Raw genomic sequence first — 223,633 nt, 5'->3', positions numbered from 1 at the left:
TTAGGAGTCCCTAATGTTAATTTGCAGTTTAAGTCTGTGGTGAGGAAGGCAAATTAGCATTCATTTCAAGAGGACAAGAATATGAAAGCAAGGATGTAATGTTGAGACTCTATACAGCACTGGTGAGGCCTCACTTGGAGTATTGTGAGCAGTTTTGGATCCCTTATCTTTAAAAGGATAGAAACATAGAAGATCTATAGCACATTACAGGCCCTTCAGCCCACAATGTTGTACCAACCATGTAACCTACTCTAGAAGCTGCCTTAACTTTCCCTACCGCGTAGCCCTCTATTTTTCTAACCTCCATGTACCTATCTAAGAGACTCTTAAAAGACCCTCTTGCTTCTGCCTCTACAACATGTGTGGGCAGTGCATTCTGTGTGGAACTTGCCTCTGACATTCCCTTGTACCTACTTTCAACCACCTTAAAACTATGCCCCCTCTTGTTAGCCATTTCAGCCCTGGGAAAAAGCCTCTGGCTAGTCACACGATCAATGACTCATCATCTTATACGAAGGGTGATTGATAAGTTCGTGGCCTGAAGTAGGAGGAGTCGATTTTAGAAAACCTAGCACATTTATTTTTCAACATAGTGCCCTCCTACGTGTACACACTTAGTCCAGCGGTCGTGGAGCATACGGATCCCTTCTTTGTAGAAGTGGTCCACAGCAGGGGTGATTGATAAGTTTGTGGCCTAAGGTAGAAGGAGATGCGTTATTAACTTCAAACTTTCTGCATTATCACTCAGAGTTGAACTGCACGTGCATGTAACAAGAGCGTCTTGGACCTCCAAGTGGTCCACAGTAGGGGTGATTGATATGTTCATGGCCTAAGGTAGGAGATGAGTTATACAGCTCTCATTACATGCATGTGCAGTTCAACTCGAGTGAAAACGTAGAAAGTTTGAAGTTAATAACTCATCTCCTTCTACCTTAGGACACAAACTTATTAATCACCCCTACTGTGGACCACTTCTGGACGTCCAAGACACCGACTTCTACAAAGAAGGGGCCATATGTTCCACGACCACTGGACTAAGTGTGTAAATGTAGGAAAAATAAATGTGCTAGGTTTTCTAAAATTGACACTTACCCTAGGCCATGAACTTATCAATCACCCCTCATACACCCCTAACAGGTCACCTCTCATCCTCCGTCACTCCATGGAGAAAAGGCCAAGTTCACTCAACCTATTCTCATAAGGCATGCTCTCCAATCCAGGGCAACATCCTTGTAAATCTCCTCTGTACTGTCTCTATAGTATCCACATCCTTCCAGAAATAGGTGACCAGAACTGAATACAGCACTCCAAGTGGGGTCTAACTAAGGTCTTATGTAGCTGTAACATTACCTCATGGTTCTTGAACTCAATCCCACAGTTGATGAAGGCCAACACACCATATGCCTTCTTAACAACACTGTCAACCTGCGCAGCAGCTTTGAGTGGATTATGGACATGGACTCCAAGATCTCGCTGATCTTCCACACTGCCAAGAATCTTACCATTATTATATTCTCTCTTCAAATTTGACCTACCAAAATGAACCTCTTCACACTTATCTGAGTTGAACTCCATCTGCCACATCTCAGCCTAGTTCTGCATCTTACCGATGTCTTGCTGTACCCTCTAACAACCCTCCAACTATCACAACACCCCCAACTTTTGTTGCAAGGATATGCTGAAACTGGAGAGGGTCCAAAGGAGGTTCAAGAAAATGATTCCAGGATTGAATGTTTGTCATATGAAGAGTGTTTGATGGCTCTGGGCCTGAGTTCAATAGAATTCAGATGAATGAGGGTGACCTAATTGAAACCTATGGAATGGTGAAAGGCCGGGATAGAGTGGATGTGAGAGGATGTCAAAGACCAGTGGGCACAGCCTCAGAATAGAGGGGTGTCCTTTCAGAACAGAGACGAGGAATTTCTTTAGCCAGAGTGGTGAATCTGTGGAATTCCTTGCCATAAGCAGCTGTGGAGGCTAAGTCTTTATCAACTTCTACCTTAAATATACATAGATTTTTGATTGGTTAAGGCATGAAGGGATACAGAAAGAGGCCAGGAGATTGGGGCTAACAGGAAAATTGGATCAGCTATGATGGCATGGCAGAGCAGATTCAATGGGCCAAATGGCCTAATTCTGCTCCTATATCTTATGGTCTTAGATGTTAGAAATACTTATCAACATAGTGATTAACTGGCATGTTGTATTTGATCTTTCCAGGTGAAGGAATACTTCACCTGCAAATCTGTTCGGTTGTCTATTGTATACGGTGTTCCCGATGTGGCCTCAGGTACATTGGTGAGACACATTAAAACAGGGGGACCACTTCGTAGACCACTCTGCTCCCTCTGCCAAAAATGGAACTTCAACAGTTTAATTTCGATTCCCATTCCTGATCTGACATGTCAGTTCATGGCATTTTCTTGTGCCATGATAAGGCCACCCTCAGGGTGGAGGAGTAACATCTTATATTCAGCTGGATACCCTCCAACCTGAAAGCATAAATATTGAGTTCTCCTTCCAGTAAAAAAAATTCTCTCACCCTCCCCTCTTCTACTCCCCACTTGGGTCTCTTACCTCCCCCTGCATCCCCTCCTCCTCTTCTTTCTTTCTCTTGTGGTCTACTCTTCTCTCCTAAAGGTTACTTTCTTTCCAGTCCTTCACCTTTCCTACCCACCTGGCTTTATCTACCGCCTATCTAACCATCTTCCCCCTTCACTTCCAGTCTAGAAGGGTCTTGGCTTGAAACACCAACTGTTTATTCATTGCCATAAGATGCTGCCTGCCCTGCTGAGTTCCACGTGTGTGTTGCTTTGGATCTCCGACATCTGCAGACTTTCTCATCTTTATTTTTGTATTTGGTATATGCCATGTTACCTTCTCCATGTTAGGAAAGTAATCCCTTGTGCATCGAGTGTTGGTCTTTTACTTTTATTCTTATTCCTTTTTTTCTTTAAATTGGGTTCTTTCAGGTTTCTTCCCTTGTGACTATCTGTGAGCAAGCAAATCAAGGTTGTATAATTTATACATTCTTTGATGATGTATGTACTTGAAGAGAAAATGTCCTGCCAAGCTGACATTTCCTTTGCGGTTGTGGCTCGGATTTAGTTGTTTTGTTAAATTTACAATGATAGTTTTGAGGACAGCGAAGGGAGTCAAGGACAGGTCGGAGTCTAAGCCCCCAATCTGCATTTGAAGACTAGTGTTCAGGCCTCTGCTCCACACCTTAAGTCCCACAACATGGATGTGTGATAAAAGCCATCCAGATTCTAGGTCTTCAATCTGCACTCAGGTCAATGACGCCGATGGGTGATGAAGAACATCAGTGGATATCAGGCTGTCTCAGATAAATGGGTCCTGGTATCAGATATCCATGGGAGGAGACACAAGGACTGAGGAGTTGGCGAGCTAGTCCAGAGGAATTCAACCTTTTAATTAGTAGATTTTCATAAGTCATAAGAAAAAAAAATGTCCTGTAATTCTGATTTTTGGAGCACCAACTGACAAACCAGTATATTTTTTAAACAACCAAAAACTTTAATGAAATTTTCCCCCTCGGCATACATGCATAACAACAAGTTTAGAAAGGTTTCATCTTAACCCTCTTACTAGTGTTTTTTTTTTATCTTCACACTCAAAACACTGATCCAAACACATACAGTTGCACATTAGATAATATTGCACTTGAAACCTCCAAGCATCTCATCCACAGAACATAATAATTAAAAGCAACTTGCTTATTCTTTCCCACCTTTCTCATCCTAATTCATGCACACATTTTGCACAAAGAAATATTCATATTAAATGTACCCTTTTTTTTCCAGAAAAGGAACTAAAATAACACTAAGGCTTTGTAGGGAAAATATACTAAATTTTCTGTAATACAAATTTCTTAATGCTTTTTTTAAATCTGAACAGTTATTCATCATCTTCATTCTCTTGGCCAGAGCCTTCTGAACGGTCACCTTCCAACCGATCTGTGAAATACAAGACATTAAATATTTGTTTCATTATTTAAAGTCATACTAGTTTAGAATCTATTCAGAAAGATTTCATAAAACACATTTTAGGCTCTGGAATGAAAACCAGATCTTGGCGTTTATCAACCTTTAAACATTTTTGCAGCGTTTTCATGGATGGGTGTCATTACCATCACACCATCAAAATACTGAATTTAATTTAAAATAAAATAACAAAGATTTGAAAGTCAATGTTGAAAATATAATCCATGCCCTTTAATAAATTTATTTTAAGTACATTCAGAATATATGTTTGAACACATTTACATATGCATGTCAATATCTTCACATTGGTTTACTAATTAGACTATTGGAACTTTAATCCTTTTTGACAGAATACTGATATTTGCATCAAAGCACTGAGGCCAGAAAATGAGTTCAGACCAATATTACTAAACAAAACTATTTCCCATCAAAATGTGCACTGTGATGGTAATGATAATATTTTTGACATTGACAAACAATGGCTTTAGTTTAACGTTAACTCTGACAAAACATCTGTCCATCAAGAAGCAACACTTACAATTCAAAACACATCCTTACAGTCCGCACTTTTTATCAAAATTCCATAACAGATTTTTAAGGCAGGCAGTGAGAGAATTTAGGCATTGTCTACTCTTGCTAAAAACAAATAATGCTTACAAAACATGTGCCTAACACTCCTCAACACTGGAATAAGCAGCAATTCAAATTTCAAACAGATTATAGAGATAATTATTTTTCAACTGTCCATAAAATAGAACACTTTTTTAAAAAACACTGACAAAACATTTACTGAGCCCTCCACACACTTTTTTTTAAAATCAGTAAGACTTATGAAACATTCACAGAAATCTCAACAACTCTGGGGAAAAAAAGAAACACTTGAAATTTAAATATAGTCTCCATTAGTGCATGGGTGAAGCCTCAGGAAGATGAAGATTATTCTGTTGCTGTTGCTCGCCTACAGGAGATTCTGGCGTGGTATTCTCTGCTATGAAACTTTGTACTGACTGTCTTATCAGCAGACCTCTAGTTTCTTTGATTAATTCTCCACTGTCATCTTTCACAGTTTGGTAATTGTGTGATCATCTTAAGTTTTCCTGTCTCCCTTCTTTTTTTGTATCTCTCTCTCTTTCAAGGTTCTGCTGATATTTCATTGGGTCTTTAATTGTGTCTTTTTTTTGATCTGTTCGATGATGACTTTGGGCTATCTTGACAACTTCATTGCTAGTTGTGTGATGGTAAAGACATGATGGGAATTACATTTCTCACTTTTTAAAGGATAAGTTGGTTAAGTCTTGCACTTGCTAACTTGACTGGATAGCTACCTTGTAAGTGTAATTTATATATACAAAAGTAAAGTGAAGTTATTTATTTCTAAGTTAAAATACTCAAATAGTAACTCGTAATGATACATAATAAACATACTTTCATATCAGGAGGTACAAATCCTTAAATTACTCACATTTCTGGACATTTAAAAAGTCAGTCTTCGACCATAAGACCTTAAGATATAGGAGCAGAATTAGGCCATTTGGCCCATTGAGTCTGCTCAGCCAGTTTTCCAATTTGATTGATCCAATTTTCCTCTGTCGCAGTCTTCTGCCTTTTCCCCATATCCCTTCATGCCCTGACCATTCACAGCTGCCTGTGGCAAAGAATTCCACAGGTCTACCACTCTCTGGCTAAAGAGATTCCTCCTCATCTCCATTCTAAAAGGACACCTCTCTATTCTGAGACTGTGTCCTCTGGTCTTAGACTTTCCCACCATAAAAAAAAACATCCTTTCCACATCCACTCTATCAAGGCCTTTCACCATTCTATAGGTCTTAATGAGGTCACCCCTCATTCTTCTGAATTGTAGTGAATACAGGCCCAGAGCTATCAAATGCTTTTATAAACCACTCAATCCCGGAATCATTTTTGTGAACCTCCTTTGAACCTTCTCCGATTTCAGCACATCCTTTCTAGGATATGGGACCCAAAACTGTCTACAATACTCCAAGTGAGGCCTCACTAGTGCTTTATAAAGTTTCAACATTACATCCTGGCTTTTATATTCTATTCTTCTGCCATGACAGCCACATGCTCCTCTGTCAATTCTCATGTCCATAGCAACCACATAAATAGTTGTCTGAAAAAACTGGGGACAGTGGTTCTTTGTCATAAAAAAATAACCAACATGAATTTGACATGTGTTTTAAAAACTCACTCTAAGCTTGGTGTAGCGTCTAACGGCCACAAAAACGCACGTGTCTGATGTTAGTTAGAAACTGTTCGGCAACAGTGTCCTGCCCCAGATAAACAAAGGGACTATTTTCTCAATTAGATTTTTGTTCATAAGAGTTGTTCCAAATAAGCCGCTGCCCCAATTATCTAGAATCCACTGTATTTTAAAAATCATTTAAATTATCTTGTCTCCATCATTTGGGCCAGATTGCAAAGTTAAAGCTGTTACACAGACCAAGTGCTGTGCATTTTCAAGTTCAAGGCATGTTGCCTGGAAAACTCCAATCAGCTAATAAGTGTTTTTTTAAGTAACAGGGAAGCCAGCCGAGATAAAAAATCACTTGGAAGACTTGACATAATTACTTTAGAATTTTATTTTGCTTGTTGAAAGAAAGAGAGATTAGCACCTAGGTAAACTAAGCGCCTTTCCTGAGTTTTAAAATTGGTGTGCTTTGTGAATCTCAAAATTTTACAGGAATAAGGGTTTAATAAAAAAAATCAAAACTTTGTGAAACTGTGAAATAAAAAATGTTGGTAATGGTCAACAACTCAGGCATCATTTGTGGAATGGGAACAATATTTTAGATTTAACATCTTTCATCGGAACTGGAAAATAGAACAAATGAAATTGTGTTTGTTGCAGAGAGGATGGAGGAGAGATAGATACTGTAGGACAAAGAAAATCTTTTGGTTCAGTTGTAAACACCGTCATTTGTGTGTGTGTGTGTGTGTGTTACTGTGTCTGAACAAAAGGAACATAAAAGTTGTGAATACAGAGCTATATGACATGCCCACAGAGTGAAAAAACAGCACAAATGGAAAAGTCCAATGCCTTAACCACTTGGCCATGTGCCCACAAGATGGCACAGATAGGGAAAGCTTATTACTCACACTTGTAGAATTCCATATCAAGCCCCACCAGAAGCTGTGCTAATTGGGTCTATTTCAAATAGTGCAGGAGGCCACAGACACCAAGGTTAGAATATGTCAGATAGGGAATTAAAATGCCAGGCAGCAGAAATTGCATGGTTGCCCCTGCAATTCAAATGCAGGTGCTCTGTAAGACGGTCATCTGCTCTGCATTTAATTTCTCCAGTGTATAGGAGACCATTTTGTGAACATAGAGTACAAAACATTAGACTGGGAAAAAAGGTGCAAGTAAATTACTACTTCACTTAGAATGACTGTATGAGTTCCTGGGAAGCAGTAAAAGAACAAATGTTACATCTATACTTGCATGCAAAAGGATGGGGGGGGGGGAACAGTTAGAGATGGAAGAACATATTGGGGATGTGGGAGGGAAACAGTCCCTTCAAAATGTTAGAATGTGAGAGAGAGGGGCGGACATGTCTAGCACTGGGATTTCATCTCAATGATAGAGGTAAAGGATTATTTGTTTAATGTGAAGACTGGTGAGGTGGAAGGTGGGAAATGGGGTACCGCACCTTTGTCTGACCAGGAAACAAGAAAGAACTATTGCCACAACATTGAAAACAAAATTGTGCTATATACTCTCCGAAGTCTTTTTTTGAAATGTTTGTACATTCAAAACTAATGAATAAGCTTCAAGACCTTAGCCTCAACACCCCCTTGTGCAACTGCATCCTTGCTTTCCTCACTTGCAGACACCAGTCAGTCCAGATTGGCAACATCTCCTCCACAGTCTCCATCAGCACAGGTGTAACAGAAGGATGTGCGCCTAGCCCTCTGCTCTACTTGCCTTATACTTATCACTGTGTGGCTAAGTACAGCACCAATACCATATTTAAAATTTGCTGATGGTTGAATCAAAGGTGGTGAATCAGCATGTAGGAGGGAGATTGAAAATCTGGCTGCACAACACCCTCTCATTCAATGTCAGCACGACCAAGGAGCTGATATTGACCAAGAAGATGAACTGGAGGTTCATGAGTCAGTTCTCATCAGGGCATCAGAGGTGGAGATGGTCTCCTAATTTAAAAATACTTAGTGTTATCATTTCAGAGGATCTGTCCTGGTCTAGCATGCAATGCCATTATGAAGAAAGCATGGCAACACTGATACTTTCTTAGAAGTTTGTGAAGATTCAGCCTGTTACCTAAAACTTTGATAAACCTCTATACACGTGTGGTGGAGAGTATATTGACTGGTTGCATCACGGCCTGGTATGAAAACACCGCTGGCCTGGAACAGAAAACCTTACAAAGGGTAATGGATACAGCCCAGTCATTCACAGGTAAAGTCCTCCCCACCATTGAGCACATTTACATGAAGTGCTATCGCAGGAAATCAGCATCCATCATCACGGACCCCCCACTATTCAGGCCATGCTCTGATGGCTGCTGCCATCAGAAAGAAGGTACAGGAGCCTCAGGGCTCACACACCAGGTCCAGGAACAGTTATTACGCCTCAGCTATTAAGCCTTGAAGCAGAGGGGATAACCTCACTCAACTTCATTCTCCCCATACCTGAACTGTTCCCACAACCTATGAACTCACTTTCAAAGACTCGACATCTCATGTTCTCGATATTTATTGCTTATTTATTGTTATACTTTTCCCTTTTTGTATTTGCACAGTATGTTGTCCTTCGCACACTGATTGATTGTCCGTCCTGTTGGTGGGGGGGGGGGGGGATCTTTCATTGATTCTATTTGCATTTCTTGTATTTATTGTGAACACCCACAAGAAAATGAAATGAATCTCAGAGTTCTATATGGTGACATATGTACTTCGATAATAAATTTATTTTGAACTTTGAACTTGATTGGATGACACCACACTGCTTTACTTCTGTAGTACCGTACATAACTGTACAGTTCCTTTAACAATATAAATTCTAGATGTGCTTTTGTTCAAGGAATATTTACATCGCATGTGAACTAAACTGATTCACTATAAACAAGCCGTGCTGCATATAATTCTTACCTGTTCGAATATGATTGAGTGAAGCCAACATTCTTAGCATAAATGATGCTGGAACTGTGATTGTGTTCCTGGTCTCCTCCAACATCAATTCATTGCGACTGATCACCTGCCAGGGAGAACCCAATTATTGTCTTCTGTGTGGGTACTATTCAACAAGCATTGGTGAAGATATTTTTCAGACAAATTTAATATACACTAAACCTTGTTAATATTATAGCAACTCCTGGGAAAAATGCAAAGATTTTAACATTTCCATTTAAATCATGTGGAAGTTTGACAAGATTGGAGAAGGCAATGTAGCAAAAGTGAAAAAATTAAGTGACATTTTTCTTCCTCAAGATTGGTACGTGAAAAGTTGCTGCTATTACAGTAGACTTTATGATGGAAGTTCAAAGGATTAAACCAACTTGGACATGATGCTTTTGCAGAAATCTTCATAGTTGTACTTTGATCCTCCATTGCAGCCCAATGATCAGGCTACCAGAGACAAATGCATTATTCAAAATTGGTCTGATTTGACAAGTGTACATTCTGTGGTGAGCCTACTCTGTAATTACCCTTAAGTATTAATATGAAAGTACCTGTTAGTCAGGATATCATTCTCAATCATACTGTGGGACTCAATTTTTGATACAGCTGGCCTAGGCAACTTTGAAACACCTTGACCAAGAACTGCTGACTGGTTGATCCAGCCATTTTGACCATGTAGCAATGGATAGTTAACACCCTCTGAAAGTACAACTTACAATACAGGGACAAGATCCAGACAATTAGAGCATCCTGACTGACTGCATCACTCCCTGATATGGGAACTCAATGACAGGACTCTGCAGAAAGTACTGTAGACAGCTCAGCGCATCTGTAGATGTGAACTTCCCACTATTCAGGACGTTTACAGAGACAGGTGCATAAAAAGGGCCCAAAGGATCATTGGGGAACTGAGTCACTCCAACCACAAACTGTTCCAGCTACTACCATCTGGGAAACGGTATCGCAGCATAAAAGCCAGGATCAACAGGCTCTGGTACAGTTTCTTCCACCAGGCCATCAGGCTTGAATGATTCAAATACAATTGTATTTCTATGCTATATTGACTGTCCTGTGTACATACTACTTATTACAAAGTACTATAAAATGCACATTTAGACGGAGATATAACGTAAAGATTTTTACTTATGTATGTGAAGGATGTAAGAAATAAAGTCAATTCAATAGAAGAAAGTGGCAATGTAAATTGAAATTTTAGATTGACTACAGCAAACTGGAAATTGATGGAGAAAACCTTATACCTCTAAATTATATATGTCACAACACAGGCCACATCATAAACTGTTACCCTCTACAGCAGCGGTTCCCAAAGTGGGTGACATCACCCCCTAGAGGCAGAGGGAATTTCTAAAAGGGCAGTGGGGGGGGGGGGTCCACTCAGTAGCAGAGGGGGCACCTGAGGGATTACCAGCTTAATTTAAGAAATGACTTACTTATTTTAAGCATTTGGTCCTCAGTACCCCATAATTAATTACAATGATCATGTAATCACCTCATCATTTGCTAACCCACCGTTCTCTTAGACTTTGCTCGAAGCGCATTATAGTTGAAAAGCAATGTGACACTTCGGTACCTGGCATATGAGAAATCTGGAATGAAGAAATGGTGTTATTTCCAGATATGGTCCGTGCATTATTACTATTCACTACTGGAGTACAGTGTTAGTACAATTCCCATACTCTAATCATGTAGTGACACAATTCCTGTGAATTAGGATATGGTGTTTGTAAAGTTCAGAATCTGTTCACTTGAATAGTCTTGACCACATTTCTCTCACCCATTGGCCAAATGAGATATTGCTGCCTCAGTTTATGCACCTTCAGGCACAAAGTCAAGTTCTGCCTCAGTGATTGACCTCCACTGATCGCAGTGCTTGGGGTTGGACTTAAACAATTGGTGATTGACCATGGCCATTAATCCATCATAAAAAAAGACAGAAGCAGACCAAACAAAAGAGTGTAGACAATACAGTGCGGGGTATCTGAAGTATGGATTTATACCAGCACTAGCAACTAACAGCAGCCAATGTGTGAAAAAGTTTTTCAAATAAGGCAATGAAACTGTCCAGGCTCCTTGAACATTTGAAGAAAATACACTTTGATAAAGCAAACAAGAACTTGGCTCATTTTCAGTCACTTTGTGAAAACTTTCAGAAATGGAAAACACTTCAAAATATGTTTGCCAGTACTTAACAACAAAACAGTGATCGTGCTTCATACATTTCAATACTTATTGCGAATTCTGGAAAACGCCATATAATTGGAAGAGAACTGATTCTGCCAGCAGTAAGGCAGGTTCTGAGTATGGTTTTGCATAAATCACCAGACCAAATAATTAAAGCGATTCTGCTCAGTGACAACTCTGTTCGAAGACGAATAGATGAAATGTCTGAGAATGTAGAAGCCACATTGTACAGCATATTTACGACAAAAGAATTTGCTTTGCAGTTGGATGAGTCAACTTTACCAGGCAATAAATTGTTACTTTTTAGTTATGCTTGTCTCATAAAAGATGAAAGCACAGTTCAAGAGTTATTTGCAAGGGGACTAGAAATATATGAAGGGGCTATCAATATTCCTCATTGTTAAGCGATTTTTCCAAGAGAAGGACATTGCACTCATCAATATTCTTGCTTGTGCAACAGATGGAGTACCAACAATGACAGGACACCATCGCAGGGATTATTACTTTCTTCGAAAAACCTAACATATTTATCATTCACCGCGTAATTCAGACAATATCTTGTCGCAAAAAACCGAAGTGGTCAGCTGGACATATCATTAAATACTGTTATCACAGCTGTAAATAAAATCAATTCCCATGCTCTCAATTCCAAACTATTTTGAAAGCTTTGTATTGAGAAAGATGAACAGTTTGAACACTTGTTGTTGCACAGAGAAGCCAAATGGTTCTGAAAAGGAAACTGCCTGAGATGCTTTTATGCACTTTTTGAAACTGTGATAAAATTCTTTGAAGACTTGAATGTTTCATTCATTAATCAACTCAAGAATATTAGGCATCACAAGGCTTATTTGAATTATTCAGAAAGTTTCATAAAATTAGTCTTCAATTGCAAGGAAATTATGTAAATCTTATCAAAGTCACATTAGTCAGCTCCACATTTCTGTCCAAGTTAAACCTATTAAGTGCAATACTAGCTGCTGCAGCCTTATTGAATTTCTCAGGCTCTCCAAGTTGGAAGAGCAAGAAAGAATCCAGTCAATGATGATATTCAAGTATACTGTGCCCACCTGGGTGAGCTACATAAAGACAGAAAGATTATAGGATCTTTTCTCGATCCAAATTCCAGATTAATTAATAAATCCATTCCTCAACACTTGTAATGAGGAATTAACATGAAAAATGGAGGAAGAACTGATCTCACTACAAAATGACGTTGAGCTGAAGCTGAGGTTTAAAATATCATATCAAAACTTTTGGTTACAGAAAAATCTCTGAAGCTATCCTGTACTATGGGAGAAGGTCAAGATGTTCTTTATCGCCTTTCCAACGTCATATTTAGTGGAGTGCAGTTTCAGTGCAATCGCCCAATTTCTTTCAAAGCAACAAAACTGACTGCAAATTACTGAACCTGGGGATCTGAGACACCTTCTCAATGACATTCAGCCTGTTGAGAAGCTGAAATCACCGCATCAAGTCCATCCATCTCAATGAAAGTTGAAAAAGCAGTGAAGTAGTGAATAGTTGGACTACTAATGTACGCCCTAAAATTGTTGATGAAAATTATTTTACTGAAATTAAATAATTTTATTTGTAGCTTTTAACAGATCTGAATTTTTCTTACAATTATTTGTCACTGTTTTGAACTTACAATCCAAATTTTCTTTCACTGTGTATCGTAAATCAAAATTCTTAGTAGTTTTTATGTAATGGCCAGAATGAGAGTGGGGGGTACTGGGAATGGAGTCTGGGGCCAAGGGGGCAGTAACCAGCAAAAGTTTGGGAACCAGTGTTCTAGAGAGATCATCTACAAAGATGGAAGTAGAATTACCTAAACATAGATTTAGGAGAAGCACAAGTGCAACATCTGATTTATATTTAGCTTTGCTCCTGGTTACCACTGTTTCCATTCTGACATCCTCTGCTAAATACAGTCCGAAATCCATGAACCTTTAGCTTCCAGAATTGATTCCAACCCAACTTACTTACTCACAAAATTAATATTGCAGAACTCTTCCAACAATTTTGATTTTATCATAATAAGGCCCAATACCTTCTATACCTAATAAAGTGACCATTGAGTATATGTTCACCGTCTCTGCTGCTGTAGCATATTCACTTCAACTTTCGACTTGTGTGATCAGAGATGCTCTTCTGCACACCACTGTCATAATGTGCTTACTGTTGCTTTTATGTCAGCTTGAACCAGTCTAGCCATTCTCCTCTGACCTCCCTCATTAACAAGTCATTTTTGCCCATAGAACTGCTACTCACTGCTTTTTTCTTTTTCACACCATTCTCTGTAAACACTACAGACTATTCTGCGTGAAAATTCCAGATCAGCAGTTGACAGACTAACCACCCCATCTAGCTCAATCATTCCACAAAGTCCCTTAGATCACATTTCTTCCCCATTCTGATGTTTGGTCTGAACAACAACTGAACCTCTTGACCACGTCTGCACACTTTTGTGCATTGAGTTTGTGACGAGAATACACATAAATTAAGATGTTTGCTGGCCTGGGCTAGCAACAGTGGCATCAGCAGTTGGTCTGCCACCTATCCTCAGGGGAGGGAGAGATAAGGAACAATGAAGCAGCATTTGGAGATGTTAATGAAGGAGCCATCAGTCTGGGTATTGTCTAGAGCGGCTCCCCCTTTGAACCCTGAACTGTTTGAAGTGATGGACAGGCGATCTGGAGATGTGTAATGAAGGGATGGGAGAGAGAGCTGTCTGGAGCGGCTCCCCCTTTGAACCCTGAACCGTTTGAAGTGATGGACAGGCGATACCCCAGCAGGGGGATAAAAAGGGACAGGTTCGCTAAGGAAACACACACACGACACCCGAGGTACCGAGACCCCGGAAGCGGTGCGCCTCTCAAGTCGGTGGGAAGTTCTTGGACGGCTGATCGGGGGATCAGCCTTAAACGCACAGGGTGGAAAGGTACGATCAGCGGGAACCCGGTGTGTGTCCACTCTCGCTTGGGTGCCGGGTTCACTGCAGAGGATCGACCGCATCTGGAGGAGGGGTCACAGTCGGTGACCTCAGGTGACATCACAAAGGACCCGCCCGAAAGCTGCTTGTGAGCAATAACGCCGGTCTGTGAGTGGAAGCCGTTCTGAATGGTCAGTCGTTCTTGTTCTCTCTCTCCCTCCCCCAACATTGTCCATCGCCATGGCAACGATTACTGTGAACTGAACTAAATTGAACTGGACTTTGTGTCACTTTGAAATTGGTCATTTACCCCTAGACAACGATAGAGCTTGATTGATCCTGTTATTTTAATTCTGCGCACATGTGTGTTTATCATTGCTGAACTGTTGCATTTATTATCCTTTCAATTACTGTGTTGCTTGTTTCTTTAATAAAACTTTCTTAGTTCTAGTAATCCAGACTCCAACTGAGTGATCCATTTCTGCTGGTTTGGCAACCCAGTTACGGGGTACGTAACAAGTTGCTGCCACATGATTTGACTAATTAGATATTTGCATTAAGGAGCAGCTGTATAGGTGGACCTAATATAGTGGCTACTGAGTGAATTTTATTTACCAATTGAAAAGATGAAATTTAATGTGTAAATTTTTGATTTTTTAAAAATGCTATAATTTATCTTTGATCAAGCTACTTACACTGTCTTTTTGAGACAACCTTTTTCCAATCAACTTACACAACAAAAATGACAGAACTTAATGCATACCTCATCTGCCAGTTTTCTGTCAAAAGCTGGTATTCCTTCCAGCGGTGTCCAAATCTTGACATCATAATCTATACCAGACGATGCCAGAACTATGTAAAACAAAAATAATACATTGCATTTCAGTACATATTTATTACATGATTAACTTATGCTGCCCTATTTGGTAACCATTACTAACTGTTGACTAAGTGTCTAGCCTCCATTTCGTGTAAAACTCCAATGGGGCTGAGGGTGGTAACAAAGGTAAATCGTGAGACAGTCATTAGCCCTCAGCCATCAGACTATTGAACCAGAGGGGATAATAACGACACTCACCTCAACACTGAACTCATTCCACAAGCTATGGACTCACTTTCAAGAACTCTACAACTCACGTTCTCGATATCCATTGCTTATTTATTTATATTATTTACCTATTTTCTTTCTTGTTTGTACTTCCACAATTTGGTGTCTTTTGTACTTTGATTGTTTGTCCATATTTGCTGTGTTCAGTTTTTCATTGATTCTAATGTGTTCCTTTGTATCTACTGTGAATGTCCGCAAGAAAATGAATCTTGGAGTAGTATACAGTGACATATGTATGTATTTTGTTAATAAATTTACTTTGAACTTCAATAAACTTGTCACAATTCACAGATGTTACTATGCAAGAAAGAAGAGTACTGCAGGGTACTGATGTGAAGCAGATTGTAACCAGCTGGTAATGAACAGCATAAAAGGGCCTTGGCCTAAAACTTTGACTTATCATTCTCCTCCATAGATGCTGCCTGACTTGCTAAATTCCTCCAGGGTTTTGTGTGTGTTGAATAGCTTATCAACGAATTATTAAGGCGGGTAATATTACTAATATTGAAATATTACAGAAAACTGTAGATCTAGATTGGAAAGACCTCCGCCTAATCAGAAAACTGTACTGGGAACAAACTGCCGCTGTAAGAATAGATGGAGAAGTGAGTCAGTTTACGAAAATCAAGAGAGGCGTTAGACAAGGGTGTGTTTTCTCCCCTGATTTATTTAACGTGTACAGTGAAACAATATTACGAAAAGTAAGAGACATCTTGGGAATCAAAGTTGGCCGTGAAAACACCAATAATTTCAGATATGGAGATGACACTGTGTTAATTGCAAGTACGGAGGAAAAACTACAAAACTTAATTGATATAATTGTTGAAGAAAGTGCAAAAATGGGTCTATCTATCAATTGCAAAAAGACAGAACGTGTGGTGATATCCAAAAAGAAGGAGAATCCTATCTGCAGGCGGAGAATAAACGGGGAAGACATAAAACAAGTACAGAACTTTTGCTACTTAGGAAGCTGGGTGACATCAGATGGCAGGTGTGACTTGGACATTAAAAGAAGAATAGGGATGGCAAAAGACACCTTTACAAGAATGAAGAGTATACTGACCAATACTAAACTAGGCATGACAACCCACCTCAGGGAACTGAAATGTTACGTTTATCCAGTTATGCTATATGGCTCAGAATGTTGGACGATATCTAGTAACATTAAGAAAGTGCACTGTTTTGTGCACTTTATGCAGTCCTGGGTAGGTCTGTAGTCTAGTGTAGTTTTGTGTAGTTTTTGTACTGTTCATGTAGCACCATGAAAAACGTTGTCTTGTTTTTACTGTGTACTGTACCAGCAGTTATAGCCAAAATGACAATAAAAAGTGACTTGACTTGACCTGACCTGACTTGAAATGAATTGTAGCAGCAGAGATGTGGTTTTTGGGGAGGATGCAAAGAATATCATGGATGAAACGAATATCTAACGAGGACTTCATGAACAGAGCAAACACAAAAAAGAGAAATAATTTATGAGATCATGAAAAGGTAACATAACTTCATTGGACATGTGATTAGGAAAGAGGAGTTAGAATGCACGGTAATTATGGGAAAGACTGACGGGAAGAAAGCAAGAGGAAGACAGACAAATGATGATGGAGACAGCAGCCAGAGAACTGGAAATGAATACCAATGAATTGATCCAGTTGACCAGAAACAGGAGTATATGGGCCATGGCAGTCAAAGCTCCAACTGGGCATGGCACCTGATGATGATGATGAATATTACTAAAGCAAATCAGTATAGTAAACACATTCCCAGAATGTATAATCAATTTGAAATTGGGTGACAAAAGATTTTTAAATTAGTGATTAGATTTGCAAAGCAACTTTGAAAAATAATCTTGCAGAGAAAATGAGAATTGAGCCATGCAGGATTCAGACTGAAAAAAACGTAAGCAGTTTGATTGATTCACCAACCAAGTGTGAAGGAGAAATTTTAACAGTGTTTTCCACGTAATAGCAATTCTCATTTCCAAACAGTTATAAATACAAAAGATCTATAATGATGAATTACAAAACTACCAACACTAGATTATTAACATTTTGGATGTTAAACCATTCTATAAGTATGTGTTCCATGTAACATGGTAACATGCTTTTATCAGCTAATAAAATCAAAGGGGACATCCATCCAGTGAAACAGGTAAGAAAATTCCAACTCCAAGAAAGAGCAGCTCAGCACTTCAAAATTGGATTAAAACTGTCATAACTTTACTTGCATGGAAAGACTGAAGTGGATGACCCAATTTACTTAGAAGTTACAGAAATTACTAGATATAGTTATGGGTATGCTAAACAAAACTTCTGTGGTGTTGTATCTACAAGGATCATGGCAATTTTAATAATGACCTGAATTCCAGAGCAGCTTTCACAGAATTTAGGTCCTTCAGGACCAAATGCTTCCCTACTTGTTAATGCAGTAGATCCTTGTGTTATTTATGCAAAGGTGGGCTTACCTTTGTACTGAAGATGGAAGTGCTGTGTTTCAATAAGACTGCCCCCAGTTCCAGCCTGTTGATATGCCAGGTGGACTGAAATGATATTCCGGTTCCCTGTCCCCAGCTGAAAATCCTATCCAGAGGAGGGAAGCATCAGTGATCAGGATGGCAGGCAGGCTGGGTATGCAACTGTACACCCAGCCCAAATATTGCTTTCGATTACTAGCATTGTGCTTCTGTTGGTGCAAAGGAGGAGGAATGATAGTCCCCTGATAAACTGTTCCCAAATGTAATGACAGGGATATTTATGGATGTATTTATTTTGACTTGCTGCTTATGTTATACAGTACATGAAGCAAAACTGCAACTGAGTTACCACTTTGATAAAATTCATTCAAAATTTTATAATTATTATTGAACATAACTTGAATATTGCATGGATTCATTGATTATTTCTTCATAATCCAGGCTCTAACAAACATCTCGTGCACAATTTTTAATCTGCATTTCGGGAACAAATAAAGATGCCAGAAAGCCAATCATTTTAGACAATTCTGCCAAATGATTTTTCCATGACATTCACTTGAAAAAAAGGGGTTTCAAAATGCAGTTGGTACCATTCTGCACCTGCTGATATTGCTAGATTTTAAGTTAAAAAAAACCCTGCAGATACTGCAAATCTGAAATAAAACTGAAGTGCTGGAAATACACTGCTGATCATGTAGCATTTGCGGAAAGAGCAATTGAGTTAATATTTCAGGTCAAATACCCTTATTATAATTTAAAAAAACCTTAGATGCAGGAAATCTAAAATAAAAACAGAAGATGGTACGAACTCGCACCCAGGCAGACAGTATTTATGGAAAAAGTTTATTAAACAACTGCAAATCTAACTTTAATTTTCTATCACACTCGACCTGCCTACATGTGTGGCCTCCTGCACTACTGCAACAAAAGTATGAAGACAGCACTTTTCACAGCACAATGCAGCTTGCAGACTCAATATCAAATTCAACAGTTTTATTTCATTTGGTTCTTATGTTTTTTTTAAAAATCAGAACTGGTTAGTTCTGGTGCAAGATCACCCATCTGTAATATTAACAATTTTTTTCCCACTACTCTCAAGACACAGCCTAATTTGCTAGATATTTTCAGCATTCTCCTTTTGGTTTTAAATCTCACAATACCCCTGACCTAGATTTCACAAGCTTTACTTCTATTTCTGTTTTCTTTCTAACTGTTCTTTCCAGGCAGCTTGATAACCAATGGAATCGCCTTGGGAACCCTGACCCCATCCTATCAGGAAACTTTCCCTTTGCCTGTCCATTTCTTTCCCACTCACTTTGCAATTGAAATTTCATATTTACCAAGTCTGATGAAAAATCTTAAGTCTGAAATTCTACCCATGTTCCTGCTCCACTCTGCTCCGCCCACTTTTATTTGCTGGACTTCAAAATACTTTGTACCCAATTGTTCTCCCAAAAATAATTTTGCCATTCTGGTTTAAACTCCTTTTCATGAGAAAATGTAGTTTTCTGAAATAAATTAACTATAATGGATAATATTTGAGCATTATACCAATGAAATTGTACTCTATTTTACATTTCTTGCCATTGAACTGACTCTCCATAACATTCTGCTTTCCCTTCTAGAAAGATTTTAAAGATTTCTTGAAAAGCCAGGTGGATATCAAGGAAATTAAAGATAAAATTTATAGTTACACAACCACTTCCACAACACTTTATAGCCAGGAAAGTACCTTTGAAGCGAGGTCACAGCTGTAACGTACAAACAGCAACTGCCAACTTGCACTCAGCAAAGTCATACATAACACGATATTGACCACATAATTTATTTTACTGATAATGGTTAAAGGATAAATATTGGTATGTACAATAGAGAAAAATAACTTTCCATTTCTACACCAAAGTGGTATTGTGGGGTCCTGTACATTGAATTTGTTGGGTAAACAATATTGTAGCATCTCACGCAAAAGACAAAACACCCAGCAGCACAACTTCCTCAGTAGTGTTGTGTCAGATGTGTTATATGCCCAACTTTTGAGTGTGAGACAAATCCTCACAGTGCTACCAACTGAGCTACAAATGACAATAGGAATCTGAGGAGTGTGATGGAGAAAAGGAAGAATAACAACAAACCACTTGGTTGTGTTTCATGTGACGACTAAACAAGGCTGTTCAGAAATTGGTAACTTCTGGAAGGGATATGTCAGGATGTGACAAAATTTAGACCCAATACACACCTGAGAAAGATTTTTCAGTTAGAAGGAGTGGAGAAGTTTAGGGAAGCACTTGCAGCTTGTAGAACCTGGTACCTGAAGATTCGTCTCATCAACATTAAGTGATGGTGAAGACAAATAGACAATGTTATAGTTTTGTTCAAAGGTAATGATTTAAGATGAAAAGCAAGCAAGGACATAAGCAGAAAGTTAGAGGGACATATAGGCCAGCAGGGGGTCATTAAGCAACATACATAAAAGTTGCTGGTGAACGCAACGGGCCAGGGAGTTTCTCTAGGAAGAGGTACATTCGACGTTTCAGGCCGAGACCCTTCGTCAGGACTAACTGAAAGAAGAACTAGTAAGAGATTTGAAAGTGGGAAGGGGAGGGGGAGATCCAAAATGATAGGAGAAGACAGGAGGGGGAGGGATGGAGCCATGAGCTGGACAGTTGATTGGCAAAAGGGATACGAGAGGATCACGGGATGGGAGGCCCAGGGAGAAAGAAAAGGGGGAGGGTTAAAGCCCAGGGGATGGGCAAGGGGTATAGTGAGAGGGACAGAGGGAGAAAAAGAATATATATATATATAAATTATAATAATAAATAAATAACGGATGGGGTACGGGGGGAGGAGGGGCATTAACGGAAGTTAGAGAAGTCAATGTTCATGCCATCAGGTTGGAGGCTACCCAGGCGGAATATAAGGTGTTGTTCCTCCAACCTGAGTGTGGCTTCATCTTGACAGTAGAGGAGACCCCGTGGATAAACATAAAAGAATGGGAATGGAATGTGAAATTAAAATGTGTGGCCACTGGGAGATCCTGCTTTCTCTGATGGACAGAGGGTAGGTGTTCAGCGAAAGTCTCCCAGTCTGAGCGGGTCTCGCCAATATATAGAAGGCCGCATCGGGAGCACCGGACACAGTATATCACCCCAGCCGACTCACAGGTGAAGTGTCACCTCACCTGGAAGTACTGTCTGAGGCCCTGAATGGTAGTGAGGGAGGAAGTGTAAGGGCATGTGTAGCACTTGTTCCGCTTACAGGGATAAGTGTCAGGAGGGAGATCGGTGGGGAGGGATGGGGGGGACGAATGGACAAGGGAGTCGCATAGGGAGCGATCCCTGCGGAAAGCAGAGAGGCGGGGAGGGAAAGAAATGCTTGGTGGTGGGATCCCACTGGAGGTTGCAGAAGTTACGGAGAATTATATGTTGGACCCAGAGGCTGGTGGGGTGGTAGGTGAGGACCAGGGGAACCCTATTCCTAGTGGGGTGGCGGGAGGATGGGGTGAGAGCAGATGTGTGTGAAATGGGAGAGATGCGTTTGAGAGCAGAGTTGATGGTGGAGGAAGGGAAGCTCCTTTCTTTAAAAAAAAGGACATCTCCTTCGTCCTGGAATGAAAAGCCTCATCCTGAGAGCAGATGCGGCGGAGACGGAGGAATTGTGAGAAGAGGATGGCATTTTTGCAAGAGACAGGGTGGGAAGAGGAATAGTCCAGATAGCTATGAGAGTCCGTAGGCTTATAGTAGACATCAGTAGATAAGCTGCCTCCAGAGATAGAGACAGAAAGATCTAGAAAGGGGAGGGAGGTGTCGGAAATGGAGCAGGTAAAGTTGAGGGCAGGGTGAAAGTTGGAGGCAAAGTTAATGAAGTCAATGAGCTCAGCATGCGTGCAGGAAGCAGCGCCAATGCAGTCGTCGATGTAGCGAAGGAAAAGTGGGGGACAGATACCAGAATAGGAACGGAACATAGATTGTTCCACAAAGCCAACAAAAAGGCAGGCATAGCTGGGACCCATACAGGTGCCCATGGCTACACCTTTAGTTTGGAGAATGACGCCACACTCAGGTTGGAGGAACAACACCTTATATTCGACCTGGGTAGCCTCCAACCTGATGGCATGAACACTGACTTCTCTAACTTCCGTTAATGCCCCTCCTCCCCCTCGTTCCCCATCCGTTATTTATTATTATAATATATATATATATATATATATATATATATATATTTAAAAACACACACACACACACACATATATATATATATACTTTTTCTCTCTCTCCTTTTTCTCCCTCTGTCCCTCTCACTATACTCCTCTGGGCTTCATCCCTCCCCCTTTCTTTCACCCTAGGCCTCCTGTCCCATGATCCTCTCATATCCTTTTGCCAATCACCTGTCCAGCTCTTGGCTCCATCCCTCCTCCTCCTGTCTTCTATCATTTCGGATCTCCCCCTCCCCCTCCCACTTTCAAATCTCTTACTAGCTCTTCTTTCAGTTAGTCCTGACGAAGGGTCTCGGCCCAAAACGTCGACTGTACCTCTTCCTAGAGATGCTGCCTGGCCCGCTGTGTTCACCAGCAACTTCTATGTGTGTTGCTTGAAATTCCAGCATCTGCAGATTTCCTCGTGTTTGGATTATTAAGCATACAAAGATTACACATTTCTGCATATGTATTATAACTATCTGTTTTCAGTGCACCTCCCAAACTAGTCTCAAGGCTGTCAACTAAACACTTAACACACATGATTAATACAAAACATGCTAATGGAAACAATGTGCCCAAAGAATGCTCTAAACAGTGGTCCCCAACCACCGGGCTGCTAGGAAACAGTATGATTTGGCGATATGAAATGCTATGAGTCAGCTGCACCTTTCCTCATTCCCTGTCACGCACTGTTGAACTTGAACACCCACCCCACCCCCCCCATTGGCCAGTCTGCAAGAATATCGTCAATATTAAACAGTCCGCGGTGCAAAAAAGGTTGGGGACCCCTGCTCTAAAACAAAATGATAGACTACAAACTCCATAGGCCAAATTCAACCCAGCATCCTGCCTTCACTATCAGCTCTCTATATTTAACATTTGCAGATATTCTATCCGTTCTTGAGATTCCCGCTACAAGTCAGATCAAATGCCTGAGGTTCATATTAGACATGCTCAATAACCAGTATTCAGAACAAATCTGAATTTGTGTTCTTCCTCTTTTCGGAATCTCACCCAAAAACACATATGGTTAAGGTAAATTGAAACAGCTTATTCCGATTTACATTAATGACCCAATTATTTTCTAGACTTAGCACAGAGACATAAAGCTAGTTAACTATGGTATACATATAGACACATCAAAACATGAAGTCTAGCACTCATTTCTGCCTTTTGCAGATAGTAGTATACAAACACAGGCTGCTTTTGAAGGTGATTGGAGCCAAGTTAGCAAATTGCCTAGGCACAGGGTTCACTACAGAGCTAATAGTAAGAGCACTGGTGATCACAGATGACTGTATGCTCGCATATAATCCTGATACTTACATACAACAATCTGCTACTTTAAGGACTCAAACAAGTTTGAATGTATCCCTATCTTCTGGTCCCTTAACTTGAACATATCTCTGGGCTTTTCACATTTCAGAACACCAGAGGAAAAAAAAGTTGAACTAGCACATTCAGAAGTCAACGACACCATAACACTACAAGTGATCGTTGTAATTATTAGCTCAAATTCTGGCACTTCTTCAACAGTAAAAAGTGGTTGAGGGGCAAAGAATAGAGCCGTAACAGAGAGACAGTGGGAGGAGTCAACTGAGTTTTCTAAAGGAGTGACATTATCTAAGAAAAGGTGCTTATATTGGAGAAGGTCCAGAAGAGGTTGACAAGAATAATTCTGGGAATGAAAGGGTTAATGTGTGAGGAGCATTTGATGGTTCTGGGCCTGTAGTTGCTGGAGTTTAGAAAAAAATGAGGGCAGATCTCATTGAAACCTCTCAAATATTTAAAGGTCTAGATAGAGTAGATGTGGAGAGGATGTTTCCTATAGCGGGGGAGTCTGGGACTTGAGGGCACATCTTCAGAAAATAGAAAGGTGTTCATTTAAAACAGATAAAGAGGAATTTCGTCAGCCAGAAGGTGGTCATTGCCACGGAGGGCAGTAGAGGCCAAGTCATTGAGCATATTTAAAGCAGAGGTTGATTTACAAAGACGGGTGTGATAAAAAGGGCCTGAAGGATCAATGGGGACCCACCACAATCTATTGCAGCTGCAACCATCTGGGAAACGGTACCGCAACATAAAAGCCAGGACCAACAGGCTCTGGGACAGCTTCTTCCACCAGGCCATCAGACTGATTAACTCATGCTGATTTGAGTGTATTTCTATGTTACATTGTCTGTTCTATTTATAATAAGTTATTATAAATTATTATAAATTACTATCATTGCACATTTAGATGGAAATGTAATGTAAAGATTTTTATTCCTCATATGTGAAGGATGTAAGAAATAAAGTCAATTCAATTCAATTCGATAGGCTCTTGATTAGTCAGGGTGTTAAAGGTTATGGGGAGAAAGCAGCAGAATAGGGTTGAGAGGGAGAATATATCAGCCAAGATGGAATGGTGGAACAGACTTGATGGGTCAAATGGCCTAATTCTGCTCCTATGTCTTATGGTCTTATGAATATGGATATCACCACTTGTTGCTCTTTACATATTTAAGGTATCAATTGATAATACATTATATATCAATCCTGAGGCATAAAAATACTTGTAACCATAACCAAATTTCTGGGTCAACAAATCTTAAGTTCTATGCAAAATTGAACAGAATACAACAGCCAGGGAGGGTGGAAGAGTGCCGTGACAAAAAAGTAGAAGGCATGTATTTTAATACTGACATAATTAAAGTTGTAAATCATTCAGAAATGAAGTCAGACAAACTAGTTGAGAACACAGTAATTGGGTCTGAAAAGAGATGGAGGTGAGTCAGGGCTGCCTTTCATAAGGATGCATGTGGAAACACATCCAATGAACAGCAGCAAGTTTAGCATCCATCACCTGTGCTACCAATTAACTGAAATGGGGAAAGAATCTCTCAAAGAAGCAAAATGAGAAATTACTGCATTAGGTTCTCATCTCACTGGATGCAGATCAAGAGCCCTATTGGCTATATTTTCAAATAGGGAGTGTTGTTTTCAATTTCCATTCTTGTTACAGAAACAATATAATATACTGTATGCATCTCTATATAAAATCAAAGTGTAAAACAGTTTTAAAGTAATAAACCACAAGACAGTAAGATAATTATGCAAGTATACCTTAAGAAACTGTGCTTATTTCACCTTGCCTTTTGTTCTTTAATTTGTCTCTCATCCCATATTCCATTTGTACCATTCAAAGCCCTTGCCTACTGTCACTGGCTGAATCAAAGGTGGTGACGAACCAGCATATAGGAGGGAGATTGAAAATATGACTGAGTGGTGCCACAATAACCTCTCACTAAATGTCAGCAAGACCAAGAAGCTGATTATTGACTTCAGGAGGAGGAAACTGGAGGTCCATCAGCCAGTCCTCATCAGGGGATCCGTGGTGAAGGTCAGAAACTTTAAACCCCTTGTGCTACATTTTTGAGAATCTATATGCGTCCAACTTGTAAGTGCCATAAGAAGAAAACATTGCAGCGCTTCTAATTCCTTTGAAGCTTGCGAAGATCCAGCATGACATCTAACACTTTGATGATGGAGAGTATATTGACTGGTTGGATCATGGCCTGCTATGGAAACATCAATGCCCTTGAATGGAAAATCCTACAAGTAGTGGATATGAACCAGTCCATCACAGACAAAACCCTCCCCACCATAGTGCACATCTACATGGAGCGCTGTCTCAAGAAAGCAGCATCCATTGAGGACCCACACCATCCAGGTCATGCTCTCTTCTCACTGTTGCATCATAAAGGCAGTACAGGTGCCTCTGAATGCATACCATCAGGGTCAGGAACAGTTATTACCCCTGAACCAGAGGAGTTAGCTTCATTCAGATTCATTCTCCATCACTGAACTGTTCCCACAACCTATGGACGCGCTTTCAGGGACTCTTCATCTCATGTTCTCAGTATTTATTGCTTACTTATTTATCTGTTTGTTTATTTCCTATAGTATTTGCACAGTTTGTTGTCTTTTGCACATTAGTTATTTGTCCATCCTGTTGGGTGCAGTTTTTCATTGATTCTATAGTGTTTCTTGGATTTAGTGTGTATACTTGCAAGAAAATGAATCTCAGGGTTGTATATGGTGACATATATGTACTTTGGTAATAAATTTACTTTGACTTTTGAGCAAGAACAAGAGGTTCCAAAGAACTTCTCTACTGTTTTGCTGAGTTGGACAGTTAAGTATTTTATAGGTGCTTAGCCACTGACACCACAGTCAATGTCTTTATCCCATGCCCATGCATGCATTTTAAATTCACTGAACAGTCAATCAAAATGGAATCTTCAAGGTGAATTCAAAGGAGACTGCAGACTCCGCTATTTAAGAAGGGGGCAAGGAAGCAAAAAGGAAATTATAGACCTGTTAGCTTGACATCGGTGGTTGGGAAATTGTTGGAGTCGGTTGTCAAGGATGAGGTTACAGAGTACCTGGAGGCATATGACAAGATAGGCAGAACTCAGCATGGATTCCTTAAAGGAAAATCCTGCCTGACAAACCTATTACAATTTTTTGAGGAAATTACCAGTAGGCTAGACAAGGGAGATGCAGTGGATGTTGTATATTTGGATTTTCAGAAGGCCTTTGACAAGGTGCCACACATGAGGCTGCTTAACAAGATAAGAGCCCACGGAATTACAGGAAAGTTACTTACGTGGATAGAGCGTTGGCTGATTGGCAGGAAACAGAGAGTGGGAATAAAGGGATCCTATTCTGGTTGGCTGCCGGTTACCAGTGGTGTTCCACAGGGATCAGTGTTGAGGCCGCTTCTTTTTACATTGTACATCAACGATTTGGATTATGGAATAGAGGGCTTTGAGGCTAAGTTTGCTGACGATACGAAGATAGGTGGAGGGGCCGGTAGTGCTGAGGAAACGGAGAGTCTGCAGAGAGACTTGGATAGATTGGAAGAATGGGCAGAGAAGTGGCAAATGAAGTACAATGTTGGAAAGTGTATGGTTATGCACTTCGGCAGAAAAAATAAACGGGCAGACTATTATTTAAATGGGGAAAGAATTCAAAGTTCTGAGATGCAACAGGACTTGGGAGTCCTCGTACAGGATTCCCTTAAAGTTAACCTCCAGGTTGAGTCGGTAGTGAAGGCGGCGAATGCAATGTTGGCATTCATTTCTAGAGGAATAGAGTATAGGAGCAGGGATGTGATGTTGTGGCTCTATAAGGCGCTGGTGAGACCTCACTTGGAGTACTGTGGGCAGTTTTGGTCTCCTTATTTAAGAAAGGATGTGCTGACGTTGGAGAGGGTACAGAGAAGATTCACTAGAATGATTCCGGGAATGAGAGGGTTAAGATATGAGGAACGTTTGTCCGCTCTTGGACTGTATTCCTTGGAGTTTAGAAGAATGAGGGGAGACCTCATAGAAACATTTCGAATGTTAAAAGGCATGGACAGAGTGGATGTGGCAAAGTTGTTTCCCATGATGGGGGAGTCTAGTACGAGAGGGCATGACTTAAGGATTGAAGGGCGCCCTTTCAGAACAGAAATGCGAAAAAATTTTTTTAGTCAGAGGGTGGTGAATCTATGGAATTTGTTGCCACGGGCAGCAGTGGAGGCCAAGTCATTGGGTGTCTTTAAGGCAGAGATTGATAGGTATCTGAGTAGCCAGGGCATCAAAGGTTATGGTGAGAAGGCGGGGCAGTGGGACTAAATAGGATAAAATGGATCAGCTCATGATAAAATGGCGGAGCAGACTCAATGGGCCGAATGGCCTACTTCTGCTCCTTTGTCTTATGGTCTAAGTTGGAGTCTGAACAACAAACAATCTGTTAGAGGAACTCACACAAAATGCTGGTGGAACACAGCAGACCAGGCCGCATCTATAGGAAGAGGTACAGTCAATGTTTTGGGCTGAGACCCTTCGCCAGGACTAACTGAAAGAAGAGCTAGTAAGAGATTTGAAAGTGAGAGGGGAGGGGGAGGGGGAGATCCAAAATGATAGCAGAAGACAGGAGGGGGAGGGATGGAACCAAGAGCAGGACAGGTGATTGGTAAGAAGATACAAGGCTGGAGAAGGGAGAGGATCATGGAACGGGAGGCCCAGGGAGAAAGAAAAGGGGAGGGGAGCATCAGAGGAAGATATAGTGAGAGGGACAGAGGGAGGAAAAAAAGAGAAAGGGGGGAAGAATTATAAATAAATAAATAAGGGATGGGGTAAGAAGAGGAGGTGGGGCATTAACGGAAGCTAGAGAAGTCAATGTTCATGCCATCAGGTTGGAGGCTACCCAGACGAAATATAAGGTGTTGTTCCTCCAACTTGAGTGTGGCTTCGTCTGGACAGTAGAGGAGTCCATGGACGGACATATCAGAATGGGAATGGGACGTGGAATTGAAATATGTGGCGGACAGAGCACAGGTGTTCAGCGAAACAGTCTCCCAGCCTGCGCCGGGTCTCGCCAATATATAGAAGGCCACACCGGGAGCACCGGATGCAGTATATCACCCCAGCCGACTCACAGGTGAAGTGTCACCTCACCTGGAAGGACTGTCTGGGGCCCTGAATGGTGGTGAGGGAAGTGTAAGGGCATGTGTAGCACTTGTTTTGCTTACAAGGATAAGTGCCAGGAGGGAGATCGGTGGGAAGGGATTGGGGGGGGGGGGGGGAAACAAATGGACAAGGGAGTCGTGTCGGGGGCAATCCCTGTGGAAAGCAGAAGGGGGGGGAGAGAAAGATGTGCTTGGTGGTGGGATCTCGTTGGAGATGGCGGAAGTTACGGAGAGTTATATGTTGGACCTGGAGGCTGGTGGGGTGGTAGGTGAGGACAAGGGGAACCCTATCCCTAGTGGGGTGGCAGGAGGATGGGGTGAGAGCAATGTGCATGAAATGGGAGAGATGCGTTTGAGAGCAGAGTTGATGGTGGAGGGAGAGAAGCCCCTTTCTTTAAAAAAGGAAGACACCTCCTTCGTCCTGGAATGAAAAGCCTCATCCTGAGAGCAGATGAGGCAGAGACGGAGGAATTGCGAGAAGGGGATGGCATTTTTGCAAGAGATAGTGTGGGAAGAGGAATAGCCCAGGTAGCTGTGAGAGTCCGTAGGATTATAGTAGACATCAGTAGATAAGCTGTCTCCAGATATAGAGACAGAAAGATCAAGAAAGGGGAGGGAGGTGTTGGAAATGGACCAGGTAAATTTGAGGGCAGGGTGAAAGTTGAAGGCAAAGTTAATGAAGTCAACGAGCTCAGCATGCGTGCAGGAAGCAGCGCCAATGCAGTCATCGATGTAGCGAAGGAAAAGTGGGGGACAGATATCAGTATAGGCTTGGAATATGGATTGTTCCACAAAGCCAACACAAAAAGGCAGGCATAGCTGGGACTCATAAGGGTGCCCATGGCTACACCTTTGGTTTAGAGGAAGTGGGAGGAGCCAAAGGAGAAATTATTGGTGAGACCCGACGCAGACTGGGAGACCGTTTCACTGAACACCTGCACTCTGTTCACTAGAGAAAGCAGGATCTCGCAGTGGCCACACATTTCAATTCCACATCCCATTTCCATTCTGATATGTCCGCTCATGTCCTCCTCTTGCCCCTCCTCCCCTTCTTACCCCATCCCTTATTTATTTATTTATTATTTTAAATTTTTTTCCCCTTTCTCTCTCTTTTTTCTCCCTCTGTCCCTCTCACTATATCTTCCTCTGATGCTCCCCTCCCCCTCTCTTTCTCCCTAGGCCTCCCGTCCCATGATCCTCTCCCTTCTCCAGCCTTGTATCTTCTTGCCAATCAACTTTCCAGCTCCTCCTGTCTTCTCCTATCATTTTGGATCTTCCCCTCCCACTTTCAAATCTCTTACTATCTCTTCGTTCAGTTAGTCCTGACGAAGGGTCTCAGCCTGAAACATCGACTGTACCTCTTCCTATAGATGCTGCCTGGCCTGCTGCGTTCACCAGCATTTTGTGTGTGTTGCTTGAATTTCCAGCATCAGCAGATTTCCTCGTGTTTATGTTAGAGGTACTCAGTGGGTTGAGCAGTATATGTGAGGAGGAAAGGAACTGCCATCAGTTCAGGTTGAAACCCTGCATCAGTAATGCTCTTTCATTTTCATTTTTCAATTAAGGGTATATGGAGAGCAGCTTTTCTGCTAACCAGTACCACAGTTCCTACATGAAGGTAGTTTTTTAAATCAGAAATCAAGGCCTCATACAATACTCTCTGGAATCTCAGGTAGAGACTAAACTCCAAATTTACAATATACACATTCACTGTCACTGCCAAGTGGAACTGGAGTTCACTGACATTAAATGTTTAACTTAAATTCACTAATCCAAGTGATGTTGATCCAGTTCAGACCATAATTTGAATAATACGAAAATAATTTGAAAATGTAATTTAGTTCTATAATTTGTTGGACACTTTACCATCTGACTTTTGCACACTCAGGTTTACCCTTCTACTACTACAGCAGAGCTGGCACCAGTTCATTATTAGTACTTCTAAAAGATATTCCTTATTTAGCAGAGAAGTGACTACTTACTTGGATCAAAAGGATGAGGCTGCAGGCAGTTCACCACATGGTTGTCAGCTTCTAATAACATCAGCAACTCAGCTGTCTGGCGATCCCAGATGAATATGTGACCACAGTCTGAGCCACTAATTACATAATAACTACCCCAGAAGTTGGCTTCTTTGATCTGAATCCAAAGACAGTCCATAATCAACATGCATTCCAACAGCAAAAATGCCTTTTTAGTATTTTTCACAAAAACAGTTTTACAAGATTTGTTTACCATTGTTCTTGAGTTACGGTGGCCTTTGTATACCATTTTTATTGTAGGTTTTCTTATGTTTTGAGTCTCTAATTCTTCCATTTCCTTCTTTTCCTTTCTCCTTCTGAACAGCTCCTGAATACGGGCAGCTGCAGTGCGTCTTATCATCATGTGTTATAATTCAATACAAAAGTTTAAAACGGGACACAAATTAGTTGTTTACTAAATGAGAACCTTAAAAGATAATTACTGTTCTTGCCATGTTTCTCTGTTATCCAAAGCAATCATGCAATTTCAAAAAGTTCTACAGTTACATCTTGCATTAAAAATAATTCTTTTAAACTGCAAAATCGTTCTAGGGTACTTTACAAATGAGATAATTAGAAAAATGGATGGATGACATATTCTTAATGGTGATGCAGATTCTTGGCTCAAGTTATGTGAGTAAGATAATCCCAAAAGGATATACTTTCTCAATGAGCAATATAATGTTTAATTTGCTACATTTACACAACAACATTGTTCAAGCTTAAAGAATCAACTGGTATAAAGCAGAATTAAACCAGTGAGTTAATGTTGTACTCCAATAGTAAGTCCATAAAATGCAATTGTTGATTATAACCTTTAAAATAACACCTTACTCAGAACTTACAAATAAAGTTACAATAAAGAACAGTATTTAATAGCCTCTGTATCTTTAGATAATATGGCTAAAATACAGCTTGAAATCTGATAATGAAAGTTCACAAATACATCAGAGCTGACTGCAGGAGTACTTTAGTTAGCTATTCTCTGTTCAGTTTCCCTTTGCTCAGCTTCTATCAAAAAAGAACTACTGAAAATTTCCTGTTTTGAAAGAACCCTCTTCAGATTGGTTCTGAAAAAGATGATATAGTATGTATTAATTCAGAGTACTTGAAATGTGACTTATAACTTGCATTGTAAGGGCAGATGGAAATCGGAGGCAACATGACAAATGCTTGTTATACATAATCCAGATTTCCTTCTTGGTAGTCAAAGTAAGTATTTTAATATAAGTAAAAGCAGAAGTAATGGGTGGGGGTGGTGATAGAGAACAAGTTAATTTTAACCGTCATTCAAAACTGGGGTCCCATTTATTTCAATGGGAATTCTGGCCTGGAAATGAGAAGCAATTTAAAACATTTAGTTGTTAATTGTTTCTTAATCTTTCAATGTGTTATTCATTAATTTTATTACAGCGTTAATTGTTACAACTCATTTACATCTGTTATGATTTTAAAATGTCTTTCAACATGATTATAGTTTTGGATTTGATGAGAGACAGTTTCTTGAGGTGCTTCATAAGAGTGACTCAGTATATATATCCTGCTCAAGTTGACTTGTTGCAGGGGCTTCATATTGCCTTGTGAATGCAATGGGTCACCTTTAATGCAAGTCTGTCTCTAATCTAGGTAATGGTAAGTGGGTGGGTCTGTGGATAGCAAGTCTGGCCAGAGAGCCAAATCCAGCTTGATTTGTAGCATGCTACACACTGCCTATCTTGGAGGCAAAGTACAGTGCACTGACACACTATAATGTCCAGGATGAACTTTCAGGTGCATGTGTATTTTGTCCCATCATTTAGTAAGGAGTAGCATGTTAATTGGAGGATTGTGGAAATGGGTAGTCAGTGATCATGAGGTGAGCCTCCAATATACTAACCCAGCATGTGATTTGGATTGATGAAGGCAGAGGAATTAAATGCTGCCACAAGCACAATAGATTTGTTGGGCTTAGAGATAACGAATGCATGGATGTGTACTTGAGCTGCAGATGGACAAAATCTGGCAAAGTTATGGAAGTAGAAATAGGGATCTTATGACAAAGTTACAGTGCCAAACCACCAATCAAGGTCAAATAAGATGGCACAGTTATGATCAGATATAATAGTTTCAAATTGAAGGGACTGTATTCAGAACCAAGGTTAGGGAAATTGAAGTGGACAGTTTTAGTTTTTCCAAAGTTTAACTGTAAGATATCATCCAAGTACTGGAGATGTCTTATGAACCATTGCTGTGGCATGGATGGAAATTTCACCCAAATTACTCAAATGTGAAGTTGTAAACACAGAAGGGACTTGTTAATAGACACAATTAATCATACTGGTACCAAAATGGGAAATAAAATTATACATTGCATTAAATTCAGCAACTTTGAGAGTATACAGTCCTGGGTTCAAGTTCCTCAGAAGCATGTATACAATTTGATACAACATACAAGGGCCAATAGAAAGCCTACCCTCTTTTTCTCTTGTTGCCAGAGAAAAGCTGTTCTTTGTGAAGCCTAGGGTCGTCAACAAATTTCAGTGAAATGCAACACCACGTTCACAGTATGACCAAAACAATAGAAAAATGTCCAGCCTACATTCTAACACTTGCACTTTATTTACTGAATAATCTTTCTATTCCTAGTACTACATCTATTATGTAACCCTTAGGTTCGGTCAGCACATGTTTGTCTAGGGGAAGACGGCCTCTGACCCAGCCAAACTGAGAAATCTCACTTGTGTGGATGCTGCGTGATGTGTTGCCTGGTTACAGATCCGAACCAAAAAATATCAGACAGTACACCATATGCAATTAAACAAGTGAACTTTATAAAACATAATCTGACCATAGGGTTAGTAAAGAAAATAAAAAGAAAAAGGGCCCATTTTAATGAAACAGTCTAGTGTGCACGTTGGAGCTCACGATTTCATCCAGTCGTTTCCCATCAACCTCCTCCGAGCATCGCCGACTCTCGGACCCTCGCTCCCTCGCTCCTAGTCCACTCCACCTGGCGGGCTCACGCACGTCTTCTCTCTTCATCTCTCACTGACAAAAGACCGCGAAATCCCTGCTCCCAGACCCACAAGAAAGAACAACATGTCTCTCATTGGCTAGCATACATTCCAAAGGCCCCATTATCTCTAGTCATAACCCAAACATTGCTGCTCCAGAGAAACCATTACCTCAGCAGTGGAACATTACAGAGAAGCCATTACATTAGCAGTGAAACCTTACAGAGCATTACATTCTCCCCCCACCAAATTTAGTCATATCCTCATGACATTGGGATAATTCGGCAACCCTTCCGGCAAAACACAAAGTCCAATCCAGGTGCAAAAGGCAGTGACATAGCTCCTCCAAATGGTAAGGGTCTCATTCTGTTCCTCCAGCGCTACATAGCCCAGCCTATCCAACGGTCTCCTAATTCCCTGAGACCTCTGTACCCCCTCACCTAACTCTTCAGGTTCAGACACTACTGGGGATACTTCCTGCCTACCTGGCAAGGCCTCCCCCAACCTATCACTCGTGCCCACCTGCAACTTTGACCCCTCTATCCCGTGGCCAAGCCCCGCTTCATTCCCAGCAGGGTCCTGTTGCAACCCAGGCTGCCCACAGATAGCCTCCCCCACCTCCCAACTTCCCCTGACTCAGCGAGAGAATGGCTGTAAGTCTCTTCCTCAATCAATGGGGAGTTAGCAAATGGCAGCATATACCACACATCCAGGTCCTCATCCTCTCAATCAGTATCCCTCTCAGGGGTGGGGGCCGGCCTAACCTCTCCTGCTGTGGGCCCTGCATTTCCGCAGAGTCCTCTTACTAGGTGTAGGCTCTGGGTTGGGCTCTGGGTCTACCTGCACCTCTTGTCCCAGGGGCAGCAGGTGGTTCTGATGGAGAATCTTGACAGGCCCATTCCCATCCTTTGGTTTCACCCAGAAAACTGGTAGGTTTGGCATTTGACCCTCCACCACGTACAACTTAGTCGCCCAGCGGTCCGCCAATTTATGTTTCTCAGGTTGCCTTACGAGAACCTGGTCTCCTGGCAGGAGTTGGGAGAACCTCACCTTTTGATCATACCTCCTCTTATTTCCTTGATTCTGCCTGGCAGCCATGACCCCAGCTAATTCATAAGCCCTTTTCATGTCAGACATATACTTCAGATAAGTCTTTGGTGGTAAGTCACCCTCGTCAATCCCAAAACAAAGGTTAATAGGCAACCTTGCCTCGTGCACAAACATCAGATAATATGGTTAAGTATCCAGTAGCTTCATTTTGAGTACAGTTATAACTGAACCAGATGTCCAATATGTTGACCCCACCTGTTCTTCTTGCTGATCTCCGGGGTCCCGAGCATGTCTAGCAGATCCAATTAAACCTCTCGGGCTGGAGAATCACCCTGCGGATGATAGGGCATGGTCGTCGACTCTAAGCACGCCCAATAACTCATGGATGAGCCTGCTCTCGAAATCCTGTCCTTGATCACTATGTATCTGCCTGGGAAGGCCACAGTAAATGAAATACTTCTTCCATAACACTTTGGCCACCGTAGACTCCCTCTGGTCCTTGGTAGGAAAAGCCTGAGCATATCTGGTGTAGTGGTCCGTGATGACTAAGACATTCGCCTGTTGCTGGCATCGGGTTCTATTGACAGGAAATCCATACACACCAGGTCCAGTGCCCTGCACCCTGCAAGTGGGAAAGGGAGCTGCCCATGTAGGCAGTGTCCTCCACTGGATGCACTGAATGCACAACTTGCAGTATTCTTCGACCTCCGACTTCATCTGCCCCAGTCTCTGAGCAATCCATAGGTCTTTTCTACCCCCAAATGTCCAGAATCATCATGAAGTGACTTCAATGCAATCCTCCGATACTTCTCCGGTAGAACCAGCTGGTAACGCAGAGGTCAGTCCGGGGGTGACGTGACCCAGTGTAAGATCTGGTTCAGCAACTCCAACCGAGGCTATTCTCTCAGTAATGGAGGCACAGACGCATGTTTCGTCTTCTCCGCCAGAGTCCTGGCTTCCTTTTCGACGCTGACCAAATGATACCGATGCCTGGATCATTTCACTGAGCAGCTGCCACTTCCCCAGAACTCAATTCCGGCAGCTGATTTGTCTTCAAAGCACTCAGGTTACAATAAACTTGGGGGAAGGCGTCATCAGAAGCTCCCAATTGATCCACCGCTTGATCCTGCCTCTCCTTTTCTTCTGTCTTCACGGTGGTGACAAGCTGACACATGGCCTTCACCCCAGGGGCAGGAACGCTCTTCCACTCCTCATCCCTGTGCAGTTCTTCATGCACCCGTTGGGACAAAGCATTATCATCATTGTTCTGGCTTCCCGGCTGGTACTTCAAGCTGAAATGATAGGTAGACAATGCTGCCAACCACCGATGGCCTGTGGCATCCAGTTTCGCCGAGGTCAGGATATAAGTTAGGGGGTTGTTGTCCGTCCTTACTTCAAACTTGGCCCTGTAGAGGTAGTCAATCGCCTTATATACCACCACCCATTTTAACGCCTGAAATTCCAACTTGTGCATGGGACAGTTTTTCTCGGACAGTGACAGACTCTGGCTGACAAACACAACGGGGCTCAACCCGGTGCCCTGATCTTGATACAGGACACCCCCCAAGCCCTCTTGGCTGATATCCATGTGCAGTACATACGGCACTCAGGGGTCCGCAAAAGCCAGCACTGGCGTCTGGATCAGCAGCTCCTTCAGCAACTCAAAGGCCTCTTCACATTTTACATGCTACCTTGGTGCAAGGGGCTCTGATGGGATAAGATACTCTCCACCCTCCCATCCTTTTTCCCCCTACCTTTCTTTCCCAAGGGAGGATAACCACACAGAAGCTGATTCAATGGGCAACTCACTTTTGTGTAGCCTTTCACAAACCTCCGATAGTAACCACAGAACCCGAGGAATGAGTGCAGAGTGCTCAGAGTCGGGGGTCTTGGCCAAGTGGTCACCGCCTCTGCCTTAGCCGGATCTGTAGCTACTCCATCGCAGGAAACTATGTGCCCAACATAGCTAACAGACGTTTTGCGGAACTGGCACTTGTCTAGGGAAAGTTTTAACACTTCAGATTTCAGGCAGCCGAGCACCTTCAGTAGCCTCGCTTCATGTTCCTCCAGGGTGGATCCAAACACTATAAGGCCATCCAGATACACTAATGCCTCAAGCAAGTTCATATCTCCCACCGTCTTTTCCATGACACACAGGAAGGTTGCAGGGGCTCCCGATATGCCCAGGAGCATCCTTTCGAACTGGAGGAAACCCAGGGAACATATAAATGCCAGCTTCTCTTTCTCAGCCTCACTCATGGGGATCTGGTAATATCCACTCCTCAAATCCAGCACACTGAACCACTTCGCATCACTCAGACAGGCCAGCGCGTCTTCGATCCTTGGGACCATATACTGGTCAGGGACGGTATGCCTGTTCAGAGTCCTATAGTCCACACACATTCATACCTTCCCATTCTTCTTCCTGGCCACTACTATTGAGGATGCATAGGGGTTTCGGGACTCAGTGATGATCCCAGCTTCCTTCAACTTATACAAATGCTGCCAAATGTCTTCCACATCTGCAGGGGCCAGTCTTCATGACCTTTCTCTAAAAGGGGTGTCCTTGGTCACCCGGATAGTGTGACGAGTGCTCTTCGAACAATGCACATCAAACTCATCAGTGGAAAAGACATCTTCCAGCTTCAACATCTTCTCTGCCAACCTGCTCTTCCATTCTGCAGGCACTGAGGAGTCCCCGAAGTTGAATGGCTCAGCTGTCAACTTCCCCTCTTTTTCCAATAGTTTCTCCCGGCTTGTATCACAGGGACACTAGTCATTACTGTCACCGGGAACAGATGCGCCAGGGGCATCCCCCGCTTGAAAGAGGCCTCCATCTTTGTAGTGTTCCTGATAATCACTGCCATCCTGCTCGCATGTACAACCTAGGGCTTCTGCAGCTCGTGCCTCACCGGATCCCCAGCAGGAAATCCCAACTCTCCCTCATGGTCTTCCAGAACATTCACTGAGACGGTCTTGCCCTCAGGCACTCTAGGAATGACCCCAGATCTCCAGTCAATGGTAAATGCTTCAGATACTGGTTGTAAAGCAAATGATACAACATGACCTGCAACCCGGTGTCAAGTATGGCTTTAGCATAAATACCCTCTATGCTTAGTGACACACCGGAGCATGGTCCCACTAAGCCTTCAGGAATAGGGTCTTTCACTTTTGGGGGGGGTTCCTTGACATGTTGCTGGTGTTCCCCCAGAGACACTAGGCTGTTTCCTCACTGGGTCTCCTCGAAGTTTCCCGACACCTCTCCCTGCCTATGTACCCGGGGGCTCAATCTCTGAGGGGCTTCCCGCTGCTCACACTCCCGCTTGAAGTGTCCCTCTTCACCACAGTTATAGCAGATGATACCGGCCGCCCCACTTCTCGCAGAATCCCGGCATCTGCAGCCCTCTGCGTAGTCCGTTCTCTTAAGGGGTCCCCCTCTCTATAAGTCCTATCATACAGGGTGTCCCCACCTGCTGATAACACCCGGGACATCTCAGTTCTCAGCTCTGCCACAATCTCCTTTACTATCCCCTGGGATCACTTCACCACAAGGGGCTACTACCAAGGACTGTACCTGGCTGACAGAACCCTCCCACGCCTCCGATGCTTCCTCCTCCTTCTGTACCTCTCTAATCAGCTCAGCAAAGGAGGAGTGGGGTACATTTTACAGGACTGTCAGAGACCCCAAGCAACCATGTCCTGGGACTGGGCGCCCTTGGCTATCTGGTCCATCCTTAACTTACCCACCTCAGCCGCATGAATGACCCCTCTGTGCTGCAAACAATTTAGCTGCCTCTCCAGCTGAAAAATGTAAGCAGAAAGCTTCTCCCCCTTCTCGACACGTTCTGAAATCCTGCCATAGCAAAAGTGCTCTCCAATGCACCCAGATAATTGGCAAGATTAGCTGAGGATTGGTGTGTTTTCACAGCTCTTACCATGTCAGCAGCCAACCCCTTCAAACTCTCAACCAATCTTTGTCACTTATGTCATCAGAGCACTGCCACTCATCTAACAACTGAGAGGTCTGCTCCGCCCACGTCTCATACTCCTATTCCCCCTCGGGGCTGGGTGTTAATCCGGAGAATATCCTTATCTTCCAGTGGGGACCCTCTGCCTGTGCACTGGGCCACTTATTCACCAGAGAAGTAAGGGCTGATGCCAACTCAGAACTCTCACTCTTCACTGGGAGATGGGGACTAATTAGACATTCCAAATCCGACCAATCCTTCCACTCACTCCTCAGAAAGACTAGAACCCCGTCTTTGAAGTCTCTGCCCCCAGCTACAGGAAGGTAGACTTGTGACTCGGCCCGCCCTACTACCTCCTCTTCCTCCCTGACAGTATGGACAAGGCTATGGCCCCGCCTCAACTGGGGCACAGATAGAAGCAGGCAGTTCCACCGCCGTTACGTCAGTGCTCGTCTGAACTAAAACGAGGTCTGAGCCCGCCATTTTATCAAATCTTCATGCTACATCCGCAACTTTGCCAACAGCTTTAACGGTATGCAAAAATTAAATTAACAATTCATCCAGGGTATGAATATCCACCCCACTCATCACATATGCATTAATTACAGGTAACCCCACAGAGGTGCACCACTGCTCCATCCCAGCACAGGCTTAAATACACATCCCACTGGTTCAATGCTCAAGGCAATCACACAGCATCCAATGGAATCAATCCCTGAACAATATCCCCACCATTGTAACCCTTAGGTTCGGTCAGCACATGTTTGTCTAGGGGAAGACAGCCTCTGGCCCAACCAAACTGAGAAATCTCATTTGTGTGGATGCTGTGTGATGTGTTGCTTGGTTACAAATCCAAATCACAAAATATCAGACAGCACACCATATGCAATTAAACGAGTGAACTTTATAAAACATAATCTGACTATAGGGTTAGTAAAGAAAGTAAAAAGCAAAAGGGCCCATTTTAATGTAACAGTCTAGTGTGCATGTTGGAGCTCACGATTTCATCCAGTCGTTTCCCATCAACCTCCTCCAAGCATCGCCGACCCTCGGACCCTCGCTCCTAGTCCACTCCGTCTGGCGGTCTCCACTCACGTCTCTTCTTTTAATTTCTCACCAACAAAAGACCGCGAAATCCTTGCTCCCAGACCCACAAGAAAGAACAACATGCCTCTCATTGTCTAGCATACATTCCAAAGGTGCCGTTATCTCTAGTCATAACCCAAACATTGCTGCTCCAGGGAAACCATTACCTAGCAGTGAAACATTACAGAGAGGCCATTACATTAGCAATGAAACCTTACAGCGCATTACAATTAGATAAATAAATCACTATCCAAAGATCTGTTTGAATTTCACTCCAACTGGATGATCACTCTTCAAAATAGCTAAGAGTTGCTCTTTTTCATCGAATGTTCAGTGACTGACATCCACTTGTGGATTTTACCCAGCTTATATTGCTTGTCAAGTTTCACACTGAATATAGAGGGACCAACTAGAGGGGATGCAATATTGGATCTCCTGTTAGGAAACGAGTTAGGACAAGTGACGGAAGTCTGTGTAGGGGAAGACTTTGGTTCCAGTGATCATAACACCATTAGTTTCAACTTGATCATGGACAAGGATAGATCTGGTCCTAGGGCTGAGGCTCTGAACTGGAAGGCGGCCAAATTGAAGAAATGAGAAAGGATCTAAAAAGCGTGGATTGGGACAGGTTGTTCTCTGGCAAAGATGTGATCGATAGGTGGGAAGCCTTCAAAGGAGAAATTTTGAGAGTGCAGAGTTTGTATGTTCCTGTCAGGATTAAAGGCAAGGTGAATAGGAATAAGGAACCTTGGTTCTCAAGGGATATTGCAACTCTGATAAAGAAGAAGACAGAGTTGTATGACATGTATAGGAAACAGAGAGTAAATAAGGTGCTTGAGGAGTATAAGAAGTGCAAGAAAATACTTAAGAAAGAAATCAGGAGGGCTAAAAGAAGACATGAGGTTGCCTTGGCAATCAAAGTGAAGGATAATCCAAAGAGCTTTTACAGGTATATTAAGAGCAAAAGGATTGTAAGGGATAAAATTGGTCTTCTTGAAGATCAGAGTGGTCAGCTATGTGCGGAACCAAAGGAAATGGGGGAGATCTTAAATAGGGTTTTTGCGTCTGTATTTACTAAGGAAACTGGCATGAAGTCTATGGAATTAAGGGAAACAAGTAGTGAGATCATGGAAACTGTACAGATTTAAAAGGAGGAGGTGCTTGCTGTCTTGAGGAAAATTAAAGTGGATAAATCCCTGGGTCCTGACAGGGTGTTCCCTCGGACTTTGAAGGAGACTAGTGTTGAAATTGCAGGGGCCCTGGCAGAAATATTTAAAATGTCGCTGTCTACAAGTGAGGTGCCGGAGGATTGGAGAGTGGCTCATGTTGTTCTGTTGTTTAAAAAAGGATCAAAAAGTAATCCGGGAAATTATAAGCCGGTAAATTTAACGTCGGTAATAGGTAAGTTATTGGAGGGAGTACTAAGAGACAGAATCTACAAGCATTTGGATAGACAGGGACTTATTAGGGAGAGTCAACATGGCTTTGTGTGTGGTAGGTCATGTTTGACAAATCTATTGGAGTTTCTCGAGGAGGTTACCAGGAAAGTGGGTGAAGGGAAGGCAGTGGATGTTGTCTACATGGACTTCAGTAAGGCCTTTGACAAGGTCCCGCATGGGAGGTTAGTTAGGAAAATTCAGTCGCTAGGTATACATGGAGAGGTGGTAAATTGGATTAGACATTGGCTCAATGGAAGAAGCCAAAGAGTGGTAGTAGAGAATTGCTTCTCCAAGTGGAGGCCTGAGACTAGTGGTGTGCCACAGGGATCAGTGCTGGGTCCATTGTTATTTGTCATCTATATCAATGATCTGGATGATAATGTGGTAAATTGGATCAGCAAATTTGCTGATGATACAAAGACTGGAGGTGTAGCAGACAGTGAGGAAGGTTTTCAGAGCCTGCAGAGGGACTTGGACCAGCTGGAAAAATGGGCTAAAAAATGGCAGATAGAGTTTAATACAGACAAATGTGAGGTATTGCATGTTGGAAGGACAAACTAAGGTAGAACATACAGGGTTAATGGTAAGGCACTGAGGAGTGCAGTAGAACAGAGGGATCTGGGAATACAGATACAAAATTCCCTAAAAGTGGCGTCACAGGTAGATAGGGTCGTAAAGAGAGCTTTTGATACATTGGCCTTTATTAATCAAAGTATTGAGTATAAGAGCTGGAATGTTATGATGAAGTTATATAAGGCATTGGTGAGGCTGAATCTGGAGTACTGTGTTCAGTTTTGGTCACCAAATTACAGGAAGGATATAAATAAGGTTGAAAGAATGCAGAGAAGGTTTACAAGGATGTTGCCGAGACTTGAGAAACTCAGTTACAGAGAAAGGTTGAATAGGTTAGGACTTTATTCCCTGGAGCGTAGAAGAATGAGGGGAGACTTGATAGAGGTATATAAAATTATGATGGGTATAGATAGAGTGAATGCAAGCAGGCTTTTTCCACTGAGGCAAGGGGAGAAAAAAACCAGAGGACATGGGTTAAGGGTGGGGGGGGGAAGTTTAAAGGGAACATTAGGGGGGCTTCTTCACACAGAGAGTGGTGGGAGTATGGAATGAGCTGCCAGACGAGGTGGTAAATGCGGGTTCTTGTTTAACATTTAAGAATAAATTGGACAGATACATGGATGGGAGGTGTATGGAGGGATATGGTCCCTGTGCAGGTCAGCGGGACTAGGCAGAAAATGGTTCGGCACAGCCAAGAAGGGCCAAAAGGCCTGTTTCTGTGCTGTAGTTTTTCTACGGTTTCTATGGTTTCTATATGATTATTTTCCAGAGTTCCATAAGGCACAGGAGCAGAAATAGGCTATTCAGCTCTTCAAGTCCACTCTGCTATTTCATCATGGCTGATCCTGGATCCTATTCAACTCCATACACCTGCCCTCTCACCATATCCCTGATGCTCCGACCAATCTGAAATTTATCAGCTTCTACTTTGAATATACCCATGGACTTGGCCTCCACCACAGTCTGTGGCAGAGCATTCTATAGATTTCACCATTCTTTGGCTAAAAAAATTCTTCCTTACTTTTGTTCTAAAAGGTTGCCTCTCAATTTTGAGGTTGTGCCCTCTAGTTCTGGATACCCCCACCAGAGGAAACATCATTCCATATCCACCTTATCTAGTCTTTTCAACATTCAGTAGGTTTCAATGAGATCTCACTGCATTCTTCTAAATTCCAGTGAGTACAGACCCGAAGCTGCCAAATGCTCCTCATATGTTAACCCCTTCATTCCCAGAATCATCCTCCTGAACCTCCTCTGGACTCTCTTCAATGCCAATACATCCTTTCTGAGATAAGGGGCCCAACACTGTTGACAATACTCCATGTAGCTTGACTAATGTCTTCAGCATTATCTCGTTTTTATATTCTATTCCCCTTGAAGCAAATGCCAACATTGCATTTGGTCTCTTTACCACAGACTCAACCTGTGAATTAACCTTCTGGGAAGAGTCTTGCTGGAGGACTTCTTTTACCAAAATGCATTATCATACCTTTCCCAATAGTCCGTGAGCCAGGACCCCAAATTTGGGCCACTGATACCATCTGGGGGGAATAATTCTTATATTGATTTTTGGCAAGATATACACCCCTAGTGCTAGAAAATATGTGATAGCGTTGCAGCGGTGCTAGCTGTCTGTGAGGGGGACTGGCAGTTGCACCTCCATGCTATAAGAACCATGATCCCATGGTGCTTTGCCTATGATAAGATGGATTATGCCAGGTACCTGTCCCCTTACTTTGCTCAGATGATGAACCTCCTAGAGAAGAATCCTTCTGTGTCTGAGACCTTCAGGATAGGCCAATTCTCAGTGCAGTTTGGGTAATGATGAGTTTGAATACAGAGAGGAAATTAAGAACCTGGCGACATGGTGCGAAGACAATAACCTATCCCTCAACGTCAGCAAGACGATGGAATTGGTTGTTGACTTCAGGAGGAGTAGCGGACCGCACGACCCCATTTACATCTGTGGTGCGCAAGTGGAACAGGTCAAAAGCTTTAAGTTCCTTAGGGTCAATATCACAAATGACCTGACTTGGTCCAACCAAGCAGAGTTCACTGCCAAGAAGGCCCACCAGCGCCTTTACTTCCTGAGAAAACTAAAGAAGTTTGGCCTGTACCCTAAAACCCTCACTAATTTTTATAGATGCACGGTAGAAAGCATTCTTCTGGGGTGCATCACAACCTGGTATGAAAGTTGTCCTGTCCAAGACCAAAAGAAGCTGCAGAAGATCGTGAACACGGTGCAGCACATCACACAAACCAATCTTCCGTCCGTGGACTCACTTTACACCGAACGCTGTCGGAGCAGTGCTGCCAGGTTAATCAAGGATACGACCCACCCAGCCAACAGACTTTTCGTCCCTCTTCCCTCCAGGAGAAGGTTCAGGAGCTTGAAGACTCGTACGGCCAGATTTGGGAACAGCTTCTTTCCAACTGTGATAAGACTGCTGAATGGATCCTGAACGGGATCTGGCCCGTTATTTAATATTTGTAATCCAGGGAGTGTGAAGCGCAGAATCAAATATCACTGTGATGATTGTACATTCTAGTACAAATTGTTTGGTGACAATAAAGTATAAAGTATAAGTAACAACCCCTTTGGGCAGATCCCTGTGGACCAGGCTATTGAAGCCACAGTGAACAAAGACACACAGACTCCTGGAGGCACATCACGGTTCAGCCTGAATGCTGGAGCTATCAAGCGTTACTACATAACAGCTGAGCACTGCAGTGCATTCCTGGGACAGTTAAGGGAGATGGTGCAAGGCAACAAATCAGAGCTTTGTCATGTGAGCTACAGCGGCCAAGAAGCCAGAAAGATGAAGAAGCAGTTTCAGCAGTGCCTTATACATGAATGGGTCAACCCAGTGCAAAGAAGCAGGACCTCATTAACATCTCTACGGCAAAGGCAGCCCCCAAGGACAATGCCTCCGACCTGATGAAGGCGTATGAGATTGGTTGTCTCCCTTTCTCTTCACCATTTACACCTCGGACTTCAACTACTGCACAGAGTCTTGTCATCTTCAGAAGTTTTTGGATGACTCTGCCATAGTTGGATGCATCAGCAAGGGAGATGAGGCTGAGAACAGGGCTACGGTAGGAAACTTTGTCACATGGTGTGAGCAGAATTATCTGCAGCTTAATGTGAAAAAGACTAAGAAGCTGGTGGTAGACCTGAGGAGAGCTAAGGTACTGGTGACCCCTGTTTTCATCCAGGGGGTCAGTGTGGACATGGTGGAGGATTACAAATAGCTGGGGATACATATTGACAATAAACTGGACTGGTCAAAGAACACTGAGGCTGTCTACAAGAAGGGTCAGAGCCGTCTCGATTTCCTGAGGAGACTGAGGTCCTTTAACATCTGCCGGACGATGCTGAGGATGTTCTATAAGTCTGTGGTGGCCAGTGCTATCATGTTTGCTGTTGTGTGCTGGGGCAGCAGGCTGAGGGTAGCAGACACCAACAGAATCAACAAACTTATTCGTAAGGCCAGTGATGTTTTGGGGATAGAACTGGACTCTCTCACGGTGGTGTCTGAAAAGAGGATGCTGTCTAAATTGCATACCATCTTGGTCAATGTCTCCCATCCACTACATAACGTACTGGGTGGGCACAGGAGTACATTCAGCCAGAGACTCATTCCACCGAGATGCAACACAGAGCGTCATAGGAAGTCATTCCTGCTTGTGGCCATCAAACTTTACAACTCCTCCCTTGGAGGGTCAGACACCCTGAGCCAATAGGCTGGTCCTGGACTTATTTCATAATTTACTGGCATAAATTTACATATTACTATTTAACTATTTATGGTTCTATTACTATTTATTATTTATGGTGCAACTGTAACGAAAACCAATTTCCCCCTGGGATCAATAAAGTATGACTATGACTATGACGATGACTAAGCAATGCTATGCAACCTTCAAGGATGACAGACAAGAGGAAGACCCACCAGCAAAGAAATTCCATGACCCAGTGAAAACCAACAAGCTGAAAACATTCAGTGATATGTGTAAGAAGAGAGAAGTGAAATCAAATGGGAGGGTGACCATCTTTAAAGCAGACAGGTCTTTGTTTGGACGCATCATAGTGATGGCACAAGGGTGCAGTCTACGTATGGAGGATATCCTTTCTCATCCCCTTGGACCGTTGCCCTAGGCCCTGTCCACACCAGAAGGATTGCTGAGAAAGACAAATAAAGCTACTTTAGCCACAAACTTGCAGAAAAATGTAGCAGTGGAAGAGAAACTCCCAGGAATTTCTGCTACAGTGGTTGATGGAATGAACTTGGTCCAAAGAGTGAAAGGTGATCAAGTTACTTTCAGAGATGTTGCCACAACAATTCTGGGTATGGCTCTGAGGGAAGGCAGTCAGAGTAGCAGAATAGATGTTGTGTTCGACACATACAAAGAGAACTCTATCAAGAATAGTGAAAGGTCTATACAGGGTGAAGAGACTGGTCATGAGTTGCAAGGTATCACAGGCACACAGATGGTGAGGAGCTTCCTGACCAAAGTCAGTAACAAAAATAGTCTCATTAGCTTCACAGTCCATGAATGGAGGAAGGTGGAGTACAGAGCAAAGCTACAGAAGATTCTGTATGCAACTGTGAATGACAAATGTTACAGAATCACATCTCAAGACAGTGAGGAGGTGTCAGCTCTTCAGTGTCAACAAGAAGAAGCAGGTGGCCACCTACTTCTCCATGCTGCCCATGCCACAAGAGAGGGATACCAGTCTGTAGTGATCTGTTCAGAAGACACAGATGTCTTTATCATGTCTTTAGCATTTTGTGACAAGATTAAGGCCCCATTGTTCCAGAAGTGTGGCACTAGAACCCGTGCAAGGCTTGTAGACATCAGGAAGGTTGCTGCCACTGCTGGCATAGAGGTTTGTAGGGCTCTCATCGGGTTGCACGCATATACAGGATGTGACACTGTAAGCACTTTTGCAGGTAAAGGGAAGACAAGTGCCCTAGAACTTCTGACCAGCAACAGGGAAACTCAGGACACATTTTTAGAGTTGGGTCAGGAATGGGTCCTCTTCCCAGAACTGATGGACAAACTGAAGGCATTTACATGTCTCCTGTATGCCCCAAAAGCATCGACCACCAAGGTCAATGAGCTCAGTTATCACCTTTTCTGTGCCAAAAAAGATGAAATCCAAAGTCATCAACTCCCGCCATGCAAAGACTGCTTAACAAAACATGCACAGCAAGCTAACTACCAGGCTAGTTTATGGAGATAACGTTTGGAGAAGGACCCACAAGTGCCAAGCCCTGTTGGCAAGGATGGAAGATGGAGAAAGAAGAGGAAGCTGAACAGTTGGTGGTGCACTGGATGGAAGGCCAGCTCGCACCCGATGCCGTCCTGGATATACTGGCCTGTAACTGTCAAATAAAATGTTCACTCCCAAGAAGTATGTGTGTTGCAAATGGCCTCAGGTGTATTGACATGTGTAGGCTGGCAGACTGTGAGAACCAGGCATCCATCTCAGAGAGTGTGGGAAGTTCAGATGAAGATGTAGAAAGCGTGAAAGACTTGGAAAATTATTATGATTATTAATAGGTTATGACAGTATGGAAAACAAAGTACGGAAAGTAGTCTGATTAAATATATTCATTTTACAACCATATGGGGCCTAGGTTATGGCGTGTGGAACCCCATATTTGAATTATTGTACTGTAATTCTGTATGCTATGACAAAAGCTTAAGATTGTTTTGATTTGATACAACAATATGGAAAATGAAAGAAGAACTGCCTGGATATTGGAAGGTTTCCACATGCTCCATGGGATTCAAAATAAATTATATTTATTTATTACTTTCCCCAAGGGACCAACATCTTTATCATCGGAGCAACTAAATATGCCATCCTATCTTTTGTAAATAAGGGTGCCAAATATTCAAAAATGTATCATATTTATCTCCTAAATTATAAGTAATTTTTTCGAGTGGAATACAACTAGACATTTCATTGTTCCAACGATTCATACTTAAATACGAATCTGATTTCCAAGTAACTGCTATAGCCTTCTTAGCTACTGCCAATGCAATTTTTATAAATTCTTTCTGATATTTATTCAGTTTAAGTTTCGGTTTTATCCCTTCAATATCACCTAATAGAAATAATACAGGGTTATGTGGAAGTTGAGTTCCAATAATTTGTTCCAATAAGACTCTTAAATTCATCCAAAAAGGTTGAATTTTAGAACAAGACCAAGTGGAATGTAAGAAAGTACCAATTTCTTGATTACACCGAAAGCATTGATCAGATAAGTTTGAATTTAATCTATTTAGGGGGGAGGGTAGACATTATCTTTCTATGTAATCACTTCGAAAACTCAATAAAAATATTTAAAAAAATATGGAAAATATCATGACATTGATAAAACTCCAGAAATCTCTCCAAATGAGGTTTTTTACCTTCTGGCGGGGGGTGGGGGGGTCACATTTTCTGCTGCACTGCTGTTAATATGGAATATATACAAAAATTCCTGAATAAATTCTCTACAAATCCATGTGATTATATGTGTCCTAGGGTTTTTATTGACTTTTCCAAAATAAACAACAGACAAATATTTTTCTAAAAATGAAATGATTCACTCGACTGAAATTGGGCCCTATTTTGCGAGTGCCACCAATGACATAGTTTTCAATGTAGAATTTTATAACAAAATTTGGTGAAAAGTGCTTGAACTCAGCTATCATTGTGACAAATTTCAATGTTGGGGGATCACTGATGACAAAATACCACTAGGTTGAATATATATGGTGTACTTTATATTGGCTACTTTTCAGAAATGCTTATTATAAGGGTAGTGTTATAAAATGCATGATAGCACACATAAAACTACCACTGGTGCAATGCTATCACATATTTTCTAACTCTGGAGATGTATACCTTGCCAAAAATCACTATGAGCATTATTCCCCTCAGACGGTATTGACAAACCCTACTGGCTCACAGACTATACTGTTTTCCACCTGCGACTTTTTTGCCATTCTTTCAACTCATCCAAGTCCTGCTGCAATCGCATTGTTTCCATAGCACCACCTACCCCTCCACATATCCTCATATCATCCACAAACTTTGCCACAAAACCATCTATTCCACTGTCTTGGTTGCAACCAAGTTGCGCTCAGTATTTTTAATCTAAATTGTTGATGTAAATTAGTATCAGTAGAAGCCTCACTACCAACTCCTGTAGCTTTTCACATAGTATGAGATCCACATCTTAGCATCACGCTCAATGGGAAGCTGAAGAAAGTGTTCCTTAACTCTATGATAATTTTATTAGCATTTAATTAATGTTATTTAGATAAGACCAAAACAGTGTTGATTCTTAAAGATGAATATGCTTGTAAATTGACCAATTTGAAGCCATATTTACAATAGAAGCATTTACTGAATTATTAAGGTTTCCATAGCTGTATTTCCTTCCATAACACATGTAGTGTATGTAGTGACCAATTCAACACAGATAACATCATGGTGATATGGATTTTTCTCAAATATAAATGCAACTTACACTGAAAGGCCTATAAAACCAAACCTTGACAGAGCAGTATGTCTGTTCCTTCTTCAATTTAACTAATCATGGTCATGAAAGCAGGATATAACGTAGATTATAACTTCACTAAGAGCACTGTCTGGGTTTTATTCATGAAAGACAGCGCTTATGGTCCCAAGATACATGCTCGTATTTCAACTGAAAATCAAAGGTCACCTGTAGAGATGGGCTGTGAATGACTAGTCCAAGAAGGCCTGCAAACTTTTATCTGTTAAACCATTTCATGCAAACCTTGTCCAATGTGGTATTAATGCCTTTCTTTTCTTCTGATATATTTTTATGTTAATAATATGCAGAAAAAGATCGGTACACAACATTGCACATGCTATTAGGGTAATGAAAGTATGCAACAGGCAGTGGGGTTAAAATGAACAAATTGGTATGTAAATTAACCAATTAAGATTGAAGAGACTGTATTCCTTCCCCCACCACACCTTCTCCCACCATCCCAGGGCAAGACCAGGTGATAAATAATCAACCAAAGAGTAGTTTAATCATGGTTATATCACATCTCTAGATGTTGAATACTGTCCTGAATACAATCAATAATTTGACCTTATTTTTCAGGATTTTCATGTTAAGGGAAAATGTTTTCCCTCAATCTCTCTTCTACGTTCCATGTTTTAGAATAAAGTATTGCTCAAGAAGAGGAGGAATGTCTTCTCAGAGATTGTGATTTTTTGGAAATCTCTAACCCTAGACAGAAGCAAAAGCTGAATCACTGAGTTTATCCAAGGTCAAGCCGGACTGATATTTGGTCTAAGGATCAAGGGACATAGATAGGAAAGTGGACCAGAGACTAAGATCATCTTAGCCATAAACTTACTGAATGGCATAGCAGGTTTATGGAGTCAAACATTCAACTTCTGCTCTTGCCTTCTTAAGTCTGTGATATAACCCCACAGTTGATCTAACCAAAATAATATTACAGTTTAGCCCAGCTCTGGGATAGAATAAAGATTTTCTAGATGACTATCTAGTGGGTGATTGCTAACTTTGTGTTTTCCTTATTATCAACTTATTTTGATATGGGTTTTATTAATAAATGAGACCATATAGATGACTTAACAGAAAAACATCTGAAAAGTGAGCAATAGCAGAGGGAAGTGAAATGTGAAATAAGAAACAGGGCACCTATTCACTCTATAGAAACTGAGAACAAAATTCATTCAAGTCAAAAATTTAACCAAATAATGATGGAGTAAAAAAATATTTTTAAAAACTAGATTGAATGCTTCAGAAGGCGTCAGAGGCAGCTGTAGAAAGAGCAATGAAAATAGAAGCTATTAAAAATATTTTCCAGACAGCAACCTTTGCTTTGTATCAATACTGTGATCATACACAGCCCTGGGAAATTGAAAATGTCACACTACTCTTTAAAAAGGAGGGAGGCAAAAACATAGGCCAGCTTATTATTAAAAAAATTATAGGCTAATTTTGTGAGATGTTAGAGTGCATTAGGCAAATGAGCAAAGAAGAATGGGAAAAGAAGTGGCAGATGGAATGTAAAGGCGTAGACTATTTTCTAAATGGGAGAAGGTTCAGAAATTAGAGGAGCAAAGGGAATTGGGAGTCTTCTTGCAGCATTCCCTAATAGTCAACTTGCAGGTTAAGTTGACAGTAAGAAAGACAAATGCAATGTCAGCATTCATTTTGAGAGGACTAGAATATAAAGCAACAGTGTCATGCTGAGGCTTTTAAAGGCATTGGTCAGACCACCTTTGGAGTACTGTGAGCAGTTTAAGGCCCATTTACTAAGGAAGGATTGCTGGCATTGACGAGAGTCCAGAGGAGGTTCACAAGAATAATGCTGGGAATGAAAGAATTAACATATGAGGAGCATTTGATGGCTCTGGGCCGGTACTTGCAGAGGTTTAGAAGCACAGGGAAGGGTGGGTCTCATTGAAACCTATCAAATATCTAAAGGCCTAGATAGAGTAGGCATGGAGAGGATGTTTTATTTAGTGGGGGAGTCTAGAAACACAGGGCACAGCCTCAGAATATAAGAATATCCCTTTAGAACAGAAATGAGGAGGAATTTCTTTAGCCAGAGGGTGATGAAACTGTGGAATTCATTACCACAAATGGCTGTGGAGGCAAAGTCATTGGGTATATTTAAAGCAGAGGTTAATAAGTTCTTGATTATTAGGGCATTAAAAGTTACAGGAAGAAGGAAGGAGGGATAATAAATCAGTCATGGTGGAATGATGGCAGAGCAGACTCGATGGATTGAATGGCCCTAATTTTGCTCCTATGTTTTATGGTCTTAATGCTCTATCAATTTTTTATTTAGATAAGTAGGGATTGTCAAATGCAAATATGGATGTTGATCTAATGCAAAGAACGATAAATGGGTTGAGGAAAGCACACAACACAAATTAGAGATTGGCAGGTCAAGTTTATGTGCAAATTAAATTTTCCAAGGATGAGCAATTCTGTGTAGTGATTGCATAGCTTGCATGTTTACATATACTTTGTTACAAATGCGCATTTTGCACTTTCTTCTTTAGAGAAAGTAAACACATTGTGTAATTATTCGGAAAAAAGTCAATGTTTTGTTTCATGTGTGATCACAAATGCCTTTAGCTCACCAATTATTTCCTCTTTTTTTTAGTTCAAATTATAAACACTAGTCTTCAATGTTTCAGAAATAGAATGCAAATATATTCTGGGATCTAAATCCAAATCTTGGTATTAAAAGTGTTTTTATGTGCAAATGGCCATGTATAGCTTACAGGAAAAGAGTCAGATCAGTCTAATCAAGAAAAGGGTATTTCCATTAAATCCAGAATTAGTTTTACAATAACCTATATGCAGGTCAAAGAAAATATTCTGTTGAATACACTGGCCCTGGCATGCAGAGGTGTATTCATTCCACCATATAGAGAATAGAAAATTTCATTAGCAATTATAGCAAATGTTTAACACTTTTGTATTTATATCCTGTCTGCACTTTTACAATAGACATAGAGACACCAAACTATACAAGGTAAATTGAACTGCCAGAATTGTAGACAAAGAGATCTTATCTGGTCCTTTAATACTCCGTTTCTGACACGACCAACAACAATTTCTTTCCCTGAAACTTCAGGGCCTGGCCTTTAATTACTTGATAAATTATATGTATCAGAAAATTCTACTTCAAACAGGATATTTAGTTTGCACCATCTTTCCTCACCTTAATTAAAATACAGGCAGGTAAAAGGAGCACTGTCTCTTCAAGAGTAATCATGGGTTACATGAGGAAAATATGGTTTTAACTGATAAATTCCAATCTTCAGTATTGTTAAGTAGATAGAATTACCTCATTCTATCACCCACTGCCATTCCTCTGAAAGTAAATCTATCAAGGAGAAAAAGAATAGGGCTCAGGTTATACACAAACAGTCTGGAGTATCATAAATTGGATGCCATATTTCCAGAATGCTGTCAATATCACTGAAATGAAACATTTCAAATACACTCCGTAATGACAGTTTAATCACTGTGGCAACTTCAATGTTCATGTACATGGTCATTATCACTGAACATTTCTATACAAGTATTTCAAACAGATTCATGTCCAAAGCTGCAATACCAGCCCCAATTCTTGGTTTCTTAAAATACAATATATGAATGTAAAAGTGTTCATGTAACGTCAGCTCAAACAGTATAAAATACTACTTATTGTAACAAAATATAATAAATGGTCAATTTATGATCCAAGGCTTTGGTAAACTAATCCAGATTTTATTTGAATCATAAATTTTATATATTCAGCATGAAATTTAAAGCAAATCTTTGTACTTGCAATCATGCCATGCTTTTGCTCATCAGCCAACTCCTAAAACAACTGGTTCATTGGTTTGGTAAATAGAAAGGCACTGACTTTGAAAAATTTGTTGACATTATATTAAAATAAAATGCATTAATATTAAAGCAATTTTAATTGAAACATTAATGGGTTGTTTGACCAGAGGCATTTAGTTCAGAGCAGGAGACAAAATACACTTTATCCTTTGTATCTAAAATGGAAGCATTTTGCATATAATTAAATTTCACTAAAGCTAGATTGATATTAACCACTTATTTTTTGTGGTTTTATTTGTGTACAGGTTTTTTGATTCACAAAATCAAGGTACTTTGAACCATTTGAAAACTTGAATCCTGCATATACATAGAATTCAAAAGCATAGCCAGTGAAGTATTTACATTATTTACTGTTTCTTGGATTAATTCTTCAGTGCAGGGATTCATGGCTTGCAATAAAAAATAAATAAGACACAATATTTGCAACTAAAGTTCTGTTTGAAACAAATTATTCTACATATACTGAAATTATGTATATTTTAACATCCAGTTTTCAATTTCAAATCAAATTAAAATACATTTCTAAAGTACGATTATGTCAACTGTATATGAGAAATATTCAATTATCAAAATTATTGAAAGTTAAATGACTGATTAAAATTTGCCCTTTTGGTTTTGATGTACTATATAATAAACTTAAGAATTTTAATGTTCTTAGCAGCTTCATATTTTGATGCAAATTGGTTTATGTACCCTCTTCTCTTCAGCTTATTGACTTAATATTATTCTAATGATGCAAGGAAAACAGTGACTTGCATTGTATTCTATTATGTAAAAGATAATGTATATAGAACCACTAATGTACGATAAATAAGCAAAGTTTGAGGTTAAGCACAGATGACTGCAAAGAAAACAGGAAAAAGGGCTTAGGAGAAGTAACTGAAAGCTTGATTGAAGAGGTTGTTTTGAGAAATTGGAAATAATGTGGAGAGATGGAGAAGCCAGACAGACTAAGTAATTTGGGCCCGCAGATTTAAGGCACTTCTACTTGTGATGAAGTAAAAGAACTTTGAGTTGTAAATTTGACCAAGATCACATAATTAATACATTTAGAGTAAAGAGAATAGAAATGGAGATTTTGTGGAATAATCTGCAAACTGGTAATTCACCACAGAGTCAATGTCATGGAGCTATACGACAGAGACAGGCTCCTTTAGCAGAACACTGTTAATGCTGACTGTGATGCCTACCCACGCTAATGATTTACCTGTTTTAGGTCCGTATCCCTCTACTTCTCTCTTATCCAAATACCTGTCCAAAAGCCTCTTAAACATTCTAATTGTTTCTGCCTCTACCATCTCCTCTGGCAGCTCACCCCTTAGGGACCACCACCAGGTTTGTGAAAAAACTTGCTCTTAGATCTCCTTTAAATTTCTCCCCTGACACTTTAAATCTGTGCCCTTTAGGTTTAGACTGATTATTTGCTCGTTTATGGCCCTCATCTATACACCACAATTAGTTCACTCTTTTCAGACTCCTATGCTCCAGTAAAAATAAGCTTAGTCTATCAAATCTCTCGTTGTAACTAAAGCCCTCCAATTGCAAACAATTGTGGTGATTGTCCTCTGCACTCTTTCTAACGTTAACACTTCCGTCTTCTAGTGTGGCAATCAGAAATGTGTAATACTCCAAGTGCAGCCTAACCTACGTAAATCTATGATTAAGACACTGTTTGGAAGATCTCATCAATCCTAGCTCTGTTAATGAAGTACAGAAATTCTTCTAGAACAAAATACTCAGGAATACAGTTCTAAGTAACTACAAAATTAAATTGGGAAAAGAAGCTAATGTAAGTGTTAGAAGCAAAACTTTAACACTTATATAGCAGAATGGATGTTGACAATTTGCAAAATAAGAGTGAAATCCATATATTCTTAAATTCAATTTGGCATTATAATTTTTGATACCAGATCAGATTAGATTAAGTCAATCACATGTACATTAAAACATACAGTGAAATGCATAGTTTGCATTAACAACCAACACATTCTGAGGATGGGCTAGGGGCAGCCTGCAAGTGTTGCCACACTCCTGGCACCAACATAGTATGTCCACAATGTTCGGCAGAACAACACACAGCCAGCATACAACAAAACAAACACAGCAACAGCAAAGCAAACCCACATCAGGGATTACTGGCCCTCGTGTTGTCCGTGACCTCGACAATCGCAGGTCTTTATCCTCAGCGCCTCACAGCTAAACGTCCATCCTTGGAGATCACTGGAGTCTGACACCTGAAACTGCCAACCAACCTTCGAGTTCTGGATCTGCTGACTGACCGCGGGCCTCCAGACCTGCCCCTCATGGACCTCCGACCCTGGAACTCACCGACCTCAGGGGTCACCAGCCCTTGCCCTTGCTGCTAACCTCAGTCCTTGACCATGGGAATCGCTGACATTTGTCCTCAGCAAATGTGACCTGACCTGCATCTTCTAGAAAAACAGGGGTTCGACATCAGGACCTGCTGACATATCCTCTGGTATGTTTCCACCAAGAGATTTAAAACTCCTCACCCTCTTCACCTCTGTTCCCCTAATGAGAACTGATGGCTCATTGACCTCTGGCTTCTTCCGCCTATAATTAGTAATCAGCTCTTTAGTTTTTCTGATGTTGGGTGGTAGGTTGTTGTTATGACATGTTCAACCACAATTTCAATCTCACTCCTATATGTTGGGCACGTGGCCAAGTGGTTAGGGCGTTCGTCTAGTGATCTCAAGGTCGCTAGTTCAAGCCTCAGCTGTGGCAGCGTGTTTGTGTCCTTGAGCAAGGCACTTAACCACACATTGCTCTAGTGTCTGTGCGAGGAGTGGCACCCCACACAGACTTCCAGTCTGCACCTTGTAAGTCATGAAAATGCCCAACGCAGGCCTCTCATGGTCTGAGTCAATGTTCCCTCCCCTCTCCCCATATGTCAATCTGTCACCTCCATTGAACATAAATACACCATTGGAGCTGTACTTAGCCACACAATCATAAGTATAAAGAGAGTAGAGGAGGGAGATAAGTACACAGCCCTGTGGTGTACCTGTGCTGATGGAGAGTGTGGGGGAAATGAGTTGCCAATCGATACTAACTGGGGTCTGCCAGTGAGGAAATCAAGAATCTAGCTGCATGAGAGAGTACCAAGGCCCAGGTGTTAGACTCTTGAGGGAATGATAGTGATGAATTCTGAGCTGTAGTCAATGAGGAACATCCTAACAAATGCACCTTTATTGTCCAGGTAAGTGAAGAACCAATGAAATGGTGTCTACTGCTGACCTTTTGCAACAGTAGGCAAATTGGAACAGATCCAGGACAGTCTCAGGCAGGAGCTGATATGCTTCATGACCAACCTCTCGAAACAATCCATTTTGGGGATATAAATGCTACATCCACTGTGAAGTTCTACTGGTCAAGCTATTGCATTCTTCTTGGGCACTGGTATATCTGATGCCTACTTGAAGCAGGTGTGTACCTCAGACTGCCAAAACAAGAAGTTGAAAGTGTCCCTAAAACTCTAGCCAATTGATTAGCACAGATCTTCAGTACTTGACCAGGTACGCTGTCTGGCCAGATGCTTTCCGTGAATTCACCCTCCTGAAGGATGCTTGCAGAGAGTGAGTGGACAGGCACAGTGGACAAAAGGGCCTATTTCCATTCTGCATGAAACTCTAAAACTGCACCTTTGCAAACAACAGATTCAGGAGAAGCCTCTGCAAAGGAGCAATTTTGTTCGGGTTTTATTTTGAAGGAAGCAGGCTGCTTGTTCCACTTGGAATTCACTGTCTTTTACACTAATTATCCAAAAATTCCCAAGAATGGTATAGGATAAGAACAAAAATGAAGGCTGACAACTGAGAAAGGAGAGCAGTTGGTTCTCCAGAGAAGCCAGAAAACAATGTCATTATTAGCAGGTGAAAAACATTCTTAAACACTGATAAACAACAGGAATTCTGCAGATGCTGGAAATTCAAGCAACACACATCAAAGTTGCTGGTGAACGCAGCAGGCCAGGCAGCATCTGTAGGAAGAGGTGCAGTCGACGTTTCAGGCCGAGACCCTTCGTCAGGACTAACTGAAGGAAGAGTGAGTAAGGGATTTGAAAGTTGGAGAGGGAGGGGGAGATCCAAAATGATAGGAGAAGACAGGAAGGGGAGGGATGGAGCCAAGAGCTGGACAGGTGATTGGCAAAAGGGGATATGAGAGGATCATGGGACAGGAGGTCCGGGAAGAAAGACAAGGGGGGGGGGGGGGAGAACCAGAGGATGGGCAAGAGGTATATTCAGAGGGACAGAGGGAGAAAAAAGGAGAGTGAGAGAAAGAATGTGTGCATAAAAATAAGTAACAGATGGGGTACGAGGGGGAGGTGGGGCCTAGCGGAAGTTAGAGAAGTTGATGTTCATGCCATCAGGTTGGAGGCTACCCAGACGGAATATAAGGTGTTGTTCCTCCAACCTGAGTGTGGCTTCATCTTTACAGTAGAGGAGGCCGTGGATAGACATGTCAGAATGGGAATGGGATGTGGAATTAAAATGTGTGGCCACTGGGAGATCCTGCTTTCTCTGGCGGACAGAGCGTAGATGTTCAGCAAAGCGGTCTCCCAGTCTGCATCGGGTCTCGCCAATATATAAAAGGCCACATTGGGAGCAGCAGACGCAGTATATCACCCCAGTCGACTCACAGGTGAAGTGTTGCCTCACCTGGAAGGACTGTTTGGGGCCCTGAATGGTGGTAAGGGAGGAAGTGTAAGGGCATGTGTAGCACTTGTTCCGCTTACATGGATAAGTGCCAGGAGGGAGATCAGTGGGGAGGGATGGGGGGGACGAATGGACAAGGGAGTTGTGTAGGGAGCGATCCCTGCGGAATGCAGAGAGGGGGGGGAGGGAAAGATGCGCTTAGTGGTGGGATCCCGTTGGAGGTGGCGGAAGTTACGGAGAATAATATGTTGGACCCGGAGGCTGGTGGGGTGGTAGGTGAGGACCAAGGGAACCCTATTCCTAGTGGGGTGGTGGGAGGATGGACTGAGAGCAGATGTACGTGAAATAGGGGAGATGCATTTAAGAGCAGAGTTGATAGTGGAGGAAGGGAAGCCCCTTTCTTTAAAAAATGAAGACATCTCCCTCGTACTAGAATGAAAAGCCTCATCCTGAGAGCAGATGCGGCGGAGACGGAGGAATTGCGAGAAGGGGATGGCGTTTTTGCAAGAGACAGGGTGAGAAGAGGAATAGTCCAGATAGCTGTGAGAGTCAGTAGGTTTATAGTAGACATCAGTGGATAAGCTGTCTCCAGAGACAGAGACAGAAAGATCTAGAAAGGGGAGGGAGGTGTCGGAAATGGACCAGGTAAATTTGAGGGCAGGGTGAAAGTTGGAGGCAAAGTTAATAAAGTCAACGAGTTCTGCATGCGTGCAGGAAGCAGCGCCAATGCAGTCGTCACTGATACTCATGTAGCTCACATCCCTGAAACCAATATGCCTACTGACTTCTGCAAAGTAATGCAATGAATAAAAATACAGTCTTACTATTCCAATTCTATCCACCTTGTCTGCAATAACTGGCCTGGATATTTTAAAATTCATTTTTGGGATCGAGACTAGCATTTATAACCCAAAGTTATACAGCTGGAACAGGCCACACAACCCACAAGGTCTACACTGACTAGCAGACATTTATCTGTATTACGTCCCATTTTCCAGCATTTGGCCTGTAGTCTTCTAGCCTAGGCAATTTATGTGTTTATTGAGGTACTTCTTAAATGCTGTCGGCTACTCTGCTTCCACCACTCTCTGTTCCAGATCCTCACTACACTCTGGGCAGAAAAGGTCCCCTTCACATTTCCTCTAAATCTCTTACCTCCACCATAAATTTATGTCCTCTAGTTTTATTTACCTGTGATAAAGGGTAAAGTTTTCTGCATTCTACTCAGAATTTTATATTCTTCTGTCATCTCCCCTTTCAACTTCCTCCTTTCCAGAGAAAACAGACCTAGCTCTTCAGTTTCTCTCTCATCTAAAATGCTCCATTCAAGGCAACAATCTCCAGCAAGGAATCTCCTCTACACCCTCTCCAGCACTATCACATCATCCCTACGATATGTTTACCAAAACTGTATATTGTATTCTGACATTTGACTAATGTTTTATTAAGTTCAACCATAACCTATATTCAATGCCTCACTTAATGGAGGCAGCATCCTATATGCCTTCTTCACAGCGTGTCCTCAGGAAGGGGATGAGATTCTTTTATTGAAGGTACCCAGTATTTGAACATTTAAATTATAGCTTTAGTTTTAAGATAAATCTTAGAACAATGCAAAGCACACAACTATCAAATCATTTTACATTACACACATCTGGATGCATCGTATGAGGGAGTAGTAAAAGCAGATTCATTAAAACTTGCAATAGATAATTGGGGAGTCAGGAAACATTTTTAGAGGCATTGAGAAAGAAAAGGGGACAGGAATAAATTGGATAGCTCATCCTGTTTATTTTTAAATATGTATACACAGAAAATATGTGTTGCTGGGAAGGCCAGCATTTAGGTATGCTTCTAGAAACTGGTTCACACATTGTTGGTAGGTGGGGAGTTCCAGGTGTTTGATTTGGCAGTGAGGATAGAATGGTGTTAATTACCGAGTCGGTAAGGAATCATGATTTGAAAGAAACTTTCAAGTAACTGTACTTCTCAGAGATTTTAAACCATGCCTTGTAGTTCACTTTCACTCTAGAACAAGTACTGACATAAAACAAAAATCACCTTCCAGTGTCCCTCCTCTTTCTCTTTCTCGCATGTTCCACTCTCCTCTACTACATGATTCCTTCTTCAATCCTGCACAGATGCTGCCTGACCTGCTGTGTTCTCCAGCATTTTGTGCTTATTCCTCTGGATTTCCAGCATCTGCAAAATCTCTTAAGTTTATGATCAACCTTGGTTTCATTTTTAAACAACAAGATGTACGAAGACAATCAAGGAAGCAGTTAAGAATCATTTAGTAGAGGAAAAGGGCCTTACTTACTCTGAATTAAGGTGGTGGATCAAATTTCTGAGCTGGTTTGAAGATCTGAATCAGTGACTCACAAACTGGGCTGAGCTGGTGTCAAGTGTCATGGGGTGGGGTCAGTGGAGGTTTAGTAAAATCAAAGTAATTTCAATGGAAAAATATCACAAAACATAAAAATGAGTAAGTTATTGGTTCTTTGATTGTCTTGGCTATATGTCTGCTGATCGTCCCTGGGACAATCCCAAATCTTTTAAGAGAGTACCTTGCTACATTATGCATTTATGGGACAGGATTTGATTGTACTTTACGGAGTATGAACAAGTTGGGTCTTCATTCAAAATGGCTAGGATAAAGAATATTAAATAACTAACTATCAAACTACCTATTAATAACTGGCAAAAATAGAAAAATGAATTTAATTTAGTTCAAATTGTTCAACTGGCATTGAGGCTGCTTATTACAGCGTTAACAGAATTACCCGCTACAGAAAATTAAATTTTGTCAATTCCCAGTTTTGATCTTCATAAGGTCATCTGCCAGGGTGTTCCATAAACTGCAGATGCTGGAATTTGAATCAACACAAAAATGCTGGAGGAACTCAACAGGTCAATCTATTTCTCTCCATAGATGGTGACTGACCCATTGAATGCCCTCAGTGTCTAGTGTGTTGCACAAGGATATTCAGGCATTTTCTAAACAAGACCAACAATATTTAATTGAACTCCCATGTCTTCTACATACATGTGAAGAAATGAAAAGAAGGAAAAATAATGGAAAAGCAGTCTGAAGAGATAATTTGAAATTGTATTAGAATTTAACTATAATTCAGTAACCAAAGCAATCAATCTGCTTACCGAAATGAGATTGTTGGAAATATTCTTAAACAAAGCATATGTTGACTGAGGTTTTAAACAGAAGGAAACCTCTAACCGAAAGTTCTGTAATTCTAGAAACTCAATTACATTTAAGAAAATAAAACATTCAATCCAGTAAACACCAGAATTTGCAATGTATAAACTGAGGACTCAACCTTAATCTTAAGGCAATTTGAAAAAGTCAGTAATAAGGCACAACATTTTTTTTCACATCACCACAATGCAAACTTACGTAGACAGCATTAAATGAGTTCACTACAGAGATGGGTTTTTAAATTGCAGAGCTGGAATATGGGTCTTGAATCTGAAATCTGGAGACGGTTCCTCATACTTATTCTCAGGCACAATGATTAATTATAATTTGCAGAATCTGCTGTTTTAATTTGCTTTCTCCTTACAGACTCCAATTTGAAAGTATCCAGTATGGAAAATGGACAAAATATGAATGTGTACCTTAAAACACTATCTAAATCAACTATCTACTTGATAGTAGATACATACCAAAAACAAAAATGATATCTGTATGGAGAGAATTGGAATTATTTTTATTATAGATATTTCATGGGGTCAATTTCCTTGAGTCCAGTTAAGAATAATTACAGGCATCCGTTAGTCTTGTGAGACCATGGATTTGTGCCTTGGAAGATTTTCCAGGGCGCAGAACTGGGCAAGGTTGTATGGAAGTTGCCAATGCTGCAAGTCTCCCCTCTCCATGCCACCGATGTTGTCCAAGGGAAGGGCACTAAGGCTGATATAGCTTGGCACCGGTGTTGTCGCAGAGCAATGTGTGGTTAAGTGCCTTGCTCAAGGACACAGCATGCTGCCTCAGCTGAAGCTCAAACTAGCGACCTTCAGATCACTAGACCAATGCCCTAACCACCTGGCCACGTGCCAGCACTAAAGGCCGATTTATACTTGTGTGTCAAATGTACACCATAGGTACGACATAGCGACATACCTACATTGTACTCTACACTGAACCCTACACCATAGCCTAACACAACTACACGTAACTACGCATCATGGCAACACAGACCTCAACAAGTGTGATTGGTCTGCTTGGTAGCATCGCATTTCCTCTTACGTGCTGCAATAGCTTCCCATTGGGTGACTGAAGGGCAGGGAAGGAACTCTGGCTGCAATGCTTTCCATAAAGCTTTACAGACTTCTGAAATTATGGAGGACCCTGTGCTTAAGGCCAGTTTGTAGCTAGCTGCTACAGCCTGTTGACTTCCACCTGAAGCTAAAACTCGAATGGTGATTGCCAGTCTCTGAGTATACTGTGCGTACACTGATGTGAAATAAATGGTTGGAGACTATGAACCAAATCGTCAAATCTACCTGCCGATATCCAAAAATATTTGAAATGCATTTCCTCGTCCATGTCTCTTAGTGGCCGGACAAGCACAGAAAATTCACCCTTCTTCAGTTTCAATCACCATTGTTTGAAGCTCGAGTTTCTTCATGTTGAGTTTCAACACGAAGAAACTCAACACAGTGGCACAGAAACCCCACCACCAACTAGCGTTTTGGCGGTGAATTGCAGAGCGACGCAGACACACCAACGCACAAGTACAAATGCTCACAACGGTGTAGCCCACTGGCGTAGGCTACAGCGCAAGCTAGTACACACAAGTATAAATCAGTCTTGAGAATAATTATTATGTCCCTAAAAGCAACCCTTTTTTGTCAGTGTCCAGTTATCCTTTAGTGGGTGATGAAATTTCTGACATTCCAAAAACCTCCCTCCATTTGTAAGGTACAAGTCAAATGTATGATAGAATGCACTCCACAAATAAACAAAGCTTGACATAATCTAGTTCAAAGCAACCTGCTTGATTCATGTGCAGTCCACCAGCTTAAACAATCATTTCCTCCACCACTGCTGTGTAATGGTTACAGTGTGCATCACCTACAAACCGGCTTGCAGTCCACTCATCTAGCTACTTTTACCAAAATCTACCAAACCCATACCATCAAGATGTAGGTGGGCAGCACAGGTGCACAGCGAGCAGAACTGCTCCCTCACAAATCTAGCAACCCAGTTTCAATCCTGACCACTACCCATCCAAATAGCATTGAGTGAGTGCTTTCACTACAATAGCAGTTTCTCATGAAGGTGGCACATTACCACCTCTTTAAGGACAAATAGATACTGGTCAAATAAATACTAGTCACACGTTTTGAAAAATTTACAAATGTATCACTGTTTTCCTATTTTTAACAAATAGACATACACCTAGGACTTTTGAACTTTATTATGTTCTTCAATTAAATAATATCACTTTAAGTTACATTGCTGATCTAAGTACTTGTTTCTACATGTTAAATTTATGGGTGTTATTTCTTATTTTCAAAACTGTTGACTGAGATGTGAAATTTCAGTTGGGCCAGATCAAAAATGTAAACTCTTCAAGGAGTTAATGTGTAGAAGAACTAACTGTGCATGAAAAGCTAAAAATTCACAAACTGAAATTTCAGCAGTTCGAAAGTATTCACAACCCTCCCCCCCCCCCCACCGCACTGTTGCTCAGTACTTGTCTGAATCACCTCTCACAGCTACTACAGTCAGTAGTCTTTTTGGGTAAGTCCATTTTGTACAACATGATGGAGCAAGATTCACACATCCCTCCTGTGCCAGGTTAGTTGGGAAGCATCAGTGGACGGCAATCTTGAGGTCTTCCAGAGATGTTCATTCGAGTTAAGGTCAGGACTCTGACTGGACCACTCAAGGACGTCAATTCTCTTCATTTGAAGCCACTACATATTTGCTCTGGCAGTGTGTTTTGGGTCGCGGTCCTGCTAAAAGACAAACTCCACCCCCCCCCCACCCCCCCAAGTTTAAGCTTTCTAGCAGAGACTAGCTGGTTTTTATCCAAGATCTCTCGGTAGTTAGCAGCATTCATCTTCCCCTTAATCCTGACCAGATTTCCAGTCCCTGTTGATGAAAGGTATCCCCACACTATGATGCTACCTGCACTATAAGTTACAGTAGGGATAGTGTTACCTGGCTGATGCATAGTATTAGATTCACACCATACGTGCCACTTAGTGTTGAGGCCAAAATGTTCCACTCTAGCTTCATTCCACCGCAAGACCTACTCCACATGTTTTACAATATCTTCCAAGTGATAGTTGCAAAGTCTTTATGGGCAAAGGTATGCTTCTTTTTTTTTTTAGCCAGAGCTTATTCCTTGCTCCTCTTCCCTAAATACCCATTTTATGCAAGGCCTTAGAGATTGTGGAGCCATGAACTTTATCTCCAGTTGCAGGCACTGACTTCTGCAGCTCATTCAGAGTAACTATCAGCATCATGGTAGTCTCTCTTACAAATGCCATTCTTCTCTGGTGACTAAGCTTAGAGGGGTGGCCGGACCTAGACAGTGTGGCTGTGGTTTCATATTTTTATCCACTTTTTCACGAGGGACTGCACTGAGCTACGGAGTATGTTCAGAGGAGGTCTTGTACCTTTCCTCAGATTTTACCACTTCCCTCTATTATCATTTCCCTTGACTCCCTGCCTTGACTGTTCTTTTATCTTCATTTTGGTTTGTTCTGTTGAAAATCACTGTTTGAAACTTACATTGAGGAGGGGGTGGAATTTATTCTTATGAATTCATTTAAACAAATGGTCCTCGAATTTTTTTTAATATCAACAAATTGAGTGAGTTGGTAAGATGATATATTGCTACTAAGGAAAGTTAGCATAATAATTACAAGGGGGATGAATACTCTTTCAACCTCACAATTTTGGTTTTCAACTTTTAGAAAATTGTTGACAGGCTGAATGTTAAATTTAGAAAATGAGAGTAATATGTGAAAATAGTTGTGGGGGTTGAATACATTATGAAGGGGCATTTGCAGTCCAGCAGGATGGATAAGGATGAATTTGTCAGCTGCTATAGGGGCTGCAGGCATTTTCTGCTGAGTGGGAATGCAACAAATGGAAATTGTGTTGAACCGAGCAGAGATGGGAATGCAAAGCAGACTGACTGACTCAGTCACTCACTGTATCAGTGAGGCCAGGTGGCACTGCTCTTCCCACACCTGTTCGCTCCCCTATCACAGCTGTTTCTGTGATCTTCCTCCAAACACTGTTTCTGTCCATTTCTGACTTACTACCAGACTGGATTACAAACAGTTCTCAGGAACAGAGAACCCTGTGATGAGCTGAAAACTGCCTGTCCTATGTACCAAATAAGTAATTTGCCCTTCCTGCCTTCCTTCACATCTCACCCGAGTGACCCAAATAGTTGAGTATTTAAGGTTTGTGAACTACTTAATACAATAATCAAGAGATATTGAGGCCCTGGTTAAGGAAAAAAAAGGAACTGCATTGTAGGTATAGGTACAAGGGAACAAATAAGGTACTTGAGGAGAATAAGAAATGCAACAGAACACTTGAACAGGAAATTAGGAGGGCTAAAGGAAGGCATGAGGTTGCTCTACCAATCAAGGTGAAGGAGAATCTACAGGTATATTCAGAGCAAAAGTATAGTAAGGGACAAAATTGATCCTCTGGAAGATCAGAGTGGTAATCTATGTGTGGAGCTGAAAAAGATAGGGGAAATCTTAAATAAGGTGGATGATCTTGTAGTACTATTACAGATTGCCAGGTATGATGTTGTAGCCATCACTGAATCGTGGCTGAATGATGGTTCGAGTTGGGAGCTGAGTGTCCAAGGTTACACACTATATCAGAGGGATAAGAAGATAGGCAGAGTGGTGGTGTGGCTCTACTGGTAGAGAATGGCATCAAATCAGTAGAAAGATGTGACATATGATCCGAAGATGTTGAATCCTTGTGAGTTGAGTTAAGAAACTGCAAGGGTAAAAACACATTGACGGCAGTTACATACAGGCCTCCCAACAGTGGAAATGTCACTCCATTCTTTAAGAAAGGAGGAAGGCAGCAGAAAGGAAATTATAGACCAGTTAGCCTAACCTCAGTGGTTGGGAAGATGTTAGAATCAATTGTTAAGGATGAGGTGATGGAGTACTTGGTGACAAAGGACAAGATAGTACAAAGTCAGCATGGTTTCCTTCAGGGAAAATCCTGCTTGACAAACCTGTTGGAATGCTTTAAGGGGATTACAAGTAGGATAGATAAAGGGAATGAAGTGGATGTTGTATATTTGGACTTTCAGAAGGCCTTTGACAAGGTGCCACACGAGGCTGCTTACCAAGTTACGTGTCCATGATATTACAGGAAAGTTACTAACATAGTTAGAGCATTGGCTGATTGATAGGAGGCAGCAAGTGGGAATAAAAGGATCCTTTTCTGATTGGCTGTCAGTGACTAGTGGTGTTCCGCAGGGGTCGAAGTTGGGACCACTACTTTTTATGCTGTAGATAAATGATTTAGATGATGGAATAGATGGCTTTGTTGCCAAGTTTTCAGATGATACAATGATTGGTGGAGGGGTAGGTAGTGTTGAGGAAACAGGTAGGATGCAGAAGCACTTAGAGAATGGACAAGAAAAGGGTAAATGAAATAGAATGTTGGAAAATGCATTGTCATACATTTTGGTAGTAGAAATAAAAGTGCAGACTATTTTCTTAATGGGAAGAAAGTCCAAAAATCTGAAATGCAAAGGGGCTTGGGAGTCTTTGTGCGGAACACCCTAAAGGTTAAATTACAGGTTGAGTTGGTGGTGAGGAAGGCAAATGCCACGTCAGCATTCATTTCAAGAAGTCTAGAATACAAGAGCAAGGATGTGATGCTGAGTATGATGAACAGTTTTGGGTCACTCATCTTAGAAAAGATGTACTGGCATTGGAGAGGGTCCAGAGGAAGCTCGCAAGGATGATTCCAAGAACGAAAGCGTTATCATATGACGAACATCTGATGGCTCTGGGTCTGTATTCGCTGGAATTCAGAAAGATGAGGGGAAGATCTCATTGAAACCTTTTGAAAGTTGAAAGCCCTAGACAGAGTGGGTGTGGAAAGGATGTTTTCCATGGTGGGAGAGTCTAGGACAAGAGGGCACAGCCTCAGGATAGAGGGGCACCCTTTCAAAACAGAAATGTGGAGAAATTTCTTTAGCCAAAGGGCGGCGAATTTATGGAATTTATTGCCACATGCAGCTTTGGAGGCCAGGTCATTGGGTGTATTTAAGGCAGAGATTGATAGGTTCTTGATTGGTCATGGTATCAAAGGTTACGGGGAGAAGGCCGGGAACTAGGGTTCTAAAGGAGAAAAACAGGATCAGCCATAATTGAATGGTGGACCAGACTGAATGGGCCAAGTGGCCTAATTCTGCTCCTATGTCTTATGGTCTTACATAGATATTTTGCATCTGTATTTACTCAGGAGATGGACACAAAGTCCATAAATATGAGGCAATGCAGCAGCAAGGTCATGGAACCTATGCAGATTACAGAGGAGGAGGAGGTGTTTGCTGCTTTGAGGCAAATTAGGGTGGATAAATCTCCAGGACCTGATAATGTGTTCCCTTGGTCCCTGTGGGAGGTTAGTGCAGAAATTGCAGGGGCCCTAGCAGAGGCATTTAAAACATCCTTATCCACGGGTGAGGTGCAGGAGGACTGGAGGATTGCTAAAGTTCTGTTGTTTAAGAAAAGCTCTAAGAATAAACCAGGTAATTATAGGTCAGTGAGCCTGACATCAATAGTGGGAAAGTTTTTGGAAGGGACCAGATATGTAAGTATTCAGATAGACAAGGACTAATTAGGGATAGTCAACATGGCTTTGTGTGTGGTAGGTCATGTCTAACCAATCTCATACAGCTTTATGAGGAAGTTACTTAGAAAATTGATGAAGGCAAGGCAGTGGATGTTGTCTATATGGACTTCAGCAAAGCCTTTGTTAAAGTCCCGCATGGGAGGTTGGTCAAGAAGGTTTAGTTGCTTGGCATTCAAGGTGAGGTAGTAAACTGGATTAGACATTGACTTCACAAGAGAGGCCAGAGAATGGTAGTAGATGGTTGCCTCTTTGACTGGAGGCCTGTGACTAGTGGTGTGCAGCAGGGACTGGCACTGTGTCCGTTGTTGTTTGTCATCTCTATCAATGATCTGGATGATAATGTGGTAAATTGGATCACCAAAATTGGAAGTGTAGTGGACAGTGAGGAAGACTATCAAAGCTTGCAGCAGGATCTGGACCAGCAGGAAAACTGTCTGAAGAATGGCACATGGAATTTAGTGCAGATAAGTGTGAGGTGTTGTAATTTAGGAGGACCAACCTGGCTAGGTCTTACACGGTGAGAGTTAGGGCACTGAGGACTGCAAAGTACAGAGAAATTTGGAAATACAGATCCATAATTTCTTGAAAGTCTCATCACAGATAGATTGGGTCATAAAGAAAGCTCTTTGCCACATTGGCCTTCATAAATTAATAAGTACAAGAAGTGGGATGGTATCTTGAAATTGTATAAGGTGTTTTTGGAGTATTGTGTCCAGGTTTGGTTACCTACTATGCGAAAGTTGTAAATAAAATTGATAAGAGTGCAGAGAAAATATACAAGAATGTTTCTGGGACTTGAGACCCGAGTTATAGGGAAGGTGGAAGAGGTTAGGACTTTATTCCCTAGGATGTAGGAGCTTGATGGGTGAATTGACAGAGGTATACAACATTATGAGGGGTATAGACTGGGTAATGCAAGCAGGCTTTTTCCACTGAGGTTGGGTAAGATTACAACTAGAGGTCAGGACTTAAAGGTGAAAGGTGAACTGTTAAGGGGAACATCAGGAGATCTTCTTCATTCAGAAGGTAGTGATAGTGGTGGGTGAAGGATCAATTTCAACATTTAAGAGAATTTTGGATAGGTATATGGATGGAAGGATTATGGGGTGCTATGGTGTGGGTACAGGTTGATGGGAGAAGCCAGATTAGTGGTTTGACATGGACTAGATGGGCCAAAGGGCCTGTATCTGTGCTGTGGTGTTCTATGATTCTAATAGGAGGGTATCATTATTAACATTAATAGTTTGTGAATAACCATCAGCTAGTGCAAAATCTCCTTGTACTTTGAAAATGGAGGAAGAATTTGTTAAGAAGATTACATCGGACAAGTGCTCCAGTCCTAAAGCTGTTCATTAACTTGTCATAGTTAGAATAGGATGTTATAAACATGGTGGAATAATTTAAGAGATTTAAGCCATTTGCTTTCTTGAAGAATACTTTAAACATAGAACCTTCTTTGTAGAAGCTGAATACAATGTTGTGAAGATCAGATTGTAGTGAAGGGAAGTGATACAACCATCATGCCTTTAAAATCTGATTCAATAAAACGAGTGGCCAAATGCTAAATGTGCTGGAGCTTTTGGAAAGCATCAAATTGGAAAAATCCCCGGGACCGGACGGGATGTATCCCAGGCTACTGTGGGAAGCAAGGGGGGAGATTGTTGAGCCTCTGGCGATGATCTTTGCATCATCAATGAGGACGGGTGAGGTTCCGGAGGATTGGAGGGTTGCGGATGTTGTTCCCTTATTCAAGAAAGGGAGTAGGGATAGCTCAGGAAATTATAGACCAGTGAGTCTTACTTCAGTGGTTGGTAAGTTGATGGAGAAGATCCTGAGAGGCAGGATTTATGAGCACTTGGAGAGGCATAATATGATTAGGGATAGTCAGCATGGCTTTGTCAAAGGCAGGTCGTGCCTTACGAGACTGATCGAATACCTTGAGAATGTGACTGAACACATCGATGAAGGTAGAGCCGTAGATGAAGTATATATAGATTTCAGCAAGGCATTTGACAAGGTACCCCGTGCAAGGCTTACTGAGAAAGTAAGTTGGCATGGGATCCAAGGGGACATTGCTTTGTGGATCCAGAACTGGCTTGCCCACAGAAGGCAAAGAGTGGTTGTAGACAGGTCATATTCTGCATGGAGGTCGGTGACCAGTGGTGTGCCTCAGAGATCTATTCTGGGACTCCTACTCTTTGTGATTTTTATAAATGACCTGGATGAGGAAGTGGAGGGATGGGTTAGTAAATTTGCCGATGACATAAAGGTTGGAGGCATTGTGGATAGTTTGGAGGGCTGTGTTACAGCGAGACATTAATAGGATGCAAAACTGGGCTGAGAAGTAGCAGATGGAGTTCAACCCAGAGAGGTGGTTCATTTTGGTAGGTCAAATATGATCACAGAATATAGCATTAATGACAAGACTCTTGGCAGTGCGGAGGATCAGAGGGATCTTGGGGTCCGAGTACATAGGACACTCAAAGCTGCTACACAGGTTGACTCTGTGGTTAAGGCAGCATAGGGTGCTCTGGCCTTCATCAATTATAGGATTGAGTTTAAGAGCTAAGAGGTAATGTTGCAGCTTTATAGAACCCTGGTCAGATTCTACTTGAAGTACTGTGCTCAATTCTGGTTGCCTCACTACAGGAAGGGCATGGAAACCATAGAAAGGGTGCAGAGGAGATTGACAAGGATGTTGCCTGGATTGGGGTGCATGCCTTATGAGAATAGGTCGAGTGAACTCGGCCTTTTCTCCTTGGAGCGATGGAGGATGAAAGGTGACCTGATAGAGGTATACAGGATAATGAGAGGCATTGATAGTGTGGATAGTCACAGGCTTTTTCCCCAGGGCTAAAATGGCTAGCACAAGAGGGCATAGTTTTAAGGCGCTTGGAAGTAGGTACAGAGGGGATGTCAGGGGTAAGTTTTTTTTACACAGAGAGTGGTGAGTGCGTGGAATAGGCCGCCGGTGGCAGTGGTGGAAGTGGAAACGATAAGGTCTTTTAAGAAACTCCTGGATGGATACATGGAGCTTAGAAAAACTAAGTAGTTCGGACATGTTTGGCACAGCTTTGTGAGCTGAATGGTCTGTTTTGTGCTGCAGGTTTTCTATGTTTCTAAATATAAAATTCTTTTTCCAACATAATAAGTGAACAAGCCCTGAGGGAAAGAAATATTGGTAATAGTCCTTCGGATTCGAAGAAGACACGCTGTTATGCAGTTCATCTGTGGAGTTTGGACTGAGATGAATCGCACAACAGAAACCTGTGCGTGATGGAGTTTTAAGTGGAACAGCCGTTGCACAGGGGCAATCCCACTCTCTCAGCAGAAAAGACCTTGATCCAGTGGCACGGACAACCATTACAGCTGGAAAGAAATATACTAAATACACCACCATTCTGAACTTGCTAGTTATCTACCTGATGAAAAAAAATTGGTTTACGTCGTCAAAAAAGATTATGCAATGAAAAGAATACATATCAGGCATGGTGATGGAAGGATCATGCAAATTACCTTGAAATATACACAAAGTTTCCTCAGGGGACAATTCCCTCATTTCTCACAGGGGCTGATTAGGATGTTCCTGAATGCTATGGGTGGTGGTGGAGATCAAAACAACATATTCCTATGAATCATAATTCTGCATTCAATTATTAAAGAGGTGAAACAGCTCCTGAAATAACATCAGGTTCTCTCAGAAATGCATAACCTTAGTAAATAGAAACATGTTTCTCCCTTTCCATATCCATCATCTTTACAAATTAAGCATAACTGCAATCTACCACCATGACTCCAACTCCACTAGCAATATTCCTGATTCTCCCAAGCACTGAAACTCATTTTCCATAGAACCTATTGCCTGCAGAGCTGACTATTATCCTAGCTCAATTAGATACAAATGTGAACTTACTTTCAAAGAAGTCAAAGTGCAGGATACTAAGCCACTCAAAGCAAGAATGATTACAGGTATACACAAATACTCTTCTTGCTTAATCAGTCTGCTCAAATTAAGATAAACTATAACTAGATGTTTACTCCTATTCATGAGATTAATTTATACATAACTTAATTCAAGGAGCTTAAAACTAAGCTCAATTATAGGATGAAGAATACTTCATTTAGGATTGATGATAATACTTCAAATGAACAAGTTAACATACTTAGCTAAAATATTAGTACTGTTAAATTATAATGTTATAATAGACTTTGAATCCACATATGAAAGATATGTAGAAATGGTTTCTATCCTTGTTCTTGGTAGCTTAACTCTTAATGGTTTTCACCACAATGCATAGTATTGTTAGAATGTATAAACAAATATACAAGGGTGTTGATGTAAAGCTATGGTTTTCTCAGATTATAGAAGTAATTCTATTTTGCCTACTGGAGTGGATTATTTGCAACAGGTTCTGCAGCACACAACTATCTTTCATATTACTGTTGCTGGCTATCCTCAGAAAATATTTTAAATTGTAGCCTATTAGATAATCAAATATGCATTGCTAACTTTTATACATTTTATAAAGCTGTTCTGTTGTGTAATCTATGTGAATTTTAGGAGTCTCATTTAATCTTTGGCGATGCGCTGAGAATTCATTGTATATAAAACAGATGCAGAAAGCTAGTTTGACTCTCCTCTTTCAAAACCAATTATTGTCATGATCCCAGTTTATTGTAGAGGACTGAGCTGTCTGCTTACTTGATACATTTTCTTTTTCTCTGAAGGTACAAAAAGCAAAATACACAAAGGAACCTCATTCCCTAAAAACTGATTAAGCAGGTGTGCAAAATTGTCACAGACAGATTTCAATGCAGGAAAGTTGGAGCCTTTCGCTTTGCATTCAAAAGACATGAGTGAATTTGTTAAATGAGAGCAAATAGATAGCATGAACAAAGACTAAAATCTCTGGATTACAGCCTTAGCCACATGCACTTTAGCATACTGAAGATTAAAGAAATTATATGCATCAATAGTGTAGGGTAGCAAATGAATAGTGATAACTAGAATGATACAGGACTTGTGCGCAAAAGTAAAACACAATGGAAAAAGGGCCAGAGAAGAGAAAAATACTAAAAAGAAAATGAGATAAAAAAAAACTTAAGCTGATAGCTGAAAGAAATATGGAGCATCACTTTAGCAAGAGATAAAAAAAAAGAATGAAAAATTACTATTGGTAGTTTATCGCTCTTCCTAAAAGTCATCATGTAGGATAGAGGATAAATCATGAAACAATGGAAACTTGTAAGAAATATACTATTTCAATCATATAGTTTGGGCAACCTAAATTGCCAAAGGCCTTATCAAGGAGTTCATGGAGTGTATTACATAAAGTTTCTTAATGATGTGTTGTGACACATATTATTTTACTACTGGTCAGGTAGGACCAGATGAGATTAATAGATGATGACATAATAAGGAATCCTTTGGGTTAAAATGATTGTGACATGGTAGAATAACATACCCAGTTTGAGAATGAAAAAAACACCTGAAATCAGTACCTGCTACTTAAAAGCAGTTTCCATGGCACAAAGACAGAGTTGATTAAAGTGGACTGGAAAATAGATTAACTGGTAAAAAGATGAAATTTCGGAGTACTTAGATGTGTATGATAAAATAGGACAAAGTCAACATGTTATTGTTAAGGGGAGATATATTGACAAATATGTTGGAATTCTTTGAGCTGGCAAACAAGCAAATTAGACAAATGAAAATTGGTGGATGTTAATTACTTAGATTTTTAGAAGGCTTTTGACAATGTGCCCATATGGAGCTTCTAAACAAGAGTCCAGAGTTTTAGAGGCAAGGTACTAGCATGGATAGAAGACTGGCTGATCTACAGATGTCAAAGAGTGGTGATAAAGACAACTTTTTCAGGATGGTTGTCAGTGACTAGGGGAGTTTTGCAGGGATTAGTGTTGGGACTGCAACCTTTCACTGTATACAGTAATGATCTGGATGAAGGAGTTGATAGGCTTGTGGCCAAAATTGCAGTCAATACTAAGGTAGGTTGAGGAAAAGGTAGGGTCACAGAGGCAGGGAGTCTGCAGAAGGACTTACACGGGTTTGGAGAGTGATGGAATTCATTATAGATAAGTATCGGATTACGCACTTTGGTTGAAACAATAAAGGTTGCAGACTGTTTTCTAAACGAGGAGAAAATTCAAAAATCAGAGATGCAAGGGGACTTAGGAGTCCTAGTTCAAGGTTATCTTGAAGGTTGCGGTAGTAAAGAAGCCGAATGCAACATTAGCATTCATTTCTAGATGAATCCTGTACCTAAGAAAGGGTGTGCTGGTCCTAGAGAAGGTCCAGAGGTGGTTCACAAAAATAATCACAGGAATGAAACGCTTAGCATATGAGGATCATTTGCTGTCTCTGGGCCTGTACTCAATAGAGATCAAAGGATTGGGTGGGGGTGGGGTATCTCTCTGAGAGTAACCTGACACCGAACGGCCTAGATAGAGAGGATGAGGGGAAGATATTTTCATTAGCAGAACTGTCTAGGATCAGACATACGACCTCAAAATAAAGGGACATCCCTTTAAAACTTATGAATAGGAATTTCTATAGCCAGACTTTGGCGAAGCTGTGGAATTTATTGCCACAAAATGCTGAGGAAGCAAAGTCATTGGTGTATTTAGGTCCTTGATTGGTAAGAATTTCTGGGGAGAAGGTAGGAAAATGGGTATGAAATCAGCCAGTAGTAGCAAAAATTCTATGGGCTGAATAGCCCAATTATGCTACTACATCTATTCTAGTTTTACAAAAGTAATGGCTGTTGTTTGTGAACTTACATGATTCATTAAATTCTTCAAAGGCCCCAGTAAATTTGAAAAGTGCAAATCTGACACTTATTTTGAAGAAAGGAAGGAAATAAATAGCTGGAAACTTTAGACTAATGAACCTAACACTTGCCATCAGGAAAATGCTGGAATCCATTAAAGGAACAGTAAACAACAGGAATTCTGCAGATGCTGGAAATTCAAGCAACACACATAAAAGTTGCTGGTAAACGCAACAGGCCAGGCAGCATCTCTAGGAAGAGGTGCAGTCGACGTTTCAGGCCGAGACCCTTCGTCAGGACTAACTGAAGGAAGAGTGAGTAAGGGATTTGAAAGTTGGAGTGGGGGGGGGGGGGGGAGATCCAAAATGATAGGAGAAGACAGGAGGGGGAGGGATGGAGCCAAGAGCTGGACAGGTGATAGGCAAAAGGGATACGAGAGGATCATGGGACAGGAGGCCCGGGAAGAAAGACAAGGCAGGGGGGGACCCAGAGGATGGGCAAGGGGTATATTCAGAGGGACAGAGGGAGAAAAAGGAGAGTGAGAGAAAGAATGTGTGCATAAAAATAAGTAACAGATGGGGTACGAGGGGGAGGTGGGGCCTAGCGGAAGTTAGAGAAGTTGATATTCATGCCATCAGGTTGGAGGCTACCCAGACGGAATATAAGGTGTTGTTCCTCCAACCTGAGTGTGGCTTCATCTTTACAATAGAGGAGGCCGTGGATAGACATGTCAGAATGGGAATGGGATGTGGAATTAAAATGTGTGGCCACTGGGAGATCCTGCTTTCTCTGGCGGACAGAGCGTAGATGTTCAGCAAAGCGGTCTCCCAGTCTGCGTCGGGTCTCGCCAATATATAAAAGGCCACATCGGGAGCACCGGACGCAGTATATCACCCCAGCCGACTCACAGGTGAAGTGTTGCCTCACCTGGAAGGACTGTTTGGGGCCCTGAGTGGTGGTAAGGGAGGAAGTGTAAGGGCATGTGTAGCACTTGTTCCACTTACACGGATAAGTGCCAGGAGGGAGATCAGTGGGGAGGGATGGGGGGGACAAATGGACAAGGGAGTTGCGTAGGGAGCGATCCTTGCGGAATGCAGAGAGAGGCGGGGAGGGAAATATGTGCTTAGTGATGGGATCCCGTTGGAGGTGGCGGAAGTTACGGAGAATAATATGTTGGACCCAGGGGCTGGTGGGGTGGTAGGTGAGGACCAAGGGAACCCTATTCCTAGTGGGGTGGCGGGAGGATGGAGTGAGAGCAGAAGTACGTGAAATGGGGGAGATGCGTTTAAGAGCAGAGTTGATAGTGGAGGAAGGGAAGCCCCTTTCTTTAAAAAAAGGAAGACACCTCCCTCGTCCTAGAATGAAAAGCCTCATCCTGAGAGCAGATGCGGCGGAGACGGAGGAATTGTGAGAAGGGGATGGTGTTTTTGCAAGAGACAGGGTGAGAAGAGGAATAGTTCAGATAGCTGTGAGAGTCAGTAGGCTTATAGTAGACATCAGTGGATAAGCTGTCTCCAGAGACAGAAAGATCTAGAAAGGGGAGGGAGGTGTCGGAAATGGACCAGGTAAACTTGAGGGCAGGGTGAAAGTTGGAGGCAAAGTTAATAAAGTCAACGAGTTCTGCATGCGTGCAGGAAGCAGCGCCGATGCAGTCATCGATATAGCGAAGGAAAAGTGGGGGACAGATACCAGAATAGGCACGGAACATAGATTGTTCCACAAACCCAACAAAAAGGCAGGCATAGCTAGGACCCATATGGGTGCCCATAGCTACACCTTTAGTTTGGAGGAAGTGGGAGGAGCCAAAGGAGAAATTATTAAGAGTGACTAATTCCGCTAGACGGAGCAGAGTGGTGGTAGAGGGGAACTGATTAGGTCTGGAATCCAAAAAGAAGCGTAGAGCTTTGAGACCTTCCTGATGGGGGATGGAAGTATATAGGGACTGGACATCCATGGTGAAAATAAAGCGGTGGGGGCCAGGGAATTTAAAATCATCGAAAAGTTTAAGAGCGTGAGAAGTGTCACAAACATAGGTCGGAAGGGTTGAACAAGGGGGGATAAAACCGTGTCGAGGTATGCAGAAACGAGGTCAGTGGGGCAGGAGCAAGCTGAGACAATAGGTCGGCCAGGACAGGCAGGTTTGTGGACCTTGGGTAGGAGGTAGAAACGGGAAGTGCGGGGTGTGGGAACTATAAGGTTGGTAGCAGTGGATGGGAGATCCCCTGAGCAGATAAAGTCGGTGATGGTGTGGGAGATAATGGCCTGGTGCTCCTTAGTGGGGTCACGATCGAGGGGTAAATAAGAGGAGGTAACATGACATTTAGAAGCTCGCTATACAATTTAGAAGGATCAACATGCTTTTCGGAAATGGAAATAGTACTTGATAAATTTATTAGACTTGTTTCAGAAGGTATTGAGGATGTGGATAAAAGGGAACCAATAGGTATAGTATGTTTGGATAGCCAAAGGAATTGTGTCAGGTGTCTTAAAATTACTATACAAGATAAAAGCTCCTAGATTTGGAAGCAAAATATTAGCATGGATAAAGAATTAGCCAACTAACAGAAAAACAAGCCAGAAGTCAGATTACAAGCTACAAGTAGTGAATGCCACAGATATCTGCATTATTTATACAGAACAATACAATATAGGAACATGCCCTTCAGCCTGTTGAAGTGTTGACCCCGGTGCACAACTGCCAATAAATGTTCTATATTTCTCCATTCCCTGCCTGTTCACATTCCTGAATAAATGCCTCTTAAGTGTTGATATTGTATCTGATTCCACCAACTCCCCTGGAAGCGTGCTACAGGGACCTACCACTCTCCATGCAAAAGAAAAGCTTGTATCATATACAGTGGATTCTGGTTAGTTGGGTCATCAGTTTATCAGGGCAGGCACTTATTTGGGACAACTCCTAAAGAACAAAAACTAATTGAGAAAATAGCCAGGATTCCCTTTGTTTATTTGGGACAGTTCAGCAACAGTCTTCTGTCCCAATTCAGCAGCACAGTGCCTAACTGATGTCAGTTGCATGCACTTATGTGGCCATTAAGAATCAAAACTGTGCTTAGAACAGTTTTTAAATAGCATCAGTTGCATGTGCCTGTGTTCAAAAAGAAGTGATTTTCCCACCATTGGTTGGCAAGAAATAAGGTACCAGGTTGATTCCAGAGATGAGGGGGTTAGACTGAGGAGAGATTATATCGCCTGGGACTGTACTCGCTGGAATTCAGAAGAATGAGAGGAGATCTCATAGAAACATACAAAATTATGAAAGGGATAGATAAGATAGAGGCATGAAGGTTGCTTCCAATGATAGGTGAGACTAGAACAAGGGGACATAGCCTCAAGACTTGGGGGAGTAGATTTAGGATGGAGATGAGGAGGAACTGCTTTTCCCAGAGGGTGGTGAACCTGTGTAATCCTCTGCCCAATGAAGCAGTGGAGGCTACCTCAGTAAATATATTTAAGACAAGGTTGGATAGATTCTTGCTTAGTAGAGGAAATAAGGGTTATGGGGAAAAGGCAGGTAGGTGGAGATGAGTCCATGGCCAGATCAGCCATGATCTTATTGAATGGCGGAGCAGGCTCAACAGGCCAGATGGCCGACTCCTGCTCTTGTTTCATATGTTATGTTCTTATAAGTAGTAAGAAAATTCAAAACAGTTTTGCTCACTGCAGTTTCAAGTATTCAGGCTGGAGGTGCCAGAAATGGTCTGGAGAGAAAATAAAAAGATTTCACTTCTAAAACAAATTAGGAACTATGAAGAATTTGAAGGCATCGACAAACATCTTGAATGTTACAATGAAAATGAAAATTTGGAGGATACGATTTTTGATGGCATTGTATGAAGGCAGTTGATTATCTACACTAGATAGCTACGCTGACTTTGTCCATTTACAGTCAATTAATAGAAGAAAGCAGCATATAGGTACATGATGAATTCCTCTGTTAATAACAATCAGGAACTAAAACAGTTTTATAATACTGTTATATCATTGATAGTGTTCCAATCTTTTCTGTATTTCATTTAAATGCATAATTTGTTACTCAGTTAAACTATAATGTCATTTTTATATCCTTTTAACTAATTCCATGAAACTTTATCTAATTGGGGTAGCTACTTAATTGTGCCAAAATGTACTGGTCCTGTTGTGTCCCAATTAACTGGAATCCTCTGTATCTCCATTAAACTTTCCCCTTCTCACCTTACAGCTATGTCCTCTAACATTTAACGTTTCTGTCCTTTGGAAAGGCTTCTGATTATCTTCTCTATTTATGCCCCTTATAACTTTATATACTTTTGTCAGGTTGCCCCACACATTTGACACTCCAGAGAAAACAATTTAAATTTGTCTAGCCACTCTTTATAGCTGATATTCTTTATATATCCCGGTAAATCTCCTTTGTATCCTCTCCTCCACATGCTTCCTAATGCAGCAATTATAACTGTACACAAAACTCTAAATGTGGCTTAACCAAAGTTTTATATAGCTGCTACATGATTTCCCACCTCTTATATTCAACATTCTAATTGATGAAAGTAATGACCTATCTGTTTTGTCACTTTCAGGGAGCTATTGGCTTGCGCCGCAAGATCCCTCCTCCCATCAAGATTCCTCAGGGTCCTGCCAATGTACTCACTGCAGTTTCTTTCTAATACTGCTGTAATTATCCTTTATCCAGTTTAGCATTTTCCCGAGTTCTAATCTTACCTTTCTCCTTAACTGTCTGAAAACTTGACTGTTTCCAAAATGTTCTCCCACTGAAACTCCAATCACCTAGGCTGGTTCAGTGCATAATAGAATATCTAGCCTGGATTAGCTATATACTGTGACAAGAAACCCTTTTAGATGTAGGTAACAAATTCTAAACCTCTGCCATAAATGGAGTCCCAGTCAATATTGCTCCAAATTAATGACATAGATGAGGGAGCCAAACTTTTGTAGGCATGTATGCTGATGATACAACAATATTTGAGAAAGTAATCTTGGAGGAGTAGACAATTTGGCTAATATGTATAACCTGTAAAAATGATGTTTAAATGGAGAGAAACTGTACAATGTTACCTTAGAAGGGTCTAGATATCTTCGCAAATGTAACACAGAATGTCAACATGCAGAAGCAACAAGAAATTAGGAAGGAAAACAGAATGTGTTTTTACTCCAAGGAGGATTGATAAAGCATAAGGAAATCTTGCTACAACCAAACAGGGAACTTGCGAGGCCACAACTGGAGTACTTTGCACTGATGAAATTCCGAGAAAGTTCACAAATTTGATTTCTTCAATAAATGAGTGCATGAAGAAGAACGATTGTGCAAGTTGGATGCAAACTGGAGTTACGAATTTGGTAATCTTATGAAACATTAAATCCATAGAAGGCTTGACAGGTAGATGCTGAGATAATGATTCTCTTTGTGGGAGAATCCAGAACTAAGCAGATTCAAGCAACCATATGGGTTCCTCTTTCTCCTGTTTCTATCGTTCAGATAAGCAGAGAAACTTAGGGGGACATGTCACCAAATCATTAAATACTACTGGACTATTCAAAAACTAAAAGAGAAACATAAAAGGAATGTTAATCTTTGTCTCAAGAGCTCAAAATACAAAAGTTATGGAATTAATGCGATAGTTGGAAAGACCTCCAGTTAGATCTTATCTGGAATACTGCAACTGGTTCGGAGCACTACATCGCAGTAAAATAAACAATTGTCAAAAGCTACATTGTAGTACCTTTGAAGTTTAATCAGAATAAAGAATCTAAATTGAGGTTTGTTTGTAACTATGAAATTTTAATGACCTGATATACTCCGGAAGTAGAACAGCAGAATGGGGAAGACTAGAATAAAAGGACCCTTGAAGCTATCTGTTGAGAGGTCATGTCAGAGGAAAGAGAATTGGAAAATTTTGAACCATATCCCTTCAAAAGATGTTTACATTTCTAATTTGAGATTGATAGATTATAATTGGGTAAACACATGAATGTACGCAGAATCTTGGCAGACAAATGGAGTTCATATATCTGTAGATCACTCACATTCTAATTAAATAGTGGAATTGTTCCACGGTTGAATAGTTTACTCTATACTTGACCTTCAGGGTTTTAAAATTCCACAGTGGGAAATAGTTCCACTCGGGGAATTGGCTGAAATCACGCAACAGATATTCACTTTTAATGGACAGGATTAATCCATTGATAAGCTGAACTTCCCCAGGTTTAGTATTTTTCCTTCTGTAACATTTTTAACCCATTCTGGCAAGTGCTTTTGATTGTGCTCTACCCTAATCAGGAGATGAGAGCAATAATAAATATAGTGGAAGGGAGTGAACATCATTGATTAGGATTGTGAAGCTGAAACTAAATACATCTCCACGCAACCTTACTCTTGCATCTCCCCTCGCTATTATGTAAACCGAAAGAATTGAACTGGTAAACAATTTTATTTCTCCTTTCTTCTCTGCATCTCCTCGCTCCATTGTCCTTTCATTATCATATGCAGTTTTGAACAATTAGTCATCGTTTTTCTTAAAGTGGCTACAGGTTTCATCTCCCTCAGAGGTTAGCAATGCTACTAACTGGATTGGTCTTGGGACTCATGGCATTGCAATGTCAAATTATATCATTCCCAATTGCCTGCTCTCTTCATTTTTTTTTAAAGTGATGGTGATGCAAGATTTCATAATGGTACTCTATTAAAAGTAACCATAATCGTAACAGGTTTGATTATATGACATTAATAATGACAAGAAGCAAAATAATATTAAGCAATCTTTCAAAATGATCTAGATTTGAGCTGGAATAGAAATAGTCTTTTTAAGTTTAGGTATATTCAAGTTTTAAAAAGTACATCGATTCTTAATCTATTTACTAAGGGCTTGTGCAGTGCATTGCACAACATAGGCTTTAGAGCTATTTCCAAGACCATGTATGAACCATAAAATAAATTCAAATTGGATCAATCTTTTTGTAAACCATGAATGCTGATGTGTAATGTTAAGCAATTGGAAAAGAAAATTTGCAAGCCACTAAAATTGCAGTTCTGGTAATCTGATTTGCTCAACCACAACTTAGAACCATAATCCTGGAAAGTAAATATTTTAAATGTTGCATGTTTGTTCTTGAATGAGATCTTGTTTTGAATTAAAATTACCAATTTATATACAATATAAAACAATTCCACTTAAGTTTACAATCAAGTAGCTCTCATCTTACCTGTGTCCTGATCCTGCTCTAAACCGGGAAGATGGAATTAAAACAGGATCATCATCACTGTCATCAGTTTCACGACTGGCAGATGTCCGAGTAGGCTCATCCTGATTACTCAGCCTTGTTGGTTCTGACTGCTGTGTGGATTCAGTCATTCTATTGCAGCTGTCATTAGTTTCTGTACTTTGGCAAGACACTTCTTGTTGCTGTAGGCTTCTCTCATAGAAGTTTGCTGGTGCAGTCTGGCGGATGTAATCGAATACTCTAGCTTTGGTTTCTTTAGCTGTGCTCCCTTTTTTATTGGCTTCATCAACCTCCATGTGCCTGACTTTGCATATTCTTTTACCTGACTGTTCAGCTGATTCAGGTGCAGAAACATCTGCAAAAAAAAGAAGATACTGTAATGGATTAAAATCCACTCTGGGTTCAAATGCAGATCCTGAAGGTCAATTTGTTACATAAACTAACCCTAGAGTTCTATACAGAATCTTCAGTTGCACTTTAAGGGCCTAGGAAACTTCTGCCAGTTAATAAGTGGCTACCACCCAAAAACAGAAACTAGTAGCTCTGCAGATAATTTGTAACTCTGTCTTTTACATATTAGACCAGAACACAAAACATTAAACATAACATGGTTGGCACAGATATCATGGGATGAAGACCTGTTATTATGCTATATTGTTCTATGTTCTATTGTACAAAGGAAGATGGCTGAGGTTAATAATGGTTGAATAGCACAGCTGTAGGACATCACTGCAGGTAACATTCTGGATCCAAGCATCTTCAACTACTTCATCAAAGAATTTTACTCCATCATAAAGCCAAAAATAGCAGTGTTTGCTGATAACTGTTCAGTACTGAACTGCATTTGCCTGCTCAAAACGGCATTGAATATAACCTGAGATGTGGCAATTATCATTTATGCTCACAAATACCACATAAATCAGATACACATACCAACATATAACATTAATCACATTACCACTGCCCTCAACATCCTAGAATCACTAGTAACTCAGGCCCTAACAGAATCAGCTACATAAATATTGTGAGTGCATTAGCAAATCAGAGACCAAATATCTCAACTCTTGACCCCCGCCAGTTAATCTGTCCAAGAAGTGAATTGGAAAAGGATTTTCTTAATATATAAAGACTTCTTTTAGAAGTAATTTTCCTCCTCTTTATTAATTCCAAAAGTCTAAAGAGAGTATCTGTAAGCTTACTTGTGTCTATTATTTCTTCTGAATGCTCCTCAGGGGCTTGTATTTGCTGAGATTCTTCCTGATTGCTTTGTTTGCTTTGAATTCCAGTTCCCCGAGAAGTTGAAGCTGAATCACTCCTACCATTTTAATAAAATGAATTGTCAGATCAAGTCAATATTCTTATATTCAAACTATTTTAAGAACTAACATTTACAAGAAAAATTATTCTTCAGTTTTGTATTTGCCACACAGTGAACACTGTTATCTAGTACACTAGCATTTTTTGGAAGGAGCATCAACAGAGGAACACCGAGGAAGAAGTGGTCATGTTGGCAGAGAGATATCATAAATGGAGTGGCAAAATTGACAGAAAGGCAGGGTAAATCTTGATTAACTAGCACCTCTAAAATCTGGCATGAGTTGGATAGCACAGCTTCTATGATATTTTACTTATTAATTTTACTGTTTGTGTTGTAACACCAACAGAGAATGATGACATTTGATGTATATTTTACAGAAAGGAAAATCAATTAATTTTTGGTACTTTTAGGACTCAAGATAGGGTTTGAGAGAGAGAATAAATCTGTCATGATGGAATGGTAGAGCAGACTTGATGGGCCAATGGGCCAATTCTGCTTCTATGTCTTATGGCCTCAAATGCTAGTCAGCCTAAAAGTATCAGCTATTTCAATGACAGAGTAATCAAATTTTAGGAATAGGTAGACATTCCTCTTTCAGTTGCTTTAACAATTACACAAATTACGTAACTGAATATTGAACAACTTATACAATAAGAAGAAACAAAAATTTTTTACGTAGTCAAAATAAGCAGAAAATGTTGGAAACGCTCAACAGGTTTAGCAGCATCTATGGAAAAAGAAACAGAGTTAAAGTTCAAACAAAATGATCCTGCTGAGTATTTCCAACAGTTTTCTGTTTAATTTCAGATTTCCTGTCAGTAACTAATGCTTTCTTTTTAAAAAATATTTTACTTCTTTGCATTTGAAAAAGCTGTTAAATTTTCAGCTAGCTTTTCTTCAACTAAACATAACTTTATTATTTTTAAGCAATTCCTAATGGCATTCCTAAAAAACAGTTCATGGTATAAAAACAACTTCAAGTAGTCAAACTTCTGTGATTCTCCCAAACAGTTTTGGTTGAAGAACTCCTTTTCCATTCGAAGACCTATAGACAACTCTTAAATGGTAGCAGAAGTACAGTGCTTTGAAAAAGTACTCAGCCCCCACACTATTTTCATGTTAGTTTCTCATTTTCTATATTTAAATATATATTGAAGTAGGATTTTTGACCTAATCTACAAAACATTCTGCATCAAGTCAAATCAAAAGAAAATTTCTAAAAATCTGTCAATTTGCTAAAACTACCCCATCTCTCTGTAAGGTCCAACAGTATGGTGGATTTTCAACAGAACAAACCAAAATGAAGACAAAACGTCATTCAAGACAAGTCAGGAATATAAGGAATAACAAAGAAGTACAAATCTAGGGAAAGGTACAAGACCATCTCAAAGGCACTGAACATACTTTGGAGCTAGAAAGGGGAAAAAATATGAAACCACAACCACACTGTCCAGGTCAGGCCACCCCTCTAAACTTAGTCGCCAGAGAAGAACGGCACTTGTAAGAGAGGCTACCGTGATGCCAACAGTCACTCTAAGTGAGCTGCAGAAGTTAATGACTGCAACTGGAGACGAAGGTCATGGTCCACAATTTCAGAATCAGAATCAGGTTTATTATCTCCGGCATGTGATAATTCGTTAACTTAGCAGCAGCAGTTCAATGCAATACATAACCTAGCAGAGGAAAAAAAATAAAATAAAAAAAACAAACAAGTAAATCAATTGTGTATTGAATAGATTTTTTAAAAACATGCAAAAACAGAAATACTGCATATTAAAAAAAAGTGAGGTAGTGTCCAAAGCTTCAATATCCATTTAGGAATCGGATGGCAGAGGGGAAGAAGCTGTTCTTGAATTGCTATGTGTGTGCCTTTAGGCTTCCGTACCTCTTACCTGATGGTAACAGAGAAAAGGGCATGCTCTGGGTGCTGGAGGTCCTTAATAATGGACGCTGCCTTTCTGAGACACTGCTCCCTAAAGATGTCCTGGGTACTTTGTAGGCTAGTGCCCAAGATGGTGCTGACTAGATTTACAACCTTCTGCAGCTTCTTTCAGTTCTATGCCCTCCATACCAGACGGTGATGCAGTCTGTTAGAATGCTTTCCATGGTACAACTATAGAAGTTTTTGAGTGTATTTGTTGACATGCCAAATCTCTTAAAACTCCTAATAAAGTATAGCCGCTGTCTTGCCTTCTTTATAACTACATTGATGCGTTGGAACCAGGTTAGATCCTCAGGGATTCTGACACCTAGGAACTTGAAGCTGCTCACTCTCTCCACTTCTGATCCCTCTAAGGATTGGTATGTGTTCCTTCGTCTTATCTTTCCTGAAGTCAACAATCAGCTCTTTCGTCTTACTGACGTTGAGTGCCAGGTTGTTGCTGTGGCACCCTTCCACTTGTTGGCATAGCTCACTGCTGTACGCCCTCTTGTCACCACCTGAGATTCTACCAGCGATGCTTGTATCATCAGCAAATTTATAGATGGTATTTGAGCTATGCCTAGCCACACAGTCATGTGTATATAGAGAGTAGAGCAGTGGGCTAAGCACACATCCCTGAGGTGTGCCAGTGTTGACTGTCAGCGAGGAGGATATGTTACTACCAATCTGCACAGACTGTGGTCTTCCAGTTAGGAAGTCTAGGATCTAATTGCAGAGGGAGGTACAGAGGCCCAGGTTCTGTAACTTCTTAATCAGGATTGTCGGAATGATGGTATTAAATGATGAGTTATAGTCGATGAACAGCATCCTGACATAGGTGTTTGTGTTGTCCAGATGGTCTAAAACCATGGGGACAGTCATTGAGATTGCGTCTGCCGTTGACCGATTGTGGTGATAGGCAAATTGCAATGGATCCAGGTCCTTGCTGAGGCAGGAGTTCAGCCTTGTTGTGACCAACCTCTCAAAGCATTTCATCACTGTTGATGTGAGTACTACTGGGCAGTAGTCATTAAGGCAGCCCACATTTTGGCACTGGTATAATTGTTGCCTTTTTGAAGTAAGTGGGAACTTTTGCCCATAGTAGTGAGAAGTTGAAAATGTCCCTGAATACTCCTGCTAGTTGGTTGGCACAAGTTTTCACAGCTTTACCAGGTACTCCATCAGGACCTTCTGCCTTGTGAGGGTTCACTCTCTTTAAAGACAGTCTAACATCAGCCTCTGAGACAGAGGTCACAGGGTCATCAGGTGCAGCAGGGATCTTCACAGCTGTAGTTGTATTCTCCCTTTCAAAGCGTGCATATAAGGCACTGAGTTCATCTGGTAGTGAAGCATGGCTGCCATTCATTATATTGGGTTTCGCTTTGTAGGAAGTCATGTCTTGCAGAAAAGGCTTTCTAAGGCCTTGCGCAAAAAAGGGTACTTATGGAAGAGCATAACGAAAGCAGCCCTGGCTAAAAAAAAAAAGCATATCGTTACCCATAAACACCTCGCAAAGCACCACTCAGAAGATACCATTAATATGTGGAAGAAGGTCTTTTGGTTGGATGAGACCGAAGTGGAACATTTTGGTCTCAACACTAAGTGGTACATGTGGTGCAAATCTAATACTGAGCATCAGCCAGGTAACACCATCCCTACTGTAACGTATAGTGGAGGATGCATCATGCTAGGGGGATGCTTTTCAGCAACAATAGACAACAGGTGCAGGAGTAGGCCATTTGGCCCTTCAAGCCAGCACCGCCATTCACTGTGATCATGGCTGATCATCCACAATTAGTACCCCGTTCCTGCCTTCTCCCCATATCCCTCGACTCCACCATCTTTAAGAGCTCTATCAAACTCTTTCTTAAAAACATCCAGAGAATTGGCCTCCACTGCCTTCTGAGGCAGAGCATTCCACAGATCCATAACTCTCTAGGTGAAAAAGTTTTCCCTCAAATCCATTCTAAATCGCCTATCCCTTATTCTTAAACTGTGGCCTCTGGTTCTGGACTCCCCCAACATCGGGAACATGTTTCCTGCCTCTAGCATGTCTAATCCCTTAATAATCTTCTATGTTTCAATCAGATCCCCTCTTATCCTTCTAAATTCCAGTGTACAGTGTACAGGGACTGGAAATCTGGTCACGGTTAATGGGAAGATGAATGTTGCTAAATACATAGATCCTGGATGAAAACCTGCTAGCCTCTGCCAGAAGGCTTAAACTTAGGAGGAAATTCATCTTTCAGCAGGACAATGATCCAAAACACACTGCCAGAGCAACCATGGAGTGGCTTGAAATGAAGAAAACTGATGTCCTTGAGTGATGCAGTCACTCTGGCAAGACCTCAATATTGCCATTCACTGCTGCTCTCCAACTAACCTGGCACAGCTTGAGCAACTTTGCATGGAGGAATAGGCAAATCTTGCTTTATCTGTTGTGCAAAGCTAATAGAGACTTATCCAAAAAGACTACTGATTGTACTAGCTGCGAAAGGTGGTTCAATCAGTACTGAGCAAAGGGCATGAAATATTTTTGAACTACTGACATCTCAGCTTTTAAATTTTTAAGTTTTTCATGCTTTCAATTTTCCCTGTTTTTGGGGCTCTACTGTGAAAAAATGAGCACGTGGTTCACAAATAAAAATTCTCTGTTAAATTGATCAAAACCTCTGGTTGTAATACTCATTTATATGAATAAAGTGTTGGGGGCTGAACACTTCTACAAGGCACCGTAATACAGAAATGCAGTGGTTTAATGATATGTTTTAATCTGCCATTTCAAATGTTAATTAACTCTGATCAAAAGGGATTCCAAAGTCAAGTATTGTCCACACTTTTAAAAAATCAACATGCATTTTGCCATATTATATTTACCATTCATCAGTAAAATCTAGCTTGATTGTGCTCGCAGTCGTTCCCTCTGTACTATAATGTAAACTTAGAACTGGTTCAGCACCTGGTGTTCTGATGCTGGAACTATCTGTACTGCTGCCTGAAAAAATTAAAAAATCACATAAGAATGCCTTACATAGTGGGGAATTACAACTGACCAAATAGCAGTTATCATAGTGCAATCAACAATTTCTTGATGTTCCAACTGTTACATTTAACAATTTTAAAATTACAAAAATACAGGTTTATTTGTTAATGATATAATTACAAAAAAAATCAACAAATTAGTCTATAATCAAATTAAAAGATTAACAAAAAAAAGCACTGCAAAGCAGCTTTGGAATTAAAGCAGAAAAAAATGATTCTCCCTCAGTTGCATAGTTGAAAACACTGATAAGGACTAAAGAATCTTAAGTACACTAAGATGAAAATATTTAAGTACTGACTCAAAATTGTGAATCCAGGTTTATTTTGTGCATGTTTCTTAATTCTTTTGTTCCTAAGAAGTATAATTGCATTGCTGTTATGCTATATGTTGTGTATTTGCAACCTATCTTAGTACTTAATTTCTAAGTGCATATATGATAACTCGACGCTTCATGTTCTTCTCAATCTCGCTTCTATGCTGCCCTCACATCATGTGTTGTTCTGTCCCAGACTAATGACATCATCACAGTACTTGACAAATGTCAAACTACATTAATGGACCTTACCATTTCAATACATGACATCCCTCCTTTCCTGAGAAATGAACTTCAATGTTTTAGAACACATTCAACTCACAGATTTAACCATTTCAATTCATCACATATTCTCTGATATGCATGACTATAAGCAAAACATTTTCTGTTTCAACTTAATGATAACTCTGAAACTGAAACTTCATTTTCAACTTACAATAGTTTTCATTGTTTCAAAACTCACAACTTTTAAGTCCTACTTCAATACAAAATCGTTAAACTTCAGAGATTGCTTTCTAACCCTTTGAGGTCTCTCTGCCAGTTTTTCTCTGCTTTCAATGTCTAGTAATGGTTTTTGCTCACTGTGAATCTGAGCTTGCCCGCAACAGTCCATCATCTTGTCCTCCTGTCCCTGTATCTCATTGTCAAATCCTTTAATTTCCTCCTGTTTGTCAAAAGTCTCTCGTGTTGAACATGTGTGGTGTTCCTTGCATACTGCATTCCAGTTGGAGATTCAACTACTACTTGATTTCCTATTTCCTCACTACCCTGTGTGGTGTTGTGTTGAAAGGTGTGGTGAATTTGTCCACTTTTTCTTGCTGGATAAGCACAGTGTCCCCAACTTTTACAGTGGACTCCTGTGCTCCTCTGTGGTCATCTGCATACAGCTTGTACTTTCCTTTTTGTTCTGCGTACAGATACACACAACTCACTTGCGATGGGTGCATATGCTTTACAGTTCTCAAAATGTCTATTCACGATGGCTTTATGCACCTCATATAGTCCTGGATCTGTCGCAAAGGCTCTCTCCACCTCTCGTATTGGCAGGGCTTTAGGCGTAGCACTCATAGCTATGAAGCTGACATATTTCTCTGAATCATGCTTGTGTCTCTCTTTTTGAGCAGTCTCTCCCAGTGGCCTCAACAGTGGGTCTGCAATATTCTGTTTTTCTGGCATGTGTACAACTCTGTAGTCATATGGTTGCAATCTCAAGACCCACTGCTCTACGTGTGCACATAGTTTAGATCTTGGGCTGCAAGTTATCTGCAAAGGTTTGTGATCTGTGATCAGGTCAAATTTTCTCCTACACAAATAAGGTTGAAGTCTTTCACAGGCCCATACTAGTGCTAATGCTTCTCACTCTGGGAGTATTTTCATTCACAGTCTGTGAGACTATAGCTGACATAGCAGACAGGTACCATTTCTTCATTTTGTTTTGTGTGAATACTGTCCCCAGTCTGACTGGGCTGGCATTTGCTATTACATGTACTTTAGTTGGCACAACTTTATCAAAATAGGCCAATATATCTGCTCTTGTTAGCTCCTCTTTTAGGGCTCTGAATGCTTCTTTCTGATCTTCTCCAAATGAACTGAATGTCCTCCCTGGTCAATTGTCTCAGTGGTTCTGACAAAGTTGCAAACTGTGGTATGAATCTGCTGCTGTAGCCAACTGACCTGGGAGACCTGTGACAAGAGAATTCCATGAAAGCTAGTCTGTCCACGATGACCAGATATTTCTCCGGGTTCAGTGTCAGTCCACACTATACGAGTCATTTTAAGACAGCATGCAGTCTTCCATCATGCAGTTTTTGGTTAGGCACATCATCTGAGATGTTCTCAACTCCTTCAATTCTAGCTGAAGCATTTGCTGTCTCATGTTGGTACTGCTCACTGGCTGATGACTCACCAATTATCAGTCTGTTGTACCTATACACCCCATTATGCACAGCAAATGTGGTTATCTCTCGAGATTCTGCAGTTAGTTCCAGCTGGTGATAGCCCCATTTTAAGTCTAATTTGTTAAACACTGCAGCACCACTCATACATTATAGCATCTCATTTACAGTTGGAATGGGAAATCTCTCCCTCACAATTGCTTCATTTCCCCTTCTCATGTGTAGGCACATTCTGATGCCTTGTCGAGTTTCAGTAAAATTACTCCAAGGAGTTAACCCAAGAAGTTGGGCCTTCAACTTTCTCAATAATGTCCAGTTTCATTTGCTGTTCAATCTTCTTCTCAGTAGTCTCCCTTAAGTTATAAGGTATGCGTGAGAGTGGCTGGGCCACAGGCTTTACCTTTGGATCAATGTACAGACTGATCTGCTTAGTGTTCAGCTTTCCTACACCTTCAAACACTTTTGGATACTGCAGCTTAAGTGTTTCCTTAGTGTCTGTCACTACTGACATATTTTCTCCAATCTTTAACACACCCAATTTTGTAGCTGTTTCCCTACCTAGGAGTGGTTCATTATTGCCTTTTATCATGATGAACTCTGCCTGGTCTGTTTTGTGTCCAATACTCATTTTCACATTCAAACACCCCTCGACTTCCAATGATGTGCTAGACAAATATGGGTAGTTTTCTCTTCTGTATAGAAATATAGGAATGGCACATTATCTTCTCTGACTTAAGTTTTTTCCCCCCACACATTTTCATCCAGTATATTACTTCTGCTCCTGAATCTACTAAAATGCACAGATTTATGCCCCCCACACAATTTTTTTTTCGGATGACTCTGTCTCATTAACTTTCCTCTTTTTCACATTGTGCCGCTATTTCCAGTGTGCAGGCAAGCGTTAGACCCTGCATATTCTCCAGTCGTTTTCTCCACACATAGACTGAGTTACATTTTCCCACTATGGTATCACTGATTTGGTTGTCTGTGTCAATTAGAAAATTACAGTCTTTTGCTGCCTGCCAAAGGCAAGTAGAGGATTGTTGAAGCGCCTCACCTTGTTTTTGGGCAAGCTGATGAAAATGCTGCTGGACAAACATAGTGCTGACCTGGGGAACAAAGTAAGCATTCAGAGCATCCACCACTGCTGTGTAGTCTGTGACTTGTCACGTGTTTGGTAGTGTTGAGAATACATCCTGCACATCTGGTCCTGCAAGGTGCAAAAGTAGTGCTCTCCTTCTTTATTTTGTATTATTTGTTGTGTTATCGTTCACTATCAGTTCCTTACTGTCAGCATGAAGTTCAAATTAGTTAGCCACCGTGTCCATCTTGGACCTAGCATAGCTGGCTCCATAACACATTGGAAGTTTTGGATCCAGGATTTCTCCAATCTCATCAACTAACATGAAACTTACTTTCAAAGTCTGTATCCCTGTCGCCACTATTGTGTATTTGCAACTTAAACTAGATCATGCATTTATCATGTCTCAACATTTCATTCTCTGAACACATCTTTATTTCTCATTCTCACTTCCATGTTGCCCTCACATCACGTGTTGTTGTGTCCCAGACTGATGACATCATCACCGTACTTAACAAGTGTCAAACTACATTAACTGGCCTTACCATTTCAATACATGAAACTATAGAACTCGTAATCCAGAGTCCTAAACTATCAATCTACGCACAAGTTTAAATTCCACCACAGTGCTGGGGAATTTCAATTCAATTTATCAAATTCATGTTGAATAACAAGCAAATTTCAATAATGGTAACTGTGAAATGACCAAACTGGTTATAAAAGTTTATCTGGTTCACTAACATCGCTTACCTGGTCTGGCCTATATATCTCTCCAGACACACAGCTGTGTGGTTGACTCTTAACTGCCCTCTAAAATGGCTAGTAAGCAACTCATTTCAATCAGGGATGGGCAATAAGTGCCAGTCTTGTTAGTGACATCCATATCTGGTGAATTACTGAAAAAAACTCTCAAATATATTTGCTATATTTCAAACTGGGTTATTGAAGTGAATCTCTCCAAAAGAAAATGCAGATTTTCTCCAAAATTTGTAATGAAACGCATGATTATTCTACACAATCCAATGAATTCCCTGTAGCTGAGATCAGGTGTCCAAATACAAAACTAAATTTCAGAGTTTAATGTATACTATTCAGTAAAATGTAGTAATTTATTTTGTTCCTATGCCTCTTGGGAAGCAGCAAAATAATAAACTGTGCATGTGGTTAGAACGTGGATGAAATATTTTAATCGTTAAAAATTAAAATTTAAAAGAAATATCAAAAATGTGCATGGCCAGGAGCTCTTTTCCATTGATTATAGAGATTGGGACTTCTGTCATGACTGCATTTTCTCTGGAAGCTAAATCATGTTCATACATAATCTAATTTCCAACACCATTTTCACCCTAACCAACAGCATGGAATCACTGAACATTACAACTCAGGAAGCCACATAAATCATTGTACATGTTCCATGAAGATCATAGAACCACACTACATGGAAAAAAATTGTAATTCTTTTCTAAGTTATCTTAAAACTACCTCTTACCACAGAAATTTGAAGCGGGGGAAAAAAGAAAAAAAAGACTGAAAAGGGGAATGAGTCAATTTTTAGATCTTGCTGTGAGAAGGGAGAGGAGATGATGGTGAGATGGAAGGAATTTTTATTAACTTGTTGCTTTTTCGGCATTTTTTAAAATATATTTTTGCAACCTCAAAGCTCTCATGGTTGCCATCTTTCCATGTTTCACACCACCAATTTTCCTGCATTTTGCTGCTATTATTCTCTGACATACAGTAAATTAACTCTCTGTACCATAATATCTCTAATTTAATATCGGTATCACGAATTCAATGTCATTTCCCTACTGCTTCCCTTCTCGAGCTCTACAAATCCTTGAAAATTCTGCAACCTTCTAACTTGAGCCATTCTACATAGTCTCAAACTTCTAAACTCCACTTTAGTGACTGCTAGCTTCAGAGATCAGGTTCTTAAATTCTGTCTCTGCTACTTTTAGGTCCTTTAAAAAGCAGTGCTTAAAAGATTGATTCTCCTAATTTTATTAGGAACATCTTTGTCACATCATCCTTCCATGAGGTGCACTGGAAGTTATTTTTGAATTAAAGATGTTGTAATGTATAAATGCATAATAATTGTTCTCTTTTGCAAATAAACCAATTTAAGTATTGTAAAATATATTAAAAATAAAACAGTGCCTGCCAAAAAGTAATTTTACTTTTTTAATTCTACTCTTGTTCTGGGATGGGAAATGATTGTTTCTATTAAAGAAAGAGAAGTGGAAAACTGCTTTTTCGTGAATTTTGTCCTCTAAATATTGAGTGTGAGTGGCAAAAATACATTAGAGTACACAGTTAAGGCCCATAAGGAAGCTAATATTAGATTAGTTTACTGTACTTGGGTTATCTTACAAGAAACATTACTCAAAATAGATGCAAAATTAATAATACATACTTTGTTAGAATTTTTTTTAACTTTTAAAGAGAATTTTGAAATTTAAATCTAATTTACAAACCTAGTAATATTGAAGGTATTCAGTTATTCTCACAGCAGGTAATAAAGGAATCAAAACAGCAGGAAGGGGAATTTATTAAATGCTCACTCAAATAAAATAGATTAGAGTGACAGCAGCTTGCCACACTGAAACCAAGACATCATGGCAATATAAAAAATGAGACAAAATTCTGCAGACAGATGAAATCACAAAGGAATTAATGAAGAAATATGTGTTAATTCACATATCTCTTGCTGAACGCACCCTTTTGCTCATCAAGTGACATGGATCCAAGTTGTTTGTTTACCACAGAAGAAGGGGAATCTGAAACAAAAATTAAATTTAACTTCAAAATTAAATTGTACTTTTGTTAATCGCAATCTCAAAAAATAGCTACTATGCTGTGAATAGTTCATTTTTAAAATCATTTTTGTAAGAAGGGATAAGTTTGGGTTTATGCTGTGAGATAATGAATGGAAATTGAAATAACAACATAATTTTCTTCTCAGATTTAAAAGACACAATTTATGTTAAAATGAAGGCAATATGAATTTCTGTTTCAACAGATTCATTAATTTGAAGGCTTAACTGCCTGATATATATACAAGGGGTGATTGATAATTTTGTGGCCTACGGTAGAAGGAGTCAATTTTAGAAAACCTCGCACATTTATTTTTCAACATAGTCCCCTCCTACATGTACACACTTAGTCCATCAGTTGTGGACCATACGGATCCCTTCTTTGTAGAAGTAGTCCACAGCAGGGGTGGTTGATAAGTTTGTGGCCTAAGGTAGGAGGAGATGAGTTATTAACTTCAAACTTTCTGCATTATCACTCAAAGAGTTGAATTGCACATGCATGTAACGAGAGCATCTTGGACCTCCAGGTGGTCCACAGCAGGGGTGATTGATAAGTTTGTGGCCTTAGGTAGAAGGAGATGAGTTATACAGCTCTTGTTACACGCACAAGCAGTTCAACTCTTTGAATGAAAATGCAGAAAGTATGAAGTTAATAGCTCATCTCCTTCTACCTTAGGGCATGAACTTATCAATCATCCCTGCCGTGGACCACTTCTGGAGGTTAAAGGCACCGACCTCTACAAAGAAGGGATCCACATGCTCCATGACCACTGGACTAAGTGTGTAAATGTAGGAAAAATAAATGTGCTAGGTTTTCTGAAATTGACTCCTTCTAACTTAGGCCAAGAACTTATAAATCACCCCTCGTACTGCCTTTATGACGAATCTTTAGTATTTAACCACACACTACATTTTAATGAACAATAGTTAGTTTCCGTGTTACTGAGTTCATGAAAGAAAGAAAATGAGGTTTTCTTTTGTTCTATATCTATGCTTACATTAAAAACTGGGCCATTCATTCAGGTAATGGAAGGTATTGTTTAATTTCCAAGAAAATGAAGAAAATTACATTTTAGGGAAAGGTTTGAGAGCTTAGAACCAAAGCATCTGAAAACTCAGTCACCACTACCTTTAATTTGTCTTCCTCTGTAACCTCTCAACGTATAATTGGTTCTACCATGTATTTTTGTTAAACTTTCATTTGTCATCAAGAATCAAGTCAAATTACTCTCAACTTTTGAAATATAGTAAGCAACTTAGCAATACAGAGTGACTGAAAGGGTTCTCCTTTACCTGATTTTTCTAATAATGAAAACCATTTTCACAAATTAAATACTAGGGTAAAATATCCTAGTCATGGATGTCGTCAGTTGAATACCAGACAGAGTTATGTGATGACTAGTTAGGAGATGGGAACTAGTTATCAGAGATTATTTATAAAAAAAATTCACAGCAGCCTTTTGTGACATAATTTCCCAGTATTTAAAATTATAGGAATATTATAAATTTAAAATATATACATTTTAAAAAATTTCATAACCAGTATTGGAGTGAAATTATATTCTACCTATATTATATGGGGAAACATAACAGACAAGAGTGAAGATAAATCCCAAAAAATTGGTAAATATGTCGCCAACCTGCTGCAAATATACTTACCACCAGCTTCACTGTAACTGATTTTAAGATGACCAAATAAATCTCTCTACAGAACAGGGTTGTTAATTATAATACTTAAATAAGACTTACTGACTCAAATTTTTGTCAGCAATTGAATTCAAAGTTCCACAGCTTAGGAAACTCAACTAAATGCTAGAGCTGCCAAATCCAATAGGTCAAGTCCAACCTTTGCAACACTGTGTATGCAGGAAGAGGAGTATTGATATTCCCTCGACTAATTTGCATTTTAAACAGAACTGCCCTGATCACCTTCACTTTTAATTGTTGATAAAATCAGAATATAATCCCCATTCACCACACTAAACTCATGATTGCTTACAGACCTCAACTCTTACAATGATCAGAAAAACTCATGTTGTTGGCAATCGTATTTCACCCTGCACTACTCCCCAATGATTTTGTTGCAATTTGTTTGTTCCTGCCCAGTCTATCTATTCCTATCTGGTGGCTTGCCAGCCTCTTTATTTTAAACCCCCTAGTTACTGATGAGTGCCCTTGTCATTCCCCATTGTCCCATAAAGAGAACTTGCACTACTTACACCCTCCTTACATCAGTGGCACAGCTGTGGAAACAGTAAGCAGTTTCAAACTCCTGGGAGTGCAAATAACATAAGAACAAAATACAAGAAATAGGAGCAGGAGTAGGCCATCCAGCCCATCGAGCCTGCCCCACTATTCAATAAGATCATGGCTGATCTGTCCGTAAACTCAGCTCCATCTACCTGCATTTTCCCCATAACCCTTAATTCCCTTACTATGTAAAAACCTATCTAATTGCTTCTTAAATATATTTAGTCAGGAAGCCTCAACTGCTTCCCTGGGCAGAGAATTCCACAGATTTACCACTCTCTGGGAAAACAGTTCCTCCTCATCTCCATCCTAAATCTTCTCCCCTGAATCTTGAGGCAATGTCCCTTAGTTCTAGTCTCACCTACCAATGGAAACAACTTTCCTACTTCTATCTTATCTATCCTTTTGTATGTTTCTATAAGATCCCCTCTCATTCTTCTGAACTCCAGAGAGTATAGTCCCAGGCAACTCAATCTCTCCTCATAGGATAACCGCTTCATCCCTGGAATCAACATGGTAAACCTCCTCTGCACTGCCTCCAAAGCCAGTATATCCTTCCTCAAGTATGGAGTCCTGAACTGCACACAGTACTCCAGGTGCGGCCTGACCAGTACCCTGTATAGTTGCAGCATGACCTCCCTGCTTTTGAATTCAATCCCTCTCGCAATGAAGGCCAACATTCTGTTTGCCTTCTTAATAATCTGTTGTACCTGCAAGCCAACTTTTTACGATTCATGAACAAGCACTCCCAAGTCCCTCTGCACAACAGCATGCTGCAATCTTTCACCACTTAAATAATAATCTGCTCTTGTATTATTCCTTCCAAAGTGGATGATCTCGCATTTACCAATGTTGCATTCCATCTGCCAGACCTTGGCCCACTCACTTGACCCATCTATATCCCTCTGCAGACTCTCTACATCCTCTGTACAATTTGCTTTTCCACTCAGTTTAGTGTCATCAGCAAATTTTGCTATACTACATTCAGTCCCCTCTTCCAAATCATCAATGTAAATAGCAAACAGCTGTGGGCATAGCACCGACCCCTGTGGCACCCCACTCAACACTGACTGCCAACAAGAGAAACACCCATTTATACCAGCTCTCTGCCTTCTATCGGTTAACCAGTCCAGTATCCATGCCAATACACTTCCTCCGACTCCATGCATCCGTATCTTATTTATAAGTCTCTTGTGCGGCACCTTATTGAATGCCTTCTGGGAAATCCAAGTATACGACATCCACCTGTTCCCCTCTATCCACTGCACTCATTATGTCCTCAAAGAACTCCAGTAAGTTTGTCAAACAGGACATGCCCCTTCTGAATCCATGCTGCGTCTGTCTAACGGAACCACTTCTTTCTAAACTTTTTGCTATTTCTTCCTTAATGACAGCTTCAAGCACTTTCCCGACTACAGACGTTAAGCTAACTGGCCTATAGTTGCCTGTCTTTTGCCTACATCCTTTTTTAAAAAGTGGCATGACATTTGCTGTCTTTCAATCTGCCGGGACCTGTCCAGAGTCCAGAGAGTTTTGATAAATGGTTACCAACGTGTCTACTATAACCTCCGCCAATTCCTTCAGCACCCTGGGATGCATCCCATCAGGACCAGGGGACTTACCTACCTTCAGGCCCTCTAGTTTGCTCATCACTATCTCTTTAGTGACAGTGATTTTATTGAGGTCCTCACCTCCCATTTCGTCCATAACATCCTTCTTTGGCATATTAGACGTGTCCTCCACCGTGAAGACCAACACAAAATAGTCATTCAATGCCTCAGCCATTTCCTTATCACCCAATATCAATTTCCCCTTCTCGTCTTCCAAGGGACCTACGTTGACTTTAGCCACTCTCTTCTGCTTTATATATTTATAAAAACTTTAGCTATATGTTTTTATATTTTGTGCTAATTTACTTTCATACTCTCTTTCCTTTCCTTATTTCTTGCTGAGTTGTTCTCTGTTGCTTTTTAAAGTTTTCCCAATCCTTCAGTCTCCCACTACTCTTTGCGACTTTGTACACATGTGCTTTTAATTTGATACTATCTTTTATTTCCTTAGTTATCCAAGGCTGGCTCTCCCCACACTTACTGTCCTTACTTTTGACTGGAATATACTTTTGTTCAGCACTGTGAAAAATCCCTTTGAAAGTATTCCACTGTTCCTCAACTGTCCTACCAAATAGCCTGTGCTCCCAATTCACATTAGCCAACTCCTCCCTCATCCTGTTGTAGTCTCCCTTGTTCAAGCATAGTACACTAGTTTTAGATCTAACTATTTCATCCTCCATCTGAATGTGAAATTCAATCACACTGTGATCACTCTTTCCACAGGATCCCTGACTACAAGATCGTTAATCTTACCTGTCTCATTGCACAGGACTAGATCTAAGATAGCATTTTCCCTTGTAGCTTCACTAACATGCTGCTCAAGAAAGCCATCAGGGATGCATTCTATGAAGTCCTCCTCAAGACTTCCTTGACCAACCTGATTCACCCAATCTAAGTGGAAATGAAAATCCTCCCATGACAACTGCTGTTCTGTTCTTACAAGCCTCAGTAATTTCTTGGTTAATCGCCTCTGCCACTGCAATATTTTTGTTAGGTGGCCTATAGACAACACCTACCAGTGATTTTTTTTCCTTTACTATTCTTAATCTCTACCCAGATGGACTCAACATTCTGCTCCGTAGATCTTATATCATCTCTCACAATCGTCCTGATCTCATCTCTAATCAAGAGCGCCACCCCACCTCCTCTGCCTTCCTGCCTATCTTTCCGTATTACCTGATACCCTTGGATATCTAATTCCCAGTCATCTCCACCTTGCAACCAGGTTTCTGTAATGGCCACTAAATCATATGCCTTGGTACTGACCTGTGTCACAAGTTCACTAACCTTGTTTCTAACACTACAGGCATTTAGATAAAATGCACTTATTGTCCTTTTAGAATCTAGTGACCTATGCAATTTTTGCTTTTTACTTTTATGCACTCTACTCTTACTTTTTCTCTTCACTAACTCTAGCTTTAGTCTCTGCATCACTTCCCTCTTTTCTGTGTGGGTTCCCATCCCCCTGCCATATTAGCTTAAAGCCTCCCCAACAGCACTAGCAAACAATCTCCCTCGGATATTGATCCCGGCACATCTTGCAAAACCTCTCATGGTCCCTAAATAAATCCTACACAATCATGAAAGCTCACTACCGCCTCTACTTTCTGAGGAGGCTGAAGACAGCTGGACTATGCACATCAATCAATACTCACAACCTTCTACAGATGCGCAGTAGAGAGCATCCTAACATGCTGCATCACTGTTTGATATAGAAACTGCACTGCGACGAACAGGCAGGCTCTACAACGGGTAGTCAAAACTGCCCAATGTATCACTGGCACTAGCCTACCCACCATCAAGGACATAAACAGAAAGATGGCAGAAAAAGGCCAGCAATATCATGAAAAATCCCACCCACCCTGCTCATGGACTGTGTGCCTCACACACATCAGGAACGAGGCTAGAAACACCCACATCAGAATCAGGTTTATTATCACCACTAGTTCAATGCAATACATAATCTAGCAGAGAGAAAAAGATAATAAATAAACAAGTAAATCAATTACATATATTGAATAGATTTTTAAAAATGTGCAAAAACAGAAATAATGTATATTAAAAAAAGGAAGCTAGTGTCCAAAGATTCAATGTCCATTTAGGAATCGGATGGCAGAGGGGAAGAAGCTGAACCACATGACTCAGAAACATTTACTTTCCCAAAGCAGTAAGGCTCATCAACAGCTCCCCCACCACACCCAGCAGCACTATTACTTCCCGTCAGAGTCACCTTATGTACAGAGACTCCTGTGCTTACTGCCACTTTATGGACATACAGTCTATGTATATAAGCTACCTATTTATTTACTTACAGACATAGTATAGAACAGATCCTTCCCTCAAGCCGCACCACCCTGCTACTCGCCTATTAAACCCCAGCCTAATCACAGGACAATTTACAATGACCAATTAACCTACTAACTGGCACGTCTTTGGAATGTGGGAGGAAGCCCATGTGCTCATGGGAAGGACATGCAAACTTCTTAGAGATGAAATTGAACTTCAGTCTCCGACAACCCAAGCTGTAATAGCATCATGCTACCCACTATGCTACCATGGCACCCTTACTTATATTTGAGTATATAATGAGCACACTGGCCATAAACTTGGATTTCCAGAAAGTGTTTGATAAGGAGTAACAATTATTTTGTTCTCCTTTACACTTGTGTACTGAAAATGATATTTAAACTATCCTGAATCCTGAATCTTGAAGTAATTGGGCACAATCAATTTATGGATTAATTATTTGGCAATCAATTGGCAAAGATGCATGAGTAATTAAGATCTTAAAAACAAATTACAATCTTGCTTAGTGACATTCCATTCTGTAGTCTGATTAAATAGCTCAATAGAAGGAAATAATTTGTATTAACAGTAACGGGAAATAACATGGGATTAAATTATGTGTGAAATTCAGGTAGTATGTCAGAAATAGATTTTTATACAGTACTGTGCAAATGTCTTAGGCTCTCTCTCTCTCTCTATACATACATATATATATATATATATATATATATATATATATACACACACACACACACACACACACACACATATATATATATATATATATACACACACACACACACATATATATATATATATATACACCCAAGACTTGTGCACAGTACTATATCATATTAGCAACAAAAAAATCACAAAGATTATATATTTTAATAAAAATAAATGGAGCTTTAGTTTAAAATTGTTTATTAGTTTCTTTTAAACCCATATAATGATTCCATGACTTTTACAAAAACTGCTGGATGAAATACATAAAGCCACTGAAACCATTAACAATGACTTCAAAAGGCAGCTTTAAATAATTGAAACATTTGTAATGCATACTCCTGCTACTACGATAATTTCAATTTTGCTAATTTGTCACAACATTCTATATTAAATTGCTTTTAAACAACCATTAAATATATTAATGGATTTGTGAATTTTACTTTAGATTGAAGTATGTTTTGGAGGCTAAAATTATTTGGTGAATATGATGAGATAGCAACATCAGACAGTTCAGCACAAGAAAATGCTCTTCAGTCCACTATACATGATAATTTACCAAAATTCTCTGAATTCTGAACAGGTCTCAGCAGAGAGAAAGAAAGTGAAGGTCACAAACTGTTTAGAAGGTGGGTAACTATATGCAGTTCGCATCTACAGTCAGCAAAATGCTGAAGCCATCATTAAGGAAGAAATAGTGAGACATCTGCATAGTAGTAGTTCCATCAGGCAGACACAGCACATATTCATGAAGGGCATGTCCTGTTTGACAAACTTACTGGAGTCCTTTGAGGATATAATGAGCACAGTGGATAGAGGGAAACAAGTTGATGCTGTATACTTGGATTTTCAGAAGGCATTTGATAAGGTGCCACATAAAAGACATCAATATAGTAAGGGTGTATGGAGTTGTGGTTTTTTCCTCTTAGTATGGATGTGGTGGCATCTGTTAGTCTCACAAGACCATGGATCTGTGCCTGGAAAGTCTTGCTTCAGTCTGCCTGTTCACGGTTTGGCGGCGCTGGAGTGTCCTCTCCAGGGCGCAGGCCTGGGCAAGGTTGTATGGAAGACCGGCAGTTGCCCATGCAGCAAGTCTCCCCTCTCCACGACACCGATGTTGTCCAAGGGAAGGGCAAGGGCTGATCCAGCTTGGTACCAGTGTCGTCGCAGGAGTTGCCAGAACGAGGTTGAGGGCAACGTCGGACTGCCTTAGGGACTCCAGTTCCAGATTTGTCCTCAGGGTTTACTCCCAAAGCCTTTCCCATGAGTGGGTATGGCTGCAAGGCAGTGGAGGTTTGAAATCAGAGTATGGATAGAGCATTAATTAACCAAAAGAAAGCAGAGATTTGAGATAAATGGGTGTTTCTTTGATTGGCAGTCAGTGGTGAGTGGAGTGCCACAGGGGTTGGTACTGGAACTGATACTGTTCACAATATACATTACAGATTTGGAAGATTGTAGCATATCTAGTTTGATGATGAAACTAAACTAAGTGGAAATGCAAATGATGGAGAGGATGTGAAGAGTCTGCAGCGTGGTATAGATAGTTTAAGTGAATGTGCAAGGGTCTGGCAGATAGAGTACAATGTTGATAAATACGAGGTCATCCACTTTGAAAGAAAAAAAATGGAAAATCAGATTTTTATTTAAATGGCGAAAGATTGCAGTGTGCTGTTAGAAAGAAGAGATTTAAAGATTAGCTTTATTTATCATATGTATCAAAACAGCAAAACATACAGTGCAATGCCTTTGCATCAACAACCAACACAGTCCGTGGATGTGCTAAGGGCAGCCCACAAGTGTTGCCATACTTCTGGTGCCAACGTAACACGGCCACAGCTTTATTAACTCTAACCCGTACATCTTTGGGATGCTTGAGGGATTCAATTTAAGAGAAGGAACGTTATACTGCAACTGTACAGGGTACTAGTGAGGCCACACCTGGAATGCTGTCTGCCTTTTCTATCTCCTTACTTGAGAAGAGTATTGGCATTGGAAGTAGTGCAGAGAGGTTCACCAGATTGATTCCAGAAGTGAGGGGTTAGTCTATGAGGAGATATTGAGTTGCCTGAGCTATATTCGCTAGAATTCAGAAGAATGAGAGGGGCTCTTATAGAAACATATAACATTATGAAAGGGATAGGTAAAATAGAGGCAGGAAAGTTGCTTCCACTGGCAAGTACAACAAGAACTAGGGGGCATAGATAGTTTCAAGATTCAGTGGGAATAGATTTATAATGGAGATGAGGAGAAACTGCTTTTCCCAGTGAGTAGGGAATCTGTGGAATTCTCTGCACAGGGAAGAAGTAGAGGCACAGATAGATTTTTGCATAGCATGGGAATTAAGGGTTATGGAGAAAAGGCAGGTAAGCAGAATTGAGTACACAGCCAGATCAGCCATGATCTTACTGAATGGTGATGCAGGCTAATAAGCCAGATGGCCTACTCCTGCTCCTATTTCCTATGTTCTTATCTCTACACCAACCATGAGGCTAAATTATGTTTCCCATGTTTCTTGCTTGTTCATGTGTCTGACTAAATGCCTCTTAAATGTTGTAATCTTATCTGCTTCTACTGTCTTCCATGTCAGCACATTCTAGGTGTGTTTAAAAAAACTACCTTGCAAATTCTTAAACTTAACTTAAAGCCATACCTTCTGCTATATGATATTTCCACCCTGTGATAAAAACCATCCATCTTAACTATCCTCTCATAATTTCATACACTTCTATCCAGGTTACACCCCAGGCTCTTAACACTCCAGAGAAAAGAATCCAGGTCGTTTAACTCCTCCTTATAACTAGCATAGTTACAGCAACATCTTGGTGGACTTCTTCTGCACCCTCTTCAAAACTTCCATATCTTTCTTGTAATGTGTAACCACAACTGCATGCAATGCTCTAAGTGTGACCTAACCAAAGTTTTATACAATATTATCCCAGCTCTTACAGTCAATCCCCCAACAGACAAAAGCGAGCATGTCATATGCCTTCTTTAGCCCACTGTCCACTTGTTTTGCCACTATAAGGGAATTACGGATTTGCACCCCAACATCCCTCAGTACATCAATGTTCCTCAGGCTCCTGCCATTTACTGTAGACTTTCCTCTTACATTTTATCTTCCAAAGTAAAACATCTTACACTTGTCTAGATTTATCTCTAACTGCTATTTTTGCCAAATTACAGCTGATCTATATCCTGCTGCATCCTTTGACAACCTTCCTCACGATCCACAACTCCACAGGTTACCAGGGGTACTGATCAGACCACCTCCATTTTCTTCCACTTCATTAACAAATTACAGAGAGACCCCAGCACTTTTCCTTGCGTAATGTCACTGATTAAAGGCCCTCAGTCAGTAAAACATTCCTCTACTATTACCATCTGTCTTCTATGACCAAGCTATCTTTCAATCCTACTTACCACCCCACTGTGGAACCCATGTGACTTGTTTGGGATACATGGCAGTGATCTGTAATTAACATTAAGGATACCAAAGACAAGCCTCGGTTGTTGGAGGCCAACTAATTCAGCCCCAGGATTTCACTGCAGGACTTGCTTTCAGTTGTGTTCTGGTGTAACCACTTTCATTTGCATAATGGATGGCATGTGGTCATAAGTGGGGATGCTCTTTTGTGATTGTATAATGTTTAGTTTGATTCACAATCCTTTGGAAAATGAAGCAGACTATGTTTTCTTGGAAGCATGGACTTAGAAGTGCCAGCCAATCACCATCTTGAACAAGTGTGTCTAAACATTTACATTTGAAATTCATAGTATTTCCATTGGTAAACTTACATTATCAAAATGCTGGAATCAACATTGACTAGAAAATTAACAAGTTGCACCTCATTATTAGAAAAGCTTCCTCCAGCTGGTGACTCATCTCCTGTCAAAACAAAAAAATCAGCTGCAAGATGCAAGTGTCTTGCAATACTTTCCACGTGCCTGGATAAATAGAATTTCAATAACACTCAAAAATATACATATAATCCAGAGCAAAGCTGCCCACTTGATTGAGTAGTCATCAAACATCCTAAATATTCATGCTCTCCAGCAGTGCACCGAGTTACATTCTATGCCAGCAACAAAATGCTTTGAGATTCCTTGGTTAGGCTAATGCAGGCATATGAGAACACCACCACCACCAAATCACATCCTGACAGAAATGTATGCTGCTCCTTCATCAACAATGTCTAACTTTTACCCTTTTAATACAAAGACACAGTCTTTGTATACAATATGTTTGCCTGAAGGACTGGAGCAAGTCAAAGTAGCAGCTGCCTCTACCATTGCCCTTTTGCCATTACTCTTCAAGGGAAATAAATGCTAGCGTTGCAGTGAAGCTACACAGTATACAAATGATAAAGAGAATTGCAGCTGCAGATACTGAGAAATAGGACTGTGCAATGCCTACATTTCAGGTGGTATTCATATAATACTGGGTTTCAATAGAGTGGATCCAACTAGCTATCATTGAATTAACAGGACCCAACACTTCCTTATGTAATTTACATTACTGCACGTTATCAATTTCCTGCATCAGGAATACATCTGATAATGCTATTATTCAGGTAACATCCAGTTCTGACTGTTATAAATTGAAGATCAAAGCTCCAAACTACAACTGCTGTGGCACAGTTGTAATGCTCTTTCTCCTTGAAGGTTGCCGTCACCATAGGATCTTTTCAAGCAGTTGCAGCACATAACTGCCATGTGTCCCCATCTTCTGCTCACACAGCACCACAAGCATTGCATTCTTTCATTTCAGTAGCACTTCAGGTGAGATCTTGGGCATTGGGACTTGCCAGCACTTTTCTTTCCCATGAACATTGCAGTCATTGACTACATTCATGTGGAGTGTCATGAAAAACCAAGAGCTCTTCAGTAACAGAAAATATTTTCACCATATCAACAGATCTCAAGAAAGATTTCCTCAAGGTGAATGTCATATTTCCAGGAAAAACCTGAACCCTTTTATCATACTGACATCTGCAATTCTATGAGGGGAAAAGACTCCTGTCTACTTTCCTTTTCCTTCACAACAGGGTACTTTCCAACCACAGCAGCTAAGCATAGATGCAATATATGACAAGGAAATATCAGAAAAGTGGTGAAAGATGCTGCCAAATAAAAACAACAACAAAATGATGGAAGAACTCTAAGTCAAGCAGAATCTAAGGGAATGAAAGGTGTAAGTAAATGTTTCAGGTTGAGATATTGCATCTAGACTTTTGTGGAAAAGCTTATTAGTCTCCTCAAGATGATTATCAGCCATGAGTCATTATGCAATATATATCTGACATATGTGGAGACTTCCACCGTTGTGTACTACATGTTGTACGAAAGTCAGTATCAAAAGAAAGTATGCACAAAAATTCTAAGCCTGAAGTTCATACAGCAAAGCTTGAAGAACTACAAGACCAAGGGGAAGCCAGCTACCTGCTCAGCATCCTCAGCTACATCTGGCACAATGATCTCCCTAGGCTGCACGAGTAGGCAGTAACTGAAGTGCTCCTGCACATAGCCTTTGTTGCCATGCAGCTGCAATTGGATGCAGCTAGAAAAAGTTTACAAAATGTGAAAGGTTTTCTTTTTTGTACTGTATTTTATTATACCCTTCAATTAATAAATAAAATGAAAAGTATGTGACTTTTCCATTTTCATTCTAAATAGTCGTAGCACTCATATTACAAAAACACATTTAAAGTACTGCACAGCTTTCAAGCTGCGTAAAACTTCCTGCTGAGAGCAATGATTGGTCCATGCAGCTATAAAAAAAATTTGAGGGAATGTTGATTTCTTGCAATCGAGTTTAGAAGGGTAGCCTGTCAGCATGGACTTTAACCATGTCAGAGGGACGATTAATAGTGCTCAATGCAAGCCAAGTAACTCTTAAGACATTCCTAATGTTATCACCAAAGTAGCACATCAATAAGCAGATGGGGAGCCCAGAAAATGCAAACAAAAAGAACAGACATCTCACCCACCTGCAATGAATATAACATCTGAATTTCAAATCCTTGTTCCAGTTATTGAAATGGTTTACCACAGGATCTTGCATTTCCTGATAAGATGTTTTCTTTTAAAGAACTGACACTAAAAATATACTTTCCACCTGTGTGTCCCTACACTTCAGGTATCTACAGTGATATACAAAGGAGATAAAAACTCAATCTACTTTGCAAAATTTTGCAAGAATTGTCAATCCTGGAAAAAGTTACTGTGGTAATGGAAAAAGAAAACCTCTCAGCTTCTTACTTCAATGGTCAAAAGTAGTTCATATTCACTGAAGTAAATATAATAGAAATAAATATTAATAATGACAATCATGTTCCTGATTTTCTCTTAAATTTCAAAACTGCCAGACTGTGATAAAATCTCATCGTCCTCAGAGGAAGAATATTTTTGTTCTCTCCTCTAATCTGGTTTATACACCAATCCAGACCTAAAGAAATATAGTTGACTTTGAAATGACCTACCAAGTCATTCAATATTATTAAACTACAACAAACATCAGTGGGTGTGAATTTAAAGGAGAGCCATCCACATTCACAGATACATAAAAGTTGCTGGTGAACACAGCAGGCCAGGCAGCATCTCTAGGAAGAGGTACAGTCGACGTTTCAGGCCAAGACCCTTCGTCAGGACTAACTGAGGAAGAGCTAGTAAGAGATCTGAAAGTGGGAGGGGTAGGGGGAGATCCAAAATGATAGGAGAAGACAGGAGGGGGAGGGATGGAGCCGAGAGCTGGACAGGTGATTGGCAAAAGGGATATGAGGGGATCATGGGACAGCAGGCCCTGGGAGAAGGAAAAGGGGGAGGGGGGGAAACCCAGAGGATGGGCAAGGGTAGAGTCAGAGGGACAGAGGGAGAAAAAGGAGAGTGAGAGAAAGAATGTGTGTATATAAATAATGTATGGGGTATGGGGGGGAGGGGGCATTAGCGGAAGTTAGAGAAGTCAATGTTCATGCCATCAGGTTGGAGGTTACCCAGACGGACTATAAGGTGTTGTTCCTCCAATTCAAATGCTACTAAATCAATTCTAAAATTAAAATCTAACAAATTACAATTACCCAAAAATGCAATTTAAAATATTTCTAATTTAGAGTCATCGAACACATAGCCCTCCCTTTCATTTGAAATCCTATTCCAATTTCTGTTAGATGTTGAAATCGAACCTGCATCCACCATTTGCACTGGCAGTTCATTCCACTCTCACCACCCTCTGAGTGAAGTACCATCCCATTATGTTCCCTTTAAACATTTCACCTTTCATATTTAACTCATAACCTCTAGTTCTAGTCTCACTTAACCTCAATGGAAAAAGCCTGCTTGCATTTACCTTATCTATGCTTTTTATTAATTTAAATATTAATTTATGTTTAAATTAATAAAGAAATAGAATGCAAATTGGCACAGGTATAGCAGGCACATTCTTTGGTATACTATAAATCAACAAACACGTTCAGGACTTGTGCTAGAGACCTCAATAAATAAGCTTATTGAGGTTAATATTCAGCATTGAACTGCTGGAGTTTCACAACAAATTCTAAGAGGGGCTGAATGGATTTTGACAAAAGTGCAATCCTGGAATCAAATACCTCATTACTAGCCTTACAGCCTGGTCTATTAACATAAAAAAAATTCTAACTTTCATCCAATAAGCCAGTTCTGCCACCACCATCTCAAACTTCAGGTAATGGCCCCCCTCTCCTTCACCATTCCCCATCCTCTTTTCCCACTCTCATCTCATCTTGTTGCCTGCCCATCGCCTCCCTCTGGTGCTCCTCCTCCCTTTTCTTTCTTTCATGGCCTTCTGTCCTCTCTTATCGGACTTCCCCTTCTTCAGCCCTGCATCTCTTTCACGAATCAACTTCCTAGCTTTTTACTTCACCCCTCCCCTCCCCTGCTCCCAATTTCACCTATCACCTTGTGTTTCACACTCCACCCACCTTTTGTTCTTCTGACCTGCTGAAGAATCTCGGCCCGTTAACGCCGACTCTACTCTTTTCCATAGATGCTGTCTGACCTGCTGATTTCCTCTAGCATTCTGTGTGTGTTGCTTGGATTCTCAAGTTGTTCCAAGTGACAGACAATGGACAACAGCAAGCAGTCTTGCAAGGCTACGACTTCCTTGAAAACTAAACAGCTTTAACAAAATTTACAAAGGCTAGGGATGATGAGGGCACTTCCTCTGCACGTGGAAGATGCTAGATAACCTAAAATATGCTTGCGATGAGACTCAAACCATGGAACATCACACCAATTGTCCATTAGCATCTGTTGCAACAAGTACTTCAATTCCCTAATTGACATGTCAGACCATTGAATGCATTTACAATGTGATCTCAGTATGAGACATTTTCATATGATATAAAAAAAGATGGCCAGATGGACCTGGTATTGACCCAAGTATTGGGTATGCAGACAAGGAAGCATATAGTTCAGGTAACCTTACAAATCCTGCTCAATTACAACTGTGATCATGTTACAAGTAGAAGAGCTGCCCCAGTATAGGTAAATATTCATGCTTATTAATTCTTTACTTTTGTCAAAGAACCCAGTTCTTTCTTCACCATCCCTAGCTATATCTTGTCCTATTGATAGAACAGTGCTCCATAATCAAGAGGGCTGTCCTGAACGTTGACATAAAGCAATGAAAGTTGTGAAAATGTGCTACCAAGTGCGCTTACTCACCAACATTCGCTCATTTTCAGTTTAAAAGTAAATCATCTCAGCCCCACACATCGATATATTGTTCCTTAAGGCTGTGTCAGGCCCAGCCATCTTCAGCTACTTCATCAATGCACCTTTCTCCATTCATAATGCAAGTAGGAATGTATGCTGGGTTTGAGCAGAGTTCAGTTCCTTTTGCAACTCCTCAAATAATAAAGCAGTCCATGCCCACATGCAGCAAGACCTAGAAAACATGAGGGCTTGGGATGATAGATGGCAGGTACTATTTCTGTCATACAAGCAATGACCATTGCCAAAAAGAAAGAGTTTAACTATTTTCCCTTGATACTCAACAGCATTACTGTCACTAAATCACTTAATATCCTGTCATTGCCATGAAACAAAAGGATCATTCACCTAAGTATTGTGGCTAGAAAAGCAGGTCAGAAGATGAATATCGTGCAATGAGCAGATGACACAAGCATATAAACTAGAAGCAGAATTAGAAAACTTGGCTCCTCAAACATGCTCTGTATTTGATAAGATCAAGATCAAAGGGTGCTACACTGCAGTAGCTGTGTGCATGAGGTATTACAGAAGCTTGTTAAGGGTTCTTCAACAATTGCTCAATGCTTCACTATTACAGTCCAAAACACAAGAGGCTGAAAATGTATGGAATTCATTTGTATCTTCAAATTATATCCTCATATAAACCATTTCTATTCAGAAGTATAGAGCTGATCCTTCACTGTCAATGAAGGAAAGCTAAAGTTCCCTAATGACTAGTAAATACGAATTTCTTCAACAGCAGTTCAAAGGGACAGCTCTTTGCCACCTAAGATGGCCAATGAAACCTAACCTGGTGAATGAGTACTATCCTGAAATAAAAAGGCATGCAGTACTGCACTATGATAGCAAACTTTGTTAATAATTCAGGAAACAAAAATTCAAATCTGGCAAGTTAACAATTTGAATTACTTAAAAACAGTAAAACAATGTTCAAAAAGTCATCAAATATTTATAACACCTTACTTATTTCATGTTTTCTTATGAAGAGGAGGCATCCATTTGGCACATTGAGTCTGCACTGGTTTTCAGAGCAATCTCATCAATCCCATTTTCTCACTTCCTTTCCTGCAACTTGTCTCTGTAATGCCCAGAAGCAACTACCTGATTCTCCTATCATCTAGCTGCACTGTCTTTGGCATATGTGGAGCAACCAGTGCATCCAGGAGAAACCCATGAGGTTTCATGGAGAATGTACAGACCCTGTAGGGTGAGAATGGATGAGAATGAATCTGGATCACTACCTGCTGCAACAAAGCTCACATGGTTCAGGGATGGCTTGTTGTGATCCTTATGGTCTTTAAAGTCATTGCTGTGTTGTGACTCACACGACTAGGTACAATGGAATTCGGATATTAGAATAAAATTGTTGTCCTGCTGTGATGCCTTTGAACCAAGAATTAACTTTTTAAAAAATTAACATTTACAAATTGCAGGGCTCTTTTACCTAAATAATGTTAAATAATTTTACACATGGGGAACAGTGTTACCCTGCACTGTTGGTGCAGTTAGTGAAAATTAAGTTTATACCCTGAAGCAGGCCTCAATTTGGCAATGGAATGAAATGGACCAAGACTTAATGGAAGAGATCATTAACAGTATAATCTCAACACTAAATCTGGAATTTGAAACTGAAACTCATCACCAACAAGAAACTTGCAATATGGTGTTTGCCTGGTTTATGTTCTCAAAGATATAATCTACAGATTTTCCTCAGATAAGCATAAATTTGTAGGCAACATACAAATATACTAAATACACTGAAAATACAGATTTTAATAATTTCCAAATTGGACAGCTGTTATATTGATATGTGACTGAATAGGATGTATATCATTAAAGGCACATATAAAGCATTTGTACTCACTTAACTAAAAATACATTCTATTCTGTGAGTAAGTATAGATCGCATCCCTCAACAGCACCTGACTGGTAAACTGAAAACAAATCAGATGTAACCTACACATTAGAGTCTTAAAGTGTAATTAGGTTACAGAAATCTGGGAACAATATATGACTTGATGACAAGAAAATTCCATATTACATGAACAACGTGAATGCTGGATTAAATGCTGAAAATCACTCGAGGAAAAAAGTCCATAATAACTCAGAGACTTGTGTTTTTTTACATTTTGCTCTGTGTAAAAAGCTGGCCATAATGATTGCACAGTTCTAACACATGATACACTGGGAGACTGACAGCAATATACTGTCAGCAGTCCTGACGAAGGGTCTCAGTCCGAAACGTCGACTGTACCTCTTCCTAGAGATGCTGCCTGGCCTGCTGCGTTCACCAGCAACTTTGATGTGTGTTGCAGCAATATAGGAGTGTTTTTAAAATATAAAACAGACTGAGAAGTTTTCTGAAGGACCTAGATCCACTTGTGGATAGGAGGAAAAGGACTGAATCAGAGAATAAAGTATTAACAGAATCTTTGAAAATTCAGCATGCACTTCAAGCTGAAATCAAACCATTAGATTCACAGAAAGAAGTTCCAAACGTTGAGGTAAACATTTTCCCAACTCCCTTGCTTAGAAAAACAGCCAGAAAATGTAACCTCAAGGAAATAAATGAAAAATTAGTGGATAAATTCACTTGGACTTCAATTTATCAAATACATAGAAAGCTTTAATTGGGAAGGAAGAGTGCACTCTATAACACAAGCTGTTGTGACTGAAAGAAGTCTTTATTCATCACAAGCAGATATCATTCTGGAGATAATCTAGGTAGAAGGTCAAAAACCCATAACCTAAAAGTACATCACTTCTTTATAACCTTAAATCAAAGGTAACAGCAGGCGATTAACTACAATTTCAATAGTTACAATGATATTGTTTACTTCAATACTTTGGATTGGCAAAACTTCCTTTGAATTGCATATTCAAAGGCGAGACATCTCTGTGGGGGACACCTCTGAATGTTCAAACACCTTTGTCACAAAGTAATTCACACAAGTACTCTAAAAGAGAGCCAGACACACAAAATTAATGCTGTCAGGGCTGTCTCTGAGTACACAATAGTAAACTATTGTAAACACGAGGAATTCTGCAGATGCTGGAAATTCAAGCAACACACCTCGAAGTTACTGGTGAACGCAGCAGGCCAGGCAGCACCACTAGGAAGAGGTACAGTCGACGTTTCAGGCAGAGACCCTTCATCAGGACTAACTGAAGGAAGAGCTAGTAAGAGATTTTAAAGTGGGAGGCGGAGGGGGAGATCCAAAATGATAGAAGACAGGAGGGGGAGGGATGGAGCCAAGAGCTGGACAGGTGATTGGCAAAAGGGATATGAGAGGATCATGGGACAGGAGGACCAGGGAGAAGGAAAAGGGGGAGGGGGGAAAACCCAGAAGATGGGCAAGGGGTATAGTCAGAAGGACAGAGAGAGAAAGAATGTGTGTATATAAATAACGGATGGGGTACGAGGGGGAGGTGGGGCATTAGCGGAAGTTAGAGAAGTCAATGTTCATGCCATCAGGTTGGAGGCTACCCAGACGGAACATAAGGTGTTGTTCCTCCAACCTGAGTGTGGCTTCATCTTTACAGTAGAGGAGGCCGTGGATAGACATATCAGAATGGGAATGGGATGTGGAATTAAAATGTGTGGCCACTGGGAGATCCTGCTTTCTCTGGCGGACAGAGTGTAGGTGTCAGCAAAACGATCTCCCAGTCTGTGTCGGGTCTCGCCAATATATAGAAGGCCACATCGGGAGCACCGGACGCAGTATATCACCCCAGTCGACTCACAGGTGAAGTGTTGCCTCACCTGGAAGGACTGTCTGGGGCCCTGAATGGCGGTAAGGGAGGAAGTGTAAGGGCATGTGTAGCACTTGTTCCGCTTACAAGGATAAGTGCCGGGAGGGAGGGATGGGGGGGATGAATGGACAAGGGAGTCGCGTAGGGAGCGATCCCTGCGGAAAGCGGGGGGGGGGGGGGTGGAGATGTGCTTAGTGGTGGGATCCCGTTGGAGGTGGCGGAAGTTACAGAGAATAATATGTTGGACCCGGAGGCTGGTGGGGTGGTAGGTGAGGACCAGGGGAACCTTATTCCTAGTGGGATGACAGGAGGATAGAGAGAGAGCCGATGTGCGTGAAATGGGGGAGATGCGTTTGAGAGCAGAGTTGATGGTGGAGGAAGAGAAGCCCCTTTCTTTAAAAAAAGGAGGACATCTCCCTCGTCCTGGAATGAAAAAACCTTCCTTCCAGGTGAGGCGACACTTCTGTGAGTCGGCTGGGATGAGATACTGCGTCCGGTGCTCCCGATGTGGCCTTCTATATATTGGCAAGATCCGACACAGACTGGGAGATCGTTTTGCTGAACACCTACGCTCCGTCCGCCAGAGAAAGCAGGATATCCCAGTGGCCACACATTTTAGTTCCACATCCCATTCCCATTCTGATATGTCTATCCATGGCCTCCTCTACTGTAAAGATGAAGCCACACTCAGGTTGGAGGAACAACACTTTATATTCCGTCTGGGTAGCCTCCAACCTGATGGCATGAACATTGACTTCTCTAACTTCCGCTAATGCCCCACCTCCCCCTCGTACCCCATTCATTATTTATATATACACACACACATTCTTTCTCTCTCTCTCCTTTTTCTCCCTCTGTCCCTCTGACTATACCCCTTGCCCATCCTCTGGGTTCCCCCCCCCACCTTTCCTTCTCCCTGGGCCTCCTGTCTCATGATCCTCTCATATCCCTTTTGCCAATCACCTGTCCAGCTCTTGGCTCCATCCCTCCCCCTCCTGTCTTCTCCTATCATTTTAGATCTCCCCCTCCCACATTCAAATCTCTTACTAGATCTTCCTTCAGTTAGTCCTGACGAAGGGTCTCCGCCCAAAATGTCGACTGTACCTCTTCCTAGAGATGCTGCCTGGCCTGCTGCATTCACCAGCAACTTTGATGTGTGTTGATAGTAATCTATTGATTGCCTATACCTGTGACCATGTTTGAACTCAAGTCACAATGGTACAAATAACTTAGGCTACATCCACACTACGCTGGATAATTTTGAAAACGCTGGTTTCGAGTAAAAACGACAGGCGTCCACACTGAGCGTTTTTCAAAATATCTCCGTCCACATTAGGCGGATATTTGGGCGGATCTCCTCCTACTGGGCATGCACAGGACACACAGAAAACAAGCGAAGAGGAAATGATATACTTGGTATGCATTTGTCCAGTTACAGAGTAGAAAAACTTTAAAGGAATTGCTCTTGGCTGTCGCTTCACTTCGGATCCACTCCCCGATTACTAACCTATTATGTCCCTGGACTATGACCTTTGGCTTTACCCACCAGACTTCACCGGTTCTGTGTATCAACTTCAGAACTCACCTGATTGTAGCTTTGGCCTTTAGGCCTCGACTTTTGGACTTGGGCAGACCACCCAACACAGACCCCTGTGGAACACCACTAGTCACTGGCAACCAACCAGAAAAGGCTCCCTTCATTCCCACTCTTTGTCTCCCACCAATCAGCCAACGCTCTATCCACACTAGTATCTTTCCATGGGCTCTTATCTGGTAAAACAGCCACATGTGCAGTCTCTCGTCAAAGGCCTTCTATAAATCCAAGATGCAATATCCACTGATTCTCCTTTGTCTATCCTACTTGTACTTCTTCAAAGAATTCCAACAGATTTGTTCGGCAAGATTTTCTCTTAAAGAAACCATGCTGACTTCGGCCTATTTTATCAGGTGCCTCCAAGTACTCCAAAACCACATCCTTAACAATTGACCCCAACATTTTCTCAACTACTGAGGTCAGACTAACTGGCCTATAATTTCCTTTCTTCTGCCTCTTTCCCTTCTTGAAGAGTGGAGTGACATTTGCAATTTTCCAGTTCTCCGGAGCCATGCCAGAATCTACTGATTCTTGAAAGATCATTACTAATGAATCTGCAATCTCTTCAGTAACCTCTTTCAGAACCCTAGGGTGTAGACTTCTGGTCCAGTGATCTAACTACCTTCAGACAATGCTCCCTCTAAGGTGTGTGCATGCATACATCTTTTGTTATTAGTGCATAAAGGAATTTAAACTGCACACAAAAGGTTGTCACCCTCTACCTCATTGGCATGTTAAGTACATTTCATGATTGTACACAATCCTTGTCCCCCATTATTAGCTCTCCAATATAATTTTCCAGTGGTCCAATATCTACTCTCACCTCTCTTTTACTCTTTATATCACAAGATCACAAGACAAAGGAGCAGAAGTAGGCCATTTGGCCCATCGGCTCTGCTCCGCAGCTCCCCCATGAGCTAAACTATTCACCCATCTAGTTCCAATTTCTGGCTTTTTCCCCATATCCCTTGATACCCTGACTAATTAGATACCTGTCAATCTCCTCCTTAAAACACCCTCAATGATCGGGCCTCCACAGCCATATGTGGCAACGAATTCCACAAATCCACGACCCTCCGGCTAAAAAAATTTCTCCTCATCTCTGTTTTAACTGGGTACCCTCTAATTCTAAGACTATGGCCTCTTGTCCTGGACTCACCCACCAAGGGAAACAACCTTTCCACATCTACTCTGTCCAACCCTTTCAACATTCAAAACGTTTCTATGAGATCCCCTCTCATTCTTCTATACTCTAATGAATACAATCCAAGAGCCGACAGACGCTCCTCATATGTTAGCCCCTGCATTCCAGGAATCATCCTCGTAAATCTTCTCTGAACTCTCTCCAACATCAGTATATTCTTTCTAAGATAGGGGACCGAAAACTGCACACAGTATTCCAAATGAGGTCTCACTAATGCCCCATAGAGCCTCATCAACACCTCCTTATTCTTATATATCTGAAGAAACTTTTGGTATCCTCTTTAATACTATTGGCTAGCTTACTTTTGTATTTCATCTTTTCCCTCTATGACTTTTTTAGTTGCCTTCCGTTGGTTTTTAAAAAGCTTCCCAATACTCTAACTTCCTACTAATTTTTGCTGTATTATATGTCCTCTCTTTGGCTTTTATGTTGGCTTTAACTTCTTTTGTCAGCCACGGCTGCGTCATCCTGCCTTTAGCATACTTCTTTTTCTCTGGGACGCTATGTGCGCATGCGCTGGTCGTGTATGCAGTCTGTTACAGCCGTTCCACACCAGTATTCTTACTTTTTAAACTTAGGTTATGTTTTGTATTTTTTTTTTGCACGGTAACATGTCGAAGCTGCACCCTCTCTAACATGCTGGTAGAGAGTGTTTTATTTGGGTTTTTAGCGCTGGAAATAGTTACATTCCGACACGTTTCATTAATGGGACATAAGCATGGTAGCATTGTGTATTACAGGGACCAGCTGATTGAGCTTATGGCGGCCGGTTTAGCGAGCAGAGCGGCAGACACCCCTGCTGAAATCTGGAGGAAAATACACAGAGGATGCAGAGGGGGATCACAAAGTCAAGGAAAGAGGACCGGGTCGAGACAACAGAGACATATGGAGAAGAGGAGTTCGGTGGGTAATAAAGTGGACGAGTTCATGGCTCTAGCCAGGCGTCAGAGAACATTTCGGGAGTGCAGTGTTATGTGTTTCACTGGTACGGGGCTATACAAGGACATACCCGATCAAAACTTCTCCATGGATGGCTTCCAGACCGTTTGGGCTGACCGGAAGTGCACTGAGAGCGGTAAGCGTAAAGGAGTTGGGTGCTTACTGTTCTGGTTAACAACAGCTGGTGCAATCCGGGTCATATTACGATCGAGGAACGTGTTTGTAGACCGGATATTGAACTTTTTGCTGTTGGACTTTGGCCATATTCCACCGAGATATAACACTGGGAGGCACGGGAGGTCGTTCCTGCCTGTGGTCATCGAACTTGCAGCTCCTCCCGCGGAGGGTCAGACACCCTGAGCCAACAGGCTGGTCCTGGACTTATTTTCCATCTGGCATAGTTTGCATTTTGTTGTTTGATTGTTTGTGGTTTTTGTATTGCTATATTTATGCTCCATTCTTGGTTGGAGTGGCTGTAACTAAACCCAATTTCCCTCGGGATCAATAAAGTATATCTATCTATCTATCCTGCGCAGAATTGCTCCCAAATATTCCAGCCATTGCTGCTCTTCTGTCATCCCTGCTATTGTCCCCTTCTATCAGCTCATCTCCTCTCCCATGTCTCTGTAATCCCTTTACTCCACAACTTTAACTTTATCCTCACTCTATCTGAGAAAAAGTAATTTAATTGTCAACAGTTTAAACAGTCAAAGGCAACGAGAGAGTAACACACACACACACACACACACACCAAGGAAGACCCAAGCCTTTCCTGTTTCTCTGGGTAGATTATATATCATCTGCAACACTAAGTGATAGCATGACCATGAACTACTGATTCTGAAGTAATAAGAGAGTTAGTAGTGCAACAATGCAAAACCATGACCCCAGTTCCTGAGAAGGTAAACAGATTATTCACATCTGAAACTCAGCTAAAGTCTATCAATAAAATTGACATCTCAAGGTTATAAATTCTTGAGATCAAGACAGGTCGGCAAATAGATGAACCAGTCCATTTCTAGCCTGCACCAGGAATCATAAAAATGATCATCAGTAGTAACACAAGCAACACCAGCATCATTGACTGTATTTTTTTTAGAACAGGAAGCACACAATGCTTTATCTTGTTGCAGGGAAAGATGATGAAAAGGTCACACATCATGCTAGTCATATGATATCATAAATTATGCATTAAAATGTACAATAGATAATAACTGTTGGTTTAAAATAGTTCATCCAAATTGAATGTTTTAAGAAATCTGACTGAGAAAAATAGAACACAATAATTTTGAATGAATGAATAGGGATCTACAAAACACAAATTGTTTACTTGTGCCTATAGCAATATAGGGGAATAGGAACAACAATATGTAATACAAAGGTCTGAAATGAATGCACCAATACAGAGCAGAAGCAACTGAAACTGAATCAAATCCAAAATACACAGCACTAGATTTTCCACATCTGCAATGTATTCTACAATTAATCCATTTAATCCATGAAGTGGCTCCAAAACCATTCTCACCCTCACTGACAAGACCCAGCATGCAAGTGCAAAAGACAAGGTAGAAACAGTCAGAACCACATTCAGACAAACTTGCTTGCTGACTGGATCTCGGTTTCCTCCTGAAATTCTCCATCATCAGAAGGAACTAATGTTCAACAATTTGATGTACCCCATAAGAAATCAGGAAATGACTGACTGCATTTAATATAGAATAAGATAATGGATCCCAACAAAGTGGCTATACTAGTGAAGAAAAACTGCCCAAAATAGCTTAGATCCTGAAAAGTGTATAAATTAAAATAAAACTGAGTCTCTGTGGCAAGGGACTTTACGTGCACAATAGTTAATATGGATGAAGGGGATTGTTCCCACCTTAACAGCAAACACAGATGAACTTGAACATACACTAGTTGGAGCAGCCCATGTTACAAGAGGATTAGCAGAGTACATTTCCTAACTGTCATTACAGCTTCTTTTTGGATCAGGACAAGATTTACGAGGGAACTGCTCTAATGTGATCCCAATGAGAAGCTCCTTTCGTACAAATTTAATTACCAAGCAGTTGCATCGGGACAAGGTTTGGCACATTCACAAATAGGAAGTTAACTCTGGTGTGCAGTTACATTCATGATATTACACCAATCAGGTTGTTTACTGTGTTCTTGCCAGGCAATCAACAAAGGTTCTTGTATTTAAAGTTGACACAAAAATAGCATAATCAATTCCTGAAGGAAGCTATGAGTTTTTAATTCTGCATATTTCACTTCTCAATTCTCAGTAGCAGGCCAGGATATATCAATAGAGCGTTCAGCTGTAAACTTTAAAATATTCTATCTCTGTACCTCTATTAATGTGGTAATAGAGAAATTAGGCTAAGTTCCTTTCTACATTAAACAGATTGTTAAAATGTAGATTCTCCTCATACCAAAATTCATCCTATTGCAATTCAGATGTACATTAGAGTATATTGGTTACAATTCAATACGTTCCCATCAAAAATACTGCATCTTTCTTAGACCACAACTCCAAAATGCATACATCAGGAACAGTTACTATTGCCTTATGCTTTAAAAAAATCAAATAATATTTATTTTATACTAATTATACACTACGGATCATTTTACCCATCAAGGGGAAAAAAAACAGAAAATTTGAATTTAACTGCATACAAGATAAAATTTTAATTATTTTGAAATGACACAAACACATTTATGCATTTGTCAGTGTCATCTGATTATTTCCACTCTTACTCATTTCTTCATTTATTATAGCTAAAAAGCTTAGCACATTAAATGGCATTTCTACCGAACTAATTTAATTAACATAAATAGGAAGCAAAATAAGGAAATCAATGTCTAGTTTCTAGCATAAATTTTAAAGCAAACAGCAACCTGAAATATTAGGATGCAGTGAGGAGCCTTCATGGGTGAAATGGTCAGTGGCAGATTGTGATGAAGACTTCTTTGCCAGATCCTGCTGTTTCTGTTGTTCAGCCTTCAAAAGTCTCAGTTGCTGTAGTCGCTTACTGACTAAACTTACCCCAGATGATCGAATGGACTGAGCTCTTAGTTCTGACACAGACAGAAACAGTTAATGACAGAAGTAAAAGGAAAATTAGATGCAAGAAAATGTCAAAACAAAAAGGAAAAACAAAACAGTTCATTGGTATTCAAACATTTATAGTAAAAAGGCAAAGATTAGAAAGAATATCAGTGACCCTCCATTGTGAATTACATGTGAAGCTTGAAATAAAGTGATGCCTACTGAATGGTGACGTAAAAAGGTAAGAAACTTTGACAGCTGATGCTTACAAAAGGAGGACAAATAAAGATGTGTCTTGCCAAAATACTAACCATACTAATTTTCCAAATCTAGCAAGAAATTAGTCCGTGTCTTTAAGTAATCTGCTGGCAGTTTCTATTAAGATTTAACTAATCATTGGAAAATGCAATCCACAAGCTGATCTATGCACTATGAATGGACCTCTTGCACAGTAAAAATGGATCCTTGGCCTCACAATCTACTTCGTTATGATCTTGCACTTTATCATTTAACTGTACTGTACTTTTTCAGTAGCTTTTACATTTTATTCTGCATTATTATAGCTTATTTCAGCTCAATGCACTGTATAATGATTTGATCTGTATAAACAGTATGCAAGAACAAGCTTTTCACTGTACCTTGGTACATGTGACAATAATAAACCAATATATCTCATAACAAAATTATATCATTTCTGTATCGTATCTTGATTTGACAAGCTGTTTGGTCACCCAACATCCTGTATTGAATAGCCACAAATATCCTCCCACTAAATGTTATATATTTCAAATCTATTGATTTCAATCCCTGCCACAAAACTGCTTCCCAATCACTGACCATATTCATTATCCTAATTATTGTCTGAGTAAAACCAAATTAACTTCAAGATGAGCTTTCATACCTTCTACATACATACCACCTAACTCCATCTTCATTAACAGCCCATATATATCTTGCCTCAGTTCGTCATTAAAATTCTTAAACTGAGAATTCAAACTCACAGACTTGTTTGACATAACCCTTAGAAACTTTTAGATAATTACTCACCAGTTAAAATTGCTTTTCAAATTGTTGTTCTCATATCAAAAGTGGAATACTTGCAGTTCCTCAAGTTAAGCTCCATTAACCTTTGCTTGTTTTAAACTTCTTGCTCTTATTCAGATAATTCACCATGCTCCCCAATTTAGGTGTAACCTACACACTTCCGCAAGACTTCAGGATAGACCTCTGGACATATCCCTCATTATTTTCTACCACACCATCTCATCCTCACAACCTTTTTCCATGTACGCACAGTACTTTTTTCGGTAATCACTTTCATAGACACTTTTTAAAAAATTATATAGGTACCATCCACAAACACACCATATCTGACACAGTATTGATTTCAGAAAACTGAACTGCAGCAATGAGACATAACATGGCTGTCATAAATCTATAAATCTTTTTGATCAACTTAAACTGTCATGAGCTTCAACACTGTTTTCTGTAATGGAATCCAATAACTCCACCACAAATGATGAAAGATTGTGTATAACTACGAGGTTTCCTCTTTTCCCCCACACTTTAAGTAATGGAATACTATTTGCAACTTTCTAGGCTAAAGGCATAATTTCAAAATTTAAAGACCTATGGTGAATTATGACAATAGCTTCTGCAACAACTTTGATTTCTTTTTTGTAATATGCTTTTCTGAATGTGGATTCTAGGAGTAATTAATCAAATGGGTCCAGGAACTTGGAAATTAACTACAATGTCCCTCTGGATGATCTCTGTATTTTTACTTTAATTATTCTGTGCCTTTTTCAGTTTGGCCAAAGTATATCTAAAGCAAGGTTGACATTATGCAGCTATGACAAGTTATCATACAAATTAGTTAACTTCGCTGCCTGCAAACACTGTTGAATACATTCTTAAATCTGAAAATAAACTGTTGGCTTTCTCTGATTACATAGTATCAATTATACAAGTACTATGGGTACAGCAGGTCTACTGCATCAGTGAGCTGCTTGTTGTTCGGAGGAGTTGGCCTGAGGGCTAGAGAGGGAGGAGCCTGTCAGTGGGCAGGAGCCAGATTGGGTTTGGAAGAGCTGATCTGGATGCAAACTATGTTGCGATCCACTACTCGAAGGCATCGGAGTTGGTGCGCAAAAGTGGCATGCAGTGTAAAAGTGAGTGATTGACTTGGAAGTTTCTCCAGCAATCACAAAATCCCGATGGACATTGATAATATAAGATGCCACAGGTCTATTTCCCTTGTTTGGTGGCACGAGCAGCATAGCCTCAGCTGATGCACCGGATGAGGCCTCAAGCTGCGAGCTTGCCTGCTGCTGTAGTCCAGGTGAGGAGACCTCAGAGGCATGTAGCATGGCGTTCATGCTCAGTTGGAGGCTGGCTTCTCCTGTCAGTGCCGCCCTCCAGTGTTCATTCAGTGGGATGGCAGGCTAGATTGCAGTCAACTGTGTCATCAATTTGCGGGACATGTCACTCAGGGTCTTGGACTGTGTATGTGTTTCCTAGTGTGACTACGGTTTTTTCTTGCTATTTTGAATGTGCTGTGTATGTTTTGCATCTTGGGCTCATAGGAATGCCGTCTTGTTCAGCTGTATCCATGTATAGTTGAATGATAATTAAACTTGATTTGGTTTTGATTTGATTTGGTAACCACCTACTGCCAGCTACCATTTTCTCATCTGTATCTACAGAAGTAGAGCCTCCTACCAATGCAGAACAAGTACCAGAATACACCCCTTCACAAAGCCAGCTGCCGTCAGACCTTTCTTCCTCTGATTACAAGGGGTAAATATGCAAATGTAGGAAGTAGAAGACATACTATGCCAAGGAAGAGGAATGGGTATAAAAGACACACTAAGTATACATACACAGTCCATAATTACAATTAGAACTAGTTAGAGGGCATATTTTTATATAAATCATGTAGACATTACCAAAATTAGCATACAGTGCAGGAAATTAAGATTTAGGTTTATTACCCTATAAGCATTATGCAAAATCTAAAGTAGTAGAAAGAAGTTTTCTCAAAGATGTTTAAAATAATACAACAGTTATCAATCAGTAAGCCAACAGAGAGATGTGCCATATTGCATCTTCAAAAACATCTTTTAGTTTAGAAATACTCAAAATTGTATAGCTACAAGCTCCAAAACAGATTATAGCATATATTCAGTGCATGGAAGGATTTCATTATGAGAAAAAAAACATTTATATTAATTCTATTACGTTCAATTGGCATTTTATCTAGATTCACATGCATTTAACTTTTTAAACTAACCACCAGTTTACAGTTATCAGCAAAATCCTTGTGAATATGACATATCATTAATCCAATAATTCTTTCACATTATTTTACTAAATTGATATGAAACACAGACAGATTGATGCTGCTCTTCTCTCCAAAAATTATTCTTATTATAATGACTATTCTATTGTATTAGTCAACAACCAGGCTTTTTATGGGAATGACTGAGAGGAGAGGGTGACAGAGTTGATGGAGGGGAAGCTCGCTCAGAGGAAACACAGAAGTCTAGAATTCCTTGCATAGTGTGGAGTGCATCTTTATTCCAATCTGGCTTACCGACCAGGTTAGTTTGGTTCATAGCACTGGTTAGTTGAAAGTTCACAAGTTTGTACAAATTTGATTAGGAACTCCACTGAAGGGAAAGTTGAGGTCTGATTCACATACCTAGGATGGGTGGTGATCTCAGGAAGGGGGAGCGGGACTGTGAGTGAAGGCAGGGGCATGGAAAGCACTCCAGCTACTCCCAGCCTATAAGTTTATGAAGGCACAGCTTCTCTCCAAAGCTGTCCAACACACCTGCAAACACAGTTAAATCAGGAGCTCCCACCTCAGTAAACTCCCTAAATTAGAAATCTACTGACAAGGTATGTCCTAATTTTATTAAAACAGGAGGTGAATTGTCAGAGCTGTGTTCCAGAGGCATTGATTTCTCTCAATGTAACCTATGCAGCATCCAGTCTGATATTGCTTAGACCAAATTTCCCCCTAGTTCCAAGAGAAAGGGAATTGTGAAGAGAGACAGTCTGTTACGAGGATGAAGTTTGATGTCAGGAAAACATAGCTTGATTCTGTGATCTGCAACTAATTTATCTGTTCTGCGGGCTACTGATCAAAAGAAAGCAAATAAGCATTTTGATTATTTTTCAGAAAGTGCTTCTTATTTTCTTGATATCCCATATCTGTAACTAAATTGATGTGGAACATGAAACCACAATAAATTCCCTTATGCCCTCTCACTCAGAAGGTTGAAGTAACTCATTATTCACAACAGAGATTGCTAACCATCTAATTGTGAATCACTATAGAGTACCAATGTAGAACTTCATTACTTTTACAAAGTAATTTACAAAAATAGCATATATGATTTAATTTCAAATTACCCCAACCTTAAGCCTTTCGCAATAAGAGGACCCAAATATTTAGTCACAAAGGAATCACCAATCAATTTATTCCAATATTTTGCACTTTGAGGGCTTGATTTGAAATGTAATCTGAATGTTATTCATTGAACCAAATACAAACAGGAATCCAATGCCACGCCACTGAAGGACTAAGGCACCTTTCCTTTCTCAGATATTATTAGTTCATTTTTGGAGAATGTTATGAGGGAAGCCAATGTAAATTAAAGGTAAAATTTTACATATAAAATTGTTGGAAAAATGATTGAATTTCAATTTAAATGTGATCCAAATTATATTGGGCATTTACAGGCACAGTATTTTCTTACCTGATTGTGGAGGGTTGTCTGTTGATGGAGGTGGGCGCTTGTGTTCACTATCAGGTGAAGACAGGAGAGAAGTAGAACAAGAGCCAGCAGTGGAGGATGTTGTTGATGGAGCCTGAGCTGAAGCTGTAGATGATGATGAAGATTGTGGCAGCTGATCAGCTGAAGAATCTACCTCCATAGTACCTTCTCCAGTTCCTTCTTGAGTAGCTGGTATGTTTGAGTCTGATGTTTCTGACCTAACAGTGTTTCCTGCAATAAGAAGGTATACCTCATTTCTTTCAGTTCAAACTATAATTTTAACCAATACCGTATCTATTATGAAGAAAAAATAATTATATTTTTCAAAATAAAATAAAATGTTGGATGTTGATCATACTAATGTGCAATAATTGATCACTTCAGACTGTGCATGAGGTAGATTAAATTTTCATATGTTGAAACTCTAAGATATTACACTTAGAGTCATACAGCAAAGAAACAGGCTCTTTGGCCCAACTGGTCCATGCCGATCAAGATGCCCAACCAAGTTTCTCCTATCTGCTAGCATTTAGCCTATAACTTTGTAAATATTTCATGTACCTGTCCAACCACTTCTTCTAGTAGCCCATTTCACATATATACCAACCTTTGTGTAAAAGGAAGTTGTCCTTCAAGTTCCTGCTAAATCTTACCACTCTCATTTTAAACCTAAGCTCTTTAGTTCTTGATTCTCCAACTCCGGAAAAAAAAGACTGAGTGCATTCACTTTATTTTGGCCCCTCAGGATTTTATACTCTTACACAAGTTCTAACCTGTTTAACCTCTCTCTATAATTCAATAAATTAAGGAGTGGCAATATCCTCATAAATCTTTTCTGAACCATTTCTAACTCAGTCACATCCTTTCTATAGCTGGATGAAAAAATGATCACAGAACTCCAAGTACGGCCTTGCCCACATCTTGCACAACCACACCACGACCTCCCAGTTTTGCACTCAGTGTCTTGACTCATAAAGGCCAACCCACCCAAAGCCATCTTCACCACCCTACAACCAGTTCCCTTTCTGGGAACCACATACTTGAACTCCAAAGTTCAGAAACTTATCCAAACCTCCAAGCTTATCAGAATTAAGCTCCATTGGCCATTCATTGGCCTACTTTCTCAGCTGATCAAGTTCCCCTGTAATTTTTGTAACATTCTTTACTATCCACGACCTCCAGTTCAAAGGAAGATTTTTTGGAAGATTTCCACATATTTGACTGTGACAATAACAAATATATTAGAGTTACAAGAGCCCTGTCATTGCTGAGATCTGGGTTTGGAAAACATGAAAAGTAAATTAGATAAAATATTATTTGTGGCAGCTTTACAGTGGTATGAGTGGTTTCAGTATCTGTTCAATCAGGAATTAAATCTGCTTCTTAATCTCAGAGTTTGCAATCAATTCATTAAGATAGCTCTTTAAGTATTTACCTTTTATTTCTTAGTGTTAAATTCATAGGGTACAAACAAAATGGCTGCACATAGAGAATAAAGAATGACATACTGCCCCAATGTTGTTGGCACCTATCAATCGCAATTTTAAACTTGAGAGCTGGCTCTGATATCAAAATGTAGCTCCAAAGAGCATGCAGATGACTCAAATAATAAACAGATATTGGGTTCAAAGTAGTACTTACAGTCCTGGTGCAATGTAACCATGATATCAGATGTGCACTTAATAACAATGTTTCATGGAACTGATTGCAAAAAATGAGTGTCTTAATGAGCACTATTTAAAAAGGACATACAACTGCAAGAACACAGCTCAGTATATTAAAAAGGCTTTATGGAGTAATTAAAAGAGAGAATAATCTGAAAGGGAGAATATAGCTACAGCTGTGAAGATCCCTGCTGCACCCAGTGACCCTGTGACCTCTGTCTCAGAGGCCAATGTTCGGCTGTCTTTAAAAAGGGTGACCCTTTGCAAGGCAGAAAGCCTTGACGGAATCCTTGGGGTAAGGTTCTGAAAACTTGTGCCAACCAACTGGCGGGAATATTCAAGAACATTTTCAACCTCATTGCTACATGCGGAAGTTCCCACTTGCTTCAAAAAGGCAACAATTATATCAGTGCCTAAGAAGAATAATGTGAGCTGCCTTAATGACTATCACCCAGTAGCACTCACATCTACAGTGATGAAATGCTTTGAGATTGAGAGGTTGGTCATGACTAGACTGAATTCTTACCTCCGTAAGGACCTGGACCCACTGCAATTTGCCTATCGCTACAATAGTCAAAGGCAGACGCAATCTAAATGGCTCTTCACTTGGCCTTAGACCACCTGGACAACACAAACACCTGCGTCAGCACTTAACACCATCAGTCCCACAGTCATGATTGAGAAGTTACAGAACCTTGGCCTCTGTATCTCCCTCTGCAATTGGATCCTCGACTTCCTAACCGTAAGACCACAATCTGTGCAGATTGGTGATAATATCTCATCCTTGCTGATGATCTACACTAGCGCACCTCAGGGGTGTGTGCTTAGCCCACTGCTCTACTCTCTCTATACCCATGACTGTGTGGCTAGGCATAGCTCAAATACCATCTATAAAATTGCTAATAATACAACCATTGTTGGTAGAATCTCAGATGGAGACGAGAGGGCATACAGGAGCGAGATATACCAACTAGTTGGGTGGTGTCGCAGTAACAACTTTGCACTGAGCTGATTGTGGACTTCAGGAAGAGTAAGACGAAGGAATACATACCAATCCTCATAGAGGGATCAGAAGTGGAGAAAATGAGCAGTTTCAAGTTCCTGTCCTGTGTTACGATCTCTGAGGACCTAACCTGTTCCCAACATATTGATGTTGCTACAAAGAAGGCAAGACAGTGACTGTACTTCATTAGGAGTTTGAAGATACTTGGTATGTTAACAAAAACACTCAAAAACTTCTATAGATGTACCGTGGAGAGCATTCTGACAGGCTGCATTGCTGTATGGTATGGGGGGAGGGTGGCGGTGCCTACTGCACAGGGCTGAAAAAAGCTGCAGAGGGTTGTAAATTTAGTCAGCTCCATCTTGGGTACTAGCCTACAAGGTACCCAGGACATCATCAAGGAGCGGTGTCTTAGATAGGCAGCGTACATTATTAAGGACCCTAACACCCAGGGCATGCCCTTTTCTCACTGTTACCATCAGGTAGGAGGTACAGAAGCCTGAAGGTACACGCTCAGTGATTCAGGAACAGCTTCTTCCCCTCTGCCATCCGATTCCTAAATGGACATTGATCCTGTGAACAATACCTCACTTTTTAGATAAATATTATTTCCGTTTTTGCACAATTTTTAAACTACTCATTATAAGTATACTGTAACTTATTTATTATTATTTTAATTTTCTTTTTTTCTTCTTCTATATTACGTATAGTATTGAACCGCTGCTGCTAAGTTAACAAATTTCATGACACATGCTGGTGATATTAAACCCGATTCTGATTCTCTGTATTACTTCTAGTTTTATTTCTGACTTGCTCATTCTGACTAAATATTTGATACTTGCCATTAGCAATTTTTTAACTACTTCGTTTGGGATGTAGGGCACATCTGGAAGAACAGCAGCTGCAGCAGCACCATCAAGTGGAGCCACAGACATGTCTGTTCAAAGTGAAGACATCGGTCAAAACAGCATCGAGGGCATAACACTACAATACAATAGATGGTAGTTGTGTTTTTGGAGGTCAGTCATTCCAGCCATTACATTGGTAAATGGTGGATAATATTGGAACTGCTAAAATACCAGGCAAAGACCATATCCAACAAGAGATGGTCCAACTTTATATCTTTAAAGTTCGCTGTCAATGCTCTTGCCTAATTTCCTGCCATAAGCAACCTAGAAGATATCACTGAACAGAAATTCAACAGGACCAGCGACAGGAACACTGTGGCTAAAACTGCGGGTCAGATACTAGATATCTTATGGGTGACTACTCCTGACTTCCTAAATCACTTCCAACATCTGCAAAGCAATTGCCAAGGGTGTGATGTAATAATCCGCACTCCCCTGGATGAGTGCACCTCTAACGTCTATCCAGCATCTCAATAGCACCCAAGAAAAAAAATCATACTGCTTGATTGGCACCCCATCAATCACCCTCCACCTCTACCACACAGTAGATCATTTTTAATATGTACTCCATTTATTCGATTTGTCCACTTCCACTGCATATCCTAAACCTGAAATTTTTCCTTCCAAGAAGGATAATGCCTTTAGATGCTAGAAATACTGCGAACTGCCTGCCTCTTTCCATCATCCTTCATTAGAAATGTATTGCTGTTTCTTCTTCAATACTGTGTCCAGTTCTTGGAACTTTCTTCCCCGACTGCAGTATGAGAGTCCCTTCACCAAAAGGAAGCAGTTTAAAGGAGCCATTTTTGGCCAACTTCAAGAACAATCAGGAACAGCAAAGAATATTGAATTTTACAGCAACGCCCAGATTGAATAAGTAAGCAAAACAAAAACTGGGAGAGTCAGAAGAGAGTTATCTCTGAGGAGCAATGGGTCAAAATACTGTGCTTCATCAGACAAACTATAGGTGGTCAATGCAACTTGCAGAAATTGGTCCTAATGATTACTAATTTAGGGGGTCATACATTGATGCAGGTCATCAGTTATTACCAACATTCCTAATTATTTTTGCTCATGTTCCCATGCTGCTGTTGGGGATGCCTCTTTCTCCCAGTGCAATTTCATGGCCAGGTCAAATTACTTTTCCTGTGAATGACAACAGCTAGAATTAGAGGACATTGAGATATGAAAGCATGACAAGCTTCCATTAGCTTAGGCATATTATAAACCCTATCCCTGTAACTTCCAAGTCATTTGACAATGAGGACTTTTCTTCCATCAGCTTCCATCTACTGCACAATCACAATGCTGTACAAGTTTTTTTTGGCATCTACCACAACTCAATCATCTTGCAAAACACATCTATCAGAAAAATGTCAAAGAATGACTGTTAATGGACAAGAGAAATACACTGCATACATACCTCATAATGTAATTATCTACAACTTCATTAAGCTTGATTAGCACAGATGAAATCATATTTTCATTTTATGGAAGCTTGATCAATTAGAGAGCTATCTGCAATGTAGCCCAAAGTGCACCAGAACAGTGAATTCTGTGTACAATCTGGTAATACAAAGGTGAGTGCAGCTAGGAGGCTAAGAGTGACAGTAACAGAGATGAGGAGTGACACAATGTAATACCCAGGATCTTATAAAAATTTAAAAGAACACACAAAGCAACTTACTATCCTATAACTCAAAGTCACATAAAGACCATCAACATTTAAAGATCTTGTTACATCCTTTACCTCAGCTTTAATGCTCTATCGAAGAGCATTGAAATCATTCAAACAACATCCACATTGATGATATACTGCCAAACTTGCCCTATATGGTTACTAAGTCACTAGGTATGCAAAAATGAATTTCAATTTTGCTGATTTATTTAATACACAAATAATCAACCATATTATTTTTCTTGAGTAATATTCAAAGAGCTCATTCAATGGCTTCAGAAAACTGGTGGAAGGCTACTGTTACTCACGTTAGTATCCCTATCTTGATGCTCAAGTTTTCAAGGGCCTGATTGAAAATGTTTCAGCAACCGTTGAATAGTAAGTCTTAGCTGAGTTTCTGGCACTACTGTGCTAATGCCTGACAGAATGTTCTACTGATTTCCTGAGATGACAATGTATGGCTCAATTACATACGGCAGTGGTCCCCAACCACCGGGTCACGGACCGGTACCGGGCTGCAAAGCATGTGCTACCAGGCCGCGAGGAAACAATATGAGTCAGCTGCACCTTTCCTCATTCCCTGTCATGCCCACTGTTGAACGCGAATGCACGCAAGATTATTACCCACACGAGGTCATCAGTCGGTCATTAACCTACAACTACTCGATGAGTAAAAAACAAACATCGCTTGAGAGTTTCTTTGCAAGAGATGGTAGGGGACATAAAAGGCCTAATGATGCTGACAACGCAGAGACAGCTGAGGCCGAGACTGCAAAAAAAAAAAGAAAGCTTCCTTCAACAGAAAATATGACGAGTCGTACATAAAATATGGCTTTATTGCAACTGGTGACTCACACGCTCTAAACCCCGTGTATGATATGTGGAGACAAACTATCTAATGAGGCAATGAAGCCCTCAAAACTGCTTCAGAATCTTGAGTCCAAGAACCCTGCACTTAAAGACAAACCCATTGGGTTTTTTGAGCAGAAAAAATATGAACAAGCGGGACAGAAGCAAGTGCTGAGAGCCACCACTTCCACAAATGCTGCTGCTCTGAGAGCGTCGTACTTAGTGGCTAGCTATATTGCTAAAGTTAAGAAGCCTTTCACTGTTAGTGAAGAATTGATTCTGCCTGCTGCCAAGGACATGTGCCATGAACTGCTGGGAGAAGCTGCAGCTAACAAGATGGCACAGGTTTCTCTTTCAGCTACCACAGTTTCAAGGAGAATCGATGACATAGCAGAGGACATCGAAGCACAGCTGTTGGAACGGCTTAACGAGTCTGGTTTCACTACCCGAGTCAAAGAGGTTGCTCCTGAATGCCAGACTACACACTGTGTCACACAGGGAAATGCTAGCTAGCTGAAAAATGTCACCTGATCTTAACAGCGTATTGAGTGATGTTGTTGAAGTTATCAATCACATCAAAGCAAAAGCCCTTAACTCACGTCTGTTTGAGCAGCTTTGCGAGGAAATGCATGCAGAGAACAATCGCCTTCTCTTACACACTGAAGTCAGGTGGCTATCAAGGGGGCGAGCCCTGGCCAAGGTTTTTGAGTTAAGAGAGCAGTTACAGAGATTTCTTTCAAGAAAAAAGTCACCACTGGCAGCATACTTCAGTGACGAAGAGTGGATAGCAAAACTCGCTTATCTTTGTGACATCTTCAACCTGCTCAATGACTCAATTTGTCACTTCAGGGGAGAATGACAACTGTCTTCAAGTTGGCAGATAAAGTGCCTGCTTTCACAGCCAAACTGGAACTGTGGGGACGGCGAGTGGACAGGGGCATATTTGACATTAGCTGGGAATTTGGGAGAGACCAAGGCTGCACCATCCTTCTCACAGCTGATGCACAAACACCTATCTTTGCTGTCAACAGAATTCGAACGTGACCCAAGACGTGCAAAGGAATGGGTCCGTGACCCATTTGTGAATGTCCCCAGTGAATCATCCATGTAAGCATGGGAAGAAGATCAACTCCTCGAGTTTGCAAACAACGGTAGGCTGAAAAGTACAAACGTTGTATGTTTGACATAATATCTCTGCCGGCATTCTGGATCAAAGTCAAGGCTGAATATCCTGAGATAGCCATGAAAGCACTGAAAACGTTGCTTCCATTTCCAACATCATACCTCTGTGAAGCGGGTTTTCTGCAATGAATGCAATGGAAACTAAATTGCAGAACAGACTGGACATAAGGAACCTCCTTATGACTTATAATTGACTTATCAGTGTAATTCATTCAAGGAAAATATGCGCTGTGTGTTTAATATTAAATTAGTTAGATAAACCCTTTTAGAAACAAAATTGAGTGTATTAGCCACTGATAAGTGACTTATAGTTGACTTATCACCTATATTCTGGTCGTGTTTAACACCACCACCCCGGTCGGCCAGTCAGCAAGAATATTGTCAATATTAAACCAGTCTGCGATGCAAAAAAGGTTGGGGACGCCTGATATAGGGAGAACAGTCTGTAGGAATATATGATGCTATAAAATCCCTAAGAACGCCCAAAATTCAGATATTACATACAATCATCAAAACTGAAATTCTTAAGTTAAAATTTTCACTTGCACTAAAAGCTTCATGTACTACATTATTTTAAACAATAACAAACAATTCCTACAGAAAAGATATTCCATCATCTCTTAAGCATTCAACCTAATTTCTCATAACCCTCATCTTTGCCTAGATTGATGTTGCTGTTTCAAATTTAAAATTCATACTCTGTGGCCTTATCCTTCCCTTTCATCTCCTCTGTCTCGTACTCTCCAAATCAGACCATTCCTGCATCCCTCTCCCTCATCTCACTACTGGCATCTATAGTATCTGTGGCTTTACCTAGCCAGGCCCTACATTTAACTTTCTTCCTGATGCCCACTACCTGTCCTTACATCCCTCCCATCCTGAAGCAAATGTTTTGTCAATTATACTGCTATTTCCTCTTTTTATTTTCTAAATAAGCATCTGTAAGTTATGCAAGTCTGTTTTACTATGTTACAGAAACTACAATACATAATCACAAGAGATAATTGTTTTATTATCTTCATTGAAGATGAGATCCAGGTGAAGATGAGAATACTAAAATTGACTCTTAATTGTACCACATCTTGGTACAAATTATAACTTGCAAAAATTTGCTATGTGAAATGAGATTTCTTAAACACCAGAAATTAACCTTCATAATTTCATTTAGATGTGAGGAGTACCCACTTCCACTCTTTTACAAATTCTTCACAACTGCCAGTATAAACTAAGAGTATTTTAAATATTTCACAAATGACAAAAGTAAAATGTTCCACTTTGAGAATGTTTATACCATCATATCTATAATGTTTTAATATCTTCTATCTTTATTACGCAATTACATTGATTGAGGATGATTATCTTCTGCAGTCTTTGAGTGTTTAACTCCATGAGTACCCCTGAAATAGTCAAAGCAATAATCTTTTCAGAGTTCTTTCATTCCAATGCTTAATTATTTTATTTTGACCATTAGAAAACTTCCCTTTTTGATTTTTGTTTAAGCTCTTACAGAATGAAAAAAAAGCTCAAAGAACATCTATAATGACAAAATGAGATAACAGTTCATAATAAAATACTCTGGTAAATGGCTGCTTTTCAATGATATAGTTAGCAGCAATGCACAATAATGTACATACACGTATTTAGTGACTATGGCGATGTACCTCGGGATCTTGATCTTCCCCTTCCTCTTAAGCTGCTTTGGGCATTTTCACTAGCTTCTTCAAACCATCTGGATAACATATCTGACATGCGTTGCATGAGTGACACATTAGAGCTTTGTTCTCCTGAAATATTGAAGAAAAATATTTGTGGGTATTTTCTTCTTAAGGATATGAAATTGGTTTTATCCATTTTTGGTTTGCCAGATACCAGTACATTTGGAACTAGTGCTGAATTGCAATTTCCTCAGAAAAAAATACAAAATTGATCAGAATCAAGTATGTAATCGCACACAGCAACAAAGACGAGCTGAAGACCACCTGCATAGTTCCCAACACTACTGTGCCACCTTGCAGAACAGCAATAGTAAATGGTATCAGTTCTTACAAACACACATCCCAAGGCAGCTTGTGAACAGTAATAAAAGCAAATTTTGCTAGGCTTCTGGGGAGATCCACAATTTAAACTAGGCTGTTTGCTCCTATTCAAGCAAAAGTGTAAGTTGTCACATAAATAGGGCACTTAACTGAATTGAATAATATCATGATATATCAATTGTGTATTGTTTGATTCTGCTTTGTTAAAAACAATTTAAGACTTTAGCATTGATCAAGCACACACCAATTTAGGGAATGCAATATTTTTCAGTATGCTTAATAATGTTATGCTGATATAGCAGTGGCTGGCATCCCTGCATACTTAAAATAAGTCAGTATCTCTCCTCAGAGGGGTCCATAGTTAAAGCACCCATAAGCAAATGGTTTCACTCCAATAATTCAGGATGCTCCAAACCTTAGGCTAGAAATATCTGCAAAGGTGACTTTAATGAGTAATTAATGTCCCTCCTTTGTAATTACTAATCCTTTTAGTAATTACAAACTGGTTTAGGGCTTAATTCTATACCCGAGACCAAAATTCCACCACATGCTTCACACTGAGTAGCAATTACATTCACATAAGACTTTGTGTTTAGCATGAGGATTGACATCCTCCTTGTAAGCCTCTGGGTATATAAGAGAGGTGGGGGGGGGGAGAAACCATTTCTATTTTTATTCTCCTCCCTTGCTCGTTGTTGGAACTCATTGTACAACAAATATAAAAGTATTCCAAGACAGGCAGCACCTATGGATGGGAATAAACAATTGATATTATGGGCTGAGACCTGTCTCTCGGCTCAAAATTTTGACAATTTATTCCCCTCCATAGATGCTGCCTGACTTACTGAGATCCTCCACCATTTTGTGTGTTGCTCAAGATTTGCAAAAGATTTTCCCTAGTTTGTAAAGTTCGTATGATCAGATGTCTCAAAGCCATGATCAAGTCTTCAGCAATGCTTCCAACCAATGTTGAGAACCATGGTTTCCACTCCACTTTCCAAAAAAAAAATAAGTCCCCTTAATTCAATTGCAGCAGAAATTATGGGGAAAACTAACTACTCTAACCGAGCAATAATAAGCAGCAAGCAACAGGAAACTCTGTCTTTTTTCAATGAAGCTTTATAGTTTTTATTTGAGGGCCATATTGCTACAAAGAGGATATAATACCTGCAGTGCAAGAAGAGGAAAATGACTTCTGAGGGCCTAAACTGAGTATAGTGACCCGCAGTCCGTTTTGATACATTTGCCCAATAAGGTAATTCTTGCACAGTTCAAACATATATTAAGCTCATCGTTTGGATTAATTTCTCCTTGAGCATATTATAAATCCTTACATGTGTGTTTACAAGCTTGTTATTAGGCCAAGTCTTACTGGCAGTTCTAAAGAAAGGGTTGGCATCTTGCCATTTGAACTGAAGTAATTCCAGGACTAACATACTGTATACACGCAGTGAGTGTAAGACTTAATGAAAGATTTGATGGGGCCAAACCCATCGCAACGTTCCATCAATAGGCTCTACAGGAGTTTCAGGGTGGATCTCACACTTGCTGCACTTCCCCAATTTCAAGCTTTGGGGGGTGGGGGGTGGGGGGTGGTGAAAGAAGGATAAATATTATCTCTCAGAGTGAGTGCCTTTCAGACCTGCCACTGGACTCTGATATCACTGATTCCAAAAGGGAATCTAGGCCTGCAGATTAAGAGGTGTTTTAGTCCAGTCTATTGCATTGAATTATTTCTAAAGATTAGCTTTATTTGTCAGATATACATTGAAGCATAGTGTGTGTCAATGACCAACATAGCAAATATTGGCTATGCTTCTGGCATCAACATAGCATGCCTTCAATGTACTAATCCTTGTGTTTTTGGATTGTGGGAGGAAACAGGAGCACTTGGAGAACGGGGAGAACATATAAACTTGCAGTCAGTGGCAGGAATTGAAACCTGATTACTCGCACTGGAAACCATTACGCTAGCTGCTACGCTATCATCCCACTTTAATGTATTTTTAATTAACAATTTTTAATACTTAGTAATTATTATCCATTCTTACTTCAATTTCAATAGTCATTAAAACATTCCGGTATACTAGAACCATAAAAAAAACTCTAAAATCCAAATTAGCTCTGGCAGAATACAAAACTCTTGCTTATACTCCATCTTTTGTAATCGACTGTCAAGAGAAGTTCAAAAGCAGAACCTTTTCACTGCACTTCAGGGCCTAGACATGGAGTGGAACTTGCCACCTGAAAACAGTTGGTGAATCAGCAAAATCAGCTGACCTCATTTGACCCCTTTAAGTAGAGGCATAGGAGTCCTGCAGACAGTAGTTCCAGACAAGGTGCCTGATCTTTTAACATTTGGACCAATGTGTTTCAATATTGGAAGTTAAAGTTAGAGAACAAACTTGGCGTGTCCTGAACTTATATCTGTTATAGATGTTCGTTCCTCTTGTATTCTACATTAAAAATGATGGGTGACCTCAACAGAGGAAATGGAATCTCATTTGTAGGCAGTACTATCACCACAATATTAAATCATCTAATTTCATGACTACCAGTTTTAAATATTCTAATTAACATGGACCTACAGATAGAATTGTGCCACGTATTTCTTGCAGAACAATTTATAATTTGCTATACAATACAAAAGAACAAATATAGCTTTTCCGACTCTCAGAAGTCTTGCTTTCAGTTTACTCTACTTCAGAGATTTTCTCCAGTTTGTTTATTGTCATTCAACCATACTTGTGTATAGAGCTAAACAAAACATCACACCAAGGTGCAAAACACACTACATATAGTTACAATCCAATACATTCAGTCACCAAATGTTAATGCAAGTTAACAGGTTGAAATATAGTGTGAGATACATAGTTATGTAAGACAGTATAATGTTACCAGCTCTACTATAATAAATAAAGTGATTGAATAAACATGTGAAGCAGCAGCAATAAAAGATGAAAAGTGATCAGTGCAGGATGACTGTGTGTTTCTGAGTTGGGAAGTTGTTGAAGACAACTTTATGCCATTACTGCTGGGACATTTTAGTTCAGTGCTGCTATGGCTTCTGCCTTATCAGCTCCTGCTCGCCCCTCATTTGTCCCTTGATGTTGAGACCATTCCTTCTTGTCCTTGACCCCTCCCTGATAATCCTATGGTAGCCAAAAATAAAAACATATTTGTTCTCTAAGCCCTCTTCACAGCCAAAGAGTCCTTCAATGACCCCTGTCTAAATTTCCCTTGAGCCTCTCAGCACTGAAATATTACAGAAATATTTAGGCTGTTGAATGACAAGACCTGTCTTTGACACACTAAGTTGAGGAAAAGCCAATCAAAATTAGGCTGAGTGCTTCCAACATGATCCTGTCAGTGAGGTGGTCATACTCAAGTATATAATAGGTATCACACACAAAAAGTGCTGGTGGTACAGTCAATGTTTCGGGCCGAGACACCCTGATGAAGGGTCTCGGCCCGAAACGTCGACTGTACCTCTTCCTATAGATGCTGCCGGGCCTGCTGCATTCCACCAGCAACTTTGATGTGTGTTGCTTGAAATTCCAGCATCTGCAGGTTTCCTCGTATATAATAGGTATACCTCTTTGGATATTGCTGGAGGGGATGTTCTTTCAGGGGCTAACAAATGTAGTCAGGTCTCTGGAACTAAGACTCAAGGGAAAGGGTGCAGTCAGACAAGGTGATAGTGATAGGAAACTTGATAGTGCAGAGGACAGACGGGATATTCTATGGCATTGCAAGAGATGCCACAGTGTTGCTGCCTCATGAATGCCAGGGACAAGGATGCCTCAGAGTGGCTGCAGAAAATTCTTGAGGGGGACAGCAAGCAGCCAGATGTCGTTGTACATGCTGGTACAAATGACATAGATAGAACAAGGGATGAAGTCCTTCAGAATTAAGTCCTAGTAATTAGGTAAGAAATTAAAACAGAGGACCATGAGGATAGTGATCACTGCATTATTTCCAGTGCTGCATGCTGAATACAAAGGTAAGCCTGAAGAGCTGGTACAGGAGAAGGGATTCAAGTTTTTGGACAATTGGGATGGAGGTGACCTTTGCAGGCAGGAGAGATTGCACTTGAACTAGATGTGGGGGGGGAGGGGCAATAACCTAACAGGAAAATTTGCTTTTACCACAAGCGAGGGCTTAACTAGATTGGAAGAGGAGTGCGACTCAAGAGAGCAGTTACTGAAAAGACAGGGATATGTGCAACAATCAAAAAATATAAAGCATAGAAATCAGTATTGCTATGCTCACACTAAAAGCGCAGATAGCACTTTTGTTTTAAATTGCATCTATATCAATGCACGTAGCTTCTAACAGGCAAGGTGGATGAACTGAGGGCATGGATTGCCTCCAGAACTGGGATATTGTGGTCACAACAGAAACATAACTGAGAGAAGGACAGGATTGGCAGCTCAATGTTCCAGAATACTGATGCTTTAGGTGTGACGTATGAACAGATAAGAGTGGAAGTGGTGTTTTCTTTTTCATAAGGAAACACAACAATAATGCTTAGGTAAGATATTCTTGATGGATCATCTAATGAAGCTACGTGGATAGAATTTAGAAATAAGGAGACAGTCATCTTCAAGTTCACATTTATTGTCATCTGACTGTACATATATATAAGTAAATGAAACAATGTTCCTTCAGACCATGGTGCACCTACACGACACATTACACACAGCACATAAACCAAAATATACTATAAGTTAATAAAATATAATTCAAATTCATGCAGCAAAGAATAGCACAGGTGAACAGTACAGTAAACAGCTTGCTATCCTGGTGATGAGACCTCAGTGGTGGCAGGGTATTCACTGGTCTCACAGCCTGAGGGAAGAAGCTGTTACCCAGTCTGGTGATCATAGTCTTGATGCTTCTGTACATCCTTCCCAATGGCAGTGGGTCAAAAAGATTGTAGGATGGGTGGTAGGGATCCTCAATGATGTTTTGGGCCTTTCACCTGCAATACTTCCCATAAATATCACAAATAAGTGAGGGAGACACCAATGATCTTCTCGCCAGTACTTATTGTCTTCTGTAGGGTCTTGTGGTCCAATGCCTTGAAGCTTCTGTACGTAAACATGATGTAGCTAAACAGGACACTCTCGATGGTGCTCCTGTAGAAAGTTATCAGAATGAGGGGTGGAGAGCACTGCATGGCTCAGTCTCCACAGGAAGTGTTGACTCTGCTGTGTCTTCTTAACTAGCGAGGTGGTGTTGTAGGTCCAGGTTAGATCATCCATTATGTGCGCACTTTGTGCTTTTCCCTCTCTCCACTGCTGAGCCATTGATACACAATGGAGAGCGGTTGATCTTTGCTTTGCTGAAGAACACAATCATCTCTTGTCTTGTCCACTCTGAGACTCGGGTTGCTGCTGTCACAATTTGACAGGCCTTTATACCTCTTCTTCGTTATGTTCACCACTAAAATCGAGGTGAGAACACTGCAACTAGCAGGGCACTGTCTACGCCACTCCAAGCTACTTGCCAGCCTAGTCATCATATGGGAGCCCAAGCAAGGGAGGATGAACCCTGGGCGCCCTCCCAAGACTATGGTCAACACGCTCCTAGAAGACAGCGATGTGGCGAATGTAGATGAACTGAACACGCTGTTGAGGGAGAGGGAGAAGTGGAGAGTCTGTCATTGTGCCTGATGCCGGCCCCCTAGGCCTGAGTCGACGTAGTAGTAGTTCGTTTGCCGACTCATCATTGTTGAAGATGAGGCCAACCAACGAACTTGATGATGTTGTTTGAGCTGAATCTGGCAGCGTAGTCGTGATTCAGCAACGTGAACAGCAGCGGACTGAGCACACAACCCTGCAGGGCTCAGCGTAACGGAGCTTGAGATGTCACTGCCAACTTGGACTGATTGGAACCTTCCCATCAAGAAGTCCAACAGCCAGTTGATGTTGTTGAGTCCCTCTGAGGATAGTTTACCCACCAGTCTCTGAGGGATGGTCATGTTAAATGCTGAGCAGAAGTCAATGAACAACATCCTGGCGTACAAGGCATCATTTTCTTGGTGGGACAGGACGGAGTGGAGGGCTGAGACTACAGCACAGTCAGTGGACAAGTTTGAGCGGTAGGTGAACTGGAAAGGATCCAATGTAACTGGAAGGTGGGATTTTATATGATTTATTACCAACTGCTCAAGGCACTTCATGATTGTTGAAGTCAGTGCCACTGGGAGATAATCATTTAGACCAGCTACCATTGCTCTCGTGCACCAGAATGGTGGTGGCTGCCTTGAAGCCTGCAGGGACAGTGGGCTGTTTCAGAGAGATATTAAACATATCCGTTATGCCCTCAGTTAGCTGAACTGCACAGTCTCTCAGCACCTGACCAAGTACGTTGACAGGCCTTGAAGCTTGCGTGAGCTTACCCTGGCTTGGGTCCTCCTCACCTCGACTGCGGCCAGACAGGGTGCCCGTTCTTCAGGAAAAGAGGGGGCTTCCCTCGATGTCACAATCATGCATAGAAAGCATTCAGCCTATCAGGAAGGGAGGTATTGCTGTCATTGAAACGCAGAATGGTTTTATAATCAGTTATAGCTTGTACACCTTACCACATGCATCACGTATCCCTGGTGTCACAAAAGTGTTTGTGGATTTTCAGTACTACCCACACTTCTGCTTCCTAATGGAACAGGAGAGCCAGCTCTTGCTGACCTTAGAGTCATCCTGACCCTGATCTGAAAGCAGTGCATGAACCTCAGCAGTCAGCAATGGTTTCTGGTTTGCCCTAGCAGTGTAGTTTAATCACAGTAATGTCCTCAATGCACTTCCCTATGTAGCCAGTCACATATGGGTGGCATGGTAGCATAATGGTTAGCACAATGGTTTACAGTACCAGCGACTCTGGTTCAATTCCCACCACTGCCTGCAAGGAGTTTGTATGTTCTCCCCATGACCATATGGGTTTCCTCCGGGTACTCCAGCTTCTTCCCATAGTCCAAAGACATACCAGTTGGTTGGTTAATTGCTCATCGCAAATTGTCCCATGATTAGACTAGGATTAAATTGGGGGATTGTTGGGCAGCACGGCTTGAAGGGCCAGAAGGCCTACTCTGTGCTGTATATTAATAAATAAATAGATAAATATTCATCAATGTTGACATGTTGACACAATAATTATAGATTTCCGAGTATTCTCCAGACCACGTTTTCTCTGCAATCTTACAACACTGAAGCAGCACCTTCTGGCCAAGTCCTGATCTCCCTGTGAAGTGGTTTGACTCATGACCTTGGTAAAGCTTTATACAACTCCAATAGTCAGCAGGAACTTGAGCAGATGTGTTGAGAAATTGCCTGAAGGGAATACCAGGGTTGTACTAGTCCGAGATTTCAATTTTTCTCGTATTGACTAAGCAACAAAGAGCAAAGGGGCAGATAGTGCAGAAATTGTGTAGTACATCCAAGACAGTTTCCTCACACAATATACAGAGAAACCCACTTCCGAAAGTGCAGTACTGGACCTCCTCTTAGGGAGCAGAGTAGACCAAGTAATTGAAGAAGTGGTAGCTGAAGAGCATTTTGGCTCCAGTGACCTCAATTCTATTAGCATTAATAATTATGAAAAGAGAACAGGTACACAGGTTAAAGTCCTGAACTGGAGCAGGGCCAACTTTCAGAGCATAGGCAGGATCTAGTTGGGGTCCATTTTGAGATGCTATTTAAAGGCAAACAAACAGTTGGCAAATCAGAGACTTTAAGGGACATATCAAGAGTGGGGCGACATGTTCCTGTACAGATGGAAGGGTAAACATACCAAGTTCAGAGAATCCTGGCTGAAGAGAGAAAGCAAGGCTCTAGTCAAGGAAAAGAACAAAGTATACATCACATTTAGGCTGCTGGGTACAAATGAATCCATTGTCAAATAAAAAGTTTTATACCATGCTTAAGAGGAAAATTAGGAGTGCAGATAGGGTATGAAATGGATTTGGCAGGCAAGGTTAAAGATAATCTCAAGAGGTTTTTCAGTTATATTAACAATTAAAGAGTGACTAGGGAGTGACAAAGTCCTCCTACAAACCATCAGGGCCACTTATGTGTGGAGTCACAGGAGATGTCTGAGATTTTTAATGTTTATTCTCCTGTGTGTTTGCTAAGGAGAATATCATGGGTATAAAGAAGTGAGGGTGATAAATGGTGAGGTCTTGGTTTATACGTGTATCATGGGGAAGGAGGTATTCGCAGTCCTGAATCACACTTAAGGTGGGCAAATCCTCAAGGCCTGACCGGGAGCACTCTCCAGTCCTTATGGTAGGCCAGGGAAGAAATCAACGAAGGCCATTGTAGAGATATTTTCTTCATTGTTCGCCACTGGTGATTCGAGAGTGGCTAATGTTGTACTATTGTTCCATATGGTCGCAAGGACAGGCCAGGGAATTACAGTGAGCCTGTCTTTAGATAAGTTACTGGAGGGAATTCTGAGGGATAAGATCTACCATCACTTGCACAGTTAAGGCCTGATCAGATTCAGATTTATTTATTACATGTACATCAAAACATAGAAATAAATGCATGTTTGTATTAACAACCAACACGACCCAAGGATATGCTGGAGACAGCCCGCAAGTGTCAAACATTCTGGCGGCAACATAACACATCCATAATGTTTGCATGGTTTCAAGCATGGGAAGTCATGTCTGACAGTTCCTTGGAGTTTTTCCAAAGAGGTAACTAAGCATATAGATGAAGGTAGGACAGTGAATACTGTCCATATAGACTTCATTGACACCTTTGACAAAGTCCCTTATGACAGGGTGGCATGGGATTCAGGGGGCGCTGGTGACGTGGATTCAGAATTGACCCAATGATAAGAAGCCGAGGGTGATGGTTGAAGGTTGATTCTCTGACCAGAAACCTGTATCTAGTGGAGTATCCAAAGGTCAATGTTGTGACCTTTGTTATTCATGATTTATGTAAAAAATATGGATATGAATGTACATGGCATGATTAGCAAGTTTACTAATAATACTGTATTAGGGGGTCTTGTTGATATATTACAATGAATTACAAAGAGATCATGATCAGTTAGGGAGATGGGCTGAGAAATGGAAAATGGATTTGAACACAAATGTAAGGTGATTCATTTTGGGCAGTTAAAATTGGGTAGAATTTATATCATGAATGACAGTGCATTGATGAATTTTGTGGAACAGAGAGACCTGGGAGTACAAGTGCAGAGTTTGCTGAAAGCATCTGTGCAAGTAGACAAGGTGGTAAAGCTTATGAGTAGGCACATTATGTTATAGTCATTGGTGAGACCACTCCTAGATCATGTACAGTTTTGCTCACCATGTTATAGAAAATAGATTGTCAAACTGGAGAGGGTGCAGAAGAGATTTATGATGATGCTGCCTGGACTAGAGGGGTGAGTTATAGGGAGAGATTGGTCACACAGGATTTTTATTCCCTGGAGCACAGGAGAATGAGGGGTAACCTCACAGAAGTTTATGAACTCATGAGGGTCTGGATAGGATGGACAGTCACAGTCTTTTCTCTAGGGTTAAGGAATCCAAAGCTGGATGGCACTTATACAAGATAACAGGAGAGAGATTTAAAAGAAATTTGAGAAGTAACTTCTTTCCACAGGGGGTAGTAAGTACCTGGAATGAGCTGCCAGAGGAAGTGGTTGAGGCAGGTATAATTGCAACCTCTAAGAAGCATATAGATAGGTACTTGGAAAGATGGGGATTAAAGAGCTAAGGGCCTATCATGGGCAAGTGTGACTAAGCAAACATAATGCTGTAGATAGCATGGATCAGCTGGGTCAAACAGCCTCTCTCCATGCTGTATTATTGTATGACTCTAAAACGAAGCAAATGGTCATCACTAGCACTCTGTATTTAACAAAAAGTAGGTTCTTTTATTTATTAAAATTCCATTTTGTATAGTTAGTTATGGATAAAAAGCTGTGTTAACCTCTCTACCTCTCATACGAGGATAAGCTCTGACTTTTATCACTTCTGGAGAGAACTATACATTACTATGTAACTCTTTGGACACAAAGTTGAAAAGATATATCAAGGAATTGCAACCATTTAGTCCTACAAAATATCTGCAAACCAGTCAATGACTGAAAATGTAGTTAGAAAGCAAAATAAAAATACAGTGGATTCCAGTTAATTGAGACACATCGGGACCAGTACATTTTGGCCCAATTAAGTGCCTGTCCCAATTAGCAGAAGTTTCATGGAAATAGTTAATAAAAAGATATAAAAAAGACAATCTACCTTTTAACAGTATAACAAATTATATATATGAAATACAGAACAAATTAGAATATAGTCCTATATTACCACAAAACTGTGGATTAGTTCCTAATAATAAACAATAGAAATTCTGCAGATGCTGGAAATCCAAAGCAACACACGCAAAATGCTGGAGGAACTCAGCAGGTCGAGTAGTATCAGTGGAAAAGAGTAAACAGTCAACATTTTGGGCTGAGACCCTTTTTCAGGACTGAAAAGGAAAGGGGAAAGATACCAGAATAGAAAGGTGGGGGGGGGGGAGGAGGATAGCTAGAAGGTGATAAGGTGATTGGTGAAGTCAGGACAGGTAGTAAAGGGACATAGTGGAAGAAATCTGATAAGAGAGGAGAGTGGACCATAGCAGAAAGGGAAGGAGGAGGGGGACCCAGGGGAAGAGGACAGGCAGATGAGAAGAGGTAAGAGGACAGAGAAGGGGGGCGGGGGGGGAAGGATTTTATTTTTTTTTTTAAATGGAAGGAGAAATCGATATTCATGCCATCAGGTTGAAGGCTATCCAGACTCAATACAAGGTGTTGCTCCTCCACCCTGAGGATGGCTCATCATGGCACAAGAACAGGCCATGGATGACTTGTGGTGGACACAGTGGAGGTGCTCAATGAAGCAGTTCCCTAATTTATGACAAATCTCACCATTGTAGAGGAGGCCATATCAGAAGCACTGGACACAACAAATTCACAGGTAAAGTGCTGCCTCTCCAGGAAGGACTATTTGGGGTCCTGAATGGAAGTTAGTTCCTGATAGTTATCATTGGAGGAATTCATCCAATGTATGCATTCTTTTGATTTACTGTAAATGAACAAAATCAGTGCAGATACCTTGTGTAGATAATGGACTGCATTCAATAATGCTATTGCATCCTCTAAATCTTCATTGTCATTATAACATTCAAGATGATTGCCAATACCTTCAAATTCTATGTAATTCCTAACTTATAGTGAAATTGTTTCATTTTTACTCCCAGTCGTTTCTGCTATCTCCAACCCCAAATGCTTGAAACCGCAGTGAACTACACAGTTCTGAATTGTCTTACTGTTTATTTCTTGCCAACTATCAGTGACAAAAAAAACTACTTTTTGCATGCAACTGATGCAATTTAAAAACTGTTCACTCTATGCACGATGTAGTGTCTAACGTCGACACAAGTGCACTCATCTGATCCTAGTTAGAAACTGTTTGGCAACAGTCTCCTGTCCCAATTAAGTGCTTATAGTGTCCCACATAAATGAAGGGAATCCCAGCTGTTTTCTCCATTGGTTTTTCTCTTTAAGAGCTGTCCCAAATAAGTGACTGCCCAATTAACCAGAATCCACTGTATTTAATGCAATTTCATGCTTGTAATTCACTCCTAAAAGTTGCTAATCTGTAAATCTATACACTTTACTGTACCACAGCATCAAATTAAGTTAAATCTCTTTTGCTTTCTATTAATTTAATACAACTTTTGGAAGTTTGAAGAAGCCAGTGTTTCAGCCATTTAATCTAACATTTGGTTCAAAGGGAGTAATTTTTTGTAAATAAACACAAAATACTGCTACAATTAAAATGGATAGCTTGTGAATAAAATCTAAGACTTATTCACCCTGATTTATTTTCATTAAATATATCTAAATTTAATGAAAGAAGCGTGCTCACCTTCACGTTCTCGCTCACTCTCTGGTCTTGCCCTTGGCCCAGTATCAGACCAATCCCCTCGAAGCCTGAGTCGTTTAACAGGTGGCTGCCGGATCTAGATATAAATGTAAGAAATCAGAATGAAAATGAAAGGACGATTCTATTATTTCAAAACAAGATTATTAACCTCAAACATCTTTTTCTACATTAATAGCATGCTGTTAGTACCCAAGCCATAATAACATTCAAAAGTGCATAAATTGTTCTTTCATGTAATTTTATGTAAAGCCTCATGCTCTACACTAAACACTGATTGGGATTCATTACACCTTTCTACGTTTGATAGATGACTGAAAAGCAGTTTATTCAGCTTTGCTTTCCCAATATTCACAAGATTTGTAACTTAATCACTAAAAATCCCTCACATTGCCCTAGACATCCTACTTTAAAAGAAAATGTGTTCAGACATTCCACCATGAAAGACTAATGCTTCCTTAAAGCATCAATAAAATTAAAAATAACTTGATCCCCAATATGAAGCAGAATAATGACCATTACCAATTGTTTCACATCTCTGCAGAAATCTCTTCAGGTATTTCATGATATCATTCCCTGTGTAACACTCCTCTGGACTTTGCTGGGGAATATAGACATTAGCTGGGAAGAGTGGGTGGAGGGGGAGAGGGGAAGTGCAATCATTGGGCAATCTAAGGGTACCGTTAGCACAGCAGCAGACGACATCACCTGCTAAATTACTTAGTTTTAGCCTTGAGGAACATTTCTTCCATTCAAGATCCTCTATCTCCCTCAACATGACCAGCCACTAATGAGTTCTGATCTCTCGATCAAGTGGCCAAATCTGCTTCAATTAAACAACCAGCCACTAACTATAGCTCCTCCAGTAACACCCACAACAAACACCCAATCCACAATATGTACCTTCAAAACACTACACTGGAACTTGCACTCAATCTTATATCCTTTCCACAACAGGCCAACTTACATTTAGAAAGTGCAGAAAAATGGACCTTCCTAAGTTTATACAAGGCAGGTCCTGATTATCATTTTATCTTTTCAATTCCCGGTCCTGAGTCAGCCACAAAAAACTAAAAAGGCACATTCAAAGATCAGAAAGAACTACGGATGCTGGAGGAGAGAAAAGGATCTAGGGTGTGGGTTAGGGTCTATACTGGAAGACTAAATGTATGTCAATGGCAGATTGGAACTTGTAAGGGTGTTTGATTGTGGGAGAGATGGATGATCCTCAGTCATGTACAGCAGGTCAGTAAAAGAGCAACTGAGGGGTACTTCTGATTGAACTGATAACTCTGTCTTCTCCATAACAGCCCAGAGGCCTAAGAGACCTGGTCAACCATTTGTGCCGTTTTTTTTGCGGGGGGGGGGGGGAGGGTAGGTGGAGAAGTTATTAAAAAGTCAATTCCTGAAATTTCTTGGTGAGCAAGAGAGAATATATGTATTCTCACTGGATAACAATAAGTAAGTAGTTGAAAGATAACTTGTAGCTTAAAAACAATGAAAAATGTACAAATCAGTAAGAATTAAAAAAAACATAAACGCAAGAGATTTTGCAGATGCTGGATATTCAGAGCAAGACACACAAAATGCTGCAGGAATTCAGCAGGTCACGCAGCATCTATGGAAGTGAATAAACAGTCAACATTTCGGGCTGCGACTCTTTATCAGGACTGGAAAGGAAGGCGAAAGAAGCCAGAATAAGAAGGTGGATGGAGGGAAGGGGTTCAAGCTATAAGGTGATAAGTGAAAATAAAAATAAAAAACCTGGACTTAGACCCTTATTCACAGTTTACTGCATAATTATACATGTTAAACATTTTTAAAAAGGCTTATAGAATAACTGTTGGAAATATTATAAGAAATGCTTTCTTAGAAACCCTACATGATTATTCTGTCATTAACAGATGGAAGAATTTCACTTACAGTGCTTCTTTGCATCCTTATAAACTGGAAGGCATAATTTCAGTCACATACACAGATGTGCCATGAAGCTTTGATTATTTGCTTCTACTGTCAGTGAATGTAAAAACAATTGATGACTGTTAATAGAACAGCCAATTTCACTAAATTATAAATTAAATAGTTGATAGTCTGCTCTACCACTTTAAAATAGATATAGAAATTTAAATGGCAAAGTTTAAAACATGGACACAACTAGTGAGGTGAAGCAGTCCATTTCTTAATATCATCTCTAAGTTTCTACAAAATAGGTATTATAAATCAAAGGATCATATCAAATACACAATATAACCAACATATGAATTTCATTAAAATACAGTTTAATCACAATGGGGCTTTTCAGAAGTTGATTTCTTCTATTACCTCCAACAGCTGTTCTATAAACAGAATGTGAACCAATAATCATGTGCTGTTGGTGTTCCTGGAAATGAATTCACTTTGGTAAACAAATATTAGGCATGTTACAAACACAGATGCCTGAGCGGGTGACCTTGCAAAGACTATCAAGGGAAACTCTAATAGAGGACAGTAATGCATTCAGTTTTAGTCTGTTGAAAAATACTACTATGGCTCCTAATAAACATTCTTGTACCTTTCTGTTAAAAAGTACCACACTGAAATATACATATTTTTCTTGCAATTTTCCCAGATCTTGGCACTAATGGCAAGGCCAGCATTTACCATCCATTTCTAATTGCCCTTAAGAAGTTGGCATGAATGATACATACTACTTATCAGCCCATGCCTGAACAAAACCACAGTGCATGCAAACATAGACAGCTCCATTTGCTGAGGAGTATGAATGGAATTAAACATCGTGTTATTATCAGCGAACATCCTCGCTTCTTAAACACAAGAGATTCTGCAGGTTCTGGAAATCCACAGCAACACAAACAAAATGCTGGAGGACCTCAAGAGGTCAATGGAAATGAATTAACAGTTGACATTTTGAGTCAATCCTACTTCAGGACCTCACTTCTTACTTGGCAAAACACCTGAAGATGGTTAGACTTAGCACTCTGCCCTGAGGACTACTGTAGGGATGTCATGTGCTGCGAAGACTGACTACATATCCATAACATTTTGTAAAGTATGATACTAATCAATAGAATGTTTTCCTACTGATGTTCACTATCTTAAATTTTACCAGGGTACCTGTCACTGGTTGTGTAGGTTATCAGTAATTAAGTAGGTATTGTTTAGAAAGTTGATTACAACTTTGATAACTTTGTTGATACTGTGAGTAAACTGACTGGGCGATTATTAGCTGTGTGTATGTGTTCTACTTTTTTTCTTGTACAACAAGACCTACCCAGGGCTGTTTTATACACTGTTAGGCAGATGTCAATATTGTAACTAAGAGCATTGCCAGATGTATTACTAGTTCTGGAGTGCAGTTCTTCAGTACTACAGCCAGGATGTTGCCTGGTCAAATAGTCTTGACAGTTGCGTAAGCCATTTCTTGAGGTCACAAAGACTGAACAGAATTAGGTGAATATTGGCATCTTTGGTGGCAGGGATTACAGTAGGAAGTGAGATGGACCTCATCACTTTTGGTTGAAAATGGTACAGCATGCAAGCTGATGTCAGTGGAAACAAATGGTATTTTGGAGGGCTGAATGTGATATCAAATCTTCATCCTGACAAAGTCTGGTTTGTGGTCTAATTCAATAAATCACTTTCGTTTGTGGATACAGGGACTCCTAAACAGGGAGACCAGCATTTTGTCTAGAACCATCAGGCGTGGTACAATAATAGAAATCAATTCAGCAATGCCAGCGAACAAGACTTTGGCTTTGCTTTCGCTGGCCTATGATGAGTTCCATTCGGAGACATCTGGTTTAAGAACTCAATCCTCACATTTCAAACAAAAAAATTATGCTAATGCACAAGATAAAGTTAAATTAGATCCATGCAGAAATGCTTTTCCTGTAAAATTATGCCAAGTAGTATCCCAGTTGCTGCCCGAGCATTAATTCAACCAATGAAATAGATGAAATATTGAAAAAAATAGCTTTTTGTGTTTTGATTGCACTTAATGGAAAATTGAATTGAAAATGTGTGATGAACCTACACAATTAGACAATGTTTTAAAAGATTATTTTCTTGTTAAGAGTTTGTTTTAAAAACATTCATGTGTAATAAATAGGAACAATTAAAATAAAACCAAAAATGGATTATTTGAAATATTACCATTTTAAAATCAATGTTGGTCCATCAACAGAGTTACAAGATCTTAAAAAATTGAAATTATTAAAAATAGATACAAAATAATGTCCTATTATACTCAATTTCTTAATAAAAGGTGGAGGGGTGATGTTATTCGTTAAGGAAAAGGTCACAGCAGTTCTCAGTCAGGACAGACTGGAGAACCTGTCTAGTGAAGCGTTATGGCTGGAAATGAGCAATAAGAAGGGTATGGCCATGTTAATGGGGCTATATTACAGACCACCCAATAGTCCAAGGGACCTAAGAGGAACAAATTTGCAGAGAGATTGCAGACTGCATAGTAGATGTTTTTAACTTTCCAAATATTGACTGGGACTCCCATACTATAAAAGAACTACATGGGATAGATTTGCATCAAATGTATCAGGAACATTTCCTTAATTAGTACATAGAAGTCCCAACGAGAGAGTATGCAATATTTGATCTGCTGTTGGGGAATGAGACAGGGCAGGTGACAGAAGTTTGTGCAGGGGATCACTTTGCATTCGTGATCACAATGCCATTAGTTCCAAAGTAAATATGTAAAAAGATGGGTCTGGTCCACAGGTTGAGATTCTAAATTGGAGAAAGGCCAATGTGATGGCATCAGAAAAAGTATACTTGAAAAGAGGGAGGCCTTCAAAAGTGAAATTCTGAGAGTACAAAACTTAAATGTGCCTGTCATAATAAAAGGTAAAGATAACAGGTGTAGGGAAACTTGGTTTTCAAGAGATATTGAGACCCTAGTTAAGAAAAAAAAAGGAAGTGCATAGCAGGTATACGCAGGTAGGAACAAATGGGATGCTTATGGAGTATAAGAAATGCAAGAGAACAAAAGAAATCAGGAGGGCTAAAAGAAGGCATGAGGTTACCCTAGCAGACAAGGTGAAGGACAATCCTAAGGGACTCTACAGATATGTTAAGAGCAAAAAGATTGTAAGGGACAAAAATTAGTCCTCTGGAAGATCAGGATGGTAATCCATCTGTGGTGTCAAAAGAGATGGAAGAGATCTTACATATTTTTACATTTGTATTTATTCAGGAGATGGATACACACTCTACAGAAGTGAGGCAAAGTGGCATCAGCCTCATGGACCTGATATAGATTACAGAGGAGGAAGCCTTTGCTGTACTGGGGTAAATTAGGCGGATAAATCCCCAGGGCCTGACACAGTGTTCCCTTGGACTCTGCGGGAGGCAAGTGCAGAAATTGCCAGATTTAAATCATCCTTAGTGACAGGTGAGGTACCACAGGATTGGAGGGTAGCCAATGTTGTTCCGCTGTTCAAGGAAGACTCTTAAAAAAAAAAAACAAACCAGAAATTATAGGTCAGTGAGCCTGATGCCAGTGGTGGGGAGGTATTCTGAGAGACCAGATCTACAAGTATTTGGATAGACACAGACTGCTTAAGGATAGTCAGCATGGCTTCATGCGTGGTAGACAATCTTCTAGAGCTTTTCAAGGAAGTTACCAGGTAATTGATGAAGACAAGGCAGTTGATGTCTACGTGGACTTTAGTAAGGCATTTGATAAGCTCCCACATGGGAGATTGATCAAGAAGGTTCAGCCACTTGGCATTCAAGGTGAGGTAGTAAGTTGGCTTTATGGGAGAAGACAGAGTGGTAGTAGATGCTTCCCTCCCTGACTGAAGGTCTGTGACTAGTGGAGTGCTGCAGGAATCAATGCTGGGTATGCTGTTGTTTGTCATCTATATCAATGATCTGGATGATAATGTGGTTAATTGGATCATCAAATTTGCAGATGACACCAAGATTGAGGGTGGAGGTGACAGAGAAAAAGGCCATCACGGCTTGCAGACAAGTGCCAGGTATTACACTTCGGTAGAACCAACCAGGGTAGATCTTACACAGTGAACATTAGGGCACTGAAGAAAGTGGTAGAACAAAGGGATCTGGAAATACAAGTCTATAGTTCTTTGAAAGTGACATCACAGATATATAGGATCACAAAGAAAGCTTTTGGCACATTGGCCTTCATAAATCAAATATTGAGTACAAGAGGTGGGAAGTTATGTTGAAGTTGTACAAGACATCGGCGAGGCCTGATTCGGAGTACTGTTGGCAGTTTTGGTCACTTATCTACAGGAAAGACGTAAATCAGGTTGAAAGAGTACAGAGAAAATTTTCAAGAATATTGCCGGTTCTGGAGGATGTGAGTTATAAGGAAAGATTTAATAGGTTAGGACTTTATTCCTTGGAATGTGGAAGATTGAGAGGAGATTTGATAGAGGTATACAAAATTATAAAGGGTTTAGACATGGTAAATGCAAGCAAGCTTTTTCCACTAAGGTTAGGTGGGACTATGGCCACAGGGCATAGGTTAAGGGTGAAAAGTGAAAAATTGAAGGGAAACACGAGGGGAAACGTCTTCACTCAGAGGGTCCTGAAACTGTGGCAAAAGTGATGCATACAAGCTTGATTTCAACATTTAAAAGTTTGAATAGGTACATGGATAGTAGTGATATGGAGGCTAATGTACCAGTACAGGTGAACAGGAGTAAGCAGTTTAAATAGTTTAGCACGAACTAGTTGTGCCAAAGAGTTTGATTTTGTGCTGTACTTTTCTATGACTTTTAATATTAAACCACTGCCATTGGTGCCACTGTGTCCAAAAGATAAAGCCTAGTTGTTGTTTTTTAGAAAGAACTTTCTCAAAAGTCTGTTACAAGGAAAATCAGCAGAAACTCTCAATGGGGATTAATCATCCTGAGAGCTGACACTGACCAGAAATATAATTGAGACCATGTATTTTATGCACTGGTTCAAGAGAAAGACTTCCCCCTCCCACACCAAAACATACAAAATTACCTACCTCTGGTTCTCTTCTCTCATCTGTAGAAGGGAGCTTAAGCTCACGTCCTTGATCATCATAGGGATCAAAAAGGTAAATATAATCTGAGGAATAACTAACAAGAATGTCCTGTCCATCATTACTGTAACAGAGGGACGTAACTCGACAAGATTTATTGGTAAGATGTGGAGGTACAAATCTTGCACACATTCCAGTAGTTGCACGTGCATTGTAACTGCCTGCAATGAAACAGATAAATGTTATTCAACAGAATTTTATAGGAGAAAGTTTTCTTTGCTTCTTCCTGTCCATTAAGTGCACTGTCTTTCTTCAAATCTTCAAAATATCGTCCATTTCACTGTTTCACTTTAAAAACATTTATGATTTCTAGTTCATCTACTAATCCTGATGTAGCATTCTCTGTTCTTTGCTTCCAATCAAGCTGTCCAGATATAGTCTGATTATCAATCATAATGGCTTTTATTCCTCCTGCAGTATTGCTACTGAAGTCTATCCACATTTCCTTAACCATCCTTTTCTCTCCAGAATATTTCACCTCCTGTGCAAAAATAGTTCTGAGAGGGATGATGCATAGATTTTACATGTACTATAGTTTACAGTTTATCAGAAATTTTGTTGCTACCAAGTCAGAAATCTTGTTTGAGGTTAAAAGCCATAACAACATAATGCCACCACTCCAGTATGTGTTCTTGTTCACATTTCAGGTGCACTATGCTTTTATATGTCCTTCATTTATTAACATTTATATTATGAATTTGCTCCAATTACATTTTCCTAATGGAAGTTACCACATGCATTTAATTAAATCAAACACATTGATTACATTTTAGTTGAGTGTACTGTTAAAAAGGCTTTTATTTTGCATGACAAAATGAGGAATTAAAAACCTGTAGCCCTTGTGCCAAGCATCCTTCGATCATATATTCTCACAGAACTATCCGAGCAACCAACAGATAAGTAGTACGGCATCAAAGGGCAGATAGCGATTGAAGTAGCAGCACGGCGGCAGTTTATCAAAATATCCTGTTTTGAAAGATAATTTGAAATCTTACAGACCATGTCATAAGCTATGCACTCCTGCTTACAAAACTGGTAACTAAAATATTTTAGAATAAACTAACACTCCAAGACAAAATTTCCATTTTGAACACAGTCTCAATTATACATTTAGCAGTAAAATAATTGCTTCAAAATTCCAGTACAGAGGTAGTACGACTGACAGTAAACAAAGTTAACAAATGACATTACTGAGTCCAGTTTGGAGACCAGCTTTACTTTAAGACTAAGAGATTTGGCTACAAAACAGTTTTGCATTGCTGGATTGGATTCTTCACTTCGAAACAAGGACTGTGAATACAAAAGAGCTCTGCTTTACAGATTTACTCATTTATACTCAGTTACTTAACAGTAAATGAGAGAAATTCAGTACTTTGCAGTAACACAAAGTTAACCTACGTGGGGTGATTGATAAGTTCGTGGCCTACGGTAAACTGATATGAGTTATACAGCTCTTGTTACATGCGCAAGCAGTTCAACTCTGAGTGATTATGCAGAAAGTTTGAAGTTAATAACTCATTTCCTTCTACCTTAGGTCACAAACTTATCAATCACTCCTGCTGTGGACCACTCCTGGAGGTCCAAGACTCCGACTTCTACAAAGAAGGGATCCGTATGCTCCACGACCACTGGACTAAGTGTGTAAATGTAGGAAATATAAATGTGCTAGGTTTTCTAAAATTGACTCTTTCTACCTTAGGCCACGAATTTATGAATCACCCCTCACACATCTCAAATTTCTAATTCAAAACAAAGCATTCCAGGTTAGAATTACCATTATGAGCAATTGATCAAACAACTCATGATATATTTAGTTCAAGCAATATTTTGAGAGGTGTGATCAGATTGCATCCTTCAATCAAAAATTAACCTTTATGAACATTGGCCTATTTAGTGACTTTTCACCAATATTTATAAGCAATCTGCCACTAATGAAGTGAAAATACAGACATACAACGATCACAAAATCTATTACCAACACCTGGTGGAGAACACTTTTAACACATGATAAAATTAAACATGAAAGAGTACAGGTTTTCCCCGCCATCCGAAGGTAAAGCATTCCTATGAAACGGTTCGTAAGCCAAAATGTCATAAAGCGAAGAAGCAATTACCATTTATTTATATGGGAAAATTTTGTGAGCGTTCGCAGACCAAAAAATTACCTACCAAATCATGCCAAATAACACATAAAACCTAAAATAACAGTAACGTATAATAAAAGCAGGAATAATATGATAAATACACAGCCTATATAAAGCAGAAATACTTTTCCACAATCATTGGCAGGACTGTTCGCCGAAGCGAAAATTTCACGCAAGCGCTCTCGGCAGAAAATGTCATGCAAGCATTGTTGACAAAAACACTCTCTCCAGTAACCTTTAAGCTATGAAGCTGCCAAATCATACCAAGTAATACGTAAAAATATACAGCCTATATAAAATAGAAATAATGTACAAATGTTTGTATGTACAGTGTAGTATCACTTACTGGAATTGGGAAGACAGCGCAGAGCACACTGATGATGGTGTGTTAGACTGAGTCGTCACGGGCTGGGGTGGTGCAGTGGCCCCCATCCTCCAGGCCGCTGACAGATACATTACCACGAAGCACGCAGGGGTCCAGCGGTAGCCAGGAGGCACACAGCACATCTCTAAGAAAGAAGCCGAAATAAACATACTAATTAATTAGGTGCCGCCCGACATGTAACTGTCGGCCCAGATCAGAGGCGATTGTGTCGTCTCTGATCTGGGCCGACAATTACGTGTCGGGCGGCACCTAATTAATTAGCATGTTTATTTCGGCTTCTTTCTTAAAGATGTGCTGTGTGCCTCCCGACTAATGCTGCATTCTCCGCGAATCGGTATCTGTCCGTGGCCCAGGGGTTGGGGTGGTGGGACACTGAGGTGTCATCTCATCGTCTGCTTCCATTAGAGCAGGCAACTCATCTTCTTCTATCTCAGCCTGCCTCGATGTCGAAGGTCGAGGTTCGTCATCTGCTGTGGCTGATGTGGAAGGCTTGCTTGACTGCTGAGCCTCGTGCATTTTTCTATCACACAGTTCTTTGTAAGCACTCAAACCATCCTGCAAATATCTCCTAAACCTACGTACCCTTTCAAAATTAAAGTCGTACTTTATCATTGCAGCAAAAATCTCACGCAGTTGCTTCACGTTCATTTTGCTACTGCCTTTGGTTTCGATTGTTATCCTTTCCTCTTCCAATTGCATCAGCTCTTCATCTATCAGTTCTTGGTCATGGGATGCCAAAACCTCTTCAACATCATCTTCGTCAGCTTCCACAAGCCAAACTCACTTTGTCTTTACTTTGTTCACCATGATCAACGCTTAATTACGTCTAGTTTTACACTAAGTGTAATACCCTTACGAGCTCTTTCAGGCTTTTCCAATACCTCAGAACTCATCTTGCAAACGGCTGCTCACAGGCACCTGTTAAAGCAATGCAGTTCCGAATCCGGGGGAGAGCAGCTGCTCGGGGCGCGCTGCCTTTTATCGCACGCTGATTTTTTTCGTAACAGTGAAAACACCTTCTGTTAGCGAAAACAGGGTATTAATGTAGGTCTTTTGTAACAGTGAGGTTTTGTAAAGCAAACGTTCGAAAAGCGGAGGACATCTGTACCCACAATTTTATTATAGCAAAATACTATGCACTATTTCATATTTTCTTGCCATTGTTTATAATGATTGCTTCACTGATCAACCACAGCAGGAAATCAAAAATAATCTCTGACTACTATTTTTAAAAATCAAAGCAGCTCTGCGAAAAGCAAAGAGGATTCGCAGGAATGAATCAAACTACAGATAATCAACAATCATAAGCATCCCATACTCCCACCCCATCATTCCTCATTACCCCTTACCCACACTACCACCCCAAATCTAACACAACATTACTCAGTTTTAGTTTGGCCATTTTAAGACACTTTATCATGTTTGCAAATTCATAGTAATATGTGACAGATTTGGAAATAAAATACAGATTTGTTCCCTGATGAATAAAGCATACAAAGGAACTGTAGTACATTTTGTCTGTTAAAATGAATGCTAATTTCCACAATGTGTATTTTCAAACTCACATCTTTGCAATCTTCTTTTGTACAGTTTGTCTTCGCTCTAACATCAAACCACCTTACAGTACCATCTTCACCACATGATAGAAAAGTATAAGGATCATTTGGTACAGTCATGATCTGAGCAATAAAACAAAAAATGTAAGATAATCTTATATCCTTACTGATCGGAATAACAGAGTAGTGGAGTGGAGTAATGATGGCGCTAAACGGCGACTCCTTTACTTGCATATTTGGAAACAGCTCTATTTCCATCTTTAATATCTTTATTTTTCCCTTTCAACGTTCTTCTGAGGACCCTGACCTGGAGTTATACACTGACTTCGGTTCTTTGTAGGGATGCGACCTGCTCTCGGGGTTTCATAACTGGCCATTGTTAGTGGGCTCAGCCTAAGAGTCTGGCTCGGATTTGGAAGCCTACGATCTCGGGGTTCTGGAGTTGGGCGGATCGAGGGTTGGTGTCACAACAGGAGACCCATGTATTATCGGGACCCATGTGTTATCGGGAGAGTTGAAATATCTACAGCCGTATGCCTGGAGACCCGAGGTCTTTGAGATCTTCAGGCACAGAGCTCAGAAAAAGCGACGTTACGGACTTTTAACATCGTAAACCAAAGAGTTGTTTGTTATGTCTACCAGCTTGCTGGGAAAACGGAGACACCTCCTTCTCCCTTATTAGGTTGGGGGAGAGGGGGAGAGGGGGAGAGGTGGAGGTGGAGAGGGAGGTGGAGAGGGAGGTGGAGAGGGAGGTGGAGAGGGAGAGAGTGTGTGTGTGTGTGTGTGTGTGTGTGTGTGTGTGTGTGTGTGTGTGTGTGTGTGTGTGTGTGAGAGAGAGAGAGAGAGAGTCAGTGGTATGTTGTATACTGGATGAAATGCGAAGTCTTCGCAGTAACTGCAAGTCTGTGTCTTTGCTGTTGCTTTGCTCATGCTTGAGTGCTCAGTGGCGGGTGCCGATGCTTTTTTTTGCCAGTGGGGGAATGGGGTATTGTTGTTTGCTGCCGCTTAGGTGCGGGAGGGAGGGGAGCTGGGGTGGGGGGGGGAGCGGAGACTTCGAACATTTAACTGTCGTTCATTCTTTGGGGCACTCCTCTGCTTTTGTGGATGGTTGTGAAGGAAAAGCATTTCAGGATGTATATTGTCTACACTTCTCTGACATTAAATTGGACCTTTGATCTGAATTAAATAAGCAGCAATATTAGGCTGTTTTTCAGTTATATTGAATAACATTGAGTTCAGGTACATCCAATTATTTTAAAACAATTTCTTTCAAAGTGATAAAAACTTTTTTTATTGGCTAGAATGTTACTTAAATTGTTCAGTTTTCAACAAAGAATAGGCATTTAATCATCCAAGTAAATTTCAGATGATTAAAGATTAACTATTAGATAATAATTCATACATGATTGCCTGGTATGTTGAGTGTTTTAAAATTTTTTGTTTTTATTAAAACTTTTTAAAAAATAAACTGAAAGTTGTTGTTTGATAGGTGTCATTAGGGATTCTGGAATATGATTTATTATTTATAAATTAAAATAGTAATTTTAGTTCATAGAAACATTTGTATTGACATGATAATGAAGTCGTAATTTATATTTACTCTTTTCCTGCAAGACGTAACCAAATGGCAAATTACATCCATGAACTGTACTAGATTTTCAGATTTTATCCAGTGCCATCATGTCTTCATTATTATAGACTACTGATATAGGAAATACAGAATGGACATTTCTACATTCCAGCACAAATGCTATTCATAATTATGTATAATTGTCAACATACTCTAGGTATTTTTACTACCATGATAAAAGCAGAAAATTCCCACATCCTTAAATATTATTAACTGATCAACAATACTTAATGGATTTTGAGGCATGGGTGGAAAAAGAATGAACAAGAAAGATTTTGCATTTCCTGAAGCTTTCAGACTAAGCTGATAGCCAAGTTATTATTTTAGAAGGGCAAGAAAGCAATAAGTAACTTTATACCTGATTGGTGACATTTAGTACCTATTAGAATTTTCACTTTTGATTAAGAGCCTTTCAGTGCCAATTCATCAATTTTGTAATGAAGGTGCACTCTGGAGAATTAATTTAGAGAGTATCTACCGAACTGAACAATATTAGTCTCTAAATTTTTTGAATGAAAGGGCTCTCCAGCTTTATAGTACTTTATCCATGATATCAACAAAATGATCAATATTACATACTGTATATTACCTCATAAGCTGTTCCATAGTGGCAGTTAAACTGGCACTGACGATTTGCTTCTGCATCTCTCTCTGTGTTTGTATAAAATATGACACCATCTCCTGAGCAGGAAATAATCTGTTTGTCACTGGTGTGTGGAAGAAATTTTGCACTAAAAATGTTTGCTCGATGACCCGAACGAATAGTTGAAAGAATCTGAAACCAAAATTTTTCTTGAAAATAAAGACAGACACAGTTTCCATTAAATAACTCAAGCAAAATTATCTTTAGATGAATACAAACAGACAGGACCAAGGACTCCTTGGAACCACAAAGCAAATGACAAATAGATTTTAGTTGAACATGTCTCCTCACATCTATTCACATCTTCAATGCAATGAAATTTAGCATTACCTGAAGTGGCAACTTTGACCCCTCACAATTTTAAATGAAGTTAACTTCTATTTTCCAACTTTTGACAGCAAAATACAATGGTAACGAGAAAGAAATGTTGAAAGTTTTACTAAAAATATGCCCACTTGTCAAAATACACAATTACCTTAGCATGAAATTCAGTGAATTCAGCTTTAAAAAAATACATTTCCAGATTTAGTCTGGCAACATGAAATATCAAGTTTCTTAATAGATCATGCGACATAGGAGCAGAACTAGGCCCCTCGGCCCATCGAGTCTACTCTACCATTCAAACACAGCCAATCCTTTTTTTTTTCCCCCTCCTCAGCTCCACCCCCTAGTCTTCTCCCTGTAACCTTTGATTTTGCATCCAATCAAGACTCAGTCAAGCTCTGCCTTAAATACAGCCAACAACCTGGCCACCACAGCTGCCTGTGGTAATAAATTCACCACACTCTGGCTAAAGGAATTTTTCTGCATCTGTTTGAAATGGACATCCTTCTATCCTGAGACTGTGCCTTCTTGTCCTAGACTCCCCATCACGGAAAACATCCTTTCCACGTCTACTCTGTCTAGGTCTTTCAACATTCAAAAGGTTTCAATGAGATCCCCCCCATCATCCTTCTAAATTTCAGTGAGTACAGACCCAGAGCTATCAAACGTTCTTTGTAAGATAACCCTTTCTTTCCCTAAATCATCCCTGTATTCATCCTTAATGTTCACAACTGGGATTCTAGGGTGTGCTAGGAACTTCAGAAGACCAAGGAGCACCAAATACTATAAAACAGGGTGCATCTAAACAGAGTTAAAGAGAGTCTGAGAGGAAATATGTTTGAACAGATACAAGTTTCATATGTCTAATGACAGGCTGTAAACAGCAGAATAGCCTATTTCTGCTCCTATATACCTACATTTCCAGAGAGCTGCCACCACCATCACTGTCAATCTCACAAAATCAGCTGTTTTTGTTAATTATCTTTTCAAACCATAGCAGACTATTTCATTCACATATTACAAATTAAATTTACCTTTCTACTATATGGATTTGTTATCACTAGGTTGGTGTCATCAGATCCTGATAGAATATATTCTCCTGTATCATTCCAGCAAATTGTATTTACCTGTTGCAAATATAGAGGCAGAATATTGAAAAGGAATCCCTCTATTTCAGAAAGGCAGATAACCAGTGACATAAACAACTTATCAACAGCTCATCCAAAGAGGAAACTGTTTATAATCACAAACTGTAAACAATCTAAAGGTTGGATGTGAACAGATATATTAAGCAGGAAAAATACGTAAATAAATAAAAATGATAATAAAGTCAGAAAGCAATAAAGACTAAAAGTAGTTAAAATGTTATTTAAAATTGTGTTTTCATATTACCAATTGCTTATGATAAATATTTTCCCCAATATGGAAGTAGCTTTGTTATTGATATATGGATGCCATGTGGCAATCATATGGCAAGTTCAAAAATGTAGTCGCTCTTATATTGACCTTTGTTATTATTCATTCTGATATCTCTCTTCATCTCTTCTCTAGCTTGTCTCCCCCCCCCCACCCCACCCCGCCCCCCGGCCCCTTTTCAGCATCACTTCCTAACTTATTTCACTATTCTTTGTTTCCTTCTGTTGATCTCTGATTTTTTCTTCTCTGGGTGGAAAGTAATAATCAAATGTCATGGAGTAACAAGGCTTCATCTTTAAACAAATATTATGCAGCTTGCAGTCCTTGGATTTCCTTCTCATGTTCTCCACTGATCACACACACTTCTCTCTTCCCAATTCACTCCTAAATGCGACTTAATATTTTTCCTTCCCAAATCCCCTTCTTCCTACCATCCCCTCAATCCCATCACTAACACTTCCCTGTTGACTTCAGCTGTGACTGCCTTCCCTTTCAAATAACAGCTCATCACTGTATCCTGCAGGCTCCATTAACACAACCCTTACCATTAGACTTACAAACATTTCCACAGGTGGCTGATGAGAGATCACTATTCTGTTCACCAATACTGAATAAGTAATGATCAAAGTTTATAAAGAAAAATATATTTTGGAGTATGAGATTTATGGTTATGAATTGCAACTAAACGAATGAGACTGAAAAGATTATTAATAGTTATCTATTGTATCTGGTGTTCCCGATGTGGTCTCCTCGGTATTGGTGAGACACATAAATCAGGGAGCCGCTTTGTCATGCACCTCCGCACCATCTACCAAAAGCGGATTTTCCCAGTGGCCAACCATTTAATTCCTATTCCCATTCCCACACTGACATGGCAATCCGTGGACGACTCCTGTGTCATGGTGAGGCCACTCTCAAGATGGAGGAGCAACAACTTGTATTCTGTTTTGGATATGATTTCTCCTTCTGATAAAAGAAAAAATTCCCCTCGCCTTTCCCTCTTCTAATCCCCATGTTGGCCTCTTACCTCTTCTCAACTGCCTATTACCTCCTCCTGGTGCCCTTCCTCCTTCCCCTTCTTCTAGGATCCACCCTCCTCGCCTATCATATTCCTTTATCTTTCCTGCCAACCTGGCTTCACCTATCACCTTCTAGCTATCTTCCTTCTCCTCCTCCCACCTTTTTATTCTGGCATCTTCCCCCTTCCCTTCCAGTCCTGAAGAAGGGTCGCAACTTGAAACATCGACTGTTTATTCATTTCCACAGATGCTGCCTAACCTGCTGAGTTCCTCTAGCATTTTGTGTGTGTTGCTTTGGATTTCCAAAATCTCCAGAATTTCTTGTGTTCATTAATAGTTAATATAATAGGCATGAAATTAGAGATCATGATACAGTCAGGAAAAGTTATCAGTGCATCCTGGCCAGTCAAAAATTAGGTGCCTGGCCAAGACAGATGGGAAAAGTGATGTTGTGTTTTACGTTGTCTGTAATCAACAGACCAGGTCAAGCAAAGCTAGAATAAACTTGCCATTGAACAAACAATTCCTGAATACGTTTTTAATAATTAACTATATAACACTTAAAAAAAGGAATATAATTTTTAAGATCATGGGGCAAACTACTTGGCTTCTGGAGTTATCAGGAATACTGATGATGAAACTGTAAAATACTCTGGAAAGAAAATATACTTCGAATACTGTGCTTTCAGTCACTGGCACACAAGATAGTGGAGACAAGAAAACTGCTAGCCTTATCCTTGACAGAGATCTGAGGGAGTAGGAAAGAATTATGATTTGGACAGGAGGCATTCAAAAGGAGAAAATATAAAATTGTAGATATATAGAAAAAAGGAATATTTGGAACATTAAATTAATTTGGAGGAAAAGAGTACAGAAGCAACTGTAAATTTTAAAATGGTTATCAGGACTTCAAATTCCTGGAAGTATTTAAGAAACAATTATTGAATTGATTTTATTATTTACATCCTTTATATACATGAAGAATAAAAATCTTTATGTCTCCATCTAAATGTGCAATTTATAGTAATTTATAATAAACAGTAAAATAGTGAGAATAGTAATTACTTTTGAACTGATTAATTAATGTAGAATGTTTGGATCAAAAATTGCATTAAGTCAACAAAAAAAAACAGGATGGACTTGCATATATTTTACAGGCAGGAACCCCTGAAAAAATATTACACCACATATAAGAAACACAATATGCAATATAGATGATCTACATATAAGAAATGTGCACAAAGGCATTTTCCTTGGGTATTTCACCATTGCCAAGGGTTAACTGCACTGTACGATAATGAAGGTGAAAAATAACATGAATGGTAACAAAACATTTATATTAATCTAAACTAAAAGCAGCTCATTCTCAAAAGATAGAAGTTTGATTTGCTGAGTAGCTTCAGATTTCCATGCAGAATAAAAGTAGTACGGAACATTATTCAGTAACAATAAACATATCACAAAGTTAACTCTGTAAATTGTATTCTGCAAATCCATTCTTTGTAAATAAAATGAGTAAATGCAGTTCTAACAACACATTTAACATTCCCAATGTAGGATGAGTTTGTAGCACACATTCTTTTTGTTCATAGCTAAAAATGCGTCTTTAATTAAAACGTATACTCACACAACCATCGTGTACATTCAATTTAGCTTCAAGTTTTAGTCTTTGGATAAATTCTCTTCTTCCTGCAAATGGGAACAATTGTCAAGATGCAGTGAGTACAATAAATAGTATAGAGTCCTATGAGATACATACAGATTAGCTATAAAAGTGCAAGAAGAGTTTTGGCATTAAACAACAATTCCTATAAACTATTTTATCAATAAAAAAGTTTTAATAATAATTCAGCATTCAAGTTTATATCACACAAGGAAATACCTAAAAGCTTGAAAAATTTATCATTAGGTTGTCATCTACTAAAAATGACTAAAAATACTAAGCAATCAACTTCTAGATACCAACTTGGCATTGTAATTTAACTAAATATCTAAACTGTAACAACAATGGAGAGTTAGCCTTTTCTGTCTGGAACATCCAAGCAGTAAAAATAATATCCTTTGTAAAACTTCTTCTGTTGTCAATAATAAGCCACTGATTAAATTAATGAGTTTTGGAAGAACTGCGTAATTGTTCTCCATTACTCAACAATACACTATTCACAGAAGATGGAGAGGAAACAAAAAAGAATTACATATGATTTAAAGAATTGTGGTACTGCCAGGTTAATTACATTAGAAAATACAAGATGTTATACAAATCTAAACTGTATCAAGTTTCATGATAGAAATTTCGATAAAATTATTTTGAGTTGTTCATTTGTCAAACTGATAAGGGTAACCGTTTTTGAGCTGTTACTCAAAAACCAATGCTTCCATCTTTCAGTAAATCAACACTATTTGTGCCTTCTACAAATGTTAGTACTTGTTTCCACTTAACTGTATTTTTCCTTATTTCCACTTATAATAATCAGAATCAACATAATCAAGAATCAAAGTGATAAATATAAATGTTATAAAAATTGTAAACATTCACAACTTTAATGAAAAAAAGACTACTTTATCTCTTATCTATAGAAGCATTAAAACTGGGTCTTTGCCATGAATGTACTCCACAAAAAAAAGCTATTTTAATCCACAATTGAAGAGCATCAAAAAAGGAAAATGCACATTTTAGTAGGTATAGATCAACTATAAAAAGTGCATACAAGTTATGTGACTTTCTAGTAATTACCAGAAGATAAGAAAGATTGCTGAAATATTTTTCAAGACTCATACTACCTTCCTAGTTAACTATATTATAGCCTATCAGTGAACAATAACAAGGATCATTGGTAATATGTTCCGTTCTCTCATTTAATCAAATACCTTTGATTTCTACCCAGGATCTATCCTTGCTCCCCTCACATTTTCTTACCTACATGCAGCCCTTCAGGAATAGCTACCAAAATGCTGCAATAGTTTTCACAAGTAAGCTGACACTCCATGCTTTTCCTCATTACCAATTCCAAATTCTCACACCAACATTTAGTACTTCATCATATTTAATACCATATAGATCTTCAAATTTCTTAATAGAATGTGCTTCACTCTCATCCAAACTGGACACAAATTATTGTATCAAAATTGGAGATTGTCCAGTGTTTCCATTACTACTGATGTAACTGAAATATTAATCTCTGATTTCATTGTCCTTATTAGTTCTAGGAAGTGAATTCCTTAATGGCCCTATTTGATCTTTAATATTTTATCTGCCACTAGCTAAACAGCTATGAATCATTCATTACCATGGCTCAAGGTTCAATGTCCTTGTATCATACTTATTTCTATAATTATAAACCCAACTACTTACAAATCTAAATTTGTGCCATATTAACTCAGGGAAAATATGAATCTTTTGAAATAACTGGTTATTTTGATTTGAGAAAGTTGCCTCACTGTTTCCTCCCCATATACAAATCAAGACTACACAAATTTTCAGGCTTAGAGAATCACTTTTGGTCAGAGCAGAAAATAAGAGCTGAAATTGTTGGTGAAAGCTTTATGCATGTAATGCCTCAGTGGATAGATGCCACCAGAGTTTTGAACATTGTTTTACATCACTTGTACAAATTTGTCCTGCATACAGGGCCGCAAGCCACCGAAGTGGCACTTAACTGGATGGTCCAGGATGGTTTCAACATTAGACCATAAGACAAAGGAGCAGAAGTCGGCCATTCGGCCCATCGAGTCTGCTCCACCATTTTATCATGAGCTGATCCACTCTCCCATTTAGTCCCACTCCCCCGCCTTCTCACCATAACCTTTGACGCCCTGGCTACTCAGATACCTATCAATCTCTACCTTAAATACACCTTAATATTATGGGGATCCACGCAATTTGGGACACTTCCACAAAGTATAAGTATTTATGTTCTTCCAGGCAAGTGCCTCCTCCGAACACCTGCCATTGCTGGTGTTCCCAACACTCCCTCAACACACTTCTTCATCAGCATACCCATCCCCATCACTTACTTCAACTTGCACTATCATTTCTCACGCAAACACGAGGAAAACTGCAGATACTGGAATTTCAAGCAACACACATAAATATTGCTGGTGAACGCAGCAGGCCAGGCAGCATCTCCAGGAAGAGGTACAGTCGATGTTTCGGGCCGAGACCCTTCATCAGGACTAACTGAGAGAAGAGATAGTAAGAGATTTGAAAATGGGAGGGGGGGGGAGATCCAAAATGATAGGAGAAGACAGGAGGGGGAGGGATGGAGCTAAGAGCTGGAAAGTTGATTGGCAAAAGGGATACGAGAGGATCATGGGACAGGAGGCCTAAGGAGAAAGAAAGGGGGAGGGGTGAAGCCCAAAGGATGGGCAAGTAGTGAGAGGGACAAAGGGAGAAAAAGGAGAGAAAAAGAATATATATATATAAAAAAAATAAATAATGGATGGGGTACAAGGGGGAGGAGGGGCATTAACAGAAGTTAGAGAAGTCAATGTTCATGCCATCAGGTTGGAGGCTACCCAGACCGAATATAAGGTTCCTCCAACCTGAGTGTGGCTTCATCTTAACAGTAGAGGAGGCCGTGGATAGACATATCAGAATGGGAATGGGACATGGAATTAAAATGTGTGGCCACTGGGAGATCCTGCTTTCTCTGGCGGACAGAGCATAGGTGTTCAGTGAAACGATCTCCAAGTCTGCACCGGGTCTCGCCAATATATCATTTATCACATATTTTTGCCTCTGTAACACTTCCATCCTCAGCTCATACAATACATTCATGATCTTTCCTCAACATTTCCACCATATCCAAGATCACACCTGGCCTCTTTTGACCTCTTTCAGTCAGCTACATCAGTGCATCTGTGTTACAGCTTCACTTTTTGTACAATTATTAGTTAATTTAGAATACAAATGGTCAAGAATTGACCAATTATATTCAATTGTATGAGTGGTCAGGTGTTGGATCTCACAATGGGTGAGCATTTCGGAGACAGTGACCGCAGCTCCCTGACCTTTGCCATGGCCTTCATTCGACAGGGATAGGAGCAGGCGATATGGGAAAGTAATTGCGGGGGGGGGGGGAATTATCATGCGAGTAATCAGGAACTTGGGAATAGATGTACTCAGGGAAATGCACAATGGAAATGTGGTTGTTGTTTAGAGTGCACTTGCATTGGGGTTTGGATAGGTTTGTCCCATTTAGGAACGGAAAGGATGGTAGTGTGAAGGGACTATCACTGACAAAGATGTGGAACATCTAGTCAAGAGGAAACTAGAAGCTCACTTAAGGTTTAGGAAACAAGGATCAGCCAGGGCTTTAGAGAGTTACAAGGTAGTCAGGAAGAACCGAAGACTAAATTTAGGAGAGTTAGAAAGGGTATGAGAAGGCTTTGGTGAGCAGGATTAAGAAACCCTAAGGCATTCTACACGTACATAAAGAACAGGAGAGTAACTAGAGTGAGTGCAAAACCAATCAGGATTGGAAGCTGGAGGAAAGGATATTGGTAGGGGATGGAGGGAAGATATCAAAGGGATTTTTTAAAATATATATACACACATACAAAGAGTGGTGAATGTGTGTAACACCATGCCAGGGTGGTGGTAGAGGCAGATACATTAGGGGCAATTAAGAAACTCTTAGATAGGCACATGGATGCTAGGAAAATGGAGGGCTACGTAGGGGGGAGTTGCTAGATCAGGGGTTCCGAACCTGTTTTATGCCATGGACCAACATCATTAGACAAGAACTCCATGGACCCCAGTTGGGAACCCCTGGATTAGATTGATCTTAAGAGTAGGTAAGAAGGTTGGCACAACATTGTGGGCTACAAGGCCTGTAATGTCCTGTAGTTTTCTATGTAAAAATTATGATTTCCCTATTGCCTGAGTAGTATAATAAGAATTGTTTCCAACAAATAATCTGTTCACTGCTTATCTGAGAATACTACAGTTAAAACAACTATTAATTCAGTCTAGACATTTGTCAATAACCTTTCATCTAACTAACCATAACACTATCATTCACCCCATTTCTTTTCTCAAAACTTACTCCACTCTCTTCTCACCAATTCTCTTTCAAGGTTGTTTGCCTGAATTGTTAGCTTTATATTTCTCATCATAGATGCTGCCTGACTTGTTGAACAATAATAATTTATTATAATAAATACAATAACCAAAGTAATGTGTTTGCCAGTGATAAATGTTGATATAGTTATCAGCTAAACTCCACATAGGAAGCGTTTATTCTACAAGATTTTTAAAAATATGAGATAAAAAAAAAGAGCCCATCCAATACAATGAAACATGCATTCCACAAAGTAAAAATAAGTGAAAATGGTCTTGGCCCAAAACGTCGACTATTTACTCTTTTCTATAGATGCTGCCTGGCCTGCTAAGTTCATCCAGCATTTTGTGTGTGTTGCTTGAAAATAGTTAATGATGTTCGTAAATGATTAAAAAGAAACTAGAAACAGTGGGAGGTCAAACAATCTTTAATTACGTCAGGTACAGTTTTGAAACAGTTGGTTGTATTGGTCTATCTGCTTGTTCATTTTTTAAAAATCAAAACACTTGTGTCTATATTTAACTTTGTAAAATATACTTACACTGCATCATTTCATTCCTATATTTAGATGATACCCTTCATCGTCATTTATCTTATTGCATTACAAATCTAGGTGCAGTGATGATACCACAACATGGTATCAGAATCTGTCATACACTTCCTCTTTTTCTCAAAATACACCTTTTCAAATGCTGGTTTCAAAATTTTGCTGTTGTAGTTATATAGATGTGTAATGTATACATTAGATTTCACATATTCATTGTTATTTATTTAAAAAATAAGGTAGAGGACAGCAAACTGCATTTATATTTATCATTATCCAAAAACACATCAGCTGAGCAGTTCTGAAAATTGTCACACTCATCTAAACTATGTTTTTAGCACAAACTTTAGTTAAGCCTCTCTTGTTTGCAATGCTTAGGCATACATACTATTTTTGCAAGGTCCTGCTTCGTAATATTCACTTCAATATTCCCCATCCAAATTGAGGCCCTCCGTGTGTGGTGGGGTCAGCCATGAACATTGAGTCCCAACTGTCTATGTGAAACACAAATCAGCATGCAAGCCAGGGCAATACCATATATGTAACAGGCTCTCCCTCTCTACATAGCAAATGAATCCAAATGAACAGCAGAGACAGATATAGTTTGGTACCAGTTTGTCACAGGAGTTGCCAGTCAGCATTTCACTGAACATAGGACTGTCTTATGGACTCCATCTTCGGATTTTTCCTCAGGGCTTAGTCCTGAAGCCTTCCCTATGATTAGATATAGCTGCAAGGCAGCAGAGGCTTGAGATCAGAGTTTTTCTTCTCTTAGACGAGTTGCCAACCACTCCTGATGAACCTCATCTGCCCAAAGCAACTGGTTTTAAGGCGCCAGTAACCCGCCTTTGCTCCTTCTCCTGCAAGTAGAAATGGTTCCACTGGGCTCAGTGGCTGAGCCACCTGTGAAGGCCAGGAGCTGGACTTGGTTGTCAGAGGCTATTTGAGACAGGTGCCCTCGGAAGTATTTGATAGGTAATGGGAGCTTATCCCCACTACCACCGGCAGCTTAATAACTTTAAGGAACTATCTGAAAAGTACTTTGAAATCAAAATAATTTTTGGTCTACCATAGGCTTTCTTTCTTGCCCATCACCCCTAAAAGAACTCAAATTTTTTTAAAAGTTTCTCAAATTCTGTTATCTATTTACTGACTTCACAGATATGAAACTAGTAATTGAAATATTTACAGATGCAATTTGAAAGTATATTATAACCCTATTGTCCTCATTGGGTAAACTTTGCAGGAAATTGAAACATACAAAAGATTGCATCAAGGCAGTACATGATGCTGAAACTGGAAAAGAAAATGCACCTAATAAGGTTCTATGCTAGAAAGAATAGATTAAATTATTAGGCAACAGTGGAGACCGCTATAAGGCAAGATCCTTAAAAACAGAAAAAAGTTGATCAGAATGCTTAGCAAATGGTTAAAAATCTAGAAACTGTAGAGAACAAAACATATAAGCTTTCATGAGCCAGAATAATTAAAATTTTACCATCACACAAAAAGAAATCTTGTTTAAAGTACTCCTAATATGTATCTAAAGAGGTACAATACAAGGAAAAGAGGGAGGAGGAGTGCAGGGTTATAGAACAATTCCACCAATACCTATTAAACCACATCTGGAATACTGCATTCAGTACTGCATCTAAGGAAGAATATGTAGTCAGGCAGTCATTGGACAGATTTATTTTGGAAATCTTAACTTAAAAATGAGAGATTCTACAAATTGGGTATCTTTACATAGAACATATTGAAGTTGGCTGAGAAATGATTTAGAGTTTTTAAAAAGTACAATGGGAGATTGATAGGGCATTAGAAACTTTTCACTGGTTGATAAAAATTCAGGACTGAAGACCTGGTGCTTAAAATTGCTTTACCAATTTTTTTGTAATGTCAAAATAGCGTGTTGAGTCACCTAAATGTGTCCTTAGACATATAAAATTGAGATCTTCAATTATTAGGTACCCAGAAAACATTGTCAAGCTTCTCTAACACTGCATTTTCAGGTTGCTGTACTTTATTGATGAAGTTTTTGCAGCTTCAACATTTAGTCCAGCAGCTGTGAGCTGAGCACCCAACGTCACACAATGCAGACAGCTCTCCTCCAGATACAGGACTTTGGTATTTTAGAAATAGACACACTTATGATGGCAGGAGGTGAGTGACAGCTGAAGAACAGTATCCAGAGCAAAATTACTTTCTGTCCAAGGGCAACACAGAAATCCTCTGGGTCCACACCAGACAACCCACCCTGCAAAAACTCATTTCAGGGAGGTAGCACCATCAATTTGCGGGAGACTCCCAGAATTTCCGGGAGAAGTGGGATGCCTGCAATAGAGTAGCTCCTTAGCAGCTAGCCAGCTAGTTTAAATAACATTAGCTATGCTAATGAACAAATGACACCTGTTAAACTCACCTCAACATGTCTTTTACATTTTAATCCACTATGGGCAATAGAAAAGTCACTGTTGCAAACAGTGCAGCAAACAACACTGTCATTATTTTTGACCCCTATTAGGCAGGGGTACACTTTAGTGTAGTCTGGGGTGACGTACATTTTATATTTTCTTTTTTTGGAACACTTTGCCATGGCGCGCGCGCTCGCGCTCTCTCTTGTGGTCGCTCCCGTGCTCATTCTCTCTCTCGCACGCATGCTCTCTCACTCTCGTGGTCTCTCTCGCACTCGCTCGCGCTCTCTTGTTCTCTCTCTCACTCTCTCAAAAAAATTGATTTCCGGGACATCATATATAATACGTGGGCATCAGGGAGCCACTATTAATATGCAGGAGACTCCCAGAACTTCCGGGAGAGGAGGGATATCTGCCTCATACACAAGGTTGCCAGGGAGATCACTGTAGGGTGTTAAACAGCCCATGAGTGCTTGTACTTTTGTGAAACTGCTAATTGAACACAGATCTACATATTCAAAACACAGAATGTGCAAACATTTAAGGATTCCAAAACAAAATATTTAAAGAAAGAGAATTATAAATATAATTTTACGTCTAACAAATTCTTAATTGCAGATAGGTATTATGTACTAAGAAATCAAAAGCATTAATGCAAATATATGGATGTTTGTAAATGAAAAAATATTTACTACTTAAAAGTTCAAAGATGAATTTTAATGAAAAGATTTCATACTATACATGTTGCATTTCAAAAACAGCACAACATATATTTGTACGCTAAGTACTCCATCTGTTGTACAACTTTCAAATCCCCGGAGATGATCAAACAAGGACCATTAGACCATGGTAATTCATGTAAAATAAACTGGAGATCCTGATACGTCATGGAGACCAATCTGTTCTACTGACAACTATAACCTAAAATAAAAGCAGAGGCGTTTGGCTTCAAGGCACACTGCATTCCATTCCTTCGTTAGGTTCCATTTTAGTTCATAAGAGACACTGGCCTATTTATGGAAAATGATTTTTGTAGTTCACATAACCAAGTACATTGGGAAATAATTTAAATTTACTGGTTATTTTCGATGGTGGAGTTCTTTATTTCTAATATTACTAGTTAGTATCCATTGAAGGAGAAGCATGAAGTCCAATGTGATGGTAAATATGAGAAAATGATATTTGAAATGAAGTACAGTTTATGTGATGACTTAGGAGACCAAAATGCTTTAAAAGATTAGGGAAGTAAGGTCAGGTGCAAGGATTTACTAGTCTGGAGAATAATGGATGAGTGACAAAAGGAACTTCAGAATTCCTGGCTAAGAGAAATTAATAACTGTCTATAAATCAGTAAGTAGATAAATGACTGGATGAATACTGGAGGATTGAGTACTAAAAAAATGAATGCAGTTGATGAAGTAGTTAGCATGAGGCGAGTGAGTAAAGGGATTAAGGGATTAGTAATTTGCATTAATCATTCAAATTCTCTATTCTAACCAGTATCATTCCATTGCCTCACTGCTCACCAGTCTACAGAAACATTTGTTTTGAGTTCTCTCCTGATAATCATCCCGATCCACTCTCTTCTTCTAGAATCCTACTAAATCTATACGAGTTCTTGGAGATTGGACATATGCCAAGTGAAGTTAATTTTTTTTCTGCCAAATTGCAAGGAGAGACAGGAACTAAAAAGATTGATCTTGTACAGCCATTTTTTAGGCCTTAATCCTGGGCATCACGGTAGCATAATGATTAGCGTAATGCTATTGCAGTTCAGGGCATTTTAGAGTTTGGAGTTCAATTCCAGCACCATTCCATAAGTAGTCTCCATATGCCCCCCACCCCCACTCCCCCCACAGTGGAAAGCATGGGTTTTCCCTGGGTGCTCCAGTTTCCTCCCATAGTCCAAAGATATACTGGATAGGTTAATTGGTCATTATGAATTGTCCTAAAATTAGGTTAGGGTTAATCGGCATTGTGGGGTTGCTGGGGCAGCATGGTTCAAAGGCCAAAGGACCTACCGCATGCTGTATCAGTAAATAAATAAAATTTCTACCCCAAGAAACTCACACCACAGGACATATCCAAACCCACCCCCCCAAATGCAAAATTTAGAACCAGAGCACAGTGTCAAAATTTGCTTAAAAGGAACACACTATTGACATCAGGAGACTTGAGCGGACAGCTCCAGAATTCATTGAAGGCTGCTCATTTACTTTCCAAACCCTAGAGAATGTGCAATAAACAGGGAATCATTTTCCTACCATTCTATGGGTGGCTCAAGAAAGAATGACACTGCTGGAAGCACTCTGCACAAAAGGTGTAGTTATCCCGAAGGACTAAATGACTGAATAAGGAAATTAAGGGCAAAAGTCAGAGGTGTTAGTGAAGAGAAATGGCTGCAGCAGCTCTCTGCCATATCTTTCAAATTACTGCTCAACCCAGCATCAGAGAGGTCACCCAAACACCCAAGTACAGTATACATAAAAACATGATTTAATCTACTTTGATTTCAGTGAGAAACAGATGCCATCTCCAGCATTGAGATTTGCCAGCTTTGCTGGCTTCTCACAAATGCCAGAAGCCATTAACTACACTCAAAGTGCTCTTAATGGGATCTTATAAAGAACACTGATCTTTTCATCAACAGGAAAGGATCCTGACTTCCTCAGTGTACCATCGCTGTGGATCACAAAAAGAACTTTTTCCAGAGAGAATGCCATGTTTCTAGAGCAGACATGACTACCTCACACTTAAAGGACATGAATGCTGGATACATTTAACAGCCAACACTGGCTGTGGGAGTGGAAACTGCAGAGAAAGAGCCAATTCTCTTCCTACCTTAATTCTGACATGTCAGAATTTACCGCTTTTCATAAATGCTTGCTGATCTTCAGGGTATATCCATTTGTTTGATATTTCTAACAACTTCACATCTCAGTTACTAACATGTTCTTTTTGATTAGTTTTCCTTCATCTTGCTACCCTCATTTTATTAAATATAGCATTGTGTCATCTAGGCAATCATGATTTCAGTCCTAAAACAAGCATGTCCTTTACTCCCTCCATCCCCCTCCATCTCTAAACTTAAATCAAACTGTACTTTAATGTTTCTAATTCTGGTTACCGACCTGAAATGTTAAATCTGTTTCTGTCGAGTATATAGTTACCTGGCCTGCTCAGTATTTCCAGCTTCTTCTATTTTATTTCAGATTTCCGCATTACAATTTTACTTGCCTGCCAATTGCTTATAAAGTTTGCGACAGCACTTCAGCACACCTTTAACGTGTCACCTTAAAGAATTAAGAACTCCACATAAGATAATTTTATGATCTCCATTTTGTGGATGTGAACACAGATGTGCAGATCACTGTGACATATCTCGTAAAGACATGAAATTTCTTCCCAAATTGCTACATTCTAGGGGATTACCACTCTTGGAGGAGGTTAGAGTTGTCATGCTCTTTGTGAATGCTGTGGCAGGTCTTAGTTCTCCTGATAAACAGGATTTTCCTCCTGGCATACATCTCATTGATGATGATATGCATGCTCTATCTCCTTCTCCCTTGCAGTCTCCAGATCCACTACAGAAGCCAAATTATGTACTGAAGTTAGCTAATTTTTTTTTGCAAAGATCCAATTTGTATTAATGATAAACACATTCAACTTTTAATAAATCAAATACAGATGCTATCTAATTTCTAATCAAATTACATCTGTATTTGGTGGACTAAACCTGTTAAAGTGTGTTCAAGAATGGAGGGATCTACTCTCCTAAACTCTCCCTCTTTTGTCCATCTTCCCTCCTTTAAAATGCTTCAAAAATGTTACCTATTAGATCATGTCTTTGATCACCGACTTCGTCATTTTAGGTTTCAATTTCATATTTGATAATTCCTTTGTAATGTTTCTTTGGAGATTTTGCTACATGAATAGAAATAGAACAAAGAAAATGAAAGTTGCTCTTTCAAAGTGATACCACAGTAGCGTAGCAGTTAGTGCGATGCTGTTACAGCTCATTGCTTTCTGGAGTTCAGGGTTCAATTCTGGTGCCTTCTGTAAGAAGTCTCTATACATAATACCCATGGAAGGTGTGGATTTTTCCTGGGTGCTCCAGTTTCCTCCCACAGTCCAAAGACATACAGGGTAGGCAAATTGGTTATTGCAACTTGTCCTAAGGTTAGTGCTCATTGTGGTCTTTGGGTTGCTGGGACAGCATGGCTTGAAGGGCTGGAAGGCCCTACTCTACACTGTATCTCTAAATAATGATGAGTGGCCTATGACTTAAATACACATAACGATCTTTGTTCCCCATTTGATTGGGCTTTAGTCTACAAAAATATGTTAAACTTAGAACATGTTAATAACTTGTTCAGTTTCACTGACATTTACAGAAGAGTGATTCGATTATTACCTACACTCGACATGTGCTTCCTACGTTCACTCCCAAATTACTTGACTCTAGGCCTAGTCCAAGGCTTTCCAAACAGCAGAAAGTTTCTCTCTTCCTACACTATCAGTTTTCTGCAATCTCTTGCAAGATGTAATCAAACAGCTCATAATGTTCAGATTCCATGAATACAAGCCTGGCTATTATGTTCATACATCATAGTTTATCCCTTGAGAAGACAGGTATAGATCAGACATTTATCCAGCATTCCCTTCAAGGCCAATACATAGGATAATCTTTACAAAACTCAAATCCATTTATCTTTTAAAACGGGTCTAAGTAAAATATGTTTTAGAAGTCCATATAAATAACATGCATGGATATTCCATTGTCAATTATTAAGTTACCTCTTTGCAACTTTCGATTCAGGTTACCCTTAATAAATAGACTCTCCAGTCAGTGGAAAAATAATCAATATCATTTGTCATTCTATTTTACGATGGCTGTTAGGCTGAACTACCTATAATTTCTGCACATTTCCTTCAAGTTTGTTGTCACTCCATTGTTTTTTAACCTCAATTTCCCTAACCTCAAGAGAACATTGGAAGAAGTAAATGGTGACAGCATTTAAGGTCAGATCTGTAAATGTATCAAAGACTAAATACAAATAGATCAGATTTGGAAGAAGGGAAAGAGGAAAGGAGTTTGTGGACCCTTTGTTTTTAGGGAAAGCCACAGAGGAACTGCTGAAGATGTGTTAGTAAAGATAGGAGAGATAGTCATGCTTGACTTGATGCAGAATAAAAGAAGATTTTTAAATAAGTTGAAATTTACAAATCGCATAGGTCTGTATATCAGACACGACAGCATTATTGGAGTCAAAAATACAAATTAGTTTCTCAGTGGAACAATACAGATGCACACAAAACTGACACAATGAAAATGAAAGTAGCTGCACAGTGAAGAAACTCAGATCATCCAAGTGGGATCAGCTTCTACCTGAATGCTAAAAATCAACAACAATCATTTATAATGCAACAAACAGTGTTTATAATGTATCTTTTGTATGATAAGATATGCAAAAATGTCTCATGGAATTGCTTTCTAACAAAATTGAACCATAATAGGTCATCAACAAATGCTAGTTAATATGGCAATTTTTAAGTAGTGTTTTTAAAGAGACACACACACACACACACACACACACACACACACACACACACACACACACAGAGTTAGGGAAAACAACAAATTCCAAACAGGGGCTTGGTTGTGAATGGCAAAATAATTAAAATAGAGCACAAATAAGATTCAGATTTCTAAATGGACATTGAACCCATGAACATTACCTCACTACCTTTATATTGCACTAATTTTTAAAAATCCATACATATACACATAATGTAACTCAGTTTTTTTCTTACTATATTTATTATGTTTTCATTGCACTACTGCCATAAAGTTAACAAATTTCATGACATATGCCAGTAATATTAAATCTGATTCTGATTCTAAAGGAACTGAGATCTTGAAGGATTATGGATCTGGAAATTAAGGAGTTTGGGAATGGAGAGAAAGGCCTTGGCAGAACTTGAGAATAAGGAAAAGTATTTTAACATTGAAACATTGTCTACTAGACAAATGATATCGATCCACAGCAAAAGGTGATTGATGAACCGTTCTTGGCATGAATTAGGATACAGTCAGTTCTGGATGAGCTTGGAGTAAAGGCTGGTCTAAAAAGATTTGCTACTGTCAAGTCTAGATTTAAAGGTATGGATGAAAAATTCAGCAGCAGGTGACACAGAAGTGGTGTCAGACTAGGCAGATTCCATCGGAATTGAATCATTTTGTTTGGATGGGCTGCAGCTTCATCCAGCCAACTAAACATCTTAAAAAGTCAAACAATGCTTTAGTCCCACTACAAATTCCATATATGAACCACCAAATACATGCTTTCTACCAACCACTATCTTGAATCCAACAGACTGGAGTTCCAGGAGCTTAATCAAACTCAAACTTAACTTTCACAGACCTCACAGAGCTACTAATTCCAGTACTTTTACTATGACTCAACAGTACTTTAAGTTGTTTTTTATGTCATTGCAACTATGTAATTCTTCTAATAGGCTCAACAGCAGTCAAGTATAATGTAATATTCCACAGGTTGACTAACATCGTAATGAGATATAGACACTCATGAAATGGGGATTTCGTCAAATTACAATAAGTAATTACGATGAATGAACGAGAAGTCCAACTGTATGAACAAAACGTGGCGATTTGACCAAGTAGTTGCCAAAGGAACAATAAAAATAGTTAACAGAAATTTGTTTCCTAATTCAAAGTCATGCTTTACACAAATAATATACAGATAATAATAAAATAATTATTTTATCTTTGGTTAAAATTTCCCACATAATACAAAGAGACGAAGAAATTAACATTTATATGAATTTGAAATTGTCTGAAGGGCTCAAGTATAATCTGGTGGTGTGGAGAAGGGGCGCCACAAAACAATAAAACCCTCTACATCTCGATTACTGACAAAAAGAAGTTGTTCTCAAGATAAATATCCACGAATGCCCCAGGCTAAAATGCTTTCCGGAAAATGTTTCATTTCGGAAACGTTGTCATCTAGTTATTATTGCGTCAATTGTTTATCAACAACTTATGGTAGGGTGTATTAAAGCGAATTGTTTTAAACAGTAAATTAAACAAATAAAATGGTGGGAAAGTTGTACTGTATAATAAAACTCACGGAACTACCACAGCAAAGTATCGGATAAAGACAAGACCTTTTTTGCCACTAGAAAACAAACTAAATGCTCATTTCACATCACGTATATCCTATTAACAATTAATATTTACATTACTATCTGAAGAACCATCCCAGATTATGCTTTATTTAAATAAAATAAACTCCACTAGGCGTATTGCATTCAGGACATTGGTAATCCCGGAATTATCAGTACCCCATGGGAGAAAAGGTCTGTGCGTCACATACAGAAATTGTATTTAAATTGTGAATGTTTCCATCTCCGAAAATGTAGGCATAATTTTGGGTTAATCAATTGTACATTCGGTATTGTAGAACGCAGTGGCTAAACTCGACCAAAACAGGATCAGACTGGTGACAGAAGGCGGTTTAGTTGGAGCTGAGCTACTCGCCAGTCAGACACTTCTTACCTAAATAGGACAAGCGAATTAGCCGGGGATCCTCCAGCCCCAGCGAGCGCTTCCTTACATCCCACACCAGGTTTGTGGGACGTGACATCCTGCCTCTCCCACAGTTATTACAATCTATTAACCGTTCCGAGCCTCCGTCATTGTCCAATCGACGGATACTGGCGTATGAGTTACAGACACAATAAAACGAACCGCTGACGAACTAGCGGGGAATTGTTTCACGTCGTTATTTTCATGCTAGCGACTACCGTCAGGTCAGCTTGAAGCGAATTGTTGGCCGGCCGCTTGTCAGCGATAGGCCTGACAACCTATAAACATCGCGATATCTCGTTCAAAAAAAACAGAGGCAAGGCTGGGCCTCCTCTCCCTTTCAATCTAACTTGATCTATCGGCGTGATTGACATATACGTAAACCAATCGAAGGGGCGAACGGGATAAAGAGAGCGAGAGAGAGGACGGACGTCCTTGCGGAGGACTGTGTAGGGTGGGTTCTCAGTGGCTAAAGGGTTAGGTTGACACCTCACACCTGCATACCATCGGGCTCCTCCTCCGCTCCATTGCCCGGCCTGCCAGCGCTGTTGTGTCATTTGGACGCTGGCTGTTGGCTTCAGGGACATTTAAGGACAAACCTGAAGGACGAGTTTTCCGGGATTTTGGGGAAATTGCCTGCGATAAGCAGATATTATCAGTTGCAACCAACGCGTGAAAGATGGCAGTAGCCGGCCTGAGAGCCAGTTATCACCGAGTGTTGGACAAGATTGGTTTAATGCTCCCTCCCAGGATGAGGCCTTTTTATGAGCATCCTGCAGGTATGTATGTATGTCCTTCTGCTGAGACCGGCGCGTACTGACTCGGTGTTTTTATATGTTTAATTGCTTACGAAGTGCCAACAGCCGTAGTTCGATCGGTGCCAGAATGAGTAGGGGCGGCGTGAGCTACTTCCTCTTTGCTTTCTATAAATATACTGCAGAAACCATATCTCCAGCATCTTTGATGTTGAACCACACGCGATCGACCGACTTCTTTGTTGCTTACTGCTTTCAAATTACACGCTGTTACTTGGTGCCAAGTAACGAGAGTTTAATTAGGTGCGGAAGAGAAGCTTTTTCGTCTTTCCTGTGGTTTAATTATTAGTAGTATAGTGGATATTGACCTGTTCTGAATTTGTTTTAGTATTTTGAAACTAATGACTAAAGTTTCCCCAATATTCTGAAGAGAGTTAAAAGGGCCCTGTTTACGGAATAGTAAATTGTACAATCTTGTCAAGTTGATTGACCTTTAGCCTTAAAGTTATGAAGCAAATTAGTAATGCAATTCATTGCTAAGAACGAGGACAGTGTCGTTTGCTTATTTAGGGATTTGAGGTGCTGAAGTGTCCTCTGCGCCCATTTGTCTGTAGTCTTACCTGTATTCATTTGCCCGATAATTATTTACTTGTCTATAAAGTGTGTATACACTGAAGTACCTATGTCTAAATTGAATGATTTGACAAAGGAACAACGTTCCAGCGCATTTACGTTAGTTCGGCATGCATGTTTGATAAAGTCTGGGAAGCATCTTTCAGAAGCCATGATGTTATACACTAAAAAAACCACCCAATTTCCTTCCAATATTAGAAATACCACAACAAAGCAAAATCTTCCAAACATACCTTATGGCCTTTGTCCTAAATGTCACCATTCTCACACCCTCTCTCTTCCTCACCTTGAGTGTTTTTTTTCCCCTCTGCTTTGCTAAATTGGATTTTGCCCTTCCCATGCATGATTTGAAATCGACTGAGGCTTCGTCATAAAGTGGGCGTTGATGGCGGACCCAAATGCAAGACACAGACACTGAAGTACTAGGAACAGGACTTGACTAGAGAGCTGGGACAAGAACATAGACTTGGGCTAGGACATTGGCTAGGCAAGCGGGACCAGGACAAGGAACTGGGAACTAGGAGCCCGGGCTTGGACTCCAAGCCAGAGACTGGACAAGGACCCAGAACCTGGGTCTTGACTCAGGCTTGGACCCCAGAACTAGGCAAGGACATGACGTGGCTACAGGACTGGACATGGCTTGGGTACTTCGAGGCTTGGGTTCCTCAAGGCTAGGACATGACGAGGCTTGGGTTCCTCGAGGCCAGGACATGACGAGGACCTAGAACCTGGGTCTTGACTCAGGTTCAGACTCCAGAACTAGGTGAAGACATGACATGCTCTTGGGAGGCAGGACTAGGCAAGGCACATGGACAGGAGGAGAACACGAAGCCTTGACTTGGTATTCAGGAACAGCCGAGCCTTGGACTTGGGACGACAGGAACCTCGGAACCTTGGACTTGGGACGACAGGAACGTAGAACACAGAGCCTTGGTCTTGGGGAGGACAGGAACACAGAGCTGGGACCCCTCCTTAGGAACAGGACTTGGGGCAGGGGCTCTACACACAATGCTGAACACAACAAGACAGTTCCCAACCCTAGGTAGCAGCAAATGGCCAGACCTACCTAGCAAAGGTGTGGACACAGAGACAGTTCCCAACACTAGGTAGTGGTAAACAGCCGGACCTACCTAGCAAAGGCATGGACAGAGACAGTTTCCAACACTAGGTAGCGGCAAACAGCCAGACCTACCTAGCAAAGGCATAGACAGAGACAGATCCAACTCAACAATAGACAGTTCCTTATCTTGACACAGCAAGGCTCCTATCTCGCTCCAGTGGTTGAACTTGGCAAGGTTGCGGGCAAGACTCCAGACACAGGTTGCAGGCAAGGCTCCAGTAGGAAGAGGGAAGGGAACAGTCCAGCCTCAGGGTAACGGCAAAGACAGCCTGGCTTACCCAGCAGAGGCAAGGACAGGAAGGGACAGATCCAACCACAGGGTAAAAGCAAAGACAGCCTGACTTACCCCATAGAGGCAAGGACAGGGTACTGACAAGACAAACCAGCAACCACATACAAACCCAGGGCCACTTATATTCCCAGCCCAAGATGAGCATCAGGTGCCTATGATTAAGCCCAGCTGAAACAAGGGACAGCCGGAAGACCCGGAGTCCATGGACTTGACCATAACAGGCTTACAAGTTGACAATACAAAGCATAGGAGAAAATACATTTGTCTTTCTTTGCATAATTTAAAATTGTTTTTGTCACCTTTCAGTTTGTGATGGGCTTGCAGTGCACTTAATCTGTATTCCAGGACTAGATGCAAGATTTATACTGAGGACAGTTATGGAGTTGCTTTTATGCTTCTTTCTTCAGAGGGCTCGTAATTGCCCCATGTGGCTGTTACCCTGGCTGTTGTGTTATCGATGGTCAAGCCATATTCCTCTGGAAAATATGCTCAGGGACTTCTACCCTGCTGGTTTTGACAGCAGCTCAAACCTCGAATCCTGTTCCTTGTGCTTCTTTCTTTTGGAGAATAGCACATGGTGATTTTCCAGAGATTATCAGAAGTCATCATTGACTTGTCCATTGCTCCAGGTCATCCAGGTATCTTTGAAGCTTTCTGTGATGCTTTTGAGTTCATGTGACGATATACTCATCATGCTACAATGAATTGTCAGTCTTTTATTTGGATGTATTTCTTTTGCTTGTCCATTTAATCCCTCTCCTTAAGAAAGTAACCTTGTATTAAATATCCCACAAGCATGGCCATTTTCTGTGAACCCATTTGGGAACAAATTCAAATACTTTGTATCTATCTGTTTTTAAAAAAAAAACAAGAAAAGGCAAAAACAAATTGGAACTAATAGAAAACCAGGAGTCTGATTAGAATGGGGAAAACTGGGCCATTTCTGAATTGGAAGAAAAATTGAATATGATCATTCAGGTTACGTGTTTGAGCAATTCAATGTAGAATTATGAATGGAAAATCTTATGGTGTGGTGACTGAAACTCCACACTGTGCACTAGTTTCACTATTGTTTTTATGCAGCTGTAGTATGATCTTCCTTTGGGCCTCCACCAACAATGCAAAGTATTTGATTTGATCTCTTATCCACCTTATCAAGATGGCTTGCTATCTTGAGGGATGAGAATGGTTGTCGTAGACACGTACATTGTGGAAAGGGATCCTTTTGCCTGACATCTGTCCTGACTGAGATACCTATCCAATTTCTTGCATTTGGTCCATATCCTTCTATTGTTTACCCATGTATTTACCTATCCCAATACTTTTTAAGCACCAGTTACACCTGCTTTTACTGCCTCTTTGGCAGCTTGTTCCTTATACCCAACATGCTCTGCATTGGAAAAACTTGCCTTTCCACTGTCCTTTAAATATTTCCCTTCTCAAGCTTGCATTTTCTAGTATTAGACTCCACTTTTCTTGGAAAATGACAATTTATACCCTCAATTTTATATTTCATAAGGTCACCCCTCAGCCTCCTGTCCTCCAGCAAGAACAACCCCAAACTATTCAAACATGACGAAATCTGCAGATGCTGGAAATTCAAGCAACACACACAAAATGCTGGTGAACGCAGCAGGCCAGACAGCATCCATAGGAAGAAGCACAGTTGACGTTTCGGGCTGAGACCCTTCATCAGGACTAACTGAAGGAAGAGATAGTAGGAGATTTGAAAGTGGGAGGAGGAGTGGGAGATCGGAAATGATAGGAGAAGACAGGAGGGGGAGGGATGGAGCCAAGAGCTGGAAAGTTGATTGGCAAAAGGGATACAAGGCTAGAGAAGGGAGAGGATCATGGGACGGGAGGCCTAGGGAGAAAGAAAGGGGGAGGGGAGTGCCAGAGGAAGATGGAGAGCAGGCAAGGAGTTATTGTGAGAGGGACACAGAGGAAAAAAAAAATAATAAATAAATAAGGGATGGGGTAAGAACTCCCTCACCACCATTCAGGGCCCCAGACAGTCCTTCCAGGTGAGGCGACAGTTCATCTGTGAGTCGGCTGGTGTGATATACTGCGTCGGGTGTTCCCGTTGCCGCCTTCTATGTATTGGTAAGACCTGATGCAGACTGGGAGACCGTTTCACTGAACACCTACGCTTTGTCCGCCAGAGAAAGCAGGATCTCCCAGTGGCCACACATTTTAATTCCACGTCCCATTCCCATTCTGACATGTCTATCCACGGCCTCCTCTACTGTCAAGATGAAGCCGCACTCAGGTTGGAGGAACAACACCTTATATTCCGTCTGGGTAGCCTCCAACCTGATGGCATGAACATTGACTTCTCAAACTTCTGCTAATACCCCTCCTCCTGTTCTTACCCCATCCCTTATTTATTATTTTTTATTCTCTCTCTGTCCCTCTCACAATAACTCCTTGCCTGCTCTCCATCTTCCTCTGGTGCTCCTCTCCCCCTTTCTTTCTCCCTAGGCCTCCCGTCCCATGATCCTCTCCCTTCTCCAGCCTTATATCCCTTTTGCCAATCAACTTTCCAGCTCTCAGCTCTATCCCTTCCCCCTCCTGTCTTCTCCTATCATTTGGGATCTCTCCCTCCCCCTCCCACTTTCAAATCTCTTACGATCTTTTCTTTCAGTTAGTCCTGACGAAGGGTCTGGGCCCAAAACGCTGACTGTGCTTTTTCCTATGGATGCTGTCTGGCCTGCTGCGTTCCACCAGCATTTTGTGTGTGTTGCTCCAACCTATTCAATCTGGTGTTGTAACTAATGCATACATTACAGACAATATCCTTGAGAGTCTCTTCTGCGTTCTTTCTAATGCTGCAACAGAATGCAGTGACTAGCACTCTACACAATATCTTGATGAGAGACAGAAGGTAGAGGAGGCTTTTATTCTTCTAGCTGGAAGTCTGAAACCACCAGGCCACACAGAATATTGTATGGAGTTCCGATAATGATATCGCAATTCTTATACTCAGTATTCATCTATGAAGGGAAGAAAGCTGAATACTTTCTTCACTAGCCTATCCACCTCTGTTCCTCACTGCAATCCCAACTCTCTCCCCCCAGCCCCCAACCATTTCAAGGAATTATAAACTTTCATCCCAGCATTCCTCATATATCAGCACCTTTTATGTCCCTGCTATTTACTGTACATAGCTGCTGGCATGAGATAACTCAGGATGCATTATTACCTTGTCTGGATTAAATTCTATTTGCCACTAGTTTGCCTAACTTTCCAGCTGATCCATGTCCCTTAGTGTCCTTGGGTAACCACGCTCAGAATCAGGTTTATTGGTAGTGACTATGTCATGAAATGACAAAGGGTCCTGGCCCGAAACGTCGACTGTACCTCTTCCTATAGATGCTGCCTGGCCTGCTGCATTCACCAGCACTTTTTGTGTGTGTTGCTTGAATTTCCAGCATCTGCAGATTTCCTCGTGTCATGAAACTTGTTGTTTTGTGGCTGCTGTACAGTGCAAGACATAAAAATTACAAAAGAACTATCATTCCAGTCTCTTTAAGCAACACACATCAAAGTTGATGGTGAATGCAGCAGGCCAGGCAGCACCTCTTCCAAGAGATGCTGCCTGGCCTGCTGCGTTCACCAGCAACTTTGATGTGTGTTGCTTGAATTTCCAGCATCTGCAGAATTCCTCGTGTTTGCGATTCCAATCTTTTTGTCATCAGCAAACATATTTGTAGAAAGCACTGGTTTCAGACTTCCAGCTAGAAGAATAAAAGCCTTCACTACCTTCTGCCTCTCATCATGAAGCCAGCTTTGAATAGTTTGCTAAAACACATTTTGCCAGAACTTTTTGTATCAGCTTACAGTGCAGCACCTTGTCAAAAGCTTTACTGAGGTCTATGTATACCACTCCTATTGCCTTGCCTTCATCAATTTTCATAGTAAGATCCTCAAAAGAAAAAAAAATCTGATTTCCATGCACCAAACCTTGCTGTCTTCTGCAATCAGTTCCTGCCTTTCCAAGTAATCAAATTCTATCCAAGTATTCCTTCCCCCCCCCACCGATATTTTCACTATTAATGTCACAAGGCTCATCAGCATGTAGTTTTCTGGTCTATCCGTTGTGCTTCCTTGAATGCAAGAGCAATTTTGGCTGTTCTGTCATGACTATGCAAAAACCTCCGGAGTACCAACAATCTCTCCCTTTGCTTTCCATAATGTGATATTACTATCATATATTTACATTTCTAATGGTAGTGTGGCTGCTACCTGCATGTGCATATGGAAGCAGGATTACTGATGTTACATCTTATATTCCGTCTGGGTAGCCTCCAACCTGATGGCATGAACATTCACTTCTCTAACTTCTGTTACTGCCCCACCTCCCCTTCGTACCCTATCCCTTTATTTATTTTTTTTTCTTTTCCCTTTTTTCTCTTTTTTTTCCTCCCTCTGTCCCTCTCACTATAACTCCTTGCCCATCCTCTGGGCTCCCCCCCCACCTTTCTTTCTCTCTAGACCTCCCATCCCATAATCCTCTCCCTTCTCCAGCTTCGTATCCCTTTTGCCAATCAACTTTCCAGCTCCTAGCTCCATCCCTCCCCCTCCTGTCTTGTCCTATCATTTTGGAACTCCCCCTCCTCCCTCCCACTTTCAAGTCTCTTACTATCTCTTCTTTCAGTTAGTCCTGACGAAGGGTCTCAGCCCAAAACGTCGACTGCACCTCTTCCTATAGATGCTGCCTGGCCTGCTGCATTCACCAGCATTTTTTGTGTGTGTTGCTTGAAATTCCAGCATCTGCAGATTTCCTCGTGTTTGCGTTACTGGTGTTACTGGTTACTGTACAAAGTACACATAGCAAGCATACTGTAAAAAAAATTTCTAAAAATATAGATTATTTCATTTGGTCTTGTTATTGAGCATGAACTCCTGCAAGTGACTGAGAATCTAGCTGGTAGAATCACTACAGCTGCTGCATTGTAATTTTCAGACAGCCTTTTCTAACTGCTGTTTGCCAAGTGGAGAAAGCTAAGCATTGTTTTGGCAGATGTATGTTATTCAAAGGTCAACAATAATGGGTTTCGTTATCTAGTAATATTAGATGACTTTTTCAATATCCTGAATCTAATAATTATTTAAAGTTTCTCCTGGAAAGTATTACGTGTTATGTTTTCAATCACTTTTGATTCAATTAAGATTAAGCTATGGTACAATCATAAAACCCTATGGAATAAATGAATATTTGGAGATCATGCGGGTCAAATGGGTTACCACTCCCTTGGAATGTTCTGATAACCTGTCTGGTATTGCACCATTCATCTGCCCTCTTTCAATTTGCATTCTTCTACACAATTGCATTTATGAAAAGAATATGCCAAATTTCACCTTGGAAATAAAAATCATTACATAAACTTGTTTAACTTGTTTCCAGGTCCTCGTACTGTTTTTTTCTGGGCACCAATTATGAAGTGGGTGAGTATATCAAGTTACAACCAATTCAGATATCTTAGTACATAGCATAATTTCCAGATAGTATGACTGAACCTAAACAGTACACTTCTTGTATCTTTATTGTGAAGCACTGATCTTGAATTTCCAGATAATATCAACATTTATGCATACTATAAATCTTAGGTTTTTGCCAGTGCATACTTTACCTTAGCCCAAAATTTCTGGTGTTAATATGTCCGTTTCAATAGTTCAGTTTAATAGCTGGGAAATGTATACAATATACAAACTGAAATTCTTGTTCTTCACAGACATCCACAAAAATACAAGAGTGCCTCAAAGAATGAGTGACAGTAAAAATGTTAGAACCCCAAAGCCCCCCTACTGCCCCCGCCATGCACAAGCGGCAGCAAAGCAATGACCCTCCATTCCCCCATTTATTTCAGCAAAAAAAGAATCAGCACCCTCCACCTACCTACTAACCATAGCAAAACCCCCAAGAAAGACCATGATCTGCAATACAACAAAAACTAATCATTCATCCCGGCAATTTGACATACCACAGGCGCTCTCTCTCTCTCCCCCCAGTATAGGGACAGGTGTCATCCTTTCACAGCAAGAGGGGAGACATGACAAAACAACTTGTTGGTTTGCAATGATAAAAGTCTGCCATGTCACTTCCTCCCCCCGCCCCCAAGTTCTCTGACTCGAGAATCAGCAACAAACTGTTCCTCCATCAACGAGAGAGAGCACGTGCGATTCATTGGGTACAGGGCCCCCAACAACTGATCCGCTGTTCCCGTTGTTCCTTTTTTTTTCTGCGATGCTTCAGTCGACGACAACAGCGTAGAGTTGGCTCATCCACAGAGCCGCAAAGCCTCCGAACCCCAAAGACCTGCTCGTCTTCTAGGTTGCGTCCTTGGTATATTGAAAAGTGGCCAATCGTGAGCCCCCACGGTGGGTCCCACCACCACAAAGACCGAAGTCTAAGTGTAACTCTAAGTCAGGGTCTCCAACAGAACCCCATCCACCATGAAAAGAAAAAAGAGAGAGACATTAAAGGTAGAAATTAAGTTATTTCTGACGATGAGCTCGAAGGAGTCACGGTCATGCACCATCGTAGTTCCACCCCTTCGCTTAAGCATTGTGTATTGGTAGAACAGGCAATATAGTTTCAATTGTCATGGTAACACTTACATGTAATTCAGTAACAGCATTACCATTGAATTCAGTTAAAGATCCAGACTTTTAGATATATTCTAATGCAGCGGTCCCCAACCACCGGGCCACAAAGCATGTGCTACCAGGCCATGAGGAAACAATATGATTTGGCGATGTGAAACAATATGAGTCAGCTGCACCTCTCCTCGTTCCCTGTCACGCACTGTTGAACTTGAACACCCCCCTCCCCATCGACCGGTCTGCAAGAATATCATCAATATTAAACTGATCCGCGGTGCAAAAAAAAGGTTGGGGACCCCTGTTCTAATGAACTCAATGACTCGATTCTGACCAGTTCCAAAAACTAAGGATGATAAAATTAACTCTAACATTATGTTGTAATATACTCAGGTTCACTACTCTGTCCTTGCTACCCATCTTGAAGAACAGAACATCATTTGCCACTCTCCAGTCTTGTGGAACTTCACCAGTTGCTAATTACAAAGAAAGTATCTCTACAAGGATCCTTTTAATATCTTCCTTAGCCTCTCATAAGGTCTGGAAATGCACTTGATCAAGGCTTGTTGATTTGCCCATCTTCAAGTATGTCTTTCCCCTTTTAATATCCATATGATCCAAGACCTTACTGCTTATTACCTAAATTTCTTTAGCATCTATAGGATTCTCCTTAGTAAGCACTGAGGAGATGTAGACAAAAATCTCAGCATCTCCTGCAACTCTTATTTTTAATATTTGTCAAAGGATTCAGTTGTGCCCGGCTGCCTTTTTAACCTTACCGGAGTCTCTATCTCTCATCAGCCAGGTTCCCTGAATTTGGTATCTCTACCCTTCATCTTAACAGGAACGTGCTGCCCCTACACTCTTGATAAAACTTTTTAAAAGCCTCCCATGCCAACTGCTCCTTTGTTTTTAAACAGATCCCAATCATAGCAATCTTGCCTAATGCCCTCAAAATTGACCCTTCTCCAGTTTAGAAGAGACCTGTGGACCTGTTCTCTTTTCCACAACTATTAAAACTGATAGAATTGTGGTCACTGGACCCAAAGTGCTCCCCAACTGCCATTTCATTCACTTGGCCAACCCCATTCCTTAAAGTCCAGTATTGCTCTTTCCCAAATGGGTCTCTATATATTCAGTGAGGAAACTGAACCACACAGGTTGTGCCCTATCCAGGCAATTTGCACCCTGTGGATCAGTGATACAGGGAAATCTGTAATCTCCCACTAGTACTATCCCATTATTCTTACAATTATAAGCAATCTCTCAACACGTCTGCTCAAGTTCCTACTAACTGTTGGGGGCATCTATAATAAAGCCCTACCAGGGTAAGCATCAATCCTTATCATTAAGTCTATTCCATTGCTTCATTAGATCTCTCAAGAATATCCTATCTAAGCATTGCTGTTTTGTTCTCCCTTATCAAAAGGGGGCACCCCCTCCAGTCTTGCATGTTCCTCTGTCACACCTAAAGCATCAGTATCTTTGAACAATGAACTACCAATCCTCTCTTCCTCCCAGTGACATTTCTGTTGTGGCCACAATATCCCATTGCTTAGAGACAATCCATGCCCCCATTTTTGTCAGCCTTGCATGTAAGCTATACACATTGAAGCAGATGTAATTTCAAGCAGTGGTCCTACCTTCCCTTTTTACTATAAACACAGCTCTCCTGGTTGCTAGGTTTACACTCTTTTTGGTTGCTGCATATACTCCATTCTTCTCAATAACTTTGCTCTCTCAAGTCCCAACACCTGCCAATCCAGTTTAAACACTTCCTGGTGACAAACACAAATTTTTCCACTAGGATATCCATCCCCCCTTAAGGTGCAATTCGTCCATCTTATACAGTTCTCCTCTACCCCAGAGGAGATCCCAATGATCCAAGAATCTGAATTGGTGCTTCCTGCACCAGCTAAACAACCACACATTCATCAGGCCTATTTTTTTATTCCTAGACTCAGTAGTATATAGCATCAGGAGTAATATGGGTATCACGATGTTAGAAGTCCTGCAGTTTAATTTCTTACCTAACTCACTGTACTCATTCGTTAGGACCTCATCCTTTGTTCTGCCCATGTCATTTGTACCAGTATGCACAAGGGCCTCTAAGTGTTTGCCTTCCCCTTTAAATTTTCTGTAGCCACTTAGAGACATCTTTGCCCCTGCAATCTGCCATCTCTGCTTTGACCAGAGAGTCTCTTTAAATACTGTCACCCTGTCAAACTGTTCTTTGGCTTTGAGATTCAAAGTTGGCACAACAGCAGAGGCTTGACTACTACTACTCCAGAAAGAACATCTCCTCAACAGTATCTAAAGAGGTATTCCTGTTTGTGAGGAGAATGACAGCTATAGGGGAACCTTGTACTTACTACATACTCTTCTGGTGGTCACCCATCTAACTTTGACCACCTTACTCAAACTTTCATTTTTGAAACTGTCAGATGATCTTAAGTACATCTAGTTGGTCTTTTAGTGGCTGCATTTGGGTGCAGTCCCCACAGATGTAGTTATCAGGGAGATTACAAGGTTTCCTAACGTCCCACGTCCAGCAGGAGGAGCATTCCACTGTCTGCACTTTACCAAGGACCAAAATTTAACAATAAAATAAAACCTTGCTTGTTTTTACTATGCCTTCTCACTAAAGCCTTTTCTAAGAGCTGCCATCACTCCTAACACCTTGACCACTTACTCTGCTTCTTTACAACAAGCCTCAACACTCTGTTCTTACAGTGGCTACTCTAATTGACCCTGGCTTCTTTTTATTGGCTGCCGTTAATAAGCTAATTCATCATCATCATCGGGTTGCAGGGTGGAGATGAGCCTCTACAAAAGGAGGTTTAAGACCACAAGACATAGGAGCAGAATTAGGCCATCTGGCCCATTGAGCCTGCTGCACCATTCAATCATGGCTGATCCTTTTTTTTTCTCCTCCTGAACCTCAGCTGCCGGTCTTCTCCCGGTAACCTTTGATGCTATGTCCAAACGAGGGTCCATCCATCTCTGCCTTAAGCACACCCAACGACCTGGCCTCCACAGCTACATGTGGCAATAAATTCCACAAAGTCACTACCCTTTGGCTAAAGAAATTTCTCCGCATCTCTGTTTTGAAAGGACGCCCCTCTATCCTGAATCTGTGCCCTGTTGTCCGAGACTCTCCTACCATGGAAAACATCCTTTCCACATCTACTCTGTCTAGGCCTTTCAACATTCAAAAGGTTTCAATGAGATTGCCCTTCATCTTTCTGAATTCCAACGAGTACAAACCCAGAGCCATCAAATGTTCCTTGTATGATAACCCTTTCATTCCTGGAATCATCCTTTTGAACCTCTTCTGGACCCTCTCCAATGCCAGCACATCTTTTCTAAGATGAGGGGCCCAAAACTGTTCACAATACTCAAGGTGAGGCCTCACCAGTGCCTTATAAAGCCTCAGCATCACATCCCTGCTCTTGTACTCTCGACCTCTTGAAATGAATGCTGACGTGGCATTTGCCTTCCTCACCACCGATTTGACCTGTAAGTTGACCTTTAGGGTGTTCTGCACAAGGACTCCCAAGTCCCTTTGCATCTCAGATTCCTGGACTTTTTTCCCATTTAGAAAATAGTCTGCACATTTATTTCTACTATCAAAGTGCATGACCATGCATTTTCCAAATTTGTATTTCATTTACCACTTTCTTGTCCATTCTCCTAATCTGTCTAAGTCCTTCTGCATCTACCCATTTCCTCAATACTTCCCGCCCCCCCCCACCAATCTTTGTATCATCTGTGACAAAGCCATCTATTCCATCATCTGAACCATTGATATACAGCATAAAAAGAAGCGGTTCCAACTCCGATCCCTGCGGAACACCACTAATCACTGGCAGCCAACCAGAAAAGGATCCTTTTATTCCCACTCACTGTGTCCTACCAATCAGCCAATGCTCTGACTTTCCTGTAATACCATGGGCTCTTAACTTGGTAAATAGCCTCATGTGTGGCACCTTGTCAAAGGCCTTCTGAAAGTCCAAATATACAACATCCACTGCATCCTCTTTATCTATTCTACTTGCAGTCTCATCAAAGAATTCCAACAGGTTCGTCAGGCAGGATTTTCCCTGAAGGAAACCATGCTGACTCTGTACTATCTTGTCCTGTGTCACCAAGTACTCCATCACTTCATCCTTAACAATTGACTCTAACATCTTCCCAACCACTGAGGTCAGGCTAACTGGTCTATAATTTCCTTTCTGCTGCCTTCCGCCTTTCTTAAAGAGTGGAGTGACATTTGCAATTTTCCACCCCTCTGGCACCATGCCAGAGTCCAATGATTTTTGAAAGATCATTTGTAATACCACCACAATCTCTAACGCTACCTCTTTCAGAACCCTAGGGTGTAGTTCATCTGGTCTGGGTGACTTATGTACCTTTAGGTCTTTCAGCTTTTTGAGCACATTCTCTCTTGTAATAGTAACTGCACCGACTTCTCTTCCTTCACACACTACAACATCAGGCATTCTATACTGCTAGTGTCTTCCACAGTGAAGATCGATGCAAAATACTCATTTAGTTCATTAGCCATCTCCTTGTCCCCTGTTATTATTTCTCCTGTCTCATTTTCTAGCGGTCCTATATCCACTCTCATTTTTCTTTTATTTTTAACATACTTGAAAAAACTTTTACTATTCGCTTTGATATTATTTGCTAGCTTGCTTTCATATTTCATCTTTTCCCTTCTAATGATTTTTTTAGTCGCTCTGTAGGTTTTTAAAAACTTCCCAATCCTCTATCTTCCCACTAATTTTTGTTTTGTTGTATGCCCTTTCTTTTGGTTTTTACAATAGCTTTGACTTCCCTTGTCAGCTATGATTGTACTATTTTGCCATTTGAGTATTTCTTCATTTTTGGAATACATATGTCCTGCACCTCCCTCACTTTTCCCAGAAATGCACGCCATTGCTGCTCTGTTGACATCCTTGCCAGCAGCTCCTTCCAATTTACTTTGACCAACTCCGCTCTCATACTACTCTAATTTCCCTTACTCCACTGAAATACCGCTACACAGACTTTACTTTCTCCATTCCAAATTTCAAGTTGAACCCAATCATATTGTGATCACTAGTTCCTAAGGATTCTTTTACCTTAAGCTCCCTAATCACCTCTGGTTCATTACATAACACCCAATCCAGTATAGCCGATCCCCTAGTAGGCTCAACAACAGACTACTCTTAAAAGTGATCTGTTAAGCATTCAAGAAACTCACTCTTAGATCCATTACCAACCTGATTTTCCCAATCGACCTGCATGTTAAAATCTCCCATGACAACCCTTTTGACACACCTGTAGTGGGCACATGGCTAAGTGGTTAAGGAATTCGACTAGCGATCTAAAGGTTGTGAGTTCGAGCCCCAGCCAAGGCACAGTGTTGTGTCCTTGAGCAAGGCACTTAATCACACATTGCTCTGCGACGACATTGGTGCCAAGCTGTATCGGCCCTTGCCCTTCCCTTGGGCAACATCGGTGTCATGGAGAGAGGAGACTTGCAGCATGGGCAACTGCCGGTCTTCTATACAACCTTGCCCAGGCCTGCACCCTCGAGAGTGAAGACTTTCCAGGCGCAGATCCATGGTCTCGCAAGACTAACGGATGCCTTTATTTGACACGCCTTTTCTATTTCCTGTTGTAACCCGTGGTTCACCCCCCCAGCCACTGTTGGGAGGCCTGTATATAACTGCCATCAGGGTACTTCAACCCTTGCAATTTTTTAACTCAACCTGGAAGGATTCAACATCTTCTGATCCTATGTCACATCTTTCTACTGATTTGATGCCATTCTTTACCAGTAGAGCTACACCACTCCCTCTGCCTACCTTCCTATCCCTCCAATATAACGTGTAGCCTTGGACAGTCAGGTGGTCCTTCCCTCCACTAGCCTGCTGGTCACCCTTGGGCAAGATGTAGCACCTGCTTGGCCCCCTGATCAGGGTCACGTGAAGCCATTGGAGCATGTGGTGGATGGTTGTATGTGCAGCTGGTGCATTTCACAATGAGACCACTGACGCCAGGCAGGCAACGTCTGAATAGCATTGATAATAGTTGGGGGTCATCTGTCTTGTAAAGACACTACCCAGAAGAAGGCAATGGCAAAACTTCTGTAGAAGAATTTGCCAAGAACAATTATGTTCAAAAGACCATGATTGCCCAAGCTAATTAGCTAATTAATTACCAATAACAACTTGCAAGTGTGCCTCTTTCCTGCAACTGTTACATAAAACTCACCGGAAAGTCCTGAGACCTACCTCTTTTAAACTCTCATGCCTTTCCTGTAAGCTACTGTTCAGATTGATGGGTTAATAAATAAGTAGCAATCTGTAATTGTTTGATTTTTTAAAAAAAATCCTTAAAGAAATGTTTTTATTTCTGCTCTCTATACAGAGTTTAGTCATTGCAGGATTAGCTGATCTGGCCAGACCTGCTGACAAACTTAGTCCAGCTCAATCAGGAGTGCTCTGTGCCACAGGTATCGCAAAGTTTTTGTTTTAATTTTTGTAATTGATTCTGTTTAAAGGTTATTCCACTTCTGCTTTTGGCCTTCGGATTTGCTTTAGTTGTCAATTAATGACTCAGAATTACTTGAACCATCTTGGAACTATTCTTTACTCCCCCCACCACTCTTCCCAAGTCTTTACATAGAAAGTAATTCCTTAGAAATTTCACTGAGCTGTAAACCTTTCCTTTACTCAGCTGTGGTTAACATAAATACAGTATGCCTCAAATTTTGTCCACCCAGGTACCATCAATCTCTGGACAGATTTTGCATTTACCCTGTTCACATTCAATTGGTGGGAGCTTTGTTTCACTTTATGACATTCAGAGACATTTTAAGAATATTACAAAATTAGTTTTTTAAATCATAGCATTAAATTTTAATAATCAAACACAATGAATAAAATGTTACAAAAAAAAACAGCTTCAGCACCTTGTAGCTGGAATGGAAGAGAATTCCCTGCATCAGTTCCAACTTGTCATAGGTTCTTTGAGAGGATTTCCAGTATTAAAACTATACAATGATTGCAATTTTATGCACCATATGGGTCCAGTGAAAGAGCATGGTTGTGAAAAACACTGCAAAAACATCTTCCAGTCAAGATGGCACCTGCGTCCACCACCCCTTGAGTTGACATCTTCTGGATAGATCATGAAACCATCTTTTTCATTTCTTTTATGCCTTTTATGTTTGCTTCTTGTCTTGAATGTGATTTTGGAACTGTTGGATCCCGTGTTTTGCTGTTTGGAAATCATTTGAGTGCTTCAGCGCTCAGCAGTCTCCGAGAGGATTCTGGGAGACCGGCAGTATGAGCAACCTCCTGGCGAGAAGGCTGTAGGATGGCACACAAACCAGTGTTTGACCGCCATTTTGCCAATTATAGCTTCCATTGTTCACTTAAAGCCCAAAGGTGATTGAAACATCAAGGCGAGTGAGGATGTTTGGAGATAGATTTTGTGTTTCAGTGCACAGCAGTTTCCAAGAGAATTCTGGGAGGCAGAGGCAGCATGTGCAAATCTAGTAGTGGGTAGGCTGCAATACAAGACACATGCTGATGTTTGGCTCCATTTTGTCAATTATAGCTTCCACTGTTTGCCGATTAAAGTGACAAGGGAGGTTGAAGCATCAAAACAAGTTTAGAGGGTGAGCGCCAGCTGATTGCCTTTTGATCGGTTGCTCTGTACTGGAGAGTGTTGCCAGGTTTCTTTCTGCCTTTAGAATGTGGACTTGGATGATAGACTCTTATAGCTTTTATATTCTGTTTTTTTTTCAACCTAGCTTCTAGGTTTTATTTATATGAGGAGAGGGATTTGGGGGTCTATGTGCTTGATCCATTTTGTTTGTTTTTTGTGTGGGAGGAGGGTTTTGGGGCGTCGGTGTGCCTGATCTGTTTTGTTCTTTTTGTTTGTGTGGGGAGAGGGATTTGGGGGTCAATTGCTCTTTTTTTTTTTGCGGGGAGATGGGATTTGGGGTTGATGATCATGCTGCCTTTCTTGGTTTCATGGCTACCCGGAGAATTGAAGAATTTCAGAGTGTACGCTTTGATAATAAATGAACCTTTGGGAATTTTCGGACTTCACATAATTACATGGATGAGTAGATATCCCCAACTTTGCAGGATTACACAGAGAAACCCTGACATTTTCTTACAAAATATATAAAAGAAAATTATGTTTTACCTGATGCTGTGGTTCAAGGAAATCAGGATCTGACTTAGGAGCAGATGGAGAGATCATATAATGCAAAATGAATAAGTTAAATATTTCAGTAGTCATGATAACGAGTAATCTGTCTTAATTAAGAAAAGGACCAGTCACACAACTTGCTTCACCATTAAAATGGCAATTGCTAATCATCAATTCCACTTGCTTGTTTGATCCCCAAATCTTTAAAATCTAAAAGCCAATTGATTTTTTTTAGACTCTCATACACAGCTCAGATAAAGAATTTCAAAGCTTTCTTGTGAGCAGGACCCATGCTTTATTCTGAAACTTTTTCTTTTGTTCAGAGTCCACCAAGCAGGACAAATAGTGTCTCTGTACTTAACATATCAAATGCCCTCTGAATCATGTATGGTCCAATGAGATGGTCTATTATTTTCCGAAGGTTCAGGGAACATGATTGGATGCTGTATTGCAAGAATAATCAGGCTGAATTTTAGGAGCACAGCAAGATTAAACATCTGGAGGAGACTGCAAAGGATCACATTGGAGATTTGTATCTTTGCAAACCATAAGATACGGACAGATTATCGGTCTGCTCTCCCCTGTGCAGTTTCTTCACTAGTAACTAATACATTTCCGTTATTACAGAGAAATACTTCTTGCTTTCTCCAGCATACTCAAACATGCAAGTCGTTTAAGTGCAAGGGCTGTCTTAAGTGACGAGAGAGTCTATAAGACTTCTTGGTTTTGGAGGGCACCTAATTGGGGACCAGTGCTTAAGATGTTGATGGGATGCAGAGAATGGCTGGGAGCTTGGTAATAGGAAATGTTCACAGAAGTGTTCAAGGGATTATAACTTGGTTTTAGCAGTAATTTTAATGAATTAGAACATGCTGGAAATTATTCTACAGATTACATAGAAATATGACCTTTAATTAAAACAAGGAACAATGGTGCTTTCTGATTCATTTTGATGCAAACTAAAAAGTAATAATGTTTTTTACAGGTTTGATTTGGTCCAGATACTCTCTGGTGATTATTCCCAAGAACTGGAGTTTGTTTGCTGTCAACTTCTTTTTGGGTTGTGCAGGTGGTATACAGTTGATCCGCATCACAAAGTAAGCATTTGCCGTGTAAAGTTTGTATACTAAGTATGTCGTTTAGTCATTATAAACTTGAACTGCTTTTCACATTCAAAGTCATAAATTGAAATTTACTTGTGTCCTACCTGTTGTACCAGTTGCGATTTCCAAAATTGCATTTCTACAAATTTAGTAAATCTATTTTCCTTAGTAATTTGTTTCATTTCATATCCAATGTTGTCTTCTGCCCTTACCAAACTCTCAGCGCTATTGTCTGTTTGCTCTTAACTTCACTGATTTTTGTACATTTCCTGTTACAGTTTCTTAAATCTCCTCAACTATTCTATTTTCTGTTAAATGCTGTTTATCATTACACTAGCTGTTAGTCTGATTATTCTATAAACACATTTCTTGTGTTTGTGCATTGGATCCTCCATAGCTCTGGTTCTCCTAACCTCTGCATTCTGTTCAGGCCCTTATCCCCCTGAAGCATGCTATTCCTCTGACTTAAAGCAATGAAAACCTCTCCCTGTCTCTCTCTTCACCCATAAATTGCAGTGCCAGGGCCCTAACTGCTTAGATGATCTTACTTGGATAACAGCATGGTGCTGATAATCTTCAGATGCTAGTAGCTGGTAACATCTGAAGATTGGTAAACAGTATGCTTCACTGCAATTTTCCTTTCATCAGATCATAATATTACAGAACATTTATGAATAATGAGGAGGCACATGTTTTTGCTATTTGCTTGGAGGTGAATATAAGCAATTTAGCTTTTTTCTATTATCCTACTAAAATAGTAATTTTCTATTTCTCTGCATTATGACTTCTCTGTACTTCATTAGACACATTCTTACTATTCACTTAATATGTGCAGCATTTTTGCATTCTCACTGATATTTTTCCATCCATCTTGATACCATCAGTAGACTTTAAAACATTAGCCCATGTCATTGATCCAAATTGTAAGTACTTGAACCCTGTGTTGCATGTGATTTTGTTATAACCTGGCAACCTGGAAAAGACTTGTTTATTTCTAGCCCTTTTACTATCCATTAACCAATCTGTAAGTTTGTTATTGCATTATTCCAATTTCAGAAGGCTTGCTTTATATAAAAACCTCCTTCCTAAGATCATAAAACAGTTTACAAGAATAGAAAACAGGTGAATAGTATAAAACAGGAATCCCCATTGGCATTGAGCAATGAGGCCACACTCAGGTTGAAGGAACAATACCTTGTATTCCATCTGGGTAGCCAACAATCTGATGGCATGAGCATCGATTTCTCGAACTTCCAGTAATAATGCCCCCCGACCCCCCCTTCACCATTTCCCACCCCTCTTCCCTCTCTCACCTTATCTCCTTGCCTGTCCATCCATTGGTGCTCTGTTTCCCCCCCCCCTTTTCTTTCTTCTATGGCCTTCTGTCCTCTCCTATCAAACTCCCCTTCTCCAGCACTGTATCTCTTTCACTAATCAACTTCCCAATTCTTTACTTCATCGCTCCCCCCTCCCAGTATCACCTATTACCTTGTGTTTCTCTCTCCCCCACCCCACCTTTTAAATCGACTCCTCATCTTTTTTTCTTCAGTCCTGCTGAAGGGTCTCTGCCTGAAACGAGGAGTTTTATAAAGTTGCAATATAACCTCTTGACTTTTGAACTCAATGCCTCGATTAAGGAAAGCAAGCATTCCATAAGCTTTCTTAACTATCCTATTGACCTGTGTAGCCACTTTCATGCAGCTATGAACTTGGACCCCAAGAGCTTCTTGCTCAGCAACACTAAGGTTCTTGCCCTTAACAATAGACTGTCTCCTTGCATTTGCCCTAAATTCAACACCTCACATTTATCTGGATAAAACTCCATGTGCCTTTTCTGTCCATATCTGCAACTGATTTATATCATGCTGTATTCTTGGCCAGTCTTCGGCACTATCCACAACTCCAATAATTTTGGTATCATCCACCCACCTACATTTTCATCCAGGTCATTTATATACATCACTAACAGCAGAGGTCTCAATACAGATCCCTGTGTTACACCACTAATTCCAGACCTCCAGCTCGAATAAGTCCCTTCGACCACTACCCTGTCTTCTATGTGCAAACCAGAAATGAATCCAAGCAGCCAATTTGCTGTAGACCCTATGCATCTTAATCTTCTGGATTAGCCTCCCATGAGGAACTTTGTTAAGTGCCTTACTAAAATCCATGTAGACAATATCCACTACCCCACCTTCATCAACTTCTCTCATCTGCTTGCAAAAAACCCACACAAGTTGGTAAGACATGGCCTGCCTTGCACATAGCTATGCTGGCTCTTGCTAATTAGGCTATGGATTTCCAAATGCTCATATTATCCTATCCCTAAGAATTTTCTCCAGCAATTAACCTACAACTGACATGAAACTCACTGTTCTATAGTTCCCAGGATTTTCCCTTGTTCCCTTCATAAATAGAGGTACAACATTAGCCACTCACCAGTCCTTTGTGACCTCTAACCACCTTTATATCTGTACACTCAGTACTGATCTCCTGGTTCTCCATGTCCTTTTCCTTAGTAAATACTGAAGCAAAGTACTCATTAAGTACCTCACTCACATTCTCTGGATCCAAGCAAATGTCCTCTCTTTATTCTTGAGTGGTCCTACCCTCTCCCTAGTTATCCTCTTGCTCTTGATGTATGTATGTTGGAAGCCTGTTGTTGTAATATAATCAGTGTGATAATTTGTGTTGGCAAGGATATTATTTGTTGCAGTGCCTTCATTATCAATATAGAACTCCCTCCTATTTCTGTTCTGTTTACATTGCTCTGAAACTTTCTACTTGTCTCTTTTTTTGCATATCTATTTTAAAGCAAATCACACAAAATGCTGGAGGAACTCAGCAGGTCAGGCAGCCTAAGGAAAGGAATATGCAGTGGACGTTTCAGGCCAAGACCCTTCTGAGTCCTGAAATTTCTTTATCCAGAGCATAGTGAATCTTTGGAATTTTGTACCTAAGAGAGCTTGATTGTTGTGTGTATTCAGGATAGAAATTGATATATTTTTGTATTTTAAAGAAATCAAGGGATATAGGGTTAGTCTAAGAAATGGATATTAAAGTCTCCTGATGGCCAGGTTTTCACTCTGCTGTATTCAGTAAAATAACCAATTCCTGAATGTACTATTAATGAAACAACTGGCTTCTAGTATGCACTGTGAGAATAGCCTCTCGAGTTCAAACTCTCAGCTTATCATTTTAACTAACAATTATTTAATACTTTTAAAGCTATATTTTTAGCTAATGGAAATGCTGACATGTAAAGAACACCTTATTAAAAGCTATAATCAATCTAAATAATTCCACTAATCTTTCAGAACGCATATCAATAACATTTGTCTGCTTACATTGCTCCTCTACAGCCTATAACATAATTGAGTTTATTCATCTGTTTAAATCTGCTGCTCTGTTCTTTGTACTCCTGTTTTCTCTGTAAACCCTCTGTGCAAAAATGGCTGAAGTAACATGAAGCACATGAATGGACCTATCACATCTTTCAAATGGGATGCATTTAGTTGTACAAGAACAGTAAAACAAGTGTATCTCACTAGAAAGATGCATTGGGTTCGTTCAGGTGTTCCATGTTACTTTAGCCATTTTTGCGGAGGATTTAGAGGAGAAATGAAAGTACATTGTACAACTTTTGTTCCAACAACAAAATGATTAACTATTTTTAGACCAAATGATTAAGTTAGCATATCTGAACTACAAAATGCTTATGATTACAAACAGTATGATTTCAGTCATCCTTATTTGATCAAGCCAGTGTGTATCTTCAGTATTGTTTCTTGTTTGGACAATTGCTTACTGTCTCGTTTTGTGTCCTCAGGTACAACTATGATTTAAAACACAAGGCGTAATATCTTGAATGAAAACCATTGGCACCCCACAAGACTTCAAGATATCTTGTCTTTAATATATATTTAAATGTGCCTTGTAAATGAATCAATGTCTGAGAGTTAATAACTTGCCTCAAATGGTGGAGATTGTTACATATAATATTTGTAAATATGTTCTTCATCTCCCAATAAATTCTGGTTATTACATGCAACATTTCTTAGTAACTCCATTTTAATTTGAACATTTTTGAGGTTTGGTTTAGTTCTACTGTTTACTTGCTAATACCAATTATTTAGATTTCTAGAACCTAAATCAACTAAAGGTTCAAACATCTCAGACAACACTTGTTTTGAGAGACAAGTTTATCACTAAGATACAGTATCTTTATTACTATGCAAAGATTAACTACGTAGATTTCTTTGTCAAAGCACTCTTAACTACATGCTATACTTTAAAATTAATTAGTTAACTAATTGGATGGTTGTTCTTCCTTCTCAGTCCAATCAGAGTTATCAGTAGTATTTTTATTGTTAATACTTATGCCAGACAGTACTGCTCTTCACAACGACAGAGTGCAAACAGCTTCCCCTTGACTTTCAACAATATTACCCATGATTTTTTCCAACTAAAATCCTGGTGGTCACTATAAAAGACGGAATTGGAAACGGTCAACAAGTGAACCAGAATCTGTGTTGACCTTTTTTCAGAGATACTTCATCAGAACAGAGCAAGGATGACAGACCTGAAATATTAACTCTGTTTCCTTTTCCTCCGATGCACCCTGATTTAGAACATGATCTGTATTTCAGATTCCCTGCATCTGTTTATTTCATATATTTTCACCTTGATGGTCACTACTAGGAAATTAACTCAACATGGCACATAACTAATGGGTATCCTGTGGTGAATGACTTCTTTCCAGACTCTCTAATGATTTTCACCATCAGAAAGATATGTCAGAAATGTAATGCAAAAGTGAGTGCAGTATCAATGAGGTGGTGCCATCCAGACTGTACCAGCCTGTGCTTTTCCATCAATCACCTTAAATATTCACTCCTTCCTCCGTCAGTGCACTGCAGCTGCAACATGTATCATCTCTAAATTGCAGTCCTGTGGTTCAACATGTTATTGATTGCATACACCAAACCTATGACCTCCGCTGCTTAGAAGGATAAGATTCACAGAATACTGTTACGTAACCGGCAACAGTGAATATCAATCAAGACAGGTTATATAAAAACAACCAAACATTTATTAAACACAGATAAACAATAAAAAAAAAACCGAAAACCTTAACCGGAAGTTAACTGCTATGTAGCTGTTCAACAAATCGTCACTTGGCACTGGTTCTTAAAGCGTTAAATGTGAGAACAGTTCTTAAAGCGGTAAAGTCAGATATAGCTCTTAACATGGTAAATTCGAAAGTCCAATAGATTTATACGTTCAATTGGGAGAGACTTCTCTGGAGAAGAATTTCTTCATAGACACGACTTTCCTGTTGGTTCTGTCCAAATGATTCACGATGCAGGAAATAAACGGCTTAAAACAACTGACCTTAATTTCTTTTAGAGAGAGCAAACCTTTGCATGAACTTCCTTGCTCTTTTGGCAAGAGTTATCTTCGATGCAGGTCGCTACTATTTCAACGACGACTCGATAAGGTCGATCCTTTGTTAAACTGCCAAACGATACCAACTTCTCCTAATCCTTCGGGTCCCGTACTTCGATAAAGTCTTCACTCTCCCATACTACTGGAAAAAGGTACATCAACACATATAGCAAAAATTGCCAGTCCAGCACTATTGTACCTTGCAACAGAATGTAACACTCGGTTTTAAAAATGAAACTGCGTCATAAAAACACACAACAAACAGAGACACAATAACGTTCTAGCTGGAAAACTAAAAACTAACTGCGTCATCTGAGGTCTTTCCTTATATACCCGTGGTGCACGTCATCACGTGACCTCACATCTGCGGGAAAACTACATCAGGTGACCTCCAAAAGACCATTATATCATTCTCACAAAAAAAAATCACAGATGATCTTGAGGTACGTAACACCTCCCTCCAAAAAAAAATTGGTCTCTTAAAGAACAAAATTTTAACAACTTATACAAAAAAAACAAAGGTATAAAATTTACAATATATACAGTCTTATCTTTCAGCACTTTACAAACTAATATACAGTAGGAGTGTTACAAATGTTAAAATACTGCTCCATAAAAAACAAATTTTCATTGTACATTCAACATCTAGATAGACAATCAGTGATCACATTATTTTTACCCTTAATATGAGTGATTGAAATATTGTACTCCTGTAACATTAAACTGAATTATTAAATTGGAGTTTAATTTCCTTAACCCTTTTCCTTAACGGTCACAGTGGCATAACCAAATTCACTGTTAGCTAAGTTAATATTTAAGTTAGCTTTTGAAAGTCTCTCAAATAATTTCTCCACCTCAGTAATAGGTGCTTTCCACGTATTATTTCCTGTATCTAAATCATCAATATAGGCATCTGTATCTTTTAATCCCTGAATCACACTATTAATCATCCTCTGGAAAGTACCTGGTGCATTCTTCATCCCAAATGGAAGAACATTATATTCATATAGCCCAGATGGGGTTACAAATGCTGAAATCTCTCTACCTCTATCTGTCAATGGAACACACCAATAACCTTTTAACAAATCAATTTTTGTAAGGAATTTGGCTTGTCCAACTTTATCCACACAATCATCTACCCTTGGGATTGGATATGCATCAGTTTCTGTCACAGCATTCAGCTTCCTGTAATCTGTACAAAACCTAATACTATTGTTTGGCTTAGGCACCATAACATACGGTGAACTCCAATTCAAATTAGAATGTCTAATAATATAATTCTCTAACATATATTTAATTTCTTGTTCAGCAAGTTCACATTTTTCCACCGTTCATTCGATACAGATGTTGTTTTATGGGCTTTGCATCTCCAACATCTACATCATGTGTAGCTATGGTGGTTCTTCTAGGAACGTCTGGAAATAAATCTCTATATTTAAAAATTAACTGTTTCATCTGCTCTGGCTGTAAATGAGCTAATTTTTCATAAATATTTTCTAGACTATTTGAATTTGGTAACGTGGCTGAAATAATGTTGGGTTTAAAATGAGTTTCAGATGAATCATCCATTAAGTTTTTATCAAGATCAGACTCATTATTGATCACAACAGTCATAGTAGCAGTCTCTCTCTCATAATATGGTTTTATCGAATTTATATGACACAGCTGTGTTGTCTTTCTTCGATCTGGGGTTTTTATCACATAATCTACATCATTTAGCTTAGATTTAATCTCATAAGGGCCATGAAATTTAGCTTGTAATGGGTTCATTTGCACTGGGAAAAGAACCAACACCTTATCCCCACGCTTAAATGATCTCATCCTAGCTTTCTTATCATACCAAGTCTTCAAATTCTCTTGAGCTAATTTTAAATTTTCCTTGGCCAAGCTACAAGCTTTATATAATCTTTCTTTAAATTTTAAAACATAATCTAGCAAATTAGTGTGTACCTCTTTATTAATCCACTGTTCCTTCAACAAAGCTAAAGGTCCTTGAACTCTATGCCCAAACACAAGTTCAAAAGGACAAAAACCTAATGATTCCTGCACTGCCTCTCGTACTGCAAAAAGTAGTAAATGTGTACCCTCATCCCAGTCCTTTTCATTTTCCACACAGTATGTCCTAATCATATTTTTAAGGATAGAATGAAATCTCTCCAAGGCTCCTTGTGATTCTGGATGATAGGCTGAAGAAATAATCTGTTTTGCTCCCAGTTTATAAACTATCTGCTGAAACAACCCAGACATAAAATTACTACCTCGATCCGATTGTATTTCCCTTAGCAACCCAAAATAAGTAAAGAATTTTATAAGAGCCTTTGTCACAGTTTTGGCTGTTATATTCCTAAGAGGTACTGCCTCTGGAAACCTAGACGCTGTGCACATAATAGTTAACAAATATTGATGTCCAGTTTTAGTCTTTGGCAAAGGACCTACACAGTCTACAATGATTTTTGAGAATCGCTCACCAAATGCTGGAATTGGTTGCAGTGGGGCCACTGGGGTAACTTGATTAGGTTTACCCACAATTTGACATGTATGACACATTCTACAAAATGTTGCCACATCTTGTCTTAAACTAGGCCAATAAAAATGTTTAGAAACTTTGTTCATAGTTTTCTTTACACCTAAATGACCACCCAAAGGAATACTATGAGCCATAGTCAAAATCTCATTTCGGTAAATTTTAGGAACAACAACCTGATGATTAACTTCCTATTCCTCACTAGCAGGAATTGTAGGCGATCTCCACTTTCTCATTAATACCCCCTTTTCAAAATAATATCCTACTGGTACTTTTTCAATTTCACTATCTGGAAGAGCTTGTTCTTTTAATTTAACTATCTCAGGATCTCTACCTTGCTCTGCTATCATCTCCCTCCGAGATAAAGACAAATCTTCCTGGTCAGACTTACCACCAAAATCCTAATCAAATAAGGTAGGTAAGAAAGTTTCTGATACATCCTCAAAAATCGTATCTTGATTTGAACTGTCACGGGTAACAACCTCATCCTGTACATCAGTCTGTTTAGCCATAGCTCTTGTTACAACACAGGAAGAATCTGTGGTTAGAATCCATCTGTGGTTCCTCAGAATGTGGATTTATCGTTAAATGCACTTCAGGAAAAACTTGTCCTCCTGCTAAGTCATTCCCTAATAAAAGAGAAACATCATTCACAGGTAAACTGGATTGTAGTCCTACTTTATCAACCCCTGTAAGTAATCCTAATCTTAAATTTACTCTATGTAAATGTACTGGTTTAAGGGCACTCCCAACTCCTCTTATATAATTTACCTCACTAATGTCAGACTCATCACTAAACTTTAGCACAACTGTTTAATATTGGTGATTGAGAAGCTCCAGTATCTCTAAGTATTCTTATTGGTACTGAATTGGATCCTTCTTTCAAGGATACAAATCCTTCTGTTATAAAATTTTAATATCCCCTCTTAATTTGGTCAGACTCTGACACATCTTCATTAGCATTTCCTAAACCCTGTGAATTTACAGGTGTTTCAATATGCTGCACACAAGCATCTGGGACCACTTCTCTCTCTTTCCGTTTCAATCGGAAGCAATTAGCCACTACATATCCAGGTTTCTTACAATAATTACAAATAATACCAAAATGTCTTTCCTTCACATGTCTCCTTTCATCCTTACTTTTCTCACTAACTTCAAATTTAATTTCTGGTTTACCTTGACTCTCTGTGTTATTTTTCCTTTTAAAAATTCCACCTGGAGAAAATTTATTCTTATGAATCAAAACATATTCATCAGCTAATTTAGCAATCTCCTGCAATGTAGCAGTGTCCCTTTCATTTAAGTATGTTCTCACCTCAACAGGAATGCTTCTTTTAAATTCCTCCAGTAGAATCAACTCTTTTAATTCATTATATTCCCGATTCACATTCTTAGAGGAAACCCATCTCTCAAAACACACAGATTTCTCATAAGCAAATTGCACATAAGTTTTTTCCACCGATTTCTTCAAATTTCTGAATCTTTTTCTATACGCTTCCGGAACCAACTCATATGCCTTTAATATATGCTGTTTAACAATATCATAATCCAGTGCTTGCTCAGCATTTAAAGCTGTATAAACTTGTTGTGCCTTGCCTTTAATTACACTTTGTAACATCACTGGCCATTGCTCTTTCGGCCACCCTAAACTAGAGCAACAATTGTGAAATGCTGGAAATATTTGTCCACTTCAGCTTCATAAAATGGAGGAGCCAAAATAACCTCAGGACTAGCAATAAACTGTTTCTTAGAACCAGAAGTCTGATTCCCGGACTTTAATTTCTCCATCTCTAGCTCAAATTTCCTCTGGTTTTCAGCTTCTCTTTCTTTAAATTCCCTTATTTTATGGGCCTCTCTAGCCTCGAATTCCTTCTGTTTATTTACAGCTTCTAACCAACTTCTTTCCAAGTCAGCTTCTAATTGCTTTAACTTTATTTGTTCAAGATGTAACTGCATTTCCAGATTACTCATTGGAAACCTAGCTAACACCTCATCATCAAACGTTTTCAAACTGATGTAATGCTCAGCGATTTTTCTTTGTATTAAAGCCTTTGTGGTAATCTTTGTAATTCCTTTAATATCCAACCTCCTAGCAATCTCTAATACCTCAGGTCTTCTCGCATTCACTAAAGACCCCGAGTCAGGTGTATCCATAAATTCGTCAACATTCATTGCTGCCGAATCCCACTCACACACCAATCAAACTAAAAAAAAATTGGGTATTTCCCTTTTCCAAATCAAAATGGCTATTACCAGCACTTAAACTCAAAATCGGAACATATCCTGGACGAGCCCCCACAAATTATGTTATGTAACCGGCAACAGTGAATATAAATCAAGACAGGTTATATAAAAACAACCAAACATTTATTAAACACGGATAAACAATTAAAAAAATGAAAACTTTAACCGAAAGTTAACCGCTATGCAGCTGTTCAACAAATCGTCACTCGGCACTGGTTCTTAAAGCGTTAAATGCGAAAACAGTTCTTAAAGCGGTAAAGTCAGATATAGTTTTTAAAATGGTAAATTCGAAAGTCCGATAGATTTATACGTTCAATTGGGAGAAGAATTCCTTCATAGACACGACTTTCCTGTTGGTTCTGTCCAAAGGATTCACGATGCAGGAAATAAACGGCTTAAAACAACTGACCTTAATTTCTTTTAGAGAGAGCAAACCTTTGCATGAACTTCATTTCTCTTTTGGCAAGAGTTATCACGATGCAGGTCGCTACTATTTCAACGACAACTCGATAGGGTCGATCCTTTGTTAAACTGCTGAACGATACCAACTTCCCCTAAACCTTCGGGTCCCGTACTTCGATAAAGTCTTCACTCTCCCATACTACTGGAAAAAGGTACATCAATACATCTAGCGAAAATTGCCAGTACAGCACTATTGTATCTTGCAACAGAACATAACATTTTGTTTTAGAAATGAAATTGCGTCATAAAAACAAATACACAACAGAAATGGAGACACATTAACGTTCTAGCTGGAAAACTAAAAACTAACTGCGTCATCTGAGGTCTTTCCTTATATACACGTGGTGCACATGTCATCACATGACCTCACTTCAGGTGACCTCCAAAAGACCATTACATCATTCTCACAAAAAAATCACAGATCTCCTTGAGGTATGTAACAATACATACATGGAATTATGATGTAGTGGCCATTACAGAGACTTAGCTGGCACCAGGGCAGGAATGGATTCTCAATATTCCTGGATTTCAGTGCTTTAAAAGGGATAGAGTGGGGGGGGGAAGGGGAGGAGGGGTGGCATTACTGGTCAGGGATACTACTATAGCTACAGAAAGGGTGGGTAATGTAGCAGGATCTGCTTTTGAGTCGGTATGGGTGGAAGTCAGGAACAGGAAGGGAGCAGTTACTCTATCGGGAGTATTCTATAGGCCCCCTGGTAGCAGCAGAGGTACCGAGGAGGCAGATTTTGGAAAGGTGCAAAAATAACAGGATTATTATCATGGGTGACTTTAACTTCCCTAATATTGATTGGCACCTGATTAGTTCCAAGGGTTTAGACAGGGCAGAGTTTGTTACCTGTGTCCAGGACTGATTCCTGTCACAGTATGTTGACAGGCCGACTAGGGGGAATGCCTTAATAGATCTAGTATTAGGTAACGAACCGGGTCAGGTCACAGATCTCTCAGTGGGTGAGCATCTGGGGAACAGTGACCACCGCTCCCTGGCCTTTAGCATTATGATAGGAAAGGATAAAATCAGAGAAGACAGGAAAATTTTTAATTGGGGAAGGGCAAATTATGAGGCTGTAAGGCTAGAACTTGCGAGTGTGAATTGGGATGATGTTTTTGCAGGGAAATGTACTATGGACATGTGGTCAATGTTTAGAGATCTCTTGCAGGATGTTAGGAATAAATTTGTCCCGGTGAGGAAGATAAAGAATGATAGTGTGAAGGAACCATGGGTGACAAGTGAGATGGAAACTCTAGTCAGGTGGAAGAAGGCAGCATACATGAGGTTTAGGAAGCAAAGATCAGATGGGTCTATTGAGGAATATAGGGTAGCAAAAAAGGAGCTTAAGAAGGGGCTGAGAAGAGCAAGAAGAGAGCATGAGAAGGTCTTGGCGAGTAGGGTAAAGGAAAACCCCAAGGCATTCTTCAATTATGTGAAGAACAAAAGGATGACAGGAGTGAAGGTAGGATCGATTAGAGATAAAGGTGGGAAGATGTGCCTAGAGGCTGCGGAAGTGATCGAGGTCCTCAATTAATGCTTCTCTTCGGTGTTCACCAATGAGCGGGAACTTGATGACGGTGAGGACAATATGAGTGAGGTTGATGTCGTGGAGCATGTTGATATTAAGGAAGAGAAGATGTTGGAGTTGTTAAAATACATTAGGATGGATAAGTCCCCGAGGCCTGACAGAATATTGCCCAGGCTGCTCCACGAGGTGAGGGAAGAGATTGCTGAGCCTCTGGCTAGGATCTTTATATCCTCATTGTCCACGGGAATGGTACCGGAGGATTGGAGGGTAGCGAATCTTGTCCCCTTGTTCAAAAAAGGTAGTAAGGATAGTCCGGGTAATTATAGACCAGTGAGCCTTACGTCTGTGGTGGGAAAGCTGCTGGAAAAAATTCTTAGAGATAGGATCTATGGGCATTTAGAGAATCATGGTCTGATCAGGGACAGTCAGCATGGCTTTGTGAAGGTCAGATCATGTCTAACAAGCCCGATAGAGTTCTTTGAGGAGGTGACCAGGCATATAGATGAGGGTAGTGCAGTGGATGTGATCTATATGGATTTTAGTAAGGCATTTGACAAGGTTCCACATGGTAGGCTTATTCAGAAAGTCAGAAGGCATGGGATCCAGGGAAGTTTGACCAGGTGGATTCAGAATTGGCTTGCCTGCAGAAGGCAGAGGGTCATGGTGGAGGGAGTACATTCAGATTTGAGGGTTGTGATTAGTGGTGTCCCACAAGGATCTGTTCTGGGACCTCTACTTTTCGTGATTTTTATTAACGACCTGGATGTGGGGGTAGAAGGGTGGGTTGGCAAGTTTGCAGATGACACAAAGGTTGATAGTGTTGTAGATAGTGTAAAGGATTGTCAAAGATTGCAGAGAGACATTGATAGGATGCAGAAGTGGGCTGAGAAGTGGCAGATAGTGTTCAACCTGGAGAAGTGTGAGGTGGTACACTTTGGAAGGACAAACTCCAAGGCAGAGTACAAAGTAAATGGCAGGATACTTGGTAGTGTGAAGAAGCAGAGGGATCTGGGGGTACATGTCCACAGATCCCTGAAAGCTGCCTCACAGGTAGAAGGGTAGTTAAGAAAGCTTATTGGGTGTTAGCTTTCATAAGTCGAGGGGTAGAGTTTAAGAGTTGCGAGCTAATGATGCAGCTCTATAAAACTCTGGTTAGACCACACTTGGAATATTGTGTCCAGTTCTGGTCGCCTCACTATAGGAAGGATGTGGAAGCATTGGAAAGGGTACAGAGGAGATTTACCAGGATGCTGCCTGGTTTAAAGAGTATGCATTATGATCAGAGATTAAGGGAGCTAGGGCTTTACTCTTTGGAGAGAAGGAGGATGAGAAGAGACATGATAGAGTTGTACAAGATATTAAGAGGAATAGACAGAGTGGACAGCCAGTACCTCTTCCACAGGGCACACTGCTCAATACAAGAGGACATGGCTTTAAGGTAAGGGGTGGGAAGTTCAAGGGGGATATTAGAGGAAGGTTTTTTACTCAGAGAGTGGTTGGTGCGTGGAATGCACTGCCTGAGTCAGTGGTGGAGGCAGATACACTCGTGAAATTTAAGAGACTACTAGACAGGTATATGGAGGAATCTAAGGTGGGGTAGGTTATATGGGAGGCAGGGTTTAAGGGTTGGCACAACATTGTGGGCCGAAGGGCCTGTTCTGTGTTGTACTATTCTATGTTCTATGTTCTATGAAACGCCAGCTCTCCTCCAACCACTTGAACTACCTTCCAATTTAGAAATATTGTTCCTTAATGTTACACAGCCTAAATACAGGAATTCCTTTACCAACAGCACCACGGGGAGGGGAAATTAAAGCTGACCTTCCTGGTGATATCCTTGTGTATTAGTGCAGCGCTTATCATAATGCCTTACAGCACCAACAAACAGACTCCCACCACTGTAAGGGGTTTGTACACTCTTCCCATAACTGCGTGGGTTTCCTCCACGTGCTCTGTTTTCCTCCCACATTGCAAAAGACGAAAGGGTTGGGGTTGGTAAGTTATAGGCATGCTGCATTTGGCCTAGAAACTTGGCGACACTCGCAGGCTGTCTCCCAGCACATTGCAACTGACACAAATGACACATTACACTGTATGTTTCAATATACCTGTAACAAATGAAACTAATCTTTATCTTTAAATGTTTTTGAAGACAACTCAGCATTACTTTCCAAGACAGGCATATAACGCTGGTCTTACCAGCAAGATGTGTATCTGGTCATTTGGGTGACTCAATTTTCTTTTCCCATAAATGAACTTATTTTGATGCAGAATGCTAGCTTTCATCTGCTTTATTTGATATATCATTGTCTTTCTGCATCATTTTGTTTTTACAATCTATTTTAAAAATTGCTTCAAACCTTCAGATTAATCTTTATTATCTTGGCCAGAATCCAAAGTTTTTCTAGAAATCTCAAAGGAGAATTTGGAATGTAACACATATTGAGAGTTTTTTTTTTGTATGTAAAACATCACTGATACCTGCATGATTGCTGATAAATATGATCATCAAAATACATTATGCTGTATAAAGCTTAGGGTGACAGGGGGGAGATGTGTCTCTACCAAAGAAGAGTAAGGCTTTCCTTCCCACTGCTAGCCTGCAGTTCATCCTTGAGTAAGGTCTAGCACAGAGGTAGGCCAGATCCAGCTGGCAAAGATATTTTGACCGGCCCACGAGCAAATATTGGGATACTATGCTTATCTGGCCCGCGAGTGATTTTTCCTTATTCTGAGTATCTCACGTGACCACACTGATGGACATGCATAGCATCTTGTTACACTGGCCCCAGGTTCCGTTTTGTTCCAAACCAAACACTGGTATATACGAATGACGGGAAGGCAGACTACCTTATTAATATGTATTAAATACTCTCTGTGCACACGCAGGTTTTCAGATGGGATCATTCAAATGTGTAAACAGAAGTAGCATCATCATGTTTTAACAAGAAATCCACGCTAAGTACCCAGATATTTACATGTGCTACGGTACGCGTTTCAAAATAAAATCGAAGAAAAAAAATCCAATGGCAATGAATGCAAAACACAGGAAGGTAGACACTGAGTGCCGAAATTTCCAAGACACTTGGACACTAGATTACTTCTTCATCGAGCAAACTGGGAAACCAGTTTGTCTCATTTGCCTAGAAAATATTGTTGTGAAGAAGGTGGCAAATACCAGGCGACATTACAAGACCCGCCATAGTGGAAATTTTAACAAGTTTACTGGGCAAGCAAGGAAAGATGATTGAGCTATTGAAGGCTAGTTTCGGAAAACAAACATCATTTTTTCTGCCAAGAAAAGCAGTGAAAATGAAGGAAATACCCGTGCCAGCTACGAAGTCTCAAATGTATTGCAGAAAAAATGAAGCCTTTTACAGATGGAGAGTTTGTCAAAGAGTGTTTATTGGAGGTGGTGGATATTGTTTGTCCTGAAAACAAATCTTTATTTGCATCTATCAGCCTGTCAGCAAGAATGATCACTTGGCGAGTTGAAGAAATGTCAGATGTTAAAAGTTGTTTAAGGGATGCCTGCAACAAATTGCAATTTTTTTCAAATGCACTTGATGAGAGCACAGACTTGAGAGATACTGCTCAACTTGCCGTGTTTGTGCGAGGAGTGACCTCAACTTTTCAAATTTTTGAAGAGTTTATTCAATTAATTCCTATGAAGGACACGGTTACTGGAGCAGACATTTTTGAAGCTTTGTTGAAAATGATGTCAGAAATGAAACTTAATGTGTCAAAGCTAATTAGCATCACAACTGATGGGGCACCAGCAATGGTGGAACAGAAAAAAGGCATCAACACATTGCTGCAAGGACAAATGGAAAACCTTGGAATTGCACAGAAATTGGTTAAAATTCATTGCATTATCTGAAGCTGTGTCAGTGCTTGACTTCCATAGAAAATATATTCATCCAAGTGGGAAGTATCCTAATGGTGGACCATGCAAAAAAGATGTCATCATTGTTTGGCAGCACTTATCTGTGTGAGCAATTATTTTCAAAAATGAAGCACACTAAGAACCATTTGAGAACAAGATTGACTGATGCCCATCTGGATAATGTCTTGCTCTTGGCATCAACAAGTCTGACACCCAATATTGAGAAGCTTTTAAGCAACAAACAGCATCAAGCTTCACATTAATTTATCGACTGTTTGCATTAAAATTTTCTTTTTTATTATACTTAATTTACCACCATTCAATGCATCATGTTCATATGTTTTATGTCTAAAGATTCTTTGTGTCCTTTTAATAGATTCAAAAGATGCCTTGATTGAAATAAATTGCAACTAAACTGAGTTCTTTGATTACTAATTGGCATCCTTGGTTAAGCACAAATGATTTTCTAGCATGCGTTATTCATTAATTTGAGGCAAAACATAACTAGATGTATTTAAATGGATAATTCCCATATTTCAAGTTTTTTATGGCATTTATCTGGCCCACCGTCCACTCATTAATACGCGATCCGGCCCACAGAGGCAAAAAGGTTGCCGACCCTTGCTCTAGCACCTGCTTAGCCAATTAGGGTCACGTGAAACCATGGGAGCAAGTGGTAGATGGTTATATGAGCAGCTGGTGCATGTCACAAGTCCTGGTTATGCAGCCACTGACACCAAGCATACAGTCTGTGAAGAGTATTGATAATGCTAAGGTCACCCATCTTGTAAAGACACTGCTCAGGAGAAGACAATGGCAAATTACTAATGTAGAAAAATTTGCCAAGAACAATTATGGTCATGGAAAGACCATGTTCGCCTATGTCATACAACATGGCACGTAACCAGTGATAAAGCTTAAATGCAAAGGTCGAGCATTTTGTTTGATGATCTATTAAGTGCCTCTTTTTTGCTAACTTGCTAACAACTCTTTCTCCTTTCTCTTACACAAATAAATCAAACAAGTTTATCAGTTCTGATCTAAATCATAAAACAATGTTTATTCACAATTAAGCTTCTCAAAGTATGAATAATACATTAAAAGTATTGCATTATTTCCAATCAAAGCACTTTCAGTAACTGCAGCAATGGTGATTGAATTGTATTTCTGTAAGGCCAGAATTCTGTTTCTGATGCAGCCCAGGAGATGTAAACAATGATGCCTTTTTAATTTCTTAATGCTCTGAACTTTGGTGTGAGGGCACATTATCGTAGCCAGCCATTGGTGCAGAAATTGGGGGAATGGTTAACTCTCAAGAATACTATAAACAAATTCAGGAGTTGCTTACAGATTGTAAAGATAGAAAATTGCTATGTTGCATGTGAGATGAAACAGTATGAGTTCCTGCATCTTAGGATAAATAATATTTCTGATGTACCCCAGGGATGTACTGTAAAAGGTTGTAAAAACAGCACTGTCTAAAATTCTGCACATCACAACTTATCTACTAAATTATAAATAGTAGGCATAAAGGATACTAAGTTTACTAAATAGAGCTTAGAGTATAATGCCAAAGAATTGGTATTAATCGTTCCCATATCTTGGTTCAAGCCATAGTTAGAATAGCCATTCAGATTTGGCATTTTGAGAAGTACAGACATAAATGCAAAAATACAACAAGAATCAAATAGAAGTAAGACAAATTTGAGAAGTTACTTTTATTTAACTCCATTAGAAATAGATTTAATTGTAACTTAACATTCAATTACATTCTGGTTTTGATGGGTAGGCAAGGCAAATGTCTTCTTACCCACTATTACTAACTTGGAGGGCATAAATTCAATATTATCTCCAAAAGGAGAATCTCAGGAATTAGTTTCCCATTAGAGAAAGTGATGAGGGCATTAATGAATTCTGAAATAGGAAGAGCAATGAAATCAAGGCCCATTATAGCTTTTAAAAGGAGATAAGGATCAACAACTTGAGAGTAAGGATAAATGGCCGGGAATAGGGGCAAGTATAATAAAAGCTTGTATTTCTTTGATTTTCTACCTCCTTCACACAATTACATTTTGTAAAAGAGTGCTTCAGCCCTTTTGATTATCGATGTTTCCTAGTATCTCACAATAAAAATAAGCTTTTCTTCCCGTTTTTCCAACCAAAGATGTAATTAAAAAATGTAAACACAAGAGATTCTGCAGATGGTGGAATACACACAAGAGTAATACACACAAAATGCCCAAAGAACATGGAAAGGAATAAAGAATTGGTGCTACAGTTTTTTCATTAGATGCTGCCTGACCTGCTGAGTTAATTAAAAAATGTTTCTTTCTAGCCCACTCACCATTGTGAATAAATCAACCTTTAAATATTTAGAGCTTATGATTGCTGTCTCTGAAAATTTAATTAGCTCAGTGTTGTAAAGAAAAACTGCACCTAAAACTCAAACAACTTGTCCCTATGGATTTGAACAGAATCAGCATCTGTTTCAAGCTGCCTTGTAAAGTAACAATGAAGTAGTCAAACTGCAGTGTACTACTGCCTCCAGTAGGTGAATAGTAATCTTGTTTGTCACCGGAAATTTTTCTCTTGTTCTCTTTTTCCTCAAAAGCTGTCAGAGGAGAATGTTCTGCACTCCCTCAGGATAATGGTGGCAGGTATAAGATCTCACTGATTAAATGTGATTATACAAGCACCTTTCATGAATGGCTGATTCAAAGGTGGTGATGAATCGACATACAGGACGGAGAATGAAAATCTGATTGAATGGTGCCACTACAACAACCACTCAACATCAGCAAACCCAAAGTGCTGATTATTGACTGCATGAGGAAGAAACTAGGTCCATGAGCCAGTCCTCAATTGGGGATCAGAGGTGGAGAGTGGTGTGTATTTAATATTTAAGTAATATTTGAGTAATCTTAAATATATGCTTATCAACAAAACATCAATGAAGGAGGACGCTCACCTGATGACCCTGATGACCTACCCTCCCTCCTTATCACCACTTCATACCCACTGCCAACATCGAGAGTGCCAACTTACCATAGGGATTGAAACATCAAGTCCTAGTAGCTCTACTACTGGTTGATTAAGTATTGTTGTTCACTTAAGTAATTCATTACTAATTACATGTATAAATACGTGAATTGTGTACATCATGGTGCTTCCATATGATACATGCATGCCTTGCTTAAAGTAAGCATGAAGATAGACATGCATTTTCCAACTTCCTTTGAATAAGTTTAATATTTTGCAGTTATAACACATAACATAAATGGCAGGATACTTGGTAGTGTGGAGGAGCAGAGGGATCTCAGGGTACATGTCCACAGATCCCTGAAAGCTGCCTCACAGGTGGATAGGGTAGTTAAGAAAGCTTATGGGGTATTAGCTTTCATAAGTCGAGGGATAGAGTTTAAGAGTCGCGATGTAATGATGCAGCTCTATAAAACTCTGGTTAGGCCACACTTGGAGTACTGTGTCCAGTTTTTGGTCACCTCACTATAGGAAGGATGTGGAAGCATTGGAAAGGGTACAGAGGAGATTTACCAGGATGCTGCCTGGTTTAGAAAGTATGCATTATGATCAAAGATTAAGGGAGCTAGGGCTTTACTCTTTGGAGAAAAGGAGAATGAGAGGAGACATGATAGAGGTGTATAAGATAATAAGAGGAATAGATAGAGTGGATAGCCAGCGCCTCTTCCCCAGGGCACCACTGCTCAATACAAGAGGACATGGCTTTAAGGTAAGGGGTGGGAAGTTCAAGGGGGATATTAGAGGAAGGTTTTTTACTCAGAGAGTGGTTGGTGCGTGGAATGCACTGCCTGAGTCAGTGGTGGAGGCAGATACACTAGTGAAGTTTAAGAGACTACTAGACAGGTATATGGAGGAATCTAAGGTGGGGGCTTATATGGGAGGAGGCAGGGTTTGAGGGTTGGCACAACATTGTGGGCCGAAGGGCCTGTACTGTGCTGTACTATTCTATGTTCTATGTTCTATGTTTAACATTAGCGGCGAGGTAATTTTATACTGAACCCTAACGGCTATTGACCTGTTGAAGCACAGAGAGACATTTGAACAAAAAAATGGAGTAAGCAACGGGGAGTAAAAAATACAGCCCAGCACATACAGAGACACGGAGATGATCAAAAGTGGGTACTCGGAAAGATTAAGGACAGAACTGGACCACTCTTCTACACAGAGGAGATTGCGTCTGATGTCATATGCAGATGAAACATCGATCAGTTGAGGAGAGCAGAGTCAACTGACAGAGAAGAAAGCTGGCAACTGCTATCAGAACCACTTTCTGCAGTCCCAGAGTCAACTCCTACAACCAACATGGAGGAGGCCCCAGAACCTGAGATTGCTTCACAGTCACAAGTCTCACTAGGGACTTTTTCCCAGGGCTGAAATAGCTAACACGAGGGGGCATAGTTTTAAGGTGCTTGCAAGTAGGTACAAGGGGGATGTCAGAAGTAAGTTTTTCACATAGGGAGTGATGGGTGCGTGGAGTGCACTGCCAGTGAAGGTGGTAGGGGCGGATTCAATAGGGTCTTTTAAGAGACTCTTAGATAGGTACACAGAGCTTAGAAAAATAGAGGGCTATGCGGTAGGGAAATTCTAGTCACCTTCTGCAGTAGGCTACATGGTTGGCACAACATCGTGGGCCAAAAGGCTTGTAATGTGCTGTAGATTTTCTGTGTTCTACCTGCCAAGTGGAGTGACTCCCTCCCCCATCAGGAAAGATGTTATCCCACAGGAGTAAGAAAAGCCTCCACAGCAATTAAATCTTTATTGACAGAATTAAAAACATCTACTATGTCGGGAATGTATATATAGTAGTTGTATTATATTGTATACTGTGCATATAATTGAGATGCATTCTGTATTGAGTTGGAGTTTATAGCTAAGCAGGGACTGTTGTGTATTTAATACAAATATTATTTGAGTAATCATTCATATATTGGCTGATTAAGCATTTTTGTTTATTTAAATAATTCATTATGTTATAGGCATAAATACTTGAATTGCATATGTCATATTGCTGCTACGTGATATGTGCACACCTCGCTTACAGTAAACATGAAGTTAGACTTACATTTCAGATTCCTGTGTCTTCCTTTGAATTAATTTAATGTTTTTGTTATAAAACATAACAGAGAGTGTCGGTAACTTTAAATTCCTTGGCATTGTCCTGTGGCCAGCACTTAAGTGCCATTACAAAAGAAGGCACAGTAGTAAATCTACTTACTTAGAAGCTTGCACAGATTTGGCATATCATCTAAAACTTTGACAAACTTCTATAAATGCACAGTAGGTATGAAAACACCAAAGCCCAAGAGTGGAAGAGTCTACAGAAAGTAATGGATACAACTCAGTCCATCATAGGAAAAGCTCTCCACCACTTAGCAGATATACAAGGAGCACTGCCGTAAGAAAGCAGCATCCATTATCAAGGAGCCCCACCATCCCGGCCACGCTCTCTTTTCACTGCTACCATTGGGAAGGAAGTACAGGAGCCTTAGGTACCACACCACCAGGTTCAGGAACAGTTATTACCCTGAACCAGCATGGATAATTTCACCTACCTCAACACTGAACTGATTCCACAATCTACAGACTCACTTTCTAGGACTCTAGAACTCAGGTTCTCATTCATTCATTCATTCATTCATTCATTCATTCATTCATTCATTTATTTCTTTATTTATTTATCATTTTTATGTATTTGGTCCATTTGTCTTTGCACATTGGTTGTTTGTCAGTATTTGTGTTTAGTTTTTCATTGATTGTATTGTATTTCTATGCTCTATTGTGAACATCTGCAAGAAAATGAATCTCAGGGTAATATATAGTAACATATACATATAATAATAAATTTGAAATTTGTACTTTATAGACAGAAAGGGTAGCAATGATTATTTTCCACTATCTTAAAGATAAATACTGAGATATGGTGTCAGTAAATTAAACTGTGAAATTTAGATGACATGTCTGAATCAGAATACTGAGTACTGGGTGTAATCTCTCCCAAATGAGAAGCATATGGACATGCAGCCAAAGGTAGCAAGCTGTGAAATTCAATTGAGATGCCAGGCAATGGAGCCCTAACTGATGAAACTCAAGGTATTATTGTTTCTCAATGGTCAGAAAGGGAGAGAATTACTCTTTACTATAAAGCTATCAAATAAGAGTTCAGAGAACGTGTTAGAAATATCACAAGCACATTACATTACATTACATACATTGGAATACACACAAAATGCTTTAGCAACTCTACAAATCAGGCAGCATCTATTGAGGGGAATAAACAGTTGGCGTTCCCAGTGTGGCCTCATCCATATCAGTGAGACCCAATGTAGTTTGGGGACCATATCACTGAATACCTTTGTTCTGTGCATCACAAAAGGCAGGATCTCCCAGAGGCTATTTACACTCAGTGGCCACTTTAATTGGGTAAACCTCTCCACCTGCTCATTAATGCCAATATCTAATCAGCCAATCATGTGGCAGCAACTCAATGCATTAAAGCATGCAAACATGGCCGAGGTTTATTTGTTGTTTAGCTCAAACATCAGATTGTGGAAGAAATATCACCGAATTGACTTTGACTGGAATGATTGATGGGGCCGAACGGGATGGTTTGAGTATCTCAGAAACTGCTGATCTCCTGGGATTATCACACAAAACAGTCGCTAGAGCTTAAGGAGAATAGTGTAAAAGGCAAAAAAAAAATTGAGTGAGCCGCAGTTCTGTAGGTAAAAATGCATTATTAATGAGAGAGGTCAGAGTAGAATAACTGGAGTGGTCCAAGCTGACAAGAAGGTGACAGTAACTCAAATAACCATGCGTTACAACAGTAGTGTGCAGAAGATCATACCTGAACGCACAACACGTTGAACCTTGAAGTGGATGGGCTACAGAAGCAGAAGACCACAAACATACACTCAGTGGCCGCTTTATTAGGAGGTACCTCCTGTACTTGATAAAGTCACCACTGGTTGTATTTCATTACAACTTCCCATTCTCATTGTGACATGTCTGTCCATGGCCTCCACTATTGGCATGATGAGACCAGACTCAGGATGGAAGAGCAATACCTCATCTTCCATCTGGGAGGCCTCCAAAGTAATGACATGGACATCAATTTCTCTAGCTTCCAGTAATTACTCCTCCCCTCTCCCTTCTCTTGTCTTTCCATTCCCCATTCTGGTTACTCTCTCAACCCTTCTTTTCTCACCTGCCTATCAGCCCCCCCCTGTTCCCCTCCCCCTTCTGTTTCTTCCATGGTCCATTGTCCTCTCCTATCAGATCCCTTCTTCTTCAGCCTTTTATGTCAACTTCCAGTCATTACTTCATCGCCTGCTTTCCCACCTGACCTTCTCCCTCACCTGGTCTCCCCTAACATCTGCCAGATTCTGCTCCTTCCCCTCCCCACCCACCACTTTCTTATTCTGGCTTTTGCTCCCTTCATTTCCAAACCTGATGAAGGGTCTGGGTCCAAAACTTTGATTGAGTACTCAGAGATACAGCCCTCCAAACGTTAATTTTGGATGTCTGGAATGTTTGTCCTCAAAAACTTTGGGACCATCTTTATGAATTACTTTTTCCCAGCAAAAGTACTTGAACGATCAGAGGTGTCTCCCATTGTAAGTCAATGGAAGCAGTGTCAGAGTCAATATGTTGAAGTAAACAATGTCTTTTTAGCTATTCTATCATCTACTCTACCTTTGATCTTAAGGATATATAAGTGTGATGTACTTTGAGTTTAAGAGACTATCTAGAAGGCCTGCTTGTCGCAGTGAATAAAGACTTCCGTATCACCACCTTCAGTGTCTGAGGTCATATTCACAACAGATCCCATTAATTGTACTTATAAACTCTCAAACATTGGTAAAAAGATAACTTCATCATTAACTAAACAATCGTTGATATTTGTTTTGACTGCCTGAACTATGACCAGTGTTGAATTTGACCAATGGCTGGAATTTATTTTGCCCAAAACATCATTTATTTCCAATTTATCTAGTTCTTTTACATTACACTTTCAGAACTCTCTTTACTTGATTTAATATGAGGTCTAAGCTATATATTTGCTTTGTTTTCATGTGCAGGCTCCTTTAAAGATAGCATCGGAGTTGAAAACATCTTCAGAGATAACTTTTTTTTAAATATCCCTTCCAACTGAGTTTCAAAAGTTAATCCTCTCACAGTGAGGTTGGACATTTAATGCCATTGGCCATAACTGTGGTTAACGTAGAACTCTGCAAACTACATCATATTACACCTTTCATCTCACCCAAGACTTTTAAAGCATGTCTTCAATAAATCTTAAGACTGGCTGCATTTCTCATTAGGTTTAGATGACTAAATTGCATGCCCTTCCCCTTAATGGAACAGTCTGAAGTTGTGTTTACCCTCATCTCTAATCTTCTGCTAATCAGTACTATGAACCTTAAAGTCCTCTTACACTACAGCTGTTTACAATATTAATTGTATACAAAGTAATTCTATGTCATCATTGTTAACTCTAACACAGATTCCATTTTGTGACTTCTTAATGAGAAGCTTGTTCTCTTTATGTTCACTCTTGTGTTTCATTTTACACAAAGCTGCTGTCTATCCATTCTTCCAATATTAGTAGGACTTCAATCCTTTAAAAAGATGTGAGGGCAATGATGCCAGTAAATCTCTAAAGTTGATTCACATGACTTTTATGAATCAGAGGCTGGTCAAGGATTACATCTGCAGCTTGCTAACACCCAAACTAGACCCCCTACAATTCAACTACTGACACAGCTGATTGACAGACGACACAATAGCCATTGCTCTACATACCGTCCCTACGCATCTGAGAAGAAGAATGCTTATGTGATATTGCTGTTCTTGGACTACAGTTCAGCACTCAACACCATAGTTCCATCCAGGCTCGAGAAGAAACTCAGAGGCTTCGGCCTTGACCCTCCCTTGTGCAGCTGGATCCCGGACTTCTGTCAGATCGCCAGCAGGTTGTAAGAGTGGGCTCCATCGTCTCCAGCCCTCTGACTCTCAATACAGGAGCCCTTCAGGGCTGCATACTGAGTCCCCTCCTTTACTCCCTGTATACTCATGACTGTACCGGCACCCACCGCTCCAATCTGCTAATTAAATTTGCCAACAACACTACATTGATTGGCCTTATCTCAAACAATAATGAGGTGGCTGACAGGGAGAACTCATCTCTCTGACACAGTGGTGTCAAGAAAACAACTCCCTCAATGTCGCAAAAACAAAGGAGCTGGTTGTGGATTACAGGAGGAATGGAGACGGGCTAATCCCTATTGATGTCAATAGATCTGGGATGAGAGGGTAAACAGTTTCAAGTTCCTTGGCATCCACATCACCGAGGACCTCACATGGTCTGTACACACCAGCTGTGCGGTGAAAAAGGCACAACAGCACCTCTTTCGCCTCAGACAGTTGAGGAAGTTTGGCATGAGCCCCAAGATCCCAAGAACTTTCTACAAGGGCACAATTGAGAGCATCCTGACTGGCTGCATCACTGCCTGGTATGGGAACTGTACCTCCCTCAACCGCAGGATTCTGCAGAGAGGGTTGCGGACAGACCAGCGCATCTGTAGTTGTGAACTTCCCATGATTCAGGACATTTACAAGGAGAGGTGTGTAAAAAGGGCCATAGGATTATTGGGGACCCAAGTCATC

At 40.2% G+C, this 223,633-nt stretch overlaps 2 protein-coding genes across 8 annotated transcripts; one reads left to right on the top strand and one right to left on the bottom strand.

The window, feature by feature from the left end:
- Positions 1 to 3,514: 3,514 nt before the first annotated feature.
- On the bottom strand, positions 3,515 to 179,396 carry dcaf6 (ddb1 and cul4 associated factor 6). Of its 7 annotated transcripts, XM_072260403.1 has the most exons (21): positions 179,074 to 179,395; positions 164,102 to 164,163; positions 161,074 to 161,166; positions 159,662 to 159,847; positions 157,452 to 157,565; positions 154,188 to 154,323; positions 153,301 to 153,518; positions 146,286 to 146,379; positions 133,979 to 134,101; positions 125,016 to 125,264; positions 120,099 to 120,278; positions 93,998 to 94,057; positions 87,826 to 87,943; positions 82,909 to 83,024; positions 81,692 to 82,064; positions 52,582 to 52,620; positions 30,809 to 30,947; positions 30,556 to 30,712; positions 15,065 to 15,153; positions 9,138 to 9,243; positions 3,515 to 3,977 (listed from the first exon to the last, which is right to left on the bottom strand). In XM_072260403.1, the coding sequence occupies exons 1-21, from the start codon at positions 179,159 to 179,161 to the stop codon at positions 3,919 to 3,921; spliced, it is 2,799 nt and encodes a 932-aa protein (XP_072116504.1). In that variant the 5' UTR covers positions 179,162 to 179,395; the 3' UTR covers positions 3,515 to 3,918. The 7 variants fall into 7 exon arrangements, with proteins under 7 accessions (XP_072116504.1, XP_072116505.1, XP_072116507.1 ...); XM_072260404.1 differs by lacking the exon at positions 52,582 to 52,620 and having other exon boundaries at positions 179,074 to 179,396; XM_072260406.1 differs by lacking the exon at positions 133,979 to 134,101 and having other exon boundaries at positions 179,074 to 179,396.
- A 58-nt stretch (positions 179,397 to 179,454) lies between these two features.
- Positions 179,455 to 201,879, top strand: mpc2b (mitochondrial pyruvate carrier 2b). Its single transcript, XM_072260411.1, has 5 exons — positions 179,455 to 179,882; positions 187,311 to 187,351; positions 194,927 to 195,011; positions 197,709 to 197,820; positions 201,656 to 201,879. The coding sequence occupies exons 1-5, from the start codon at positions 179,783 to 179,785 to the stop codon at positions 201,684 to 201,686; spliced, it is 369 nt and encodes a 122-aa protein (XP_072116512.1). The 5' UTR covers positions 179,455 to 179,782; the 3' UTR covers positions 201,687 to 201,879.
- The last annotated feature ends 21,754 nt before the right edge of the window (positions 201,880 to 223,633 follow it).

The sequence above is a fragment of the Mobula birostris genome, chromosome 6 (genome assembly GCF_030028105.1).
Source record: "Mobula birostris isolate sMobBir1 chromosome 6, sMobBir1.hap1, whole genome shotgun sequence".
Lineage (NCBI taxonomy): Eukaryota > Metazoa > Chordata > Chondrichthyes > Myliobatiformes > Myliobatidae > Mobula > Mobula birostris.
The sequence above is the reverse complement of the archived record's forward strand: the minus strand, read 5'-3'. Positions and strand labels throughout refer to the sequence as shown.

Coding starts and splice junctions, on each gene's coding strand:
- dcaf6 (XM_072260403.1), bottom strand. CDS start 179,161: ATGTCACGTCCCACAAACCTGGTGTGGGATGTAAGGAAGCGCTCGCTG. Junction 161,167..164,101: donor TGAATGTACACGATGGTTGT/GTGAGTATACGT, acceptor TATTTGCAACAG/GTAAATACAATTTGCTGGAA. Junction 125,265..133,978: donor GGGAAGATCAAGATCCCGAG/GTACATCGCCAT, acceptor TTCTTATTGCAG/GAAACACTGTTAGGTCAGAA.
- mpc2b (XM_072260411.1), top strand. CDS start 179,783: ATGGCAGTAGCCGGCCTGAGAGCCAGTTATCACCGAGTGTTGGACAAG. Junction 179,883..187,310: donor TTTTTATGAGCATCCTGCAG/GTATGTATGTAT, acceptor ACTTGTTTCCAG/GTCCTCGTACTGTTTTTTTC. Junction 195,012..197,708: donor AGGAGTGCTCTGTGCCACAG/GTATCGCAAAGT, acceptor TGTTTTTTACAG/GTTTGATTTGGTCCAGATAC.